This window comes from Somniosus microcephalus, chromosome 21 (genome assembly GCF_052327205.1).
Source record: "Somniosus microcephalus isolate GS21.2 chromosome 21, FLI_Smic_1.0, whole genome shotgun sequence".
Classification (NCBI taxonomy): domain Eukaryota; kingdom Metazoa; phylum Chordata; class Chondrichthyes; order Squaliformes; family Somniosidae; genus Somniosus; species Somniosus microcephalus.
The window spans coordinates 65,383,353-65,627,145 of NC_141007.1; the positions used below are offsets into that span (position 1 = coordinate 65,383,353).

The following is a 243,793-nucleotide window of genomic DNA, read 5'->3' on the forward strand; positions in this document are numbered from 1 at the left end:
TTTTTGATTGGAACAGAAAATTTGTAAAACAAATGTCACTTTTTCTATTGGCAATATATTGAGCTTATTAAATTATGTCAATGCAGTTTTTATAGAATTCGTAGCTACAGGGTGAATAAGTAGACAGCTGAATGGAGGTTCTGAGGACAAGATGAACCTACTGATATTGTGCAGGGAAATCAGGCCAATCAGTTAGTATTTATTAGATATACTTATAATGAGCAGATCTTGTAACCAGTTCAGTATATACAGTTAAAGTATAGAATCAAAGCATCAAGCAGAGGTTGCCATACTAGGAAAGCTCAATTGCATGTTGGAATTTACAGTCTGGAAATTACTGTTACAAATAAGTGCATAACCCATTGGTATGATATTCCTCTGCTCGCTATTTTATTAGAGGTACTAACCCATTTAAAATAAAGAAAACAGTGTCTCCACTGAGTCAGTGTAAAATGAAACATCGTACAAATGCGTTAAGTATTTGCTTGTTAATATTGCCAACCATAATTTCTAGGTTTGTTTCAGAACCAGCAGCGTATCTCCCAGTCAGAAGACTCCCTTGGACCAGGCGGAATTTTCACCCTGTTTATCCATTTCAGCATCGAAACATCCTTTTCATCTTTCAAAAAACTGCACAGCCTTTCAAACAGATCCGCAAAACTCTGCATATTTATTATGTGGAAAATGTTTGACTCATTCCTCAGGCAATCTTCTAATATTGATAAAGATACGTTTCTAATAACATTTGATTTTTAGATTTTGTTTTCTTGACACCTGGATCAGCCAAAACCACCTCCAGTTTAAAACTGGCCATACTGAGCTCTGCTTCCTCCCCCATATTTGTCCCCCATATATTGTACAGGGCCTTGGTGAGACCACACCTTAAGTATTGTGTGCAGTTTTGGTCGCCTTATCTGAGGAAGGATGTTCTTGCCATGGAGGGAGTTCAGCGAAGATTCACCAGGCTGATACCTGGGATGGCAGGAATGACGTATGAGGAGCGATTGGGTCGCTTGGGCTTGTACTCGCTGGAGTTTAGAAGAATGAGAGGGGATCTCATTGAAACTTATAAAATTCTGACAGGACTGGACAGACTAGATGCAGGAAGGATGTTCCCGATGGCAGGGGAGTCCAGAACCAGGGGTCACAGTCTAAGGATAAGGGGTAAGCCATTTAGGACTGAGATGAGGAGGAATTTCTTCACCCAGAGAGTGGTGAACCTGTGGAATTCTCTGCCACAGAGGGCGGTGGAGGCCAATTCATTAAATATATTCAAGAAGGAGTTGGATATATTTCTTAAGGCTAAAGGGATCAAAGGATATGGGGAGAAAGCAGGGACAGGGTACTGAATTTGGATGATCAGCCATGATCACATTGAATGGCGGAACAGGCTTGAGGGGCCGAATGGCCTACTCCTATCTTCTATGTTTCTATGTCCCATTTTCTTCAGCAACGTTACCCACCTCCACCCTATCTCACCCCTTCGACTGCCAAAACCTTAATCCGTGACTTCACCACTTCAGTGCTTGACTTCACCAATGTACTCCTAGCTGACCTTCCTCCTTCAACCCTCCACAAGCTTCAACCCATCGAAAACACTGCAACCAACATCCTCATTGGCACGAAGTCACACACTCTCATCGTCACCTTAATCTCCAAGCCTCGTTGGTTCATTGTGCCTCAGCATGTTGATGTCAAATTTCTTGTCCTTGCTTTCAAATCACTCCACAGCCTCGCCCTATGCTGCCTCAGTGATATCCTGCTACCTTATATCTATGTGCACAACTCCGCCCCACTGATACCAGACTTCTCGTACCTTGGTGGGTTGTCATTCAGCAGCTACACTCCTGCCCTCTAGAATTGAACAAAAGTCCCCTCCACCTTGTCACCTAACTCGCTGCTTTCAAAGCCCTCCTCAAAAACTGTCCTCTTCTATTTTGCCTTTAGTCCCCATTCCGGCCAATATTTATTCCTCAAACCAACACCACAGAAAAAGATTATCTGATCATTGTCACATTGCTGTTTGTGGGAGCTTGCTGTGCGCAAATTTGGCCGCCGCTTTTCCTACATTACAACAGTGACCACGCTTCAAAAGTACTTCATTGGCTGTAAAGCGCTTTGGGACCTCCGGAGGTCACGAAAGGCGCAATAGAAATGCAAGTCTTCCTTTTTTTTTTCAATCATGAGATGCAAAGCCATCATTTATTAAGGCCAGCAAGGTTTTCAGTGAAAGTTCTTTAGCAGCAAAGGAAATATCTGACGGCTGGTTTTACAAATGCGTGCTGCCAGTGCTCAGCCTCACCCGCCAGGGGAGCATGTGTGAGTGCGATATAAAAGCACGCCAGAAACAGGGCTTGATTTGTAGCTATTATGCCCTCTAGTGATTGATCTCATTCAAAACAGTAGTTGCTTAGACAATAAAACGCTACAATACATTTATATTATGTTGACTGAGCTTTATGAAAATACAGCTTTATTATATTTAGCTCTGGTGACATAAAGCTCCTTGTAGAATTAGATTGTTTCCAACAGTCTGCTTTGCAAAGAAACTTTTATGATCATCCTTATCAGCCTGAGCAAGTTACAAAATGGCCAACCATCAAATTGCAACTTTATTTACAAATCCTGACCTTAACACAAATGTATTCAATCTATCCAAACATTTCCAAACAGAATTTCATATTTTCCTGAAAATTAATGGCCCAGAGATTCCCGCGGGTGCAAGGCTCCGACCTGCGCTTACCTTGCGCGCCGGCCGATGAGCTGTGAGCCCTCGTGGAATTCCGATCCTGGGCCTCCTCCAACTGCTGGCGCGCAGTGCTTGCGTATCCCAGGGGCGCAGTTAGTTCGATGCGTCCCCTGGGATCACGTGGGCCATGGAGAGCCAATGGTAGCAGGGAATGCTTCATTCATAAGTTTGACAGGAAGAGCTGTCAAACCTATAAATACTATGAGCCCCAAAACATCACTAAAACCTCAAATAATTTTTTTTTTAAATCACTTTTAAAATAAACTATAAATTACATGAAATAACTATTTTAAACAATAATTAAAATTTTTGAAAAAATGAATTACATTTTCTAACGGGGCTAAAAATAAACTTACCTTTCTTTAAAGTATTTAAAAATAATAAACCTGTGGAAAAAATGCCAAGTTTGCCGTCTGAGGCAATAATTAGAGCCAGGCGCTAAACTTTGCGCATGGCCGATAATGGCGCTCCAAACGGGGCAATACTGAATTTTTCCCCCATAGAGTTATACAGCAAGAGGTCCTTCGGCCCATCGTGTTCGCACCGGCCATCAAGCCCTATCTATTCTAATCCCATTTTCCAGCACTTGGTCCGTACCCTTGTATGCTATGGCGTTTCAAGTGCTCATCTAAATGCTTCTTGAATGTTGTGAGGGTTCCTGCCTCTACCACCCTTTCAGGCAGTAAGTTCCAGATTCCAACCACCCTCTGGGTGAAAAAGTTTTTCCTCAAATCCTCTCTAAACCTTCTGCCCCTTACCTTGAAACTATGTCCCCTGGTTATTGACCCCTCTACAAAGGGGAAAAGTTCCTTTCTATCTACCCTATTTATACCCCTCATAATTTTGTACACCTCAATCAGGTCCCCCCTCAGCCTTCTCTGCTCTAAGGAAAACAACCCCAGCCTGTCCAGTCTCTCTTCATAGCTGAAGCGCTCCAGCCCAGATAACATCCTGGTGAATCCCCTCTACACCCTTTCCAATGCAATCACATCCTTCCTATTGTGTGGCAACCAGAACTGCACACAGTATTCCAGCTGTGGCCTAACTGGCATTTTGTACAGATCCATCATAACCTCCCTGCTCTTATATTCCATGCCTCGGCTAATGAAGGCAAGTATCTCATATGACTTTTTAACCACCTTATCTACTGTCCTGTCAGGGATCTATGTACATGCACACCAAGGTCCCTCTGATCCTTTGTCCTTCCTAGGATCCTACCATTCATTGTGTATTCCCTTGTCTTGTTAGTCCTCCTAAAATGCATCACCTCACACTTTTCAGGGTTAAATTCCATTTGCCACTGTTCTGCCCATCTGACCAACCCGTCTATATCGTCCTGTAGCCTCATCCTCAACTGGGGAGAATCCACACCTGACGTGAAGTCTTGCTGTGCAGGAGCGCAAACCAGAGAATCAGGCGCAGTGGTCAGGGTGTCTGACTTGCAGTGCTCCCAGTTTTCTGGCCATTAACTAGAGTGGCTGGAAAATTGGGAATGCATCCAAAGCACTTTACAACTTCAGTATGACTCCTGAGGATTTGAAGCCAAATGACTTGGCAATATGACCCAGAATCCTGTCTGATTTATTTGACACAACACATTACTGTGACCCACGAGTCAACCTATCCCACCCATGAAGTACACACCCCTTCCATTTTACAATACTTTAAGCTCCAATTGATTTTTTTATGTAATTATTTCAAGCAATTCAACCAATCACAATAAATAAAATCCGTTATTGTCACGTCTGAGAAATTGTAGCTGCCAGTTCACTTTACCTACATAAATCCTTCCCTATCTCTGTAACCTCATTCAGCCCTATCTTTAAATCATTTCAATTTTGCGTTTTGATTTGCCTTTACATCCATACGACACTTATTCCAGAACTCTTGCGCATCCTGATTTTCATCGCACCGCCATTGGCGGCCGTGCCTTCAACTGCCGAGGACCTGAGCTTTGAAATTCCCTCCCTAAACCTCTCCGCCTCTCTACCGCTCTCTCCTCCTTTAAGATATTCCTTAAAACCTAGTGTCCTAATCAATGTTCCCTTTAAGCTGCCGGCTTTTCGATGCAAAAACCGTGCATGCGCGGTGTTTTAAATGGCTTAAAGGGGCTGCATGCCGCCAAACGAAATTACAGGGAACATTGGTCCTAATATCTCTTTATGTAGCTCATGCCAAACTTTGTTTGATAACGCTTCTGTGCAGCGCCTTGGGACTTTTACTACTTTAACGGTGCGGCGCTGTATAAATGCAAGTTGTTGTTGTCCTGCGTATACAAGGGCTGGATTTTACAAACTTCGGCAGGTCCGTGGCGGGCGACGTCGGTGGCGGATCCCGGCCTCGCTGCCGGTTTCAGCCCGCTATCCAAAATTATTTTCACCTGATTGGGCCTGCCCAGCTCGTTTGCCAGCCAATTGAAGGAAGCGGGTCTGATGACGTCATTTCCATTAGCCGGTTTCCTTAAAGGGACCACGCGCAAATTGATTTTGACAGTTGTGCTATCAGTGTTCTACAGCACTGAGGTGCTGCAAACACTGACAAGCACTGCACAGAGGTGCACGGCTGCACCCAGGCTCTCCCGTGACTTCCTTCAAATGCTTATGGAGGAGGTTACAGCTCGCAGGGAGGTTCTCTTCACTTCCAATGGGCGGATGCGACCTCCCCAGGAGACCCAATGCAGCCTGGTTGCACATTGCACCCCTACCTAACTCCTGCACATCTTTACTCACACCAACTTACCTTGTACCTCCACCCATCCCTTTCTATCTACATTATCACTTCCCCATCTCACTAGCCACCCCTCACACTCACCCTCATCCTAGTCCAATCATACCAACTAACAACACACAAGGGTAGGCACTTGGGTGTTTTAGCCAGTGTTCATGTGAAGCTTCTGTTAATGTGCTGTCAAATATTGAAACCTTTATTTTCAACACTTTGCATTCTTGGACAGAATTGTGTGCACCTTTGGAAGTGGCTTAGTGAGTTGCAATGAATGGTGAGGCATAACCGTACCCGCCCCCCCACCCCCCGCAATGGTGATGAGTGTGAAAGGAAAGGCTTGGGCACTGTAGGGATGCTTTATGGTGTTGGTTTGGGGTGGTGCCAACCTGGCACATCATATGGCAGGCAGGGTGTACGGGTCCCGACCCGCTGTCAATTTTTTTTTTCCCACCCGACCCTCCACTGCCCGCTGACCCTCCGAAAAATCCCCCCCTTGTTTCTACTAATGAACAATTTGTAGCTTAGCCGGAAAGACACAGTGTTTTTCTGAAAATCAGAGATCGGGGCCTAGATTTTCTACTCGAGTTATGCCGACTCCCAGAATTAACTCGAGTGGATTTGGGTGGGAAATTCCTCAGGAACTGCTCCACCAGCTCCCCACTCTTCTCCGCCATTTCTGGTTTTCTCACAGGAAGTGACGGGAGACGTACAGTATGTCCGTCCATATATGGGCAAGCATGTTGTATTGGTATGCAAATGACGATAATATCTCACCAAAAATGTGCCACAGCAGCACTGTGCTTAGGGATAATGTCTCATCCCTGCCCCCCTTAGCGTTGCTATGGGCGATGGAGGCACCTTTTATTTTTAAATTTTCCACTTTTTTGAAAAAGTTGTACAGGGAGCACAGCCACTCACACTATGCTGCAGCAGCCAAACTCCTAATCTCTTTCTAGGGAGCCCACTTAAAAATTGCAAAGTTTCCTAGCCTCAGAAAACCAGGGATATATTCTTGTGGTGTGCGTAAGTCCTGTCCCCCTGAAGATGTGCTCAGGTTGGCCAATCGTGGGGATCCAGGCTCAGGAGCAATCTGTTAATTATCTGGCTTGGCCCAGTGGTTGAGGGGTAGATTGCTAGCCATGGGCCTCACCACATCCCGTTCACAATAACGTGAAGTTTCTACTCATAAGAGGGGCAGGCCTGCTCCTGCAAATAAAGGTGATAGCCTGATTTGTAACATTTTTAAAAAATCTAAATGGGAAATGTCACATGTGCCAAGGGTTAAGGTGAATTGGTGGAGCAGTGAACATAAGAAATAGGAGCAGGAGTCGGCCATACTGCCTTTCGAGCCTGCTCCGCCATTCAGTAAGATCATGGCTGATCTTCGACCTCAACTCCTCTTTGCTGCCCGAGCTCCATATCCCTTGATTCCCTTGTAGGAGGAGCTTAACCCCGAAGCTAAATCCAGGCTCTGTTTAATATAGGAGTCCTTAGTCCTGATTGTAGAAAAGGGCGGGGTGGGGGGTGGAGGGGTGATAAATGTTCCATGACACCTCTTGTCTTGAGGATAAATTCAACAAAATGGAAAATATGCATAGATGGATTTAAGGGGAAGCTAGATAAACACATGAGGGAGAAAGGAATAGAAGGTTATGCTGTTAGGGTGAGATTAAGAGGGATGGCAGGAGACTGATGTGGAGCATAGACACCGGTACTAGTTGGGCCGAATGGCCTGTTGGTGTGCTGTACCTTCTATGTAGTCTCAGAGTCCTGAGTTAGCAGCAGCTTTACTACTCTGGCCACTGACTTCAGGCCTTGTCTGGTCAGGCACCTAAATCTGCCGATTTGTAATGTGTTGGCATTAATGTAAAATTGTTGGATCCTTTACACATAAATGTGTTCTTGTACAGATGCTCTATGACAACACCTGGCAATCCAAGGCATGCAGTGGGAATATTGACAAATTGCTCTTTTAATAGGGAATAAGTTAATTAAACAGATTTAATGTTGTTGGAAGTGTTTGGCATCTGGAATACAGTTAGCTAAAGTACAAATAATTTTTCAATTGTTGATGTCTCTTGGAACTGAATTGACAGGATTCAGGAAGAGAAAGAAATCTACTCAATCTAATTGATTTGATTTTTCATTGTTTCAACTAGAATGAAAAATTGCAAAATGATAGTCGATTAAATATTCCAACTAATGATAACATCGATACTTTTACCCTGCTGCAGTTAAAGCATTGATCTTTTTAACCACAACCTCAATTATTACGAGGAAGCTTAAGGAATCCTTTGATGAAATACAGACAGAACCTAGAATTGGCAGGCAGCCATTAGCAGGTGAGCTGTTCTTTAATCAGAGCTCATTTGTCTTAGCTGGTGAAAGTAGCTAATATTTATTGTCTACAATTCATTTTTTTCAGTGTAGTTTAGAGTCTTGACTATTGTGTGCTTTGGATATAATGGTAAGTACTTTTCACCACGTGCTACAATAGGCCAAAGTTGTATTTAGTATTAAACATGACCCAATTTGTCTCTCCTTACTACTTTACCCAAAGAGCGATTAGAATGAGCAACTCACTCCCTCGTGGAGTGCTTAAGGCGAATAGGGTAGGTGTATTTAAGGGGTGTAGTGTATGTACCTTTAAGACAGAACTACTTTTACAGCTCCTGTATACTGTAGTACCGGCAGTGACCACACCTGTATATAAGCCTTGCGCATGCCTCTGTACCCCCAGTCTTGAGACTACCCTCCTCCAGTAAATACCTGTTGATTGTTAAGTTACAGCATCCGTGTGGTTATTGAAAAACATCATACTCTCAGAATCACGGATCTAACAGTGGCGACGAGTGTCGATTCGAATCTACCTGCAACTCTGCATTTCCCTTCGAGGATTCGCTCCGGGAGGGCGGTGGAAGAAAGTCGAGGCCAGAAACACGGGCATCGACCACGAGCAACCGCCCAGTCGTCCGGCAGAGAGCGAACATCGCAGGGGAGGCTGTGGAGAGCCGGGCTTGGTTCCCCAGCCACGACGATCAGCAAGAGACTGACGACAGGTACAGCGCAGACCTTTCCCGGACAGCGGCGGCTGGAGCCGACTGACGGCGGAGACAAAGCCGAGCAGCGTCGACGGGGTAAGACAGAGGGTGAAGCGCACAGGGCGCAGCCGGGGGTTGAAAACCGAGCGGCGTCGAGAGAAAAAAAAAAAAACGGAGAGAGGGTAAAGCAACAGCCGGGTTCAGGACCGAGCGGCAGAAACGAAAAAAAACAAAACACGCAGAGCACGGCCAGGGCTCAAGGGCTGAACAATGTCCGCGGGGAGAAGAAGGGAGAGCGCGGGAGACGCCATTGAGCCGCAGAGAAGAAGTAAAGAAAGCACGGGAGACGCCATTTTGTGCCAACGGAGAAGAAGGGGAAGCGCGGGAGACGCCATTTTAGACAATTAAATCACACCCAGGGATGCCGAAGAGTGGCAGTATCTCTACGTTCAACAATGAAGTCGAAGATTGGGCGACATATGTGGAACGTATTGAGGTGTACTGCAGGGCGAATGAAGTGCCAGATGCTAGGAAAGCACTGGTTTTGTTAAATTCCATGGGTGCAAAAACTTATGGGTTACTGCGAAACCTAATAACCCCAGAGAAGCCGGTGAACAAGAATTTTGAAAGCATAGTAGAAATCCTACAGGACCACTTAAACCCCACACCGCTGCTGATAGCAGAACGATTTAAGTTCCATAAAAGGAACCAACACAAAGACGAAAGCAATGCTGAGTACCTAACGGAACTGCGCAAGCTATCGAAACACTGCCAGTTTGGAGCGGGACTAGCAGATACATTAAGGGACAAGTTTGTGTGTGGGCTGCAAAGTGAAGGAACCCAGAAACGGCTTCTATCAGAAAAGGATCTTACGCTGGACAAGGCTTTCAGTATGGCAGTATCACACGAAGCAGCCGCAAGGGGCGCTGCAGAGATACAACGGAGACCGCAAGAATATGGCACCAATGAAATGTCCTATGGAACAGGGAAGTGCTATCGCTGCGGCAGAACAACACATGACCAGAAGGATTGTTGGTTCAAGGACCAAGTGTGCAGACAGTGTGGAAAAGCAGGACACATAGCAAGAGTCTGCAGGTCTGGGAAGAAAACCAACAGTAAGAAATCTCCACAGGAGAAGTACAAAAAGGTACACCAGGTGATGGACAGTAGTTCAGACGAACAGAAAAGTGACACAGACTCCGGAAGCAAGGAGCTGGGTTGTCTGAAACTACATAAGGTAACCAAAATGGAGGATCACCAGACTATCTGGGTTACACTCAAGACAGACGGAGTCCAAGTGAAAATGGAATTGGACACAGGATCAGCCCTAACAGTCATAAACCAAAGGGACAATAAGTGGCTATTTTCACATATACCCTTGAAAGCTACAGAGATTGTCTTGAAGACGTACACGGGGCAAAAAGTCTACCCCAAAGGAAAAATAAGGGTGAAAGTGATATATAAAGGTCAGGAAATACCTAAAATGGATATATCTGTATTGCCAGATGGAGGACCACCACTGCTAGGACGTGAATGGATCCGGAAGATACAATTAGATTGGCATTCCATACAGGCGCTGAAGGTTGAGGCCAAAAAGGATGATGACATCACACCTGGACGACTGTCAAAAATGCTAACTGACGCAAAAGAAGTGTTCCAGGAGGGACTCGGAACACTAAAAGGCATAACAGCAACGATTAAAATAGAGGAAATGCAAGCCCAAAGTTTCTTGAGGCCAGACCAGTGCCTTATGCGATCAGACCAGCTGTCAAAGTAGAGCTGGAAGGGTTGGAACGTTCAGGAGTACTGTCCAAAGTAGACTGGAGCGAGTGGGCTACACCCATCGTTCCTGTAATGAAGAGGTCGTTGAGTAATACGCCTGGGGAACCAAAGAAGGTCCGCATCTGTGGGGATTTTAAGGTGACAGTGAACCCAGTCCTTCACACGGTACAATATCCGCTTCCACGAATTGAGGATATTTTCGCCTCGCTATCTGGAGGTAAACGCTTCACCAAAATTGATCTAGCCCAGGCGTACTTGCAAATGGCGGTAGAGGAAGCTTCGAAACAATACCTTACGATTAACACTCATAAAGGTCTCTATCAATACAACCGGCTGGTGTTCGGGGTAGCATCAGCTCCGGCTATTTGGCAAAGGGCAATGGATCAAGTCCTGCAAGGGATTCCAGGGACCCAGTGTTATTTGGACGACATCCTGGTCACGGGCGAAAATGACAGTGATCACCTCACCAACTTGGAGAAGGTGCTCACCAGATTAAAGGAGTATGGGCTACGAGCTAATCGCCACAAGTGCGAGTTTTTCCAGAAACCGATCTCATATTGTGGCCACGTCATCGATGAAGAGGGGTTACATAAGTCCCCTGAAAAGATTGAGGCAGTAGTCAAGGCTCCAGCACCGGAAAATGTGTCACAACTGAGGTCGTTCCTCGGGCTGGTAAACTACTACCATAAGTTCTTACCAAATTTGTCGACGGTATTACACCCACTGAACACCCTACTGCAAACAGGGGTACCATGGAAGTGGAATGACGAACATAGACGAGCTTTCCAGAAGTGTAAAGAATTGATCACATCAAAAGAGGTGTTGGCTCATTTCAATCCAGCACTACCAATTCGTTTGGCATCACCCTATGGTATTGGAGCGGTGCTGTCACACAAATTCCCAGACGGGTTGGAGAGGCCAGTAGCCTTTGCGTCTCGGTCACTAACCTCAGCCGAGCGCAACTACGCCCAGATTGACAGGGAGGCCCTCAGCCTAGTATGGGGAGTAAAAAAATTCAACCACTATCTGCATGGGCAGAAGTTCACCTTGCTGACTGACCACCAACCACTTGTCTCCATCTTTAATCCTAAGAAGGGCGTTCCAGTGATGACTGCACAACGGTTACAAAGATGGTCCCTGTTTCTAGGGGCGAATCAATATGAAATAGAATATAAAGGCACGAAACAGCATGGAAATGCTGATGGGCTATCGTGCCTGTCACTGCCTACTGTGGAGGAAGCACCAACAGTCACAGAATCACAGAAACCCCACAGTGCAGATAGAGGCCATTTCAGCCCATCGAGCCTGCACCGACACATATCCCACCCGATCCCCGTAACCCCTACACCAACACATATCCCACCCTATCCCCGTAACCCCATGTATTTAATCCCCCTAACACTAAGGGTCAATTTATCATAGCCAATCAACCTAACCCGCACATCTTTGGACTGTGGGAGGAAACCGGAGAAAACCCGGAGAAAACCCTATCGAGATATTTTATTCGTCAATAATTGAACGATTGCCAGTAACGAACGCGGATATAGAGAAGGAGACCCGCAATGATCCGACGCTGTCTCGGGTATATGATTTGACGGTGAGGGGATGGCCAACACATGGCGACTCACTGTTGCCAGCATTCTCCTCCAGAAGAGAACAGCTGTCAGTATGTCAGGGGACAGTGATGTGTGGATCCAGAGTGGTGATTCCACCCAAGTTAAGGGAGAGAGTGCTAAATGAGCTACACGAAGGTCATCTGGGGGGAGTGAAAATGAAAAGCCTTGCTAGGGCTTATGTGTGGTGGCTGGGAATCGATCAACAAATCGAAGACCTAACCAAGAGCTGCTCAGGATGCCAGAAGGTCCAAAATGCACCACCACATGCCCCTCTACACCCATGGGAGTGGCCCTCCTCTCCATGGCAACGTGTGCATATTGATTTCACTGGTCCATTCATGGACTCAATGTTCTTAATAGCAGTGGATGCTCATTTGAAGTGGCCTGAGGTGATAAAAATGTCCTCAACCACTACAGAAAAAACGATTGCAGTCCTACGGACCATATTTGCCAGAAACGGCTTGCCAGAGCAGATTTGCTCTGATAATGGACCACAGTTTGTGTCCGAAGAGTTTCAAAAATTTATGAGAAGGAATGGGGTAAGGCATTACACATCCGCCCCGTATCATCCAGCCACAAATGGATTGGCTGAGAGGTTCGTACAAACCTTTAAGAAGGCGATAAAGGCCATGTGCGACGATGAAATTCCACTACAGCATAAGGTGGACAATTTCTTATTAGCCTACCGAAACGCGACACATGCAGTTACCAACCAGACCCCGGTCATGATGTTCTTTAACCGAAGGTTGAGGTCTCGTCTGGACTTGCTCAGACCAAATGTGCGAAGAAATGTTGAGGATAAACAATTCCAGCACATCAATGAGAAGCCGACAAGGAGCTTCAATGTAGGACAACCAGTCTTGGCCCGTGACTACCGAACAGAGAAATGGCAACCCGGAACGATATGCACAAGGCAGGGGCCATTAATGTACACAGTGGATGTCGGGGAGAACATTGTGAGACGCCACGTCGATCAGATCTTAGCGTCACAGGAACGAGTCAACCCCATGTCTCGAGTACCTGGGGATGAACCTGACATACCAGTAGCATCTACCTCAGAACCAGTAGCAGTGGAAACCGATGAACTACCCGATGAAAAGGGGCCAGAATCGCCTCCGCACCAAGAACAAGAACCTCAGGAAAGGCGCTATCCCGAAAGGATCAGGAAGCCACCCCAAAGACTGAATCTATAAATGGACTATTGTTGTTTAATGTACATGTTAAAGTGTTAATTGTTATTTGAATATTAGGGGTACTACTAATCTAAAAGGGGAGGAATTGTAGTGTATGTACCTTTTAAGACAGAACTACTTTTACAGCTCCTGTATACTGTAGTACCGGCAGTGACCACACCTGTATATAAGCCTTGCGCATGCCTCTGTAACCCCAGTCTTGAGACTACCCTCCTCCAGTAAATACCTGTTATTGTTAAGTTACAGCATCCGTGTGGTTATTGAAAAACATCATACTCTCAGAATCACGGATCTAACAAGGGGAAGCTAGATAAGCACATGAGGGAGAAAGAATAGAAGGATCTGCTGATGGGGTGAGATGAAGTAGGGTGGGAGGAGGCTCGTGTGGAGCATAAACAGCATGGACCAGTTGGGCCGAATGGCCTGTTCCTGTTGCTGTAGATTCTTTGTAATTCTATGTAATTACTGAACATCCACTGTTGGTGAGCAGCAGCTCGCGTTTTATTTAAGGGACACATTTCCGGGCCGAGTCTCGGAATATGTACCACTGCACAGAGCCTCACCTGCCAGCCTGGCAACCGGAACACACTACATAATGAACAGAAAGTCACGGGCAGTGCACCCATGGTGCACAACCACTTGGCGAGGCTTTCCTGATGGAAGCAGCACCTAGAAAATCAACCCCTGATGTCAGCCCCTTGCAGCCAGCAGATGGTAGAGGCCTTCTTTCCTTCCCCCAGCTTTGGAATGGAAAAGAGAATCGGGTGCGGTGTAACACGGGGCTGCCGGTTCGCTATGAACCTGTTTCATGCTGCTGGCAAAGACCAATTCCATTCCCAGAAAAATTTCCCAAACACTTTTTCATGTAGACAGCGCACCTTTAAATCTAATGTCATGCATTCTGTTAAAAGGGAGAGCCTTGCTGCCCTTTTTATCTCTTTCAACAGATTTATTTTAATGGGGAACAGAAAAGAAAGACTTGCATTTATACAGCGCCTTTCACAAGCTCAGGACGTCCCAAAGCGCTTTACAGCCAATGAAATACTTTTGCAGTGTAGTCACTGTTGTATTGTAGGAACTGATGGAATCATTGAGGGGATTGGCTTCGGGATGTGACTGCGAGCAGCTGGTTTTCTTAAAGAATCAATAAGGCAATCATTAGACTTTGTAATGTGCAAATATTCAGAATCAATGAATTCTTTTTAAAGTCAAAATATTTACTTTTCCTTCATAATCCCTGGTCAACAATTCTGATCCATTGGTGTGTAAAACAGAACAGGTTTAGCTCTGCCACTATAAACCACAAATCACTATTCATCAGTTTGATAGATGAACATAACGTTTGACACACAGTAAGATCACTTTAAAGAAACATTCATGTGATCGGCATGAAGTAACGGCATAAAATAATATTTATTCCAGTTAAAAAGTGAATATATGGCGCTACAAGTTGCTTTTGTAGATTTATGAACATTTTTTCAGAGCCTCAAATGAGTCTTTAAACCCAAAAGGAAACATGTACCTCTAGTATAATTAAAGACATTCTTTTACAGAGCCATAGAGATGATTCTCACTTAACTCCAGGCCAAAGTCAAATAAATTAGCGCAAAATGTTAAACCTTGTCAACCATGTGTAATAACTAATTCATTTACATCTGAAAGTTAAAAGAAAGCTCATATAAAATAGTAAAAAAAATAAATTCATTCAGCTCACACGTCTTTCCTTTACTCCCCCAGTAATGTTTTAAAGTTCACGTATTATTGGTTCATCATGGTCCCTCACCATTCAGCTCCTGGGTCGCTACTTCGCAATATGTGACAAAATATTGTGAGTTGATAATGGCAGTCTGTGTTACTATGTAAACATGGGCCGCGATTTTGTTCACCTCGGCGAATCTGTGGCGGGCGACGTCGGTGGCGGGTCCCCACCCCTTACTTGACATTTGAAGCTGTCAATCATCAGCTGATTCAATGGCCACTAACCTCCCACCTCAGCTTCACAGACCTGGTCTAGCAACAGCGTGAAGCCGGTGGGTGAGCTGTCAAATTCAAAAGGTAAGTTTAAAACCATTGTTAAGTGGCTGTAAACAAGTCACTAATCATTTAAATTGGCTCCCCCACCGCTGCCTGTCAGGTCTGCTCAGCGCTGGCAGACCCGATAGCGGGAACAGCAAGTGTGCACGATTTGACAGCGGGTTCCCAACCCACTGTCAATCAATTCACATTTAACTGCCGACCCACCATTGATCCCATCCACTGAGCACCGGCAACATTCCAGCCATGAAGAGGGAGTACTGACTGAACAAAGCTGGAACCATTCCAGGCGTCAGCAACTTAATTTCTGAAGCTTTCATAGAAATGGCTGATAGATATCTGGTCATTTATCTGGTCATAAATGATGGTGTTCCCACTGACCTTTCTGTTCGTGTCCTTCTCAGTGGCAGAGATCACAGGAGAGGGAGATACTGTCAAAGTAATCTTGGTGAGTTGCTGCAGTTCATCCAACATATTGTAGCCTCAGTATGCTAGTATTGGAGGGGGTGCCACATTAAGCCTGGTGACTGGGTTGCCAATCAAGTGACCTGCTCCGTCCTGAATGGCGTTGAGCTTTTTGAGTGTTGTTGTGGCTGCGCCCATTCGGGTGGATGGTGAGCATCCCGAAACATTCCTGATTTGAGCCTTGTCGATAAGCCAGGAGGTGAGTCAGTTATCCCAGAGTACTCCGTCCTGCTCTTGTAGCCATGGTATTGATATGACTAGTCCAGTTCAGCTTCTGGTCAATGCTGACTCCCAGATGTTGATGGTGGGGGACTCAGCAATGAAGGTGCTGTTGAAAGTTACCAGCCATTTCTTTGTGTTTTAATGCAGCTTTTTAATCTGCTTGACCCTAAAAAAAAAGGTTTAAATAATAACCTGTGGCAAGCTGAGAATTAGCATTACATAAACAAGCAGGCTGGTGGTGCATTGTGTTAGTACACAAGGCATAGCTCAATACCAGAATTATCTATCTCAAATAGGAAATGGGAAAAACCTGCCAAAATAAATTACTTTTAAGTAGACTGTGAGTCAATAACCAAGAGCACATGTCCCTGTGTCAAATCCAGTGTATGTCTTAGAAATCTGATTAACATTGATTATTACCCATGGAACTCGTATCTCTTAGAAGTGTTTGTTCTATAATTCTTTTTTTTTTAATTTACATAAAAATACAACATATTATCAACGCACTTAAAAGAGCAGAATTCTCATTAGTTCAATTCTTACCTCCAAGAAACAGTGATTTCATGTGAATAATGATCAATTACTGGTGGTCCTAAAGGCCAAATTACAAGGTGCGTTCTGAAAATGTTTGCACCAGTATCATCATATCATAGAAATTTACGGCACAGAAGGAGGCCATTTGGCCCATCGTGTTAACTCTGTTTCTCCACGGATGCTGCCTGGCCTGCTGAGTGCTTCCAGCATTTCCTGTTGTTATCCAGCCTAATCCCACTTTCCAGCTCTTGGTCCGTAGCCCTAAGGTTACGGCACTTCAAGTGCATATCCGAGTACTTTTCAAATGCGGTGAGGGTTTCCTGCCTCTACCACCCTTTCAGGCAGTGAGTTCCAGACCCCCACCACCCTCTGGGTGAAAAAAGTTCTCCTCAACTCCCCTCTAATCCTTCCACCAATGACTTTAAATCCGTTATATTAATTAATGGACAGAAATGAGGAATGATGGAAGGGAACAAAAGGGGAGGGGTCTTTTTTCCCTGCAGAATTGTTTTACACTTTGTTCGATTTAAAAAAAAAAATCATTCCTGGGATGTGGGTGTTGCTGGCAATGCCAGCATTTATTGCCCATCCCTAGTTGCCCTTGAGAAGGTGGTGGTGAGCCGCCTTCTTGAACCGCCGCAGTCTGTGTGGTGAAGGTGCTCCCACAGTGCTGTTAGGCAGGGAGTTCCAGGATTTTGACCCAGCGACGATGAAGGATCGGCGATATATTTCCAAGTCGGGATGGAGTGTGACTTGGAGGGGAACTTGGAGGTGGTGGTGTTCCCATGCACCTGCTGCCCTTGTCCTTCTAGGTGGTAGAGTTCGTGGTAGGAGGTGCTGCCGCAGAAGCTTTGGCAAGTTGCTGCAGTGCATCTTGTAGATGGCACACACTGCAGCCATGGTGCACCGGTGGTGGAGGGAGTGAATGTTTAAGGTGGTCGATGGGGTGCCAATCAAGCGGGCTGCTTTGTCCTGGATGGTGTCGAGCTTCCTGAGTGTTGTTGGAGCTGCACTCATCCAGGCAAGTGCAGTGTGACTAGGGCAGTGCTGCCTGCTTACAGCACTTTGATAACTGTACTGATGTCAGGCAGTACAACCACACCATTAAAGACAGAGCCAGATTTGAGAAACACCCAGAAACAGGGTGCCCCAGTAGAACTTGCACTGGCAGACTAATGCATTGCATCACAGAGCAATAGGACACCAATCTGCACATCAAATCATCACCGGGCGAGTCGCTGCACTCGTGCATCTCCAAGTAGTGTGTTTCAAATCTGCACTTGCTGAAGTTTGGGAAGAGGTCGTCTGTCTTCCTTCCCCATCTGAAATGAATGTTCAAAATTCATTTAAATTAACATTTTAAAATCCTGACAACATAAAATATATTATAGTGGTTGATTTTCCTGCCCCCTTGCCCTTCTTCAACCAGGACACATAGCACAAAGGAAGATGGTTGTGGTTGTTTGAGGTCAATCATCACAGCCCCAGGACATCACTGCAGGAATTTCTCAGGGCAGTGTCCTAGGCCCAACCATTTTCAGCTGCTTCATCAATGACCTTTCCTCCAACATAACGTCAGAAATGGGGATGTTTGCTGATGACTGAACAGTGTTCAGTTCCATTCGCAACTCGTCAGATAATAAAGCCATCCATGCCCGCAAGCAGCAAGACCTGGGCGACATTCAGGTTTGGGCTGATCAGTGGCAGGTAACATTCGCGCCACACAAGTGTCAGGCAATGACTATCTCCAACAAGCGAGAGTTGAACCACCGCCCCTTGACATTCAACGGCATTATCATCACCGAATCCCCCACAATCAACATCCTGGGGGTCACCATTGACCAGAAATTTAACTGGACCAGCCACGTAAATACTGTGGCAACAAGAGCAGGTCAGAGGCTGGGTATTCTGTGGCGAGTGTCTCACCTCCTGACTCCCCAAAGCCTTTCTACCATCTACAAGGCACAAGTCAGGAGTGTGATGGAATACTCTCCACTTGCCTGGATGAGTGCTGCTCCAACAACACTCAAGAAGCTCGACACCATCCAGCCCGCTTGAATAGCACCCCATCCACCACTTTAAACATTCACTCCCTCCACCACCGGCGTACCGTGGCTGCAGTGTGTACCATCTACAAGATGCACTGCAGCAACTCACCAAGGCTTCTTCGGCAGCACCTCCCAAACCCGCGACCTCTTCCACCTAGAAGGACAAAGGCAGCAGGCGCATGGGAACACCACCACCTCCAAGTTCCTCTCCAAGTCACACTCCATCCTGACTTGGAAATATATTGCCGTTCCTTCATCGTCGCTGGGTCAAAATCCTGGAACTCCCTCCCTAACGGCACTGTGGGAGCACCTTCACCACACGGACTGCAGCAGTTCAAGAAGGTGGCTCACCCCCACCTTCTCAAGGGCAACTAGGGATGGGCAATAAATGCTGGCCTTGCCAGCGATGCCCACATCCCATAAACGAACAAAAAAAAAAGCACTGCTCTAAAGTATACCTAAACACACTCTGCATTGGCTGGTGAAATTATTCTGACATTAGAAACTTTCAAGGCTTTATATTTGAACTTTTAATTTGGAAACTAGATAATAAATCGGACACACAAAGGAGAATTATCTCAGAAATAACTAACTCGGTTGTATGGGGATGTACTGAAATCTAAATGGTGTTAAGTACATGTTCCTGAACAGTAGCATCAGTGTAAACCTATGTGAAAGTTTGTAGAAATGCTGGTTTTAATATTTATATGCACAGTCTGTGGCAGCCAGTGAAAGAGCATATTTTCTGTTTAACTAACTGATTATTTAAAGATAAGTGTAGCACTTGCCCCTTGTATTAATTTATATTTGCCTTTTTCTATTAATCTGCTTTCTCTAACCTATTCATTTACCAAAGTTAAAAAAGAGAAAATTATTGCGTCTGTATATTCTGAATACAGTCATATCGTTTAACTCTCTTCCACATTCCTTTGTGCAGATTCATCCAACACAACAGAACGATGAACAGAAATCAGAATCGAACCAGTTACCATGGCAGCAAAGGCCAGATTCCACCAATAAAAGGAGCCATTTCAGCGAGGGGGGGCAGCTGAAAAAGGAGCTGTGTCCTACATAAGTGTCCGGCGATCCAGATGTACTCTGAGTGAGGTTTTATTCTGCCTGGACGCTGGGAGTAGCTTATTGTAACAATGTTCTGCAGTAAAGGTCCGAGCAAAATGAGCTGTCTCCTTTCCGTTGCTACTTTGATGTTATTGAGTGCCGTCACTGAAGGAGGTAGGGGTGATGCTGTGGAGATATTCCACTCTAGTTTGAATCATTCTTTTGTTGCTTTGTGGAGAACTGTGAGGAGGGCTGTGCATCAAGCCTTGTTGGTGAAGCAGAGTTCAGCATATGCTCTCACTGTTGTATCAGCGAGATGGGATTTAAATCAATATTTTCTTTTTTTTTGGGGAAGCTCACAAATGTTGGTTTGTTTGTAACGTAAAAGTGTAATAAGTTTGAAAGGCTTTACGAATGTCTGGAAAGTGGATGTACTAAAATTTTTTAACCATTTTTTCCTCCAATTTTTCAAAAATGATAACAATGGACAAAATGCTGTTTGAATATACAACAATTCATCGAGTCAAAAAGATTGCCCACAATCATTGTTTCCAATTACGATGATTAATCGAGAATGTTTTAATTCCACGGGGCTAAAGTTTCAAAATGTTGATTGACTCCTGTTAAACTTTGTCAGCTTAGAAGCTCTTTCTACCCGACTGGGACTTATGTTGTATAAAATGGTGTCAGTGTACATAAGTTATGCTTTCCCATATTTAATTTACATTTGTGGTCAAAATAGGTTTGCACTGTTGTTAGCCCGGCAAACAGGTCTTGTGCTGGACAATTTAATATGGTAAATTTGTCCTTGCGCTTAAATGTGTCTGTTCTTATATAATAAGATTGCCAACTCAAGAGTAGATATAAATGTCCCAATCGTGATAGTTCATGTAGCTAAACTTCAGTGGGAACAGAGGCGCTCGATGTTAAACGCCCTTTTCAGCCATTCAAACTGTGACCTCAGCCCTGCCAGTACACTTTACACCTAATCCCAGCCTATTACCATCTCGTCTAGCTTCTAATCTCTTTTACTTCTTTTGTTTCTTTTATTCTTTTGTCCGATCGCAGCCCTGCCTTCGATCTAGTTTCTTTTCTTTCCAGTTTTGAAGAAGGGTTCAACCCGAAACGTCAACTCAAATTTCTCTCCACGGATGTTGCCTGACCTGCTGAGTTTTTCCAGCATTTTCTGTTGTTACCTCAGCTCAATATTGATTCCAGGATTTTAAAGCAAAGGGGAAGAAATTCGACCTGGTTGCCTTTGTTTTATGCCCATAAAATGGGTGCAATGAGTCCCGATGCCGGGGACCAATGCCCTGTGCCCTAAGGACGATTTAAAAAATGTCCGACCTGAAACTGGGTCATACGATTCTTCAGGCATTCCTGGCAGCCGCCTCAAATGAGCGTTGGCCCCTGAACCTCTTGCTACCGGAGGCTCGTTGAGCTAATCACAACTTTCTGATACAGATCAATGGATGTACTTTAACATAACTCTGGCCTCAAGCATCCATCCAATTTTACAGCTGCTATTTCCCAACATGTTTATTACAGAAGCAGGGACTTCTGCTAATAGGAACTTGGCAGCAGCCACTCCTAAATTGTTCATCCTAAAGATTGATAATCCGGCAGTATAGTGTTGTGTAAACCTTAATCCTGCTTTGGGACGTGGACAAATAATAGTGCTGAATGGCCGCCTTCTGTGCTGTATGATTCTATGCTCAACACCACACTTGCTACATCGGAAATTTAGGACAGTGTTGAGCTAGAAAAAGGGTAACAATTTTAAGGATGCATGTACTGTAGTACATTAAATACTCTACCTTTCTACTCTATAGTCTTTGACTCTCTGATATACAATACCATACCATAGCTGGTGAAGAGTGTGTTCTTACATAAGATTATCTTATTTTGGTCCCAATGTTCTGTTAAGTGTTTCTTTTCTGTTCACGCGTAGCCCAAAGAAATAGATTTGCCCAAATTTGAGAATCTGCAGATTACTCTAGAGTCAATCTACTATTGATTATGTAGTGCAAGCACTATTCCCATTTATTATACTTTTCAAAGATCAGATTCCAGTTATCTTGCAGTGTATTCTTTAAAACTAACCTAAGAAACTAATTGTGGATCAAGCAAGAGTATTGTTGAACTGTGAAAAATATCCAGAAATGTCCAGAATGGAGGAGAAAGATGGATGTTAGAAACGGGGCATTGTCATGGCGGGGAATGGAGGGCAAACAGTTGAAATTTTTCATATGGGATGCTCAGAGATTTGCTTTTCTTGAGACACAAAGAAATAAAGAAAAAGTCTGACAACAAGAGGCATCCATTCAAACACTAGACAACCTGGAAGCCTTGGAAGGAGCTTGCCTGGAAAGAAATACTAACCATTAAGATCAAAAACACTGGTAGGAGTGCCCAAGGTGCTTCATTGATGTAAGGAATAAGACCAAGGACAAGCTCCTGATCGTGGCCAAGCCATTGATGAACAGCTGCCACAGACTAAGGGGCTACATCCCAACTCATCACTGCAGGAATCATCTTTGGATTAGGAAATGTTGAAGTAGGTGAGGAAAGGCTTGCAGAGGAACTCTTGAAGGTAAGTCTGGCTTTATTATCTGATGTTGTCTTTGGTCGAGGTTACTCTTATTGTTTGCCCAATATGGTTCTGAACCATCACAAATGCTGATGGCTTTAGTATACAGCCAAACTATAAGGGCTGTTAAATGTAAATTACACGCCATGGGCTCAAATTGAAGGCATAGACAATAAAACCTAATACATAAAAGTATTTGTTTGCAGTGTGCACATAAGCCCCATCCAGTTCCATTATAAGGTAGCCAAGGGCAGAAATCATTGCTGAGTGTAGTGGATGGGTTCGCAACTGTAAAGACAAATTCTCAGCTCAAGCCAACATCATTGTTCCTTGTAAATCTTTGAATAATATTGCCGTAAGTCAGATTTCACTTTTTCACGGTTTTCTTCATGTTTTCTGCAGGTTCCAGCAAACCATTAGGAGGATTATTTGCTTCCCGATCAGAAACTAGCAGCAGCGTTCCGACACAGAAAGACAACTTTGACGTTCCAGAGGACACAACAACATGGGCATCTCCGCTGGCTGAGGAGGGAAAGAACACCAAGATAGCAAACAAAAAGGACGATGACAACGATGATGAAAGTCATAGTGGTTCTTCCCGTATTCCTTCCCCAGAGGCGACTTCTTGGAATACATTGAGGCGTAAGATCGCGGTCAGGAGATCGCCCCCCTGGCCTAGAAGTGAGTCTGTGGTGTGCCCTGGAGTGATTTTTGAAGTAGGGCACTGCCATTGAACATGATGGCCTGTGCCAGTTAAGGGCCTTTGTGGGCATCAATAATCAGCCGATCAACAATAGCAAAATTCTGCGGATGCTGGAAATCTGAAAATAAAAACAGTAAATGCTGGAAATACTCAGCAGGTCAGACATCTGTGGAGAGAGAAACAGGATCAACGGGGGGAATGTTAACCCCCAAAAATGGGTGGGTTGGGGTTGGGTGAGATGTTAAAATTTTAATAATTTCTCAAAACCAACACCAACCCGATGATGGAGGAGGGACAGGGGTTGAGCAGCAAACCCACTCCCAGGAGGCGGGTTGGCACTTTAAATATTATAAGAAGGCTGAAATCCTATCATTTAACCTGTTTTGCAGGTTTAACCCTGGCCGACCAGGTTTCCCAGGAAACCTAGCAGTTCAAGGGAGGCGTGGACAGCTTTGCAAAAAAGCCTTTATAGCACTGCTTGTAGGCCAGGAGGAGCAGGAGTGCTTCCCCCGAGCTTACCTCCTTCCCTGGGACCAGACCCCCCCTCCCTACATTAGAACCTCCCCATCCAAACATCCACCCGGGGTCAGGGATCAAACCCTGTAGTGTATGTACCCGTCTACCTTTAAGGAAACTATTGTATGTAACCGTTCACCTTTAAGAGAACTACTTTAGGTGTGGCACTACTTGTTTGGCTTCTGTATACTGTAATACCGACAGTGACCACACCAGTATATAAGTGTTGTGGCAGGATTGCTGGGGCAGATTCGCCCTGACCTTCGAATAGTAAAGACCTGTTTGTTTGTTACTCCTGAAGTCTGTGTCGTTATTAACAGTACAACCCACAGACTTTACAAACCCCCCCCTCCAGGGGTCGGGGATCAAAACCTCCCCAGGGGTCGGGGGTCGGACCCCCAGGGGTCAGGGTCGAACCCCTGGGGCCACAGATCGGAACCCCCGCCATCCCAGGGTCTGGGATCAGACCCCCGGGGCCATGGATCGGACCCCCCGCTATCCCAGGGTTGGGGATCAGACCCCCCTCCCCCTTGGGGTCAGGGATCAGATGCCACGCTCCCAGTAGTGGCTGGAGGCTCCTTACCTGCAGCTGCGGCCTGCTCCGGAGTGCTCACCGCCTGACTGCAAGCCAAGCCTGTCAATCAGGCTGACTTCCGGGCAGGGATCCTGTTTTTAAAAAAAAGTCGCACGCTAAGTTAAAAAATCCACAGCATGCGGAGAATCCCAGACCTCCAGGTTTCCCATCTGAAACTCCGCCGCCCCCCCGCTTACCAATCCCGCCCCAGGGCCAACGTTTCAGGCTGATGACTCTGTTTCTCTCCCCACCTGCTGAATATTCCCAGCATTTTTTGTTTCGATTTATAATAAACGGCAGATAGTCGACAGGATGCAAAACAATTTTCAGCAATGTGCAGCAGGGCAGCTGGCTTGACCTACCAATTGATGGCCATGGTGAATACTATATATCAGCACTAGTGTCCTGTACACATCACTGTGGCCTGCCAAACATTGGCAGTCAGAGTTCCAGGTGTCCCAGAACCAATTGAATGACCTCAGCATTTTCTGGCCACCCTATATGTAGGCCTGTCAACTTCAACCAAGTATCCTGCTCCAGCTCAAATCCACAAGTGTGAGTTTACACCTGAAAAAAAACCCTATAATTAACACAGTTATAGTCACCAAATAAAGTCATGATTGTAACCTTTTTGTTTAGTGTTTTTCTTATCCCCACCAAATTTGTTGCATATAGAAATTATTCAAGAACAACATGCACTTACTAAGTTGTGTGGCTCAGTTTGACTGTCACTCAGACGCTGAGAGTGGGAGGAAGCGTATCCTACCTGCATACAGATCTAGCGAAACAAAAACTAAAAGCAAGTCCCTACAACACTTAAAGCAAACGTGACCTGCAAGAATTGCTTTAGAGTTCCAGGCAATGCTGTTTCCACCAAATTATATTTGAGGCACCCGGGCTGGAATAGGCTCAAAGGGATAAATTAGAAACTGATGAAGCTGGTAAGTAATAATATGCACAGACCTCAGCCCGCCGTACAATGATATACCGATTGAAAAGCTAAAGTCTGAGCAGCAAAGAAATGAGAACCAAATCACTTGGAAGTCAGTTCAGCAAACCCTCCTATTTTGCATCTCAAAAGTTAAATAGATTTAAATTGTTCTTTTCTTGCAGCTTATTAAATACCTATTCTGCCAAGTGCATTGCTACTGATCACAATAGAAATCTCAATAGTCATGTTGCTTTATGTAAATGGCATTTCTCAGCTAAATGTGGGGCTGGTGTATCATCAGCTTTCGACGCAAATGAGCTTGAATGTATTCAAGTCTATGATGTGTGTCTGTAAGGGTGTCCTTGGATATTCAAATGAGCATAACATTGCTGATTCAACACTCAATGTGGCAAGACCAGTACAAATGAGCCAGATTTGCTGAAATAGTACAAATGCTAAAAGTGCTGCCAGAAGGTGCTGGGAGAGCCAAAATACTCATTCATTATTTAAATTCCCAGGTGCTCAGACTTACATAGTTTAAAACATATTCCTTCAAATCAATCAGCTCCAAACAGGATTTAAACTCAGCACCAAGTGGAGTGTGCTATCACTCGCCCTACTGCTGTCCGCATGCACCAGGACATTATTTTCCCCTACACTTTGTGCATGATTTTTTTTTGCTTGCTATTAGCACCAAGAATCCTGCGATTAGGTAGAGCATGGGGCAACTGATCTGGACTTTCACTTTTGACCAATCTCTAGTAATGTTACCAATCCATTTTCTACTCTAGTCATAGAATCATGCAGCACAGAAGGTCCATCGTGTTTGTGCCAGGTCTTTGAAAGGGCGATCCAATTAGTCCCACTCCCCTGCTCTTTCCCCATAGCCCTGCATATTTCAAGTATATATCTAATTCCCTCACCAAGCCACTAAGTGCCTTTGGATGAGATTCCCTGATTCCCTGCTTTTCTATCGGGAGTATCATGCTATTAAACTGCATCCGCTGTTTGGAAATTCCCCAAATTCATCCTACTGAAGAATTCTAAAAGCCGTGCAGAAAATGGACTTTCAGCCTTTCAATTTGATTTGACTGTGAACCAACTTCCATGTGAAAAGTCAATAAGGTGGATTTTATGAACTTAAGTTCTGGGTTTAGCTTTGATGGACTGAAAGCCCCTTGGGACCCACTGACCTCTGCCCAAATTGCTAATGTGCATCAGGAGCACAAAAATCACAAAATCTCCCCTAATGTTTTAACGCACTGCACCTTACAGGTCTGCTCAAACCAAGGCTTCTATCCCAGCAATTCAAGCATTTCATCCTATGTAAAATGTTATTTTAATTTTAATTAAGTTCTCTGTATTTTAACATTATTAGCACATATTTTGGTTATGACAGTAAGCAATTGATTTTAAAGCAGACTGTTGAAATATAGATTTATTTTCTTAAAAATAAATGATTGGTTAGGTGACTGAGGTCAGAGCAGTATGAAAGGACCAAAAACACATAAGATGCTCCAGTGATCTTACTCTGAATAAGGATTCTTGTGTGATGCACAAAATATTTTCATAAATGTGTAGAATGTATTTTTAATTTATATATAAATCATTTTCTTCTGTATTTCATGATGGATAATTCAAAGGGATTTCCGGTGACAAATGGGAGAAACTATAAAAAAAACGAAGGATATCTTGGCTAATTGTGTATACTGTCCACACACAGCTATTCCTGTGGGAAATGACCAGTATGTGTGTGTGGTCTGGTTTTCTCATTATTCAAAAATTGGATGAAATAGCATTGTGATCAAATCAAATTTGCAGCATGTGTTAATCTTTCTAAAAAGGATTTACATTTCCATTGTTGTCCTTTTCTTCATAGCTCAGAAAATAGATCTAAATGATGATAACTCCATCGCAACAATCAACCATTCTTCAATCCTTATTCATCACCTCCAGGACCTGCTGCATAATTCCAACTCAAGCGACATCACATTGAAAGTCTACACGGGCAACTCGGATGAAGTCAAAGTGTTCCACACTCATCATCTCCTTCTCATCCTGCAGAGCGATGTCTTTGAGGACCTCTTGCTGAATCAAAGTGTTACTACACTCATTTTACGGGAAACGTCGGAATGTGCTGCCCTTTTTGAGCAGTTGCTCAGGTACCTTGAAGCCAAGGTGTCCCCGTGATTCTGCTGAAATATAACCGTAATGAACAAGTGTTTTCTCCACTGTGAGTTTTCGAATGGATTTCAGACTCGCCAGAACTAACTGAAAGACCCGTTGAAAGTTAGGGGCCTAGAAATTCAGCAGCGCAGTGCCCTTATTTCAGGCGCTAACCGGCTGACTAAGGGCACAATGTGGCGGGCAGGAAGCAGGCGGACATTTCCTGGTTAGAAGTGCGGCGCCTGCCATATTGGGAAAGGAGGTTGCGCTGGCGACAGGTGCGCACACCGGGAATATTGAAAGTGAAGAATAATTTATGCAAATGAGGGTCCTGCACTACTTGCAGGACTCGTTGTAGATTTTTTAATGAACTCCGGGTTTCGCTCACCACGTGCTGAACTCTAACCAACATATTTACCTGAATGTGGAGCCGGGAGGAGCAGGAGTGTTCCTTCCCACCCCACCCCACATTAAAAGAACACAGTCCGCTTCCCTTTAACAGCCATTGATTCCACCCCTCCCCACCCGCCAATGAGACCCCCCCACCCCGCCACCCATCCCCGACCTCATGTCCTTTCACATTATCTGAGACGCCTCCTAAATTAATCATTAACATCTTTACAATTAAACATTGACCAAGTGTTTTAAATGCAAGCACAAAAGAGAATTGGAACAATTTCTTCTATGGTAAATTTCGAAAGACTACAAATGAAAACTTTTACACCTTGTGTCATCAGTTGAGTTAATAGACATAAACCTGTACCAGCGTGTATTCCTTGAGTGTTTAAAGGATCCAGACTAATGAAAATATTTATCAGAATGTGATTGTTTCTCATTTCTAAAGCTAGATTTATATTAACTATGTGAAAGACAAATAGGAGTAGTAAAATCCCATGGTTCTCAAAATACAGTCATTGAGATTTATTTGTGGAACTACAGTTTAGTGTAAATAAATAAAATACAAAACAAGGAACAGGCAAACTCTGCTTTGTTTTCCAGATATTTGTACTGTGGCGAAATCTCCATCCTTTTGAATCAAGCTGTCCCTTTGCATAAATTAGCCAGCAAGTACCACGTTACTGCCCTACAGCAAGGCATTACTGAATACATGAGCCAACACCTCGCCAACGCATCTCCCCAAGGCCACGTGGTCAGCTGGTACCACTACTCGCTCAGAATAGCAGACGAAGACCTGCAGGAAAGGTGCAAGCAGTTTCTGGCTTGGAATATGTCCACGGTCATTCGCAGCCAAGAGTGGCAAACCATTAGTGACGACCTGATGATCTCCTTGCTTCAACGCTCCGATCTGGTTGTGGAAAATGAACTGGAGATTTACTATGCAGTCGAAGAGTGGATAAAGAAAAATCACCCCGATATCATGGTAACAGAGACCGTTCTCAAATCAATTCGTTACACCATGATCAGCCCCCAACATCTGTTCCACATTCAGAAGCAATCTTCCATCATGAACGAACATTACAGTTTGGTCCACAACTTACTTTTCCTTGCTTTCCAGTTTCATTCTGCTACTCCCCTGGTGTTTGCCAAATATTTTGATGTCAACTGTAGCCTATTTATACCAAGAAATTATTTGTCTAGTTCCTGGGGCTCCCAGTGGGTGATCAATAACCCAGCTCGAGATGACCGCAGCACTAGCTTCCAAACTCACCTGGCACCTAGTAATTACGATGTTAGCAAAAAGGTGACCTGGAATGCTCTGTTCTCGCCAAGGTGGCTGCCAGTCAGCTTGAGGCCCGCCTACTCTTATTCAGGTTATGGAGCAGTCCAGGCCTTCAACCCTGAAGATGGTAGGCCAAGGATAATAATCACCCCAGCTACTAACAGTGTTAGCTTTGCAGGAGTCAATTTTCAGAAGACAATCCTGGTAAGAGTGAAGCAGGATGGCAGGTCCTATGTGAAGCACGTATATGATTTCCATCAAAGTACCGAAGAAACCGGTGACTTCCTCCTCCAGGCCGAGCTCCAGAAACGTTCCTCAGAGTACCTGATTGACAACTCCCTTTACCTCCACATTATCATTAAACCAATTTACCAATCACTGATTAAAGCGATAAAATGATACTGTTCTGTGGAAGAGGTGTGTCTGAAACAACCTCAGTAAATAATGTCTAGTGCATGTAGTAAAGCATAAAGCTGTATTATAAAAAGGGAATTCCCTCATTGTCTGAAATGTGTCCTTTAATGTACCGGTCTGTCTCACACTCATTACTGACATTCCAAAAATCCTAGATTGATCTGTACATATTTAACGTTGATATACAATCCTACCTACCCATGTCTTTCAGCAATTTAGAGTCTGATAACAATCAAATCTGGACTATATATTTTATTACATCGGCAATAAGAGATAGATGGGAGCGATTACAAAAAGAAATGGAGTAGCTGACATACCATAGTGGTTATGTTACTGGACTACTAATCCAGAGGTCCTGGACTAATGATCTGGAGACGTGAGTTTAAATCCCCCCATGGCAGTTGGGGCAAATAAATCTGGAATAAAAAGCTAGTATCTAAAATGGTGACTGTGTAACTACCAGATTGCCAAAAAAAAAACCTCTAGTTCACTAATGTCCTTTAGGGAAGGAAATCTACCATCCTTACTTGGTCTGGCCTACATGTGACTCCAGCCCCACAGCAATGTGGTTGATTCTTAACTGCCCTCTGAATGAATGAATGGGAGTCAGACCCTTCCATGTATAGTAGCCACTCAGTTAAGGGCAGTTAGAGATGGGCAATAAATGCTGGCCTTCCCAGCGACGCCCTCATCCCATGAATGAATTTTTAAAAACCCTCAGTGATTTATTATCTGAACCGCAAAATCACATCTTTTAATAAGTTATTCCACTCATCTTTATAATTTACAGGTAGTAAAAATTGAGGCCATTTGTGGATCATTTTGTCCAGGTGCGTCCTTCAATTAATGTACAATGTCTGCAATGAATGAATAAATTGATGTAAAGTTACCAAAATGTAACCTTCAGTGAATTGCAGAGACATAATTGTAATAATCAATGTTTTCTGATTTTAATGACAATAAAACTGGAAAGAAAAGCAACAACTTAAGACTTCATTTGTAAGAAAAACCATCTGACATATGCATCTATTTAGGATGTTCATACTAACGTCCATTTTAGCGCCTTGCTTGGCTATTAACAAAGCAGTTGCTGACGCACTAAACAATATACGGACTACCTTGCGTGTTTTTGTCCAAATTCAGTTTGAATGAGTGGGAGTCAGACCCCTCCATGTACAGTAGCTGTGTTTCTTTCAGGGTCATTTTTAAGAACAGCTCCTCCAAGTCCTGCACTTATGGATCAAACATAAAAAAGTATGAGAAAATCAGAGCCGTGACTGTCTGAATAGGCTACACTTTACAAACTCAATTTGCTTTTGCATTTTGCAAAACATTAAATATGTTGACTAGATTTCTGATAACTGTAAGTAGGAAGCTATAACCAAGTATGTTATTGTGACTCTTTCGGCTTTTCTAACAAGACATTTCTAATAGTGGATATACAAAAGTTGCCTTGTGACTGGGCTGGTACTGACAATGTTTCAGCCATCGCATGAGCAGGGAGCCATGGTCACTTATCCACTTGTATGACCATGGAGTGGAGCAAGTAGAGCTCTACACTCTCAAATGAATACAGGGAGCCCGGCCTCTGACCACAAGATCACAAGATAGATACAGGCGAGGCAAGCCATTCGGCTCATCTAACCTCATTTATCCAGACGAAAGACCTATAATGTCCCATTGTAGCTCTTAAAAGCTCTTTAGAATAACTTGTCCATGACTACACAAACCACTCTGTGTACAGGTACATTGTTTATCAGTAAAACAGTCTGTGACTACACAAACCACTCTGTGTACAGGTATATTGTGTATCAGTAAAACAGGTTTATTGAGCATTAAACATCCAGTACAAAGAAGTACTTCTTCATCGAGCCCCAGCGTTCCTTCTGAGCGGTGTGGTCTCTTTATTCTCTTCTGTTGACTGAAGCCTCTTCTTCCTCTGGCTTCGCGCTGCCTTCAGTGTTCAATAGCTATCCCTTTATACCTTTTTTCCCCCTTCATAATACATAGCAACTTGCAGCTGCTTGGGCTATCTCACCATTCTGACCTTCACAAGTACGGTCTATGATTCCCTCCCCTTTTCTGCTGTGAGCTTTACTATGAGAAATTTTACATAGCCAGACTTCCCATGAATTACGACAGTGGTCCTTTGCCTTTCCCATCGCCCATTATCTAGACTGGTCTGAAACTTCAGCGACAAGGGATGTTCGGTATTGAAAACCCTCCATCTTACTTTGAAACTTAATTAATGTTTTGTTCTTCACTTGGCTTCTTGTTTTTAATATAACAGAAAATCTACACAACCTCAGCACTATTCTCGCAGTTAACATAATGTTGGCTTAATTTTACCATCATGCTTTGCTTCTCTGCCATTCGCCATTTTATACAGGCTTTTTAGGTTTCTAACATACAATTTCACATATTATAGCTATTTAATAATGGTTACAAAATCTTAACAATGTTTACTACATCCTACAGGTACACTCTATCCTACACCATCATATTAGCTAACTGTCTCTTCAATGACCATAAAGTTTCTGCCTACATTAGCAGGAGGAACACTCCAATTGCTGATCATTTTTTACGTGAAGAAGTTCTTCCTGACACCTGACCTAAGGCTTCCTTTTGCCAGTTTTAACCTATGTCTCTCTGTTTCTGCAATTCTTTCTTGTCACTCAATCCTTCGATGCTGGGGATCGTCAGCCTGGTGGCTCTTTGCACCACCTCCGGGGTTTGACTGTCTCTCTAATCTCTCCACGACTAAAACTGAACACAGTACTCAAGGTGTGGTCTGACCAGGGTATTATACAATTTTAACATCACATGTTCCGACTTATTATCAACTGACCTAGCAATATAAGTATTCAATTGTTTCTGTTGGTTTATTGCTGCCCCACCACGATTTCACGGTAAATGCTGAAACTACTACCATGCCCAGATTGCTTCACTTTTAGCTGTTTCTACAGCATCCGTAGTATAATTGTGACACCCATTTCTCTTGCCTAGTACAATAAATTTGCCTGTATTAAATTTAATCTCCCACTCATTTACTCAATTGTAGATTTCATCTAATTCCTTTTGGAGGTTCCTGGCAGCGTTGTCTGAACTGATTGTCCCCAGTTTCGTGTTGTCTGTGAGCCTGACCAGTTCGCATTGGGTTTCTGCACCGAGGTCCTCAATGTAGATTAGAAAGTGCATTACAGCCAATGAAGTACTTTTGAAGTGTAGTCACTGTTGTAATGTGGGAAACGCAGCAGCCAATTTGCACACAGCAAGCTCCCACACACAGCAATGTGATAATGACCAGCTAATCTGCTTCAGTGATGTTGATTGAGGGATATATATTGGCCAGTACACCGGGGATAACTCCCCTACTCTTCTTCGAAATAGTGCAATGGGATCTTTTACATCCACCTGAGAGAGCAGACGGGGTCTCGGTTTAATGTCTCATCCGAAAGACAGCACCTCCGACAGTGCAGCACTCCCTCAGCACCGCACTGGAGTGTCAGCCTAGATTTTTGTGCTCATTGAGAACAGCTGAGGGGTAAATAATCTCTTTCTGGTCATCAGTTGACATTTGTACTGCCAAGGCTTTTCCAAAATAAAACTTTTAAAGAAAGGGTAAGTTGAAAAATGAACTTCACAACTGTGGCGATTATACTGCTGTTGGTGTAAAGCAAAAAGACGCAGCTCCACCTCTAAGTGCTGCTCTCCTCTGCACCAATACCAGCCTTCATCAGCAGCTTTATACTGTCCGCTTGTCAGCAACATGCAAAAATATCGGCACAGCGAGGTGCAGTTTAAAGACAGTAGAAATCAGATTATTCAGTCCAGTTAGAGGAAGCTCTTTACCAATGAACAATGTCAGAATGTTGATATCTTCTCCATGTTTACTGGCAGGAGATTGAAAAATCAGAAAGATTTGCTGCAATGGATCAGTGCTTCTCTCTCACTGAATCCTCTTTCTTCGTCTCCTTTTAGTCTTTTTCTTTTGTAACTTTACCAGTGTTATTCACAGGCAAAGGAACTTGGGTCTGTAAAAGAAAAACACGATTTATAAAGAGTCTTGTCTGTTGCCTCCGGATGGAAGAGTTTTCAGAGATTTGCATAAAAATACTGAACTGCAGTGTGTATTGCAGTGCCGACAGCCAGTGCTTGGCCAGGAGGTGCTAAATAGTCACGTAGAGAACCTTTTTGTAAAGAGTTGTGATTACAACTGTGTGACTTGCTTGGCCATTTCAGAGGGCTGTTAAGAGTCAACCACATTGCTGTGGGTTTGGAGTCACATATAGGCCAGACCGGGTGAAGGCAGCAGATTTCCTTCCCTAAAGGACATTAGTGAACCAGATGGGTTTTTACAACAATCCAATAGTTTCACAGTCACCATTACTGATACTAGCTTTTTTTTTGTTCAAGATTTATTTAATTAACTGAATTTAAATTTCCCAGCTGTCAGTGGTGGAATTTGAACTCACAGCTCTGGATCATGTCCAGTAACATAACCACTATATTGGTAAACGTGCCCTGTGACTCACATGTTTGAATGCTGATGCACTGTTCTTTGTGTGGGGCCAGTGATTTGTTTATCACTCAGGTCCACCCAGAACCTGAATTGTTCACTGCCCCCAGGATATTTTGTTCAAAATGATGGTACTCAGTCAGCAAATCATATTACATGCAGCAAGAATAGAAACTTGCAGGATTTGTCATGGAATATTGTTCTGTGTCAAATCACTTCCCCCATTCATCAAGCTGGGAAATGATAGCGCTGGAGAATAGACTGTTTTTATTATTTTGCACTTGATCAAGCAACCTTTGATCATAGATAAGACATGTCATTTTTTAAAATATTCGTTCATGGGATGTGGGTGTTGCTGGCAAGGCCAGCATTTATTGCCCATCCCTAGTTGCCCTTGAGAAGGTGGTGGTGAGCCGCCTTCTTGAACCGCTGCAGTCTGTGTGAAGGTACTCCCACAGTGCTGCTAGGCAGGGAGTTCCAGGATTTTGACCCAGCGACGATGAAGGATCGGCGATATATTGCCAAGTCAGGATGGTGTGTGGCTTGGAGGGGAACTAGGAGGTCGTCGTCGTACGTGTCTTCACACTGTTCCCTTTGGGGAACTGTATGAAGTGGTGGAAGGATTTCTGGCCGCGTTAACGCTCCTTCCGTGACTGTAACCATCTACATACCAGCCATTAGGGTGGTTAGTCCTATGGCGGGAGGGTTTTACAGGCTCCCACAACCCATACGAGGGGGGGGGGGGGGCCACCCACACCCACGGATGCAAGTATCCCGCTGGATGTCAACCCAGAATTTAGAGCCGGAGCTCCGACTCCACTTGCCGAGACTGTCTGGAGCGGGGTTCGAAACCCTACACCTTCAGGCCCAGCGGCGGCGATGCTACCGCTACGCCAAAGGCCCACTCCAACTAGGAGGTGATGGTGTTCCCTTGTCCTTCTAGGTGGTAGAGGTCGTGGGTTTGGGAGGTGCTGCCGAAGAAGCCTTGGTGAGTTGCTGCAGTGCATCTTGTAGATGGTACACACTGCAGCCTCGGTACGCCGGTGGTGGAGGGAATGAATGGTTAAGGTGGTGGATGGGGTGCCAATCAAGCGAGTTGCTTTGTCTTGGATGGTGTCGATCAGGCCCACTCTGTTTCTCATTATCATTAATGATGTGATAATATAATTAGCATTGATGTGTTTGCTGATGATGCCTCCCTGTTACCATTGTTTCTAACTGCATTGTGGTTATGCCACCTAATTTACAAGAATTGAGACAAGCAATGACCTTCATGCTTCCTCTAATCGCTCCAAAATACAGCTTTGTAAGGAGAACCCATTGCTTCTCAAATGCAAATTGCTTTTTAAAGACACCATAGTTCATACAAAGACCACATTGGTACCTTATTTCCGAAAAGTGCAAATGTTCCATGACCAATATAAGTCTCATCAAGAAGGTAAGTGATTAAAACAACAACCTGCATTTATATAGCACCTTTAACATAGTAAAACATCCCAAGGCGTTTCACAGGAGTGTAATCAGAGAAATATTAACAACGAGCCAAAAAAGGAGACATTAGGACAGCCAATAAAAAGCTTGGTCAAAGAGGTAGGTTTTAAGGAGCATCTTAAAGGAGAGAGAGACGCCGAGGCAGAGAGGATTAGGGAGGAAATTCCAGAGCTTGAGCCTTAGACAGCCGAAGGCACGGCCACCAATGGTAGAGTGAAGGAAGTGGGAGATGAGCAAGAGGCCAGAATTGGAAGAGCGCAGTGTTCTATGAAGTTTGTGGGGCTGGAGGAGGTTACAGAGATAGGGAGGGAATGAGACCATGGCGGGATTTGAACACGAGCATGAGAATTTTAAAATCGAGCAGTTGTTGGACAGGGAGCTAATGTAAGTCAGCGAGAACAAAGGTAGTGGCTGAATAGGATACGGGTAGCAGAGTTTTGGATGAGAAACATCCAAAATATATGAAATATATACCACTTATATTTGTTTGTACTTGCTTACATTCCATCAATGACACATCCAAAGTTTCCTTCTCATTTCTGGTCTTACATCAGACTTGCCAGTTTGGAACTTCTATCCCTGTCCTGTGATAAGAGACGAATTTAAATAACCTTCACATTTTCTGTGCCTTTGAACAGGAATAATAATTTTTTTTCTCCAGTGAGAGCAAGTCAACTTCTGCCAACCTATCCTAATACGTTAATGTCTAGCTTCCCAGAATAAGCTTGCTCGATTTCTTCTTGAATGAGCTGCTGTTATGAAACAGCTGGAAATAAATTGAGGGAACATGGGCGGGGAAGGACATTAATAGGCCTTTCCTGTCGATTCATGCACAAACACGGTGGCATAGTGGTTAGCACTGTTGCCTCACAGCACCAGGGACCCGGGTTCAAATCCGGCCTCGGGCGACTGTCTGTGTGGAGTTTGCACATTCTCCCTGTGTCTGCGTGGGTTTCCTCCGGGTGCTCCGGTTTCCTCCCACAGTCCAAAGATGTGCGGGTTAGGTTGATTTGGCTATGATAAATTGACCCTTAGTGTTAGGGGATTAAATACGTGGGGTTACGGGGATAGGGTGGGATATGTGTCGGTGCAGGCTCAATGGGCCGAAATGGCCTCTATCTGCACTGTGGGGATTCTGTGTGATTCTGTGTGAAGTACGGTCCAAGTCTCGTCAAATGAAAACCTAATTCTTCGGAGCAAGTCTTTGCTGTCAAACCGAATAAAAATAAATTCCACAGCCTTCGATTGTCAGCATGGTCCCTTCCTGGGAACCAAATGCATAAACTCTGAGTTCGAAGTCACCATTGTACACACATACTGCTTTTTAATTGAATTCTCAATGAAGTACTGTTAGAATAAAATTTTGCTGGACAAGATTGCTGGACAAGATTTTGCTGGAAAAGACACAAACAACAAATTCGCTGACTGGGACTAATTGAATCACTGCACAGTGAGACATGCCACGCTTACACATGGCTGGAACAAAGTTCATCTCGTGTCCTGACTGGGACTAATTGGATCACTGAGGACTAACAAGGTTCACTGGTATCCTATCATCGAACTAATCACTTGTATCCTATTATCGAACTAATCACATTCCGCCGGGGAACAAGACGGAATGAAGACCTGAAGAGGCAGAATTGGCAACGCAAGTGTGTAAACTCCTGACTGGAGGAAAATAACGATATGCGCTAATAAACGAATTGATTGGATGAATGTAAATGATCTAAAACCAACTTCTTGGAATTGTATATAAGCTCGGCACGTACTACAATCGGGGAGAAGGTGCTCGCGCAGACTCTTCTCCCAGAGCTCTGTCATTTAATAAAGTTGTCTCTCTTACTCAAAGTCTAGTTTCCGAGGAATCATTTTTCCTACAACAGTACATTCACATATATATTGTATGAAGTTATTGTACATTTAACTGGACATTCACATATATATATTTACCTATGTATATTATGAAGCCATTGCACATTTTTGATTGCATGAGGCTTGTGGGAGGAATGTGTCAATACATTCCCATTTTATAATAAACTCATTCATACAAAACCTTTTTGCAAAATGTTTCTAAAATGTTGAAAGAAAATCACGTGTCAGTCACAAAGTGCAACTCTCTTGAGATGTGCATACACCAATGGTGACACGATGTGGCGGGCACACTCTCATACCCATGATTCGCCTCACCCACGCAGTTTCCAATCCCACCCATACTGGCACGGCTTGGTGCCGAGAGGTGGCAAGATACTTCCGCACCTGGAGGGATCAGGAGCGCTGCCATGTGCTGCTCTCTCACATTCACCTCCTACTGATCAGATTCAGCGCCCAACTGGCAGCAGGTTTGAAGCAGAGCCCCTGTCCACACTCTCAGCTTGTGGGGGGGGGGGCCATGGGGGTGGGGGAAACAAGAATGGGCACAAGGGAAGCAGTAAAAACTGCCTTATTGAAGGAGTCTTACCCTCAGAGTATCTCAAAATCAATCTGTATCTACCAGAGACTGGAAGGCTAATAATTAGCGACCAATCAAAAGAGACCAACTTCACTGGAACTGCGGCGGAAACTTCCGGCAAAATAACGCCGGCGGAGTGGGAGCAACTCTGAGGAATTTCCAGTATTCGCTTCTACCCTCTGCTCACGGACAGTGGCACAGGACCTTCAGAATAAATTCCGCTTGTGCTGGGCCTTGGCTTTGATAAATTGTACTAACCAGTAGTGCAAGGTGCTGGAGAATTGGAGACAGGAGATCAAGAAGCTGCCAAGAGTTGCTGGTGCTGTCTACTCTCCGAAAAAAGGAACAGCATCCCTAGTTCTAAGTACAATTTCAAGTCAATTTTTTAAAGGGGCGTATCATCCATGAACTACTTCCAAACTGGTGTCTATAAATTTATGTTTTAAGTTTAATACCTCAAAGTTACATTTTTCGTCCTCCTCTCATCAACCCCCTGGGGCTGGAACCCTAATCCATGCCTTTATCACCGAGAGGCTGGATTCTCCAACACTGTTCTTGTTGGCCTGCCCACTTCCACTCTCCTTGAGCTACAAGTCATCCCACACATCTTCTCACCCACACCAAGGCCCACATCCCCACCCAACCCTCTGCTCCATTCTTGCCCGGCTCCCCATGCCTCAGAGAATAGGCTTTAATGTTCACATCTTTACCTTCCAGTCCTTCCGGGGCTTCACCCATCGGTATGTCACGACATCCTCCAGCTGTATGTCCCTGCACACATTCCCTCGCTAAACCCCTTCACCCTGCCTCTCCTCCTTTAAGACCTTAAAACCCAGCTCTTTGACCAAACCCTTCTTGATAGCTCCTTCTTTGGCGCAGCTTCCGTATGTGTCTGATTCCGCCTCTGTGAAGCGCCTTGGGATGTTTTTCTACATTAAAGGCACTCTCAAAATGTAGGTTTTTGTACATAATCTTCACTTTACTGGGACTCATTAATTATAACTGTGAATCAATCACATTTACATGACCAGGATCGGTTGTTGCTGTCAGAATGAGAGCCCAGGTTCCCCCTCTTGTGAAGACCGATAGCCAATCCAACATTCTTTAAAGTACATTATCTCAGTAATTACAGCTAAAGCTAATTTATTACGTAAATCGATTATTTGGGAAGCACTTTAAAATGAAGTAATTGCGGCACTTTGCAACAACAAGAGGAATTAGCAGGAGTTGAATAACAGATGGAGGCCTAGAAATTCACTTTGGGGCGGCCAGCTCGCTCGCGCCCAAAAGTTAGCGCTGGGCGGGGAGCCATTAGCGATCGTCAGATATTCAGTGTTTGCACCCCAATTCGGAACCGGGCGCTATACCAGGGTGTGCCCGCCTCCGCTTGGGGCGCTGACACTGAATTTCAGCGCTCTTGGCGCCGCTGCGTCAGCCGCTGCGGAGCGGCAGGCTGCGGTACTGCAGGCCTCCTCCTTCTCTTAAGGGGGAGCTGCCTGCAACGGGGAGATCGCCGCTGGAGAGTGCCGGCAAATGAGCCCGGCACCACGGAGAAGTGCCGGGTTCGCGGAAAGCAGCCGGCAATGCCGCGGGGGGGGGGTGGTGGAGGAGGCCGGGGAAGGAGGTGCGGGCAGGCAGCCACCGAAAAAGCGGCCGGCCGCACTTTCCCCTTTAAAGCGCCCCACTAAGGCTACAGCACGGCCCCGTTTTCTGGTCGCTGTTTGCGGCCGCTTCGGAGGAGGCGGCCGCTACTAAATATGGGGATCGGGCCGGTTTCGGGGCGGAACCGGGGCACTGCGCACACCGATGACGTCATCGGTGCCGGCGCAGCGCTAACGGCTACCGCCGCCAATACCGCTGCGCTGAATATCAGCGCAAACTCATTTTTGGCGCAGAAGCCCTCTTTAGGCGGTAACTGGCCGCAAAGCTGGCAGCGCCTTAATGAATTTCTAGGCCGGAGACTTTTAAGGTGCTTTTACAACATAGCTAACTATGGTAGGCGTGTGGCTCCGCTTCCATCAGTTGTACTCTATAGTGTAAACAGGCCCAGGTCCCAAACGTCTATGGCATGGTAGACCCATCAACCAACATCACAAGAAAAACCCAGATTATCTGGTCATTGTCACATTGCTGTTTGTGGGAGCTTGCTGTGCGCAAACTGGCTGCCGCGTTTCCTACATTACAAGTGACTACACTTCAAAAATTACTTCATTGGCTGTAAAGCACTTTGGGACGTCCTGAGGTTCAATTCAATTCAATTTTATTTGCCATATGTAACCAGTACAAGTACAATTACAATGGAATGCTTACTCCCCGTAGGGACGCGTCAGCTATTCTTACAGCGCCGTGTTCAGAGAGTCAATACAATGGCTCCCAGTGGCAGTGGGAGCACGATGTCCCTCAGCCGCTCTGTCCTCCTCGTCACCGCGGCCTCCTCCTCACTGTTGCCGGCTCCACGTGTGGTGGCCTGCTTCTCCCGCTCACGATCCGACCTCTGGCCGCCATGCCCGGCTCCCCTCCTCCCTGTCGGACTGCGAGCTTCCCGCCATGGAGCTGCCGGCCGACGTGCTGCAGCGGGTCGTCGTGGCTGCTGCTGCTCGTTGCGCTGTGCTGCCTCCGCCCGACTCGCCGAACACATCGTCGGGATGTGAATGCTCCGGTCGCTGCGGCCTCCTCCTCACCGTCGCCGGCTCCACGGTCCGACGGCCCGTTGTGAAAGGCGCTATAGAAATGCAAGTCTTTACATCTGTTTTCCCTCTATTTTTTTCTTTTATGGAAGCGTGGGTCCATGATTCAGCCATTGGGCTGCTATTTTTTATGTTATAATTAAACAGCATAAACTTCACAATTTCTGACAGCATTAGTCCATAATCTGTAATGTTCAGTGTCAGTTTACTTGTATGGAATCATTACTCAACAGTAACTGAGGTGTCACTGTGGAAATCCGAAGGCATTTTTACATCTGTGTTTGTTTATAGTTTGAGTTGCAGGAGAGTAGCGTCCTTACGTGGGCTCCCCACATATACATCACTGCAAGAATTAAATACTACAACAACAACAATTCTATGTTTGTGAGTCGACATTTCTGCTGCTGGTTTTAGTGATGTAAATGTAAGGGGTTGGTTGGCGCACAAATATCCTCTCCAACTGACCTCAACAATGCACCAATGTGAAAATTTCTGATCATCTGCTCACTGAAGCAACAAAATCGGTAATTGTGCTCTGTATATGCAGAATTTATACTGAACGTTGCCTCAGCAGCCTTTACTAACTAGCAGATTATTTGTTGCAACATTTCCAACACTCACGAGGTGCTCTCTACTTAAGATTGCTTAAGTGATTTCAAGTCACTGAAAATTAACGCACCTTTTCTGACGAGGCATAAGTTTAATTGGGTTGTCGGGACAATGGGAATCACATCCAAGTGATCTTCGTACTGAACTCCCGGAGACACAGCTGGCTGAAGCCATTGTGTAATTGGGATTTACCTGATTGAAGGCAGGCGTATGCATTTCTATCACGCGCCTTTCCTCCATTTAGCACTTGCTCTCAACAACAACTTGCAAATTTAATATAGATAAGCATCCCAACGCGATTCACAGAGGCATCATCAGGCAAAAATGGCACTGAGCCAAAGAAGGAGATATGGGGGTGGGGGCGGGGTGACCAAAAGCTTGGTCAAAGAGGTGGGTCTTAAAGGAGGTGGGGAGGTGGAGGGGTATAGGTTGGGAATTACAGAGCATGGGCGCCAATGGTGGGGTGAAGGGAGGGAGGGTTGCACAAGAGGCGAGTATTGGAAGAATGGAGAGTTTTGGCGGGGAGTGAGGGGGTGGCAGTAGGTTGTGCAGCTGGAGAAGGTTGCAGAGATAGGGACAGGCGAAGCCATAAAAATTGAACACTAAAAGAAAAACTTGCATTTATATAGCACCTTTCACAACCACCAGACATCTCAAAGCGCTTTACAGCCAACAAAGTACAATCACTGTTGTAATGTGGGAAACGCGGCAGCCAATTTGCGCACAACAAGCTCCCACAAACAGCAATGTGAAAATTACCAGATAATCTGTTTTTGTTATGTTGGTTGAGGGAGAAATATTGGCCAGGACACCTGGGATAGCTCCCCTACTCTTCTTCGAAATAGTGCCATGGGATCTTTTACACCCACCCGAGAGAGGGTTTAACATCTCATTTGAAAGACAGCACCACCGACAGTGCAGCACTCCCTCAGCACTGCACTGGAGTGTCAGCCTAGCTTCATGTGTTCAAGTCCCTGGAGTGGGACTTAAACCCACAACCTTCTGCCCCAGTAGGCGAGGGTGCTGCCAACTGAGCCACAGCTGACACTGAAAAGGATGAGATTTTTAAATTGAAGGTGTCAGAAGGCTGGGAGCCAATGTTGGTCAGCAACAACAGGGGTGATGGGTGAGAGGGTCTTGCTGTGCGATAGGATACGAGCAGCAGAGTTTCAGATGAAATGTATGGAGGGTGGAGGATGGGAGGTCGGCCAGGAGAACATTGGAATAGTCGAGTCGGGTGGTGACAAAGGCACGGATAAACCATGTGGAGAATCATAGGAGAACAACAGCAACCCTGGCACACTGTAGCAATGCTTGTTCCTCTGGAATTCTATACAATAATATCATGCAATATCTGAACAAATCATGTTCCGAATATGTCCAATGCTCAGTGGTATTAAAGTGTTATGGGTATGCAATGTTACATTTAGAATATCGGATCATAAGAACCTAAGAAACAGGAGCAAGATTGGGCCATATGGCCTCTCGAGCCTGCTCCGCCATTCAAGAAGATCATGGCTGATCTTCTACCTCAACTCCCCTTTTCCCATCCTATCCCCATATCCCTTGATTCCCCATGACTCCAAAAATCTATCGATCTCAGTCTTGAATATACTCAACGACTGAGCATCCACGGCCCTCTGGGGTAGAGAATTCCAAAGATTCACAACCTTCTGAGTGAAGAAATTCCTCCTCATCTCAGTCCTAAATGGCTGACCCCTTATTCTGAGACTATGACCCCTGGTTCTAGACTCTCCTAGATCCTGGGATTCCATCTTTTAGCTATAAGTCCAGTTTGAATCCAGAGTCAAACACACCAGATCACAGTATCTCATAAAACAAGAAATTTATTTAGTCTCAACAGATTTTATTAATTAAAGTTCACGTACTTGCTTAGCATGAATATCATAATTCTATTCAATCAACATTGACAGTCACTTATTTTGACCTGGGACAATATCTTTATGGTCACCCCTTCTGCTAGCAATGTTGGAGGACTCCCTGGCTGGTAAGGAGGTAATTCCCCTTCGGTGATTGAGCTGCTAGCAGTGTGGAAAAGTTCACAGTCAGGACAGAATGCAAGTCCCGTCAGTCTTAAAAGTCATCCTTTTTATGTCATTTGTCTCCTTATAGCATAAAACAAACAAATCTGGCCTTGATCTTATGTCCTACTTGCTTATTGTTTATTTCCCCCAAGGTTGATTCTAAAGTGCTTGCTATTTCATTCGTGTTATCAATTTGTCTGCCCATTCACAGGTATTGCTCAGATGTTTTACAACATAAGAGAAAGTCATTCCATTATGATTCATTGAACACAGAGCACAAGTATTTGGTCTCACGGTTTAATTTGTTCTTCTTTGTTTGCAACTAGCTTTAAGTAATACAATTAAGTAAATACAAAAGACAACTACTTCAGGTGATACAAAATATTATATAAAATACAATTATGCATCACAACAGTCCATTATCCATTACAACAAAAGTAGAACTGGAAATATTTAGGCTATTTCTTTATTTTGTTAGGAATATTATCTACCTACCTATTTAAAATAAAATCATGGAGTTGGTAACAATGCAGTGCCCCAATCCATTGAATTCAATGGGTAACGTTGCAATGGTAAGCTTGAGGAACAGCATCTCATCTTCCGATTAGGTACTTTACAGCCTTCCGGACTCAATATCGAGTTCAACAATTTCAGATCATAACCTCGGCCCCTATTATATTTTTATACATTTTTTATCCACACCTTTGGTTTGTGTCTTTTCCTTTTTTTTTCTCTCCCACATGGCAGCTGTCTCTCACTCTGCCAGCGCATTTCACACTTCGTCTAGAGCCATCTTTTGTCTCTTTACCTGTCCTATTACCATCTCATTTCACCTTGAATATCTCTTAATGTCTCTTCACCTCTCACAGACCTTCCCCTTTTGTTCTTTCATCCCCTCCCCCATTTCCCAGCCCCCAAACTGGCCTTTTAATCTGTTTCATTTCCTGCTTTTTTCTCAGTTCTGAAGAAGGGTTTCGACCTGAAACGTTAACTCTATTTCTCTCTCCACGGATGTTGCCAGGCCTGCTGAGTTTTTCCAGCGTTTTCTGTTGTTATTTCGGATTTCCAGCATCCGCAGTATTTTGTTATCGTAATGGTAAGTGCTGTTCTTAGTTCTTCCACAAAATGGCGCTGTTACCTCTCAATACCGTATAACAAGGACTTTTGTTATTCTCACATGCTCCAGAGGTGGCGTTGTAACCTCTTCCAGCTTGTTAAAACAAATAAAACTTAAAAGACATACACCAGTAATTTCCATGGCGATATTCCCGATCTCCGCTGTAACTTCGGCGGAAGATCGGCAGAAACACTGGAGAAATGGTGCGCGGCCAATTCTTGAGCATCCCCCGATTTTCATCGCTCCACCGTTGGCGGCCGTGTCTTCAGCTGCCTAGGCCCCCAAGCTCCGGAATTCCCTCCCTAAAACTCTCTCTCTTCCTTTAAGACGCTCCTTTCAACCTACTTCTTTGACCAAACTTTTGGTCATCTGTTCTAATTTCACCTTATTTGGTTCAGTGTCAATTGTTGTTTGATAATCGCTCCTGTGAAGCGCCTTGTGACGCGTTACTACGTTAAAGGTGCTGACGTAAGAAAACTACTAGGCACTTGGTCTAAGCGTTAAACAAAGCTTTAATCAACTGTTTTACAACATAGAGGTCTAGTTGTGTCCTTCACTAGTTCCTGTTAAGAATGTCCTGCGCAAGCTGGGTCCGTGCCTGAGTATTTATACTCTCCCTGGACAGCGCCACCCGCAGGCCGCTCAGTATTATTTCATAAGTCTTTCTTTCATGAATGACTGATTCATGTCAGGCGCTATATAAATACAAGTTGTTGTTGTTGTTGGGCTATGCTAACAGTACAGCAGAGAGTATAAATCACAGGATTCAGTTTGTAAGAGATTCAGTTTGTTGACAGAAACGATCACCATGCCTTTCACATGAGGAAAAAGTTGTTGAAAAATTGGCCAAATAGTATCTCGAGCTACGCAGTGACCCTTTTACTTGGGATTTGTGCTGGAGGTTTACCAGTGGATATTGTATCAGTCACTGTTACAAAATTCAGTGTCAACTTCTACAAAATTAGGTTGGATACAGTCTCTGCTCAAATATGTACATTTGTTATCCCCTTGGGTGGAAAATCAGCCGTTGTTTACCAGCCCACGGGATCTGGTTGGGACGGTGCTGCCACTTTGCTCCAGCGTTCTTTCACCACTGGGAGTGCCTCTGAGAACTGGAGGAGCGGGGGAGTATCTGCCAACCGTCCAGATATTGTGTGAACAGTCAGCATTTCCACAGTTGCGTCTGCTTATCCATGGATGAAAATCAGAGCCACTCCTCTTTCCCTCAGCACTGCTCCCAGCTCCTACCTCCTGCGGCTGATCCACGGGGATCGAGTGCCACTGCACGTTGCGGGTGGGAGTCCTTGTCAGAACACGAAATTCCTGCCCCTAGCGTGTGCAGTGCCATTCAACCTGGGAGAGCTTATAATGTAAAGATTCGAAATCTTCCCCGGGAACCGGGAAATGTGCGCGCCCGTGTGCATGGGGTGTGAATTTGGAAGGAGTGTGCACGATTCTAAATCTGCTCCTGATGTTCATGTGACTCACAGCCACAGCACGCTTGACAACAGTATAATTATTTAATAATCATAATTAATCCTAGACACAAACATTTACCAATATTTCCTCGTTAGTGGCGACTTGCCTGGGAACGAAGCTTTCTGGTGATTAAAAAACGTGAATTAAGTGATGTTTCCCTACTATATAATTGGCTGAATTCAGTCAAACAATAACAGTTTTCTTTTAACCTGCAGCTGTGAGTTAAGTGCTGTGGAAGTGTCAAGGACAGCCCAGCTGGGATTTGATAATATTTATACAGAAACCGCTATACCTTATCTGTGTGCAACCTAGGTCACAGCCAGAACTGATGCAAGCAAAACAGGCACCTCGGGTGCTTTTTCCTGCCCTAATTTATAAATATATAAGTAACACCATCAGTATGCAAAAAAGTAGAATTTCCTTTTACAATACATAGAATGCACAGCACAGAAACAGGCCACTGGGCCCAACTGGCCTATGCCGGTGTTTATGCTCCACATCAGCCTGCTCCCACCCCTCTTCATCTAACCCTATCATCATATCCTTCTACTCCTTTCTCCCTCACATGTTTGTCTAGCTTCCCCTTAATTGCATCGATGTTATTCCCCATAACCACTCCCTGTGGTAGCAAGTTCCACATTCTAACCACTCTCTGGGTAAAGATGTTTCTTCTGAATTCCTGATTTTTGGCGTAGAGCAGCAGAGAAAATGTTACGTCCGTCACGCACGCTGCTCTGTTTATCTTGAGACGGAGGGCGGTTGTTACGCGATATGGGGGCAATTTTCAACTGACAGCCACCCATTTCTTGCCTGGAAAACGGGTTTCATGGTGCATTAAATGGACGAGCAGTTATTTGGTGGACAAAGTTTATATTATGCCTGGTTGCCAGAGGATTAAAAATGACGTCGTCAGGGCAGAGTCTTGGAGAATGAAGGAAGCCTTCAGTTAATACGCAACTTGCTAAATGCACAGGTGCAGGTGATTGGGGTGGTAAGTGGTTTCAGGCTTTTGTGGCACTGCTTGAGAGAGCTACTCAACCTGGCTGTGTCCGAAATTCACGATCCCACCACCCCCCGCCCGCAATCAACCCGAGAGCTACTAAATCTCATCATGAACAAAGTATGATTTTTAAACAATTCATTCCTGGGGTGTGGGTGTCGCTGGTAAGGCCAGCATTTATTTCCCATCCCTAATTGCCCTCGAGAAGGTGATGGTGAGCTGCTGAGGTTTATTAGGGCACTCAGACAGCAGCCAGGTGATGTCATTGTCGTGGCAGGGCGAGACCAGAGGAGACTCTGACCGAAACTAGGTGAGGGGTCATTCATTAATCGGTATTATACTGGCATTTGTTTCGGTCTGATTCTGAGAGACTGCCATCCATAAGTTGGCTCCCAGCATTTGTACTACTAATGCAAATGCTGCGTAGTTTTGTGCTCTAAACATACACCAACTAAGAGCTAAAGTCAGGTTAGACAAACATACTTGCTGTCAACACCCCCATAATCATAATCATAATCATAATCAACTTTATTGTCATTGTTAGTGCACAAGTGCAGTACAACGAAATGTAGGCTTGCGGCTCCCGAGAGTGTACATTTAGATTAAGACATTTAAACATTCAACATTCATTTGGCTTGTAATACATTAACATAAACATAACCATAATAAAGTGCATTGGCAGATGTGCAGGCTTTAGAGTTTATTTGTGGAGTTCAGTAGGATGACAGCCCTGGGAAAGAAGCTGTTCCTAAATCTGGTCGTTCAGGTGCGAATGCATCTGTAGCGTCTCCCAGATGGCAGGAGGGCGAACAGACTGTGGCTGGGGTGGGTAGGGTCTTTGATGATGGACCGTGACCTCCGTTAGACAGCGTTTCTGGTATATGTGCTCTATGGTCGGTAGCCGGGTGCCGGTAATGCGTTGGTCAGTTTTGACTACCCACTGCAGGGCTTTCCGGTCATAGTAGCTACAGCTGCCATACCATACTGTGATACAGTTCGTCAGGATGCTCTCTATTGTGCAGCGGTAAAAGTTAGAGAGGATCAGGGGTGACAGGTTACATCCCTTCAGCCTCCTTAGGAAATATAGGCGCTGTTGGGCCTTCTTCACCAGAGAGGAGGTATTGAGGGACCAGGAGAGGTCTTCCGTGATGTGGAGACATAAATTCCCATGCGAGTGTGCAACATTCGATCTCCAACAGCACTGCACAGTTGATAATATGAACAGTGATCAACTACTGCTGTCCTGGTAAGTAGAACACAACAAGAAGCAACAGGTTTGCTCACCACATGATGTGACTGAGTCACCAGCAATGATGGCTTCCACTCAGAAAATGGCTACTTGTACTGCTATTAGCAACTAAGTTGTACGTCCAGCAATTCATTCTACCCTTGATTGTCTACTTTTGGTAAGCGGTCACTTCATTCCTTTCCATGTGCAAAGGAGCCATAAATATAAGATAGTAACTAATGACTCCAATAGGGAATTCAGGAGGAACTTCTTTACCCAGAGATTGGTTAGAATGTGGAACTCACTATCACAGGGAATGGTTGAGGGGAACAGTATAGATGCATTTAAGGGGAAGTTAGATAAGCACATGAGGGAGAAAGGAAATACAGGAAACTTTGTGATATCCGGCACCGACGGGACCGAGCTGTTGCCGTCCCATCAAAAGTGCCGGACATACCAGCGTTAATGTTGAAGCATACGGAGGTTTTCATCTCCGTATCTGACAACAAACACTGTTGCTTAGCAACAGCTTCTAAACAGTCGGCCCGTACCTTGGAAGCGTCTCTGTAGCTTAGCAACAGCTTCAGAGAGACTTTCCAGAGCCTGACTGTTGGAAAAAAAAGCCACAAGAAGAAAAAAAAACTAACAAAACGGCTCCTGATTTCTGCCGGTAGATCGAGGTTTCTGGACATACAACCTCCGGATAAACCAAAGTCTCCTGTAGAAGGTTATGCTGATAAGAGCTAGATGAAAAGGGGTGGGAGGAGGCTCGTGTGAAGCATAAACACCGGCACAGTCCAGTTGGGCCCAATATCCTGTTTCTGTGCCGTACATTCTATGTAAAGAACTGTTAAAACTACCCACTTTAAGAAACAACTGCACAGTGACAGAGGAAAGCGAGCATCATCTTTCCATATCTGTTACACGATATGGGGGCAATTTTCAACTGACAGCCACCCATTTCTTGCCTGGAAAATGGGTGTCTGGCAGCGAAAGATTGAGGGGAAACATCATCTGCTGCTTTGGATGCAAAAGGCATGAGGGTTCCCAACCGTCCAGGATTGCCTGGGAGTCTCCAGGAATTAAAGACCATTCTCCAGGGGGCACTGCTGCGAGCAACACCCGGGAGAAAAATGAGAGGGGCATTAAAAAAAATGGTGCTTTTTGTTTCATTTCCTTTGAACACTTTTCTTTATTAGTTATAAAAATATTGGACATGGGTTAAAAAGGGCTGTTTGACTGACAGTCAAGAATCATCCAATCAGGTAACAAAGGGTTTACTTGCTATCCAATCAGCATGGGAAGGCGACGCACCGCCAGTACAGACGTGTCGGGCGACCAATGGCAGGAGTGTGGGGGCGGGGCAGTCAGAGGCGGGAGGTCATGTGATAGCAGCTCCAGGACTTAGGTCCAACCAGAGTTGGCAGCGCTACTGCCTGATACCAATGGGCCTGTAAATGGGCGCACGGCATGTTTGCCTGAGGCTGCTCACATATGCAGGATCCCCGTTTGCAATTCCCAGGTACAAACGGGTGGAACAAGCATCGCGCACACTCTGCCCATTTGCACCGTGGGCCGGGGGGGGGGATTTTGTGTGGCCAGGAGGAGGAGCAGAAATGCTAATCCAGGACCCACAGAAGTACTGCTATCTCCCACTGGCCTCCCCAACTCCTCCCCCTCCCCCCCGCCGCACCCCAGCTTCCCTCCCCCTACCCTTCGTAGCGAGAGGGTTTGAGTACAGGAACAAGGATGTCTTGCTGCAGTTGTACAGGGCCTTGGTGAGACCACATCTTGAGTATTGTGTGCAGTTTTGGTCGCCTTATCTGAGGAAGGATGTTCTTGCCATGGAAGGAGTGCAGCGAAGATTCACCAGGCTGATACCTGGGATGGCAGGAATGACGTATGAGGAGAGATTGGGTCAATTGGGCTTGTACTCGCTGGAGTTTAGAAGAATGAGAGGGGATCTCATTGAAACTTATAAAATTCTAACAGGACTAGACAGACTAGATGCAGGAAGGATGTTCCCGATGGTCAGGGAGTCCAGAACCAGGGGTCACAGTCTAAGGATAAGGGGTAAGCCATTTAGGACAGAGATGAGGAGGAATTTCTTCACCCAGAGAGTGGTGAACCTGTGGAATTCTCTACCACAGAAGGCAATAGAGGCCAATTCATTAAATATATTCAAGAAGGAGTTGGATATATTTCTTAAGGCTAAAGGGATCAAGGGATATGGGGAGAAAGCAGGGACAGGGTACTGAATTTGGATGATCAGCCATGATCTCATTGAATGGCGGAGCAGGCTCGAGGGGCCGAATGGCCTACTCCTGCTCCTATCTTCTATGTTTCTATGTTTACCCCTTCACACTTGGCGCATCCCCATTCCCTTTTACTACTCACTTCCGGCTTGGCTCACCCATGGAGCATCCGGATACCTGCCCCTGCCCCCGCCCCCAGCGTGGCGAGCTCTCCACTAGCACTCGTCGAACGCTCAGCAGCTCACCCGAATTATGCCGATGAAGCCCGAAGCTGAAAGGCTTCGGTGAGCAGCACGCCCGTTCTGTTGGCTTCATGCCAGTTTGGGTGGAAATTGAATATTCTCGCCACCCCCCTCCATAAATCCCAATACTGGAAAACAAAATACTGACTGAGCATATATGAAAAACAAAATCAAGCTGATGGCTGCAGAGTTTAGCTCCATGGTAGCTGCACAAGGAGGCAGCATTGTTAACATTACTTAATATTAGAATTGGGTTACATTACAACAGTGACTACACTTCAAAAGCACTTCATTGGCTGTGAAGTGTTTTGGGACGTCGGGTGGTCGTGACAGGCGCTATATTAATGCAAGTCTTTCCTTCTTTCTTTGGGTTGTTATTAACGATTGTTCTATTTACATTTAAAAACTGCAGTGCGTCATGTAAAGATAGAAGAAAGAACTTGCATTTCTATAGCGCCTTTCAAGACCTCAGGATGACCCAAAGCGCTTTACAGCTAATGAAGAACTTTTCTGAAGTGGAGTCACTGTTGTAATGTAAGAAAAGTGGCAGCCAATCTGCGCACAGCAAGCTCCCACAAACAGCAATGTGATACTGGCCAGATAGTCTGTTTTTGGTGATGTTGGTTGAGGGATAAATATTGGCCCAGGACACCGGGGAGAACTCCCCTGCTCTTCTTTGAATAATGGTCATGGGATCTTTTACATCCACCTGAGAGGCAGACGGGGCCTTGATTTAACATCTCATCCAAAAGATGGCACCTCCAACAGTACAGCACTCCCTCAGTGCTGCACTGGGAGTGTCAGCCTAATAATACGTTGTTGCCACATAAATACTGTGGCAACAAGAGCAGGCCAGGGGCTAGGTATTCTGCGGCAAGTGTCTCAGCTCCTGACTCCCCAAAGCCTTTCCACCATCTACAAGGCACAAGTAAGGAGTGTGATGGAATACTCTCCACTTGCCTGGATGAGTGCAGCTCCAACAACATACAAGAAGCTCGACACCATCCCGCTTGATTGGCACCCCATCCACCACCTTAAACATTCACTCCCTTCACCACCGGCGTGCCATGGCTGCAGTGTATACAGTGTCTACAAGATGCACTGCAACAACTCACCATGGCTTCTTCGGCAGCACCTCCCAAACCCGCGACCTCTTCCACCTAGAAGGACAAGGGCAGCAGGTGCATGGGAACACCGCCACCTCCAAGTCACACACCATCCTGACTTAGAAGTATATCACCGATCCTTTATCGTCACCGCCTTCTTGAACTGCTGCAGTCCGTGTGGTGAAGGTACTCCAAGAATCCTGGAACTCGCTCCCTAACAACACTGTGGGAGTACCTTCACCACACGGACTGCAGCAGTTCAAGAAGGTGGCTCACCACCACCTTCTCAAGGGCAATTAGGGATGGGCAATAAATGCTGGCCCACATCCCATAAACGAATTTTTTAAAAAGCCTAGATTTTGTGCTTAAGTCTCTGGTAGTTTCAGATTAAATGCAATAGTACTGAATCTGTACCCAATACTGGAACAGTTCAGGTCCATAGTAACACAATTATAGCATGAATCCACAGCTTTTTTGAGATATATTTTGGCGTATTTGAGGTGCGACTCTGAGGAAACATAAGAAATAGGAGCAGGAGTAGGCCATTCGGCCCCTCGAGCCTGCTCCGCCATTCAATAAGATCATGGATGATCTTCTACCTCAACTCCACTTTCCTGCACTCCCCCCATATCCCTTGATTCCCTTAATATCCAAAAACCTATCGATCTCTGTCTTGAATATACTCAACGACTGAGCCTCCACAGCCCTCTGGGGTAGAGAATTCCAAAGATTCACCACCCCCTGAGTGAAGAAATTTCTCCTCATCTCAGTTCTAAATACCACAAACCAGAACATCTTGTTTCTTACGCTGAATTAAGGAATCAGATCATACTGACTCGTGGTCATGACTCATAGGTGAAATACTTCTCAGTTATTACAGTAAATCATAAGTTTCAATTTCCTGTACTGTTTTTCTCTTTCTCTTTCTGAGCTTTTATAAAAAGCACAATGTAATGGTTTCTAAACAGATTTACCAAGTTGACAGTAATGGTGGAAGGTCACATGAGGAATTCCCAGCTTGACTGCAGGGCTTCAAATTCGACAGGATTCCTGTTCTCGAGGGGTTACCAATTAAAAACAAAGATTGCAGGCACGACTTTCCTGTGTTCAATTAAATGTTCAATTTACGTAGGTAGAAAGAGGGATGAGGTCATGCAGGCAGATTTCAGGGAGCTAGGAAAGAGATTAAAAAGCAGGACCTCAAAGGTAGTAATCTCTGGATTACTCCTGGTGCGATGAGCTAGTGAGTATAGAAATAGGAGGATAGAGCAGATGAATGCGTGGCTGGAGAGATGGTGCAGGAAGGAGGGCTTCAGATTCCTGGGACCGGTTCTGGGGGAGGTAGGACCTGTACAGGTCGGACGGGTTGCACCTCAACAGAGCTGGAACCAATGACCTCGCAGGGGGATTTGCTAGTGCTGTTGGGGAGGGTTTAAACTAATTTGGCAGGGGGATGGGCACCAGGATGTAGCATTAGAAAGGAGAAACAAAGTGCACAAAGGATTGGGAGAGACAGATAACACTAGAGTAAGAAATAGTAAGTTATTAGGTGGGGTCAGACTAAGAGAGAATACAAGAAGGTCTAAGACAGGTTTACAGTGAATGTGTTTAAATGCACAAAGCGTGGTAAATAAGGTTGGTGAGCTGCAGGTGCAAATAGCCACATGGGAATATGATGTTGTGGCGATAACAGAGAACTATTGGGCAGGATTGGGTTTTAAATATTCCTGGATATAAGGTGTTCAGGAAAGATAGGGAAAGAAAGAAAGGAGGTGGGATGGAAGTATTGGTTAAGGAGAATATTACAGTTCTGGAGAGAGAGGATGTCCTGGAGGGGTCAAGGACAGAATCTATTTGGTTAGAATTGAGAAATAATAGAGGTGCCATTACACTACTAGGTGTATTCTGTAGACCACCAAATAGTGGGAAAGGTATAGTGGAGCAAATTTGCAGGGAAATTACAGAGAGGTGCAAGAACTATAGAGTAGTGATAATGGGGGACTTCAACTATCCTAATATAGACTGGGATAGTAATAGTGTAAAGGGCAGAGAGGGGGAAGAATTTCTGAAGTGTGTTCAGGAGTTTCCAGACCAATGAGAAAGGAGGCATTGCTGGATCTGGTTCTGGGGAATGAGGTGGGTCAAGTGGAGCAAGTGTCAGTAGGTGAACATTTAGGGAACAGTGATCATAGAATCATAAGGTTTAGATTAGCTATGGAAAAGGACATGGAACAATCTAGAGTAAAAATACTTAATTGGAGGAAGGCAAATTTCAGTGGGTTGAGAACAGATCTGGCCCGGGTAAACTGGAATCAAAGATTGGCAGGCAAAACTGTAATTGAACAACGGGCTGCCTTTAACGAGGAGATGGTTCGGGTACAGTTGAGGTACATTCCCATGAGGGGGAAAGGTAGGGCAACTAAAGCCAAAGCTCCCTGGATGACGAGAGAGATAGAGAGCAAGATGAAGCAGAAAAAGAGCACGTATGATAGATGCCAGGTTGAGAATACAAGTGAGAATCAGGCTGAATACATAAAGTTCAGAGGGGAAGTGAAAAAGGAAATAAGAGGGGCAAAGAGAGAGTATGAGAATAGATTGGCAGCTAACATAAAAGTGAATTCAAAAGTCTTCTATAGGCATATATAAATAATAAACGGATAGTAAGAGGAGGGGTGGGGTCGATTAGGGACCAAAAATGAGACCTACGCACAAGAGGCAGAGGGCATAGCTGAGGGACTAAATTAATATTTTGCATCTGTCTTCACCAAGGAAGAAGATGCTGCCAAAGTCATAGTGAAAGAGGAGCTAGTGGAGATACTGGATGAGATAAAAATTGATAAAGAGGAGGTACTAGAAAGGCCGTCAGTACTTAAAGTTGATAAGTCACCAGGACTGGATGGGATGCATCCTCGGATGCTGAGGGAAGTTAAGGAGGAAATCATGGAGGTACTGGCCATAATCTTCCAATCCTCTTTGGATACGGGGGTAGTGCCAGAGGACTGGAGATTTGCAAATATTACACCCTTGTTCAAAGAAGGGTGTAAGGATAAACCCAGCAACTACAGGCCAGTCAGTTTAACCTCAGTAGTGGGGAAGCTTTTAGAAACGATAATCAGGGACAAAGTTAACAGTCACTTGGACAAGTGTGGATTAATTAAGGAAAGCCAGCACGGATTTGTTAAAGGCAACTCGTGTTTATCTAACTTGATTGAGTTTTTTGATGAGGTAACAGAGAGGGTTAATGAGGGCAATGCGGTTGATGTGATGTACATGGACTTCCAAAAGGTGTGATAAAGTACCACATAATAGGCTTGCCAGCAAAGTTGAAGCCCATGGTATAAAAGGGACAGTGGCAGCATGGATACAAAATTGGTTAAGTGACAGGAAACAGGGAGTAGTGGTGAACAGTTGTTTTTCAGACTGGAGGAAGGTACACAGTGGTGTTCCCCAGGGGTCGGTACTAGTACCACTGCTTTTCTTGATATATATTAATGACTTGGACTTGGGTGTACAGGGCACAATTTCAACATTTGCAGATGACACAAAACTTGGAAGTATAATGAACAGTGAGGAGGATAGTGATAGATTTCAAGAAGACATAGACAGGCTGGTGGAATGGATGATGAAATTTAACGCAGAAAAGTGCGAAGTGATACATTTTGGTAGGAAGAACGAGGAGAGGCAATATAAACTAAAGGGTACAATCCTAAAGTGGGTGCATGAACAGAGAGACCGGGGGGTTATATGTGCACAAGTCATTGAAGGTGGCTGGGCAGGTTGAGAAAGTGGTTAAAAAAGCATACAGGATCCTGGGCTTCATAAATAGAGGCATAGAGTCCAAAAGCAAGGAAGATATGATGAACTTTTATAAAACACTGGTTCAGCCTCAACTGAAGTATTGTGTCCAATTCTGGACACTACACTTTATAGGAAGGATGTGAAAGCCTCAGAGAGGATACAGAAAAGATTTATGAGAATCATTCCAGGGATGAGGGACTTCAGTTACGTGGATAGACTGGAGAAGCTTAGAGCAGAGAAGTTTGAGAGGAGATTTGATAGAGGTGTTCAAAATCATGAGGGGTCTAGACAGAGTAGATGGAGAGAAACTGTTCCTATTGGCGGAAGGGTTGAGAATCAGAGGACACAGATTTAAGGTGATTGGCAAAAGAACCAAAGGTGACATGAGGAAAAACTTTTTTTACACAGCAAGTAGTTAGAATCTGGAATTAACTGCCTGAAAAGGTGGTGGAGGCAGACTCAATCATGGCTTTCAAAAGGGAATTGGATAAGTACCTGAAGGAAGAAAATTTGCAGGGCTAAAGGGAAAGGGTGGGGGAGTGGGACTAGCTGTCATGCTCTTGCAGAGAGCTGGCACGGGCTCGACGGGCTGAATGGCTTCCTTCTATGCTGTTACCATTCTATGATTCTACGTGTGCCCCAGTGGTCACATGTCAGCCGTGGCTGTAGGCGGTTCTTACACTCCATTAACCCAGATCCTTTAACCCAGATCCTGCCGCTGGTCGCCAGGAGATGTAAACGGTTTTTGATCCTAGCCCAATTGCTAGATGGACGGTTCGAATCGCCCCCGCCTTACGGAAGTTCTATACCTGGGAATTATTATTCAGAGTGTAAATGAAATAAGTCACGGACAGGAATGTTTCGGTGAAAAATCAAACTTGTATTTATTTGATCTAACATACACTGGCTAAAACATGCACCACTAAACGAAATCACAATCCCTGTGGAGAATAAAAATCCAGATTACAATCAACATACATACAGTAAAAACTGGAGACTATAACAAGCAGTAATTCTCTTAAAAACAGCTATGGTGGACGCTGATTCCACCCCTACCAATGAATTACCCAGTCGCATAAACCCCTTTCGCCTGGCTGAACCAAACGAAGCTCCCCCTGCCCCCTCGGAATAGCCCAAAAACTTCACTTCTGAGAGACTATGTTTACCCCGGTTTCGATTGCTCTGCTCATCGGCTTTCTCTGGTACTTCTTGTCTTGTTGGAGCAGGAGCGAGAGAGAGAGAATGGTGGAAAAGAATCTGTCTTTATAGATAGTCTGCCTGTCTTTTCCCACCAATCTTAAAAATCCATTTGCTTCTGAGCACTCCGGTGCTAAATCTGTGATGAGTCATCCTCAGATCCATGCGTATTGGGTTAATGGCCCTAAGTCTGGGACATCTTTCGGTCTTTGTGTTGGGAGAAATTCTAAGCACTCCGGTGCTTAATCAGTGATGGGTCATCTTCGGACCCATGCGTATTCGATTAATGGCCCTAAGTCTGGGACATATCTTTTGGTATAACAACAGAAAATGCTGGAAAAACTCAGCAGGTCAGGCAACATCCGTGGAGAGAAATTTGAGTTGACGTTTTGGGTTGGACCCTTCTTCAAAACTGGAAAGAAAAGAAACTAGATCGAAGGCAGGGCTGCGATCGGACAAAAGAATAAAAGAAACAAAAGAAGTAAAAGAGATTAGAAGCTAGACGAGATGGTAATAGGCTGGGATTAGGTGTAAAGTGTACTGGCAGGGCAAAAGATAGCTGCCAGGTGTGAGAGAGAAACAAAAAGGAAAGGGGGGAGGGGAAAGGAGTGGAACAATTACAAGAGAAAATGAAATGGGGGCCGAGCTTATGATCTGAAATTGTTGAACTCGATATTGAGTCCGGAAGGCTGCAGACTGCCTAATCGGAAGATGAGGTGCTGTTCCTTGAGTTTACCTGCTGAGTTTTTCCAGCATTTTCTGTTGTTATTTCGGATTTCCAACATCTGCAGTATTTTGCTATCGTACATATCTTTTGGTCTTTGCTGGGTGAGCTAGTGGGTTCATTGTGCTGCTTCTCTTCTGAGATGGAGGTGAGAAGTGCTTTGCATATTAGAGTGATTTTTCTAATCAATTTCAATGGCCCACTTCCTTTTTCCAGGACTGTCGGGCGAACCCATACATACTGGATGAGTTCTTTTGTCACAGCCAACTGCCATGTGTTCTCTGGAGTTTTAACAAAACCAGTCTTTCACGTATCTGCACAGGGCGATCCCATAACAGGGAAAATGCCCTCAGAAAAATCCCATAAAGTCCACAAAAAAAAGTATTGACTGAATCCATTCTTCAGAGACTTTGCAATCTCTTCATGGCTCAGTGGTAGCACTCTTGCCTTTGAGTCAGAGGGTTCAAGTCCCACTCCCAACGACTTGAGCACAAAATCTAGGTTGACTGAGGCAGTGCTGCACTGTCAGAGGTGCCATCTTTCGGGTGAGACGTTAAACCGAGACCCCGTTTGCTCTCTGAGGCAGACGTAAAAGATCCAACGGCACTATTTTTAAGAAGAGCATGGGAGTTATCCCCGGTGTCCTGGCCAATAGTTATCCCTCAATCAACATCACTGAAGCAGATTATCTGGTCATTATCACATTGCTGTTTGCGGGAGCTTGCTGTGTGGAGACTGGCTGCCGTGTTTCCTATATTACAATGCTGACTACGCTTCAAAATGTACTTTATAGGCTGTAAAACGCTATGGGATGTCTGGTGGTTGTGAAAGGCGCTATATAAATGCAAGTCTCTTTCTTTTTCATTGGTCTGTGCAGCAGCACAAAAGTCCAAATTATGGCGTGGTGTAGTTCAAAGCAGAAGTCACTCACACCATCATTTCCAAATTTTAATTTAATTTGTTAAGTTTTCTTTAAAGTTTTATTAATTTACAGACAATTTGTTTAAGCACCCAATTAAAAGAGTACACCATCATTTCCTGGAATTTCTACACTGCAATAATGGTGTCGATTAGGAGGTGACGTCCCGAAAGTCGAAATTGAAAGTATATTTCAGCATTTACTGGAGAAACGAAACCCATCAGCTCTCCTGCAGTCAGTCAGCGGCCGGATATGCAGCGAGCGGTAGATCCGTTCAGAACTCGCTCAGGGATTGAGAGTTTTTTTGCAAAGACAGTGCAAATGTTGTAAAAACTCTTAAAAACGAAACTGGCGAGAGACGGCTGCTAAGCAGCCGGCGTGAGGCTGCTCGGGCAGGTGGGTTTACATTTAAAAAAAAAAAAATTTTTTCATGCAAATTTTTTTTTTTGCTTGAATGTTTTTAGTCGCCGAGTTTAGGGTGTAAAAAGTTGGTGCACCGCAGGCGTAGCGATTTAATTGACAGAGCAAATTGCAACCTGTGCTGGTGGGAACCTGAACAGTGAGTGCGCGCGCGCGCGCGCGGGGTGGGGGGTCTGTGACCGCGCGTGCACCGAACCGAGCCCGGGATCTACGCATGCGCATCACTCTGCCCGATCCGAGCCCGGGGGTCTACGCATGCGCATCACTCTGCCCGATCCGAGCCCGGGGATCTACGCATGCGCATCACTCTGCCCGGATCGGGATCGCGCCACGCAGGTTTGTCCGCGCGCGAGCGTGCGCGTGCACCATGGCGCTCGAGCCCACCGCACCGGGTTTGGCGCGCGTTGCGTGCGCGTTCCCGTTCCTCCACCTCCTCCTCCGTTACCCGGCATCTTACTCATCGCCTTTTCTTTTGGTGGTGGTGGTTGTTGTTGTTGTGTGTTTGGGGTGGGTTCTCAGTCGAGGGCTCTTGTCCGATGTCAGGCCTGCCGGTGGTGGCCCGGGATTGATGGCGGTGAGTGGTGAGGGGAGGGCCGGGGAGACGGTTGGGGCGGGCGGTCTGACGCAGCTCAGCCCAGCCCTGACTGACTGCAATAGTTTCATGAGGGGCAGCAAAACCCGCCCCCCCCAAATACAGGCACAAGAGTGTGCATGCATTTTAATGCAGAGGCCAAGCTTAGTAAACAAAGACCGGATCAACTCTGGTAACCTGTTGGAGAGGAGAGAGAGAGAGAGGAGGGGAAACAAAAATCGGAATGCAAGCAATGTAATTGTGGGAAAAGTCCGCCTCCTAAAGGCCGCTGTGAGTAGGGATGCTGCTGGAGCCTTGTTAACTTTCACTCTTTGCTCTTGCACCCGACAGAGGAAATGGACACCGAGCGGGTGAAGATGAAATGCCACCGTTGTGGCCACGTTGCCAAAGAGAAATCGCCCAAATTCTGCAGCGAATGCGGGATCAGACTGATAGAAAACATTGTGGAGAGCGGTGAGGATTGGGAAGTGAACCATTTGATTGATTGCTGTTGGGAAAGACTGTGGCAAGAATGTCTAAATTGTAGATTGGCATTGGCATCTTTAATTTTGTTACAGTGCATAAGGGGTTAAACTCCTGCTTTGCCCACACAGCACAAGTGCCCTAGTTTATTTTGAGATAATAGTTCTGAATAAAGAGTCCCCTGGAGGCATTAACCCATTAATTTCAAATATTAATCTTTTGGGATTGGTTTGAATCAATATTTGATTGATGCTGTGAAGTTTACATACTCTTTCAATTGGCTTGGTCCTATTGTTTCATTTTTGGAAAATATCTCTTGTCTGGTTCAAATTGGAGAGTCTGAAAACCTTTGGAGAGAGTTAGACAAGTTAGCTGCTTTGGATGGTGAGAAAAGGGACAAAAATACTACTTAAGTATATTCTATACATTATTATATAGTTTAGCACAACAGTCACAACTAGTTTATTTTCTATTGAGATAGTTAAGTTTAATAACTACTGCCGATTCTAAATTGTGACATTGCTACCATTCACTTTTCATACTAATGAAATTAATTTTCATTAATTTGACAGTTAATGCCTAGACCATAGGCTAGTGTAGTGCCTCCTGAATTCAAAAATGATCATGTGAAGGCAAGCAGTAAGTAAGCCCTGTTCAATCTCTGGGTATGCTGTGAATTTACTTAGACATCTGGGCAAGTGAAAGCACACTCTGGGGAAATAGGGGATGGGTGCTCACTACGAGACGAGGTCTGAGATGAGGAACTTCCCTTCTTAAAAAAGAAACTAGAGTGAAAAAGAGTTTAAAAAACCATTGTTTTACTCATCCACGGGATGAGCCAGCGTATGGTGAGCCGCCGCCTTGAACCGCTGCAGTCTGTGTGGTGAAGGTACTCCCACAGTGCCGTTAGGTAGGGAGTTCCAGGATTTTGACCCAGCGACGACCAAGGATGATGAGATATAAAAGAAAATTGAGTTCTTACGAATTAAATAAAGTAGTTACAATTCAGACATTCATTTAGTTCATAGTTGCTAGGTCTATTTATAGTGATTTTTGACAAATAAATTGCATTCAGAACAGCACAAGTGCACTAAGCTGCCAGGAGTGTTGAAGCTACATTCTGCTCCTTCATCAGTGAAGCTAGAAAGTCTCCTGCGTCATAAGTCTTCTTCCAGTGCACGCTTTTGATACAGATTCTCAGAGCTTTAGTCTCGCTTCCCCCTTTTCTTACAGTTCGGTCCTTTTCCTACAGTCCACCTGCGAAGAACTATGATGTCCTATTTTGCAAATAAGCAAAAAACTGCAAATAAGTGGAAATCAGAACCCCTGGCATGCTTTAAATGAAGGAATGTGGAACGCCGGCATGGACTAGTTGGGCTGAATGGCCTGTTTCTGTGCTGTTCTATATGTCAAAATTCACAGCAAGTTCAGTGCTGCCAGAAAATGCAGATTTGTACTACACTATCTTGTTTGCTTAATTGTCTCTTGACGGTCTCCGTTCTAAAATTAATAAAACAAAGTCTTCTTTGCTCAATTGGCACATCAAACCAAGGTCAAGGACAAGGAACAGCTCTGGTAGCCATAAGAACTGGTGCTAGCCAGCATCTTAATCTTAAAGTTAAGCTTGTCTTGGCACACTTGTCCTGTCCACAAGCCTTGTTTATTGTTGTCATGATAGGAATAAAGGTTAGCCATTCAGCCCCTCTTTGGGTAAACTTAATGTCAACATTTACCATTGTAAATTGTTGTCAACATTTCCCATTCAATTTTGTTGTGTCACCTATCACACTGTAGTTGCAGGGCCCTAGCCACTAGCCACTTGTTATAGAACAAGTTACTGAATTATTTGTCGTAACTAAGGCTGCGATTTTCTCAGCAGTGTCGGGATGGGGCGGGTCAGCTGGTTTCCGGGTTCCAGTCCCGCCCCAGCTGCCTCCACACTGCAGACGTGACTTACCGGCCAATTAACAGGAAACTGGTCTGATGACATCATTTGATGACACGTCATCTGCCGGTTTCCTTAAAGGGACCATGCACAATTTTATTTTGACAGTTGGTTTTTCAGTGTTTTTCAGTGTTTGACAGCATTGAGGTGCTGAAAACACTGACAATCACTGCACAAATGTGAACTCTTGCACCGAGGCTCTCCAATGACTCCCTCCATATGCTTATGGAGGGAGTCACTGTACGCAGGGAGGTTCTCTTCCCTTCCAAGGGCGGAAGAGACCTCCCCAGGACACCAACTTACCTTGCACCTCCACCCAACCCCCTCTATCTACTTTATCACTTCCCCATCTCACTCGCCACCCCTCACACTCACCCTCATTCTACTGCAAGCATACCAACTAACAACACACAATGGTGGGCACTTGAGAGGTTTAGCCAAGGTCCATATGAAGTTTCTAGTAATGTGTTGTCATACAGTGAAATCTGTTTTTCAAAAAGTGCCCCTTATTGGACAGATCTGAGCGCACATTGAGAAGTGTCTTACTGAGTTCCTGTGATTGTTCAGTCATAACTTCCCCCTCCCCCCCCCACCCCGGCTATAGTGATGTGTGCGCGTGGAATGACTTGGACATTTAAGGGATGCTTCATGGTGCTGGTGTGGGATGGTGTCAGCCTGGCGCATCATGTGACAGCCAGGGTTTACAGTATCAAGTGAAGTAAATTATGGTGATGCCATCACTGGTCTCCTGGCCAGCAATGTTGTCAGGGGCTGATGCCCTGTGTCTAGTGCAGCATCAGGTGACGGCGGCGAAGGTTAGTGATGTTGGTGTGCCTGGTGATGTTGGTGTTGGGGATGATTGTGGAAGGATTCGGAGGACCAAGGTCTGATTGTTTCATTGGCTCCGATGTTGCTGGAATAGATGGCAGCTGCAGGTGAGATGACAGAAGTGATCTGTCACTGGTGAGAGAGCTTGTTCCAATGAGGTGGCACTGGACATGCAGTTGGATTTAAAAACTTGTAAGCTAAAGAAATCTGTATATGTCTTAAAAATGCAGTAACCAATATTTCCTTTGCTCTGAAACTCACCATGTGCAACATGGCATCCTTGACACCACTTCTGCAGCTGTCATCTTTTCACAAACATCAGACCAGACTCTCAACACACCGCACTTACCTGGCTTGTGGTCCGTGTGTCGTAAAACCCGACCCAGAAGCTGGAAAATCAAAAAAAGACCCTGAAAATTGCTCACAAGTACCTGTTAATAGGCAGTTAATTGCCTTTAATCCGTTTCCTGCCACTAGGTGTCGGGTCCATTCGCAAATCGGGGACCCGACACTTGGGAAGGTTGTGTGGAGGTGGGATGACAGCGGGTTCCGAACCCGTCGCCAATCAAAATGACTTTAACCCCTGACCCGCCTCCAAACCCACCCTCTGAGCGCTGGTAAAATCGCGGCCTTAGTTTCCATCTTGGATATAGAAAAAGCTTCACTTCATCAATTGGCTGGGGCAATGCCAAGAGCAGTTTACTAATACATAATAAAAGTGTGCGAATGTACTCACTTCCTGTTATTCTGATGCTCCTGTAACACTTCATTCTGTCACACTTTTTACATCGTTACATAGTAGTTACAGCACAGAAACATGCTACTGGGCCCAACAGATCTATGCCACTGTTTATGCTCCACATGAGCCTTTTCCCACGCTTCTTCAACTAACCCCATTAATAAATATATCCTTCTATTCCTTTCTCCCTCGTGTGTTTGTCTAGCTTCCCCTTAAATGCATCTCTGCTAGTTGCCTCAACTACTCCTTGAAGTAGCAAGTTCCACATTCTAGCCACTCTTTGGGATTTATTAGTGACTATCTTATATTTATGGCCCCTAGTTCTGGTCTCCCCCGCAGTTGGAAACATCTTCTCTACGTCTACCCTATCAAACCCTTTCATAATCTTAAAGACCTCTATCAGCTCACCCCTCAGTCTTCTCTTTTCCAGAGAAAAGAGCACCAGCCTGTTTAACCATTCCTAATAGGCATAACCTCACAGTTCTGGTATCATTCTAGTACGTAAATCCTTTTTGCACCTTCTGCAGTGCCTCCTAGGTCCTCCTTTATAATATGGATACCAGAACTGTTCACAGCACTCCAGGTGTGATCTAACCAATGTTCTATACAAGTTTAACATAACCTCTCTGCTTTTCAATTCTATCCCTCTAGATGTGAACCCCAGTGCTTCGTTTGCTTTTTCATGGCCTTATTAAACTGCGTCGTTACTTTGTGATTTGTGTATCTGTACTCCCAGAGCCCTCTGATCCTCTACCCTATTTAGACACATTGGCCCAGATATTCCGATCCCCACGGGTGGGTACGCGCTGTGTACCCACCGTAGGGACATCGGAAATGCCGGTTTCAGGCTAGCACTGCGCATGCGCTGAAAACCAGCATTTCCGATCTGTCAAGAAAGCTCTCGACAGATCCTCCGGCTGCCCTGGAGAAGGACCTCTGCGGGCGGAGAGTTACGCTTTTTGGAGACCCTCCGCCCGCAGAAAACCCTTACAATTCTTAGGCATAAGGCCTGCTTTTACCAGGATGAGAGTTGAAAAAAGTAAAAAAAAAAAAATGTTTTCACTGATTTATCATTTAAAAATACTTAGTAAAACTTTAAATAATTTTTTTTAAAATGTTTTGGGGGTGATCTCCATTCATATATTTGACAGGTCTTCCTGTCAAGTGTATGAAGGGAGATTCCCTTCTGTGATTGGCTCCCCATGGCCCACGTGATCCCAGGGACGCTGTGAACTACATGCGCCCCTGGGATCTGTGGGCCCTGCGCACTTGGAGTTTGGTGAGGCCCAGGATCGGAAGCATGTGCGTCCCGGGAGCTCTCTGGTAAGGGCGTAGATTTTTCCAGATCGCAGGCCTCCGCCCGCGGGAAGCCTGCGATCGGAAAATATGGGCCATTATCCACGAGTATGTGGCCGCCGCCGCCTTTCTACCAAAATGTACCACCTCACACTTGCCTATATTGAAGTTCATTTTCCAATTACACACCAATTCTGCAAGTTTATTAATGTCTTCCTGTATTATGTCACAGTCCTCCTCTGCACCCCCCAATTTAGTGTCATCCGCAAATTTTGAAATTGTACTTCTGATTCTCGAGTCCAAATAGTTTATGTAAATGGTGAACAACAGTGGTCCCAGCACCAATCCTTGTGCAACACCACTTCCCACCTTTTGCCAGTCTGAGTAACAACCTTTAACCCCTACTCTCTGATTTCTGTTTTGTAGCCAGCTCGCTATCCATTCTGCTACTTGTCCCCTGACTCTACATGTTCTGACCTCAGTCCCTATCACATTTTTCCTATTTTCTTTAACGGTGCTAAGTCAGTCCTCCTAGTTGACCCTCCAAGCTCAGTTGAGCTGTGGCATTACTCTTTATCTGGAATAGATTGCATGATGTGGTTCTCCGAGCCACAACTTATGATCCTGTTGTGGATCAGAAGAGGTAGCTGCAGCAGCTCTCTCCAGGTAAGATTCCCCTGTTTTACACTTTCCCTGCTTGGTGTTTTTTTAACTTGTTCTCCACTATCTTTGTTCAAGATCTGTTGCTTGTTCTTTTCTCCTTGCCCCTTTGTTTTTTCTCAGGCCCTCACAGACACGATAAGACTCTACATAAATGAAAGTCCTTCCTTCTCCCAAGCCACTTTTAATATCCTTGTGCCCATTAGAGTGACATTGGTAGAGATCTTGGTTAGGGAACGGGGATTATTGTTGGGAATTACATAGTATTACCTAGAAATTTACAGCACAGGAACAGGCCATTCGGCCCAACTGGTCCATGATGATATTTATGCTCCACACCAGCCTCCTCCCATCTCTCTCTTTTTATATCAGCATAACTGTCTAGTCCTTTCTTCATCATGTGCTTATCTAGCTTCCCCTTAATGCATCAATGCTAGTCGCCTCAACTACTCCATGTGGTAGCGTGTCCCACATTCTCGCCACTCTCTTGAGTAAACGAGGTTCTCCCGAGTTCCCTGTTGGATTTATCAGTGACTATCTTATATTTATGACCCGTAGTTTTGGATTCCCCACAAGTGGAAACGTCTTCTCTACACCTACCCTCCTCGGCACCTACCCTCCTCGGCACCTACCCTCCTCGGCACCTACCCTCCTCGGCACCTACCCTCCTCGGCACCTACCCTCCTCTGCACCTACCCTCCTCTGCACCTACCCTCCTCTGCACCTACCCTCCTCTGCACCTACCCTCCTCTGCACCTACCCTATCAAACCTTCATAATTTTAAAGACCTCAGGTCACTCCTCAGTCTTTTCTTTTCTAGTGAAGATCTTCAGAGAAGGGGGAAATAGACGGGTATGACCAAAGTGCGAGATTTGTGAAGGTGCAGGCTGTGATTCTGCATGAGTTATAGTTTGTGGCGGGCAGAGGCCTCATTTTAAGAAAAATCCTGAACAGGCTTGGCACAACACACAGCAAGATTTATAGCCTTTAACCTGAATAAAACAAATTATTTGGAAACTTGAGAAGGAAGTTGCAATTAGGCACAAACAAATGGCAGGCTATCTCTGCTTTATTACTATAGCAAAGGTGGTGTGTTAGAAATAGAAGTTATATCCTGCTGTGGTTGTGACAAATATTCAAATTGTATTTGGTGGTTGTGTATATAGTTTTAAAGTTTATAATAAAATTCCTAATTGCAAAATTTCTGGAAATGTTCAACGAATTGTTTACCATGTGTGTAAGTTCTATTTTAGATCTTGTTTTCTTTGTGGCTTGGGTTTACTCCGTTTAATTGTTTTTGATTTATTCACCTAAAGCCCTGATTAGTGGGAAGACTGAAGCAGAAGCTCCAGATTTATTAACGTCAATGGATGTAAGCCTGGAAGTACCTTCCACCTCCGAGACAACTACTGAAAGTGAAGAGTCCTCACGGGAACCAGAGGCTCCTCCTTGTAAGAGGCGCTGTGGCAAAATCCCAGTCCTGGGGACCATGTTAGGAAAGGAAAATGAAACTTCTGAGCATCCACAAAATGAAAACTTAAATAAAAAGGTAAGCTGGTTAAACACAATTAAATTCACAATTTCTGAAGTAATATTCTAGGATAATGTACTAAATAACATTTCCCCTAATTCTAAAGGCTTTTAAGGTGCCAAGTACACCCTGCAGACACTGGAGTCATCAGTATGACACCAGGGATGAGGGACTTCAGTTGTGTGGAGACACTAGCAAAGCTGGGATTGTATTCCTTACAGCAGAGAAGGTTAAGGGGAGATTTAATAGGTGTTTAAAATTCTGAGCGGTTTTGATTAGATTAGATAGGGAGAAACTGTTTCCACTGGCAGGTGGGTCGGTAACCAGAGGACACATTTAAGATAATTGGCAAAAGAACCAGAGGGGAGATGAGATTCTTTTTCACGCAGCGAGTTGTGATGATCTGGAATGCACTGCGCCCCTGCCTCAGCTCATCTGCTGCTGGAACCCTCATCCATGCCTTTGTTACCTCCAGACTTGACCATTCCAACGCACTCCTGGCCGGCCTCCCATCTTCTACCCTCCATAAACTTGAGCTCTTCCAAAACTCTGCTGCCCGTGTCCTGACTTGCACCAAGTCCCGCTCACCCATCACCCCTGTGCTCGCTGACCTACATTGGCTCCCGGTTGAGCAACACCTCGATTTTTAAGATTCTTTTCCTTGTTTTCAAATCCCTCCATGGTCTTGCCCCTTCCAATCTCTGTAACCTCCTCCAGCCCAACAACCCTCTGAGATACCAGTGCTCTTTCAATTCTGGCCTTTTGCACATCCCCGATTATAATCACTCTGCCATTGGTGGCTGTGCCTTCAGCTGTCTAGGTCCTAAGCTCTGGAATTCCCTCCCAAAGTCTCTCCGCCTCTCTACCTCTCTTTCCTCCTTTTAAGACGCTCCATAAAACCTACCTCTTTCTGCCCTAATTTCACCTCACGGTGGCTCGGTGTCAAATTTTGTTTGATAACGCTCCTGTGAAATGCCTTGAGATGTTTTATTACGTTAAAGGTGCGACATAATTGCTGGTTGTTGTTGTTGTAAGCAAATTCAGTAGTAACTTTCAAAAGGTAATTGGATATATATTTGAAAAGGAAAGAATTGTAGGGCTATGGGGAAAGAGTGGGGGACTAATTGATACTGGGATGGGATGAATTGCTACCATACTTTCAAAGAGCAGGCATGATGGGCCGAGTGGCTTCCTTCTGTGCTGTGAGATTCTATGGCCTAGAAATTGGGTTGGGGCGCCAAAGTGGCGCAAAAGTCGCCTGAGCGCAGGATTTAGCGCAGCGTTCGAGGCTTTAGCGATCATCAGATATTCAGTTTCATTGCCCCTCGAGGGACACGGGGCGAGGCTCGAGGCGCTCCGCGTCCCTCTTAGGGCGCTGAAACTGAATATCGCAGCGCAACGTGCCGCAGCGGCACGCTGCGGTACTGCAGGCCTTCCTCCCACTGTTAAGGGGGAGGTGCCTGCAACAGCGCGAACCCCGGTTGCGAGTGCTGGCAAACGAGTCCGGCACCAAGGAGAAGTGCCGGGCTCTCGGGGAAACAGCCGGCAATGCCGTGGGGGGGGGCGGGGTTAGGAGGCCGGGGATGGAGGTGCTGGCAGGCGGCGGCCGCCCCGCACCTCCACCTTAACTTGCGCCGCTGTCGGCACAGTAAGGCCCCGTGAACCGGGCGCGGGTAGCGAATGGCGCAACTGCGACATTCGCTACCAAATATCGCGAATGGGGCGCTGCGCACACCGATGACGTCATCGGTGGCGGCGCAGCGCAAAAGACTAACGCCACCATTATCGCCCCAACTCAATATCGCGGGAGGCGCAGCCAGTGGCGCTACAGCCACTGCCTGCCTCTTTAGGCGCTAACAAGTGGCGCTACTCACCCAATTTCTCCCCCTATGATTCTAAAGTGAACCATGCTCTAAATATAAAAACAGTGAACACCCAAGCCTCCAGCATGACGTTCATGTACCTTGATTTCAACTGCAGACCGGGAAATTCCACAGTTGTGCTGCTAAACTGGTTCAACATATGTTTGTATCATGATGTAAAATTGCATCATGAAGCAATCTTAGTAAACAAGATCAGGAACTCGGGAGTTGAGGAGCAAGCCGCATTGTTCCATTCTGTAACGTTGAATTTGTGTTCCTCACTACCATCTTAATCCTCTATTCACAAACTAATATTTTGAATTTTTTTTTACTGAAAGTTCTTTCATATTCTGGTCAGCGTAACTATTTTCCAAAGGGGGCATCGTAGCCTGTTATCTTGGTCTATCTGAACATTTTCAGCAATGAGGTGTTCTGTTTCTACATAGTTTTCCCAAGATAAAGATCATTTCTGTAGTTATGCATTAAAAATGGTATGTTGTTAAGGCATTAAAATGATTTTACTAATGTTTCCCCAATGGCTCAGTAGGTTTATCCGTTTAATGCCTGGTCTCTGCTGAGTTAGCTGATCTGAGCTGGGAAAGCAATTGGGACTCTACAGTTTGTTTCCATGCCCACGGTTAGGGAGGGGGAAATTGGCCGAGGCTCCTGCTGCTGATTGCTATCCAGAAATCTCGGTTGGAAACAAGTTTGGCTGTAGGCGAGGACAGAATCCGTTTAGGCTGTAATGCTTCCCCAATGTTGAATAGCACATCTCCTCTCACTGTTGAGGCTCACACATGAATAATGGGCACTTGGGCAAGGTAACTAACAGCAGTAGAATGGTACACCCACGAGGAATCAACACCTTGAAAGGGGATAACAATTGGCAAGAAAACAACTACTGTGCTGGAGTGGCTTGTATTGTAATCCAGCGTCTTTGATTTTCTTTAATAGTCTTGCGTTTTGCACCATGAATGAATGTAAAGTTCACCCTGGTTTTCTGATTGGTGTGTGATAACCACTTGGCGTTATCCATCATGTGGTTAGCAGGGATCAGTTAGGTCTTGGGTCCAATCAGATTCCAGAAACCACAAGAAGGGAAGTGTCCATGAAATTCTGATTCCAGGACTTTCTGCCTCTGTCATTTTTTTGCTGTTGGAGCACGTGCTTGCATCTTCTCTTTAGACTGCCCACTCCCAGCCTAATCTGACTCTGCAGCCTTCTTATTTGCTCCTGATCCAATTCTGTATCCATCCCTCTTACACCCCAATTCAACTCTGGAGCCAGCCCATGTCCTGGGAGTAAGTAATATTAGTAAGTAATATAATGGTAATGACTGGTAATTTGCCTTCATCATGCTGTCGAATTCAGTAGCTACTCCTGCTGAGTTTTCCCAATTACTGTATGTTATTCAAAGTTTTAACAAAAATTTTATATATTAAAAAAAAATGGACTGCTTTTTAGGGCATTGATTGAGATTCCCTCTTAAAAACCCAGCAGCATCTTTCACATGAAAAATTGAAAATTTCAAATATACTTGTTTCTAAATACTTGTATGACTAAAATCCATTTCTTTTATATTTATCTGAAAGAAAAGAAGGAAAGATTGGGCATTGAAATTTAGAACGCAACAAGTACCTCCTCTGTTTTTCACTGGTATAAGGAAAGCTCAGGCCCCATTGATTGACGTGTAACCCAGTGTTCACAACGTGCTGGAAACCTTCAGCCTTGTTACTTACAAATAAAATGGGATTAAACGGACAATATAAGCACAGTAAATTAAAAGTAGCTTATTTACTAGAACTTTTATCCAAATTGGAGGAGTAAATATTTAATTTAATTCTTGCTGTTTCTTACTGAAGTTATCAAAGGTGCAGTAAAGTTTTGAGCAAAGTGTAAACATTCTTTCATTTCAATGTGTTCAGATTTTAAGCATGCTTGGCAACAGTTCTGCACTGAACACGAGTTATTCGCTTAAAATGAATAGTTTGAAAATGTTTCATTTATGTGCAGTTTTCTAATCTAACAATATTTAACTTGGAAAAATTGAATTTTTGCAACTGTGTGACATAAGAGGATGGAGTTTTAAAATCTATAAAGCACCTGCAGTCCAGGAGATTGATATTGGTGTTCATTGCCATCATTCACATGTTCTGACTCTGATATTTTCTACTGTTTATACAGAAAAGGAGAAGGAAGAGAAATAACAAACTGAATGCAGCTGATAAATGTAAAGAGACCCCCTCTGCTTCTCCACTTGAGCAGTTGCATTCAGAAAGTAAACACAAGGACACGGAAACAGAACAACGCAATAAAGCTGGTAATCAAACGAGTGGTTACTCTGCTGGCACTGATGGGGCCAGTGACCTAAACTCTACTAGTGGTATTGCTGATCTACAGGGTGCTGTAGACGATGGACATCCTCCCATGTCATCAGGTATGGAGGAAGCTTCAGGTAATCATAGTCCAATCGAAGGTCAGGTAAATCCAGGCTTCGTGCCGTCCAAAGGTGGCATTGTAACTGCTAAGGACAAAGAAGGTGCCGCCCAGTCTACTACTGAGAGTGACCTGCTTCACCCAAACCAGTGCAACAAATCAGCCAACGCAATGCATGATGGAGTTTTAACCCCTGAAAAACCTAGCAGTGGGTACAATGACACTGAACCTGGAAGAGAAGATGGTGCAGGTGAATCTGGATCAGCTGATACTGACAGTGAGCAACTTAACAGTGACTTAAGTACTGCTGCTGAAGAAAAAAGTAACCAGCAATATGACTTGAAGAAGGAAAAGGACGTTCTACTCACTAAGGTTACTTCACTTTAACTTTTATATATGAAACAAACTTTTTATGACTATTCCAGTTTTTAATAAAATTAGAATACTGTTTCAAATCAATAGCTGTAGCTTGAAATTATCGTAAGGAACTTGGCATACCAGAACAAATGTTGAAAAGGGAGATATTCTGCATGATGTGTTATATTTTCTGTTGGATAGTCAATGGAGCCAGGAAACCTAAAAATCCAGATGATTTTTAAAACTTTTTTTTTCATCCTTTCCTCTGTGACTCCTGCTAGGGCACGCCGTCCCTAAGGACCCTGGCTAGCTTCTGGCGCCTTGCCTAATGTACTATTCTTGTGTGAGTCTAGAACAGCCCCTTACTGTTTTGTCTTGTGTGTTAGTTTGGATGAATCCGTAAAAACGTTCTAAACATGGAAGAACATATTGGGTAATGACTATCGGCGGTTACTTAATGGGTGAGGCATCACTGCCAAATCCAATCCTGTCATCACCTGATAGCCACAGGCTTTCCAGCACGGGCCGATGCAGTAGATAGCAGTCAATAGCCTCCCTAGCCTATGTGAGCTGAGCCCCCTTCCGCCACGACAGCCCTTCTTAAATCAGACATTAGTTCTTTCCCAGTTCAGCATTTTAACCGTTGATATTTTCTAGTCTCTTTCCATAATTACTCTAAGCCAAATAACGTTGTGGTCACTGTTGGCTAGATGATCTACTGTAAAGCCCTCCACTTGCCCTACTTCATTTCCCAGAACCACATCCAATACAGCTTGCTTCTTTGTTGGACTGGAGACATATTGATCGAGAAAGTTCTCCTGTACACATATCAGAAATTCCTCTCCTTCCCTACCGTTAGCACTATGTTTTTCCCAGTCTATATTAAGGTAATTAAAGTCTCCTAATATTACTACTCTATTTTTGTTACATGCTGTTGAAATTTGCCAACATATTTGCTCATCTATCTCCTGATATACCTATCAATTCCTCCAATAAAAGGCGAAGAGTTACGAAGGTGACTAAAGGTTTTTATTGACTAAATAACAGCCCACTCTCGTGGGTGATCCGATCCAAGCAGGAGGAATACCAGCCAGTCGCTCACCTTTATACCTGGCCTGGTGGGTGGAGCCAAGGCGGAGTCGGCAGTGGTCATCCCAGGTATAGCAGTGTGGCAAGAGGCGACCTCGTACCGTGATACAATAGTGGTCAGTGATACAGTTATAACGAACAGTGGTGAACAGTGCTAACGATAGTGAACGTGGTTTACCACATTCACCCCTTGTTTAGAATTAAGTCCGGCGGGGTGAAGTGTACTACCAATTCTGGTAGGTCAGTCTGTCCGGAGGCTTCGTAAGCCTCTCCGATCGCCGCAGCGGTGGTGTTGCCTTATCCGGTGCTGGTGCCTTATCCGGTGTTGATGCTGGTGTTTGCGTGGTCGGCGAGGGCTCGTGGGGTTCCGGCATGCCGTCTACCTGGACTGAGGTTGGGGGGGGTGGTGGCGGTGTTTCCGGATCGGCTGAGGGTGCGAGGTCTCGTAGGGAGACAGTGTCCTCCCGCCCGTCTGGGTACGCCACGTAGGCGTACTGGGGGTTGGCGTGCAGGAGGTTCACCCTCTCGACCAGGGGGTCCGTTTTATGGGTCCTCACGTGTTTCCGCAGCCAGACCGGCCCCGGGGCGGTCAGCCAGGTTGGTAGAGTGGTTCCCGTAGTCGACTTCCTGGGGAAAACGAACATTCGTTCATGGGGGGTGGTGTTAGTGGCCGTGCAAAGTAATGACCGGATGGAGTGCAGCGCTGTCGGGAGGACTTCTTGCCAGCGGGAGGTTGGGAGGCCCTTAGACTTTAAGGCTAAGAGGACGGCCTTCCATACCGTCGCGTTCTCTCTTTCCACCTGACCGTTACCTCTGGGGTTGTAGCTGGTGGTCCTGCTTGCTGCAATACCTCTCTCTAGGAGGAATTGCCGGAGTTCCTCGCTCATGAAGGAGGAGCCCCGGTCGCTGTGTATATAGTTCGGGAACCCGAACAAGGCGAAGAGGGCATTCAGGCACTTAATGACCGTGCTACTGGTCATGTCGGGGCAGGGGAAGGCAAAGGGGAAACGGGAGTACTCATCAACGATGTTGAGGAAGTACACATTACGGTCAGAGGACGGGAGGGGCCCCTTAAAGTCGATGCTCAGGCGCTCGAAGGGGCGGGTGGCCTTGATCAGGCTTGCTCGGTCCGGCCTATAGAAGTGCGGTTTGCACTCCGCACAGGTCTGGCAGTTCCTGGTCATGGTCCTGACCTCCTCGATGGAGTAGGTCAGGTTGCGGGCCTTAATGAAATGGTAGAGTCTGGTGACTCCGGGGTGGCAGAGCTGGTCGTGGAGGGTCTGAAGCCTATCGATATGCGCGCTGGCGCATGTCATTCGTGAAAGGGCATCAGGGGATTCGTTCAGCTTGCCTGGCCGGTACAAGATCTCATAATCGTAGGTGGAGAGCTCGATTCTCCATCTCAAAATCTTGTCATTCTTGATTTTGCCCTTCAGCTTGTTATTAAACATGAAAGCCACCGAACGCTGGTCGGTGAGGAGGGTAAATCGTTTGCCTGCCAGGTAGTGCCTCCAGCGCCGTACTGCCTCCACGATCGCCTGGGCCTCTTTCTCGACCGACGAATGTCGGATCTCGGGGCCCTGTAGGGTCCTTGAGAAGAAGGCCACTGGCCTCCCCTCCTGGTTTAGGGTGGCGGCTAAGGCGAAGTCGGAGGCGTCGCTCTCCACCTGAAAGGGGATGGACTCGTCCACTGCGTGCATCGTGGCCTTGGCTATGTCTCCCTTAATGAGGGAGAAGGCCGCGCACGCCTCCTCCGTGAGGGGGAAGGAAGTGGCTTTCAGGAGGGGTCTGGCTTTGTCCGCGTAATTGGGTACCCATTGGGCATAGTAGGCGAAAAGCCCCAGGGTTCTCCTAAGTGCTTTAGGGCAGTGGGGGAGGGGTAGCTCCATGAGGGGGCGCATTCTTTCTGGGTCGGGGCCGATGATTCCGTTCTCCACTACGCAGCCGAGGATGGCAAGGCGCGTGGTGTTAAACACGCATTTCTCCTTATTGTAGGTGAGGTTCAGCCGTTGGGCCGTACGGAGGAATTTCTCCAGATTCGCGTCATGTTCCTGCTGGTCGCGGCCGCAGATAGTGACGTTATCTAGGTAGGGGAATGTAGCCTGCAGTTCGTTCTGGTCAACCATCTGGTCCATCTCCCTTTGGAAGACCGAGACCCCATTAGTGACACCGAAGGGGACCCTAAGGAAGTGGTATAGGCGCCCATTCGCCTCGAAGGCGGTATACTGGCGGTCCTCAGGGTGGATAGGGAGTTGGTGGTAGGCCGACTTCAGGTCGATGGTCGAGAATACTTTATACTGTGCAATCTGATTGACCATGTCAGATATGCGGGGGAGGGGGTATGCGTCCAGCTGGGTATATCTGTTTATGGTCTGGCTGTAGTCGATGACCAGGCGGTTTTTATCGCCGGTCTTTACGACTACGACCTGGGCACGCCAGGGGCTGCTGCTCCCCTCGATAATGCCCTCTTTCAGGAGGCGCCGCACCTCAGAGCTAATGAAGGCTCTGTCCCCGGCGCTATACCGCCTGCTTTTGGTAGCGACGGGTTTGCAGTCAGGGGTAAGGTTAGCAAACAGAGAGGGTGGCGGGACCTTGAGGGTGGAGAGGCTGCAGGTGTTACGCGGTGGGCGGTTTAACGTTTGCTGGTTGTTGACTGTGAGTGGGGGGAGGGGTCCACCGTATGCTAGGGTTACGCTTTGGAGGTGGGATTGGAAGTCCAGCCCTAGTAGGACGGCAGCGCAGAGATGGGGGAGGACGAGGAGTTTAAAGTTTTTATACTCCGTGCCCTTAACCGACAGGGTCACGACACAGTAGCCGCTGATGTCCGTGGCGTGGGACCTCGATGCCATCGAGATTCGGCTGCGCGTTGGTAGGACAGAGAGGGAGTAGTGGCTCACCGTGTCTGGGTGGATGAAGCTCTCCGTGCTTCCGCTGTCGAACAGGCAGGTCGTGGCGTGGCCGTTCACTTTGATGTCCATCATTGACTTGGACAGATGGTGCGGGCGGGCTTGGTCCAGGGTGACGGAAGCTAGTGTGTAGCTGAGCGAGTCGTTGTCATCTGCGGGCGAGGCGGTCGGGCGTGGTGAGTAAAATGGCGTCTCCCACGAGGTAGGGCCCCATGAGGCACTATTGGGGTCGGTTGCCTTAATCAAAGATGGCCGCCCCCATGACTCATGTGTGGGGATGCTGGCCTCAGTTGCCCTAAACAAAGATGGCCGCCCCCATGACTCATGTGTGGGGATGCTGGCCTCAGTTGCCCTAAACGAAGATGGCCGCCCCCATAGTTCGCATGCGGCACTGCTGGCCTCTGAGGATCCGCTCCTGCAGGCCTTGGAGAAGTGGCCTTTCTTCAGGCAGGTTCTACATATGGAGTTCTTGGCTGGGCAGCGCGACCTCGGGTGCTTCTCCTGGCCACAAAAAAAACAGCCGGCGGCCCGATCGCGGATGCCCGATGTCGGGGCCGGTGCCGGGGGTGGCGGGGCCGGTCGGGTCCGGGACGCCGACGCAGAGGTAGGTCCCGGGGGCGGCGCTGGGAAGGGTGCTGTGGTAGGGGTCGGGCCCGAGTCCCAGGGTCGCGAGCAGTACCTGGTGAATGCTTCCTGATCTTGGTGGGCCACTTCCAGGGAGATAGCGAGGGCTTCAGCTTTTTCCATGCTGAGGTCTTTAGCTTCCAGCAGTCTTTGCCGTGAGTACTCGGACCGTAGGCCTTTCAGGAATGCGTCGCGGATATTATCTTCAGTATTTTCGGCTGCCGACACCGATTTAAAGTCACAGTTCCTGGCGAGTGCATATAGCGCCTGTGAGAATTCGGCTACTGATTCTCCTGGCTGTTGCGGCCGTGATCTTAGGAGGTGCCTAGCGTACATGTAGTTTACCGGGGTCCGGTACTTCTGTTTCAGCAGGTTGATGGCGGTCTCGTAGGTAGTCATGTCCTCGATGAGAGTGTATACTCTCGGGCTCAGTTGTGCCTGCAGGACACTTAGTTTGGATGCCTGAGGGACGCTGGATTCTCTCAGGTATGATTCGAAGCAGACCAGCCAGTGTTTAAAGTCTGCGGCTGAGTTTGCTGCTCGTGGGTTCAGGTCCAGGTACGGCGGTCTGAGGGCTCGCAGCCAAGCTGGCTGGTGTGGCTGTGCTCCTGGGAGCTGCGCTGGTGGCTCCTCCGCCGGTTGTGACTCGTTGTCGGACATCATTAAATTTAGTCAATAAAATTGATATACCTATCAATTCCTCCAATAAAAGGCGAAGAGTTACGAAGGTGACTAAAGGTTTTTATTGACTAAATAACAGCCCACTCTCGTGGGTGATCCGATCCAAGCAGGAGGAATACCAGCCAGTCGCTCACCTTTATACCTGGCCTGGTGGGTGGAGCCAAGGCGGAGTCGGCAGTGGTCATCCCAGGTATAGCAGTGTGGCAAGAGGCGACCTCGTACCGTGATACAATAGTGGTCAGTGATACAGTTATAACGAACAGTGGTGAACAGTGCTAACGATAGTGAACGTGGTTTACCACATCTCCTCCTCACTGTTTGGAGCTCTATTTATTTAAAAAAAAACTACCAGCAATGTAACCACTCCCCCTCTGTTCCTTAACTCAAGCCAAATAGATTCAGTCCTAGAACCTTCTAGTATATCCTTTCTGTTTAGAACTGTAACATCATCCTTAATACTGTCACACCCTCTTTTTCCTTCTCTATCATTACTGAATACTTGGTAATCAGGACTATTAAGAACCCATTCCTGCCCTTGTTTGAGCCATGTCTGTTAATGCAACCACGTCATAATCCCATGTGGCAACTTGTCCCTGCAGCTCACCAATCCTAAGTTACACTACGGGCATTGACGTACATTCAATTTAATACCTCCTTCGTCACTTTTGCTATTTTACTCAATCTGTTCCTTGCAATTTTTGGGATATTTCTAATTTTACTGCTGTTTATACCTCTGTCCTCTGATCTCATTGCTGCTCCTTTCTGCTATTTTCTGTTTCCCCTCCCCCTGCCAAATTAGTTTAAACCCTCCCCAGCAGTACTAGTTAACCTCTCGGTAAGAACATTGTTCCCTGCTATTTTCCTGGAAATCTGATGGCCTCTACTCTAATACTGGATGTTTAGATTGAGAACTTGTGTGGCAAATTCCAGGTGCAAACCTTTAGGCTGGTACTAACTCGGATCATTTTAAATAATAGTGCATCAGCGCACATTATCTGAGCATCGTGTAAGAATGTTTAAAATGAAAATAAATAACAAAAACTGCCTTACTTTTATGACCTAATTATGATGGGTTTGTCAGTTGTTTACTAGGCTGTCTCTCTCGCGCTCGCTCTCTCTCTCTCCCTCAGGCAGTCCACATTAAAAATGAGTTCTCAGGTGACTGATGAGTCCAATGCGGGACCTACAGTCTCTGTCACAGGTGGGGCAGACGGTGGTTGAATGGGCGGGTGGGTTGACTTGCGCTTGGCTTCCGCTTGCTCCCAGTGAAGAGACTCGAGGAGGTGTTCGGCGCCTTCCCGGATACTTCTCCTCCACTTTGTGCGGTCTTGGGCCAGGGATTCCCAGGTGTCAGTGGGGATGTTGCACTTTTTCAAGGAGGCTTTGAGGGTGTCCTTGAAGCGTTTCCTCTGCCCACCTGGGGCTCTCTTGCCGTGTCGGAGCTCCGAGTAGAGCGCTTGTTTTGGGAGTTTCGTATTGGGCGTGCGGACGATGTGACCCGTCCATCGGAGCTGATCGAGCGTGGTCAAAGCTTCGATGCTGAGGATGTTGGCCTGAACAAGAACACTGATGTTGGTGCGCCTGTCCTGCCAATTGATTTGCAGGATCTTGCGGAGGCAGCTTTGGTGGTACCTCTCCAGTGCTTTGAGGTGCCTGCTGTACATGGTTCACGTCTCTGAAGCATACAGCAGGGTGGGTATCACTGCTGCTCTGTAGACCATGAGCTTAGTGCTGGATTTGAGGTCCTGGTCTTCAAACACTCTTCCACAGTATATTGTGGTAATCAAATGCACTGTGGCGAGAGAGAGGCTGTTACTGTTCCCCGCATTATCCCCATTCTTGCCCTATCCAAAAATATTTTCTGTTCTCTATTAAACCAAATATATTTTTGAACAGCTTGTGATCGTAAAATATTCGAATGGTGATCTGGGCTTTCACTTGACTCACGGACCATTCTGTTGCTTATTAATGTTGACTAGAATATTTTCTACATCCCAAGGTATTTTGAGGTATATGCTGTATGCAAAATGCATTGGATATAATGCTGATGCATTTGCACATTTCTTGTCACTCCCCAATGTTTGGCTAGTGGGCCTGCCGACCTACTTGGCACGATTGAGAAACTTGACTATCCAGATAGCAGTACTGAAGCTAACTTTCACTTAACCTGCTATAATTTTGGGATGTTGCAAAAATTGTGCATGTTCGTGATGGATTATTTGTTGGAATCTTCCTTGTTGGTCTCCGTACGTACAAAGTTAAACTAAGAAACAAATGCTAGAAATCTGAAATAAAAACAGAAAATGCAGGAAATACACAGCAGGTCAGTTAGCATCTGTAAAGAGAACAAATACTGTAAGTTAATGGCCCGCAATTTGCGGTGCGGATGACAGCGAACTGGCAGCATTCGCTGTCATTCCGCCTTTGAAGCTGTCATTCACTGCTCCTCCATAGGCTGTGCTGTGCCCCCCTCCCCCTCATAGAGCCGGCAATCTGTGTAATCACTCAAATCAGGGAAGCTGACACAAACTTTGACTCTTCTGCAGTAATTACGCTGTTAAATACGGCATTAAAAGTTAGACCCTTTTAGATTAGGTGTAGCTGGGGTATTAACAGTATTTGACTGCTAAACAAAGGTTAAGGGCCTGAAAAACGAATTTAATTTTGTGCAGTGTCAAATTTATCCATTTTAATAAAAAATATATTTTTAAAGTTTTTCCATCTTTACTTCAGTTTTGCCTTTTCCCCATGTGAGAGCCCCACTCTTTGTTTTGCTCTCTAACATTTTTTAAAAGTTTGAATTTTAAGAGCTTATTCGCTGTCTGCGAGAATTTTGCATTTTGATTGGCTGGCTGCTTAGATGGCTTGTTGACATCACAGCAGCTCGCACTAGGGGATTCCCACTATATTACGTTGATTTGAATTGAATGTCGGAAAACCAGAACTTCTCGACACAGATTGTGAGATCTTTGTGCGAAGTTAACTTTGGGGCTAGCGGCGAACGCATTTGCTTCACCGATGACTGCAAATTCCAGGCCATTGTTTCGGGTGTAACTCTTAAACCGAACTGAAAAAATGACTAATTCCCATCCCTAGTTACCCTCCAGAAGGTGGTGGTGGGCCACCTTCCTGAGCTCTAGCAGTCCATGTGGTGAAGGTACTCGCACAATGCTGTTAGGGAGCTTCAGGGGTTTGACCCAGCGATGATGGGGCTTAGTTGAGCAGATTGAAGATTCTACAGAAAGATGGGCAAGGTAACTAACAGCAGTGGAATGGTACCCCCACGAGGAATCAACACCTTGAAAGGGGATAACAATTGGCAAGAAAACAACTACTGTGCTGGAGTGGCTTGTATTGTAATCCAGCGTCTTTGATTTTCTTTAATAGTCTTGCGTTTTGCACCATGAATGAATGTAAAGTTCACCCTGGTTTTCTGATTGGTGTGTGATAACCACTTGGCGTTATCCATCATGTGGTTAGCAGGGATCAGTTAGGTCTTGGGTCCAATCAGATTCCAGAAACCACAAGAAGGGAAGTGTCCATGAAATTCTGATTCCAGGACTTTCTGCCTCTGTCATTTTTTTGCTGTTGGAGCACGTGCTTGCATCTTCTCTTTAGACTGCCCACTCCCAGCCTAATCTGACTGCAGCCTTCTTATTTGCTCCTGATCCAATTCTGTACCCATCCCTCTTACACCCCAATTCAACTCTGGAGCCAGCCCATGTCCTGGGAGTAAGTAATATTAGTAAGTAATATAATGGTAATGACTGGTAATTTGCCTTCATCGTGCTGTCCAATTCAGTAGCTACTCCTGCTGAGTTTTCCCAATTACTGTATGTTATTCAAAGTTTTAACAAATTTTATATATAAAAAAAAAATTAACTGCTTTTTAGGGCATTGATTGAGATTCCCTCTTAAAAACCCAGCAGCATCTTTCACATGAAAAATTGAAAATTTCAAATATACTTGTTTCTAAATACTTGTATGACTAAAATCCATTTCATTTATATTTATCTGAAAGAAAAGTAGGAAAGATTGAGCTTTGAAATTTAGAACGCAACAAGTACCTCCTCTGTTTTTCACTGGTATAAGGAAAGCTCAGGCCCCATTGATTGACGTGTAACCCAGTGTTCACAACGTGCTGGAAACCTTCAGCCTTGTTACTTACAAATAAAATGGGATTAGACGGAAAATATAAGCGCGGTAAATGAAAAGTATCTTATTTACTAGAACTTTTATCCAAATTGGAGGAGTAAATAATTAATTTAATTCTTCCTGTTTCTTACTGAAGTTATCAAAGGTGCAGTAAAGTTTTGAGCAAAGTGTAAACATTCTTTCATTTCAATGTGTTCAGATTTTAAGCATCCATGCTATGTTGGTAACAGTTCTGCACTGAACACGAGTTATTCACTTAAAATGAATAGTTTGAAAATGTTTCATTTATGTGCAGTTTTCTAATCTAACAATATTTAACTTGGAAAAATTGAATTTTTGCAGCTGTGTGACAGAAGAGGATGGAGTTTTAAAATCTATAAAGCACCTGCAGTCCAGGAGATAGATATTGGTGTTCATTGCCATCGTTCACATGTTCTGACTCTGATATTTTCTACTGTTTATACAGAAAAGGAGAAGGAGGAGAAATAACAAACTGAATGCAGCTGATAAATGTAAAGAGACCCCCTCTGCTTCTCCACTCGAGCAGTTGCATTCAGAAAGTAAACACAAGGACACGGAAACAGAACAACGCAATAAAGCTGGTAATCAAACGAGTGGTTACTCTGCTGGCACTGATGGGGCCAGTGACCTAAACTCTACTAGTGGTATTGCTGATCTACAGGGTGCTGTAGACGATGGACATCCTCCCATGTCATCAGGTATGGAGGAAGCTTCAGGTAATCATAGTCCAATCGAAGGTCAGGTAAATCCAGGCTTCGTGCCGTCCAAAGGTGGCATTGTAACTGCTAAGGACAAAGAAGGTGCCGCCCAGCCTACTACTGAGAGTGACCTGTTTCACCCAAACCAGTGCAACAAATCAGCCAACGCAATGCATGATGGAGTTTTAACCCCTGAAAAACCTAGCAGTGGGTACAATGACACTGAACCTGGAAGAGAAGATGGTGCAGGTGAATTTGGATCAGCTGATACTGACAGTGAGCAACTTAACAGTGACTTAAGTACTGCTGCTGAAGAAAAAAGTAACCAGCAATATGACTTGAAGAAGGAAAAGGACGTTCTACTCACTAAGGTTACTTCACTTTAACTTTTATATATGAAACAAACTTTTTATGACTATTCCAGTTTTTAATAAAATTAGAATACTGTTTCAAATCAATAGCTGTAGCTTGAAATTATCGTAAGGAACTTGGCATACCAGAACAAATGTTGAAAAGGGAGATATTCTGCATGATGTGTTATATTTTCTGTTGGATAGTCAATGGAGCCAGGAAACCTAAAAATCCAGATGATTTTTAAAACTTTTTTTTTCATCCTTTCCTCTGTGACTCCTGCTAGGGCACGCCGTCCCTAAGGACCCTGGCTAGCTTCTGGCGCCTTGCCTAATGTACTATTCTTGTGTGAGTTTAGAACAGCCCCTTACTGTTTTGTCTTGTGTGTTAGTTTGGATGAATCCGTAAAAACGTTCTAAACATGGAAGAACATATTGGGTAATGACTATCGGCGGTTACTTAATGGGTGAGGCATCACTGCCAAATCCAATCCTGTCATCACCTGATAGCCACAGGCTTTCCAGCACGGGCCGATGCAGTAGATAGCAGTCAATAGCCTCCCTAGCCTATGTGAGCTGAGCCCCCTTCCGCCACGACAGCCCTTCTTAAATCAGACATTAGTTCTTTCCCAGTTCAGCATTTTAACCGTTGATATTTTCTAGTCTCTTTTTCCATAATTACTCTAAGCCAAATAACGTTGTGGTCACTGTTGGCTAGATGATCTACTGTAAAGCCCTCCACTTGCCCTACTTCATTTCCCAGAACCACATCCAATACAGCTTGCTTCTTTGTTGGACTGGAGACATATTGATCGAGAAAGTTCTCCTGTACACATATCAGAAATTCCTCTCCTTCCCTACCGTTAGCACTATGTTTTTCCCAGTCTATATTAAGGTAATTAAAGTCTCCTAATATTACTACTCTATTTTTGTTACATGCTGTTGAAATTTGCCAACATATTTGCTCATCTATCTCCTCCTCACTGTTTGGAGCTCTATTTATTTAAAAAAAAAACTACCAGCAATGTAACCACTCCCCCTCTGTTCCTTAACTCAAGCCAAATAGATTCAGTCCTAGAACCTTCTAGTATATCCTTTCTGTTTAGAACTGTAACATCATCCTTAATCAATACTGTCACACCCTCTTTTTCCTTCTCTATCATTACTGAATACTTGGTAATCAGGACTATTAAGAACCCATTCCTGCCCTTGTTTGAGCCATGTCTGTTAATGCAACCACGTCATAATCCCATGTGGCAACTTGTCCCTGCAGCTCACCAATCCTAAGTTACACTACGGGCATTGACGTACATTCAATTTAATACCTCCTTCGTCACTTTTGCTATTTTACTCAATCTGTTCCTTGCAATTTTTGGGATATTTCTAATTTTACTGCTGTTTATACCTCTCTGTCCTCTGATCTCATTGCTGCTCCTTTCTGCTATTTTCTGTTTCCCCTCCCCCTGCCAAATTAGTTTAAACCCTCCCCAGCAGTACTAGTTAACCTCTCGGTAAGAACATTGTTCCCTGCTATTTTCCTGGAAATCTGATGGCCTCTACTCTAATACTGGATGTTTAGATTGAGAACTTGTGTGGCAAATTCCAGGTGCAAACCTTTAGGCTGGTACTAACTCGGATCATTTTAAATAATAGTGCATCAGCGCACATTATCTGAGCATCGTGTAAGAATGTTTAAATTACTTTTATTACCTAATTATGATGTGTTTGTCAGTACATTAAAAATGAGTTCTCAGGTGACTGATGAGTCCAATGCGGGACCTACAGTCTCTGTCACAGCTGAGGCAGACGGTGGTTGAAGGGGTGGGTGGGTGGGGTGCTTGGGTTGACTTGCGCTTGGCTTCCGCTTGCTCCCAACGAAGAGACTCGACGTGTTTGGCGCCTTCCCGGATGCTTCTCCTCCACTTTGTACGGTCTTGGGCCAGGGATTCCCAGGTGTCAGTGGGGATGTTGCACTTTTTCAAGGTGGCTTTGAGGGTGTCCTTGAAGCGTTTCCTCTGCCCACCTGGGGCTCTCTTGCCGTGCCGGAGCTCCGAGTAGAGCGCTTGTTTTGGGAGTTTTGTATCGGGCATGCGGACGATATGACCCATCCATCGGAGCTGATCGAGCGTGGTCAAAGCTTCGATGCTGGCCTGAACGAGAACACTGACGTTTGGGCGCCTATCCTGCCAATGGATTTGCAGGACCTTGCGGAGGCAGCTTTGGTGGTACCTCTCCAGTGCTTTGAGGTGCCTGCTGTACATGGTTCACGTCTCTGAAGCATACAGCAGGGTGGGTATCACTGCTGCTCTGTAGACCATGAGCTTAGTGCTGGATTTGAGGTCCTGGTCTTCAAACACTCTTCCACAGTATATTGTGGTAATCAAATGCACTGTGTGGCGAGAGAGAGGCTGTTACTGTTCCCCGCATTATCCCCATTCTTGCCCCATCCAAAAATATTTTCTGTTCTCTATTAAACCAAATATATTTTTGAACAGCTTGTGATCGTAAAATATTCGAATGGTGATCTGGGCTTTCACTTGACTCACGGACCATTCTGTTGCTTATTAATGTTGACTAGAATATTTTCTACATCCCAAGGTATTTTGAGGTATATGCTGTATGCAAAATGCATTGGATATAATGCTGATGCATTTGCACATTTCTTGTCACTCCCCAATGTTTGGCTAGTGGGCCTGCCGACCTACTTGGCACGATTGAGAAACTTGACTATCCAGATAGCAGTACTGAAGCTAACTGTTTCACTTAACCTGCTATAATTTTGGGATGTTGCAAAAATTGTGCATGTTTGTCTGTGATGCATTATTTATTGGAATCTTCCTTGTTGGTCTCAGTACATACAAAATTAAACTAAGAAACAAATCTGAAATAAAAACAGAAAATGCAGGAAGTACACAGCAGGTCAGTTAGCATCTGTAAAGAGAACAAATACTGTAAGTTAATGGCCCTGAATTTGCGGTGCGGATGACGGCGAACTGGCAGCATTCGCTGTCATTCCGCCTTTGAAGCTGTCGTTCACTGCTCCTCCATAGGCTGTGCTGTGCCCCCCTCCCCCTCATAGAGCCGGCAATCTGTGTAATCACTCAAATCAGGGAAGCTGACACAAACTTCGACTCTTCTGCAGTAATTACGCTGTTAAATACGGCATTAAAAGTTAGACCCTTTTAGATTAGGTGTAGCTGGGGTATTAACAGTATTTGACTGCTAAACAAAGGTTAAGGGCCTGAAAAACTAATTTAATTTTGTGCAGTGTCAAATTTATCCATTTTAATAAAAAATATATATTTTTAAGAAACTTTAAAAAATCTATATATTTTTAAAGTTTCTCCATCTTTATTTCAGGTTTGCCTTTTCCCCATGTGAGAGCCCTACTCTTTGTTTTGCTCTCTCTAACATTTTTAAAAAGTTTGAATTTTAAGAGCTTACTCCCTTATTTGCTGTCTGCGAGAATTTAGCATTTTGATTGGCTGGCTGCTTAGATGGCTTGTTGACATCACAGCAGCTTGCACTAGGGGATTCCCACTATATTACGTTGATTTGAATTGAACGTCGGAAAACCAGAACTTCTCGACACAGATTGTGAGATCTTTGTGCGAAGTTAACTTTAGGGCTAGCGGCGAACGCATTTGCTTCACCGATGACCGTAAATTCCAGGCCATTGTTTCGGGTGTAACTCTTAAACAGAACTGAAAAAATGAATCATTCCCATCCCTAGTTACCCTCAAGAAGGTGGTGGTGGGCCACCTTCCTGAGCTCCTGCAGTCCATGTGGTGAAGGTACTCGCACAATGCTGTTAGGGAGCTTCAGGGGTTGGACCCAGCGACGATGGGGCTTAGTTGAGCAGATTGAAGATTCTACAGAAAGATGGGCAAGGTAACTAACAGCAGTGGAATGGTACCCCCACGAGGAATCAACACCTTGAAAGGGGATAACAATTAGCAAGAAAACAACTACTGTGCTGGAGTGGCTTGTATTGTAATCCAGCGTCTTTGATTTTCTTTAATAGTCTTGCGTTTTGCACCATGAATGAATGTAAAGTTCACCCTGGTTTTCTGATTGGTCTGTGATAACCACTTGACGTTATCCATCATGTGGTTAGCAGGGATCAGTTAGGTCTTGGGTCCAATCAGATTCCAGAAACCACAAGAAGGGAAGTGTCCATGAAATTCTGATTCCAGGACTTTCTGCCTCTGTCATTTTTTTGCTGTTGGAGCACGTGCTTGCATCTTCTCTTTAGACTGCCCACTCCCAGCCTAATCTGACTCTGCAGCCTTCTTATTTGCTCCTGATCCAATTCTGTACCCATCCCTCTTACACCCCAATTCAACTCTGGAGCCAGCCCATGTCCTGGGAGAAAGTAATATTAGTAAGTAATATAATGGTAATGACTGGTAATTTGCCTTCATCATGCTGTCGAATTCAGTAGCTACTCCTGCTGAGTTTTCCCAATTACTGTATGTTATTCAAAGTTTTAACAAATTTTATATATTAAAAAAAAAATTAACTGCTTTTTAGGGTATTGATTGAGATTCCCTCTTAAAAACCCAGCAGCATCTTTCACATGAAAAATTGAAAATTTCAAATACTGTATACTTGTTTCTAAATACTTGTATGACTAAAATCCATTTCTTTTATATTTATTTGAAAGAAAAGTAGGAAAGATTGGGCTTTGAAATTTAGAACGCAACAAGTACCTCCTCTGTTTTTCACTGGTATAAGGAAAGCTCAGGCCCCATTGATTGACGTGTAACCCAGTGTTCACAACGTGCTGGAAACCTTCAGCCTTGTTACTTACAAATAAAATGGGATTAGACGGAAAATATAAGCGCGGTAAATGAAAAGTATCTTATTTACTAGAACTTTTATCCAAATTGGAGGAGTAAATAATTAATTTAATTCTTCCTGTTTCTTACTGAAGTTATCAAAGGTGCAGTAAAGTTTTGAGCAAAGTGTAAACATTCTTTCATTTCAATGTGTTCAGATTTTAAGCATCCATGCTATGTTGGTAACAGTTCTGCACTGAACACGAGTTATTCACTTAAAATGAATAGTTTGAAAATGTTTCATTTATGTGCAGTTTTCTAATCTAACAATATTTAACTTGGAAAAATTGAAATTTTGCAGCTGTGTGACAGAAGAGGATGGAGTTTTAAAATCTATAAAGCACCTGCAGTCCAGGAGATAGATATTGGTGTTCATTGCCATCATTCACATGTTCTGACTCTGATATTTTCTACTGTTTATACAGAAAAGGAGAAGGAGGAGAAATAACAAACTGAATGCAGCTGATAAATGTAAAGAGACCCCCTCTGCTTCTCCACTCGAGCAGTTGCATTCAGAAAGTAAACACAAGGACACGGAAACAGAACAACGCAATAAAGTTGGTAATCAAACGAGTGGTTACTCTGCTGACACTGATGGGGCCAGTGACCTAAACTCTACTAGTGGTATTGCTGATCTACAGGGTGCTGTAGACGATGGACATCCTCCCATGTCATCAGGTATGGAGGAAACTCCAGGTAATCATAGTCCAATCAAAGGTCAGGTAAATCCAGGCTTCGTGCCGTCCAAAGGTGGCATTGTAACTGCTAAGGACAAAGAAGGTGCCACCCAGTCTACTACTGAGAGTGACCTGCTTCACCCAAACCAGTGCAACAAATCAGCCAACGCACTGCATGATGGAATTTTAACCCCTGAAAAACCTAGCAGTGGGTACAATGACGTTGAACCTGGAAGAGAAGACGGTGCAGGTGAATCTGGATCAGCAGCCACTGATACTGACAGTGAGCAACTTTATACAGGAGACAGTGACTTAAGTAGTGCTGCTGAAGAAAAAAGTGACCAGCAATATGACTTGAAGAAGGAAAAGGACGTTCTACTCACTAAGGTTACAATTTTTCTATGAAACTAACTGTATTCTAGATCTAAGAAAATTAGAATGCTATTTCAAATCAATAACAGTAGCCTGGAACTATCGTAAGGAACTTGGCATACCAGAACAAATGTTGAAAATGGAGATATTCTGCATGATGTGTTCTATTTTCTGTTGGATAGATAGTCAATGGAACCAGAAAATTCTATAAAAATCCAGATGATTGGGAAAGCATTAGAAACCAGCAAAGGATGACTAAAAAATTGATGATGAGGGAGAAAATAGAATGAGAGTAAACTAGCAAGAAATATAAAAACAGATTCTAAGAGCTTCTACAAGTATGTAAAAAGGAAGTGAGTAGCAAAAGCTAGCATTGGTCCCTCTGAGGCTGAGACAGGAGAAATTATAATGGGGAAGGGGCTAATAAGAGCGAGGAACTTAAAGGAATTAAGAACAGTAGAGAAAAAGTACTTGAGAAACTAATGGGACTAAAAGCCGACAAATCCCCATGACCTGATGGTCTACATCCAAGGGTCCTAAAAGAGGTGGCTGCAGAGATGGTGGATGCATTAGTTGTGACTCCCTAGATTCTAGAATGGTCCCAGCGGATTGGAAGGTAGCAAATGTAACCCCGCTATTCAAGAAAGGAGGGAGAGAGAAAACGGGGAACTACAGGCCAGTTAACCTGACATCAGTCATCGGGGGAAAATGCTGGAATCCATTATTGAGGAAGTTGTAACTGGGTACTTAGAAAATCGTAATATGATTAGGCCGAGTCAACGGTCCTGAATTCACGTTCAGCGGAGTAGCTAAGGAGTTCACTGCTGACATTTGATCGAAATCCACAATTGCCTCGTGCGAACCCCCTTTTGAGAAGTTGCTTTCAAATGCTGCAGAGTTGTGCGTTGCATAGTGCCGCACGGATCCCAGGGGCGCACCATGGTGTGTATGCGAACCTGGGATCACGTGGGGCGGTGCTCCTTTCACTTCCTGATTCTTAATCATGAGGAAACAGGATTTTCTGATTTGCCCACAATTCATTTAAAATAATTTAGCAGCCAGAAATGCTATTTTATTAATGGGTTACAATCATTGCAATGGTATTTAATACACAAACCAAGATTTTAGCATTAATAGAATTCGATCAAGCACTGAAAATTCTTGAGATACTTTTTCCTGAAGGTGTCCTTAAAACCATAAAACTCGATTAGAATGCTTTTTATACAAAGCATGCAGTGGAATTAACACTGGCCCTTTAATTATTGGCTATGACAACATAAACCTATAATTACAGTCTTTCTTACAGTTCTGTTGAATTAATTTCTCCTCTATTAGACTGACTAACGTTTGATTAATTTAAATAATCTAAAGTCGAGAGTTTAAATGTCGTGATAACATGAGGAAATCATGAAAGTGAATTAAATCCTATCTAAATAGAAGTTGGGAAGTAATTAAACCAAAACTACAAAATGCTTTTAGGCAGCAAAGATGGTGACACAAAAAGGCCCTGTTTTCAAACTCGAATAAATTAAGTTTCTTTCAAAGTTTGTATCCGCTCAAAACGAACCAGTGCCTCATTGTTATGGGCTGCAGCATAAACCTAGCTCAACATTAATAACATTTTCTCATCGCCCCCACCCTTACACTGTGCAACAGGCTTCCTGTGCCTGTTTGCACCCAATGTAAAAACTGTCAGGCTAATTAATACGCAATTGCCCAACTTTTTGCCAGCACGTTGATTTGAATGATGAGGTGAAGCGTGCAGCAAAGCCTATGTGCAGCCGCTTGCGGTCAATTTCAAAGGTGGTACAGGGTATGACGCCATAATCTGAGAGTACACCGTCATATCGACTGCAAATTCAGGTCCATCATTGTTTTATGAAAGGGAAATTGTGTTTAACAAATTTATTTTTTGAGGCTATAACTAGCAGGGTAGATAAAGGGGACCCAGTGGATGTCGTATATTTTGATTTCCAAAAGGCATTCATAAGGTGCCAGATAAAAGGTTGTTATGCAAGATATGGGCTCATGGGGTTGGGGGTAACATATTAGCATGGATAGAAGATTGGTTAACGGACAGAAAAAAGAGAGTAGGTATAAATGGGTCATGTTCAGGTTGACAGGCTGTAACTAGTTGGGTGCTGCGAGGTTCAGTGCTTGGGACTCAACTATTTACAATCTATATTAATGACTTAGATGAAGGGACCGAGTGTAATATATCCATATTTGCTGACGCTACAAAGCTAGGTGGGAAAGTAAGCTGTGAGGAGGACACACAGAGCCTGCAAAGGGATACAGACAGGCTAAGTGTGTGGGCAGTAAGGTGGCAGATGGAGTATAATGTGGGGAAATATGAGGTTATTTACTTTGGTAGAAAGAATAGAAAAACAGAATATTTTTTAAATGGTGAGAAACGATTAAATGTTAGTGTTCAGAGAGATTTAGGTGTCCTCGTATAGGAAACACAGTTAGCGTGCGGGTACAGCAAGCAATTAGGAAGGCAAATGGCACATTGGCCTTTATTGCAAAGGGGCTGGAGTGCAAGAGTAAGGAAGCCTTGCTACAATTGTACAGGGCTTTGGTGAGACCACACCTGGAGTACTGTGCGCAGTTTTGGTCTCCTTATCTGAGGAAGGATGTACTTGCCTTCGAGGCGGTGCAACGAAGGTCACTAGATTGATTCCTGGGTTGAGAGGGTTGTCCTATGATGAGAGATTGTGTAGAATGGGCCTATATTCTCTGGAGTTTAGAAGAATGAGAGGTGATCTCATTGAAACATAAGATTCTGAGGGGGATTGACAGGGTAGATGCTGAGAGGTTGTTTCCCCTGGCTGGAGTGTCTAGAACTAGGGAGCATAGTCTCAGGATAAGGGTTCAGCCATTTAAGACTCTCCACCACCTTTGATGCCCTTGTTCCCACTAAAATTATTGCACACCCTCACTCTAGTCGTTCCCTCTGATATACCCCTCATCTCTTAAGTCCGAGGGATGCAGACTTGAATGTCTTTGGTGGACAACTGGTCGAATCATCCATCACCAGATTTGGCTAGATCATATAAAGCACTCCCGGGTCCTGCCCTCCATCACTAAAACCGCCCATTATGCTAAGATCATCCAGGACAGCAAAAATAACACCTGGCTTCTCTTCTCCACCACTAACCGTCTTCTCAAACCACCCTCGCCTCCTCCATCCTCCTCTCCAACAATAAATGTGAGGAGCTCATGGACTTCTTCGTTTAATAGATTGACAACATCTGTTCAACTGCGTCTGCTTTCAATTCCCTCCCTTCCCCTAGCCACTGGACCGTACTTCCTCTCCGTTTTCCCCCTGCCCTAACCCTAAATTTGCATATTTCTCTAATTTCTCTCCTGTCTCCTCTCTCGCCCTTTCAAAGCTCATCTTGTCAATGAGACCGTCCTTCCTGGCTCCCATGTTAGCGGATAATGTTAACGGTTCTCTTTCGTCCGGTATTGCCCCCTTTCCTTCAAATCTGCCATCATCACCCCTCTCAAAAATCCAATCCTTGGCCCCTCCGTTCTTGCAAACAATCGCCCCCATCTCCAGCCTCCCTTTCCTCTCCAAAGTTCTTGAACATGTTGTCACCTCCCAAATTCGTGCCAATGTTTACCAGAAATCCTTGTTAAAATCCCTCCAATCAGGCTTTCGCCCTGCCACAGTACTGAAACTGCTCTCACCAAGGTCACAAATGACATCCTAATTGACTGTAACAAAGGTAATCTATTCCTTCTCATCCTTTTAGACCTGTCTGCAGCCTTTGGCACAGTTGACCCCAAAATTTAAGTCCAATGCCTCTTCACTGTCATCCAGCTGGATGGGACTGCACTTGCCTAGTTCCATTCCTATCTTTCCAGCCGTAGAATCACCTGCAATGGCTTCTCTTCCCACTCCCGCACCGTTACCTCTGGTGTCCCCCAAGGATCTATCCTTGGCCCCCTCCTATTTCTCATCTACATGTTGCTCCTCGGTGGCATCATCCGGCAACACAACGTGAGTTTTCACATGTACACTGATGATACCCAGCTCTACCTCTCTCGAACCTTCCACTGTCTCTATACTATCAGACTGCTTGTCCGACATCCAGCACTGGATGAGTAGAAATTTCCTCCAAATCGGGAAGACTGAAGTCATTGTCTTCAGTTCAAGCCACAAACTCCATTCCCTTTCCACTGATTCGATCTCTCTCCCCGGCAACTGTCTAATGCTGACCAAGTCTGTTCACAACCTTGGTGTCACATTTGATCACTAATTGAGCTTCCGGCCTTGTATCCGATCTGTCACTAAGACTGCCCATTTCCACCTTTGTAATATTGCTGGTCTCCGCCCTTACCTCAACTTCTCTGCTGCTGAAACCCTCATCCATGCCTTTAACACCTCTAGACTTGACTATTCCAATGCACTCCTGGCCGGCCTCCCTAGTTCTATCCTATGTAAACTTGAGGTCATCCAAAACTCTGCCCTCCAAGTGCTAACTTGCATCAAATCCCGCTCACCCATCTCCCCTGTGCTTGCTGACCTACATAGGCTCCCAGTTAAGCAATGCCTTGATTTTAAAATTCTCATCCTTGTTTTCAAATTCCTCCATGGCTTGCCCCTCCCTAGCTCTGTAATTTCCTCCAGCCCTATAATCCCCCGAGACCTCTTCGCTCCGCCTATTCTGGTCTTTTCAACATCCCCAATTTTAATCGCTCCACCATTGGCAGCCGTGCCTTCTGTTGCCCAGGTCCTAAGCTCTGGAATTCCCTGCCTAAACCTCTCCACTTCTCTTTGCTCCTTTAAGACGCTCCTTAAAACCTACCTCTTCGACCAAGCCTTTAGTCATCTGCCCGAACATCTCCTTATATGGCTGTCATTTTTTAAATATAACACTCCTGTGAAGCGCCTTGGGACGTTTTACTGCATTAAAGGCGCTATATAAATATAAGTTTTTGTTGAGATGAGGAATTTCTTCACTCAGAGGGTTGTGAATCTTTGGAATTCTTTATATCAAAAGGCTGTGATGCTGAATTGTTGAATATAGTCAAGGCTGAGATTAGATAGATTTTTGGAATCTAGGGAGATGGGGATCGGGCGGGAAAGTGGAGTTCAGGTGGAAGATCAGCCCTGATCTTACTGACTGGCGGAGCAGGCTCGAGGGGCCGTATGGCTCACTCCTGCTCCTCATTCTTATGTTCTTGCCCAGCCCTAGTTTTCCTCAAGCAGGTGGCAGTTGGCCACCTTCTTGAACTGTTGCAGTCCATGTGGTGAAGGTACTCCCATAATATTGTTGGATAGGGAGTTCCAGGGTTTTAACCAAGCAACAATGGAGCTTAGTTGAGCAGTTTCAAGATTCCACACAAAGATTAGGTAGACTAGCTAACTCCCATAATTAATAAAAGATACAAGAACTGTGTATATAAAAGTATTCTAAAAAAGAATAGCTGATTGTGACCTTTCAGTTTTTTTCATTCTGAAGATATTTACAGTAGAAGTCCTATTTGTATATACAGTCCTACATGTTTATTTACTACATGCTTAATTGCAATTTCCATTTTAACGTAACCATTTCTAAAGACCCATTTCCCCCTATACTTCCAGTTGTGAAAAGTTTGTTTTATTGCAATTCCCACTTGTATGCAAGTGTGGCGCTCAGAAATCTCGCTTTAATGAGATTTGTCACCTTTGAACCTGAGACTTTCCTCCTGAGGAAACTAGTATTTCAAAGGTATGTAAAACTAGAGAGTGTTGGATGCCATACACTTACCCAGTTGAGCTTGGAATGCAGTGTCTCACTGCTGCATCAGTAACTGCTTTGGACTCTAGTGAGGACGCCAATGATCCAGTTGCAAGTGAGGAGGTTGATGAAGGGATTCCTGGTGGTTTGAGTGAGGCAGAGTTTGATCCTTTTGTTTGGTGGATGATGACCATGACATCTGCGGAGAGATGACTGATGCAGGTTGAAAAAGACACAAAAACATTAGCGGACACGAGGCCCACTTACAGGCGTGACTGTTGATGCTAAACCCAAAGAAAATTTGTAGGCCTGGATTTTGCAGTCGGCAGCGTAACTACAGATTACGCCGCCGACATCTGAACGGAATGCACACTTACCTGATGGGCCCCCTTCTTCGAAAACTTGCTGGCAGACGCTGCGTAGTAGAGGACCGCGTAGTGGCCCACGGATCCCAAGGGCGCACCGTAAGCGTAACTGGGCTCACGTGGGCCGGTGTTCCAATCAGCAAACAGAAGGTCTCTCATTATTTATAACACAGATGTTTATGCACATTAAATCCGGAAGGCTGTAGTAATGAGGGTTTGTGTTTTTTCCCTTTCTTCCACTTTATGTACGGATTTTTTTTTAAAGTTTATGTTCTACATAGATGCAAAAAAAAAAAGCCTCCCAATGTAGCAACTGCTTCCTCCGAACTTTTCATGGACAAAATTCTAAAATGCTTCCATTTCCGGCTTCGTAGCTTTTAAAATGACTTGGATTTGTGAGGCGGTATCCCTTTACTCTGCAAACAGGCCCTGCGCCAGCAATTAGGATTTCCCTGTCGGTGCGGATCATCTGTCAAGTCGGAACTTGACAGATCACAAGTTCAGGATTTAGCGCATGCGGAAATCCCGAACATGCTGTCCATTTCAAATCTCGGAGTACGCTGTCACACCAACCACCGATTCTGGCTCTGTAGTGTCGAAACATCAGAGGTCGGCAAGTGTGTTCAGACTGGTAATGTCTTCTCTCTTTGGTGTCCTCTAGGGTGAATGTTTAGGAACTGACGATAAAGAGAATCAAGTTCAACAGAATGAGAAGAAAGGACTTGAGCATGACTCCAAAGAAGAAAATAGGGCTGATAGTCCATCGCTACCCACGAAGCGGAAAAGCAACACAGCATTGTCTGCTACATCAACGGGCAATGTAACTGATGAGAAAGACACCAAAACCGAGGAGGGTAGTTTAAGCAGGAGGGAAAAAAAGAAACAGAGAAAAGCATCAAGTGGCAAGACTTCTGCCCAAAGGTGGGAAATGTACTAAATTGAGAGGCAGCTCACTGTTTGTTTTATTTTTTTTTAAAGTCCATTTGTTTATTAAACAATGCTAAGTTTAGACTATTGGACTCCTCAACTCTTAGAATTGGGTTTTGCAGCAGTTTCTTGATGTGCCAATTTTACACTTTGCATTGAACGTGGACTCGACTCTATTAATTTAAAGGGGCTTTTCTCTCAATATCTATTTTGGCTCTCTCAAAATGCACCAAAGTTGCAATTCTAAACAATAACAATAATTGCCATATATCTGGGAGGCATTTGAATGGAGAACACATTACTTTTTTACCTCCCAGATACCTTTTTATTTTAAATTGTTTAGTAATGTACATGTCTATTTATATAATAAAAACAGGCTTTGTCACACTTTTTGTGACAGCTATTCCATTATAAATTTGTATATCCACATCATGCTGTAATTACCTCCTCCCATCATTCGTGGCACTTTAGTTCCTCAGTTTTACGTTTCCGAGCTCCTCAGTCTGTATGGCATATAATCTCCAATTCAGCCATCTTGTTTTCCCAGATTACTGTATGCTTTACTGTTTGTTAACTTTTGCTTCGTGCTAGCACTCTCGCCCCTGAGTCAGAGGTTGTGGGTTCAAGCCCCACTCTAGAGACTTGAGCACATAACCTAGCCATACATCAGTGCAGCACTGCCAGAGGTGCCGTCTTTCGGCTGAGACATTAAACTGAGACCCCGTATACCTATGACACTATTTGAAGAAGAGCAGGAGAGTTCTCCTGGTGTCCTGGACAACATTTATCCCTCAATCAGCATTACTAAAATAGATTATCTGCTCATTTATCTCATTGCTGTTTGTGGGACCTCGCTGTGCCCACGTTTGCCTCTGCTACAAACAGTGACTACACTTCAAAAGTACTTCATTGGCTGTGAAAGTGCTTTGGGATGTCCTGTGGTTGTGAAAGTCACTACATAAATGCTATTTAGCTGTATAAATAATATAACATCAATGTATTATGTTAAAATAAGGACAAAGTGTATGCCTTTAGAAAGAGACTGAATTACATCAGCGTGCCTAGATCAAGTTATCACCCACTCTCTAGCTCTTCTTCACCTGAAGGCTACACTTGATCTTGACTTACTGTGTGCAACACCACAGAAGATAGATTTGGGATATATTAAAAATGGTGTGTAAGTTGTGCACTTCCCGTCCAACAATATTACATCCTGTTGTCCTGAATTTTGGTCACACTTTTCAGTTTCTGTAGCTATTTCCTGTTGAAGTTTCCTATCTCAAGTTGAGCTACTGCGATTACGTGCTTCGGTCAGTGGGTGGAGTATGAAACAAGTTTCTCTTTTTTTTTCTAGCTCTGTTACCATCTTGTTTCCTGCTTTCAGGAATGTAATTTTTTCACTCTTTGTTTTTCACTGAACAACTTTCTTTTCTTTTCTCCTTTCTAGGCCTCATTACCCACTTTCATTTCTCTCAGGGCTTCTGTATGGCCTCTGCAAATTTTTGGAAATTCGTCCTCCGACCTTCCTATTTTCTTCCCCGGTCACCCACACCATGCTTGGCTGTTCCAGTTGCTGCCCCATTCTGTTTGTTGCTTTTTGCCCTGCTACCAGCAGCAATCTACCGGCTCTCTCTTCCCCACCCCATGTGCCTGCTTTTCTTCATGGCCTCTCGCGCTTCAAGCCCCTCCACTTTCTCTTTGCTGCCTCTCACAGCCATCTACTCTGCTTATTTTTAACTCTGGCCTGCTTCATGTTATGATGCCAGTTTCCCCCCCTGCTTAACTCATTTAGCAAAAAATTAGCACTAATCCCAGCCTCCTGTGTCCCAAAAGCCTTTAGCTCTACCTGCAGCTCACCCTCTGACAACATTTTGCCTGTCGCAGCTGTGACCAGTTAAGTTCAGATGGTTGAGTTTATTACAGCTGTAAAATTATGACTTCTTACAGAACATCAGTTACATTTCTTGCATTTTTAAGCTGAATGTAATAAATGGGGATTAAAATAGTCTAAATGAAATACCAAACATTTTGAGTCTTTCAAGGATTAGTGCGATTTTCTTCTTTTAAAACAAAGCTGTGTTTTTTTTACTCCGCAGTTGCACGTTTTTAACGCAGGAAGAAACTGTTGTCATTTATTTCCATGCATTATTATCGAAGGATTTTAAATTCACTCCAAATAAAGATGTGGTAGTTGTAAGAGGCCTTGGCAATGACTGGAGTACAAATGTATTGGAGATGACCATAACCAAGTAGGTTTCCATTTTATTCCACTTTGCTGAGAGATTTAACTGCTTGAGTTCATTTAGGCAGTTTCTTGTTTAAAGTTATTTTGAATTTGAGAAAAATGAGGGAAATAGTTGCATATTTACAACAACAACTTGTATTTATATAGTGCCTTTAACATAGTAAAATGTCCCAAGGCACTTCACAGGAACATTATCAAAAAAAAATTGACACCGATCCACAAGGCAATATTAGGGCAGATGATCAAAGAGGTAGGTTTTAAGGAGCGTCTTAAAGGGGGAAAGAGAGATGGAGAGGTTTAGGGAGGGAATTCCAGAGTTTAGGGCCTTGACAGCTGAAAGCATTGCCGCCAATGGTGGAGGAATTAAAATCGGGGATACACAAGAGGCCTGAATTTGAAGAGCGCAGATATCTCGGTAGTTGTAGGACTGGAGGAGGTTACAGGGAAAGGCGAAGCCATGGAGGGATTTGAAAACAATTATGAGAATTTTAAAATTGAGGCGTTGCTTAACAGGGAGCCAATGTAGGTTAGCGGGCACAGGGGTGATGGGTGAACAGGACTTGCTGCGAGTTAGGACAGGGCAGCAGAGTTTTGGATGACCTCAGGTTTATGGAGGGTGGAAGTTGGGAAGCCGGCCAGGAGTGCATTGGAACTAGTCTCGAGGATCTTACTGAAATCCACACAAGGACTTTTGGGGCACTAACTTCACCAGGGCGCTACTTTTGGTGTCCCGAAAAAGTTAGCCCCCCCCCCCCCCCCCCCCCCTTGGGGTGCTAATGGGAGGCGCAAAGCAACCGAATTTCTCCCCCTTTGTCTCAAAGATTGTATTCCTTTAGTGGGGAACATTGTGTGCTGGACTCTACATCTGCCAAGTTACGCACTTGAACTTGACACCTTGAGCTGTAATGAGTTCTCGTGCAGAATTTTCCGCCACTCAAATGTTGGTTCTTTTTAATATCTGAGCTAGAAATTGTGTCCTTTTTAAAAAGAAGCTCACTGCTGAGTTCTGACATAAATAATCTAATTCTGTCATAAATAATCTAATTCTGTTTTATCCAAACTTACAAGCCATTTCTCTTCAGATACTGTAGTTTTGAAAAATTAGCTTTGTTTTATTCATGTATTTTAGAAACTGTACTCTTGTATTAAAAATAAAGTAAGGTATAAAATGACACCCTTAAAACACATTTGCAGTAGTGGATTGTTACAAATTGGATTCTTTCAATTTTATAAAGGATGGATGTCTTGTGGCTTTCTGATTTCTGTAGTGTTGTATTGACTGACGTTCTGTGAGTTTTGATGCAGTACAAGCATCTCTCTGTCCTGGTTAAGATTCCATTATACTCCTTAAGCTAAGTGATCAATAAAGATTTAAATTGTTTATGTCTCCATTACTTGTCCATATAAATCAATGATCACAAATTATTTGTTTCTTCTTCGCATCAACAGAGATTTGGGAGAACATGGATACTTAATTGATGGTCGCCTTTTTGCTCACAAAGACATAATTGGAAAAATTCTTCCTTATAAATATGCAGTCATGCGTGACCATCAATTGGAGTATGAAATCATTTATAAGTGGGATACACCTGATGACTGTACCACTAATCGCTGTTTACATATTAAGCAAAACTTGCTTAATGAAGGAGGTAAGTAGCTGTGCCCTATTAGCCTGTTTTATTGCTGGTTCCATAACCAGTCTAGTTTTAAAATGACTACTTTTATTTTTATATAAAGGTGATGCTGTCCTGTTACAGCATTTGTGGAGGGAAATAAACATTCTATTCCTCCTCTATTATTGGAGTTGGCACATGAGCTCATCAGTTAGGCTGCCTGCTCTGGTTTCACTAACTTGCTATGGCTCACTATTTCTGTGTAGCTTGTAAATAAACCTGACTTTGTTTTACTCTGAAAGTGTGGTTTTGAAATCCTTTTGGAGAATATGGTGAGCATCCTGCACAATCTCCAGTGCTTTGTTCCATAATTCAGGGGTGATTATCAGACCTGTTTGCATGCTACCCCATTCATGGCATGTATAAAGGTACAGGTTTTGCTTCCTAGGAACCTTGGTCCGCTTATGGAAGTGGCCTCTGCCGTGAAAAAAGAAGAGTTGGGAGAAAACCTGAACCAGAACACCTCGACCTGTTACAAATTGTGAAATAAATCTATCTCTCTACCTCCTGTGAACATAGAAATTAGGAACAGGAGTAGGCCATAAGACCCCTCGAGCCAGCTCCACCATTCAAATAAGATCATGGCTGATCTTCGACCTCAACTCCAACTTCCTGCCCAATCTCCATATCCCGTGATTACACTACAGTCTAAAAATCTGTCTACCTCAGCCTTGAATATACTCAACATTTCAGTATCCACAGCCCTTTGGGGTACAAAATTCCAAAGATTCACAACCCTCTGAGTGAAGAAATTCCTCCTCCTCTCAGTCGTAAATGGCCAACCCTTTATCCTGAGACTATGCCCCCTAGTTCTAGACTCCAGCTAAGGGAAACAACTTCTCAGCATCTATCCTGTCAATCCCCCTCAGAAACTTGTATGTTACAATGAGATCACCTCTCATTCTTCTAATCTCTAGAGAATATAGGCCCAATCTACTCAAACAAGCTAATTTTTCAAAACTACAGTATCTGAGGAGAAATGTTTGGATAAAAGAGTTAGATTATTTATGATGGAACTCAGCAGTGAGCTTTTTTAAAAAGGACACAATTTCTAGCACATCAGATATTAAAAAGAACCAACATTTGAGTGGCAGAAAATTCTGCATTAAAACTAATTACACGCAAGGTGTCAAGTTAATGTTCAAGTACATAACTTGTCAGATGTAGAGTCCAGCACACAATATTCCCCACTATGCATCAGTTCTATATGCGTTTGCAGCCTCTGAGTCCTCCTCACAGCTTACTTTCCCACCTAGCTTTGTATCATCATCAAACTTGGATACATTACACTCAGTCCCTTCATCTAAGTCATTGATATAGATTGTAAATAGCTGTGGCCCAAGCACCCATTAGTTACAACTTACCAACCTGAAAATTATCTGTTTATTTCTACTGTCTGTTTCCTTTCTGTTAATCAATCCTCAATCCAAGCAAATATGTTACCCCCAATCCCATGCGCCCTAATCTTGTGTAACAACCTCTTGCTTGGCACCTTTATTGAATGTCTCTTGCAACTCCAAATATACTACATCCACTGGTTCTCCCTTATCTAAGCTGCTAGTTACACCTTCAAAAACTCTGAATAGATTTGTCAAACACAATTTCCCTTTCATAAAACCGGGTTGACTCTGCCCAATCATATGATTTTGTAAGTGCCCTGTTACCACGTCCCTAGTAATAGATTCTAGCATTTTTCCTACTACTGATGTCAGGCTAACTGGTCTATGGTTCCCTGTTTTCTCTCTACCTCCTTTCAACCTATTATTATACTGGCATAAAACTAGTAGCTTAACTAATTTAATGGTCCGGATCTTGCGGTGGGTAATGATTGCGAACTGTCCACGTTTGCCGTCATTACCCTATTGAAACTGACCACAACTTATTGATGTAGCGCATGCGCATCTAATTGCAGAAATTCTGAAGTTGCGGTCAGTCATTCACTGCTCTGACACAGGCTGTGCTGTGCCCCCCACCCCCAATAGCCATAAATCAGTGGAACTGATGAAAACTTTGGCTTTTCCGTGCTAATAGCGCTGTTAAATACCCCATTAAATGTTGAGCCTTGTTGGAATAAGTGTAGCTGGGGTTTTAACAGCTTATTGACTGCGAAGCCACCGTTCTGTCCCTGAGCAACGAATTGTCATATTTGTGGAATGTTGAATTTCTCCATTCTAATTAAAAATTACAATTGTTTTGAAAAATAATTAAAAAAAAAAAAAAAAAGTTTATTCATGATATTTCAGCTTCTACCTTATCCCCATGTGAGAGTCCCAATCTTTATTTCACTCTCTAGCATTTTTAAAAAGTGAGGATTAAAGCTGCCTTTTTATTTCCTGGTTTGCTGTCTGAGAATTCTTCAGTGTGATTGGCTGTTTAGACAGCTTGATGTCACTGCTGCATCGCCATAGGAGTCCCTTATTCACAGTGCTACAATCAATTACACGTCGAGAAACCTCACGTTTTCGCCACAAAGATTGCGAGATCTCTGTGGGCAGCTTTCTTTGAGGTCAGCGGCGAGCGCCTTTTGCTTCACCGCTGACCGCAAATTACAAACCAGTAGGTTTATTTGCAGTGAACCAGATCTCTGTCCTGATTAGCATGTTCTGTGAATATTCTATTAAACCTATACATTCCTCTTTTGGTCCATTGCTCTCTCAATATAATTTTTTACATTTTTGCACATTCATCAGCATTGGCTATCTAATTTTGGGAGGGCAAGGAGAGGTTAAGAGAAATTTCCTTACACAGAGATGTTGGAGCATGGAATGCTTTACCACACGGAGTAATTAAGGCACGACCACTGCATCATTTAAGGGAAGAGAAGATAAACATTTGAAGATGGGGCCTGAGAACTTCATATACATTTTTGGTACTTTTATGTATTCCTTCACTTCTAAAAGAGCCTTTTTTTATTTAATCAGAATGGCATCAGTACGACGATATTATCTGTGCAGCACCTGAAGAAGGTTGGAAAGCGAAACTTAAGACCATTTTCAGATTTAGTAAAAAAACTGATGTAACAAAAGGAAAACTACTAGCTGGGGAAATCTTGGTGCGGTCAATGTTTGATATTCTTTCAATATGGAATGAAAAGAATTTGAAGAGTTTCCTGAATCAACTGCAGCAATTCTTTGAAGTTTATAAACGCCCTATGGTTTTTGAAAGACAACTAGTTCATTGGGAATCCCTTTCCTTTGGGGAGAAAGAGGTGAGAAGGATTATTAACTGTTGCGATGAATTACTCACTTCAGCAGTATAATAGTATACAGAAATTAGCCTGTGTTTGAAGAAAGGATGCTTATCCTAAGAAAAATATACAAATGTTAATAAAAACTAATGTTAATTCAACTTGAACAGGCAAATCTTTACATGGAAATATTTTAATCAAAATTCTTCCTCATTCTTTATTCTTCACTTAAAGATAAATGGCTGGAGGCTGGATGAAGTCACAGGACACTGGCCTCCTTTCTAATAATTCCTCCTAATGGTAGCCTCATGAGTTGCATGATTTTGTTGACACATGACACACTAAGCTGTACTCTAGATGCCACCTTTGTTCTTTTTCTCCTGGCACTGGCAGCACTTGGAAAAACATACTTAATTGCTCTACGTGGCCCTTTATATATATTCTGTAGAATGTTCGATAAAATGATTGCTTAGAAACGGCTCGAACAACAATTCTAAAGCAGTGGACAGGTTTTTAAAAAAAAAATAGCTGACCAAATATAAAGTTTAATAATTTTATAAATTATATAAGTTGTAGAAGATGCTCTTCTTCCTCTTCCTTTTCTATCCCCATCCTTTTCTTTGCTGCTCTTGTTACCCCCATTCTTCTTCTCCTCTGTCCTATCATTAAAAATCTTATGAATATGCAGATTACCTCAGTGTTTTTATGATCAATTCCTATAAACTAATTTATAATAGGTTTTGCCTTTGTAAACATGTCACTTTGCACAATCTGACCACCAGGTTCCGACAAATCACTCAAAATGCTTTCTGAACATTTTTTTCATCTTTTTTTTTGTCCTTGGCAACAGAAATTTCTAATATGTAAAATAATGATTCAATTGATTTAAAAAAAAAAAAAAAAAACATTTTTAGCATTTAAATTGTCTTGTGCCTTTTAACGTCTTCTTTAAAGTTTTTACTTGACGGCCTCCTCCAAATCCCTGTGCATGGACTTGATATTTTTGCCCAGAGCCGTGACTCTGAGCTGCATTTGGATTGTGTAGTCTGAGCATGTAGAGTGTACCTAATTTCCCAGTATTGTTCAGTCAACTGGATTGATGGATTTTTTTTGTTTAGCTTCTATCAGTTTCTGTTCAAAGTAAAATGTAAGCATTGTAATTACTAAGAACTGTCAGACAGAGAAAGACAAACCGTGCCCTTTTCAAATAAAAAACAAACGAGTTGGATTTGGAAAGCCCTAATTACCAACTGTGTTGTGTTGATAGTAATTAGAATTGAACCAACCACAGCACATCACATTCAATGTTTGCAGAAATCCCATAGAAAGTCACAAACCAGTGCTGTGACAAATTTGGATTCCTTAGCCCTGGTCTTCCCCAAATGATGTCCCCTCACTGCTGATGAATACTAAGGATCCACCATGAGCCAAACCTCACATTCAAGCCCCCAGTTGTGGCAAACCTCATTTCTATCTTCCGGTGTTCTGCCAAACCCCAGATTCCACCTCTACAGTGATGCCAGATCAAAGGACTCCCACCCCAGTGCTGCCAAACCCCAGGACAATTCCCCACCGTTGCGAAAGCCAGGATCATTCCCCTGTAAAATACAAGTAAACCTCATTCACTTCTCCCAGTACTGTTAAATATATCTACCGCCAATTGGTCCATCTCGCATACCATCTTATGGCATATTCTCAGCTTTAAGAATGGTAAAGGATAAACATTAAATACATGGGTAAAGGAATATGTAATGTGTGTGTTATAAAAGATTGCTCAGTTACAGGGTTGTGGAATTCATCCCCCAAAGCATCAGTAAAAATCCCAGAATCATTTTAATAAAATTGGAATTGGACGTATTCTCACTGTAAATCGGTGAACTTCATTTATCCGTTGTATGATATAAACCAGGGGTTCTCATTTGGGGGTCTGAGAAGGTTTCAAGGGATCCGCCAAAAATACACTGTACCGTACCGGCGCACTGCCACTTTCACCATCCAAACAGCAATTTGTCCTCCACTTCCAGCGCTGCCACTGACAAAATCCAACTGTTCACCTGATTTTATTTTTTACCTTCTTTTGGCCACCGTCTCCTTCATCTGTTGGGAGAAACATCTCCCACGTTAGGAAAAAAAAATCAGACCAGCTTTGAAAGAAAGTGGGACCTTTTATAGAGGTATGTAAGATACCTCTAAATTGAATGGAAATGTTTAATCTGGAGCTCTATTTCAATTAGAACTGTTTCTGTAGTAAGACTTTGACGTTGCATCCAATGCTGTGTTTAATGTTTTCTCTCCATATTGACTAGAGCTGCTGTTGAAAATAGGTTCAGATAATGATTGTTTATTGTTTAGGTTAAGGGTCTCCTGTACAAGGTTTTGAAAGAAAGGGCTAAGCATCAAGTTTCAGAAACCGAGACAACTTCTTGGATAAGCCGTCTGCGAACAGGCGTGCTACTGTTGTACCTGGTTGACTTCTATCAACTTGAAATACAAAAACCTGATCTGCACACAGTTTGTGATCTTCTGTGCGTACAACAAAAATTGACAAACACCCTTACCAAGGATTACGAGGCACTTAAAGAAAGCTTCCATTTTGGGAAAAGGTAAGAACTGTAAATAGGACAAAAGTATTCAGAGATTTAAAAAGATATACTGCCTGTGCCATGGTTGAACTCGAACATTTGGTTCTCTTTGGTCTGATAAAATAGTTTAAATAATTGAGGTTATACAATCTCTAGTTTCAGTAAATAAAAAAGGCAATATTTTTGCATATCTCAAATTAAAAATTTTTCATGCATATTGTAGTTTTCCATGTTTATAAAGTTCATGTGCTGTAAATAGTTCACTGAAGAATATCCCTGCTCCTGTTCAGATAATGTCATGGGATCTCTTGCATCCACATGAACAGGCAGACTAGAAAGACAGCACCTCTGACAATGCAGCACTCCCTCAGTACTGTACTGAAGTGTTAGCCTAGACTTATGTGCTGAAATCCTGGCATGGGGCTTGAACCTATGCTGTACAATTTTACAGGGGATTGTTTTCATTTGGCTAGCTGACTACTTTAACATACATGGAAATCCACTATCGTGCTCGAGTCTCCAACCCAAATGAGAGAAAATCCACATTAGTGGAATTTTTGTTCACCTGATGTGGAGTACACCCATTTATTTAAGCACTTTGAATATTTGTGCAATTTGGCAAGAGCAGTTTTGCATAGGGGCATTGCTGGAGTTAAACAAGGGAAAACGGTACCATTTACCAGAATAGAGCACCGGTAAACTTTCCACGTCCTTGTCCAGTTATGACCACTCTACATCAAGGCATTGGCCTGCAGGGTTATCTGGAACCAAGAAGAAGAATTCCAGCCCCCAATGACCGGTCTCAGCAATAAGCTAGGCTGGCTGGTTAATCATCAGTTACGTCTGCAGACCTGCATGGCTCTGCTATCGGATTACTGAGACTTCCACAGTGGATTATTTTGGTTTCAATCTCCCATCACAAGGCCTGCCATCCTGCAGCCAAATTGATCTCAAAAAGGCCTTACTTATATTGCCTAACCCCCCTCTTACTCACGAGGAGGATCGGCACTAGGTAGTTAGTCACCAGACAACTGATAAGTTGGTTTGAGCTCTCAGTAGGCAGGCTGCAGATAACAGCAACTCCTCCCAAGCGGCACAGTGTGCAACACAATTCAGCAATTACCACCATCCTACTGACCACAGCAAGGACACATTATCATACCCCATCAAACAGCGGTCCAAGGGTTAAGTGATTTGGATTTTGTGGGGACAAAAGGCGCAATGTGAGTTTATTCAAATATTCAGTAATACTCACAGTGCTAGTTAACAGTTCATTGCTTATCCTCTGAACTGGCAACTTGAATTCTTTTGTGAGGATGATAGGGTTTGAATTGGTTCACATGCACCCATTTCAAAATATCATCTCCTTTGGGTTTCTGGAGTTTGATTTGGTAGGCAACCGGTGATACTTTATCTGTAATGGTATGCGAGCCATTCCAGCTTGGTAAGAATTTCTTCACTTTTGCATTGTTTTTTTTAACTACAATTGAATTAGAATACTTTTTCTCCAGTTTCGTAAACTGTTGCTGTTGACCTTTTTGTCATAGCATGCTTTCATTCCGTTAACACTTTTGTCTAGGCTTTTCTGGGCAAAAGAAAATATATTTTGAAGGTTGAGTTTTAAATTTGTTACAGACTGAGAGGCAGTTGTAGCACTTGCTAAATTTACATCAAATGCAAGTTATTGTAAAAACTGGCTTAATACAGCTAACTCTGATGCTTAAGCTGTGATTTACATACAATGCTTAAAAATCTCCCCTTTCCCTAGTAACCTTTACTTACTGCTAATTTGGTTGAACAAGAATGTTGATTTCTGATTTCAAACAGAATTTATTATCATATGATATAGCAGTGCATAGTGATTCTGTCTGGGTGACCGAAAGGAATTCTGATCGATCTTGTGTTTAGCCAACTTACAGTAATACTACTTTTAAGTAAATGTTTTTTTCCAGGTTTTATTTAATATATCTGAAATTTATTTTTTATAGCATTGAGGCCTCACTGCTGCAGCTGATGGTCAGATGTATTGATGAGGGAATAATAAAATGGCTGCAAGTGATTCCTGTTTTCCATTTATTTGGTGTTTCCTCCAACACACTGAGCCCTGATCTTTTGGACACCAATTTTAAATCTGAAGTCTGCTGGGCTGGACTCGATGGGCTTCCAATTATTAATTTCAGAGACAAATATCAATATAGAAGCCCAAGGTAGGCCTTTTTTTGAACCCACTATATGACAATAGATCAATCAGTCCTTACACTATTCCTATGGGCTTGTAGACAAGAAGACCATTCCATTGCCTCTGATGTTAAATTGACTTGTGTAAGTTAAGCGACAATCATGTCCCTAATTAAGAATCTGGGATACAGAAAAGAATGGTCATCATATCTCTCTTCCCCTGTCATTCTGATCCATGTTCTGATCACTGTGTGTGTAGGGGAGGTCTGCATTGAGTTCTTTGGTAGAGTAAATACGTGTGAGTGTGTATAATATAAATATATATATATTATACGTGCATAGAGTGAAAGTAAGAAATAGAAACGTAGGAATAGGCCATTCAGTCCCTCGAGCCTACTCCGCCACTCAGCTCATGGCTAATCTGTACCTCAACTCCTTTGCTTATCTGTGTTTTTGTGTGATCTTTGGCAGTCCTTTTCTGTGAAGTTTAGCTTTGTGGATATGTTCAGTAGCCAAGATATGCAGCTGCAGCTTAGAGCGGTAGGGGGATAAATGCTTGTCCTAGCAGAAAATGCATAAATTTATCGCAAGTTGAATGGTGCTTAAAAAAAAAAAAAAAAAAAATGACCTGATCGCCTGATCTTATACCACTTGGCATGAGATTGAACCATGCAGACAGGTTTGATCCCTGATTTGTGTTGAGTTAGCTGATCTCAGGCAAACTGCAGTGTCTGACATTATTATGGGTCTCCAGGCCATGGGAGTATAAGCCAAGGTTTCTACTCTTTGTCTCTGTCTCTTCAGTCACCACTGCTGGAATGTGCATGTTTGTGGTATGATGTGATGATCTACATGGTTGAATAGCTTGATGGCACTTGCTGTCAAAGTTCATGGGATGAATGGCCTCTTGGCAATGTATCAGATGTAACCATACTGCTGTCAGTAGAGGCTGAGAGAAAACTGAATGGTTGGGAAGGGGGACATTTTGATTGCCTCGAGCAACAAAATCACTTTGTTTTCATGACTGTCTGAATTCTGTTTCATATGTTAGAGGCATTTGAAACTTGTATAACACCGATTAAATGTACCTTTTTAACAATAAAGGTCAATCTTTCAAGCATGTACACCTTTTAAAATAATTTTTAGTACTGTATGCCTTAAAATAAACTCCTTAAAATGCTCTGTGATTCATAGTGTGTTTAAGTGTACAGTTACATATGATATATTTATCTTTTTTGTGAATGATTTTATGAAGGGAGCTGCTTGAACTGATGTACAAAAATAAGCATTTGGTGGCAGTGGATAGACTTTTATTTCGATCTTGGTTCAGCTTATTGCCATTGGAAGCTTTGCCAGAATACTTGAAAATGATGACTCCTGATCTGCTCGATGTTCTACAAGGAATCATTCAGAGACTGAAGAATAGTTTCAATTCATACAGAAATGAGGTCTGTGTTTGAGAAAAGTGGTATTGCTTAATGCTTATTCAGGGCAAGCCAATTAAAGTATATAGAAATTACAGCTTCCTTCTGCCGGCGCAGACTCGATGGGCCAAGTGGCCTCCTTCTGTGCTGTACTAGTCCCGATCATTTCATCCCAGTTCTGAGCCCAGTGTAAATGGCAACACCCGGTGTCCTTGATGGTTCCCTTTATTGGTAATTTATCCTTGTGTTTTAAGCCTGCCTGAATTTGGGTCTCCTCTGCCAAGAGACTCAGTGGGCAGGCTTCCACCAGACCTCTGCCAGTACCTAGTTTGGCTAGCTGCTAAGAAACATGGGGTACTGCCCAGGCTTGATATCCTAGCGAGTTATTCTTCCCTTTCAAATGAGAAACCCTGCCTGCCTACTCAAGTGGATGCAAACTATCCACTGCATTATTCAAAGAAGAGCAGAGAATTTTCCAGGTGCTCTACATTTATATAGTGCGTTATCACCTCAAAATATCCCAAAATACTTTATAACCAAGGAGTTACTTTTGAAGTGCAGTTGCTGTTATGTAGGCGACATGGCAGTCAACTTTCACATAGCAAAATTTACACATCCCCCCCCCCCCCCCCCCCCCAAAACAGTACCACCAAAAACAGATTAAATGACGTTCATTCATTTGCTATTTGTGGGACTTTGCTATGTACAAATTGGTTTCCATGTTTGCCTATATACCAACTGTGACTGCACTTAAATCCATTGGTTGTAAAGTGCTTATCATAAGTCTTATCATAAGATCCTATATAAACGCAATTCCTTCTTCTTTTACCCACACCAAGTACCCAAAAACAAATTGTAATTTTTCTTTGTGAAAAATGAAAGATCTTAATTAACGATGCATTATAAAATCATTTTTTCATTTGTATAGCATCTAAAATGTTTTAATGGAAACTTGGACAGTGTAGCTGATTTAATGATTTAAAATTTACAGCTACCTTTTAAAGACAAGGTAGGAATTTGAGCATTCAAATTTTTTAATTAATTAGGTATTTTCTTCATTTGGCTGATGACTTCATTACAATGTCACTTGCTTTCCACATTTTCTGATGCACCTGTTTTTTTTAATCTATGGAAATGTAATTCATTTTTAATACTCTTCTGTAAGTCACAATGGTGTATTATTTATTGTCTGAAAATGAGCGATTCAGCCAGCAAAATAATTTAAGTAATATAATGGTTTGAATTTTTTTTACTGGAAGCATTATCACTTGCATTGTGGTAATGCTTCTAAAATAACAAATACTGAGGAGATTGTTTTCTGCTGAAGTAATCTTTTCACAATTTGTAATTCCAGTCTTGTGGCTGCTTTACGGCTTTCTATTAATTTACACTGTGCATATTCATATCTAAACATTGAGCTGTGGCATATTGTGGACTTTACAAATTATTATACTCACTGCTGTGGAGAGGTCTTAACTAAAAAAAAAAAAACATTTAGATGCCGCATTTAGTAAACTTGGTATTAATTCTACTGTTTTCTTTTTGTATATTACGCTCATAGAATTTGGGTAACCTATTGATACATGTAAAAGAAAGCATGGACAGTCAGCAGAACAGGTACACAGTTTTTAATATCAAATATAACCATCTGATCTGCCTTGCATCTAGATTTATTTGTTACTGTACATGTGCCCATAGCATTGTAAATCTGTCAATTTTGATTGGTTTAAATCAGTGTTGTCCAATACATTAGCCACATGTGGCTAATTGGCTATCCAGAAGTAGCTACAGGAAACTTTTGATTAACCGGCCCCTATATAACCGGAAATGTCGGTTAACCCGCAAAATTCAGGAGTAGGTTCAGGTAACTTTTTTATTACTTTTTTTACTCCATTTGTTGCTGTGCAAGGGTGTAGCTGTTGCTAAGCTACAGAGACGCTTGCAACTTGTGCCGATTGTTCTGAAGCAGGGTTTGTTGCTTTATACGGAGCTCTGAGCTCCGTATCTTTTACTATAGCGTTCGGTTATCCGGAATTGTTGATGAACCGGCACCACGTCAGTCCCGTCCGTGCCGGATAAAAGAAAGTTTCCTGTAATTGCATTTTTTCGATGTATTTTAATGCCCAGCAATTAACACAGGATGGGTTTGGCAGCCAACCTCACTAAGGAAATAAAAATCAGATAGTTGTATAAAATAGTTGCTGATTTTGGTACACGTACAAATTAATTTTAAGTTACAAGACTTTGCGTCTTTCAGCAATTTATTTTTAAATCTTTTTAAATTTCAGTTCCCCTCTTGTCAATTCTACTGTTACTTGACAAGCAAGCCTTGCAATATAACAATGATTTTAGTGTACTTTGGAACTGCGAGCTTAGCAGAATTGAGAGAGAAAGCAGATGCAGACAGCCATTCCACAATACTAGACATGGGGCAGACCGTCTGCCCCAGCTATGACAGAGACTGTAGGTCCCGCATTGGACTCATCAGTCTCCTGCGAACTCATTTTTAATGTGGAAGCAAGTCATCCTCGGTTCCCGAGGGACTGCCTAAGAAGAGAATACTAGACATCTATTGTCTTTCTCAAAGGCAGTGGCTGAATGAGCCCAAGATGTATCAAAACTAGTTATAACATTTGCTTAAAATCTCTTGTGCAAGTGAAAATAATTCATAAATGTATAGAAAACTGTTAATTTTGGTTTAAATATGGGAATATTTTCAAATAAAGCATTTTAGGCATTGCAACTTTGAAAAATGTTCGATATTTCCTCCCGATCTGCTCACCCGATGCAGCAAATCAGAGTGGGGAAAAAGTGCTGGCAACAGAATTGAAGTTGTCAGAAAGATGATGAAAGAATCAGAAAGCGATGTTTTAAATCTGTGCATGGGAATGTGGGTGTGTATGTATTGCATTTCTTTGGCTGAAGTGGGATAAAGTACAATGTGAGCTAAGCACTGACATGAAATGTAAAGATGAGATGCCCCCTCCCACGAGGTTCAGTCTGAAATGTACATGTTCTGATTTTCATTCCACCTACTTTAGATCTCCAGTGTGGTAATATTGGGTGTTAATCGATTTTGTGAATATTTAATAGTCCACAATTTAATAGTCCTCCATAGATTGTACATTGCAATCTATTACCAGTTTTTTTTTTTTATTAGTATTCTTTGAGTCTAAAATATGTCGCTGATCACTGACAGAGTTATAAGTCTTGAATCAATTGGTTTTTCTAAGTTTTGCTTTCTGGAGATAATTTCAAATGTATTTTTTCAGTGTATTTTGTTGTGAACAGAAATAAATTTCAATATATTTCCACCTCTAGGGATCTCAGTGGTGAATGTGTAGAAGCATGCATGAAGACCAGTTTGAAAATCCATGAAAACATATGTAAATCTCTAAAAGCATCGCACTTTATAGAAATCATCGCCATTTCTATTGGGTTAATTAGCAAACTTGCTCAATTAAGAAAATCTTCATTGAAGGTATCAGTAAAAGCAAATACACGTGTGAAACAGCCAATAGAATAACATCTGATTTAAATACATTGAAATTTAGCAATTGGATATTTCTGTTTCATAAAATGATTTTCTTAAACTTATTTGGGTGCAATGTTGGGTATTCTATATAAAACTGGATGATGTGGGAAACTAGAAACTTTTGTTCTGATTTTTTAAAATATGTATAGGTTGGAGAGCAGCTCATTTTTACAAAAATAGAATATATAAGCTAATATATAAAATATAACATAGATTTTGACTGTCTACCTCTGATTCAGGCACTTATTACAATAATGCTTTAACTCAACCCTTAAGGGGAAAAACAATGAAGACGTTTTTTAAAATTTAGGTCGCAGATGAGAAATCGCAAAATGAGGAAGCTCCGACAATGCCAAGCACTGAAACATTCTTACAAAAGACTTTGACATTTACAAGAAGTTGGCTAAAAGAGGTCCTTAAAACAAAATCACTATATGAATATGGTATTTCTATCAGTCGATCTGAACTCCAGGTAAGGCAGTTTTGTAATAGTGCCTAAACTAACTTGCCTCTTGAGCTGTGAGAGATCAGTGGAATGTGGGGATTAACCTAATGGGAGTGATGGAGCATACATGCTAAAATTGTCAATTATTTTTTTGTGTTTTGAGTTTAATTTGCTTCATTTTAACAGTTCAATATTAGGAACTTTTTTATTTGGTACCTTAACTGTGAATTGGTTTGAGCCAGTAATAGGTTAATTAATGGTTGCATAAGTGGCTTTTTTTCTGTAGGGTTATTGTGTAACTTGAGATGGTATAAATCTGAGGTTACTACAGATTAATTTTGAGCTGAGAGGGGCCAGGAGAGTGTGAACTTTAGCTTCAGTGGGCGTTCAACCTTGATGTGCACTTAGCTTAAAATTATACTTGAGGTGTTAAACCGTTTTGTTATTGTGCTTCAATTTATTGAATCTTCAACCAAAACCCACGAGATTGACTGATGCCATGATGTGTGGTAGCTGTGCAATGTGGGAGTTCTAGGATGGATCAAATGTCTCTGACTGCTTGTGATTGGACTTGAGGAGAAGCTGGTAATGTTTCGTCACATTCAGGAGGCTGAAGGGTTCTTAGAGTGCCCATTCCAGGAGGCCCCACAGGCAAAATGAGTTAGCGAGGAAGGAAAGTGGGTAACCATCCGTTGAAGTAGGTAGAGTAGAGAGGGGGCAATGCAGGGATCTTCTGGGAGTGTTGAATTGATAAACAGATATTCAGTGTCCTAGGCACAATTAGAGATGAAAATGGCACTCTTCTGGAGGATGAGGGAATGATGGAGACATTAAATAAGTGCTCTACCTCAGTTTCCAGTGTATGGTACTGGGAATGAAAGGGTAAAGAGAAGGAGGCGAAGCATTTAGATAGGATTGGGTAGAGTTTTCACGGAAATCTTCGATCCAGAGTGGAAACCCGGGAGAAATGGCATAAAGCGCTTGCGCAGTATTGCTAATGTTCCCGCCGAAGTTAAGTGGGAAATCAGGGGAAGCCCTGCAGAAATTCCTGGTGGATACTATAGGTAAGGAATTGGTGAAAGTCCAAGTGGGGACAGCACCAGGACCTAATGGCATCCTAGAGTGCCAAAAGAAGTCTGAACAAATAGAGGCTCTGATTAAAATCTATTAAACATTTTTCATTATGGAAGTTGTGCTAGAGGACTGACGGGGTGCAAATGCAACATCTGTGCTCTAAAACGGAGAAAGGAGTAAACCAGGAGACTGTCAGACTAACATTAGTAGTGTGTAAGCTTCTGGAGCCCATAATACAGGATAGAATTAATACATAGATGGACATGGCTTCATTAAGGACAGCCAGCATAGATTTGAAAAAGGCAATTTGTGTCTGACAAATTTTAATTGAGTTCTTTGATAAGGAAATGCAGTACGTATATGGATTTTCAAAAAGTGTTTTGTAAGGTGCTGCATAGAAGGTTTGTTAAAATTTAAGGCACATGGTATTCTTGGGAGTGTGGCAGCATGGATAGGAAGCTGGTTAAAGGAGAAAACAAAAGTAATGACTGGATTTTTTTTTTGTACTGGAAGGATGTAAACTGTGGTGTCCTCCAGAGGTCCATGTTGGGACCATTGTATTTTTAATATTTATAAATGATCTGGACTTGGGTATAGAGGGCACAAAATTTGCAGATGAAACAAAAATGGGGAATGTGGTTTTGAAGACAGACAAATTAATAGATTGGGCAGTTGATGTCAGATGAAATTTAGTGTGGAGAAATGTAAGGTGATTGGGAAGAAGAAGAGAATATATACACGAAATGGTAAAATTTTAAAAAGAGTAGGGAAACAGAGGAACTTGGGGCTTCAGATACACAAATCTTTAAAAGTTGGAGGACAAGTTGAAACTAAAACAATGCATATAGGATCCTAAGTTTATAAATAGGTTATTGAGTACAAGAACAAAACGGTGATGCCAAACCAATGCAAATTATTGATGTGAAGGCCATGGAGAAGGTGTAGAAGAGATTCACTAAGATGATACCAGGATGAGAGGCTTTCATTTTGAGGAGACATTGTAGTAACTGGGCTTCTTTTCATTGGAACAGAGAAATTTAAGAGAGCTAATAGAAGTGTTCAAAATTATGAATGTTTTCAATAAAGTAAATAGGGCAAAATCAAAAATATTTCATATAATTGACTTTTCCCATCCTTTGCTTCCTGCGAGAGAACCCTTCACACATTATCCCAGTAGGGAGCATTCCGTTTATTACCCCTGGTCAGTGAATCAGTAACTGGAGGGCATAAATTTAAGATCATCAAAAGAACTAAGGGAATGGTAGGATAAAGTTTTATGTTGAAGGTTGTTGGCACATCTAATGCCCTACCAGAAACCGCAGTGGAAGCTGAATCCATATTGGCTTTTTACAAGCGCAGTGGATAAGTTCCTGAAAGATTAAAAATGCAAATAGTATGGGGATTTCAGAGAGCTGGCTCAGGCATGTGGGTTGAACGGCCTCATTTCATAAAATTTGTATGATTCTATATCTGCTAAAGAGTTGTATGGTTTTTATCAGATGTATGACTATTTATCCTGCTCTATTTCTGATATTCTTGCCTTTACACCGCTCTTAATCGGTTTCTCTTATCTGCTCTTCTTCAGTCTGTATAATTGTCATCTGTCACATAATCAAATATTTTTGACTTCGTCCAAGACTACCTCTTTCAACCAATCTCTTTCTATCTGCCCACAAAGGGTACCCTTCAGCTGAACTGTTCTCCACTGCACACATCAAAATGAAGCCTGATGTTGACTACCGTGTCCTATACTCATTTCCCTCCGTATCAAACCAGTGTTAATCCATATGTTCTCCTGCCTCTGCTACAATACATTCAGTACAAATGGTGCAGGTATAAAATAATTTTGTTTGGAAAATTTGAACCCCAAAACTATACAGTTTGTGGCTTAAGATATGTAAGTTGCAATTCAGTATAAAACAATGTGTGATACAGAGCTACATCATTCACTTGACTGTGATGGTGCTGCATTATCCCTCCTTGACCTCTGCAGCCTTTGACAAAGTCAGCCATACCATTCTCCTCCGATGTGTCTTATTCATTGTCCAGCTTCGTGGAATTGTTGTATTGGTTCCACTCTTACCTATTCCGATTGTAACCAGAGGACCTCTACCAATAACTCTGTTCCCACCCGTATACCGTTACCTCGGGAGTCCCCCAAAGATTCGTCCTTAACCCTTTCTCTTCCTCATCTACATGCTTCCCTTTGGCATCATCATCGACATGGTGAAGGTCAGCTTCCACACATACACTGATGTCATCCAACCTTACCTCTCCAACACTTGTTGGCTCCTCCACTGCCTCGCAACCTATCTAATCCTGAGCTGAGCGTCGAACCCCATGTTGTCTCCATCATAAAGCCTGCCTTCATCTATCTCTGTAGCGTCGCCTGCCTCTACCACTATCTTCGTCCATCAGCTGCTGAAACCCCATCATACATACCTTTGTCACCTCCAGACTCTGGTATTTCTGGTTGGCCTCCCAAATCCAGTCTCCGAAAACTTCAGCTCATCCAAAACTCTGCTGTCCGTATCCTTTCCTACAACATCACCCCTGTCCTCACTGTCATATATTGGCTCCTGGTCCTTTAATACCTCAAATTTAATATTCTCATCCTCCCATGTAAATTCCCTTCATGGCCTCACTCCTTTCTATTTCTGTAACCCCTCCCACTCCTGAACATTCTGTTACTGACCCTGGCCTCTTGTACGTCCCCCACTCCCTTTTCCACACCATTGTTGGCTATGGCTTCAGCTGCCTATGCCCCATGCTTTTGGAATTCCCTCCCTAAACCTTGCCACATCCCTCTCCTTTTAAGATCCTCCTTGAAATGCACCTCTTTGACTAAGCTTCCTAATATCTCCTCCTTTGGCTCAGTGCCCATTTTTCCCCTTACACTCTGAAGTGCCTTGGGACATTTTACATTAAAGATGATATATAAATGCAAGTTGTTGCATGATAGCATGCCCTGATTTACGCAGTCTGTTGTCATTCAGTGATTTACTTTGCAGTGACTCGTTTTTAGACAAATGCAAATAAAGCTATATTTGAATAAAGTATTCTCTATTTACTCATTTTATAAAGATGTGGGTCACGCTTATGACCTTAGACTTTGGAAATAAAGAATGGACTTCCATTTGGAGTGAAGGACTCTTGAGTGATCTGGAAGGGAGAATAAAGAAGGTAGTGTATCATATCCAAATGTAGGAATGTTGTTAAGATAGCCTGCTAAACTTGCAGAATTTTCTTTTCCAATTTTATCCCTGCCATTCCTTAACGCAGTGAGGTAATACTGGGTAACATTCGATCGATGCCAGCAGCGCTTTGTTATATTGCCTAGGTGCAAGCATGGGTAGAGAATGTTGTCAGGCTATTCAACAGTAGTGATAAGGGAGGGAATATGACCGTGAAGCAGGACTCTGCTTCTCACCTGAGATTTCTCATGCACTTCCTAATAGTATCACTAGGTGGAAATTGGAATCAAAATGCAGTGGCCAATTGTAGTGTTGCACCGACAGACCTGACACAGACCAAGGATTGATCCTAAGGCATTCCTGGTTTGTATGACTCTGTAGCATATCAAATGGTGCATTGACTTACTGAGCCACCTTGAGAGCTCTACATGTTTAAAGCATATTCTTGGAAAGGGAAATAATCTTAACTGTGAAAAGTCTTGCATTCATATCCATGCCCTTGTGTGGTGAGGTACTACTTTCTGATCAGTAACATTTACATCAGCTTTGTAGAACACCAGCTACTATCTGTTGGAAGCAATGTATATAATATTTATTGGTTCGAAAGAATAGAATTTGTGAACTGTCCCTGAAAAGTTAGCAGGCTTAGTTTTTTTTGAGGCATGAATTACCTATGTTGCACCCACTTTGTTGTGCAGATTCTTCAGCAGGAGAGCTGAAATATTCTCAATGTTATGCAATTAGCACTAATTGCTATCTTTTGTGTTTTGCAATCCTGTTCCAGGTTGAGTGGGACAATAAAAATAACATTCCTTATCTTTTCATCAGGAAAGACCGTACTATCAGATAGAAATCTACTGCCAAGAGATTGAGGAGTTAAGCAGCTTGCAGCCTTTGGTTGCAAAATGTTTTGAGAACTGTGCACTTGATGCTGTCCATTCTATATGTCAGGTATCAGCAGTATAAAACAGTTCTTAAAAATATGGTTTAATATTTGTGTTTTTCAAAGATTGGCTCATACTTTGCACATTACATTTATATTTTACCCCTTCTAGGACAAGTCTGAGGCTCAACTTTTAGATAAATTGGTTCGTTATGATTTGAGCAAATTTGGAAAGTTGTTGTCAACAATAATTGAAAAATCCTGGCATAAAGACCGCAGTGGAAGCTTTTTGGAAGATTCTGATTCAGTTGTCTTGCATTTACTTAATTGGTCAGCTGCAAAGACTATCTTTAAATTGCAAGGTATGAAAAAAATTTGGTATGTTCAGTTAATTTACTTAGAAACAAGTAATCGTGGATGTCCTTTATTCCAGCTCACTATACCCTGGCTGCCATCTTGCTTTGTGCCCTGGCTGTTAAAATGGACAGTGTATGGGGCAAAGGCTATCTGTGAGCTGCTGGGCACTTGATAAGTGTAAGAGATATTTTAAATCTAGAATTGTGATTCCCCTTTTCAAGCATTTTGTGGAATGGCTGTCCTTTACTTCAGCTGCTCACAGTCACACTTATGCCAATTCTGCTCATGGGAGCTAATTCTTTTTTTCACCACTGTCAACTGTTTCCTGCATTGTGTCCTCCTTCCTCCATCTTATCACATTCCTAAGGGATACATTTTTGACTGAGCTTCTAGTGGGGAGCTTTGCATGCTGGGAGTGCAAAATTGGAAATTTACCCCTCAAGTCTGAACTACTTATGGACTTGTATTTAAAATTAAGGCCTCCCCGCCCTGCCCCCCAATCCCTTGGCTCCAATCCCTTGCTCCTTCCCTCTTCCAAATCATCCCTACTCCAGTCTTCCATAATTTTCTCAAGTCCCCCTTTTTCTCACCATCTTATTCTTCAAGATGCTCCCTTGACCCAACTTGTTTTTCCCAACTTCTTTTCATCCAGTTTCCCATCTGCCCTCCGCTTGTTGCAATCAGCAATCTACCTTTATCCTCTGACATCATCCTTGCCTCTTTCAAACAGCTGTTGTTAAACCTCTCCGCCTTCCCCAGTTATCGCCAGTCCTTCCTGGGCTTCATGACCTACAGTACTGTGCCCACTTCTGCTACTCCATTTGAGTCCCTGTAAGCTAGTTTCTGTCCTGCCATACCACAGATTGGCAGAAGGATAGGGAACAGTAGCATAGTGGTAATGTCACTGGGCCAGTAATCCAGAGGCCTGGGCTAATGATCCAGAGACGTGAGTTCAAATCCTACCACAGCAGCTGGGGAATTTAAATTCAGTTAATTAAATAAATCTGGAATTAAAAAAAAAAAGTAATGGTAACCATGAAACTATCAGATTTTAGTAAAAACCCATCTGGTTCACTAGTGTCCTTTAGGGAAGGAAGTCTGCCGTCCTTACCTGGTCTGGCCAAGATGTGACTCCAGACCCACAGCAATGTGGTTGACTCTTAACTGCCCTCTGAAATAGCCTAGGAAGCCACTCCGTTGTAACAAACTGCTACGAAAAACAATAAAAAGAATGAAACCGGCCGGACCACTCAGCATTGACCTTGCCACCGGCAATAGACACTGCAACGGCACACCCAGCCCAGTCAACCCTACAAAGTCCTCCTCACTACCATCTGGGGACTTGTGCCAAAATTGGGAGAGCTGTCCCACAGACTAGTCAAGCAACAGCCTGACATAGTCATACTCACAGAATCATACCTTTCAGCCAATGTCCCAAACTCCTCCATCACCATCCCTGGGTATGTCCTGTCCCACCGGAAGAAGCACTGAGAGTAGCAAGGGCACAGAATATACTCTGGGTGGGGGACTTCAATGTCCAGCACCAAGAGTGGCTCGCTAGCACCACTACTGACCAAGCTGGCTGAGTCCTGAAGGACATAGCTGCCAGTGAGAGAACCAATACGAGGGAAAAGCCTACTTGACCTCGTCCTCACCAATCTACCTGTCACAGATACATCTGTCCATGACAGCATTGGTAGCAGTGACCACTGCACAGTCATTGTGGAGATGAAGTCCCGTCTTCACACTGAGGGCACCCTTCATCGTGTTGTGTGGCACTACCACCGTGCTAAATGGGATAGATTCAGAACAGATCTAGCAGCTCAACACTAGGCATCCGTGAAGCGCTGTGGGCCATTAGCAGCAGCAGATTTGTATTCCACCACAATCTGTAACCTCATGGCCCGGCATATCCCTCACGCTACCATTATCATCAAGCCAGGGGACCAACCCTGGTTCAATAAGGAGTGTAGAAGAGCATGCCAGGAGCAGCACCAGGTGTACGTAAAAATGAGGTGCGAACCTGGGGAAACTGCAACACAGGACTTGCATGCATGCTAAAAAGCGGAAGCAGCATGCTATAGACAGAGCTAAGCGATCCCACAATCAACGGATCTGAACAAAGCTCTGCAGTCCTGCCACATCCAGTCATGAATGGTGGTGGACCATTAAACAACTAACTGGAGGAGGAGGCTGCATGAATATCCCCATCCTCAATGATGGTGGAGCCCAGCACGTGAGTGCAAAAGACGAGGCTGAAACATTTGCAACCATCTTCAGCCAGAAGTGCCGAGTGAATGATCCATATCGGCCTCCTCCTGAGGTCCCCACCATCACAGAAGTCAGTCTTCTGCCAATTTGATTTACTCCACGTGATATCAAGAAACGGCTGAGCACACTGGATACAGCAAAGGCTATGGGCCCTGACAACATCCCAGCCATTGTGCTGAAGACTTGTGCTCCAGAACTAGCCGCGCCTCTAGCCAAGCTGTTCCAGTACAGCTACAACACTGGCATTTTTTCCGACAATGTGGAAAACTGCCCAAGTATGTCCTGTCCACAAAAAGCAGGACAAATCTAATCAGGCCAATTACCGCCCCATCAGTCTACTCTCAATCATCAGCAAAGTGATGGAAGGTGTCATTGACAGTGCTATCAAGCAGCACTTACTCACCAATAACCTGCTCACTGATGCCCAGTTTGGGTTCCGCCAAGACCACTCGGCTCCCGACCTCATTACAGTCTTGGTCCAAACATGGACAAAGGAGCTGAATTCCAGAGGAGAAGTGAGAATGACTGCCCTTGACATCAAGGCAGCATTTGACAGAGTGTGGCATCAAGGAGCCCTAGTAAAACTGAAGTCAATGGGAATTGGGGGGCGGGGGGAAAACTCTCCTCTGGCTGGAGTCATACCTAGCACAAAGGAAGATGGTTGTGGTGATTGAAGGTCAATCATTACAGCCCCAAGACATCGCTGCAGTAGATCCTCAGGGCAGTGTCCTAGGCCCAACTATCTTCAGCTGCTTCATCAATGACCTTCCCTCCAACATAAGGTCAGAAATGGGGATGTTCGCTGATGACTGCGCAGTGTTCAGTGCCATTCACAACTCCTCAGATAATGAAGCAGTCCATGCCCGCATGCAACAAGACCTGAACAATGTTCAGGCTTGGGCTGATCAGTGGCAGGTAACATTTGCGCCACAGAAGTGCCAGGCAATGACTATCTCCAACAAGTGAGAGTCTAACCACAGCCCCTTGTCATTCAATGGCATTACCATCGCCGAATCCCCCACCATCAACATCCTGGGGTTACTCACCATTGACCAGAAACTTAACTGGACCAGCCACACAAATACTGCAGCAACAAGAGCAGGTCAGAGGCTAGGTATTCTGCGGCGAGTGTCTCACCTCCTGACTCCCCAAAGCCTTTCTACCATCTACAAGGCACAAGTAAGGAGTGTGATGGAATACTCTCCACTTGCCTGGATGAGTGCAGCTCCAACAACACAAGAAGCTCGAAACCATCCAGGCCAAAGCAGCCCGCTTGATTGGAACCCCATCTACCACCTTAAACATTTACTCCCTCCACCACCAGCGTACCGTGGCTGCAGTGTGTACCATCTACAAGATGCACTGCAGCAACTCGCCAAGGCTTCTTCGGCAGCACCTCCCAAACCCGCGACCTCTTCCCCCTAGAAGGACAAGGGCAGCAGGCGCATGGGAACACCACCACCTCCAAGTTCCCCTCCAAGTCACACACCATCCTGCCGTAGAAGTATATCGCCGATCCTTGATCGCCGTTGGGTCAAAATCCTGGAACACCCTACCTAACAGCACTGTGGGAGTACCTTCACCACACGGACTGCAGCGGTTCAAAAAGGTGGCTCACCACCACCTTCTCAAGGGCAATTAGGGATGGGCAATAAATGCTGGCCTTGCCAGTGACGCCCACATCCCATAAACGAATAAAAAAAAGATTGTTCTAGTCAAAGTGGCTACAGGAGTGGTGTGGGAAATTAAGGTTCCGTTTCATTATTGGGACAGGAAGGCACTGTACCGTTGGTATGGGCTCTACCTGAACCGGTCTGGGACCAGGGTCCTAGCGGAAAGGATGAATAGGGTTGTCACAAGGACTTTAAACTAGTAAATGGGGGGGAGGACTCTGGGTAAATTGCAGTACAAATAGTAGTTCAAAAACAAACTAAAGGGAAGAGAATAGATTAGCAGTCAGAAATTGTGCTTTAGACACTACAGATAAAGGGAAAACTAAAAGATGTAAAGCGATTAAACCAGGAGAGAGAAATAAGAAACAAGTGAGTAAAACATTAGAGCTGAAGGACAGGCGAGGGTGTATGTCCCAAATAAGCGTTCTTTATACAAACGCACGGAGTATAAGGAATAAATTGAATGAACTGCTGGCACAAATTCAAATTGGAGGGTATGACCTGGTAGCCATTACTGAGACATGGCTGCAAGACAGTCAAAACTGGGAACTAAATATACCAGGTTATAAAGTCTGCAGGAAAGATGAGGAAAATGGCAGAGGGGGAGGAGCATCCTTAGTGATCAAGGATGAAATCACTTCATTGATAAGATTTAAAAATAGATAAGCAGCCAGTGGTGACCTTATGGGTTGATTAAGAAATAGGAGAGGATCTAAGACTATAGTGGGAGTTGTGTATAGGCCCCCTGGTAGCAGCTGTGAAGTGCTAGATTGTATAAATGCAGAGATTAGACAAATGGGTAGCAAAGGCAGAGTGATTTTAATAGGGGATTTTAACTTGCATATAGATTGGGAAAAGCAGACTAGCACTTGTCAGAAAGGTAGTGAATTTCTTGTGTGTCCGGGATAGTTTTCTACAACAATATGTCCTGGAGGCAACAAGGGGGCAAGCCATCTTAGATTTAGTAATGAGCCAGATTTAGTTAACTGCCTAACTGTGCGAACATTTATCCAATAGCGACCATAACATGATTGAGTTTAACATAGCGTTTGAAAGGGAGAAATGCAAAACAGCTACTAAGATTCTAGATTTAGGTAAGGCCGACTTCAACGGGATGAGGCAGAGACTGTCCACAGTAAACTGGACATATCTGTTAATGAGTAAAATGAGAGAAGATCAGTGGGAGATGTTTAAAAAATAATTTAAGGTGATACAGAACCAGTTTATACCCCTGAAGGGCAAGAGCTCTACTTGCCAAAAAACCCAGCCATGGACAACTAAAGAGGTGAGGACAGCATAAACTAAAGGAAAGGGCACACAGAAATACAAAAAGTAGCACAGATCCTGGCGAATGGGAAAGATGCAAAGAACAGCAAAGGGTCACAAAACAGATAGTAAGAGCTACAAAAAGGAACTATGAAAAGAAATTTGCAAGGGATATCAAAATCAACATGAAGAATTTTTATAGTTACATTAGGAAAAAGAGGGTGGTCAGGAGCAATGTTGGCCCCTTAAAAACTGAAAGTGTCATTGACAGTATCACCAATGGGGAAATGGCGGACATGTTGAATAATTACTTTGCGCCGGTATTTACAGTAGAAGAAGAAATCCCAAAGAAACTAATATTGAATCGGGGACAAGGACTCAATAAAATTAATGTAAGTAAATTTAAAAGCAATGAAGAAAATAATGGCACTAAAGAGTGACAAATCCCCAGGGCCAGATGGTTTCCATCCCAGGGCTTTATAGGAAGTAGGTGAGCACATTGCAGATGCCCTAACTATAATCTTCCAAAGTTCTCTAGATTCAGGAACCATCCCTTTAGATTGGAAAATTGCGCATGTTCTCTTTTTTTAAGACTGGCGACAGAGGGAAACCAGGGACTTCTAGACCAGTTAGCCTAACATCTGTTGTTGAGAAATTGCTAGAGTCTATAATTAAGGATAAGGTGACTGAACACCTCAAATTTTCAGTTGCTCAGAGAGAGACAGCATGGATTTGTGAAAGGTAGGTCATGCCTGACAAACCTGATTGAATTTTTGAAGAGGTGTCTGAAATAGTGGACGGGGCAATGTCTATGGATGTTATTTATTTGGACTTCCAGAAGGCATTTGATAAAGTCCCACATAAGACACTGTTATCTAAGGTAGAAGCCCACAGAATTGAGGGCAAATTATGGACCTGGTTAGGAAATTGGCTGAGCGGCAGGAGACAGTAGGGATAATGGGTAGGTACTCAAATTAGGATGTGACTAGTGGTGCCTGCAGGGATCAGTGTTGGGGCCTCAGCTATTCAAAATATTTATTAACGACTTAGATGATGGCATAGAAAGTCATATATCCAGATTTGCCGATGACACAAAGATAGGCGACATTGTAGGCAGTGTAGATGAAGGCATAAAATTACAAAGGGATATTGATAGATTAAGTGAATGGGCAAAACTGTGGCAAATGGATTTCAATGTAAGCAAATGTGAAGCCACCCACTTTGGACCTAAAAAGGATAGAACTAATGAGGATAAATGGTGAAAAGCTAAAAACAGTGGAGGTCCAAAGAGACTTGGCGGGGCGGGGGGGTGGGTGGGGGTGTCCAGGTACATAGATCATTAAAATATCATGAACAGGTACAGAAAATAATCAAAAAGTCTAGTGGAATGCTGGCCTTTATGTCTAGAGGACTAGAATACAAGGGGGTAGAAGTTATGCTGCAGCTGTACAAAGCCCTGGTTAGACCACACCTGGAGTACTGTGAGCAGTTCTGGGCACCACACCGTAGGAAGGATATATTGACCTTGGAGGGAGTGCAGCGTAGGTTTACCAGAATGATACCTGGACTTCAAGGGTTAAGTTACGAGGAGAGATTACACAAATTAGGGTTGTATTCCCTAGAATTTAGACAGTTAAGGAGTGTTCTGATTGAAGTTTTCAGGATATTAAGGGGAACAGATAGGGTAGATAGAGAGAAACTATTTCCGCTGGTTGGGGATTCCAGGACGGGGGACATAGTCTAAAAATTAGAGCCAGACCCTTCAGGAGTGAAATTAGGAAACACTTCTACACACAAAGGGTGGTAGAAGTTTGGAACTCTCTTCAGCAAATGGCAGTTGATGCTAGATCAATTGTTAATTTTAAATTGGAGATTGATAGCTTTCTGTTAACTAAAGGTATTAAGGGATATGGACCAAAGGCAGGTACAGGAAACTTTGTGCTATCCGGCACCCACGGGACTGAGCTGCTGTCGTTGCCTCAAAACTGCTGTACTCTCCAGAGTTAATGTTGAGAGATACGGAGATTCTTATCTCCGTATTTGACAACAAACACTGTTGCTTAGCAACAGCTTCTAAACACTCGGGTGTGGCCCTAAAGCTCTGTAGCTGAAGCTGTTGCTATAGCTACAGACCTTGCACAGCTTGACTGTTCAAACAAAGCAAAAAAAAAACAAACAAAAAGAATAAAAAACGGCTGCTGATTTTTGCCGGTGGCTCCAGATTGCCGGATAGCACAAAGTTTCCTGTATATGGAGTTAGATCGCAGATCAGACATGATCTCATTGAATGGCGGAACAGACTCAAGGGGCTGAATGGCCTACTCCTGTTCCTATGTTCCTAAGTCACTAATTACATAATCTGTGATGGTAACTAGTTTTCTTGTCCCTTTTTATTCTGTTTAATATGCTGTATGTATGTAGCTGCTGCCTTTGACATTGTTGATTACTCTTACTCTCCTACAAAGTCTCTATTTAACAGTTCCCTTCATACTTATCCAAAGGATGACTAAATGTATCTTGTAGCAGAGTCTCTTTTGCCTGCATATCACCACTGGTGTGCCTCAGGGTTCTATCCTTCCTCACCCATCTCAGCATTGTCTAAATGCTGTCCTTTGGTGACATCATCCACAAGCACAAGGTTAGATTCTCTGTGTATGCTGGTGACATACAGATTTACATTCCCACTCTTTTCAAAACTATTTCTCGACTATCCAAAATAAGTCTGACATCAAGTCTCGAATGAATCAAAATTTCTTCCAATTCAATGTAGCTGAAACTGAAGACTACCCTTTTGGCTTTTTTTTAACTCCTGTGTGCCTCTCTGAACTACATCAGCCACCCTGATTGCCACCTTGAGCTAAGTCTGCTGATGCTGCTTGTGGTTTAGATTTCTTCCCCGTATCCATTTTATCACCAAGCCCATCTTCCACCTTCGAAACATTGCCCACCTCTTCAGTGCTGCTACTGAAACTCTAAGCCCCACTTTATCACTTCAAAGCTCAACTTCTCTACCATTCTCCAAGCCTGCTTCCACCCTCCATAAATTGTAACTTAATTAGATGCTGGTGCCTGTGCCCTTGTGCTCAAAACCCTGAACGCTCATCACCCTAGTTCTCACCAGGCTTCCTGTGCAGCTCTACATCAATTTCAAAATGCTTGTCCTAATCTTTGAATATCTGCAGCATTGTTGTCTAAACAGTTTTACGTGTATTTCATGTAAGTTATATTTTAACTTCAAATAGGAGTTGAGGTAGCAGTATTTCTGAACAAAACTAAATGTGCCAACACATTCAATTTTATCAAATTGTCTTTTTAATGTTTCTGTTATATGAATTAAAATCAGTCTTGATTTTCGTCTTGATGTCCTCCTTCATCTGGTACAATTTCATACTATATTTTTGTGAATAGGAATGGATAGCAAGCTCATTGATCAGCTGTCAGATGAGGCTAGACATTTGATGGCATTAGCAGATTCAGTATTCTTGGATGTGATGAACAAACTTCAAGATGGCTCCATAAAAGTAAAACATTTGGAGTGGATCTTAGCTAAGAAGAACAGCTTTATAGATTTGCACAACACAAGTAAGTTTTTTTTTTGTATAAATTGTTGCACTTAAAAAAAAAAAAAAAAAAAACTTCCATGTGAAATTTCCTAAAGGGTACTTCTACATTTTTTTTGCAGAACGAGATGGATCATTCAAAGAAAAAAGCCTAGAACAGGTGTTGACTTGGCGACGAAATGAACTACAGGCATTCAATGCAGAAAATAATTGGATGGACAGTCTCTTGAAAATGTGTAGAAAAATCAATGAGTTTGTGAAAGGTACCACCTTTTTGCATTATTTTTATTTAAATCTTAAACCACTTAAGAGGACTGGGTTTCAGGGCTTGCAGCCACAGCTGACCTGTATGGAGAGGCAATAGCAGACATCTTGGGCAGGAATTTAACTGGAGGCGGGACTACAACTTTCGGGGTTGTAGTCCCGCCTCCATCGAGATGCGGCCAATCCACGCGATTTTAACTTGATTGACCTTGTTGAGCCTGCCCAGCGGGCTCAGCAGGCCAATTAAGGGCCACCCGGCAACAGGTGACGTCGCAGACTGAAATTTCATCTGTCAAGACGTTTTGACAGATGAAATATCAGTGTTTCACAGCTGTTCGAAGCTGTCAAACACTGACAGTCTTACTTCTAACATGAGTCCTTCTCCACAGACTCAGTTAGAAATCTCTCCTGCACAGAAAGCTGCAGGCTGTCACTTTTGACAGTTCGCAGCCATTCTGCTTTCTGTGCCGGTGAGATGAGGGACTCCCGGAACCTAAAGGAAGGAAGGCTGAAAAGGTATGTAAAACTTCTTTAATCATTTAGACACACCAAACACACTTACCTTTGCACTCATGCACACATCACTCACCTGAACACCGACATCTCGACCCCTCCAAGCCCTTCAACCCAACCCTCCTCTAACTTGGCGTGGTTTGGAGCCGCCTGGAATCCCACACTTCAACATCAAAAATAAGGATTAGGCTAAAAACTGCCTGTTAACAGGCAGTTAATTGGCACTAATCCCTTCCCACCTCGGGTAGGCGGGTCCCAGTGCGGGGCGGGTACCCGTCTCCTTTGAAACTGGCATGGAGGCGGGAAGGGGTCGGGACCCCTGATTTCAGGATTTTAACCTCCTCCACGGCACAATGAAAATCCTGCCCCTTGTGTGAAGTGGGTCCAATAGGCTGATGTTGGCCTCTGGTGACTGGCCAGTGGGAGCAGGCTGCTTGCTTTTCCACCTATACCCATAGGAGATCGGTGCTTTCATAGGAGGGCTTTGTTCCCTCATTTCATTTTTTTTAAATTGCAAATTTGCTTGCAGTAGTTCCAGTCTTTGTTGCTTAGGGAAAAATCTAAACCAAGGCTCTCCCTAATATTCCATGTTGTTTTCATAATGATGCTTAAAGCATTGTAGAATATGGTTTTGCAATTAGTCTGCTGAGCAAAGAACGCACTTTTTTTGGAAAGGATGATTAAGCTTCATTGTGGGAAGAGAACTTCTGTTGCATTTATGCAAAATATTAATCTAATTTTCTCTTTAATTGTAGTGGCAATTGAAGAACATGAAAAAATGTTTGCAGCCGATGTTAAATTAAAGGCGCTAAATGAATTAGTCACCATAAAGCAGATTGGCACTGAACATTCCACTAAAGTTATCTACTTCACTTTAAGTGAAAAACTGAAAGAAATGGCAAAAACCATTCACTGCTTTAAAGATAGCCACATTTTACAAATATGCTGGGAAAAAGAGGCCAAAGCATTGTGTCTGGAAGATGTACCTACCGACGAAGAACCAGAGTTGGCTTCATTACTGTCTCTTGAAGAAGTTCGTACCAAGATATGGGAGCCATGTTTGGACGAGTACAAACAAATTTTTAAAAAAGTGAAGGAGGGAAGTCTTACATTTGAAGAGGTCGATGCCATCTTTAAAGATTATCTTGATCAATATGAAGATCTAAAGAGTGATTTCAAGATTATGTGTAGAACAGAGATGAATACTAAAGACAACTGGATAGAAGAACGAATCCAACAAATTCGGGAATACCACCAGCTACATTTGGCTGTTGAATCTGCCCTAGTAATCATTAAAGCCCAGAGTGTGTTGAGCCTCACTGGAAACTTCAGTGTTCTGCAAACACTACTAAACGTGGTAAGTGTGAATATTTAAATTTTGCCTTTTCTGCTCATTTTCTCTCCTCGCCTCCCTTCCGAAAGGTGTTGACTCCTCAGTGGGCTATGGTTCCAAAGAACCAGACTCACTCCAATGCCTAATCCAAGTGACCACTGTTCATGTGTGCCTTGGCTGTGATGCTGCCAAGTAGTTGATAAATTCAAAAAGATTATAGCCTGCAACCAAAACAAATGTTGTAAAAATATATTTTAAGCAACTGTTTTCAAAGCAAGAGTGCTCAACTGCTGAAGTTAAAGCCGTGGAAAAAACTTATGTAGAAGGGGATGTGGTTGTCCTATTTGTGTCTGAGCCTTGAAGGTGAGTATTGGCAGAAGGAGAGCATCATAACACAGCCTAATCCCGTTCTCGCCTTATGTCCACACAAGCACATTCCCAAAGTCAACATGGATTTACAAAAGGCAAATCGTGCTTGATTAACCTACTGGAATTTTTTGAGGATGTAACTGGTAGAATAGATAAGGGAGAACCAGTGGATGTGGTGTATTTGGACTTTCAGAAGGCTTTCGATAAGGTCCCGCATAAGAGATTAGCGTGTAAAGTTAAAAGCACAAGGGATTGGGCGCAAGGTACTGACTTGGATAGAGAACTGGTTGGCAGACAGGAAGCAAAGAGTTGGAATAAACGGGTCTTTTTCCGAGTGGCAGGCAGTGACTAGTGGGGTACCGCAGGGATCGGTGCAAGGACCCCAGCTATTCACAATATATATTAATGATCTAGACGAGGGAATTAGATGTAATATCTCCAAGTTTGCAGACGACACAAAGCTGGGTGGGTGTGTGCTGTGAGGAGGATGCTGAGAAACTCAAGTATGATTTGGACAGGTTGGGTGATTGGGCAGATGCAGTATAACGTGGATAAATGCGAGGTTATCCACTTTGGTGGCAAAAACAGGAAGGCAGATTATTATCTAAATGGCAACAGATTGGGAGAAGGGGAAGTGCAACGAGACCTGGGTGTCCTTGTGCACCAGTCGCTGAAGGTAAGCATGCAGGTGCAGCAGGCGGTTAAGAAGGCAAATGGTATGTTGGCCTTCGTAGCGAGAGGATTCGAGTACAGGAGCAAGGATGACAACAGAAAATGCTGGAAATACTCAGCAGGCCAGGCAGCATCTGTGGAGAGAGAAACAGAGTTAACGTTTCAGGTCTGGGACCCTTCATCAGAACTGGAAAAAGCTGGAGATGTAACATATTAAGCAGGTGCAGAGACAGTTTGGGGGGGGGGGGGGGGGGGAGGTTAGGAGGGGAGGAAGAAATAGAAAGAACATCCTGTACTTTTGTAAGAGGCATGAAGGATAAAATGTTGCAAATGGGAATGGCAAAAATCATACTGCATGAAAAATGGGGGCAGGGATAATTATCTGAAATTGTTGAACTCAATGTTGAGTCCGGCAGACTGCAAAGTGCCCAATCGAAAGATGAGGTGCTGTTCCTCGAGCTTACGTTGAGCTTCATTGGAACAATGCAATAGGCCGAGGACAGAGAGATCAGAGTGGGAGTGAAGCGGTGAATTAAAGTGACAGGCGACCGGAAGCTCGGGGTCACCCTTACAGACTGAACGGAGGTGTTCCGCAAAGCGGTCGCCCAATCTGCGTTTAGTCTCCCCAATGTAGAGGAGACCGCATCGTGAGCAGCGAATACAGTATATTAAATTGCAAGAAGTACAAGTAAATCGCTGTTTCACCTGGAAAGGGTGTTTGGGGCCCTGGACAGTGGGAAGGGAGGAGGTAAAAGGGCATGTGTTGCATCTCCTGCGCTTCCACGGGAAGGTGCCAGGTGAAGGAGCAGGGCTGTTGGGGGTGATTGAAGAGTGGACCAGGGTGTCGCGGAGTGAGTGGTCCTTTCGGAATGCTGAAAGGGGAGGTGAGGGGAAGATGTGTTTGGTGGTGGGATCACGTTGGAGGTGGCGGAAATGGCGGAGGATGATCCGTTGAATGTGGAGGCTGGTGGGGTGAAAGGTGAGGACAAGGGGAACCCTATCGTGGTTCTGGGAGGGAGGGGCAGGCGTGAGAGCAGAAGTGCGGGAAATAGAACGGACACGGTCAAGGACCGTGTCAACCACGGTAGAGGGGAATCGTCGGTTGAGGAAAAAGGAAGACATGTCAGAAGCACTAGTATGGAAGGTGGCATCGTCAGAACAGACGCGGCGGAGACGGAGAAACTGGGAGAAAGGAATAGAGTCCTTACAGGAAGCGGGGTGGGAGGAAGTGTAGTCCAGGTAGCTGTGGGAGTCGGTGGGCTTGTAGTGGATGTTTGTTGAAAGCCGATCGCCAGAAATGGAGACGGAGAAGTCAAGGAAGGGAAGGGACTCTATTTTTTCTCCCCTTGTCCAGTCTCCTCCCACCTACATTCGCGACTCTTCCGACGCCCTCCGTCACTTTAACAGTTTCCAGTTTCCTGGCCCCAACCGTCTCCTTTTCACCATGGACGTCCAATCCCTCTACACCTCCATCCCCCACCAGGACGGCCTTCGGGTGCTCTGTTTCTTCCTTGAACAGAGGCCCAACCAGTCCCCATCCACCACCACCCACCTCCGCCTGGCTGAACTTGTTCTCACATTGAACAACTTCTCCTTTGACTCCACTCACTTCCTCCAAATTAAAGGTGTTGCTATGGGAACCCGCATGGGCCCTAGCTATGCCTGCCTATTCATGGGACATGTGGAACATTCTTTGTTCCAGTCCTACTCAGGTCCCCTCCCTCACCTCTTTTTTTCCGGTACATCGATGACTGTATTGGTGCCGTTTCCTGCTCTCGCCCTGAACTGGATAAGTTCATTCACTTTACTTCCAATTTCCACCCTGCCCTCACTGTCACATGGTCCATCTCCGAGTCTTCCCTTACCTTCCTTGACTTCTCCGTCTCCATTTCTGGCGATCGGCTTTCAACAAACATCCACTACAAGCCCACTGACTCCCACAGCTACCTGGACTACACTTCCTCCCACCCCGCTTCCTGTAAGGACTCTATTCCTTTCTCCCAGTTTCTCCGTCTCCGCCGCGTCTGTTCTGACGATGCCACCTTCCATACTAGTGCTTCTGACATGTCTTCCTTTTTCCTCAACCGACGATTCCCCTCTACCGTGGTTGACACGGCCCTTGACCGTGTCCGTTCTATTTCCCGCACTTCTGCTCTCACCCCTGCCCCTCCCTCCCAGAACCACGATACAGTTCCCCTTGTCCTCACCTTTCACCCCACCAGCCTCCACATTCAACGGATCATCCTCCGCCATTTCTGCCACCTCCAACGTGATCCCACCACCAAACACATCTTCCCCTCACCTCCCCTTTCAGCATTCCGAAGGGACCGCTCCCTCCGCGACACCCTGGTCCACTCCTCAATCACCCCCAACAGCGCTGCTCCTTCACCTGGCACCTTCCCGGGCAAGCGCAGGAGATGCAACACATGCCCTTTTACCTCCTCCCTTCCCACTGTCCAGGGCCCCAAACACCCCTTCCAGGTGAAACAGCAATTTACTTGTACTTCTTGCAATTTAATATACTGTATTCGCTGCTCACGATGCGGTCTCCTCTACATTGGGGAGACTAAACGCAGATTGGGCGACCGCTTTGCGGAACACCTCCGTTCAGTCCGTACGGGTGACCCTGAGCTTCCGGTCGCCTGTCACTTTAATTCACCGCTTCACTCCCACTCTGATCTCTCTGTCCTCGGGCTATTGCATTGTTCCAATGAAGCTCAACGTAAGCTCGAGGAACAGCACCTCATCTTTCGATTGGGCACTTTGCAGTCTGCCGGACTCAACATTGAGTTCAACAATTTCAGATAATTATCCCTGCCCCCATTTTTCATGCTGTATGATTTTTGCCATTCCCATTTGCAACATTTTATCTTTCCTGCCTCTTACAAAAGTACAGGATGTTCTTTCTATTCCTTCCTCTCCTCCTAACCACCCCACCCCCCCCCCCCCCTGTCTCTGCACCTGCTTAATATCTGTTACATCTCCAGCTTTTTCCAGTTCTGATGAAGGGTCCCAGACCTGAAACGTTAACTCTGTTTCTCTCTCCACGGATGCTGCCTGGCCTGCTGAGTATTTCCAGCATTTTCTGTTGTTATTTCAGATTTCCAGCATCCGCAGTATTTTGCTATTATGTCTTGCTGCAGTTGTACAGGGCCTTGGTGAGACCACACCTTGAGTATTGTGTGCAGTTTTGGTTGCCTTATATGAGGAAGGAAGTTCTTGCCATGGAGGGAGTGCAGCGAAGATTCACCAGACTGATACCTGGGATGGCAGGAATGACGTATGAGGAGAGATTGGGTTGATTGGGCTTGTACTCGCTGGAGTTTAGAAGAATGAGAGGGGATCTCATTGAAACTTATAAAATTCTAACAGGACTAGACAGACTAGATGCAGGAAGGATGTTCCCGATGGCGGGGGAGTCCAGAACCAGGGGTCACAGTCTAAGGATAAGGGGTAAGCCATTTAGGACAGAGATGAGGAGGAATTTCTTCACCCAGAGAGTGGTGAACCTGTGGAATTCTCTACCACAGAAGGCAGTTGAGGCCTATTCATTAAATATATTCAAGAAGGAGTTAGATATATTTCTTCAGGCTAAAGGGATCAAGGGATATGGGGAGAAGGCAGGGACAGGGTACTGAATTTGGATGATCAGCCATGATCTCATTGAATGGTGGAGCAGGCTCGAGGGGCCGAATGGCCGACTCCTCCTATCTTCTGTCTCTAATCGCACAGAAATTTAACAGTCAGGAATCGGAATCCTGTTCAGTTTTCTCCTCCCTAGCCCAAAGCACTGACACCTACAGCAGCAATACCACTGCTGCTTAGCATCAAATCTGGGACAATCTTAGGGAACCATTGCAGTAGTATGAACATTTCTAGTGTATTTAAATTATGAGGAAAGGGTAAAGTTGGGCTATGAAATAGTGAGTTTGAAGTTTTCAAGCCTATGAAAGGAATTGATAAAGTTGAACCGGACAATTTGTTCACCACAGTGAAGGGTTCAAATACCAGGGGACAAGTTTAAAAAGTAGGAAAAGAAGTGAGACTGAACTTTTTCACACAAAGGATAACAGTTATCGAATAAGTAACAAGTGAAACTGACAGCATACATGTGTTTGAGAGGCAATTAGATGTGTCCATGGAGAGAAGCAATTGAGGGGGATGATAAGTACTGTCGTTGAGATTAACAAAAAATGAACTGGACCAACAATGGTCTCATTTAAGACTTTTTTTTTTGCAATATGTTCATTTAATTTTCTAATGTATTACTTGTTTTGCTCCTTTAAATTCCTCTTGGCAAAACGGATTTAACCCTAAAATCGCACACTGAACTGTATTTAGTGCTGTCACCTGTCAACAAAAGTTGGAAACAGGGTATATAGTTCAATTTAAAATCAATTTTACTTTTTATTTTAGACAGATGAATCCTATAAGAACGAAAGGCTGGACTGCATAGATGAGCAACTTGTACTAGCCAAAAGCCGTCTTGTGGAAATGACAGAGCCTCGCAGGAAATGTTTGCAAGAGCTTACATTGAGACAGCAATTTGTAAACTGGGTCAAAGAAGCATTGGAAGGTAAATAATGTAAAGGTTTTGCAAGTTATGTGTGATGTATTGGCTAAAAACTTTTTCTGTATTATTTCTGAAAATTGGTTTGAATTTTGTCTTTAGTTTTTGGTGAGCCGGTTGAATTTTAAAGTGAACAGGTTGTTATTTTAAGTTTATTGCATGTGAATGCGTAGCCTGTCACGATGCGTTAATTGTGCACAACTCGGTCATTACACGCATGCTCAGGGGTGAGGGCCCAGTGGAAGGATGGATCATCGGTGATGAGGATTACCCCGTGCCGCCTCGGCTGAAGACATATATCCTCATCCCAAGACCGAAGCAGAGGGAGAGGTACAATCAGATACATGCGTCCACCAGACAGGTAGTTGAGAGGACCATCGGGGTGCTGTAGAGCCACTTCAGGTGCTTGGACTGGTCTGGGGGGTGTCCTCCAATATGCCCCAGAGAGGGTAGCGAGGATAGTCGTCATGGGCTGTGTCCTGCACAACTATGCCGTAACAGAAGGTCTGGATCTTGACATACCAGACCGCGGGAGCCAGAGACAAGGGGCGTGGCATGTTGCGTCGCAGGAGATATTGCTTGGAGGGGGCACGGAAATCAGAGCATGTGCTTGTGGTGCAGGCCTTTACCCAATGAGCACCTGGCACAAAGTCACAAGTTGAATAGTTGAAAATGTGGTAATGTAGTATAGATTTGAAATGTGCAAACCTGTTCATGAGTTCATTACTTTTTAGGGTTTCTTCAACTGTAGAGTAAAACACTTTTTTTATGTAGAAAGCTTTGAGCTGCTATTATATATTTTATGATAATGCTTAATTTTCTCTGGCGATGAACACAAAAGAAAGTGATACATGATGCCCTTTTCTCCATTGTTTCTTTACCAGATATAAATGAACTGAAAGTGTTTGTTGACCTGGCTTCAATCTCAGCGGGTGAAAATGACCTTGATGTCGATCGTGTGGCTTGCTTTCATGATGCTGTGTTAGGCTACTCATCATTACTCTTTGAACTAAAGCCAAACGTCGGCTTCCCTGACTTCATGTGTTGCCTGCAGAAGTTGTGGAATGCTTTAGAAAATGACAGTGATCTTTCTAAGAAGCTGGTAAATCAAATTTTAATTTTCAACAGTGTTGATTTTGGTTTATTATACAGGTGATGGAAAACCTAATTTAAAGAGTGAATGATAAAAAAGACATTTGGCTTAAGTATGACTTCTGTGCCTTTTCCTGTTTGTAGCCATGGGTCTGAGTCTATTGTACAAGGCTACTGAAGCCTTAGTGAGGGTATTTTCAAAATGTGATTTCAAGAATTTTACCTCCTAGTTAAGAGCATTCCTTTTCTATGAATTGTAGGTATACTAAATTTGTTGATACTCAAGTTTTTACTTGCTCATGAACTTAACAATTCCACCATTACTTTTCCTATAGATATTAAGAACTATCCCTGGGTTGGAAATAGATATGCATTGGCTCACTTGGAAATGATTGTTTGAGGAATACTTTGACCTAAAGTTGAAGGATGCTTACGTTGTGGATAGGAACACTTTTTTTTTCCTGAATACTTGTAGGTCAGGTGAAAGAGGCCAAATATTAAGTGAAGCTCCCTTTTACCCTGCCTCAACAATGCATTGTAACCCCAGCTTTACAAAAGTGCCTTTGTTGCACCAGTATCGGTCATTTTATTTTTCACACCAGTTCTTATGGCCTCTTGACTGGTGTTAATTTATGGCAAATCACAGACAATTTTAATGATCAATGCGAGTCTTTCTGCAGCGCTATTATAAATGTTAAAATAGCTTTTAAAGTGTAATCACTGTCATAGTGGAGACAAATGCAGCAGCCAATTTGTGCACAGCAAGGTCCCACAAACTGATATGAGATAAATGACCAGGTAATCTGTTTTAGTGCTGTTGGTTGAGGGATAAATATTGGCCAGGACAGCAAGAGAACTCCCCGCTCCTCTTTGTCTAGTGCCATGGGATAGTTTACATCCACTGGAGAAGGCAGATGGAACGTCAGTCTAACATCTCCCCTGACTTAGGCGAGAGTGCTACCACTGAGCCAACACTGATAAGAGGGCTGAATTATGAGAAAAGCTGGTATACACTATAGCAGCATGCTATAGAAAGCTAAGCGATCCCACAACCAACGGATCAGATCAAAGCTCTGCAGTACTGCCACATCCAGTCATGAATGGTCAGGAGGAGGAGGCTCCATGAATATCCCCATCCTCAATGATGGGGGAGCCTAGCACGCTAGTGCAAAAGACGAGGCTGAAGTGTTTGCAACCATCTTCAGCCAGAAGTGCCGAGTGGATGATCCATCTCGGCCTCCTCCTGAGGTCTTCGCCATCACAGAAGCCAGTCTTCAGCCAATTCAATTCACTCCACGTGATATCAAGAAATGGCAGAGGCTACGGGCCCCGACAACATCCCGGCTGTCGTGCTGAAGACTTGTGCTCCAGAACTAGCCACGCCTCTAGCCAAGCTGTTCCGGTACAGCTACAACACTGGCATCTACCCGACAATGTGGAAAATTGCCCGAGTTAGGTCCTGTCTACAAAAAGCAGGACAAATCCAATCCGGCCAATTACCACCCCATCAGTCTACTCTCAATCATCAGCAAAGTGATGGAAGGTGTCATCGACAGTGTTATCAAGCAGCACTTACTCATCAATAACCTGCTCACCGATGCTCAGATTGGGTTCCGCCAGGACCACTCAGTTTCAGACCTCATTACAGCCTTGGTCTAAACATGGACAAAAGAGTTGAATTCCAGAAGTGAGGTGAGTGACTGCCCTTGACATCAAGGCAGCATTTGACTGAGTGTGGCATCAAGGAGCCCTAGTAAAATTAAAGTCAATGGGAATCGGGGGGAAAACTCTGCACTGGCTGGAGTCATACCTAGCACAAAGGAAGATGGTTGTGTTTGTTGGAGGCCATCATCTCAGCCCCGGGACATCGTTGCAGGAGTTTCTCAGGGCAGTGTCCTAGGCCCAAACATCTTCAGCTGCTTCATCAATGATCTTCCCCCCCATCATAAGGTCAGAAGTGGAGATGTTTGCTGATGATTGCACAGTGTTCAGTTCCATTCGCAGCTCCTCACATAATGAAGCAGTCCTTGCCCTCATTCAGCAAGACCTGGACAACATTCAGCCTTGGGCTAATAAGTGGCAAGTAACATTCCCGCCGTACAAGTGCCAGGCCATGACTATCTCCAACAAGAGAGTCTAACCACCGCACCTTGACATTCAACGGCATTACCATTGCCGAATCCCCCACCACCAACATCCTGGGGGGGTCACCATTGACAGGAAACTCCTCAAAGGCTTTCCACCATCTACAAGGCACAAGTCAGATGTGTGATGGCATACTTCCCACTTGCCTGGATGAGTGCAGCTCCAACAACACTCGAAGCTCGACACCATCCAGGACCAAGCAGCCCGCTTGATTGGCACCCCATCCACCACCTTTAAACATTTACTCCCTCCACCACCGGCACATCGCCGCTACAGTGTGGACCATCTCAAACCCATGACCTCTACCACCTAGAAGGACAAGGGCAGCAGGCGCATGGGAACACCACCACCTCCAAGTTGCACTCCAAGTCACACACCACCCTGACTTGGAACTATATTGCCGTTCCTTCATCGTCACTGGGTCAAAATCCTGGAGCTCCCTCTCTAATGGCACTATGGGAGCACCTTCACCACACGGACTGCAGTGGTTCAAGAAGGCGGCTCACCACCACCTTCTCAAGGGCAGTTAGGGATGGGCAATAAATGCTGGCCTTGCCAGCGATGCCCACATCCCAGGAACGAATAAAAAAAACTTTGACGAAGGGGAGGATGAAGGGGTTAACTTGATAGATCCTTTAACATTTTTATTGGTATGGAGAATTTGGATCCAGGCAAGTTCTTCCATCAGTCCCAGGCTTTGAGGTCTAGGTGACACGGTTTGGATTTAAGGGCGCTGAAAGGGAAATTAAGGAAATTTAGCCCGCACTTTTTTCAGTAAGGGATTGATATAATTGGGGAAGAAATAATCAGCAGAGGTGGTGGAACGGAAAACCATGGCAGATTTTTTTAAAAGCGCGATTGAAATTGTATTAGGAAAGGGGATACTGGTTTATTAGTTCCTGAATCACAGTAAGGAAACTGATGCGAGGTTTGGAAGAGTAGGCGAGATGGACCAATGGTGTCCTCCCCAAAATGTCACTTTGTTTGCAAACGAGTTTTGAAGACAGTTCCTTTTCTTTCTCTTCCACTTTCAGCGAGATTCAGCTCGGCATTTGGAGTGGCTAAAAACTGTCAAGGAAAGCCATGGGTCTGTAGAGCTATCATCCCTTTCACTGGCTTCAGCCATAAACAGCAATGGAATCTATATCATCGGTTCTGAGGAGAAAAACAAGGTACAGTAAGAGCAGAGGTGCTGCTGTAAAATATTCTTTAGAAAGCAGCATGGTAATAAATTGCTACACTAGTCCCTCTGGTATAGTCTAACTCCATTATACTGTTAGGGTGTTGCCACTTGCAGGGTTTTCTATAGTGTGATGAAATAACTGTGTTCTGATATTTGTACTTGCACTTGTAATGTCTGGAATGTTCCACTAGGGGGAACCACTAATGCTCCTCCCTGGCCCCGCCCATCTTCTGGTATGTTCTACCAGGGGCTCGGCCGATGATGGACTCTGTTAACTCTGCCATGATTCTTATTTAATAAAAGGCTTCAGTCTTGAGCTTTAACTTCGGATTCGGGCAGTTATTTGGCACATCAATTTTATTAAATAAATACTTTTGGAAGATGGATCGATTTTTGAAACCAGAGCGTCTGGATATCGATCCCCATTCGGCAGATGCGTCGAAGAAATTTACGCATTGGCTCCGATGTTTTGAACACTTCATCGCATCGTCGACCGATCCGACGGTTAACAAGTTGGGTCTTCTAACCAACTTGGTAAGTCATCAAACTTTACTCTATATAATTGAAGATATTACTACATATGAAGAGGCCCTCGCAGCTCTTAAAGCCCAGTACCTTAAGTCGGTTAACGAAGTATACGCCAGGTATCTCCTGTCTACTCGCAGGCAATTACCCGAGGAATCTCTGGACGATTTCCTGCAGGACCTTAAGGCTTTGGCTAAGGGTTGCAACTACAAGGCTGTCTCTGCCATAGTGTATCAGGAAGAAGTCATCCGCGATTCTTTCATATCTGGCCTCCGATCTAATTATATTAGACAGAGACTCCTCGAGAACAACTTGTTAGTTTTAAAAACGGTTGTCGCTGCTGCTCGATCGTTAGATGTAGCCCAGAAGAATTCAGAAGTGTATGCATCAGCCCATGCATCTCTCTCGGCCTCGTGTGTTCCGAGTATGGAGGCATCCATAACACCAATGGAGCCCCCACTTAATCCTATTGTTGCGGCTGTGCCCCATGGGTCTAAGTGTTATTTTTGTGGCCAATCTAAACACCCCAGGCAAAGTTGCCCAGCCAGAGAGGCTATCTGTTTTAAATGTAAGAAACGGGGACATTTTAGTAGTGTGTAAGGGTAATCCTGTACCCGATGTCTTCTCTGCTGCCGCCTATCGTTTTACTCTAGCCTCGGCTACGGTTGACCAGACCATACCGTGTTAGTCATAGAGTCATAGTCATAGAGTTATACAGCACAGAAAGAGGCCCTTCGGCCCATCGTGTCTGCGCCGACCATCAATCCCTGTCCAGTCTAATCCCATTTTCCAGCATTTGGTCCATAGCCTTTTATGCAATGGCATTTCAAGTGCTCATCCAAATGCTTCTTGAATGTTATGAGGGTTCCTGCCTCTACCACCCTTTCAGGCAGTGAGTTCCAGGTTCCAACCACCCTCTGGGTGAAAAAGTTCCTCCTCAAATCCCCTCTAAACCTCCTGCCCCTTACCTTGAATCTATGCCCCCTTGTTATTGACCCCCCTACTAAGGGGAAAAGTTCCTCTTTATCTACCCTATCTATGCCCCTCATCATTTTGTACACCTCAATCAGGTCCCCCCTCAGCTGCCTTTGCTCCAAGGAAAACAACCCCAGCCTGTTTAGTCTTTCTTCATAGCTGAGGCACTCCATCCCAGGTAACATCCTGGTGAATCTTCTCTGCACCCTCTCCAAAGCAATCACATCCTTCCTATGGTGAGGCGACCAGAACTGCACACAGTACTCCAGCTGTGGCCTCACCAGCATTTTGTACAGCTCCATCATAACCTCCCTGCTCTTATATTCTATGCCTCGGCTAATGAAGGCAAGTATCCCATATGCCTTTTTAACCACCTTATCTACCTGTTCTGCTGCCTTCAGGGATCTATGTACATGTACACCAAGGTCCCTCTGACCCTCTGTACTTCCTAGGGTCCTACCACTCATTGTGTATTCCCTTGCCTTATTTGTCCGTCCAAAATGCACCACCTCGCACTTTTCAGGGTTAAATTCCATTTGCCACTTTTCCGCCCATCTGACCAACCCGTTTATATCGTCCTGTAGCCTGAGGCTTTCCTCCTCGCAATTTACCACCCCACCAATTTTCGTGTCATCTGCGAACTTACTGATCATACCTTTTACATTCTCATCCAAATCATTTATGTAGATCACAAACAGCAAGGGTCCCAGCACCGATCCCTGAGGTACCCCACTGGACACAGGCTTCCAGTCACAAAAGCAACCTTCGACCATCACCCTCTGCCTCCTGCCACTCAGCCAGTTTAGGATCCAACGCGCCAAGGCACCCTGGATCCCATGGGCTCTTACCTTCTTGACCAGTCTCCTATGCGGGACTTTGTCAAAAGCTTTACTGAAATCCATGTAAACCACATCCACAGCATTTCCCTCATCCACACACCTAGTCACCCCCTCGAAAAATTCAATCAAATTGGTCAGACATGATCTTCCCTTGACAAAGCCATGCTGACTATCCCCGATTAATCCTTGCCTCTCCAAGTGGAGACTAATTTTGTCCCTCAGAATTTTTTCCAATAATTTCCCTACCACAGATGTTAGGCTCACTGGCCTGTAATTCCCTGGTTTATCCCTGCTACCCTTCTTGAATAATGGTACTACATTAGCTGTTCTCCAGTCCTCTGGTACATCCCCTGTGGCCAGAGAGGTTCTGAAAATTTGTGTCAGAGCCCCTGCAATCTCCTCCTTTGCCTCACACAACAGCCTGGGATACACCTCGTCCGGGCCTGGGGATTTATCCACTTTTTGGCCTGCTAAAACCACTAGTACCTCCTCCCTCTCGATGCTAATATGTTCAAGTATGTCACAGTCCCCTTGCCCGATTTCTGTGTCTACATCGTCTTTCTCCATAGTGAACACAGATGCAAAAAATTCATTTAAAACCCCGCCTACATCATCTGGCTCTACACACAGATTGCCACTTTGGTCCCTAATGGGCCCTACCCTTTCCCTGGTTATCCTCTTGCCCTTAATATACTTATAAAACATCTTGGGATTTTCCTTTATTTTGCTCGCCAGTGTTATTTCATGGCCCCTCCTCGCCCTCCTAATTTCTTTTTTAAGTATGCCCCTGCACTTTTTATACTCCTCTAGGGCTTCCTCCGTCTTTAGTCTTTTGTAACTGCCAAAAGCCCCCCTTTTTTTCCTAATGCATTTTTGTATATCCCTTGTCATCCAAGGTTCCCTTTGCTTGTTGGTCCCACCCTTGACCTTTACAGGAACATGTTGGCATTGTACTCTCTCTATTTCCCTTCTGAAAGTCTCCCACTGCTTTGATGTGGATTTTCCTATAAGTAGCTGCTCCCAGTCCACTTTGGCCAGATCCTGCCTTATCATATTAAAATCGGCCTTCCCCCCAATTTAGAACCCTTATTTCCGGGCCGTCTTTGTCTTTTTCCATGACCACCTTAAATCTCACCGAATTATGGTCACTGTCGCCAAAATGCTCTCCTACTGACACTTCCACCACTTGCCCGGCTACATTCCCTAGAATTAGGTCCAGTACCGCCCCCTCTCTTGTAGGACTTTCTACATGTTGGCTCAAAGCTCTCCTGGATGCACTTTAAGAATTCTGCACCCTCTAAGCCTTTCACACTCTGACTATCCCAATTAATATTGGGGAAGTTGAAATCCCCCACTATTATTACCCTATTATTTTCGCACTTCTCTGAGATTTGCCTACATATCTGTTCCTCTATCTCCCCCTGACTGTTTGGGGGCCTATAGTACACTCCCAGCAAAGTGCTTGCCCCCTTTTTGTTTTTAAGTTCTACCCATATGGCCTCATTAGAGGAACCCGCTAATATATCATCCCTCCTTACAGCAGTAATTGATTCCTTAATTAATATTGCAACACCCCCTCCCCTTTTACACCCCCCTCTGTCTCGCCTGAAGATTCTATACCCCGGCATATTGAGCTGCCAGTCCTGACCCTCCCTCAACCATGTCTCCGTGATAGCAACAATATCGTACTCTCATGTGTTCAGCAACAACTTCAGTTCATCCACCTTATTTGCAAGACTCCTTGCATTAAAATAAATGCCTTCCAGCCTTGCCATATTCCCTTTTGCCTTCACATATTTGCTCTGCCTTCCCAGCTGACTTTTTTTTCCCTCTGTATTTGGCTGTAAATCACCCCCTACTATAGTTCCACTCTGTATCCCATCCCCCCCCCCCCCCCCCCCCCCAAGCAGTGCTAGCAAACCTCCCCGCAAGGATATTGGTCCCCCTCTGGTTCAGGTGTAAACCGTCCGACTTGTACAAGTCCCACCTTTCCCAGAAGCAGACCCAGTGATCCAGGAAACTAAAGCCCTCCCTCCTGCACCATCCCTTTAGCCACGCATTCATCTGTTCTATCTTCCTATTCCTATACTCACTAGCACGTGGCACCGGGAGTAATCCAGAGATTACAACCTTTGAGGTCCTGCTCTTTAATCTTCCACCTAGCTCCCTAAATTCTTGCTGCAGGACCTCATCCCTCTTTTTACCTATGTCGTTGGTACCAATGTGGACCACGACCTCTGGCTCTTCACCCTCCCCCTCCAGAATGCCCTGCAGCCGCTCAGTGACATCCTTGACCCTGGCACCAGGGAGGCAACAAACCATCCTGGATTCACGTCTACGGCCACAGAAACGCCTATCTGTTCCCCTTACTATAGAATCCCCTACCACTATTGCTCTCCCACTCTTTTTCCTCCCTTTCTGGGCAGCAGGAGCACCCCCAGTGCCAGGAAGTTGGCTGCTGCTGCCTTCCCCTGGTGAGTCATCCCCCTCAACAGTATCCAAAGCGGTATACCTGTTTGAGAGGGGAATGGTCACGGGTCTCCTGCACTACCTGCCTGCTTCTATTGTTCCGCCTGGTGGTCACCCATTTCCTTTCTTCCTGTGCAGCCCTTACCTGCGGTGCGACCAACTCGCTAAACGTGTTATCCACGACCCTCTCGGCATCGTGAATGCTCCACAACCCATCCACCCGCAGCTCCAGTGCCTCAATGCGGTCTGCTAGTAGCCGCAGCTGGATGCATTTCCGGCACACGTGGTCATCAGGGGCACCGGCAGTGTCCCTGAATTCCCACAGAGCAAGAGGAGCATAACACGGGGCTGGGCTCTCCTGGCATGACTTACCCTTTAATTAATGTAAATTAATTCACTATCACCAATTAAAGATATCTCTAAGGCGCTTGTATAGTCTACCAACAGTCCCTGCTACACCAGAAAAGACCCTAGTAACTATAAACTACAGAGTTAAAGTTTAAAAAAGAGAAATACTCACCAACCAATCACTTACCTGCTCCCTGGTGACGTCACACTCTGATTCCTTTTTACCTCTCTCCCCGCTGCTGAGTTGGTAAGCCTCACTGCTCCCTGGAACTGGTCGGGCCTCGGTGCTCGTGCCGGTTTTTATACCGGGCTCCTCGCCTCACTGCTCCCTGGAACTGGTCGGGCCTCGGTGCTTGCGCCGGTTTTTATACCGGGCTCCTCCTCACCTCACTGCTCCCTGGAACTGGTCGGGCCTCGTTGCTCGCGCCTTTAAACGTAAGCCCACCTTCTTTGTTTGCGAACCTTGCTCCTAATTGTAGACCTATAGCGACTAAGAGTCGACGGTATAGTTCAGAAGATAAAACATTTATAAAAGAGGAAGTGGAAAGGCCTCAACGGGAGGGAATCATCGAACACAGTGGTAGCCCGTGGCGTGCCCAGGTGGTGGTGGTTAAAACTAATGAGAAGAAAAGACTTGTGGTCGATTATAGCCAGACTATAAACTTGTATACCCAATTAGACGCCTATCCTTTGCCTCGTATTTCTGAGATGGTGAACCAGATAGCTCAGTACCGCGTGTTCTCCACCATTGATTTAAAGTCTGCCTACCATCAACTCCCCATCAAAGTAGAAGACCGACCTTATACGGCCTTCGAAGCTAATGGGCGCCTGTTCCAATTCCTTCGGGTGCCCTTTGGAGTGACGAATGGGGTATCCGTCTTCCAATGGGAGATGGATCGTATGGTGGATGAATACACGTTGGAAGCAACATTCTCGTACCTGGACAATGTTACCATCTGTGGGCGTGACCAACGGGAGCATGATCAAAATCTCGCGAAGTTCCTAGAGACTGCAAAGAGGTTAAACCTGACCTACAACGAAAACAAGTGTACCTTCAATAGTACACGTTTGTGTATTCTTGGTTGCGTTGTGGAGAATGGGGTAATCAGGCCAGACCCTGAAAGATTACGCCCACTTAAGGAATTACCTTTACCTCACACTGTAAAAGCCTTAAGAAGGTGTCTGGGATTCTTCTCGTACTATGCCCAGTGGGTGGCTAGCTACTCAGATAAAGTCCGACCTCTTATTAAGTCGACGTCTTTTCCACTATCGGCGGAAGCTCAGGAGGCTTTCCTTAATATCAAACGGGACATTGAGAAGGCAGTGGTATGTGCCGTGGATGAGAAGATCCCTTTTCAAGTGGAAAGTGATGCATCTGATTTTGCGTTGGCAGCAACTCTTAACCAAGCTGGTAGACCAGTAGCCTTCTTCTTCTCGTACATTGCAAGGACCAGAAGTTCGACATTCTTCAGTGGAAAAGGAGGCACAGGCAATTATTGAAGCAGTCCGGTATTGGAGACATTATCTCGCTGGCCAACGTTTTACGCTCATTACTGACCAGCGATCTGTGGCCTTTATGTTCAACACTAAGCAGAGAGGCAAGATCAAAAATGATAAGATTTTAAGATGGCGAATAGAACGGTCAACATATGACTATGATATTCAGTACAGGCCTGGAGTATTTAATGAGCCATCGGATGCTTTGTCATGAGGAGTATGTGCTAGTCTAGGTACAGATAAGCTTCAAAGTCTCCATGACGCACTCTGCCACCCTGGGGTTACCAGAATGAACCACTTCATTAAGTCCCACAATCTACCCTACTCTATTGAGGAGGTCCGGACAATGACCAGAACCTGTCATGTTTGTGCTGAATGCAAACCCCGCTTCTATAAGCCGTCCGAGCCAGCTCATCTTATTAAAGCAACTCGACCAGTTGAGCGTTTGAGTCTCGATTTTAAAGGTCCCCTTCCATCGAGCGACCGTAATGTCTATTTTCTTAATATTATAGACGAGTACTCTCGGCTCCCTTTTGTTATCCCCTGTCCGGATGTGACTAGTGCTGTTGTAATTAAATGCCTCTGCCAACTGTTTTCCTTGTTCGGCATGCCTAACTATATACATAGTGATAGGGGTTCTTCCTTTATGAGCGAAGAATTACGACAGTTTTTGCTATCGAAGGGGATTGCAACGAGTAGAACTACCAGCTATAACCCTCGTGGTAATGGGCAGGTCGAGAAAGAAAATGCGACAGTGTGGAAGGCTATCGTACTGTCTCTGAAGTCACGAGGCCTGCCGACCTCTCGCTGGCAGGATGTCCTGCCAGACGTGCTGCATTCCATAAGGTCTCTTGTGTACAGCGACGAATGCCACCCCTCATGAAAGGATGTTTAGTTTTCCAAGAAAAGCTACTAATGGAGTATCGTTACCCACATGGTTGACGACCACGGGCCCTGTGTTGTTGCGCAGACATGTGAGAGGCCACAAGACTGATCCACTGGTGGAGGAAGTACAACTCCTCCATGCTAATCCCCAGTATGCGTATATTCAATATTCGGATGGGCGAGAGGATACGGTCTCTATTAAAGATCTTGCACCTGCTGGAGCTCGAAAAGAGTTCAACTCTGAGAGTAGAGTTTTCAATCGTGGTATTGGACCTTCAGAGACACAAACCCTCAGTGTGGAAAATACTGATGATTCTGGGAATTCGAATGAACCGGAGTTAGTACTCCGGGAGGAGCCTCGGCAAGAGTTACGTCGTTCCCAGAGGATTATCAGACCACCTGACAGACTGAATCTATAGCAGGGGGTGAATGTGATGAAAAAACTGTGTTCTGATATTTGTACTTGCACTTGTAATGTCTGGAATGTTCCACTAGGGGGAACCACTAATGCTCCTCCCTGGCCCCGCCCCTCTTCTGGTATGTTCTACCAGGGGCTCGGTCGATGATGGACTCTGTTAACTCTGCCATGATTCTTATTTAATAAAAGGCTTCAGTCTTGAGCTTTAACTTCGGATTCGGGCAGTTATTTGGCATATCGTATAGTGAGGTGCTTATTATCAGTATTAGCTTTGTTTTTTAAAATTTCTACAGTTTGATAAGTCCTGCTGACTTGATTTTACAACCCAGTTAATAAACAAACTTATTTTAAGCCTATTGTAGTAGTAGTATTAATATAAAATCCCAAAGAAATGAGTGGATTTTATATAGTTATAGTTTTGTAGCTATCCCGAGGTCAATTGCTGGTCTTTTCCTTGCTCTTTTTTTAAGGCCTTCTTTAAAATTATAGATTTTGAGACATTCCCTGTTTGCTGATCTACAAAAACAAATACAAGATAATGCATGAAGCAAGTTGCCATTGTTGTGGAACTTTGTGTGTTCGGCTGTTGATCCAAAATTACAATAACAATCACAAAAACTGTGATGACCCTGGTGTTTGCAGCTGTGGTCAGTACATAGTATCATCATGTGCTACTGTAACATTTGCCTAGCATAAGATACTGGTGTCTGTAAATAAGCCTCTGCTGCTCAACAGCTGTCTAATGCAGAAGCAGTCTGTTGATATTTTGCGCTTGCGCCGATTCAAGTACTCTTCCGAAGCATCTGAACCGTAATTGATTACCTTAAGTTGGGAAACCAATCTCTCTCGTGCTTTTTCTTACATAGACTTGAGAGAGTCTGTACAAGACAGAAAATGACAGAAAAATATGTCTGGTTCTCATTGGTAACTTCTGGGTCATTAGTTTACATCCAGTTCTGTCCTACATATTGCTCTCTGGGCTTCTACTTTTCCAGGCTACTTTTGTTTTGCAATTACTCTTTGCTTCCTTAATGTCATCCAGTCTCCACTCAAAGGCAATTACAACCAAAAATGTTTTTATTTTATTGCTAGAAAGCTTGCTTGTTATTTGAACTTTAAAGATTATTTTTGAGATCACTGCACCTAAATCTGTCCAACTCCCAAATTTTGCACATTCATGAGATTGGAATGCATCGTGCATCAGAAAAGCAAGATGAGTTCTAATCATTTAAAATGTGTTGCAATTTAATATGCATGTAATCTTGAACCTGGTAAATGCAACCTTCTAACGATAAGAGATCATTGCTGTATTCTGGGGTACAGAAAGTAGCCATTAAAAGTTGGTTTTAATGGTTTTTAAAGCAACAAGTAAAAGCTGTTTTGAGGTGAGTTGCTAATATTTTATTTCACAGCTTTCATTAGGGTCAGCTATCGTATTAAATCTGCCCGAAGTGCACGATGACGGTGAGGAGGTGCGAAGTTACACTCTCGAAGAATTGAAAGAATTGCAGAACAAACTCATGCTGACATCAGGCAAGGGAGATCATGGACGGGAAGAAGTGGAAAGATTTGTAGAGGTAACCAGCTACCTTAAAGCATTAACTACATCCATGTGGTTTAGTGATTTATCTTTTAGTTTCATGAAGAGTGGGAAGCACAGCGCTGATACACTCATTGGCTTTTGAGTGCTGATGAGTATTTGTAAGCAGCCTGGTAACATCCAGGTTGTGTTTGAATCATAAGGCTACTTGCCAGTCAAATCTGCCAACCCTTGTTGGTTTTATCCATTCTCAGCTAGGCTGGTGGCAGGAACACCTCAGCGCCATTTCCCACAAAAATGTGAGGTGGTAAGAAATATCAAGGGAGAACTTGGGTCCAATTTAAATTATAATGGAAAGCTTAATTTCATTGGCAGTGCAGTGATTATAACAATGCACTAATACAGTGATTTATATAAAACTATTTGTCTATCCAGATCAAAATGTACTTTATACTGGAGCTCCATGATTAAAACACTGCCTCTTTTTCTATTAATGAATTGTTAAATTATATTGTGATAACTTTTTAAACAATTACAAGATAGATGAGAAATCACAAGACTCAAAGTACCGAGGCCGTCACCCCAATGGCTAGTAGAGCCAAACATGAAAGTTGAGCAGTTACTTGTGTCTTTGCTGAGAGCCTCTGTTGATGTGGCATTATTTACTATAACTTGTCAAAGGAAAGGATAACATTTGAGGAGTCTAGTTATTTTGTTGTGCATATACACATGTAATCTTTCTCAGTTATTTCAGTTGCAGACTATAAATAAATTCTTTTGTATGCAGGTATTTGCCAATGTCCAAAGGCTTGCAACGTCCTTCATCAGTCTGTCTTCTGCTGGCAACATGCTATTTAGGAATTGGAAAGCAGAAGTGTACTGTTCAAGGAAGAATGAGGCTTGCATGATGATGAATTTCAATTTAAAGGAAGTTAGTAAGATTAAGGTTAATGGAAATGTCATCGAACAGCTTCCCATTCTCTGTAAAAAGATGGAAACCTATCTGGAAATGTGGAAGCAATATATGGATCAGCAAAGGTCCCAATATTATTATTTAAACTTCTACACTGCTGAACAGATTGTTTACCTCTGCACCCAGTTATTTGACCAGAATTGCACCAAACTTCATGTCCTGATGATGTTGTCCTTCATTAAACCCAACTGTACTGCTAAAGACCTAGAAATAGCTCTGACGAAACTTGCTGGAGGAAATAAGAGCACAAGATTTCGGCTATTAGCTGGTGGCAAGAGTGCTAGTAGAATTTTTAAGACAGAAGCAGGTATCCAAGACATAGCCAAGGAAAGAGACATGGAGAAAAAGATGGACTTGCTGTGGGAGCACTATATGAAGAATATGACTTATTTTCTGTCCAACTGTCTCAATATCAGCACCCTTGGTGAACTTCTTGATATTGTTGCTGACACAAAGCAAACTTTTGCAAGAACTCTTCCACCTGGCTTTCAGAAAGGTCATCCTAATCTTGTTGCTTGTCCACACTCTGAATTGCTTACAGCTGCTCTGTGCATTTATATGCACTCCAGCGACCAGCCGTTGCCTGCTTACGATGAAGTACTGCTTTGCACAGCTGAAACTACATACGAGCAAGTAGAGCTGTTTCTGCGGCGGTGCCTGACTGCTGGTTACAAAGGTTCCAAGATACATGCACTGCTGTATGCAGATGAGCTGACTTACGATGTCAGTGTAAGGTTTGAAGAACTGTTCAAAAGTCTGGAGTTGCAGAGTCAGTCAGATTATAAGATGGTCATATTATGCAATTGTGAGAGGGAGCACTGCTACATTCCATCTGCATTTAGTCGATACAAGGCGCACGTGATTCCGCACGAGCCTTTTGAGAAAATCCAGAGTTATCTGGAGAAGCACTACAGAGTTGCATCAACCGTTGCATCAGCAGCTTCTGTGTTTAAAGATGGGATGTTTGTAAGGATCATATCTTCAAAAAGAGCTGGAGTTGGTAAGTTCCTATATAATATTTATGATGATTCAACATGCTGAATCTTTCCTAATGGGCAAGGAATGAACTGAATATTTATAGAGTTATTCTTTGGTTTGAGTATGGATGTGTACAAGCTCAAAAGCAACTTGTAACTGCGTGCAACATCAAGTAAATTGTTGCCTATATAGTTATGATCTGCATACTCATTGATGCAGATGTTTTAATTTGTAAGTGACGTATAAACTATTCAGTAGCGTACCTTAACTAAAATATATTGGCCCAGAATTTGCGGCCCTGAAGCCGGCGAACTGGCAGCATTCGCCATCATTTCGCCTTTGAAACTTGCCGCAACTTGCGCAAGGATTTAGTGCCTGCGCAGCCTACTGCAGAAATCCTGAAGTTGCGGTTTGTCATTCTGTGCTCCTCCACAGGCTGCGCTGTGCCCTCCCTGTCCCAGAGCCAACAATCAGTGTAAACTGACACAAACTTCAGCTCTTCTGTGTTAATACCGCTGTCAAATACCCCGTTAAAAGTTAGACCCTTTTAGATTGGGTGTAACTGGAGTTTTAACAGCATATTGACTGCTAAACAAACATTATGGCCCTGAAAAAATAATTTAAAGTGTCAAATTTTTTAATTTTTGCTAAAATGGATATTTTTGAGAAACTTGTTGATCTTTATTTCAGGTTGCCTTTTCCCACGTGAGAGCCCCAAATGTTATTTTGCTCTCTCTCTAACATTTGTTAAAAGTTAGAATTTTAAGAGCTTACCCACTTCCTGGTTCACTGTGAGAATTCTGCATTTTGATTGGCTGCTTAGACAGCTTGTTGAGGTCACAGCAGCTCGCACTAGGGGATCCCCACTATACTCGGTTGATTTGAATTGCCCATCGGAAAACCCGAACTTCTTGACACACCGATTGCGAGATCTCTGTGGGAAGCTTACTTCGGCGCCAACGGCGAACCCCTTTGTTTCGTCGCTGACCACAAATTCCGGGGCCATGAAGAACCAAAGCTTAGAACCAGCAATGTTTTCTATTGATAAAAGGAAGAGAATTCTTTTGAAATTATATAAAATTTGCATGAAGTAAAGAAGTGTTGGTATGCTGTCTACTTTTTAACGTAAGTTTTAATTTAATTAGTGTGAGTAATTGATTAAACACAGCACCAGTCAAGGAAAAGTTGTCAGGCCTGCACTCCTAACTAGATGGATGTGCTGTGACTTTGATGTGTTCCTAAATAGCTTCTGGATTGAATAGTAAAGAAAGCTGCAAAGATTTTTAAAAATTTAAACGGAGGCTTATTTAAAAACTCTTTGTTTCAAAAGGGAAATCACTTTATGTGAAGAGACTCCATGAAACATTAAAGAAACAAACCGGGAAGGATAGCTTGTTGAAAACCATCCGCCTGATAGAGCCACGAGTCGATGAAAATAAAGTTCTCAGGACTGTTTTGCCTTTTATAAAACCATCGAATGAGAATGAGCCCATGATATTTCACTTTGACATCACTTCTTCTGTAAGTCTGGTTTCAAAGAATGAACTGATCACAAAATCCACACCTGGTGTGGCTTTTTGACTCGATGTGTGATGTATGTCTAAGTTAGAAAGCTCAGATTTACAACAGTAATATCATTTTTTTCCCTTTTAACACTTTAAAAAAAATTAGTAATACCTTAATGGTTTGTGAATGTGTTCATTTAAAAAAAATTATAGATTTTTTTTTTTTCCTTTATTGATCCTAAATTTAGCTGACCGGAATCTCTGTGGTAACTTTGATGTGCTCTGTGTAAATTGAGTTTTGGAATCTAGATATGTAGGGGACATAAATCATTGCTTAAAGCTGTCTAACTTTTCACTATTTCAGCAGGTCTAGGAAATAGTGGGCACAAATCAAAAGGACAAGTCGAACCAAGTCCTTTTCCACTACTTTCTCAGCAAATGTTTATTTACCATTAACCAGCCTGACATAGCATGTCTTACTTATTAAACCCAATACTTGTAAATCTCTCATACATGGAGCAGTTGTTGCAGGTTCATTCTGTAGTGCATGAACTATAAATTGACAGACCTGATGCATGTTTCAGTCATAAATGGAGGCAGTTGCAGTACCACTTCATTACTGTAGGAGCAGGAGTAGGCCATTCAGCCCCTCGAGCCTGTTCCACCATTCAATGAGATCATGGCTAATCTGTATCCTAACTCTAGCCACCCACCTTGACTCCATATTCCTTAATACCCTTGTCTAGCAAAAATCTCGATTTTGGATTTAAAATTATTAATTGAGCTAGTATCTACTGCTTTTAGTGGGAGAGAGTTCCATACTTTACCACCCTTTGCATGAAGAAGTGTTTCCTAACTCCTGAACGGCCTGGCTCTGATTTTAAGGTTATGTCCCCTTGTCTTGGACTCCCCCACCAGTGGAAAAAGTTTCTCTCTCTCTACCCCATCAATTCCTTTCAAAAACCTCAATTAGATCACCCCTTGACCTTCTATATTCCAGGGAATACAAGCCTAGTTCATGTAATTTCTCCTTGTAATATAATCCTCAAAGTTCTGGTAACATACTGGTGAATCTGTGCTGCATTCCTTCCAAGGCTAATACCCCTGTATATCCTTTGTAAGGTGCGGTGCCTAGAACTGCACACAGTACTCCAGATGTGGTCTATCTAGGGTTTTGTACAGCTGCAGCAATACTTCCTCGCCTTTGTATTCTAGCCCTCTAGCTATTAAGGCTAACATTCCATTAGTCTTTTTTTCTACCTGACTACTATATTTTAGTGATCTGTGGACATGGACCCCTAAATCTCTTTGAATTTCCACTCTTCCTAGCTTTTCACCATTTAAAAAAAAAAAAATACTCCGATCTATCCTTTTTTGGTCCAAATGGATGACCTCGTACTTATCTGCGTTGAAATCCATCTGCCGCAGTTTTGCCCACTCACTTAATCTATATTTATCTCTTGTAATTTTATGCTTCCGTTTACACTACTTACTGTGCCAGCAATCTTTGTGTCATTGGCATCTTAGATATATGGCTATCTATTGTGTTATCTAAGTCATTTAATAAATATAATGAATAGTTGAGGCCCCAGCACAGATCCTTGTGGGACACCTCTAGTCACTTCCTTCCAATTCAAGTACATACCCATTATCCCTGCCCTCAGTCTTGTACTGCCTAACCAGGTCAATAGTTTGCCTTCAATTCCATGAGCTTTAATTTTAGCTAACAGTCTCTTATGTGGAACCTTATCGAACACCTTCTGGAATTTCATATAAACTACATCCATAGGCATTCCTGAATCTATTACTTTAGTCACTTCCTCAAAAAAAAATCAATTAGGTTAGTTAGACATGACCTACCCTTTAAAAATCCACGTTGGCTGTCTCTAATCAGCTCAAATTTCTTGAAGTGCTCAGTCATTCTATCCTTAATTATAGATTCCAATAATTTTCCTACAACAGATGGTATAAGTCACTATTATTCTGTAAATACTGCTCTAAATAATTATGTTGCCCATTTCCATTAGCTGATAATGAGTACTGCAGGAATAGGAATATTGTACTAAAAAAATGCATTATTTTCTCAGTCATATATCCTCTTACTTAATCATCGACGACTATACGAGTTACCATGTACAGAAAAGCTTTTATAGTGTCTGTACAAGCTGCTCAGTTTGCTTTCAATGTTTTGTGCTTATAGGGCATATCTTAAATTTGCTTTACCAGGTTTTGCATTCCATGTTACAAAATTAGATCAGTTAAGAATATTCAAGAGCTAGTTGTTTTTTGTGGTTAATGATTTATGTTTGTTCCACAATCAGATTTTTGATTTATGTTTTCATAAATGTCATTTATGATAGGCAGGCAGATGACCTTGTTCTACATTCTAAAAAAATTGTTTGCATATCCTAAACATTAGCATTTTGTTTTGCACTGTACATTTAGCTGATAAGAGTATTTTTCTTTCAGGTACAGAAAGGGTTATGTGAATTTCTTTTCAAACTACTCATCTTGCAGTATCTGATGGGCACTGATGGAAAAATGTGGAAGTGCAAACCATGCCATATGTACATCATAGAAATGCTTGAGGGGTCTGAATTCCTTTCTAGGAAACGTGCAAGACAAGTAGGTATACTAAAGATGGCCTTGAATTTGCAGTCAGTATGACGGCGTACTCTGAGTACACCGTCATACCGCCGTTGAAATTGGCTGCAAGTTTGGGGTTTTCGCAAGTTCTGAATAGACAGCTGATCCACTGCGACTTTCAAGTCCTCATTGAAATTGAAATGTTGGGCTAATTGCCCACCCACTGCGCATCAGTTACGCTGGAAAATTCTAGGGCTGGTGCAAGCAGGAGCCTGGTACAAACAGGCGCAGGAGCCTGGTACAAACAGGTGCAGGAGCCTGTTTGCACAGGATAAGGGGACGACCGATGAGAAAATTGTATAATAATTTAATAAGAACATGTAAAAGAACCTACCAGATAGCTGTAAAAGCTCGGTTTAAGGGATGACATTGTTTTCATTTTTTTTTAATCTTGCAGAGTCTTCCACTAAATAACTGTACTTAGTCCAAAGTATTTGCTGTGCTTTTTAAAGCCCAGTACTGTACTTGTCAAATATAATTAGTATCACACTGTTTAATTCACAAGTTGTAATACATGGGACTTTCTATGTTCCCTGATTGGGTGGTGAAAGGAGCATCACCCCGCGTGATCCCAGGTGCACTTACGCACCAAGGTGCACCCATGGGATCTGTGGGCCACTAAGCTGCGCATAACTCAGTCGTGTTTCAAAGCAAGTTTTCACTTGGGGCTTTAAACGAGGTAAGTACGGATTTTGTTTGGCGGTCGACGATGTACTCCATAGCTACGCCGCTGACTGCAATTTCAGGGCTGATATATTAGGCAGTCCAACTGGGTGGTCCCCGCCACATACTCCGTTCCCCAATCACTGACTCCATCCCTCTCCCTCTGAGGCTGAACCACACCGTTCATAACTTTGGTGTTATATTTGGCTCTGAGATGAACTTCTGACCACATATCCGCTTTGTCACCAAGACCGCCTACTTCCACCTCCGTAACATCGCCCCTGCCTCAACTCATCTGCTGCTGAAACCCTCATCCATGCCTTTGTTGCTTCTAGACTAGCCTGTTCCGACGCTCTCTTGGCCGGCCTCCCATCTTCCACCCTACGTAAACGTGTGCTCATCCAAAACTCTGCTGCCCATTTCCTAACTTGTACCAAGTCCCATTTACATGTCACCCCTGTGCTCGCTGACCTACATTGGCCCCGATCCAGCAGCACCTCAATTTTAAAATTCTCATCCTTGTTTTTAAATCCCTCCATGGCCTTGCCCCATCCTGCCTCCGGCCCTACAAGCCTTCGCGATCTCTGCACTTGTCCAATTCTGGCCTCTTTAGCATCCCCGCTTTTAATCATTCCACCCTTTGGCAGCCGTGCCTTCAGCTACTTCGGCCCTAAGCTCTGGAATTCCCTCCCGAAACCTCTCTGCCTCGCTATCTCTCTCTCCTCCTTTAAGATTCTCCTTAAAACCTACCTCTTTAACCAAGCTTTTGCTCATCTGTCCTAATATCTCCTTATGTGGCTTGGTGTCCAATTTTGTTTGATAACGCTCCTGTGAAGCGCCATAGGACATTTTACTACGTTCAAGGTGCTGTAGAAATGCAAGTTGTAGTTGTAGTAATAGAGATATATATCTAATTAGAAACAGAAAAATAGGAGCAGGAGTAGGCCATTCGGCCCTTCGAGCCTGCCCCACCATTCAATATGATCATGGCTGATCCTCTATCTCAATACCATATTCCCGCTCTCTCCCCATACCCCTTGATGCCTTTTGTGTCTAGAAATCTATCTATCTCCTTTTAAAATATATTCAGTCACTTGGCCTCCACAGCCTTCTATGGTAGAGAATTGATAGTACCATAGACTGTGCTCGCAGATCAACAATCCGTGGCCCTCTTCACATCTCCCTCCAGAATGTCTGTTCACTTGCGAACAAGGCGCTTGCCATCCATGACTTTATTGTGGATGATTGCATAGACATCATGACTTTGATGGAAACTTAGTTCACCGGTGATGTCACCTTGCCCTTTCCTAAAGCCTCCATGCCTGGCTATACCGTCCACCACCTGCCCCGCCCAAACCTGTGTGGTGGCTGTGTGGCCCTCATCACCAAATCTTACTCTGGTCTCTCCCCCTACTCCTCTGGCACCTTCTCCTGCTTTGAGCACCTCACCTTGCTGCACTCCTCTCGCTTCTCCCTGAAAATCTTTGTTTTCTGCCGCCCACTAAGCCCCACCCTGAGATTCTCACCAAAGTATCCGCACTCCTTTCTTCCCTCAGCCTCTGCACTGAATGACTCCTCATCCTCTGACTTCAACCTCCATCTCAACTCACTTTATCCTCTCTCCTCTGAGTTCACTGCCATCCTGTCCTCCCTTAACCTCGACCACCATATAAGTTCTACTGCCCATATTCATGACCACCCCCTCGACCGTGCCACCTCATGTGGCCTCGTTATTCACTTACAACGGCACTTTAAGCTCCCAACTGTTTAGCCTTTGGCTGTCAATTCGCTACGATACTTCTGCACCTGTCAATCTGCTCAGTCACTCCCTCACCTCTGCTTTTCTCCTTGTCCCCAGTAAAAACCTTGCTCCCTCCCATCCTAGTCGCTCCCCTCGTACGGCGCACCTTCGCTCCTTTAAGTATAAGGGAGGCTGACTTGGACATATATGGCTGGCCTCCCTTCTTCCATCCTCTCTCAACTTGAGCTCATCCAAGACTCTGCTGCCCCTATCCTAACCCGCACCAAGTCCCACTCACCCATCACCATTGTGGTTGCTGACCGACAAAGGCTCTCAATCCGTCGACACCTTCAATTTAAAGCTCTCATCCTTGTGTTTAAATCCCTCCATGGCCTTACCCATCCCTATCTCTGTAATCTCCTCCAGCCCTATAACCTCCAAGAACTCTGTTACTCCAACTTCTTGTGCATTCCCTGCTCCCTTCGCCCACCATTGGCAGCCATACCTTCAACTGTCTAGGCCACAGAACTGGCCCCAACATCCCAGGATTCTGAAGCTCTCCCTTCTGCACCATGTCTCCCACGCCAAAGAACGTGAGCACAAAAATCTAGGCTGGCACTCCAGTGCTGAGGGAATGCTGCACTGTCGGAGGTGCTGTCTTTTGGATGAGACGTTAAACTGAGGCCCTGTCTGCTCTCTCGGGTGGGCGTAAAAGATCCCATGGCACTATTTCAAAGAAGAGCAGGGGAGTTATCCCCGGTGTCCTGGCCAATATTTATCTCACAATCAACATAACTGTGGTAAACCACTGTCGTTCACTGTGTTCACTATTGTTGTTGTTGTCGTTCACTCTTGTTTCACTGTTATACCTGACTATGCCTCAGCTGACTCCGCCCTTGGCTACCTGGTATAAGGACGGCTGCACGGCAGCTCTCTGCCATTCGGTCGTCCACTAGAGGCACAGTCCTGATCTGTTTGTAGTTGCATTCAGTAGTTAATAAAAGCCTGTTGTTCTGAACTCTACTCGGCCTTTTATTAGAATCGATAGCGCATCAATAACAAAAACAGATTATCTGGCCATTATCACAGTGCTGTTTGTGGGAGCTTGCTGTGCTTAATTGGCTGCCGTGTTTCCAACATTACAATAGTGATTACACTTCATAAGTACTTCATTGGCTGTAAAGCGCTTTCGGACGTTCTGAGGTGGTGAAAAGCGCAATAAAATGCAAGTCTCTCTTTATTTTTAGCCACGCATTAACCTGCCATATCCTCCTATTTCTACTCTCACTAGCACGTGGCACTAGGAGTAATTCAGAGATGACTACCTTTTTCGGTCCAGCTTTTAAATTCTTTCCTAGCTCCTTAAATTCTGACTGCAGGACCACAACCCTCTTCCTCCCTATTTTGTTGGTTCTGACATGGACCACGACTTCTGGCTCTTCCCCCCCCCCCCCCCCCCCCCGCAGAATATTCTACACCCTCTCCATGATGTCCCTTACTTTGGCACCAGGGAAGCAACATACCATGTGGGTCTCACATTGACGTTAGCATAACTGCCTGTCTGTCCCCCTGACTATCGAATCCCCAATTACTACTGCGTTCCTGCACTTTGCTGAACCTGCCATCTTCCCCCCCCTGCCCCGTGCAGCCCTTTGCCTCCTGGTGGCAGGCTTGGGACTACACTCCTTCGAGGCGTCGCCACCCTCACCGGTATTAAATGCTGAATATCGGTTTGAGAATGCCATACTTCCAGAGGATTCCTGCCCTGCCTGCCTCTTTCTACCCTTATTCTTCAATCTTGGTGATGTCCATAGTATAGAACTTTGTTTTATTTAAAAAAAGAGATGTTTGAAGACCTGCTTTGAAAATATGTTCTTTTAAGTATATATCAAAATTTATCTCCTCATGAAAATATAATTGTATAATGCTGCTTATTCTTCGGCATCTTTCTTTAAAAAGTTGGAAATTGTGTTAGCCAAAGAATGAGCAGATGGAATGGATAGTCAAAATAATGTTCTGATTTAGTTATAAAAACAGAAAATGCTGGAAATACTCAGCAGGTCAGGCAGCATCTGTGAAGAGAGAAACAGAGTTAACGTTTCAGGTCGATGACCTTTCGTCAGTTTTACTGATTTAGTTATCTGTTTTTAAATTTCAGGGCGCCCAAGTGCCAAAGCACAGCTTTCTGGATGTTTTCCCCAAAGTATACTGTAGACCACCAAAGGAAGTACTTGAACAGGAAGTAAGAAAATCTGAAAATCTTTCATGGAATGACATCGATCCTCTCGTGGATAATGAAGAATTTCAGAATGAAGCATTTCAAAGACCATATCAGTATCTCAAAAGATTCAAAAACCAAGAGAACCTGGATACCTTTAGTTACCTGGAGGGGACTGTTGAAGGCAGCCATGTAGAGTGCCTGCAACTGTTTTTGATCTATTGTGGGGTGATGGATCCTTCTTGGTCTGAGTTGCGGAATTTTGCCTGGTTTCTTAACCTGCAGTTGAAGGACTGTGAAACCTCCGTGTTTTGTGACTTCGAAATGATTAAAGATACTCTGCAAGGATTCAAAAATTTCGTTGTTAATTTCATGATTTTGATGGCGAGAGATTTCGCAACCCCTTCTCTGAGTATCTCAGACCAGAGCCCAGGAAGGCAAACTACAAACTTAGACGGTGTTACTGAAGAAGATCTTGCACCATTTCTTGTAAGAAAAAGGTGGGAATCTGAACCACATCCTTACATTTTCTTTAATGATGACCATACATCTATGACCTTCATTGGTTTCCACCTCAGAGAAAATGATCATGGCGGGATTGATGCTATAAACCCAACAAATGGCAAGGTTATTAAACCAAATATAATGACCCGTGAGCTGTACCAAGGCTTACTGCTACAAAGAGTCCCATTCAACACCGATTTTGACCAACTTCCACGTAGTGAAAAGATTGAGCGGCTTTGCACAGTATTGGGCATTCAGTGGCCAATGGACCCTGATGAAACTTACGAGCTCACCACGGATAATATTTTAAAAATTCTTGCGATTCACATGCGTTTTAGGTGTGGCATTCCTGTGATCATCATGGGGGAGACTGGCTGTGGCAAGACCAGGCTGATCAAGTTCTTGTGTGAGTTGCGGAAAGTTGGTGTTGACACTGAGAACCTGAAACTAGTGAAAGTTCACGGAGGAACAACTGCAGACATGATCTATTCAAAAATTAAACATGCAGAAGCTCTTGCAATGCACAACAAGCAGAATTTTGATTTTGACACCATTCTCTTTTTCGATGAAGCCAATACAACGGAAGCTGTTAGCTGCATTAAGGAAGTTCTTTGTGACCAAATGATTGAAGGGGGGCCTTTAACCTCCAATACAGGTTTGCAGATAATAGCGGCCTGCAATCCTTACAGAAAACATACAGATGAGATGATAAAGCGTTTAGAGTCAGCTGGACTAGGCTACCGCGTCCGAGCAGATGAAACAGAAGATAAACTGGGATCTATTCCTTTGAGGCAACTTGTTTATCGTGTACAAGCTTTACCTCCAAGTATGATACCATTAGTGTGGGATTTTGGGCAACTTAATGACATCACTGAGAAGATGTACATCCAGCAAATTGTCCAAAGGCTGACTCAGTCCATTTCAGTTCCCTCTACCAATATTACATGCATAGTGGATATTTTGTCAGCTTCACAACATTTCATGAGACATCAGCAAGATGAGTGCAGTTTTGTCAGTCTTCGAGATGTGGAGAGGTGCATGAAGGTGTTTGTTTGGTTTTATAGCCGTCGCCAGATGCTGTTAAACAAATTGAAACAATTACAAGGTGGTGTCAATAAGAATGCACTCATTGCATTGCGCAATGACGTCATCTGGGCCTTTGTGTTGGCACTTGGAGTTTGTTATCATGCATGTTTAGAAAAGAAGAGTACGTATCGGAAAGTCATCTGCCGCCATCTCCCTGCACCATACAATAATCCTTTCAAATTCTTGGAGCAACTCGTGCTCCTCCAAGATCTTTTATTGAGTGGTGTACCGCTGCGAGAAACGATTGCAAGGAATTCCGCATTGAAAGAAAACGTTTTCATGATGGTCATTTGCATTGAGCTTAAAATCCCACTGTTCTTGGTTGGAAAGCCTGGTAGTTCAAAATCACTCGCAAAAACGATTGTAGCAGATGCCATGCAGGGACAAGCAGCTCATTCTGAACTGTATAAAGACCTAAAACAGATCCATTTAGTGTCATTTCAGTGCAGTCCTCATTCCACACCTGAAGGAATCATTAATACATTTAAGCAGTGTGCACGCTTCCAAGAAGGGAAGAACCTTGATGAGTATGTTTCAGTGGTTGTCTTGGATGAAATTGGCCTCGCTGAAGATTCTCCGAAAATGCCACTGAAAACCCTTCATCCACTCTTGGAAGATGGGTGCATTGACGATGACCCCCTTAAACACAAAAAAGTTGGTTTCATTGGAATATCCAACTGGGCTCTAGATCCTGCCAAAATGAACAGAGGAATTTTTGTGTCACGAGGGGATCCTGACAAAAAAGAACTGATTGAAAGTGCCAAAGGGATCTGTTCATCTGATCCTGTGATACAGAAAAAAGTGCTCGGTTTGTTTGTGAGCTTTGCAGAAGCTTATCTAAAGATTTGCAAAGAGCAAAATAAAGAGTTTTTCGGGCTACGCGATTATTACAGTTTAATAAAAATGGTCTTTTCACTTTCAAAAGCCTCCAAATCAGAACCAACCCCAGAGCAGTTAGTGCAAGTTGTGTTGCGTAACTTCAGTGGAAGTGATGATGTTAATGTTATGGATGTTTTCAAGTCTGTGCTTCAGAATGCCTCCCATGATAACATCAACACATTAGATCTGCTCAAGCACAACATATATGCTGATTCTCACGACAGCGAATGCCGGTACCTTCTCGTTCTAACCAAAAACTACGCAGCTCTTCAAATACTTCAGCAGATGTTTTTCTCCAATCAACATCAGCCTGAGATCATCTTTGGGTCCAGTTTTCCCAAAGATCAAGAATATACTCAGATTTGCAGAAACATCAACCGTGTGAAGATTTGCATGGAAACTGGACAAATGGTGGTTCTCTTAAATCTACAGAATCTTTACGAAAGCCTGTATGATGCGTTGAATCAATACTACGTGTACCTTGGAGGACAGAAGTATGTGGATTTAGGTTTGGGGACTCATAGAGTCAAATGCAGAGTCCATCCAGATTTCAGACTGATAGTTATAGAAGAGAAGGAGGTGGTCTACAAAGAGTTTCCCATTCCACTTATCAATAGGCTTGAGAAGCATTATCTCGATATTAACACAGTCCTTGATAGAGGTCAAAGGGATATTGTAGAACACTTGAAGCAGTGGGTGCAGACTTTCACAGCAGTCGGACCCAGATATGCATCAATCCATGGAAGGCAGCAGAGATACAGTCCATCTGATGTGTTCGTTGGCTATCACTCTGACACCTGTGCATCCGTTGTTTTACAAATAACACAAAGGTTGAAGCAGACTCTAGGTTCTTGGGAGAAAATTCTCGAAGAAGCACGATGGGTGTTGTTGAATTGTGCCACCCCAGATTCTGTGGTTCGTTTAACTAGTTCTCAATTTGCTGCATGTTCCGCTGATGCGATAATGCAGAAATACTTTGCAGACCAGCATCATGATTCCCTTGCGGATTTCATCCATTCTCACACCAAATCCGAAGTTCAATATTGGGCAGTTTTCACTGAGGTAATCTACTTTTAATGATAAATGTAATTTTCTATGCTGTAATAGTAACTTATACTTCAGTTATTGGGTTACAGTTTCCTAGTCTAGCTATAATACAGATTTAGAGAGAAATCCCATTATAATCACTTTTGAGATTGACTGTAGGTTTCCTTAGGTAGTCTTAAAAGATGGAATCCTTTTAATGTATTGAAGTTTGATCTTTGTCTACAGGTGAGTTCATTATATAATAATTTAACTGACCCAGATTTCTGTTTTTATCTACATTTAACTTCAGTTATGTTCACAATTTGGTATTAAATTGGCAATCTCGGCCTTGCTTAGTAAGACCATGGCTGGTGTAAAAAGTGGACAAATCTACACCTAGGTAATGAGGATCTTTATGTTCGCTGAATTCTTACCCGTAATTAAAGAACTGCCTACTCTTTGTTTCAGGTTACAACTTATTCACGGCTTCTAACAGCTTCTGATATTGATTTTTTGCAAAGGGAAGTAAGCGACACTGTTCAGACTGTCGTCTTTCTCTCACTGCAGCAGTTTGAGACAGAACATTCGTTTCTGAAGATGATCAGGTTGGTTTTCGGCTGGTACTCGAATTAAATTTGATATTAAGTTTCACCATTACCTGCTAATTGGCAGTTGCCTTCAATGAGTGACGGCGGCAGTGTGCAACAAAAAGGCCATTTTTGCTAGTGTCACAAAGCACAAGTTGTATTCTGCACAGTGGATGAAGACATTGAGTTTTTAAATTTAGTCCAAGTGTTGATTTTTATTTTTAGTTACAATAATTTAAATTATTTCCTTCTAGATTAGGAAATGGCCTTGAGAATGTCAAAATGTCCAACAGGCAAATAGGAGTAGGCCATTTGTCAAATCAAGCCTGTTGTACCATTTTATTTAGTCATAGCAAATCTAACTTTTTAATCACAATTCCCTGCCCTTTTTTTCAAATCCCTTAATACCCTTACTTCCCAAGTAAGTATTTATTTCCCTTTTAAACATCTCAATTGGTGCCGTATTTATGCCTTAATATGGAATGAATTCCATGTTCTCATAGCCCTTTTCGTTCTGAATTTGCTTTTAACCGGCTTGGTTTAAATTTTAAGAATGCCCCGTATGACTATCTGTCTTTGCTTTGAAGCATTACAATAGATTTCCTTTCACTGTCATTGGAATTTCTACATATATCCTTTCAGGTCAGTAGTTAACAACTATATCCCTCCACTACAGTCAAAACTTGTCTGTAATTCTTAATTGATTCTTTTTTAAAGTAAAATGGTAAATTGTGTTGATCTTTGGGGAACTAGTGTAAGGAGTAATCAGAATAAAAATGCAAAACATTTTTTCTTAAACTTCATATTGCTGATGAATATGCAAGCAATAAAATTGTAATAGAAATGTTTCCTAAAAAGTAGTTGGTAATAAATGAATGTACTTTGTAATGACTGTTGCATGTTATGGGGGGACCCTACTTGAAAGGCGACTGTTTAGATGAATTGTAATCAAAGTGTTCCTGTCTTATTTATAATAAAGATCCTACAACACAAATAGTGAGGGTCACCAGATAACTGGTGTACTGGTCAATATTTCCTCAAGGGGAGCCCTCCTTAATCCTTGCTTCCCCACTGTTCAAATGTAAACAAAATGCTGACCTGTTGTATTTAAACAGTGTTCTGTTGAGTAGTAAAGAATCACGTTATTTTTCCTACTTTAACATAGAAAACAATCTAAAAGCAGAATATAACTTCAGAGTATAACGCAGTTTACAAGCGGAGTTTCATCAGCAGTTCAGAGTGTAGGCATGCACTGAAGAAAGTTTTCTCTAAAATTAACACAAAAGCGTCTTTCTTTTATACACTATTTTCTTTAACAAACTGGAAGTGGCCTGGCCTTATATGGTAGTCTCCGGTCAAAATCATCGTCCTTCAGCCGATGCACACAAGTTTACATTTCTCGTACATCAACATTCGGTAGTTTACATTCAATGTACTGTCCTTCAACCAGCTTGTACTTCAATATCTTCTTGCGAAGATTGCAATGGTATGGGATGGGATGTTTACAGTATGGCAATACTATAAACATCCCAAGGCCCTACTTCAATCTTGAACACTGGCTGTTGCTAAGTGAAACCTGGCTGTTGCAAAGTGAAGCGCTCTTTTAGAAGCTGAATTAACCGAGTTCAGTATGCCAGCATGACCTAGTTAAATGTCCTCAAATATTTTCTTTGTCAACAGGCAATTTGTTGATTCCAGCCAAGGAAACAAAATCTTGCTCATACAAACAGACTTTGAAAACAGTTCGCAAAGTGCAAATTTGATTGCTTCTGCAAAGTGAGTACCGTGTCTGTGTTCTGCCTTCGCTGCAATTATTTTCTTTTTTTTGTTGCTTCTTTGTTGGTATATATTAAAACAATGTGGACCTAGTTATGTGCTCTTCTGCTGCTGTCCTGTAGCATAGTTACTACAGTTGCAAAGCAATATGACTTCCCTTCTTGTAGACCTTGTTCACTTTAAAGAATGAATGATACTGAGTGAAAAGTGCCTCAGGTTTAATTAGCCAAAATCACCATTCAGTGATAACAGATAACTGCATAGATGAACTTAAGGAGGATCTTAAAGGAGGAAAGAGAGATGGAGAAGAAGACGGTCTTATGTTTGGGAATGCCAAAGAATAGGGCCTAGGAGACAATGATGGGGTAAAAGGAATGAGAATGCACAAGACCAGAGTTGGAGGAATGGAGAGTTTGGGGCCAGTTGTGGGGCTGGAGGAGTTTACAGAGATGCGGAGAGCTGAGACTGTAAAGAGACTTAAACAGGAGGATGAGAAATTTAAATTGGAGGCATTGAGGGACCGGGACCCAGTGTAGGTCGCCGAGAAGTGATGGATGAGAGGGACTTTGTGCTGAATTGGATACAGGTAGCAGAGTTTTGGATGAGCTGAATATTAGAGGGTGGAGGCCAGCCAGGAGAACATTAGAATCGTCAAGTACAAATGCCAAAGGAACATATGAGGGTTTCTCCCAAACCCGCAACCTCTTCCACCTAGAAGGACAAGGGCAGCCGGCGCATGGGAACACCATCACCTCCAAGTCACACACCATCCTGACTTGGAAATATATCGCGGTTCCTTCATCGTAGCTGGGTCAAAATTCTGGAACTCCCTCCCTCCCTTCAACACACGGGCTGCAGCGGTTCAAGAAGGTGGCTCACCACCACCTTTTCAAGGGTAATTAGGGATGGGCAATAAATGCTGGCCTTGCCAGCGACGCCCACATCCCATGAACAAATAAAGCAGCAGATGGGGTGGAGGCAGGTGATATTACGAAAATGTAAGTGGGCAGACTTTGTGATCAAGAGGCTATGAGGTTGGAAGCTCAGCCGGGTTCGAATAGGATCCTGTGGTTGCAAAATGTCTGGATCAGCCTGAGACGGTGGCTGCAGAGGATGATGGAATCAATGCTGAGGACTGTTTGTAGTGGAGGACGAAGACAATGGCTTCAGTCTTTCCAATGTTGTTTAACTAGAGGAAACTGTGGCTCATTCAAGACTAGATGTCGGACAAGCAGGGTGACAACATAAAAGCAGTGGAGAGGTCGAGCTGGGTGTTATAGAATCATAGAATAGTACAGTACTGCACAGAAGAAGGCCATTATAAATGTCATCTCTGGTTCTTTTGTTCAGCCATTGGAAACAGTTTTGTTTTATTTACTCTAGCTAAAACCTCCATGATTTTAAACACATCTCCTCTTAGCCTTCACTGTTCTAAGGAGAACAGCCCCAGCTTCTCCAGTCTATCCACATAACTGCAATCCCGCATCCCTGGAACCATTCTAGTAAATCTCTTCTATACCCTCTCCAAAGCCTTGTAAGTGTTAGCAGCATACATGTGAAAGCTGACCCCATGTTTGTGGGTGATGGCACCAAAGGTGTAGTTGAGGAAGTGGAGGGGCTTAAGGTTGGATTCTTGGGGTTAACGGGGCAGGAAGAGATGCCATTGATGGAGATGCTCTGACTATGATCGGAGTGGATCCAAGTGAAGGCAGTACCATTGATCTGGACAACAGAGAGGCATTGGAGGAGGCTGGTGTAGTCGACCATATCAAAGGGCCAAGGGGGATGAGGGGGGATAATGTAGCACAATTACTGAGGATGCCATTGTGGAGACGGAAACATAATTGGAGAGATTCAAACATGGAGTTTGTTGGGAAAGATGAATGCAGATTTGGGAAGTGACAACACGTTCAAGGACTTTGGAGAGGAAAGTGAGTTTGGAGATTAGCCGGTAGTTCGCAAAGACAGAGCAGTTGTAGATAGGTTTTCTGATGATGGCTATTTTGAAAGGGAGAAGAGAGAACCATTTACAATGTCAGCTAGCACGGGGGCCATGAATGGAAGTTGGTTAATCAGCAGTTTAGTAGGGAATGGGGTGAAGGGAGTAGGAGGTGGATCTCATGGACAAGATGTGCTCAGAGAATGCATGAGGAGAAACATGAGAGAAACTAGAGAAAGACAACTGTGTCTTATTGTAGTGAGGCAGTAAAAGGGAGCAAGTCTGACCAAAGGTGGAGAGTGTGCTGATCTGCACCCGCTTTTTTGGTCAGTAGAGTTTGGCGCTTCACCTTGTGCCTTGGCCGAGGCTAGCAACTCTCTCACTGAGAAATGACCAAGATGTCAGCAGTGATAAACTGGGTCTCCCAATCCATGACACAGCCCACAGATTTATTGTGCATCCAAACCGCATCATAATTGGCTTAAAAATGGTCCTTTCGTAGAATTCTTCTTTATAAACATGGATTTAGTGATGGGACTTGAGATGTTCTTCCTAAATATGCATCATGTACTAAAATCCTGTGCTCTCCTGGCACTGAATAGCAGGAATACATATTGCTGGGAGTTCAGTTATAAGTTGTTAATTTCTGATTGCACCTACTGCATGCCTGGACAACTGCAATCCAGGGCCCCAAACACCCCTTCCAGGTGAAACAGTGATTTACTTGTACTTCTTGCAATCTAGTATACTGTATTCGCTGCTCACGATGCGGCCTCCTCTACATTGGGGAGACCAAACGCAGATTGGGTGACTGCTTTGTGGAACACCTCCGTTCAGTCCGTAAGGGTGACCCCGAGCTTCCGGTCGCCTGTCACTTTAATTCACCGCCCCATTCCCACTCAGACCTCACCGTCCTTGGCCTCTTGCATTGTTCCACGGAAGCTCAACGTAAACTCGAGGAACAGCACCTCGTCTTCCGATTAGGCACTTTACAGCCTTCCGGACTCAATATCGAGTTCAACAATTTCAGATCATAACCTCGGCCCCCATTACATTTTTGCTTATATTTTATCCACATCTTTGTTTTGGCCTTGGCCCCCCCCCCCCCTTTTTTTCTCTCTCGCATTGCAGCTGTCATTCTGCCAGAACATTGCACACACAATCTAGAGCCGACTTTTGTCTCCACCAGTCCTATCACCATCTTGTCTCGTTTTGAATACCTCTTAATGTCTCTTCACTTCTTTTGTTCTCTCCCAGCCCTGCCTTTCGATCTATTTCATTTCCTTTCCAGTTTTGAAAAAGGGTTAGACCCGAAACGTCGACTCTATTTTCTCCACAGATGTTGCCTGGCCTGCTGAGTTTTTCTAGCATTTTCTGTTGTTAACTGCAATTTACTGCTATTCCTACATGTAATGAATATTTTCACCAATAATACTTGTTTTTATGCTGTTACTGCTTTACAATAAAAATAAATTTAAATTAGACAAGATAGATTAATCTCATTTTTCATTCCCAAACCTTTAAAAAAAGAATGATCTCTTTGTCATTTTGTTTCTAGATCCTTGTGTTTGGTAGAAAATTATTTTACTTAACTTGACTCATTGTGTTATGAATTTCTTTTGCTTGTTTCACAATAAATGCATTTTATATTAACATTTGTAAAGATGGTTTCCTGTAAATTTCCAGACTGACTGATGAATAATGAAAGTAGAAAATAACCAAAAGTACTGATTAGAAAGGATAGAAACAGACATTAACTGACGAGTAAGAAAAATCACTTAACCAATGAGGAAAGGAAAATTGGCACATAGACGTAACAATCACAGCTTGGACACACAGAAGAAATTTTAACATGTGGAAGATTATTCAATGAACTGAAATGTTTGAGTTAGTTTACATGTTATAATACAACGTCCTGTTCTTTGGGTAGGTATTCGACTATAAATGAAATCAGCAAAAGCAAAAGTGATGGAACAGTCTATGTGTATTTCATCACTAAATTGCCAAGAATGGAAGGTGGATCAACATACGTAGGATTTCATGGAGGTAAAAAATTAATACTTTACAGCAGTGTGATTTTTTTTTTCTTCATGCTTCAGATTTACATTTGAAGAAAAACTAAAGCTTGCAACTCCTGAGCTCATGTACTGTTGGAGCATGTATTTAATTTGTATACTAGCGTATGTGCCATCCAATACTTTGATGCAATATTATACTGCAACTATTGTCGATTATTATTGATCTATTTTATTTGGGACATTTTATAGGAGGTAAATTACTTTAGCAAGTTTTAAAATAGGGACTTGGCTGGATTCTTAATTCGATTAAGAGCCTGCTGGATTTATCATGAATCTCCCCATAAAGTACTTCTGAGCGTTTGCTACTGGTCTCTTTAATTTAAAGGAATCGTTCAGAATATGTCTGTACAATGACCTGATCATATTCATGGAGAAATTGTTCCACTTAACCAGCAAGTCATGTAATGTTCACGGTCGCTTCAGCCTCCCACCCTGCCCCCCCCGGTCCTGCTCATTGATTTCAGTGGAAATGTATAGAGTTCAGGCCAAGCAAAGAAACACTACATTCCAAGGGCTGGGGCACACTCGGAAAATGACAATATGACCAGAAAACTAGCCACCGTATGGTAAGCTGCTTTTTGCTTTTCTGAAAGGGAAATATTTGGGGGATGGGAGAAGAGTGCTTCCAATCCATTTATAAAACCCTTATTTTAAAAAAAAATCACAAATGGTCAGTAAGTATTTTTGCTGTGATAGAATGACATAGTACAAGCAAAGGGGGTTGTTCAACAATCGCAGATGGTCAAATGATCAATAGGGCTGACATTGGGACAACTGTGTTCAAATTTATGCAGATGAGCAAGTATATTTAAAAGTTAATAATTCCAGTTTTTCTTGAGCCACTGAATAATGTCCGAGCAAGCTATTGCAACATCAGAGTGGTTACTATGGACATTATAAATTATGGAATATACGATTCGTGGTTTGTGTCAACTCTGTGTATTAAACCTTTGTAATGTTTAATCAATATGTAGCCCAGTTTATGCATCAGTACATTTGTCATAAAAGTAAGTTGCAGCGAATTGTGGCTCTATATGTTAATAAATTTCTATCTCTTTTTAGACCCATGGCAGTCAGTTCATATTGATGACCTCAGGAAGTCGAAAGACATGATTGCAGATGTGACTGCTTTCAAAAGCATTACTATTAGCCAGCTGTTTGGCAAAGATCCAGGGGAGCCTGAATGTATGTATTTTATATTTTTCATATTCTTTTCTGGACACTATCTCGATCCCTTCAACATGACTCCCATGAACATTTTTTGCAATAATTTTAATGGTTTACCTAACTTCCAGATAAATTATAAGCATCCTAAAGTTGGAACGGTCTTCTAGTTTAATACATATAGTGAATTATACAGTAGCATCTTTATCATGTATTTTTTCCACGTTTAGGTCCCTGTGCCATGTGCTATTCCTAGACGATAAGGGCAAGCAGATGACCTGCACCCCTATCTATGTTGTTCTGACCCTCTGATCTTCCTTCTCTGCCTGTGGATCTTGGATGGTATAGCCAGGGAAAGAGCACAAATCACAGGGATTTTTCTTTTCTTCTTCATTCTCCATCGTCTTAAAGGGAATTGCAAATGTGAGCAATGTTCTGCCCTGTGGTACAGAATGCTTGACACACAAAGGAACATAACAATATATAGGAATGGAAAAAACCCACTGCCATCCATCTGGCCAGTCCTAGTGTTTAAGCACTCCAAATCCCACGATACCGGCCTGTAACTGACTATGTTAAGCATACTGACGTTTATCTTGTCTGTACCCTATAACATCACCTTAAGCCTGCTCTTATCCAGTGTAAACATTCCCAGTTTCTGCATTTTTTTAATAACTCCGATGCCTAATCCCAGCCATCAATATAGTTGCTCTTTGCAGCATACCCTCCAATGCAAAGATGTCTTTCTCGTAATATGTGACCAGAATTGTATATAGTACTGCAGGTGAGGCCGGACCAGTGCTCTCTACAAACTCGAACACTTCCCTGTGATTTGTGCTCTTTCCCTGGCTATACCATCCAAGATCCTCTTTATTAACTTCACTGCTGCAGCACAACTGTGCTGATAGCTGAAATGATCTATCTACCAGTACCATCACATATTTGCATCAATATTTAATATTGAATTTCGACCAATATAAAAGTTACAATTTCAAAATATTGATCTCAAAGTACATATAAATGTTTTTAAATGATTTTGATAATCAAATATTAATTGAGTTAATGATTAGCTTTCCTCTTTCCCGCACTCAGAATATAAGGGTCTGTTTGATATGTGTCTGGATCAATTATTATTTTTTGATACAATTATTATCCCTTAATTGGTATAATAAAGTCATAGCCTATACTTTAGTATTGGATTGTTATTAACTTATCAATTACCTACCAACTGTTCTGTTGGTAGTTGTTTAGTTGATCAATGAGCTGGTGATAGTTCACTAGAGATGGCTTTGTGAAATAAAAATTGGTGTACTTAACAGATATCTGTTTGTATTTCAGCCATGATTGTAGATCAGGAGGAGATGATTAAAGAACCTTTATCTGAACTACCTTTTGTAAGCGTTTTAATTCATTTGAAATCATTTGTCTCACTGAATCTCCTATTGACAGTGCCTGCAGTATGGTATGTTGTGCAGTGTCTCTGAAAATCCTGAAATTAAGCTTTTTTTTCCCATTAACAAAGAATAAGCAGATTTTAGCAGGTTCAAGTTGGCATTTCAAAATTTCAGAGAACAAAAATAAACCTACAGTAATGTAGCAGCAAAAATAGCTTAAACATATTAGGAAAAATAGCTTAAACATATTAGGAAATTTGTACTTTCATTTTGCATGTGAATTTAAGTGTAGAAGTTGTTCCTGCATTCGTAAGATTGATGGCAATTAACAATTTTAAGTTGTGCTGCATTGTTGTAGTGTGTGTTGTAGTGTGTCTTTTGTAGTTAGTTTTTTATATATACCTTGCCAATTTACAAACTGGGTTGTAAATTTCACTTTTTTTAAAAAAAGGATAAAGAACAGGTGCTGGATACAACCTCCCTCATAAGGAGCTGTGTACAGTCTGCTGTTAGCATGCTGAGGGACCTGCACCAGGGTTCTAGTCGCAGCACTACACGAGTAGAAATCCTGCTTTCACTGTTAACAGAAGATGTGGAGTTCAAAGGTTTGTTGTTAACTGTTTTACATTGATCAAAGTTTTTAATGTCTAAAAGTAGCAATTTGAAAATTAACTAGGGTCCTGAATTTAAATAAAGGAAACTACGATGGTATGAGGCGCGAGTTGGGTAGGATTGATTGGGGAGTGTCACTCAAAGGGTTGACGGTGGATAGGCAATGGCAAACATTCAAAGATCACATAGATGAACTACAGAATTTGTTCATCCCAGTTTGGCATAAAAATAAAACAAAAAAGGTGACTCAACCGTGGCTAACGAGGGAAATTAGGGATAGCATAAGATCCAAGGAGAGGACATATAAATTGGTCAGAAAAAGCAGTAAACCTGAGGATTGGGAGCTGTTTAGGATTCAACAAAGGAGGACAAAGGGATTAATTATGATGGGGAAAATAGAGTATGAGAGTAAGCTTGCAGGGAACATAAAAACTGACTCTCAAAGCTTTTATAGATATGTGAAGAGAAAAAAGATTGGTGAAGTCCTTGCAGTCAGAATCAGGGGAATTTATAATGGGGAACAAAGAAATGGCAGACCAATTAAATACATACTTTGGTTCTGTCTTCACAAAGGAGGACACAAATAACCTCCCAGGATGTCGGGGAACATAGGGTCTAATGAGAGGGAGGAACTGAAAGAAATCAGTATTTGTAGGGAAATGGTGTTGGGGAAATTGAAGGCCAATAAATCCCCAGGGCCTGATAATCTACATCCTAGGGTACTTAAGGAAGTGGCCCTAGAAATAGTAGATGCATTGCTGGTCATCTTCCAAAATTCGATAGACTCTGGAACAGTACCCATGGATTGGAGGATAGCTAATGTTACCCCACTATTCAAAAAAGGTGGTAGAGAGAAAACGGGGAATTATAGACTGGTAAGCCTGACATCGGTAGTGGGGAAAATGCTAGAGTCCATTTTAAAAGATGTAATAGCAGAGCACTTGGAAAACAGTGACAGGATCGGACAAAGTCAATATGGATTTACAAAAGGTAAATCGTGCTTGACTAATCTACTGGAATTTTTTGAGGATGTAACTGGTAAAATAGATAAGGGAGAACCAGTGGATGTGTTGTAATTAGACTTTCAGAAGGCTTTCGATAAGGTCCCGCATAAGAGATTAGCGTGTAAAGTTAAGGTACATGGGATTGGGGACAAGGTATTGACTTGGATAGAGAACTGGTTGGCAGACAGAAAGCAAAGAGTTGGAATAAACGGGTCTTTTTCCGAGTGGCAGGCAGTGACTAGTGGGGTACCACAGGGATCGGTCCTAGGACCCCAGCTATTCACAATATATATTAATGATCTAGACGAGGGAACTAGATGTAATATCTCCAAGTTTGCAGACGACACAAAGCTGGGTGAGCGTGTGTGCTGTGAGGAGGATGCCGAGAAACTCCAGTATGATTTGGACTGGTTGGGTGATTGGGCAGATGCAATATAACGTGGATAAATGCAAGGTTATCCACTTTGGTGTCAAAAACAGGAGGGCAGATTATTATCTGAATGGCAATAGATTGGGAGAAGGGGAAGTGCAACGAGACCTGGGTGTCCTTGTGCACCAATCGCTGAAGGTAAGCATGCAGGTGCAGCAGGCGGTTAAGAAGGCAAATGGTATGTTGGCCTTCGTAGCGAGAGGGTTCGAGTACAGGACAAGGATGCCTTGTTGCGGTTGTACAGGGCCTTGGTGAGACCACATCTTGAGTATTGTGTGCAGTTTTGGTCGCCTTATCTGAGGAAGGATGTTCTTGCCATGGAGGGAGTGCAGCGAAGATTCACCAGGCTGATACCTGGGATGGCAGGAATGACGTATGAGGAGAGATTGGGTCAATTGGGCTTATACTTGCTGGAGTTTAGAAGAATGAGAGGGGATCTCATTGAAACTTATAAAATTCTAACAGGACTAGACAGACTAGATGCAGGAAGGATGTTCCCGATGGCCAGGGAGTCCAGAACCAGGGGTCACAGTCTAAGGATAAGGGGTAAGCCATTTAGGACAGAGATGAGGAGGAATTTCTTCACCCAGAGAGTGGTGAACCTGTGGAATTCTCTACCACAGAAGGCAGTAGAGGCCAATTCATTAAATATATTCAAGAAGGAGTTAGATATATTTCTTAAGGCTAAAGGGATATGGGGAGAAAGCAGGGACAGGGTACTGAATTTGGATGATCAGCCATGATCTCATTGAATGGCGGAGCAGGCTCGAGGGGCCGAATGGCCTACTCCTGCTCCTATCTTCTATGTTTCTATGTAACATCATATCTGTCAGGCTTCAGAGTATAGCAAAGTATACCGCAGCAATTGAGACATTCATGCACAGGCTGATATTGATCATGAAATATCATTAGAAATTGTAAACTCAACAGAAACAGCTTTTGGGTTTCAGGCTTTTTCAATAACTGGAATTGCTTAAATAACCAGTTTAAATATAGAATGCATAGATTAAAGCATTTAATTTATAATGGTCGTGCATGCTCTCATTTCAGTATTTTGGACATTTTGAAATAATCCTTCAAACTGATTCTCATATTTAACACATTTACTGTATCTTTTATTGCAAGAATGAACAGTATGAGCAATGATGTTGCAAACGATTGCAAGATGTTTCTACTGTACAGAAGAATGGCGCAGTGTTTCAGTGGCTTCACTAAACTCCATCAATGTTACTATTTTTGTTTTCACGTTTAGCTTTATTCCTGGAAATGATGAAACAAAGGCTACATTCTCTTCTGCTGAAGCGAGATGAGGAGTCTCTCACTGCAACTGAGTGGATGGTGCGGGAAGCCTCAAACCTTGAAGCACTTCAGGAAGGTGGCACCTTCAGGTACAGCCAAATCTGCCCCTTGTTCTAAGAAGGCCCAGAGCTGGGTTTTTTAATATGAAAAATAAATTGTTGAAGACTTACTTTGCAAAATATCTTTTCAAGGAAATTGATAATTTAGTGCTAGTCAGGTGTTGCACTTTAAGTAATTGTGAACAACTTATATTTGTGTTCCAGGCGTATGCCAAAGGAACTAAATGATTCACTGTGATTGGCTCAAAAACAACATTTTGTTTCATGCTAGTATTGTTTTTTTATGTATAAAATTGAAGTACAAAGATGCTAACTTTAATTATAGGACATCTAACTGAATTCACACCGAAGGACACAATGGGATGGAGGTCCATACTAGTAAATTAAATTAATCTCAATTATGCAAGGTAAATTCATCGATCCTTTGCTCTCAGCGTAGTGCTGCCCTCGGAGGACGTAGGTTGGTGAATCAGCAACACGGTGTTGCCATGCCAATTCTTTAACTAGCGTTGTCGTATCTCCCTTCGAACATGACTTCCCTCTGAGAGTACAGGATCAGTGAATTTACCCTTGCATCGCATGTCATTTTGGGAAGCTTTCCCACTGTTTAACTTTTTATCACTTCACTTAGTCTTTCTTGCATCTTACCAGACTGTCTGTCATCCTTGCCCTATTCCCATCACTGTTTCATCCCTCTTCACTTCTCCTTACCAGCACATTGATGTACCTTGCTGTGCTTCACATTCAGGTCAACAAGAAAAGAGCTCTGTGCACGCGCAATAGGTTGCTGATTTTCAATGTTGAGAAAATGGACAGGAGCTATGTTTCTCTCATAAAAATTTTTAAAATCCATTCTCTGATTAGAAAGGTGCCGGGAGGTTCAGTGACTGTTTCCAAAGCATGGCTTTATACTTGCATGGAGTTATACTACACATGCTGCAAAGTCCAAACCGTACGAGGCAATCTACTAGGAGCAGTTTCTTGCTTCCTGGCTTGGGAGTCAGATAAGGCTTTAACTTCCTAGTTGCACGAATGATTTGGGGTCAATGTGCCACTTTGCATTGGCATTGACACAAGCAGCAGTATAATGTTACTGTTCATCCTCCCTTCCCCCAATAATCTACAGGATTTTAAAAGACAGGATTAGTTTCATCTAACAGCTACTGCCTTGCACTGTGGGGCTTGGCTCTTCATCTAGGCTTCTCAGTTTAAAAAATATATTTTCTGTTTCACAGGCACACACTTTGGAAACGAGTTCAAACAGTAGTAACACCTTTCCTGGCACAGATTATCTCTGTTATAGACCGGGACTGTAACCTAAACTTGTTAATTGATGATACTCCTATATTTGTACGGAAATTGTGGATGAACATTTTTAGTGATCCAAATCTGCTGGATGTTCCTTACAACAGAAAGACCTTCAGGTATGTATTTTTCTCAAGTACAGTAGGTCCTCATTGACCATTGCCTATGCTATAATGCTTCTGAATATACTCCCTCCCTCCTCCACAGTGCTGCATCAGTATAGCATCTTTTGCCTATATCAAATTAATGTATCACACTGTACTGGATTTCCCACTGCTGAGTAGTACCAGAATGGCTCATTATCTTCCTAGTATTCAATTCCTGGTGGTAACTACGAAATTTCAGATCAGCTGGGTGCCATGGGATTTGTCACTGCAGCTAGTCGCACAGCGAATTTCCAAACTCAACCATGCCAACAGGAGAGAGTGGTGAGCAGAGCCCATGTTCTTTAAATGGGAGGAGGAGTTAATCCTAGGCCACTTCACAGCATCTACCAAAGGGTTACAAAACTACATTGGTAGAGGCCTGGGAGCAGGTTCACTGCCTAATCTGTCAGCTGATGTATTTTTTTTATCGCAGGTAGACATACTGGGGGGAATTTTCCCAGCCCTATGGAGGTGGGACTGCTGGGAAAATGGCAGAAACTGGGAGTGGGTACCGACCCCGCTCCCAACCCGCCTCCGTGCCATCTTCCCGGTAGGTGGGTCCCCGAGTTGCGCAGGGACCCATCTCCTCGAGGCGGGAAGGGGATTAGAGCCAATTAACTGTCTGTTAACAGGTAGTTAACAGGCAGTTTTGAGGCTTTTCCCAATTCTTTTGACAGATGAAGCGCCATATGCTGATGTCATCTGTCACTGGCTTTCCCTTAATTGGCTGGTCAGCCTGCAGGTTGAGCTTAACGAGACCAATCAAGGGAAAATAGCATGGGTTGGTCAGACGTCGCTGGGGGCAGGACTGAAACCCGGAAACCAGAGGTCCTGCTTCCAGCACGTCTCCACTGAGAAAATCCAGCCCACTGAGATAATACAAAATAACTTGGAAATAAAAAAACTGCTGCGAGACTTTGTGCATTATTGTGGGCATTTGTCTCCCCTGCTCATGAAGTGCAGAGGGCAGTACGTGTGGCCCAGTTCCAAATATGTTTGAAATTGGGCTGTGCAGTGCATTCTGGAGCACCACTTTGTGGTTCTTTGGAGTACTGTAGTAAGATGCAGGTTCAATTCACTTACTGATCTGCATCGCTATTGAAGACACTAGGCAAAAATCAGGCACCTGCTAATGAGAGGGAAAGCTATAGAGTTATCTCGAGGACCTTGCACACTGTAAGATTTGGATCACATACAGATTACCCAAAGGATCTTAGGAGTTGTAAGGCTTTTTATTAGAGAGCTACAGTTTAAGCATAATCAGATGCTACATTCGATTGAACTAGATAGACATACAACCCGTGACAGATGAGAACAATCTACGGCCCTGCGATGGAATGAACAGAACGAGATGACCAGACAGATGTCGGATGGACAGTGGACGGACGGATGTCCGTCGATGAATGTTGACGGATGTCTCTGTCTGCAACAACGGTCACTTCTGCTGGGTCTCTCCTTGAGCTGCCAGCCAGCACCTCGGGTAGAGCCTGATCAGAGTGTTAATCCAAAGCTAGCATTTCATCCACTCCGAGGAAGCCCTTCCTCTTAACCGCTAGCTTCTCTCTGGCCTATTTATATCTTATTTCGGTGGGTTGGGATCACCGATGTCTATCATTTTTCATTCACCTCATGAATTTTATTACCAGGGCAAAGGTACTTCCTGACCATCTTATTCCCTGAGCTAGAATTCAGTTATTTTTTACCTTTTTGTGTTAAATGTTTTATTATGGTTAAGAGTGTTTTGCTTATTCGACTGACTGGTTCCCTGTCTCCTTTATCAGACTTGCTATGTCTGTTTGGGAGGCCTGCTTGTGCTTGTGTTGACCTAAGGCCTCTCTCTGTTCTTATCTGATGTGATTGGACTTCTTTCTGGGTAATAAGTCAGTGGGTTAGCAGATCTATTTCCTACGGAATCATTAAGTACCTTATAACTTGCAACTTTCTTTAGGATTACATGTTTCTTACAACACCATCTGGTGCCCGGTACAGATTAGATTTGGCAAGGACTTGGGGACAGGTTGCAAGCCCCCCACTTCTTGGCCACGGGTGTTGACATGTTTCTGAGCCTGTGCCAGAGAGATGGTGAATGGGGAACAAATAGAAATTTATCCTTCAGTATGTTTTGAAGAAAAAATTATTTTCTGTCTTACCTAGTGAGGGCAAGATTTCAGCTGTATCTAACAGGAGAACACCATGTACCATAGAAGGTATAAGACTTAACATGATTCCTGGGATAAGAGGGTTGTCCTATGAGGAGAGATTGAGTAGATTGGGCCTATACTCTCTCGAGTTCAGAGGTGATCTCATTGAAACATAGAAGATTCTGAAGGGGATTGACAGGGTAGATGCTGAGAGGTTGTTTTTCCTGGCTGGAGTGTCTAGAACTAGGTGAGGGGGGCACAGTCTCAGGATAAGGGGTTGGCCATTTAAGACTGGGATGAGAAGGAATTTCTTCACTCAGGGTTGTGAATCTTTGGAATTCTCTACCCCAAAAGGCTGTGGATGCTGAATCATTGAGTATATTCAAGGCTGAGACGGATAGATTTTTGGTCTCTAGGGGAATCGAGGAATATGGAGATCGAGTAGGAAAGTGGAGTTGAGGTTGAAGATCAGCCATGATCTTATTGAATGGCAGAGCAGACTCGAGAGGCCATATGGCCTACTCCTACTTCTAATTTTTATGTTCTTATGTAGCAGGGTTTGGTTCTGTTGCTGAGAAGACCACCACACAAAGCTTCCAGGGCCGCAGTTTCATTTTGCACGCCCGCCCCCTCCTTCCCTACACTTCCCTGACCTACCTTTTACCTGCCATGTGAATAGTTAAATCATGCATTAAAATTGTCTGCATTTTCTGTATAATCTCTGAGGGAAACCTTTGCTTTTCTTTTGACAGTTTACAATCTGAAATTGTTGTCCACAACTACATGAAGATGGACATACTGGAAATTGGCAATGTGCTGCCTTTCAGTTGGAGAATAAAAGACTTTCTAGATGAGTTGTGGATTCAGGCCCAGTACATGGAAGGTATTTGATAACCATTCTCTGCGTTCATGTGGAGAGTCAACCAAAATTAATTGTCTACACCAATGCTGTGATATCACTAAATATACACAATTGGTAGGGGTCTCAGAAAAAGTACTGCAGATCTTATGACTGGAAATGGGAATGAAGTATCACATGATAACAGGAGAATCCGGATTTTATATGAAAACATTGTTTAAATCTCCCCATGCTACATACTTCCTTCTTCAACTGCCAGGGACGAGCAGGGACTCACTCCCAGACCTGCACCAATGGCACTGTATAACCAGTTTGCAGGCAGAGCATGAGGTTAGCCGGTCTTCATTAACAATGATTTTTCCATCCTCCCTGTGGGCTCTGTTCCATTTTCCCAAAGTTGACACAGTTTGAGAACAACATAGGGAACAAGATGCTGAAACACACATCCTCCTACCACTTCAGGGAGCAGTGCTTTGGAACCGTAGTGGTAAAAAGCAACTTCTTTAGTCCTATTTATTTCCTAACTCGAGCCTTAATATTGATAAATGTATTCTGTTAATTTTAGTTACACTGTGCTAGTCAGGTGCATATTACACTTCTGTGGATTTTACATTATAACTGCACAGTCTGAACCTGATCAAGTTTCAGTGTGGTGATGCCCTTAATATCTTCACACTCAAGAGGTCACTGGATAACAATCAAAGTGGGAAATGTAGCTGATTTTGCTCTCCATAACCTAGGTTCAATGAGGCAAATTGTAGTGCCCGGAGACCAGCTGACTCGGGAGAGATTTGGGATCAAACATGGGGCCCCTGTAGCTCATAAAGCTCAGCTACTTGCTGGATAAACTCACTGAGCCATTGCAAGAGATAATAAAAGTGCTTGTTTTTAAAAAGCAGGTGGAGATATTTTACCGTATGTTTGTGAGAATGGCACACAAACAAATTGCTGCTCAGCGTGGTGGCCCTTGATAGAAGTGTGACCGTAAAGCAGGAGTTTGCAGTCATTTAAAATTCTACTTTGTGCCCCTTGTATTGCACTGTTCATAAATACTTGCACAGTGCAACAGCACTGTGTTTTATTGGAAATAGGGGGGTAAGCTATTTTTTTTTCAGTACAAGAATTCTCCATTTCATCTTTCAGGTGAAAATGTCATCAGGGTTGAGCTAATGGAATGGGCCATTGGAAACCATGATACCGTACACACCAGTCATCTGCTCTTTCAGTTTAGTACTGTTCTCTCTGGCCACAGTATAGTGCAGCTATTGTGAATAGTAAATTTTATCAGACAGCAGAACTGAATAGGTGGGAGTCTTGAGATAATTCCATTAGATTAATTATTACTTGTTCTATTTCCCAAACACACAAACAGGACAAACTGAGAAAAAGTTGAATGAAATATTTAACAAAACTGGATTTGGAAAGTACCTTTCAAATGTGAGTGAAGAATGGAGACAGCAATTTTTCTTAAGGTACTTGGATGACTTCCTACTGATGACCATGAGCATTTCATCCGAACCTGAATTTGAGGTAAAGTATTCCAGTGCAGGTGATTGCCTCGAGCTCTCAGGGGGAAGTAGTTTCACATAAACTATTCATAATGAGGTAGATCTTTACCACCTGGGCATTAAACATCACCTGGGCAGACACAGAGACGAAAATCGAGCAGGAAGGATCCCACACTCCTAATGAAGCCCACCCGAATGTCTTCTTTGTACTCTGCACAGACAGTAAAGTGAAAGTCTACCCCAATCATTCAGATAAAATATATTACAGCTGCATAATGTATAGTGGTAGTAAAATGCAGGACATTGTAGTTAATATAAAAAAACTAAGCACAATTCCTTTAGGCCCATTTGCGGGCTTGAAATGGGCACTGCGTACAGAACGCACACCTCAACTGGGAGGTCCTAGGCCAACCCAAAACTGGGCCTTGGGCCTCATTAATATTATTTGAGCGAGCTGCTGGGGCTTGTCACGTCTCCACAGGCAGCTTGCCCATTTTAAGACGATGAATATCCGGCTGCTTGCCTTAACATTTTGTTGGTGGCTGCTGCTTAGGTCACAGCAGCCACTGAAGAGCCCTGTAGACCCAGCTTCTGCTCTGCTCATCGCTATCCAATTTCCCAGAGGAGTCCGAAAACAGGTGTTTGGCCCCCCTTTACATATGTAAATGACCTAACTCCTGTTTTAGGCAGCCGTCGTGGTGCCTGAAAAATCACCAGACACCAGTATCGAGTCAAATGTCTTTCAGGCGTACTTTTGACATAGGAAGTTGGTCCCCGAAATTGGCCCTCATTATAAAACGGAGGCAACGAGGTTCAAATTTTTTTAATTCATTCACAGGATGTGGGCGTCGCTGGCAAGGCCAGCATTTATTGCCCATCCCCAATTGCCCTTGAGAAGGTGGTGGTGAGCTGCCTTCTTGAACCGCTGCAGTCCATGTGGTGAAGGTACTCCCACAGTGCTGTTAGGGAGGGGGTTCCAGGATTTTGACCCAGTGGTGATTAAGGAACGGCGATGTACTTCCAAGTCAGGATGGTGTGTAACTTGGAGGTGGTGGTGTTCCCATGCGCCTGCTGCCCTTGTTCTTCTAGGTGGTAGAGGTTGCAGGTTTAGCAGAGAATTAATTCATGTTCTGTACAGTACTGTACAGCTAAGCCTGAGGCGTTTGAGGAAACATTTATTAAATATGTTGTGTTATTAGCTAACTTGTGCTTATTTTTTGAATGTTTTATTTAGTTCCTTCGTGGAGCACTGATGTCCTGTGTAAATGAGCTGAAAATAAAACATAGTATCGGAGATGATGTGTCTTTGCTTTGGGTGCACTTTGCGTATCAACACTTCAAAAATCGTCTGCAGAATTTTTCACGAATTGTTGCAGTGCACCCTTCAGTTCTGATGCTGCTACAGAGGATGAAAGATGAAATTCAGAGTGTTGAAAACAGAGAGATGGTGCGAGTACTCAAGAATATTTCAGTTCAATTGCAGAATGATTTTTCAGCATAATTTAATTTTTTTTTATAACCATAAGGAAGAAAAAATCTTACATTTATATAGCACCTTATCATTCTCCTCGGGACATCCCAAACCACATTATTTTTGAACTGCAATCACTCTTCTGTAGTCACTAACCCGTACATTTATCATAGGCAGAAAGAAATGGTATTCTTTATTGAATACCATTATAGTGAGTGCTATAACCATAGACAATGTAAAAGCAACATATACGTGTGTATCACCCTTTAAATAAAAAATCTGAAATGATACAGGTTGTAAATCCCAAATGTTTCATCCACATTTGAAATGGTGCATGGGTTCATTTAATAAAATTTCCAATATTAATGAATGTATTTCAGCGATTTGTCAGTGTAAAACAATCTGTACTAGATTGCCTTTAAGCTTGCTATCTGAATATCTGTAGTGCACTTAGTAAGGTGAGGACATTAGAATGGAAAAATAATGTGTCGTATCCGATGTAATTTATTTTTCTGGTAGGAATCCTTTTCAAGTAATCTCCTACTTCTATAAGTGATTGATTTTAATTAATTCAGGGCAGAAGTGGTATGCTTAATGGTTTCTCAAACATTTGTGCAGGACTTTTTCACCCATTTAAAAACTTTTGGTCAGTTAATCTTTGTTATTTTAATGCAGGTCGTAGATGTTTATGCAGCGGCTGCCTGTGTTGAAATGTTGGAATCTGCACACACTGAAGTATCAAGTCAGACCTGGCTGCAGAAGGTGAACAGTCTGCAAATGCCCATTGAGCTGATCTGCACCGAAGAATTTCTGCAGTGCCAAGGAATCAAATCTCCTATTGTAAATCATGTCCGGTAAGAATTCCTTTTTAAAATTGAAGTGCGGTTTGAAGATTTATAGTGAAGGATGCATAGTTATTTAACACAAGTAGGAAATATAGCAAAGTAGTTTTAAGCTTTGTGATCACCACATGTCAAAGTTATGTTTTAATGTGACTGGGCGCTATAAAATTACTGTTATAACTATCAGCAGGAAAGTTTATTCTAATGTAATAGTGGGCAATTTCCTCCAACCATGTATACCAGCTCTCACCCTATGGTCCTATGACACCAGATTATTGCTCATTTCCCATTTCACTAGGTGGCCGATCCTTCAGTCACTGCACCCATTTTTGGAATTCTCTCCCAAAACCACTCTACTTTGCCACCTCTCTCACTTCCTTCACATGCCTCTTAAAACCTTATCTCTGCAGCTGTGCTTTCATCTCTTCCCTCAATCTTTCCTGTCTCCTGCTCAGCAACCTCTTCTTCTGTAAAGCAATCTGAAACATTTTTCCCTGAAACACACTCAGTTGTATCGCTTCACAAAGAAATGCACACAAACATTTTGTTTTAAATCAGTGACCCAATAAATCTGAATTTACAGCACAGTATTTAAAGGGGCATTCTCCCACAGTTTTAGTTATGTTGTTGCTAAATTTAATGTTAAATGTTGGAAACGGCTGTTATTAAATGAATTGGCCATTGTGACCGTCCCCAAAAAGGCATGAAATGCAAAAGGATACTTTTGCAGATGCATCTTGTTTAATTTTCCCAAATGGAAGAAATTAAGACTACGTTCCTCCCCCTTATTCTGTGACACTATAACTGTAGTGCGTTTTGCCATATATTGATGTACATAAAGCAGCGACCTGCAGCAGTAAATGAAACATCTCCGTTCAGTGTGTGGCCAGTGATACTGCTCACCGAATAATTACAACCACCATCACAACAATGTGCATTTATGTAGCGTTTTTAATGTAGGAAAATGTCCCAAGGCACTTCACGAGCATAATCAGACAAATATTGAGATTGAGCCAAAGAAGGAGATATTAGCAAGGGGAACTAAAATCTTGGTCAAAAAGCTAGGTTTTAAAGAGGATCTTAAAGGAGGAGCATGAGACGGAGAGGTTTAGGGGAAGAATTCCAGAGCTTAGCAGCTCTGTGCCTGAAAGCACAACCACCGAGAGTGAGGGATCCACAAGAGGCCAGAGTTCGGAAACGCAGAGTTCTTGAAGGGTTGTAAGTCAGGAGGTTAGAAATGCGGAGAGGTGAAGCCATGGAGGGATTTGAACATGAGGATGAGAACTTCACATTTGAGGCTTCTGTGGACTGGGAGCCAATGTAGGTCAGCGAGCACAGATGATGGATGAGCAAGACTTGGTGCAGGTTAGGATATGGGCAGCAGAGTTTTGGATAAGCTGAAGTTTATGGTGGGTGGAAAATGAGAGTACAGACAGGAAAGCATTGGAATAATCAGGTCTGGAGACAACAAAAGCATGGATGAGGGTACGATAGCGTAGTGGTAATGTCACTGGGCTAGTAATCCAGGGGCCTGGACTAATGATCCAGAGACATGAGTTCAGATCCCACCACAGCAGCGGGGGAATTTAAATTCAGTTAAATAAATAAATCTGTAATAAAAAGCTAGTATCAGTAATGGTGACCATGAAACTATTGGATTGTCGTAAAAACCCATCTGGTTCACTAATGCCCTTTAGGGAAGGAAATCTGCCGTCCTTACCTGGTCGGGCCTATATGTGACTCCAGACCCACAGCAATGTGGTTGACTCTTAACTGCCCTTTGAAATGGCCCAGCAAATCACTCGGTTGTAAGGAACCGCTACGAAACATAATAAAAATGAAACCGGACAGACCACCCGGCATTGACCTCGGCACCAGCTACGGACACAGCAACGGCACACCCAGCCCAGTCGACCCTGCAAAGTCCTCCTCACCAACATCTGGGGACTTGTGCCAAAATTGGGAGCGCTGTCCCGCAGACTAGTCAAGCAACAGCCTGACATAGTCATACTCACAGAATCATACCTTTCAGCCAATGTCCCAAACTCCTCCATCACCATCCCTGGGTATGTCCTGTCCCACCGGCAGGACAGGGGTGGTGGCACAGTGGTATACAGTTGGGAAGGAGTGGCCCTGGGAGTCCTCAACATTGACTCCCAACCCCATGAAGTCTTATGGCTTCAGCTCAAGCATGGGCAAGGAAACCTCCTGCTGATTACCACCTACCGCCCTCCCTCAGCTGATGAATCACTACTCCTCCATGTTGAACACTACTTGGAAGAAGCACTGAGAGTAGCATGGGCACAGAATGTACTCTGGGTGGGGGACTTCAATGCCCATCACCAAGAGTGGCTCACTAGCACCACTACTGGCCGAGTCCTGAAGGACATAGCTGCCAGTCTAGGCCTGCGACAGGTGGTGAGAGAACCAACATGAGGGAAAAACCTACTTGACCTCGTCCTCACCAATCTACCTGTCGCAGATACATCTGTCCAAGACAGTATTGGTAGCAGTGACCACACGCACAGTCATTGTGGAGACGAAGTCTCATCTTCACACTGAGGACACCTGCCATCGTGTTGTATGGCACTACCACAGTGCTAAATGGGATAGATTCAGAACAGATCTAGCAGCTCAAAACTGGGCATCCATGAGACGCAGTGGGCCATCAGCAGCAGCAGAATTGTATTCCACCACAATCTGAAACCTCATGGCCCGGCATATCCCTCACTCTACCATTACCACCAAGCTAGGGGACCAACCCTGGTTTAATAAGGAGTGTAGAAGAGCATACTAGGAGCAGCATCAAGCGTACCTAAAAATGAGGTGCCAACCTGGAGAAGCTGCAACACAGGACTACATGCATGTTAAAAAGCAGAAGCAGCATGCTATAGACAGGGCTAAGCGATCCCACAATCAGTGGATCAGATCAAAGCTCTGCAGTCCTGCCACATCCAGTTGTGAATGGTGGTGGACCATTAAACAACTAACGGGAGGAGGAGACTCCATGAATATCCCCATCCTCAATGATGGTGGAGCCCAGCACGTGAGTGCACTAGACAAGGCTGAAGCGTTTGCAACTATCTTCAGCCAGAAGTGCCGAGTGGATGATGCATATCGACCTACTCCTGAGGTCCCCACCATCACAGAAGCCAGTCTTCAGCCAATTCGATTCACTCCACATGATATCAAGAAACGGCTGAGCGCACTGGATACAGCAAAGGCTATGGGCCCCGACAACGTCCCGGCTGTATTGCTGAAGACTTGTGCTCCAGAACTAGCCGCGCCTCTAGCCAAGCTATTCCAGTACAGCTACAACACTGGCATCTATCCGACAATGTGGAAAACTGCCCAGGTATGCCCTGTCCACAAAAAGCAGGACAAATCCAACCGGCCAATTACCACCCCATCAGTCTACTCTCAATCATCAGCAAAGTAATGGAAGGCGTCATCGACCGTGCTATCAAGCGGCACTTACTCACCAAAAACCTGCTCACTGATGCCCAGTTGGGTTCTGCCATGACCACTCGGCTCCAGACCTCATTACAGCCTTGGTCCAAACATGGACAAAGGAGCTGAATTCCAGAGGTGAGGCGAGAGTGACTGCCCTTGACATCAAGGCAGCATTTGACCGAGTGAGGCATCAAGGAGTCCTAGTAAAATTGAAGTCAATGGGAATCGGGGGGGAAATGCTCCACTTGCTGGAGTCATACCTAGCACAATGGAAGATGGTTGTGGTGGTTGAAGATCAATCATCACAGCCCCAGGACATAGCTGCAGGAGTTCCTCAGGACAGTGTCCTAAGCCATCTTCAGCTGCTTCATCAATGACCTTCCCACCAACATAAGGTCAGAAATGGGGATGTTCTCTGATGGCTGCCATGGTCAGCGCCATTTACAACTCCTCAGATAATGAAGTAGTCCATGCCCGCATGCAACAAGACCTGGATGACGTTCAGACTTGGGCTGATAAGTGGCAGGTAACATTCGCGCCACAGAAGTGCCAGGCAATGACTATGACTATCTCCAACAAGCGAGAGTCTAACCACCTCCCCTTGACATTCAACGGCATTACCATCGCCGAATCCCCCACCATCAACATCCTGGGGGTCACCATTGACCAGAAACTTAACTGGACCAGCCACATAAATAATGTGGCAACAAGAGCAGGTCAGAGGCTAGGTATTCTGCGGCAAGTGTCTCACCTCCTGACTCCCCCAAGCGTTTCCACCATCTACAAGGCACAAGTAAGGAGTGTGATGGAATACTCTCCACTTGCCTGGATGAGTGCAGCTCCAACAACACTCAAGAAGCTCGACACCATCCAGGACAAAGCAGCCCGCTTAATTGGCACCCCCTCTAGCACCTTAAACATTCATTCCCTCCTCCACCGGCGCACCGTGGCTGCAGTGTGTACCATCTACAAGATGCACCGCAGCAACTTGCCAAGGCTTCTTCGGCAGCACCTCCCAAACCCGCGACCTCTTCCACCTAAAAAGGACAAGGGCAGCAGGCGCATGGGAACACCACCACCTCCAAGTTCCCCTCCAAATCACACATCATCCTTACTTAGAAGTATATCGCCGATCCTTCATCGTCGCTGGGTCAAAATCCTGGAACTCCCTCCCTAACAGCACTGTGGGAGTACCTTCACCACACGGACTGCAGTGGTTCAAGAAGGCGGCTCAGCACCTTCTCATGGGCAATTAGGGATGGGCAATAAATGCTGGCTTTGCCAGTGAAGCCTGCATCCCATAAACAAATTTTTTTAAAAAGCAGGTGAGTTGAGACAGGGGCGGAGATGGATGGATGATATGGAGCTCGGTCAAATAGGACGCCGCGGTTGCGAACCGTCTGGTTCAGCCTCAGACAGTGGCCAGGGAGTGGGAGGTAATCGGTGGTGAGGGAACGGAGATTGTGGCAGGGTTGAAGACAATGGTGTTGGTCTTCCCAATGTTTAATTGGAGGAAATCGTGGCTCATCGAGGACTTGATGTCGAACAAGCAGGCTGACATAGTAGAGACAGTGGAGTGGGTCAAGAGAGGTGGTGGTGAGGTGGAGCTGAGTGTCGTCCACGTACATGTGGCACTTGATGTCATATCTTCAGATGATGTTGCCGAGGGGCAGCATGCAGTAAGAAATAGGAGAGGCCAAGGATATAGATCCTTGGGGACTTCATAGTTAAAAGTGTTGGGGCGGGTTGAGAAGCCATTGCAGGAAGTTCTCTGTCTACAAGTGGATAGCTGAGTGTGGAACTAGGCGAAGGCAGTCCCACTCAGCTGGACAACGGAAAAGAGGAGTTGGAGGATGGTGGCAGATTTGAAAGTGAGTCGGATAGTGATGCGCTATCAATTACTCAAAAGACTGAGGTTAAGCGAGTAACTAACAGGCTTTTATTAACAAGAGAATGAAGGTGTGCCTCGAGTGGTCGACCAGTCCAGAATACAGAGGGACTGTGGAGCAGTCACCTTTTATACCTGGACTCGTGGGAGGAGTCAGCCGAGGCATGTACAGACATGTACACAGTGGAATACAAACAGTGGTTTACCACATTCACCCCTTGTTTAAAAATGAGTCCGGCGGGGTGAAGTGTATTAAAAGTTTGTGTATTGGAGTCTCTCCGGAGGTCTTGTCTGCCGCTGTGATTGACGTGGCGACGGCAGGGGTAGTGAAGCTTCCGGCGTCGAGTCCCGCGTAGGCTGGGGCACTGGTGTGTAGTCCTCGTGGGTGTCGAGTGGGTCGCGGGGCCCAGGCGTGCCGTCTGCTGGGGTTGGATATTGGATCGTGGGGGGGGGGGGGGGTGGTAGTGGGTTACTGGGGCCCCCGAGGGTGCGAGGTCTCGTATGGAGACTGTGTCCTCCCGCCCGTCCGGGTACGCAATGTAAGCGTACTGGGGGTTGGCGTGGAGGAGGTCGACCCTCTCGACCAGGGGGTCCGTTTTATGGGTCCTCACATGTCTTCTCAGTAGGACCGGCCCTGGGGACGTCAGCCATGGCGGTAGCGATGTCCCCGATGTGGACTTCCTTGGGAAGACAAACATTTTCTCATGAGGGGTGGCGTTAGTGGCAGTGCAGGGCAGTGACCGACTAGAGTGGAGCGTATCGGGGAGCACATCCTGCCAGCGGGAGGTCGGAAGGCCCCTAGACTTTAAGGCTAGCAGGGCGGCCTTCCAAACTGTCGCATTCTCTCTTTCCACCTGTCCGTTCCCCCGGGGGTTGTAACTGGTGGTCCTGCTTGTGGCAATACCCCTAGCGAGCAGGTACTGGCGGAGTTCGTCGCTCATAAACGATGAGCCCCGGTCGCTATGGATATAGCTGGGGAAACCGAACAGGGTGAAGAGGTCGTTCAGACATTTAATGACCATGGCACTGGTCATGTCCGGGCAGGGGATGACGAATGGGAAACGGGAGTACTCATCAATAATGTTGAGGAAGTACACATTACGGTCGGAGGAGGGGAGAGGCCCTTTAAAATCAACGCTCAGGCGCTCGAAGGGGCGAGTGGCTTTTATCAGGTGAGCCCTGTCTTGTCTATAAAAGTGCGGTTTGCACTCAGCGCAGACTTGGCAGTTCCTGGTCATGGTCCTGACCTCCTCAATGGAGTAAGGCAGGTTGCAGGCCTTGATGAAGTGGAAGAACCTGGTGACCCCCGGGTGGCAGAGGTCATTGTGGAGGGCCCGCAGTCTATCGATCTGCGCGCTGGCGCAGGTGCCACGCGATAGAGCATCCGGGGGTTCATTGAGCTTCCCGGGCCGGTACAAGATCTCGTAATTGTAGGTGGAAAGTTCGATTCTCCACCTCAAGATCTTGTCGTTTTTGATTTTGCCCCTCTGCTTGTTGTTAAACATAAAAGCAACTGAACGCTGGTCAGTGAGCAGGGTAAATCGTTTTCCGGCCAGGTAGTGCCTCCAATGGCGCACAGCCTCCACAATAGCCTGGGCCTCCTTCTCAACAGCGGAGTGTCTGGTCTCCGGGCCCTGGAGGGTTTGTGAAAAGAAGGCCACGGGTCTCCCCGCCTGATTAAGGGTAGCGGCCAGGGCAAAGTCGGACGCGTCGCTTTCCACCTGGAAGGGGATGGATTCGTCCACTGCGTGCATGGTGGCTTTGGCAATGTCTTCCTTGATACGGTGGAAGGCTAAGCGGGCCTCTGCCGTCACGGGAAAAGAGGTGGACTTGATCAGCGGACGGGCCTTGTCCGCATAGTAGGGGACCCACTGGGCGTAATAGGAGGAAAACCCTAGGCACCTCTTCAGGGCCTTGGGGCAGTGGGAGTTCCATAAGGGGACGCATCCGGTCGGGGTCGGGACCGATGACTCCATGTTCCACAACACAGCCAAGGATGGCGAGGCGGGTTGTGCGGAATATGCACTTCTCCTTGTTATACGTCAGGTTCAGGAGTTGGGCGGTGCAGAGGAATTTTTCGAGGTTTGCGTCATGGTCCTGCAAGTCATGGCCGCAGATGGTCACATTGTCCAGATATGGGAAAGTGGCCTGCAACGCATTTTGATCGACCATCCGGTCCATCTCCCTTTGGAAGACGGAGACCCCGTTGGTGACTCCAAAGGGAACCCTAAGGAAGTGATAGAGGCGGCCGTTTGCCTCAAAGGCAGTATACTGGCGGTCCTCAGGGCGGATAGGGAGCTGGTGGTACGCTGATTTCAGGTCAATGGTCGAGAAGATGCGGTACTGCGCGATCTGGTTGACCATATCAGCTATGCGGGGGAGTGGGTAAGCGTCCAGCAGGGTGTAGCGATTTATTGTCTGGCTGTAGTCGATGAGCAGGCGCTGCTTCTCGCCGGTCTTAACGACCACAACCTGGGCTCGCCAGGGGCTGGTGCTGCCCTCAATAATCCCCTCCTTCAGGAGCCGCTCCACTTCGGTTTTAATGAAAACCCTGTCCCCGGCACTGTATCGCCTGCTCTTTGTGGCGATGGGCTTACAGTCGGGGGTGAGGTTAGCAAACAGTGGGGGGGCGGGGGGTGATTCTGAGTGTGGAGAGGTTGCACCTGGTGCGCGGCGGGCAATTTGGAAGCTGCTGGCTGCGGACTGTGAGTGGGGGGAGGGGTCCACCGTACGCCATCGTAACACTTTTAAGGTGGCACTGAAAATCTAACCCCAGTAGAACAGCAGCGCAGAGGTGGGGCAGGACCAGAAGTTTAAAATTATAGTAGACGGGACTGTGTACGAAGAGTGTCACCACGCAGTAGCCGCCAATGTCCGCCGACTGGGACTCGGAGGCCATAGAAATCCGCTGGTGCGCAGGCAGGACTGGGAGAGAGCAACGCCGCACCGTGTCGGGGTGGATGAAGCTCTCCGTGCTCCCAGAGTCAAAAAGGCAGATTGCTTCGTGACCATTTACCTTGATGTCCATTGTGGACCGGGCCAGTTGGTGCGGTCTCGCTTGGTCCAGTGTAACGGAGGCCAGCGTGGGGGTCGGTGTGTCGTTGCGGGTATCAGATGAGGCAGTGTTGGGGGCCAAGATGGCGGCTGGCGTCCAAGATGGCGGCGTCCATGATCCCCATGTGGCTGGAGGCGTCCAAAATGGCTGCTGTTCCGGTGGTTCGCACATGGCTGGGGAGGCCCAAGATGGCGGCCCACACGCGGCGCTGCTGGGGTTCGGGGTGGCTTTGGCCCTGCAGACGCTGGCGTAGTGTCCCTTCTTCCCGCAGCCCGAGCAGATCGTGTTTTTCGCCGGGCAGCGCGCTCTGGGGTGTTTGGCTTGGCCACAGAAGTAGCATTTCTGGCCTTGGGACACTGCTGCGGTAGTTGGGCCGTTGCTGGGATGTGGCTGGGGTGACACGGCGCTATGAGACGGTCCTACCCTGTCCCAGGCTGTCGTTCCCCGCGGCGTCCACGGTGCAGAGGAGTAGGCATCCATGCCCCGGTAGGCTGCGTCCAATGATAGTGCGAGTTCAGAGGCCTTGTTGAGGTCGAGGTCACTCTGCTCTAACAGTCGCTGTCGGGTGTAATTGGACCTGTGGCCCGCCACAAAAGCGTCCCGGATAAGTTCCTCTGTGTACACGGCGGCCTTTACATCCTTACAACCACAGGCCCGGCCAAGCACAGACAGTGCCTGAAGGTATTCCTCGGTCGATTCCCCAGGTTGTTGTTTACGACTCCCCAGGAGGTGCCTGGCGTACACCTCGTTCACTGGGTGTGTGTACTGGTCCTTGAGCTTGAGAGCAGCCGTGTACGAGGTCGCGTCCTGGATGACCGAGGTACGCTCGGTGGTTCACTTTGGAGATCTGGACATCCAGTTTGTCCTCGTCCGATTTGACCGTTGCAGCGGAGGCGATCAGGAATTTTTCAAAGCACTTAAGCCAGTGAGCAAACTTGGTGGATGCGTCCGCCTCCCGATGGTCTAAGTCCAGGCATGCTGGTGTGAGGATCTTCTCCATTATAAAAATCTTGTTAATAAAATTGATGCGCTATCAATTACTCAAAAGACTGAGGTTAAGCGAGTAACTAACAGGCTTTTATTAACAAGAGAATGAAGGTGTGCCTCGAGTGGTCGACCAGTCCAGAATACAGAGGGACTGTGGAGCAGTCACCTTTATACCTGGACTCGTGGGAGGAGTCAGCCGAGGCATGTACAGACATGTACACAGTGGAATACAAACAGTGGTTTACCACAGATAGTATCTGAGGAGAGAGTAACTTTTACAATGCCAGCTAGAATAGGAGCCAGGAAGGGAAGTTGGATGATCAGCAGTTTAGTGCGAATGGGGTCGATAGAGCAGGAAATAGGTCTCATAGACAAGATGAGCTTGAATTGGGCATGAGGGGAGATGGAAGAGAAAATAAAAATGGATGCAGATTCATGGCAGGGGGATCCTTGGAGGAAGTTTGGCTTGGTGGGCAAGGGGAAGTGAGGGATGCGACAGAGGCAGCTGTATGAATGATCTGAATTTTAATGACCAAGAATGTCACGAGCTCCTCAGAATTGTTTTTGGTCCCTGCCACAAACTCCGTTACCTAGCCACTGACTCCATCCCTCTCCCTGGCAATTGTCGGAGGCTGAACCAAACTGTTTGCAACCTTGGTGTCATATTTGACCCCGAGATGAGCTTCCGACCACATATCCACACCATCACTGAGACAACCTATTTCCACCTCCAGAACATCGCCCGACATCCGGTGATGTTGGATGTCACCTTTTGAGATCCAGAAACAGCGGAGAAATGGACTTCAGCCCAGGGAAAAGTGGATTTCTGTCCAGGGCCCATACAGCACTAAATATAGTTGAGATGCCAGCAGTGCAGTCAGTTGCTCAGCAGGTAACCGCAGCAACTGGAGGATGGGCTGTCAGCTAGAAAAAGTTACCGTAAAACTTGAAACAACTGCGTATCAGAGCATAGTCACAGCAGCCGTGTCTTAGTGTAATCCAGTCGGGCAGCCTAATCCTGATGGCAGAGGATTGTCGCAGTTCCCAAAATTAAATTTGAGTAGAGTTCCAGTGGTTAATAAGTGCACAGTGAAAACAAAGAACAAGCAAGGTCAGGGATGGACAAGGGGCTCTGCAGAAGTGGCTTTAAACTTGGAACTTTGTGCTAAAATGCACCCACTATTAGAGCCTAAGGATCTTAAGCAGTGGAAGAGATGAACTTGAGGGAGAAAGAGTAAAGGCTGGCATTGGATGACGAAAGATAAAGTTCCAGAAGAGAGGAGCTCCATTACAGAGCTGCCAGCCCAGCAGCCACCTTGAGAGAGATTAAATGCATTTAAATTGCAAACCTTTCTAAGAGTTAATTACTTTGGTAGTATTTCCAGTATAATTCACCAACAGAATAATAGTGCACCAAATAATTTTAATAGCCTGTAACAAGATGGTCATTTTGCTTTCATCTCCAGTGAGACAAATACCCATTTCAGTTCTATGCGAATGTGTAGTCATCCAGAGCAGTGAATTATGATTATCCTTAAATATCACAAAACTGCATTACATACTCAAATGGGTAAGTTTTCAGGTTGAAATACCAAAGAACTGTGTTGTACTATTTGGAAAAAAATGCCTGTTTAAACCGTGCTATATTCAACTGGCAATTGCAGTTGCCTCTTACTGTCACAAAGTTAAGTGGAGGACAACCCTGAGAAATCACGAATCATTATAATCGTGAATTATTTCCTGTCTGTTAAATGAGAATACTGTCTAAATGTTACTATTCCATTAAGATTTCTTTATCCAGTCTGACATCAAGACTTTTCATTATTTTCTCTAACTAGAAGAACTACTCTTTTGAATTTGAAGTATTTAGAAATACAAAGTTCCTGTAAAGAGCCATTTTGAGGCTCATTGATTTAAATGAGCAAGAATAATATTTACAAATGATTAGCTTGTATTGTTTGAGGATGCTATCAGTCTCGTCATTGTAAACTTTAATAGGTACATACAGCATTTAGATGGAAAATCTTGTATCTTTACCCATTCAAGTGTTTGCACTTCTATTTCAGAGCGGGATGGAGTCGAATATTTTCATTGTCACTTTTTGTGGAGCACGTGGTGCTGGGAGTTGAGGAAATAGACAAGAGGCTGCAGAACCTGGTTGCAAGATATGCTGGTTGCCTTGAAAAGGTATCCTGTTATGTTTTATGTATCAATCCAATTGTGTTTCATGTATCTATAATTACAGGAATAACTTGGGTGTGTTCGTGGAAGTTTATGTATTTGCAGTTTCCCTTTGTTAAACTATGAAGATTGTACAGCATGGTTAAATTCAAAGCTGCACAGTACCCTTTACATTGAGAAGTTAGTGACCTAAAAGTATTGTTTTTTATATCAATTCACCAAGGTAAAGGATAACCCCAGTGACGAGCACAATATTTATGCATGTCTGGACATGAATCTGACATGTTATTTCTGCATTAAATGTGTGTACGTCCTATCTTTGTGTAGGATTTTATAATAAATAGCTTATTATCAGTAGTGAAGTTTACACAACTTGATCGGTTATTCAAAAATTCCAGCTTATGTAAGTCAGTAGAAATAGGTCAGCTTTATTTATGACCTGTATTCGATTCCTCTTTTTACTTTTATAGTGTCTGGAGAGCAACTCCGATGTAAGATCTCAAGGTCCTTTTCAGGCTGTGATTAAGGTTCTACGAGATTGTAAAGATAATGCAGGACAAGTGTACTGTAGGTAAGAGATTTTGTACAATAATTGAGGTATGTATATTAAAGCTGCAAGTGACTATAGATTGATGTCTTTCCCACATCTACCATTGGCGTTGGGTCACCTCAAGGTCATGGATGCAAAGGGGCTATATTTCCATCTTAGAGAGTCTCCCCACAACTCTAGAAGATTGCTTCCTGGGTATAGTCAGGTATTCCTCACTTTAAATCAGTTAGATTTAAGTCAGGTATTCCTTGTATTAAATCAGTAGAAAACTTACAAGTCTGTAGCACTAGATTTCTCCTTCCAAAAAAGAAATCATCTAAAGGCTTCTGAGTCAGGGTTTTAGTATTCCCAACAAGTTAGGATGTTGTGGGATAAAACAAATAAATGAAGAAAGAAAAATTCCAAATGGTCTCTCTAGCAGTCATCTCTCGGGCAGCGGATTTGATTTTTTACTTGATCTAGAAGTGGTGAACCCAAAGATTAGGTAGTATTGTGATATTTGCCTGGCCAGTGCATCCTTTTTGAGGCATTCTTTTGAGCATTCCTTACTAGTGCAGCATTCCCTATCTGACCTGGAGATAGAGTAGTGCTTCTGCTAATCTTTTTCCAGTTTCCTTACTTCAGATAGCATCCAGACCAATGACAGAAACCAAAATGTCAGCGCTTATATTACAAATAATAACCAACAGAGCTGTTAGCGTGGACTTCAATGACCTCTTCACAACTCTCTGCAGGTCTGCATTTAATTTAATTTTAATGTTGCCTTTCTATTTTGTTACAGATACGGTTTGAATGCATGTCCAATTTGCTTTGGAGAGCTCAACAATCCTGTCTTGCTTCCATGCAATCACATTTACTGTTTAGACTGTATAAAGAAGTGCCTCCTTCCAGGACACATGCTCTGCCCAGTCTGCTCAACTGCTCTTGAGGACAATTATGTAGTGACGGTATCTGAAGAAATAAGGTATGCTGAAGAGGTTTGAGAAAAAAGTATGATTTCAATATTTTTGTTATTTGGAACAATTAACAATTAGAGAGCAGCCATCTAGATCCTAGTATTAACATATTGATGTATGTGGATGAGGAATTTCATGATATTCTGGTTGTCATTACAATTTTGCAGTTGCTAGTTTGGAGTGATGAATCAGAGCCATATCACAAACCTAATGCCGCATATAGTTGACCATTTAACCACACAGTTGCTTTCTTTTTAAGGAACCCCTTACAGCTGCATTAGTGTTGCTTTGTGAATCCTTGCATACACTTAGTCCTCAGTAGTGTAGATCAAGCTTATAAATGATTTTTAATTAAAATTAAGAGTCAGTTGTTACTGTTTAATGTGCCAAGTTTATTTGTTTGATTTCCCCATCCCAGTAGCCACACACACATTTTTTGTATATAAAGGAAAATTACTTATCAGAGCCCAAAGCTGTATCATTCAAACCAACATTTTGATTCTCCAATAATTTACATTAATTTTAAGATATACAATACAAAGCAGTGCCTCCTTAATATACTAATTATTAAGGCAGCAGTTATGTTCACTTCTACACCTTCTCTTGCTACAAAGCACATTATAATTCACATGCAATCTGAAAGAAAATACAATTTTCTGGGCTCCTTGTGTAATAGGTACTGCTGCAGGGGAAATGATAAAATGGGGACCGTTCTATGTGGCTGCTTACATTTGCAGCTGCTCATTTATGTCCCCTTGAATTTTCATTAATGTGTGTTCATTTCAATTACAGAGTAGGTGTTGGAAAAAATGCCATGTTTCGCAAGAGGTGCGACGCATTTTTCATAGCTCTGGTTTCCATGGTCTGCTTCAAAGATAATTCGCCACCAACAAAAGAAGTGGTTGTTGAACTTCTGTCGCTACTGGTTATTCAAAAACAGATGTGTTCCAATATCTTAGGCACAGGTCAGAATACTTTATGGAAAAGTCATACTTTCCCTACTTTTTTTTGGTGAGGTGGGGGTGCAGTGTTTCTGGTCTCCCCAGCCCTCCCCCATTCCATCTTTCTCTCCTGTTGTTATCGACAGGTTCCCTCCAGTACCTCATCCAATTAGTTTTACTGCTGACTGAATCTCTACAATGAGTGTTAACAGGCTATTCACTATAGAGTGTATCGCAGGCAAATCTGATCCTGTCCTTGCTCTGCACCCACGCATACACTTTGCAGCAGCGGTCACTGAGTAGTGCTCAGGATGTGAGCCCAGGTCATTATTCCCCTCCCCACCACAGGGATCCTGAGATCACTTCTACCCCACCCCCCTACTGTCACCCTGGCTGAGACTTTGGACCAAACTTCAGATCTTCCTGATCTGTCTAGTTCATACTCACTGAGCCATCAGGGCAGGCCTCCCCATTTCATTTCATAATCATCGTCACCATTGCTTCATGGTAACAGGAGGTGTGCTTGTGATGAAGGATACTGATTTAGGTGAAAGATCCTGTATGAAATGTGTTTGGACAGTCTCAGTACGGTTTCCAGTGGTCATGGGAACACAGCAAAATACTGCCCTTAATTTGGTACTGAATTTATCATCTCACTCAGAGAATCCAAAAGATGACTGGGTTGAGAAGTGGGAAGTTGTGGTAGTAGTGTGGACTGTTTACTGTGGACAGTCTCTGCCTCATCCCGTTGAAGTCGGCCTTACCTAAATCTAGAATCTTAGGGGGCGATTTTATCAATGGGGACGTGATGGAGGCGGAAAAGCTGCTTGTCGGGTTTTAGTCCCGCCTCCATCAACGTCTGGCCAACCCACGCTATTTTCCCTTGTTAAGCCTGCCCAGCGAAGATTTTTTGACAGATGAATTGTCATTGTTTGACAGCTCTGTGAAGCTTCTAAGTTGAGACCTTGGACACAGGCTCACTTAGAAAGCTTTCCTGAACAGAAAGCAGAAGGCTGCTGCATTTAAGAATGCAGCGGCCATTCTGCTTTCTCTGCCGGTGAGATGAGGCAGCTCCGCAGCCTAAAGGGATGAAGCCCGGAGGAAGAAGCAAAGGTAAGTAATCTTATTAAAACACTTTAGACTCACCTCACACACTTGCCTTCCACACTTGCACTCATCACTCACCTGCACATCGGATATTTCGGCCCCTCCGACCCCCACAGACCCACACCTCTCCACACTTGCACTCATCACTCACCTGCACATCGGATATTTCGGCCCCTCCGACCCCCACAGACCCACACCTCTCCACACTTGCACTCATCACTCACCTGCACATCGGATATTTCGGCCCCTCCGACCCCCATAGACCCACACCTCTCCACACTTGCACTCATCACTCACCTGCACATCGGATATTTCGGCCCCTCCGACCCCCACAGACCCACAGCTCGCCTCGCTGACCCAGGCGAGGTTTGGAGCCGTCGGGAAGCCCACACTTTAGGGCTCAAAATAAGGATTAGCAAAAAAAACTGCCCGTTAACTACCTGTTAATTGGCACTAATCCCCCTTCCCGCCTCGAGGAGACGGGACCCGGCGCAGATCAGGTACCCGCCTCCTGGGAAGATGGCGTTGGGGCGGGATGGGTACCCGCTCCCAGATTCTACCATTTTTCCGGCATACCCGCCTCCCCAGGGCTGGGAAAATCGCCCCCTTAATAGCTGTTTTGCGTTTCTCCCTTTCAAACGCTACGTTAAACTCGATCATGTTATGATCGCTATTGGATAAATGTTCACGCACAGTTAGGCTGTTAATAAATTTGGCTCGTTACTCATTACTGAATCTAATATGGCTTGCCCCCTTATTGCCTCTAGGACATATTGTTGTAGAAAAATTAGCCCAGACGCACTCAAGAAATTCACTACTTTTCTGACGGGTGCGAGTCTGCTTTTCCCAATCTATATGAAAGTTAAAATCCCCCATTAAAACCACACTGCCTTTGCTGCATGCTTGTCTAATCTCGGCATTTATACAATCTAGCACTTCAGAGCTGCTACCAGGGGGCTTATAGACAACTCCCACTACAGTCTTAGATCCTTTCCTATTTCTTAATTCAACCCACTGGCTGCTTACCTCTTTAAATCCTCTCTTATCATTGAAGTGATTTCATCCTTGATCACTAAGGCTACTCCTTCCCCTCTGCCATTTTCCCTCGCTGTCCTGTAGACCTTATGGCCTAGAAATCGGGTTGGGGCGCAAAAGTCGCCTGAGCGCAGGATTTAGTGCAGCGTTCGAGGCTTTAGCGATCGTCAGATATTCAGTTCCATTGCCCCTAGAGGGAGACGGCTCGAGGCGCTCCACGTCCCTCTTAGGGCGCTGAAACTGAATATCGCAGCGCAACGTGCCGCAGCGCCACACGCTGCGGCACGGCATGCTGCGGTACTGCAGGCCTTCCTCCCATTGTTAAGGGGGAGGGGCCTGCAACAGCGCGATCCCCGCTCACGAGTGCCGGCAAACGAGCCCAGAACCAAGGAGAGGTGCCGGGCTCTCGGGAAACAGCCGGCAATGGGTGGGGTCAGGAGGCCGGGGACGGAGGTGCTGGTAGGCGGCCGTCGAAAAAGGCGGCTGCCCCGCACCTCCACCTTAACTTGCGCCTCTGCCGGCACAGTAAGGCCCCGTGAACTGGGCGCCGTTCGCTACCAAATGTGGCGGCGCAGCGCAAATGGCTAACGCCACCATTAGCGCCCCTGCTGAATATCGCGGGAGGCGCAGCCAGTGGCGCTACAGCCACTGCCTGCCTCTTTAGGCGCTAACAGGTGGTGCTACTCACCCAATTTTTCCCCCTATAACTTGGAATATTTAGTTCCCAGTCCTGACTGTCTTGCAGCCATGTCTCAGTAATGGCTACCATGTCATACTCTCCAATTTGAATTTGTGCCTGCAGTTCATTCAATGTATTCCTTATACTCCATGCGTTTGTATAAAGAACACTTATTTGGGCCACACACCCTAGCCTGTCCTTCAGCTCTAACGTTTTACTCCCATGTTTCTTATTTCTCTCTCCTGGTTTAATCGCTTTTCATCTTTTAGTTTTCCCTTTACCTGTAGTGCCTAAAGCACAATTTCTGACTGCTAATCTACTCTCTTCCCTTTTTCGTTTGTTTTTGAACTACTATTTGGACTGCAATTTCCCCTTGAGCCATCTCCCCCCACCCCCCATTTACTAGATTAAAGCCCTTGTGACCGCCCTATTTATCCTTTTCGCTAGGACTGCTAATCCTAGACCGGTTCAGATGAAGCCTGTCCCAACGGTACAGTTCCTTCCTATCCCAGTACTGGTGCCAGTGACCCATGAAATGGAACCCCTCTTTCCCACACCACTCCTTTAGCCACGTGTTTACTTCCCTAACAGCTTATCTCTACACCAATTTGCATGTGGCTCAATAATAATCCAGAGATTATAACCCACGAGGTCCTGTTGTTTAATTCAGCTCCTAGTTCCTGGTACTCCACAAACAGGACCTCTTGCTTACTCTTCCCTATGTTGTTGGTCCCAACATGGACCAGAACAACTGGATCCTCCCCCTCCCTCTCCAATATCCTTTCAAGCTGGTTTGAGATGTCCCTCACCCTGGCACCAGGTAGGCAACATACCATGTGGGACTCTCGATCTTACTTACAAAGGATGCTATCTGTCCCCCTAATTATAGAATCCCCTACAACTACCACATTACACTCCCCCCCCTCCTCCCTCCTGCATTCTGGCTGTCCTGTCATCAGTCTTTATCTTTATCCTCACAGGTAGCAAGTACATTGTACCTGTTGGATAGGATCAGTTTCTGTGGATCCTTGTTCCCTTTCTTACCTGGGTCACACCAATCCCATTCTGATCCTGCACCTCTCTGAGGGATACTCCTCCCCCTCCCTTATGTGTCGGAGTGTCTCCAACTCGCACTCCAGCTCAATGACTCTGAGCCAGAGAGATTCGAGACGGAGACATCTCCTGCCGATGTGTTAGTTCGGGACAGTCTCGCTGTCTACAAACTCCCACATACTGCAGTCCAGATACACAACCTGCTCTGTCTTCGCTCGGGACAGTCTCGCGGTCAACAAACTTCCACGTATTGCAGTCTGGACACACAACCTGCTGTGCCATATTTTATTTATTTAATTAGTTAAAGTCTTTATTCAACGACTATTTATAGTTATATTAATTAGTTTAACTAGGTCCCCGCTGCCTTGGTCTCCCACTGTTTTTACCTGCCGCCTCCTCAGTGCTGCCTCCTCTCAGGTCCACACTGCCTTGGTCTCCCGCTGTTTTTACCTGCTGCCTCCTCAGTGCTGCCGCCTCTCAGGTCCACACTGCCTTGGTCTCCCACTGCTTTTATCTGCTGCCTCCTCAGTGCTGCCTCCTCTCAGGTCCACACTGCCTTGGTCTCCCGCTGTTTTTACCTGCTGCCTCCTCAGTGCTGCCTCCTCTCAGGTGCACACTGCCTTGGTCTCCCACTGCTTTTATCTGCTGCCGCCTCAGTGCTGCTGCCTCTCAGGTCCACACTGCCTTGATCTCCCACTGCTTTTACCTGCCGCCTCTCAGGTCCACACTGCCTTGGTCACCCACTGCTTTTACCTGCTGCCTCCTCAGTGCTGCCGCCTCTCCGGTCCACACTGCCTTGGTCACCCACTGCTTTTACCTGCCGCCTCCTCAGTGCTGCCGCCTCTCAGGTCCACACTGCCTTGGTCTCCCACTGCTTTTATCTGCTGCCTCCTCAGTGCTGCCGCCTCAGGTCCCAGCAGTGACAGCATTCACCTTGAATAGCTCAAAATTTACAATAATAGGTGGCGGGGGGAGATGGCTAACTAGGCAAAAGGGGTGAGTTGGTTCGAAGCTGGAAAGACCCTTTGTAACAACTGGGACAAAGATGAATAAGTTACTCTGTTGGGCTGTGATATTTATATGCAATGTAAGTGTTGAGAAATGCAAAGATTGTTCTATTTTGAAATGGTAATTTTTTTGTAATGAGTACTTTGTAACATTTCCATGGAGATGGAGTGGCGCATGCGTCTGACTGCCGTCTGTTGGGCATTTTGCTGTTTGAAGTCACCCTTTAAGAGGTGCTGTCATATTGGCTGTGGAACCATTTTCATTGTAGGTTACTTCCTTCTCCCTGCAGTAAAGCAGTCAGTTTGGTTGGGTGCTTCACCTGGTCTAGTGGCAAGCTGCTAAAACTCCTTTCTTCTGCAACTTTCAACTCCAACCAAAAGTCAGCTTGCTGGGAACCAAATGCTCCAACTGTACCATCTTACCATCAGCATTGTAAAACATATTATAAGTTTTGTATCTGACTCAAACATTCCACCGCTAACTTTCTTTTCTTTTTACATCAGTTATTTTTCTTTTGTTTTTCTTTAGATCGTCAGTATCATACCAGAACCCTTTCACCGTTTGATGACTCAGTTGATCGAAATCCTGTTGTGCGTTCCATAGTACTTAAACTGCTGTTAAAGTACAGGTACAATCTATTGATGAGCAAACTGCTACAAGCTCTTTAGCCTATTACTTTTGTGTTGTGAAACCGGAAACAATTATGAAAGAGGAATAGCATTGCACATTAATTCAGCACTCTGCTCCTAGTCCCAAATGATGCCAAGTGGAGTTTGTATGAGAACTGTGGGCAGTGAATAGAAGCTTTAGGAAATTGCCCCAATCACATTCTTTAGTGAACAGTTTTAAATGGGTATGGTAGGTATTAGTGGATAGATTAAGATATCTCTGAACACAACTCTAATGCCATGACTTGATTGGTATCGTTGCAAACTTTTAATTCTTGTAGTAGTCAGCATCAGATTAATGAATGTAGAGGTTCTGCTTTGAGTATTTTACAGCAGAGCTGGTAAATCTTTTCCATTTAAGTAAGAAACATAGAAGATAGGAGCAGGAGTAGGCCATTCGGTCCCTCGAGCCTGCTCCGCCATTCAATGAGATCATGGCTGATCATCCAAATTCAATCCCCGGTCCCTGCTTTCTCCCCATATCCCTTGATCCTTTTAGCCTTAAGAAATATATCCAACTCCTTCTTGAATATATCTTAATGCAGAAAACATCAGCACATGATCTTTAGTTCTTTATCAAAAGTAGAGTGGAAGGGTCAGAGAGCCTGTTCAGTTATTGTCCATCTCTCTAGTGTCCTTTGGCAGTTTCATTTCTATGTCACAGTTTCATGGACGTGTACCAAATTTCATGGCCGTGCTTCCTCCCTTGAACAGATTTCCTGCAAGTTTGTCATTCCAGGGAAAATCCAAGATCACTTGGATGTGATTGTTGATATTTTTTGTTTTTGTTTTTAGAATCATCATAACTTGAATGTATTTCAATGGTAGCATCCTAGATGGATAACTCATTTTTATTTAATTTAAATTTTTGTGAATTTTTAATTTGAGTTGTATCAGATCGAACGTGTAGGCATGTCATTGTGTGGGTTTTCTTTCAAGATATGGTCACTGCCATGGAGTTCAGCAATGGCTTCTTCTGACATATTTTGTTTTCAGTATTAGCGTCATAATTTTCAACCTCACCCACTAGGGTAATGATTTAAATTTCCTCTGTATTTTAACTCTATAGATTCTACCTTTTTAGTGTTAAATGAGCTGAAGTAAATGTTTTCCTTCCAGTTTTGATGACATTAAGGGTTACTTACAACAGTATCTTTCTGAAGTTCAAAAAACAAACATTCTTGATCGGGAAGATCAGGCTGAACTCTACGCACTATTTTTGAGCTGTTTGGAGGTATGTTTGTTTAAATCCATTGGTATTAAGTTAAAGCTGTAAGCAGCTTATATCACAAGTCAGATCTTTCATAGCCTAAATATTTTGTACACCGTCCAAAATGAGCTCCTAGTTCTTTAACTTCTCATAAATATAATGGTGACAGTTGCAGTCTTGTATGGTGCTGTGATCCAAGGTTGGTGCCTATGGAATGCAAAGATTACTGTATTAAGTTAGCTCAGTAGTAGCACTATTGCCTTTGCGCCAGAAGGTTGTGAGTTCAAGCCACAATCCAAATAGTAAGTACATAATCTGGGGTGACATTTCAATACAGTACTGAGGGAGTGCTGCACTGTTGGAGGTGCCATCTTTCAGATGAGACGTTACAAGACCCCGTCTGCCCCCTCCGGTGGATATAAAAGGTTCTGTAGCACTATTTTGAAGAAGAACAGGAGAGTTCTCCTTGGTGTCCTGGCCAATATTTATCTCTGAACAATCCAACAATAGTAAAACGGATATAACAACAGAAAACGCTGGACAAACCCTAGCAGGCCAGGGCAGCATCCGTGGAGAGAGAAACTGAGTTAACGTTTCAGGGTGAAGACTGTAAAGTATGTGACTATACTTAATACAATAATGAGGAGACAGCTTGGAAGGTTCAACTTCGGTCTTTACTTCATACCAACAGGCAGGAACTGAGGGGAGATCAGTACCCACAGTACTATTTATACCCCTATGGCCAGGAGTGGTACTACGGTATCACTACGCCCTACAAAGTAGTGCTGCCCTGGCCATAGGTTTAAAGTAACATACATATTACATACACAACATTCCTCCCCTTTTAATTAAAACGTACCCGTGCAATTATAAAAAGAAACATGTTATAGATTCTCCTGTCTCGACTAGGATAACGTCTTTCTCTAGTCGGTCTCGGTGTAGGCGGCGGTACTTCCGTCACCACTTCATCGCTGGAGTCGTCGGTGTCTGATGGCACATCCTGTGCCGTGGAGCTCACTGGAGTGATGAACTCCTCGCAATCCTGAGACTTCTGTAGCGACGAGCTGGGCCGTGATTCCGCTGGAACAATGTGCTGAGACGTTTGAGGTAGTGAATCAGTTGGGTTTCTGGACTCCACAAGTTGATCAGCATGTCGTCTGATTATGCCGTCCCCTGTATCCACTGTGTACATCAAGGGTCCCTGGCGGGCCTTTATCGTACCAGACCGCCACTTTTCATTTCTATAATCACGGGCCAACACTTGCTGCCCCACCTCGAAGCTCCGTGTCTGTCTGTCAGGAGCCCTACGAAATACTCGGTTTTCCACATCTCTCCGGATGTTTGGTCTGAGCAATTCAAGGCACGACCTTAACCTTCTATTAAAGAACATGACGGCGGGGGCCTGGTTGGTCACCGTATGTGCAGCATTACGGTACGCGAATAGGAAATTGTCCACCTTGTGTTGTAGTGGCAACCTTTCCTCCCCCATCACCTTGATGGCCTTTTTAAAAGTCTGTACAAATCGCTCTGCCAGCCCATTTGTAGCCAGATGATATGGTGCGGACGTATAATGTCGCACTCCATTCCTTTTTAGGAATGCTTGAAATTCTTCTGCCACAAATTGTGGCCCATTGTCCGAACAGACTTGCTCGGGCACCCCGTTTCGGGCAAAAATGGTCCTTAAGGCTGCGACTGTCTTTTCGGCTGTCGTTGATGACATCTTTATGACCTCCGGCCATTTTGAGTGGGCGTCCACTACAATAAGGAACATCGCATCCAGGAAGGGCCCAGCGAAGTCCACGTGGATCCTTTGCCACGGCGTTGAGGGCCACTCCCACGGATGTAGTGGGGCTTGGGGTGGTACGTTCTGTACCATCTGGCACCCTTGGCATGCTTTTGCTACTTCCTCGATGTCCCTGTCAATGCCGGGCCACCAGACGTAGGCTCTGGCGAGGCTTTTCATTTTGACACCCCCCAGATGACCTTCGTGTAAGTCCCGCAACACTTTATGTTGTAATTTTTGAGGGACCACCACCCTGGCTCCGCACATCAATGTGCCCCGGCAGACAGACAACTGGTCTTTCCTTGCCGAAAACGCCGGCAATGATGCGTCACCCTGCGCCGGCCAGCCTTTCACGGTCAATTCGTAAACCCTTGCCAGTGTCGGGTCGTTCTGTGTTTCCCGCTCGATACATTGGCTGGTGATGGGCAAGTGTTCCATAACAGCCGTATGATATATTTCCACGGGGTCCTGTACTATCTCTTCGATCTCGGCAGGCAATGGTAGCCGCGACAGGCCATCCGCATTGCCATGCTGTTTGGTACCCTTATATTCGATAAGGTACTGGTGTGCTCCTAAGAACAGTGACCATCTCTGTAGCCTTTGGGCCGTCATCAGGGGCGCCCCTTTTGTTGGATTAAATATGGACACCAACGGTTGATGATCCGTCAGTAGTGTGAAACGTTGCCCATGTAGATAGTGGTGGAATTTTTTTACACCCCACACCAGACTGAGGGCCTCCCTGTCGATTTGTGCGTAGTTTCTTTCGGCTGTAGTTAACGACCTTGAGGCAAATGCTATTGGCCTCTCCGTCCCATTGGGAAATTTGTGTGACAACACTGCCCCTATACCATACGGGGAGGCGTCACATGCCAACCTGATTGGCATTTTTGGGTCAAAGTGTGCGAGCATTTCCTTTGATGTAATGAGTTGTTTACCCTTTTTAAAAGCAGCCTCACACGCTTCGTCCCAATTCCAGGAGACTCACTTTTGCAGCAATGAATTTAGTGGATGTAAAATGGACGATAAGTTCGGGAGGAACTTATGGTAATAGTTTATAAGGCCTAAGAATGATCATAACTGAGATACATTCTCGGGGTGGGGCCTTCACTACTGCCTCGATCTTTTCCGGGGACTTATGCAGGCCTTCCTTATCTATAATGTGACCACAGTATGAGATACGTTCCTGGAAAAACTCACATTTCTGCTTGTTCGCCCTGAGTCCGTATTGTTGCAACCGTAGAAGTACTCGCTCCAGGTTAGCGAGGTGGTCGTTATCCGTTTGTCCTGTTACCAGGATGTCATCCAGGTAGCACTGCGTTCCTGGAATGCCCTGTAGGACCTGTTCCATGGTCCTCTGCCATATTGCTGGGGCAGACGCCACACCAAATACCAGGCGATTGTACTGGTACAATCCCTTGTGTGTGTTAATCGTTAGGAGCTTTTTCGAGTCCTGCTCCACCTCCATCTGTAAATAAGCTTGACAAAGGTCAATCTTCGTAAAGTGTCTACCCCCAGCTAACGATGCGAATATGTCCTCTATCCGCGGCAGCGGATACTGTACCGTGTGCAGGACTGGGTTAATAGTTATCTTAAAATCCCCGCAAATGCGAACCTTCTTTGGTTCCCCCGGCGTGTTATTTGCAGATTTCTTTATAACTGGGACGATGGGCGTGGCCCGCCCACTCCACTCAATCTTTGTAAGGACACCTGCACTCTCTAAGGCATCCAGTTCTGCTTCCACAGCTGGCCGAATGGCCTTACAAAACTTGGGGTTTGCGTCTTGAGCAATAGTTATTTTTGCTCTAATGTCCTTTAAGGTCCCCAGCCCTTGTTGGAACACCTCTGGAGTTTTTGCCAATATTTTCGACAGCCTGCTTGTAATGGTTGTATCATCCTTGGTGGTTTCTACTTTTATCTCGTGTATCGACTTCCAGTCGAAATGGATTTTTCTTATCCATTCCCTACCCAAAAGTGGTGGTCCACCGTTTGGTAGGACGTATAAATAAAGTCCTGGCACTTTTCTGCCGTTGTATTTAACTGTTACTTGCATTTTTCCCTTCGGGTAAACTTTTTGTCCCGTATATGTTTTTAATTTGATTTCGGTATCCTTTAAGGGAATGCGTTTGAACAGCCTGTTATAATCTTGTTCATTAATTACTGATAGGGCTGAACCCGTGTCCAGCTCCATATTAACTTCGACGCCTGCTACCTTCATTTTAACCCACATTGTGCTGTGGTCCTCCGTTTTGTCTACATCATATAACTTGAGACATCCCAGACCTTTAGGCTCTGCTTTTGTGCCTTCCTGTGACTCGTCTGAGCAACTGTCAGATATCTTATGTATTTTTGTCCTTGCATTGGTACTGCTCGGATTGCCCCCACTATTGGGTTTCGTACCCGACCGACAAACTTTCGCTATATGCCCCTTTTTCCCACACTGCCGGCATATTTTATCACGAAACCAACAATTACTTTGGTCGTGGGTGGTTTTGCCACAACGGTAGCATTTACCTTTGTGAAATGTCACCTCATGGGTGTCATAGCCGGTTGTGTTTTGTCGTATTTGAGCAGCACCCTGTGCTGCTGCTTCATGTGCCGATGCTATTTCCATCGCCTGATCTAGGCTGAGCTGTTTCTTGGCCAGCAACCGTTTTCGTGTACTCTCATTTAACATGCCACAGACAAATCTGTCTCTGATTGCTTCCGCCAAAAAGGCTCCAAACTGGCAATGTTTGGACAACCGTCTGAGCTCAGCCAAATAGGCTGCCTGCGACTCATCATTCCTTTGGTCGCGTCTGTAGAAGCGGTACCTTTCCGCTATAAATGGTGGCTTGGGGTTTAAATGTTCCTTTAACGTATCAACAATTTGGGCATACGTTTTGTCTGCTGGCTTTTCTGGAGTAAGAAGATTCCTCAGCAGACCGTATGTTTTTGCCCCCATAGAACTTAATAAGGTTGCTGCCTTTTCGTCATCTTTCACCTTGTTTACTACGCAATAAAGTTCATGCCTTTCGACATATGCGTCCCATTCTTCTGTGTCCGCAACAAATTCTGACAACCAAGCTTCTCTGGACATTTTAAAACTGAAGAGGTTTCCCGCCTTTTTCCACTAGATGGCGTTTGTTTTTATTTTAAACTGCTGAAGAGAAAAACTTTCCCCCTTTTGTCCACTAGATGGCGCTGTTTTTTTTAATGTTAAACTGCTGAAGAGAAAAACGTTTCCCCTTTGTCCACTAGATGGCGCTTTTCCCACCTTTTCTCCCTCTGCTGTCAACGACCTCTCTCCAGCGTCGTTATTTTTTTTTTCTTGCAGCTCCCGTTATTGCCACCGCCGCTATTACAACGACCTTCCCCTCTCATGGCCCGCTAGTCCTCGTGGCTCCGTTTGTTCCCCAGATCGCCTGCCCGTTCTGGCCCTTGTAGCTCGCGTTCCCCGGGAAGGATTGCAGTTTACCTGGCCCTGGGTGGACTTTTGCCCCGTGTCTGGAGCGCCCGTTCAGCCTCTTCTCTCAGCTGCTGCAGCCTCCGCTGGAAACCTCCCTCTCTCGCTCCGTTGCTGCCGCTCCTCCCGAACTGGGCGGCCTCCTTCGGTCGACGCTGGACTCCGCAGGCTGGCTGGTAAGAAGCTTCTCTCCTTCTCTCTCCGTACTGCTGCCGATCCTTGTTGCACCGTGTACTGGTGAGTTCGAACGTAACTCGTCGCCAGTATAAAGTATGTGACTATACTTAATACAATAATGAGGAGACAGCTTGGAAGGTTCAACTTCGGTCTTTACTTCATACCAACAGGCGGGAACTGAGGGGAGATCAGTACCCACAGTACTATTTATACCCCTATGGCCAGGAGTGGTACTACGGTATCACTACGCCCTACAAAGTAGTGCTGCCCTGGCCATAGGTTTAAAGTAACATACATATTACATACACAACAAAGACCCTTCGTCAGAACTGGGAAAAAAAGCAGGAAAAGGGGATAGATTTTAAAGCAAGTGGGGGCTGGGAAAAGGGGGAGGGGATGAAAGAACAAAAGGGAAGGTCAGTGATAGGATAGAAAGCAGGAGAGATTAAGAGATATTCAAGGAACAAAGGATGGCTCTAGATGAAGTGTGAATGACCCTGGCAGAATGAAGGACAGCTGCCATGTGGGAGGGAAGAAAAAAGCCCAGACGAAAGTGTGGATTAAAAAAAAAAGGAAAAATATGTATGTATGTGTGTGTGTGATAGGGGCCGAGGTTATGATCTCAAATTGTTGAGTTTAGAGGGCTGTAGAGTGCCTAATCGAAAGATGAGTTGCTGTTCCTCGAGTAAATAGTAAAACAGATTATTTGGTCATTATCACATTGCTATTTATGGGACCCTGCTGTGCACACATTTTCTGCCGCGTTTCCTACATTCCAGCAGTGACGACCACTTCAAAAGTGCTTCATTGCCTGTAAAGAACTTTGGAATGTTCTGAGGTCATGAAAGGCGATATATAAATGCAAGTCTTTTGTTCTTCAGTTCTTTTTCAGTATAACAAAATAATTAAAGGGGGCTCAGTTTAGAGAAATGGCACTAGTGTTGCAGCCCTTTGACTAAGTAAGCATAAAATGATTAATAAAAAAAATCAAAGTTTCAGAAACATTATTATTAACCAGTTTTAATTTTTCCCTCTTTTCAGGATTCTATATATGAAAAATCCCAGTTCTCCGCGGTGCAAGAAAAAAATGCCTATCTGGCTCAAGAGAAAGATTTCCTTCAGATGTGTATTAAACATAAGCGTGATCAGATTTCAATAGAAACCTTACAGATAATTGCTAGAATCCGACTTTGTTTTGACATGGCTTCTCAGCTTCTGTGTGAATCACGAGACACACATGGTAATGCTGGTTTTATAATTTAAATAATGTTTGTATAATATTCTATCTTTTATCCTTCTGCCTCCCTTCAACTGATTTATTTTCCATCAACGCCCAAATAAAATACCAAAAATATAAAATGTTTTGAGTTCAGTGTAGGACCATAGAAAATGTACTTTGTTGTCCCACTGGACTAGTCAATAGGACAAAATAATCAAATGAGTCTGGGCTCCCCAAATCGGTCACTCAGTAAAGACCTGCATGACATGATGCTGTGATGTACAGACCAGGAAGGTTTTCCTCTGTGGTCTATGCGAGTCATCTGTTACCAGCTGGGTAAGCAATGACAATAAGGATGTTGTAGTTGGCTTTAGTGTGCCTGGGCTAGAAGGAGGATATATCTGTCATCATAGCTGCTCATCATTGCTGAGAACAGGATTAGTTTTAACTCTGATGCCCTCATGATGAATAGCCCGCTGATACTCTGTCTAGGCTCATGTGTGAAGAATGACTTGGTTGTGTTCTGTACTGTTGCTTCTTATTCAGTGTATGACATAAGACTGAAAGTGATTGGCAAATGTAAATACTTTCTTGTATTGGCCCATGTTGAAACTTGGTGTCTGCTAATTCATATTTCCAGCCAAGAATCCAGAATATGTTCATGCAAAAGAGAATTTTCTGGAGTGGATAAAACGTGTGATTTGTTTTCGCGGAAATGATTGGTTCCGGATTTACCTTGTGCGAAAGCTATGCAGTCTAAGCGGAATGGAGTTTGTCCAGCAGCTTTTGATGGATGATCAATTTGTATGGCTGTTTCCAGAGGAAATTATTCAACAGGTACAAAACCAGTAATCTGTTCATTTGTTGAGTCATTGGTGGTTTGGTCAAGATCAGTTATAATTGTTATTTTTGTTTCTCTGTGAATAATGAGCTAAAAATGCTTTTTTACAGTTATCTGCATGCCCTGAAATGTTAGTGATCTAGCAAAAATATTGCCATGGAAATCTATTGGAACTATAAATGTAGATATCACTGATTTATTTTCCATCAACGCCCAAATAAAATACCAAAAATATAAAATGTTTTGCGTTCGGTGTCGGACCATAGAAAATACAGTGTTGAATAAACTCACACAAAACCTGGAACCTTTTTTGAAAATGGGTATTAGAATGGCCCAGAGTTTGCAGGAGTAGGGCATCTTGCGGCATGCTCTGTTAGTTAAGACTTTTTCCCTCACCCTTCAGCTCGAAAATATTTTGCCCTGTAAGATACTAGAAGTGCGAGATAAAAAAGGCACGGCGAGCGCAAGGGGTCATCTGGGACCTTATTGAACGATGGGACCAATAGCCTATCTCCTTAACCAATAAGATTTAAGGATTGGGAAAGAAACAGAGGAATGCCAGAGAAGGAAATAGGGTGAATTAGTAGCAGAAAGAGAAATAGAGGGAAAGAAAGATTGAATTAAGATGGATGTATAAGATCCCATAACACTACTCAAAGAAGAGCAAGAGAGTTCTCCTGGTGTCCTGATTGACATTTACCCTCAACCAACATCAGTAAAACAGATTTTCTGGTCATTTATCGTATTGCTGTTGTGGGATCTCGCTGTGTGTAATTGATGCCACACTTCCATACATTAAAACGGTGAATATGTTGCTTAATACTGGTAATTAACAGTTTGGAGCTGTTGTCTCTGTGAAGGGATAATTACTAGTCCTAGCCCTTTTTGGGCTACCCCAGATCAGGCGTATTCCCCAGACGTTCACCTTCAACTAAAGTTAGAGATAGCCAAATTCTATAAGACGCTTAAATGGGTCTAAAGGTTCAGGCTATCTCTCCCTAAAGGAAAGGAACGACTGAAGATGTTACCGTCCTCTAGATAGCACTTTTAATAAGTTTAACTAGACTGTAACCTTCTGGATATTATGAGGGTCCGGAATACTCCCCCATAATTCTGCAACTCCTTACAAAAGAGTGTACAGAAATTGGGTTCGCAAGTTTATACAGAAATACTCTGAGACAATTCTAAAAATATATAGTTTTATTTAAGAGCTGACATTCATTTAACAGCTGTTGAGTCAGTCGCAACATTAACAATTCAAAATACAAATAGCTTACATTTCTTATTTCTGAGATCCTTATTCTCAAATCTTTACTTCGTTACATTTCTTATTGCTCACTTATCTCTAAATCCAGAACATCCACTAAAATCAAATATCTTGATTACCCGAGACTCAAAGTTTAAAAACAGATGGTGCCTGTAAAGTTGAGAAACACTTGGCCCGTTCAGTGACTTCTGACTTTCTGTTTGAAAAGGTCTATCTTTTATACCCTTATTGCAGTGGTTTTTTCTTTGAATTGTCTTTATTGATACCTCTGTTGAATGCTTTCTATCTTACTGTCAATTCAACTATTGCATGCATAATTATGTCTCTACCTTTAGGTGTTTCAAAAACCATCATAAAAACAATATGACAGCAATGGTTTCTGTTTGATGCCATTCCTATCGAAGATTTTCCATTCAATTCTTAATATTGGCTTTACTGGTTTTAGCAGACGTTGAGTCTCCTAACTGCTCCAAGTTCAATACAAACACACTAATTGCTTGGTGTATCTGTTGAAGTCATATCTTCAAAGTGTGCTGCAGGTATCATATTTACTATATGTAAATTAAAGACACTTTGACTGAGTGTTTACTTGTTTTCTAGCTATCTCAATTGGTTGCATATTTAATCGTGTTTCCTGTCTTCCAAGTTTAACATAAAAACTATTTGACCAGCAGGTGTTTCTTTTACTTGATGTCATCTTTTCAAAGGAACATGGTTTTTTAATATTCTGTTTCTGTTTCCCGTGTTGGTTTATAACACCTTAAACTGGGTCTTCCATTGTGTTATTCCCAAACTCCAGACCCTCTGGAATCGCCAAACTGCCATTTCAATAGGGTCAATGTTTTAGTATATTTAACCAATTCCCATTTCAAAGCTTGTATGTTTACAACTTTGTTAAACAACTGATCTTTATCTCAGAAGCCTGTTTTCTGTTTGCAGCTTGTGTCTCCGAGGCTTTAGATTTTTAAACCCAGTATATCATGTATTAATAATATCAGAATTCTGTTCATATTATGGTGTATCTCTTGAAATATGGCTTATTCCGTCACATCTGTGTCTGGGATTCAGGTTCTAAATGCAGAGTCTTCGTTTATAGAATTTGAGAGAGGGAATTCTACTCACATACAACACACACAGCAATGCGAAGGCTGCGGGAGACCTTGTGTTACTGTTGCTGAGTTGGGTTACAATACGATTAGCCTCCCAGGTATTCCCTAATTTCCTTACAAAGGTCTCACTTTTTATCCTCCGCTAAAAGGCCATTACATCATACCTCCTCCATGACCTCTTGGTTTAGCTAACTTACATCAGCTCAGCATTCCAGAGAGTGGGTCTCATATGAAAAGCTGTCCTTATTTGTACAGAAAAGGTAAACATTTGGATAGATGTATCTGTTAGAAGATTAGAACTACACAAGGCTATTTTATATTTCGACAGTTACAGCCTTTCACATTTAGCTTTTGTGATTTGAGCTGCCTTGGGACAATCTCTAGATATTGCCTGTTTCAACAGATTCTGCAAAAACTCTCCTTTAACTACAAAATGGAGTCTTGAACTTCTTTAATAAAACCTTTCCTGCTAGTGTTCCCAACAACTGCACTTTAAAAGTCAATCATTGACTGTGAAATGCTTCGGGACGTCCTGAGGCTGTAAAGGTTCTATATAGATGTAAGTTTGTCTTTTCTATAGTGTAAAGTTACAATGGCACAGAGACATCAGTTGTGAGAAAATAATCTTCTGTGTTCCTGCTGGAAAGTGCCTGTCTGTGGGTGTCAGGCAAGGTCAGGATTGGGCTTGGCTATGGTATTGCTAATGATCAAATATCCTGCCAACAGCTATGCTCACACATAACAAATAGCCACCTGGATGAGGTTCTAGAGGACTGCCAATTCTCATGGAAACTTATCCAGCAGCATTTGCTGAAGACCCAGCTTCTTTGAGAGAAGAGGATAACATTGAAAAATAAATTAGAAGTAACAAGTACAACATGAAGAAATATAGCATCATTGGCAAAAAATCACTGCTCTGTTCTGTTCTTGTTTTCAGAGAGATCGTCCTGGACAAATTGATCGTTACCTTGTGTGTGGCGAAAATTATAAACTTATTCGCGATGCAGTAGCCAGGGCTATTTTTGAATGCAAGACTAAAAGTATGGCTGAAGCTCAAAAGGTATGAGTCAGAACATCTGAAAACAAGACAACACTCTGAAGCCAGGGGCAATATTTGCCTTTAATTGAATGAAGTAACTAACTAATAGCACCCAAAGCTAGCAGTTTAACATTACAGAAGGCTACCTGTCAATAAGTTATTTGATAAATGTGGGAATTTAGTTGGTATTTTTAAACTTTTTACTCATTCAGTTCAACCCATTGACATGGAACTTGCACTGTGGGTTAATAACGTATGGATGTTTAACACATTCGCCTGAAGTTTCTCTGCCCAGTATTTTAGTGGAGGCATTAACCTGTTTAAAAATAAATGGGTTATTGGCTCTGCTAAACCAACAGAGAGAAGATTTCATACACTGCTGTCCCACAATGTAATTTGAATGCCACTTTCTTTTCATATAAATAACTGAATCTTCAAAGCAATTGGAACACTCAGGTATGTTGTCTTTTGTAATTATTTGCGTTATTTTACATGAAGGGATTGCTAGTTTAGGTTCCTGAAACTGATCAACTGACGGGCATGGAATCACTGGTGCAAGGCAGCTTTTACATGACTGGCTTACAGTTCCTGGCTTATGACTTCTAGCTGGGAAACTGGTGGGACACTGCAGTTGGTTGAAACTTCCCTGTCATAGGAAGGAAGACCAGGAAGGAAGACCCAGCAGGTAGACATCAACTGAGAAGATTGTGATTGGCTATGATGACCTTCACGTTAGGCTCTACATTTTCTTGGGTTAAGGGGAGCTCATGATGTCGAGGGGGATCTGTGAAATATATATATACAAAATTTAGTGTTTCACATCGACTTTGATGAATTTCATGAGGTCCCTTTAGAATTCAGTGAACTTTAGGCTTTGTGCAGCCCATGAAAATGTATAGCCCTATTGTCAAAGTCCACGCATGAGGAATTGCTAAAATGCTGGGCAATGCCAGCACCCATGGAACTGTGATCATGTTTGAGTTGTAACCACCAGAAGGAGTAAGATGAATGGGGAAAATGTGAAATATAAAGCAATTTGTTTTAATAGATTTACTACTCTGTTTTAATGGTATTGCGTAGAACTTGCGTGGTATCTTTTGCTGGAGTAATGGCTGGTTGCCAGTATAACGTTTATGTTGGTTCTTCAGTAGTGTCTACTGTTATGGTTTGTATTGAAAGCCAGATATTTCGTGTGTACATATGCAATACACAGTTTGCTCTTAGCTTTAGTCATTGCTTGAAAAATCAGATGGATTATGTATGTCTGTTAACATTATCAAATGTAAACATGCATGTTGTAATAATCTTGAGGGGGCTGAGCTATGAGAAAATAGTATTCTGGCTCTTCCCACCCTGAGAAAGTAGGGATTGGGTTTGGCTCTGCCCACCCTGAGGAAGAATGGATTGGGTTTATAAGTCAAAGTCCAGAAGATCCTTTGGAGAGACAGACAGAAGGTTGCTGTTGCACTTGCTGACTTGTGTCATTATTATTAGTTATTGTTAAATACACTCTGTTCTATATACATAACCATGTTTCAAGTTTTATCTGGAAGAAGTTGAAGACCTTGACCTGGAATTTCCTGGATCGCACTTACGCAGAAATGATGCTGAAATTTACGCCAATTTCTGTGCCGATCTTGCTGACAGAAACTTACACCAAAGTTTCCTGCAGAGCTCATTCGGCTACGCTTGAATGTAAAAACTGGCGTAAAACAAGCGCAAATGCAGCGCCACCAATAGGGGTAATTGCGAATGGGCTGCTGTCGGCTGTCATGGAACCTCAATCTCGGCCTCCTGCCTCTGCTGCTCCTCTACCATTATTATGCAGAAGAGTTTTGCCCATTGGGAAGGCCGTTCCAGCTGTATAGTCTTCAGTTACGCCGATTATCAGGTGACTTCGAGCGTGCTGTGCTGAAATTTTTGGCCATAAATCTACACCAGCAGGTTACTGGTGTAAATGCAGGAAACTCATGTGAGCTGGTCTTTTGCATGGGGGTAGAGTGATGTAAATGAGTGTCAGAGGGTTTTGGCTGAAGTATCTCGGAATGATCAAAGAAATTTGCGCGTAAAAGAGGTGTAAATCATTTACTTGCAAATTTCCTCGGAAGAATTGGTGCAATGCTGCTCTTGTGCCGTAGTAACGCCAATAAGTTCCAGGAAATTCCGGGGCCTTGTCGTTGGCTGCTAATATGGGCCTTCATAGTATGAACAAAATTTCTTCTCAATAGACTCAGCCCAACTATAAAACATTTATTAGCCATTTCTTATAGACCTGTGTTATGTATCATTCTGCTTTAAGGTAATCTTAACCAGAATTATTTTTCTTTAGGATTGCAAATGTTCTTTCAATGAGCAAGGAGTTCACATGACCCTCGCAATATTCCGGGAGATCACTACTTTGTATGCATCAAGCAACCCCAGTGTCCATCCAAAGCAAGCTGTAAGTCTGGATAATAAGTATGAAGTCTTTTATTCCGAAAAAATTATTTAGTACCGTATCTGGGACAGGTTGCTATTCTATTCTTGTAAATATTTGTGCTTAAAGGGCGTTAGTGGTAAGGAATGGAACACCTCATTTTTTGTACTCTGTCAGTGTTGAACAGCTCCAGATCAAGTATAGCATGCCAGACACACAGTAATCCTCAAGAGCAATTTTAATGTGTGCCATTGTATGAATCTAAAATTTTCCCACACTAGCCATCCTTGCATCCTCTCTGAGGCTGCTAATGAGTTATTTATTGTTTGGTTCTTCAGAATTTCTCCTGCTAGAAATCTGGTTCAAACAGGTCAAATTTATTTCTGATCAGACTTGCAGCCCTTGGAGAAATTCTGTCAGTTTTGGGATGGATTCAATCCCAGGTCCCTGAGATGAAAGAACAGTGTTCTAACACACAAGTTACTTTAATGTAGTGCATGCTATATAAAGAAAAATTCCAATATTTCATTTATTTGAAATGATAGATAACAGAGAAGTCTTCAGAAGGAATGTGAGCATTTTTTTTGATTCATTACAATCCACGATTAAAATTGAATGCTTTGATTCTAGAGTGATAAATTCTTATCTATGTGAGCTGACTTCAAATTCTAATGCCAACTGACATTTATACTTGGGTTTCACCTACACGATAAATTTGTGATTTCTTGGCGCATTCACTTAGGGTGAGAGAATGTCAGTTCCTATATTGTTCAAGTGCACATATCAGATCTACCAGAGAGCAACATGGACTATACTTGGGGAGAATGAAGTGTCCCATACCATCAACAAAGGAGACAAAAGTAGATTTAGGGAAGGGTATTGCATCTACAATTATACTGGACAATAATAAAGGTGTGTGACGTAAGAAAACTACTAGGCACTTGGTCTAAATGTTAAACAAAGCTTTAATCAACTGTTTTACAACATGGAGGTCTAGTTGTGTCCTTCACTAGTTCCTGTTAAGAATGTCCTGCGCAAGCTGGGCCCGTGCCAGAGTATTTATACTCTCCCTGGACAGCGCCACCCGCAGGCCGCTCAGTATTATTTCATAAGTCTTTCTTTCATGAATGACTGATTCATGTCAGTGTGTGTTTCAGCACCTTTTTTACATTCTATACTGACACATTCAGAGATACAATACCCACATTTGGAGTGGAAGGACATGAGATCTACTGTTGTAGCCTATTTAATCACTGTAATACAGCATGTTTAAATGTAGAAAAAGATGCATTTTAAATCTGGAGCCTTCGCAGGTTTTGACCTGATTTGTTGTTGCAGAGCTCCTAGTAAAGAGTGGTATTACCAGAGGATGGGAACAAGTAGTTTGCCTGCTTGCTATCAAGGAGCGTGGAGGGGGAAACAAGGTTTTATTTCACATGCCATCTAATTATAACTTTGTTATTGTGTAGCTGCCTATTTCTCTCATCCTAAATGTTTATTGTTGATTAACATTAATTTTAACACTGAACTCAGAAGCAGAGTATGCAAGCACACCTCTGTTTCAGATGACCAACTCATGTTTCCTTGAGATGGGGAAATGTCACTGCAGTCCACAGGCTTTAGGACTTTGCTTCTTTCACTAACATGTTATCACATTCCATTTTCCAGTTTCCCGAGTGAATGTCATTGTTTATGTCTTCCAGCAATGTGACACTATTGAAAAGTACATAAAGAATGAAATGCAGTTTGGTTCTGCCCCATTTAAGAACTTTGTCATTAGTTTAGTCAACAATGACATTCTTCAACTTCAGATCAATCCTGAGCAAAGTAGCCTGCAGCGGACAATAGTAGAGATAATCGTTCATGCAGCAGCCGTCGTCTTCTGTGGAAACAATAACATCCTGATTCCACTGCAAAATCTGGCACTCAAGCCTGCTGAAATGGTGGTATGGTTCCTGTTCATATTTTGTTTTAACATTTCCGGAAGTAAATGTCTTCACAAAAGTCTTTCCAGATTAAGTTTAATCGTTAATGCATTGGTTGTATTGCTTAACTGTGTAAATCACAAGAGTTCCTACTTGCTTAGCAAGTTAAAAGTGAAAATAATAGTTGCAGATTCTCTCTTTCTGGACTTTTGACATTTACATTTGTCAGAAAGGAGAATAAAACAAATTGTGATCTCGGCTATAGATCCTGTATTTCATACTTCTGATGATAAGTGACTCTGAATATCGAGAGTACAGCTGGAAGTATTTTGTATCAGAAACACCATGCAGCAAAATGAGCTTAACCAACTTATGTTTTCTCATCCTCCATCTTTTCATGTTCTTAGCTTGTTAATTAATATTTTGTTTTTGTTTTATTTTCCCCCATTTCCTTTTTCTGCAAATTTTCTTCTTTCTGCTGCTTCTCTCCTGAAGGCATTGATTGCTTGCTGGGTGGGATACAGTTCCACTGGTGCCCGTTACTCCTTGGTACTCTGTCAAAGTTGCCAGTCTTTGAGTGAGCATTCACCCATGGGAGGAATCATAAATGACAGAGCCCAACTAAGCTGAGCTAACTCGGCACAGCCCAGGGATAAAATCTGGGACCTGATCTGTAAGGTTCAGTTACTAACTACCTTAATCAGCTGAGCCACTATGGGAGCATTTATTTTAATATATATATTTTATTTATTTTTATGAACAAAAATGTGACTCTTCATTTTTTTTTTTTTAAATCAACATTTTTATATGGTTGTTTGTTGAATAATAGTAGCTGATGCATTGCACAATTAAACTTGCTTTCGGCCCTTTAGCTACACAGGTTGTAAAGTTGTGTTTGGCATGCTGTGAATTTATTCATTATCTGATGCACAGAAACACAAGATTAAGAAAAGGCTCTTCCAGATGACTTCAGTCATCTTGCCATTTAAGTCCATGCTGAGAACTGTGTTCATTTCAAAACCTGTATCGCCTAGAAATGATTGTCAGTGATATTAAAGGGTGATCACTGTATTTGCATAACATTCCTCTTTCTGCTATTTTAACAGTGGTTACCCTGTTTTATTTTAATTCAGTTAATGTTTTCCATTAAAATAGCTGACAGAGGAATATTGGCTGAATGAGCAAGGTCTTTTGCATGCTAATATTTCCAACAGTAATTTTTATGCTTATATCTCCTACTCTGTTATATCAAGACTCTGTCCACCTTTTGAAAACTATAGCTAGGTCTTTAACCAAGTGGTGGTTAATAATCTTCCAATCAAGTCTGCACTTGGTAGCCGTTGGTATTCTGTATGAAGAAAAAAAATTCTGGCAGAACTATGGTATAATCCTGATTATTGCTGTAAAAGTTGCTAATTGTTCCCCTTGTAAATCAGATTAAATTGATAAGACATTTTGTTTTTCTGTCCACCTCGTAACGTAAAATTGAGTGAAAACGAAAAAGAGAAAAAAATCTCCACAAATTGAAGTATAGATCACTGAATTGCTCCATGATTAAGTGTTATAAAGGGAGATATCTGTACACTTAATGGTGCCTCTAGGACTGCTGGCTGGAATAGCCAGTGAATATATATTTTGCTGCAACCATGTGGAAAGTGGATTCCGGCATGAGTATCCATTCTTAGCTGGACTTTGATGCCACAGCACTAGTAGTTGAACAAAACATCTGGTCCCAGGCAGCCTCTAGCTAGCAGTTCAAAATCAAGTACAATTATTAGCACTTTTTACTGACTCTTAATATTGATACATCCCAATCTTATGTTTTTGTTTTTGTGATCAATTTTTAGTCTTGCTTTGATTCTCCTTCCCTTCATCCAATTTTTGATCTTTAGGGCTCCCATTCTTCTTTTCCCCCATCAAGCAGCTTGGCATGTGACTTACTCTCGGGTTTTGGCCAGCGCTCTTGAGTTGAATGCTCAAAGCTTTTTGAGAGGAGTCCAGGGTGACTTAAACTCCTTTCCAGCCCTGTGGGAAAGTACCTGGCGTCTGTTCAATATTTCTCCCTACGGGTGCAAGCAAGTTCAGAAACTCACCAAGTGCGGAACATGTTTTCATTCTGGTCAGGTTTGAAGGTGGAAAGGAAGGATGTGATCGCACTGGAGAGGGCGCAGAGGAGATTTACGAGGATGTTGCCAGGACTGGAGAATTTTAGCTATGAGGAAAGATTGGATAGGCTTGGGTTTGTTTTCTTTGGAACAGAGGAGGCTGAGAGGAGATTTAATTGAGGTGAATAAAATTATGAGCGGCTGAGATAGAGTGGATAGGAAGGACCTATTTCCCTTTAACGGAGACATCAATAACCAGGGACATAGATTTAAAGTAATTGGTAGAAGGATTAGAGGGGAGTTGAGGAGAACTTTTTTTCACCCAGTGTGGTGGGGGTCTGGAACTCTGGCCTGAAAGGGTGGTAGAGGCAGAACCTTCACCACATTTAAAATGTACTTGGATGTGCACTTGAAGTGTCGTGGCCCACAAGGCTACGGACCAAGAGCTGGAAAGTGGATAGCTCTTTTTCAGCTGGCACAGACACAATAGGCCGAATGGACTCCTGTGCCGTAAATTTCTATGATTCTATGAATGATTGCTGGTAACGGGTATAAAAATTCACTACCTAAAGGGGTAAAAATTACGTTCATGTTTACCGGGGAAAAAAAGCCTGCTGCTTCTCATCACTTTTTTAAATACATTTTAGAATGCATTCTTGCCCACCATGCCGGAGGACATTACCGTAGAAGCCAGGGGCTGGACTGATTTACAGAATCTGATGTGGTATCGTAAGTGACAAAATCTGTCTTTGAATTTATTTACGAATTTGAAAAATGTTTAATTATTAAGCAATAATTGGTAAACCCCTTTATTTTTCTTCTCAGAGTGCCCAAATGGACATCCATGTGTTGTAGGAGAAGTAAGAAATCATTTATTTTTTCTGATTTTTTTTTTTTTTTTAATTGACATATATTTAAATGCCATATACATGAAATGTGTATTTGAACGGAGCGCATTACTGTTTTCTAATTGTAGTGTGGACAGCCTATGGAAAAAGCTCGCTGTATTGAATGCAAAGCTGAAATTGGAGGACTTGGCCACGTATCAGTTACTGGATTCAGTCGTGCTGATAAGTAAGAGCATTTTCATACAGGTCAAATAAAGAATAGCCTTGCCTAAAACTAAGAAAGCTATTACAGTTAAGCAATGCTTTAATCTACTGGGCACTGAGGTTTTTTGGCATCAGTAAGATTAGCTTGGTGTCTTTGATTTTTTTTTTAATAGCTTAGAAATTATTGGTGAAAAGTTTATTTCTGTGGTACTGTTCAACAAAGATTGGCTCATGCCCAAGCATCCAGAGAAATAAGTTGATGTTAGTCGTGGTTGTAGTTGAAGCCATATTTAATTGTTCTTTATAAGAAAGTTTACAATTTTGTCTTGAACAGAAAAGTAGAAGCAAAGTACCAGATTAAAATAGTTCAGTCCTATCTCCTGCCAACAAGCAACATTTGATGGGTAGATCCCAAAATGTCCACAATTTTTAAAGTCTATAACCTGGAAATTACTGAGTGATGTTATCAGATGCACATTCATATTAAATTCTTTTTTTTCTATTTAATGGGGGTGTAACTCATTTAAAATAAATAGATTAATATACAGCACAGAGTCAACCATGTTGGTGGAGGACTGGAATCACATAGAAGCCAGTGGATAATAATGGCAGGTTTCCTTCTCTAAAGGACATTATATATTCTGCTCTGCAAGACATTCCACTCAGCTGGCTTGTTGATTATTCACCCAGAGAGTGGTGAACCTGTGGAATTCTCTGCCACAGAGGGTGGTGGAGGCCAGTTCATTAAATATATTCAAGAAAGAGTTGGATATATTTCTTCAGGCTAAAGGGATCAAGGGATATGGGGAGAAGGCAGGGACAGGGTACTGAATTTGGATGATCAGCCATGATCTCATTGAATGGCGGAGCAGGCTCGAAGGGCCGAATGGCCTACTCCTGCTCCTATCTTCTATGTTTCTACGTCATCTTAAATATAGTTGCCAGACTTGAGTGTCAGGCAGTCTTAGAGTTTGAACCTTTTGACCACATGTTTGGTAAGATATTACCCATTGTGCTACTGGACTACAATTTGTATTAAATTCCTTTTGTTCACTCAACTGTGAAATTTGTTAATTTTGCTGAAAAAAATGACTACAGTTTATCCCATCTAAAGGAACTTTTCTTCAGACCTAAATGCACCTCTTTTTATGAAGAATGTATTATACAGTAGTCAATTTGTCTGATTTACAGGGTAGACAGAACACAAGTAGGGCATGTTCTGGGAGATCCAGGCAAAAGAGAAACAGTCGTTGCTCCTGACAGGCAGATGTCCTCAGTGTCATTTCTACTTATTCGTCTAATGACACACATGGCTATGATTCTAGGAACAATGAAGGATCTCCAGGTATTTAATTTGTTTAATAGTATTTTGGTTTTAGTTTAATAGCGCCTGATATAATCCAGCTCATCGGTTACATAAACACTACAGGGGAAAAATTTGGGCGCTAACTTCGCCAGGGCGCTACTTTTAGTGCCCTGAAAATGTTAGCACCCCCCGGGCTGTAAATTCAGTGGCAGCGCGCCAAGCACGAGTCGGGGCGCTACTGGAAGCGCTCCACCCCCTTCCTGGGGCGCTACCAGTGAATATCGCAGAGCTATGGGCAACAGCACCACGCGCGTCGGCACGTAGCGCTGCGGTATTACCGGCCTCCCTCCCCTGATTAGCAGCGCGCACTGGGGCCTTGCTGGACCACCGGGGAGCGGGTGCCGGGAAAGCAGACTGGCACTCGGAGTGCCGGGCTGAGTGATCATGGCCGGCACCCCAAATATTAGAGGGGAAAGGGGCAGGTGCTGGCAGGCGGCCAGGAAAAATAAATGGCCGCCCGGCACCTACCTATTTAAATACCACTGCCGCGGCTGCAAAATCGCCATCCCGACCCTGTCAGACATATCGTCCGGAAATAGGTCGGGGGGTGCAGCTGAAGTTTGCGGCCAGGACGCTGACGTCATCGCCAGAGGCGCAGTGCCGCGGGGCGCTACTGGCTACTGCAGCCGCTAACCTCCCGCTGAATTTCGTGGGAGGCGTTAGCGGCGCCGCGCCCGGGTGCTAGGGTCTTTGCGCCCCCCACCAGGGGCGCTAACGGGAGGCGCAAAGCAACCCAATTTTTCCCCCTACAAGTTTCTTCCCAGAATCTCTCTTTCTTAAACCGTCACCAGGATGTCGAACAATTTCCTCTGCAGTGCCAGTTTTTGTTACTGAGAAATCTTGCTTAAAAGCCAAAGTCCATAACTCGGGACATCAACAAAGCTGAACATAGTAGAAGAGATGATGAGGTAAATCAGGAATTTGTGATTAGGTGCTGCAAATCTTTGGTTTTAAAAGCCTGTATATTGTAAGAGGAAGGAAAAACTGAGGCAAAAAGGAGATCTGTGGTTTTGCAGTCCTGGGAAAGAATGAATTAAGAGGAGATGGTTCATGTTTCCTGGTTCATGTTTCAGTTCTATATTTTTCAATTAAATATTTGCATATTGGACTTCTATTTGGTAAGCCTGACCCTTTTCTGATAGTCACACTCAGATTTCACTAGAGAGCAGGTTTCATCAGTATTCAATAGTTGCAAGAGCTCCATGTTTGACATCAGAATATGCATTCTGCAGACCCCTTCTTGTAACACTAAATACATCAGTTGTGACTAGCAGAGAAATTGAATTATTTTTGTGGTCCTTTCAAATCGCTGCTTGGCTTAAAGACAAGCCTCACACAAATTAAACTTGAGGTGATGTCGGAGTGTGGCAGCTTTCCACATGAAAGCACTGCCACAGGGCATACCATTTTACATGTAATTATATAAAATGCAGGAGCTGTGAAGACTAGCAAAGGTGCCATACATAGGAAAAAAAGGAATATAGGCTGCATAGACTAAGGAGAGGCAAATCAGGAAATAAAGTGAAAATGGAATGTAAATAAATAAACAAAAGGCTAAATAGCGCTAGTTTAATGTCCCTGAATTAACCACTCAATAGCAGCAAGTTCTGATTCTGCAGCCTGTACCTGGTGACACAGTGGGTGTTTTCCCTCTGAGGATAGTGTCCAAGTACATCCGAGAGTTTTGAGATGAAAGTCCCCTCTTTTGACAGCTCAGAAAGAGCAATCATGTTGTACAGTTTTTAATGACTTCTCTAATATGGCACAATATCAACTCATGCACAAGGACGAAAGGGACCTGTTAGATGCAAATATTGCAAAAACAATATACGCCCTTCAAAATGAATCCAAGTTTCAATTACAAGATTACCTGCCAAAAGTAGACTACTGTTTTAATAAATTAACAAGCCTGTGTAATTTATTATGTGTTACTTTCTTCTCCATAGTCTGTAGAAAATATTATAAAACCTCATGTTCAATATCCAGTGGTCTTTCTCTGGCATCATATTGAAAAAGATATGGAACAACTCATGAGGTCACTGGGAAAGAGTGCTGATGAAACTGCCATAGTTGTTCATCTCGTTCTCAGCCGCCTCATTCAGCAAAAGCAGTGTAAGTACTTGCTTTTTAAAAAAAAAGTAGCAAAATAAGTTCCATAAGTACTTAAGAGAATAACTAGCCCATTTTTGCGCATGTCACTGAAATACTGTATCTTTTTCTTCAAAGTTTATATTCCAGTGCCTAGTTCAGGAAATGAAAAACTCTCCACGAAGCAGCAAAGAAATGTTTGGGAGAAATCTATTTTGGAAAATGTGATAACTCCTACAATGGAGGTGAGTTTTTTTCTTTGTGTTTGTATATATTAAAGTAACATGTTTAAATCACTTTTAAAGGTGGGAATCCCTTTTTGGAGGAATTAATAATACTTTGTTATAATAAATTTATATCACAAATGTATTAAAAGCTCTGTTTAGCCTGGCCATTTAAGGTCGCTGGTAGGTCTAAAAAGACAAATGCAAGTAATTATTCCTTTTTATAAACTCCTGAGGTTAATTAATGCAGCTTGTAAACTCCAGGTCAGAAGAGCCCAGCATATATAATCACCACCTTCCTCTTTTTAATATTATTTTACGTCTTTGCAATCTGTGTCCCCTTAAAGTGTGTGTCTGGAATGTAATGGACATGTGCCAGATGCAAAACTGTTTTTTAGGGTAATATGACTGATCCGACACACCCCTTTAACCTCACGCAAGATTCGGTACAGCGACAAATGTGGTAGCAGTCTTTTGATTCTGGAAGCTGTGCTCTTTTTTTCTAGTTTCAGGAGTGATATACCACGTATGACAAATGTTGCATTCTGCTGCTACAGTGTAACTGTGTATATGGCATGTGAATTTAAGTCCAGATAGTCTTAATATCTGTGAATAGGCACATCCCGAACTCATTCAGAGCTTAGTTGCTGTTGATAAGGGAAATGTGTATTCATAGCTGTTCATAATTTCCCAATTAGAAGAAACCTGGAGGAAAAGCCTGTTCTTAAAATGCTTTGTAGTGCAAATAGTGTTGTAGGCTGAGGAAAGGTGTGCCTCCATTTGCACTGAGGGAATGCTACTAATGCCGGAAAATCCTCCACACTGGATATGGTCAGATTGTGGCTTCCTGGGAAATACAGGCACAGGTATAGTTGATGACACTCTTTGGCTGACAGATCGATATCTCTGGGAAGCATATGAACCCAAAGCACAACCTTTTGAGAGAGGTTGAGACCTCTAAATATAAATATTAATAAAGGGGATCAAAGAGAGAAAAGGCTGTTTTATAGGTAGGTTTGATCATATTGTGAAATATACTTTTTATTAAATTAGCATTGTTTTGAGCCATGAATATTTGCATTCATAGGGAAGAAACATGACACATGGTTTTAAGTGATTTGATAGGTTAAGTTTCTGCTTTTTCATTGGTAGATTTTCAACACTTCATAGTTCGAGTTCTCATTGAGGCAGTCAGGTACAGGAAATTTACATACAAGAGTGCTGAAATGTGTGCTTGTGTACTGCTTTTAATGATTTAATTACCAGTGCATCGCCCATGGCACTGCTCATAGTAAGTTGGATAATCACTGGTTTATGATGATTATGCTATATAATGCACAATGTACTATTCTGCTGCTAAAAAGATGCTGTTTGCTTTAGGGTCACAAAGTTTAATTGTTGTTACCTAAACACTGGGTGAGGTAAATCATAGTTGAATTGCTCTTTGTTAAGGGATGTTTGCAGATTGGAAGGTTGTTGAAAATTTCAGGTTGCAGATTAGATTCTAGATTTTTTTTTTTTAATAATGTACTTGCTAAGGTCAGTCACCAGCCACAGGCATTCTGATGCTGTATTAATAAAGTTGGTATACAAAATAACAGTGACTACTATTCAAAAGTAATTAATTGGCTGCCAAGCACTTTTGGATGTCCTGAGGGCGTGAAAGGTGCTACGTAAATGCATGTTCATTTTTTTCTTCTGTTTCGATTTCTCTCTGCATTGCAGATGATTGGCCTTTTTTGTTTTTTGTAATTTTGTTTTTAAAAATGTCACACAGAAATTTGCATGTGGATAGGTGTGGCAAAATCATTCAGATTTGCCATCATTTCACCTGTGGAACTTTATTTTAACAGAACCTGGACAGAAAACTTGTGGATGTTAACAGCCAAATAAGTCAGGATAAGAGAATAAGTTCTAATCCTATTGTCAAAATTGTGTACGGGGACCCCCAAACATTCCTTAAACTGCCTCAAAAGACCCCCTTGCACTGTTCTACTATATGGACCTGCAGGAAGAGAATTTCCATTGAACATTTGAGACACATATTGGAACATAAGGATGGGAAAGATGCTGTACCCATCCTGTGGCGGTTTCTACAAAAGGTACTTGGTGCAACTTGTTTTATAGTCTCGTATATATTCTAGTAAAGTGTTATTTCTTTTATCCATTGAGAGATGTACTAGCTCCACAGTAATGACCGCCCTCACCTTAAAGAGCATAAAAATTCTTTTGGAAGGAGGAGAAAGCTTGGTGTAAGCTGAATGAACCCAGTTGCTGAGTGCACACACACTTCTTCAGTAAACACTAACAGAAAGAAAAATGTATTGCTAACTAGCATGATATTTACCTGTTCTTCCAATACTTGGGTTAAGGATAACTAAAGATCTGTGACTCTTGGAGAAAAAGACTTTATGCTCATTCTTTTTAAAATTGTACATTTTAAAATCTCTGGCAAGTATTTTCAATATTGTAGCCACGTTTATAAAAAAAAAAAACTCATTAGTATCTCAGACACACACTAAGTTGTAAAGTTGCTTCTGTGCCGGCTTTAAGTCTCCTGGATAAGTATTACTTCATGATGCACAGAAGGGTGAAATTCTACACAAAATATCTATTCCTAAATTGCCTCTAAGCACTCATTTTAAGGCATAAAACACAGGAATAAGGGACAGCTGAAATACATAATTTAGCATACCTATCAAAAACAACTACTAGAATTTGTGTAGTCTACTCTTAATTCAAAATTTGCTTAATTCAAATAATCACAATTCAGTTTTTAGCACTAAATTCTCACTTTAATGTGTTAAATGCATAATTTACATGATTAGATCATTTGATTAGTACAAAAAAACTTTGAATTATGAGGAGTAGACTTTTAACATAGAGTCCCATGGTGCTTCACAGATAGGTGTTGGAAATGGATACCGAGCTAGAATAGAGTTATTGGGAAAAGTAATGGAAAGCTTGGTTGAGGGATGGGTTTTGAGAAGGTTTTTATGGATGGATAAAGATGTGCAGAGAGAGTAGGACCAAGGCAGCTAAAAGCTGCATTGCCACTGGTGGGGTGAAAGGAGGGGAGAATGAATACAAGGCTGGCACTGTAGCGAGAAAATATAAAGGAGGGATTATAGGACTGGAGCAAGGCCCTGGAGGGATTTGTCAATGGGCATGAGGATTTAAAATGTAATATGTTGGGGGATGGGGAACTAGTGAAGGTCAGTGCGGACTGAAGGAATGATTGAATGGGAGTTGCTGTGTGACTGGGTATGAAGGGAGGCGAACGAGAGGCCGGGAAAGGAGAGCATTGGAATAGTTGTCTGAAAGTGACCCAGCAAGGATTTCAGTACAAATGTTTCATCGTTTGTAACATTTTAGTATAGTGTGTATTAATTGGAATATTCCAATATCAAAGCGCACAGCTCGTTTCATATTTTCTCTGTTCATGTTGTCATTAACAGCACAAATCTTCCTTGTCTGTAAAGTAGTGAACTGTAACTTGCTGATCCAAGTTGTATTGTAGGTATGATTCATGGCACTTCTGTAACCTGTTAACAATCTCCTAATGTGCAGGAAGCTCAGTTAAGGCTGGTGAAGTTCCTGCCAGAATTACTGGCACTTCAGTACGACTTGGTGAAACGATTTCAGAATGCAACGGATGTAGCTGCGCAATCTGTTTCCGAGTTTCTTCAGAACTTTAGTCCAGGTAATTATCTTTTACAAAGAGGCTCAGACTTGAGTCCTTTTTGAACAAAGTGCCTGTCCTTATTCCAACATGTGCTTTGGTTTCTTCAGAGTCTGTAAAGCGTACATTTGCATCCCAAGTCTCGTGCTTCCTTTATGTGTGGAATCAGCTTCGAACATTCCTCGTTACTAATGGTAAGTGTTACCTGTATTATAACATTTAAATTAGGTACAAAATGCATTTTTAGCTATTTGCCTCACCAAATGAATAAAAGTAAACTGCAAAGTTGTTTGATAGAAAGTAATCCTACAAATCAGAATATTGCATTTTAGTCAAAACATAGTTTTTGTTTTGTGATGATATCAGCAGGATACATTTCTGATCAAAATATAGAATAATGATTAATTAAATTCTCCAGGTGGACTGGGGTACCCAAACAATGGCTCACGAACCACTTCTCATCCCTGAGTCCCAGCAGTTGGGCCCACTAGGCCCAGACAATTTGCACTTACATTTCTTACTTGTTGGTTTGGCCTATTTGAATTTTCTGAGCCTGAAGGTTTGGTGGATAAATCCTAAATCAGAACATTTAAAAGAAAGACTTGCATTTATATAGCGCCTTTCACAACTGCAGGACATCCCAAAGCGCTTTACTGCCAATGAGGTATTTAAAAAAAAAGTGTAGTCACTGTTGTAATGTGGAAACGGGCAGCCAATTTGAGACTGGCATTCACTTCCAGGGTAAATGGCTGAGGCAAAAAGCATGCCACCTATTATGAGCACAGCAAGATTCCACAAACAGCAATGTGATAATGACTAGATAATCTGTTTTTTTTGTGGTGATGTTGGTTGAGGGAAGAATATTGACCAGGACACTGGGCCTTCTTGGTGCCATGGGATCCTTTAAGTCTACCTGAGAGAACGTCAGTTTAATGTCTCATGCGAAAGACTGCACCTCCGATAGTGCAGCACTCCCTCAGTACTGGTACTGGAGCGACAGGCTGGATTTTGTGCTCAAGTCGCTGGAGTGGGACTTGAACACACGACCTTCTGACTCAAAGGCGAGTGTGCTGCCGACTGAGCCACGGCTGACACTAATCTATTATAATTTAATATGTTTTATCCGTAGCTTATAATAAATGCAAACTAAAGGGAGCATTGACTTAAATTTTATATATTGATCCTGAGGCACCATAGCATATGGCTAAGCAGCCCACAAAAATAAAACTATTTGGGCACTTCTGAGGTGGACGATCTCGGAATGAAATTACTACTGGCATCCAAAAATGCTAAAGTGCCATGTTACAAGGATTTCAATATTTTTAATTCTAAAGATAATGGATTCCTTTTTTGTTGCAAATCACAAACTATTTTACAGGTGCAATTAAGATTCCTGAGGAGTACTGTGCTATGGATTTGGACATGCACAACTGCAAACTTGAAGTTCTGCTCCCGCGTCGACAGGATCTTGGCTTATGCTCTACTGCGTTAGTTAGCTATCTTATAGCTCTTCAGAATGACTTTGTTTATACTGTGGAGAAGTACACTAGCAAATCTACACCGTGAGTTTATATCTACGTATATTGGTGCTTTCTCACTCTCTCATGTATTTTATATTGATGGTCTAATAGCAGGAGTTGCCCTGCTTAAAGTGAGTGGTCGTGTTTCGATCCATCTTTTTCTTATCTTGTGTTTCCATTGAACAACGTAAAATCAAATTTTCATTTTCCTTATTTGAAAAAAGACAAATGAATATCAGAAACCCCTAAACCCAAGTAATAAAAAACAAATGGATTGATATACATGTGGTTTTGAGAGTTGGGGTGATTTGAGGGCAACTTACACTTGTATAGCAACTATAATGTAGCGAAACACAACACATCAGGGTCTTTCCATGCCCAAAATTTGCAAACCAGCGATATTTATAGTCCGGCTCAATGTTCCCGTTGAGCTACGCGGCTGTGCAGCGGTCTGGAGGCCCCGCGTAGGCCGCTCACTGGCTTTTAAATGGAAAAAAACGCACATATGCGAAAATTTGAATGCAGCCAGTTGAAGGGGCCCTGCACCCAAAAAAAAATTAAGAAGGATAATTGGTCAGGTTGGTCATTTCCCAGTGGGTATGACCTCCGAAATCTAAATAAGAAAAAGTACCCTCCAAATTGGAACTAAATGGTGAAAATTTGACAATACTATTGGGAGGTCACAATGATGGAAGGTGTACAGAATGGAGTAAAGATTAAAAACCCAATCTATGTCTCAAGAGTGAATTGCATCCTCTCATGTTTGCAAATATGTAGCAGATGAGTAAAGAAGTGTACATGACCCATCAATCATTTAAACATATAAATGATTGTTTTTAGTCTTGTGTTCATCTTAACACATTGCATATTTCTTGACCTTTTATAGATACTCCGTTGGCCCATCGGATGTAGCTGACTTGCATGTAATCAAGTACGAGGAGGGGCGAGACCTGATTCCTCTCCTTTCATCCAACTGCCAATACACAATGGAAAAAGGAAGCGAAACTGTGCTAGAGTATGACCTGCAGAGAATTGAACAACAACTTACTAACAGATTCTTAAAAGGAAAACCACTTATAAGCTTAACAGTAAGTCAAAATAGTTACTATAAATGAGAATGGTTCCTTATAACTTAGTTTTGTAAATAAGCCTACATGTACCAAGTCTGTCATCAACTGTGAAAACCATAACCTAATAATAGATCTTATGAATTATGTTAATATGGTGCTATACATAGACTTTTTTTCAATTTTTCAGGGAATACCAACACTGATTTACAGACAAGACAGAAATTATGAAAACATCTTTAAAGATGTGAAGAGCAAGCTGACTCAGGTACTCATTATTTTGATGTTTCAAGTGGGCTAGAAGATAGCCTTGCACAATAATAAAAACAGAAAATGCTGGAAACACTCAGCCGGTCAGGTAGCAGCTGTGGAGAGAGAAACAGAATTAACGTTTCAAGTCGATTACCTTTCATCAGAACTGGAAAAAGTTAGTGATTTAACAATTTATAAGCAAGTACTGTACAGAGCCAGGGGGAAAGGGGTGGGAGGGAAGAAAGAACAAAAGGAAAGGTCTGTGATATGGTGGAAGGCAGGAGTGATTAAATGACAAAAGGGATGATGGTGCAAGGCAAAAGAGGGTGGTAATGGGACAATAAAGAAACAAAAGATGGGTCCAGTGGAAGTGCAAGTCTTGCACAATGTTGTCTTTCTCTTTGTACCAAACTTTGAATTCTACTCTGAATAGGGCAGCTACCTAAAATAAATCTCTGAACAATTTAGGAATGGGTTTGTTGTGGGTTCATACTGCATCAATGCGCCAGGTGTTTTTTTTATTGTTAGTTTTGCACCCAAGAGCTTTATGTTTATTGAGTAACCTATGGAAGTATTTTCTCTGTTGCCAACATTCATTCTTTAGAAGAGCACAGCAGAGGAGAAAAGGCAACAAAATACTGTGAACTTAAAACTTTGTTGAAAATAAACAGTTCTCCCAAAAATATTCCATTCTCCCAGAAACGGCAGTAGTACATGACTTTTTTAAAATTCAATTTCCCGCATAAGAGGTCACACTGATGTACCAGAATAGTATATTGATGAAAAGGGAAACACCAACAGACTTCAATCCCCTTCTTCCCCATCCAAATAAAAGGTGCCTTAATGTTGTCCAATTTTTGGCATTTTCCTTACTTAGTTTCCTGTCAGTCCATCTTCATATTAAACTCATATCTACTAACGTTTTCCCTTTTAGGAATTACTGCCAAACTCTGTTATTAATGCAATAAGTGGTGAGCTACAGTCGTACAGTGATGTGTGTGAAGCATTCACTGCCGTGGAAGTCACCTTAGGATTTTTGGCCATGTCAGGGGGGAACCCTGATCTACAGCTGGTGGTTTATCTGAAGGAAGTATTGCAAATGGGAGATCAAACTGCACCTCACGTACTGGAAGTAAGTACATATTTATCCTGATTGCATAATAGATTGCTCTGGATCTCTTTTGTTAATGTGACAAAGACTAAGTGGGGAGTTTTTCGGGGGGGTCAGTGGACGCATTCGGTGGTGGGTCGGGTGGGAAAAAAATGTTTTGACTGCAGGTCGGGACCTTGCTGTCAACCCGCCGCCACATGACTTTCCTAGATGTCGGGTGTGTAAGGGCTGAAAAGACCGGACACACAGCAGCGGGGGAGGCAATTCAGGTCATTATAACCTTGTTAACAGCCCATTAAAAAGTATTTTCAGCTCGCCTTACCTTTTTACGAGGTCGCCCATGGGGTCCATGCTGCTCGGGGATCACGTCGGGTTAGGAGGGCGGGTGTTGTATGACCTTGGGATCATCTCATTACTTGACAACTGCAAATATGCTATAAAAGCTCCCATCTCACAGCTGTTCACTTTCCAAGCTCAGAAGCTGTTGCTTACTGCATTTGGAAGACAGATTGAGCTTTATGCAGATTGCAAGTGTTTGGAGCAAACTCTTTATCCAGTGTCACCTCATTGGAACAACCTCTCACCATTGACAGATCGCTTCGGTCATCTCTAGTTCACCTGCCATCTATTACATTAGCATTGGTGCCCTTGAAACTATCTCGCCATGGTTCTCAAAATCCTACCACGATCAGCCCCAACACCAGCAGCACCAACAACAACACCAACCTTCTCCGCAATCACCTGATGCTGCACAGGACAGAAGGCATCAGCACCCAACCACATTGCTGCCCGGGGGGACTAGGGATGGCCTCACCATGGCCAGATTTATTTCACTTGACACTGTACACCCTGGCTGCCACATAATGCACTGGGTTGGCACCACTCCACAGCAACACCATAAAGCATCCCTACAATGCCCAAGCTATTTTCACACTCATCACCATTGCGGGGGGTACCATTATATCTCACCATTCACTGCAACTCACTAAGCCACTTCCAAAGGTGCACACACATTTGTCCAAGAATGCAAAGTGTTGGAAATAAAGGTTTCAATGTTTGACACCACACTAACAGAAACTTTAAATGAACATTGCATAAAACACTCAAGTGCCTACCCTTGTGTGTTGTTAGCTGGTATGATTGGACTAGGGTGAGTGTGAGGGATGGCTAGTGAGATGGGGAAGTGATAATATAGATAGAGAGGGATAGGCGGAGGTGCAAGGTAAGTTGGTGTGAGTAAAGATGTGCAGGAGTAGGGTAGGGATGGCAGAGTAATGGGGCTGTGATGAGTGGCACAGCAGGATGAGGTTCAGTGTGGCTTTGCAGTAACGTTTCGTGATGTACTGAGATCATTGAAAGGTTTGCGCCACTGCAGCCAGGTACTCCTGACGATATCCCTGCTTGTGTCCTCCTGTGCAATGTGCAACTAGGCTGCGTTGGTCTCCTGGGGAGGCCTCTTCTGCCAATTGGAAGGGAAGAGAACCTTCCTGCGTGCTGTGACTCCCTCCCTAAGCATACGGAGGGAGTGTGGGAGAACCTGGGTGCAACCGTGCACCTCTGTGCAGTGCTTGTCAATGTTTGCAGCACCTCAATGCTGTAGAACACTGACAGCACAACTGTCAAAATCAATTTGCGCATGGTCCCTTTAAGGAAACTGGCTGATGACACTTCATCAAACGACGTCATCAGACCCGGTTCCTTCAGTTGGCCGGCAAAGGCGCTGGGCGGGCTTAGCAAGCCCTATCAACGTAAAATCATTCTACAGAGCGGGCTGGAGTCAGCAGCGGGATCGGGACCCGCCACTGACATCACCCACTGAGGTAGGGGAAACCGTGGCCTAAGTGTTTTTTGCCCTTGAACCCGTTGGAAATTATTCCTATTTTTGTACCAAATCTACAAGTATAAATGGCTTTCCACTTCCTTCTTATCCATAATTGGTAATGATGTGTAAAATGCACCACAGTAATATTCAAACCTCTTCATGCTCATGCTCAGTGTTTTTTGGTGAAGTGTCAACTTGACTTCAGTTGATAGCACTCTCGCCGTTTGAGTCAGAGCTTGTGGGTTCAAGTCCCACTACAGGACATGAGTACGTCTTTTAGGCGGATACACCAGTGCAATACTGAGGGAGTACTGTGGTGTTGGAGGTAAGATTCTTCGGATCAACACTAAACAAAGACACCTCCTACAAAGGCAAAATACTGCAGGTGCTGGAAACAAGACGCCTCCTGCCTGTTCAGATGCTTCGGGTGAATATTGGCCCATATTTTGCGGCCCCTACGGATGCGTACAAGATGCGTTTGCGCCCGTAAGGGCCGCGCAAGTTCTGGGTTTTCACACGCGAAGCGCATGCGCGAAAACCCGGAAATTGCGATCTTCTTGACAGATCCAACGCATCCCCAGGAAAAGGGCATCCGTGGGCAGAGAGTTGAGCTATTTGCCCAACCTCTGCCCAGCAAATGCCCGTGAAATTCTTACGCCTGGTAAAAGCAGGCATACGGCGTGCTTTATCCATTGTAAGAGTTTGAAAACTTTTTTATATTCATTTAAACATTAAAACACCTGTAAGATAAGGTAAATTTATTTTTAGGCCCTTTAAAACATTTAAATTTATTTTTCAAAAGTAAATATTTGTTTTAAATGTTTAATTATATGGTATTTTAATTAATTTTAAATCTGTAATTTTTAAAAATTTATCTGTTAATGTGTTTTTTATGTGATCCCCATTTATGCTTATGGGGTTTCAGAATCTCCATAAGCATGAATGGGGATCACCCTTCTTTCATTGGTTGGGCCAGCCCACATGATCCCAGGGGTGCTTGCGAACCACATGTGCCCCTGGGATACGTGGGCCTCTACACACGTCTACGCGTAGAGGCCAAGGAGCGCGCGTCTCCATGGATCCCGAGGCAGAAGGTAGATTTTTTGCCGGTCGGAGGCATCCGCCCGTGGGAAACCTCTGACTGCAAATTCAGGCCCAGTACTGAGATCCCATGACATTATTTGAAGAAGAGCAGGGAGTTCGCCCGGTGTCCTGGCTAAGATTCAGTAGCTCAACCCACACCACCAAAAACAAATGAACTGGTCTTCATCTAATTTCTGTAGTGGGACCTTGCTGCAAGCAGATTTCCTACTGCATTTACCTATTTAAGAAAGGAGAAAGCAGGAAACTATAGACCAGTTAGCCTAACATCTGTCGTTGGGAAAATGCTGGAGTCCTTCATTAAGGAAGCAGTAGCAGGGCATTTAGAAAATCATAATGCAGTCAAGCAGAGTCAGCATGGTTTTATGAAAGGGAAATCATGTTTAACAAATTTGCTGGAGTTCTTTGAGGATGTAACGAGCAGGGTGGACAAAGCTGAGCCAGTGGATGTTGTGTATTTGGATTTCCAGAAGGCATTTGATAAGGTGCCGCATAAAAGGTTACTGCATAAGATAAGAGCTCACGGAGTTGGTAATATATTGGCATGGATGGATAGAGAATTGGCTAACTAACAGAAAGCAGAGAGTCGGGATAAATGGGTCATTTTCCGGTTGGCAAACGGTAACTAGTGGGGTGCCACAGGGATCGGTGCTGGGGCCTCAACTATTTACAATCTACATTAATGACTTGGATGAAGGGACCGAGTGTAATATAGCCAAGTTTGTGGATGATACAAAGATGGGTGGGAAAGCAAGTTGTGCAGAGGGCTCAAGGAATCTGCAAAGGGATATAGACAGGCAAATGAGTGGGCAAACTTTTGGCAGATGGAGTATAATGTGGGAAAGTGCGAGGTTATCCACTTTGGCAGGAAAAATAAAAAAGCAAATTATTATTTAAATGGAGAGAGATTACAAAATGCTACAGTTCAGAGGGACCTGAGGGTCCTTGTGCATAAAACACAAAAAGTTAGCATGCAGGTACAGCAAGTAATCAAAAAGGCAAATGGAATGTTGGCCTTTATTGCAAGGGGGTTGGAGTATAAAAGCAGGGAAGTCCTGCTACAACTGTACAGGGTATTGGTGAGACCTCACCTTGAGTACTGCGTACAGTTTTGGTCTCCTTATTTAAAGAGTGATATACTTGCATTGGAGGCAGTTCAGAGAAGGTTCACCTAGGTTAATTCCAGAGATGAGGGGGTTGACTTATGAAGAAAGGTTGAGCAGGTTGGGCCTATACTCATTGGAATTTAGAAGAATGAGAGGTGATCTTATTGAAACATATAAGATACTGAGGGGGCTCGACAAGGTAGATGCAGAGAGGATGTTTCCCCTCGTGGGGAAATCTAGAACTCGGGGGCATAGTTTCAGAATAAAGGGTCGCCCTTTTAGAACTGAGATGAGGAGGAATTTCTTCTGAGGGTCGTAAATCTGTGGAATTCTCTGCCCTAGAGAGCCGTGGAGGCTGGGTCATTAAATACATTTAAGGTGGAGATACAGATTTTTGCAAGATAAGAGAGTGAAGGGTTATGGGGAGCGGGCGGGGAAGTGGCTTTGAGCCCAAGATCAGCCATGATCTTCTTGAATAGCGGAGCAGGCTCGAGGGGCCAAGTGGCCTATTCCTGCTCCTATTTCTTATGTTCTTATGTACATAACAATAGTAACTACATTTCAAATTAATTCATTGTATGTGAAGTGGTTGACCACCTTTCTGAGATAAGTGATGAGGTGCTATATAAATGCAAGTTGTTAAAGCCTATCTTTCTTTAGACTTGGGCAGTGATGGTGTCCACTGTGAATTTTACACAGATTTTTGATTGAAAATCAGTCCTTTTTTCAAAAAAGTTATTTTCCATGTTAGGGGAGCTATCTGAACCATATACGATTTCAGTAACAAGTGATTATGATTTTGTTTTCTTCTGTGTCCTTTTTATAAAAAAAAAAAATACTTTACCAATATATATTTTGATTTCTCCTGCAGTGAGTGCCATTTATCACTAAAGAAGGTGATTAGCTGACCCCCTCCTAATGCCACTTTGTATATGGCCACAAATAGATCAACGAGAGCATCTGGGTAAATTCTGCTGTCAATTTTGCCATTCATGCAACAGAGTGCCTCTGTTTTCTGCCCCTTCTTGGCAACTAAATTGAGAATGATGCCTCACAATGTGGGCAATCCCAGGGGAGAATCCATCTTCTACCATTGGGATGTAGTGTGCTCACATATCATCATGGTGCACCACTGGGACTTCATGTATTATAATGCTATCAGAAATTTATTGTTAGCAGACTTGTCCACCTTTAATTTTTGTGTTGTTTGAAGCTGATCACATGAAGTGTTTGGTACTATGAGGGCAGGCAGTGCAAGTGTTTTTATACATGTTAAATACTTCGTTTTTTACTCTAGGCATTGAAGAGGTGCAGCTTAAAGCACATCCAAGCACTTTGGCAACTCCTTTCTGCAAGAAAATCGGAATGTGTCCTCCGTCTGAAGCGGGTATGAATTGGAGCCTTTATCAGCAAGAATTCTTTTGTTTGTTCTTGGGGTGTGGGTGGCACAGGCAAGGTTACATTTATTGCCCATCCCGAGTCCCCCAGAAAAGGTGGTGATGGGCCTTCTTGAAATGCTGCATTTCTTCTACTGGTGTTCCCATCATGGTTTTGGGTAGGGAGTTCCAACATTTTGACCCAGTAACGATGAAAGAATGGTAGTGTACATCCAAGTAGGATGGTGTGTGACTTGAAGGGGAATTTGGAGATGATGGTGTTTGGCTACTTGAGTATTTTTGCAGCTGCAACCATTATTACTGTAATGAATTTACATGATTATGAATGGCCGTGGAGACTTGATTATATATTCCGTAATAATATACAAAGTATTTGTTCTGTTTCCAGTTAAATTTCATATTCAATTATGTTATCAAAGAGGAAGCATTGAAATCAATTGTTAAAATGTGAATTAATAAACAATCGGGTGTAATAGCTAAACAGCAACAGTGCCTTAAAATAGTTAGACGCTAGTTGACTTGCGAGATTCCCCACGGTCTCAGCCAGGCCACGATGTTGGAGTTGCCGAGCTAAGGCTACAAATTTCCCCACAAGAAGGCAGGCAAAATCCCGGGGAGCAGTAACTGTGCTGTCCCAGTTGCTACCGCATGGTCCAGTTCAGAGCAGTATTAGGCAGTGCCTGGAGACGGGATTCCTGGCTGCCCTCTTGGAAAGCTAAGCATGCATAACACAGAGAGCTAATGACGAGGAGGACGGAGCGGCTGAGGGACATCGTGCTCCCACTGCCACTGGATGCCAAAGAATTGACTTTCTGAACACGGCGTTGTAAAAATAGCTGACGTGTCCCTACGGGGAGTAAGCATTCCATTGTACTAGTACATATGGCAAATAAAATTGAATTGAATATTAATGGGCAAACGAATCTTCGAGGTGCTTGCCCTCCAGAAAAAACAATGGCTTAAATGGTTAACTAACTAAATGCATGATAGTGATTTACAGAGAAGTTTTAATATTCATAGGAATTTTTACATGATTATTGTATGTAAATAAGGGTACTTGGTTGTGATTACAAGGCAGTAATCTAGATTTTAAGGTTCAGGAGACATCTTAAACTATAAGAACACATTTTGAGCAGTGTATTATGTAACACAGATCTCCAGCCTATTACACAGTTTTCAGTTGTGAGGTTTTTCAGTTCTGACGGGAGCGTCCAGTGTACTGCACACTGCTCATTCATGATGGCCAGTGCACAGTAAGTACATTGAAGCACCCACATGCTTTGCCACAGCAGTAGTGAGCTTGGGTTCAGACTTAGCATGCTGTTGAGTTGCTGATCTACCCCTCTGGGGAGGAGCCATGTAGCTGCAAGGTGCCTCCATGCAGAAGGTGAATTTAACCCCAGGCCATTGTTGCATGTCTTCTAACAGTAGGCTTCGATTGGCATTGGCTGAAGTCTGAGAGCGGGTTAGCCAGCTATCTTTCATGCACCACATGGTGTGAAGAACAGTGGGATGGAAAGAAATATCTTTTATATAAAATAAAAGATAGGTTATGACTTTCACACTGCAGGGTCCTGACACTGATACTACAGGGTTAACAGTTGTGATAAGTTACTGTAAATTTATCAAGAAATAATTTGGTGTTTGATTAGTAGGAACATTGAGGGCCAATGTGCACCATAAAATGTTGAGTAATTAGATATTTAATGTTATAGTACGGATTACAAAAATGAATGATAAAATAGCTAAGTATTGTCCATATTTACTCATACTGTACAGTTTACAACCATTTAAGTTTTTGCAACTTGATTGATTCCCCAGTGGGAGAAACCTTTCATAAGATCAGAGAGACAAAAATGTACCAATTAAAAGTGTAGATTCTTCATTATTTTTGTGTTTTCAGGATCCTTTCTCAGGAATTAGAGAGGAATATAAAATGGACCTCAGTGATGAGGAGAAGAAACAATTGCATACCTTTTTCATGCAAGCAAGCGTAGATATATTCATACTGGAACTGCATGAAATGTTGACCCTGAAATGCAAAAATGTTCGATCATTGGAATCTTTCAACTCATCGTGGAGGTATGCCCCACTTGTTATAAAACTTGTACTTATAAATCACCTCATCGTGTCAACACTTCTTACTATCAAATTTTCAGTAGACAATTGAAGTGTAGCAAAATACAGTTTAAAGTAGTGGAATATACACACTGGTAAAATACAGTTTGCCATTGATTTATGAGCAGAAGACATTTTCATGGAGCAAAGTCTGGTCATAGCTCATTTTGATGGGATGAAGTACTCTGTTAATCTGGCGAGGAGCTGGTGATATGGTCATGTTCCACCCACCTTCTGACCATGCCACCTGGGAACTACTTTACTAGCAAAACAAGAGTCTCAAATCCAACTTTTTGAAACAGCAGTTGTGGAGCTTTTGGTGTCAATTTACATAATTATTGTGTACTGTTTACATAATTATTGTTTGGCAGATAATAAATGTATTCGAGCAAGCCAAGTTGCTGCAGTTTATCAGTGGCCTGTTCAGAGTGTCAGTCAAGATGGGCATAGAAATGTCCATGATCCACACTGTCCAAAGGAGAGGTGGGGGAGGGGGATAGCGACGGCTTTGAAGATGGATTGGGGAGGAGGAGGGAGGGAGAGAGGAGGCTCAGTTTCATATTTCTTTTTTTCAAAGCAACTTAAGACTTCCTTGTTTCCCAATATCTAAATCTCGTTTTTATTTTTTCCAGCTTGAACGTGTCTCTGAGATCTATTATGGATATGAAGGATGTGGATAATCTGCCAGAACTCGACGACCTCTTCCCAGCTAAAATTCTGTTGTCAAAGAGTGTGGCGACTTGGAAAGCAGCCGTGGCTTTCAAACGGGAACGATTACAGGTTTCAAGATAATTTTGAAGAACCATTTAGACAAAAGCTTTGTTTCACAGCGATAAATGTATAATTCTGATACAAAATAGAGATCATATAATAGGGAATTTTTAACAAAGAGATTACAATTGAACTCCTCACTGAAGCAATGATTTATGAAGGACTGTATCAGATATAACTGCCTTTTTCTTACACCTGCAGTTACTTTGAAGAGGTATTTGAAGTTTACAAAATACAGATTACATTATTAAAAGTTACAGTCAGTCATTGCTTATCTTGGTGTCTTAGTCCAAGGTTGATTAACCATTGGAACACAGCATGAAATTACAATTTTGCTGTGCACTGCATATACATTTATGTGAATACGGGTGTTGGAATATATTCTGCCTGCCATAACGAAAAATGCACAAAATCTTCTATTTTCATTTGAGGTGCCTTTCTGCTAAAAAGCTGCTTAAGAATGTGAATATTGGTTTCTGTAATGAAACTATTTTTGAATAAAACACTTGCAAGTGCTCATTTTTTTGAAAACTTTTCAGTAAACTTTGAAAACATAATGTTTGCTTTTAATTTTAGGTCTTGCTGTAAGTTTCTACTGACATCAAATAAAGCATGTTAATTAAAAATGGTGATACGATTTTCAACAAAGTGGCAAACCCTTATTATTTGAAAATTATGCAACAGCAAATCATGTTGGAAACACGTTAACATCACCTACATATGACATCATGACAAAAGTGCTTCTGGCTATTCTCACCCTCTAACTTAAAGCAATGTTGCTGAGAGATAATATAAAATTTGATAGCAACTTACATGACATACTGTGTTGTTATATACTACTGTGGTTAACCTCACTCAGCCTGAATGGCTATAACAACAACACCAACAATAACTTTTATTTATATAGCGCCTTTAACATAGTAAAACATCCCATGGCGCTTCACCGGAGTGGTAAAGAACTAAATTTGACACCAAGCTATAAGGAAAAATTAGGGCTGAGGACCAAAAGCTTGGTCAAAGAGGTAGGTTTTAAGGAACGTCTTAAAGGAGGAAAGAGGTTCAGGGAGGGAATTCCAGAGCTTGGGGCCTAGGCAGCTGAAAGCACGGCCACCAATAGTTGAGCAATTAAAATCAGGGATGCTCAAGAGGCCAGGATTAAGGGGTGGTTGTAGGGCTGGAGAAGATCAGAGAGATAGGGAGGGGCGAAGCCATGGAGGGATTTGAAAACCAGGATGAGAATTTTAAAATCGAGGCGTTGCTTAACCGGGAACCAATGTAGGTCGGTGAGCACAGGGGTGATGAGTGATTAGGTTAGGACACGGGCAGCTGAGTTTTGGATGGTTTCAAGTTTGCGTAAGGTAGGACGTGGGGGGTTAGCCAAGAGTGCGTTGGAATAGTCAAGTCTAGCGGTAACAAAGGCATGGATGAGGATTTCAGCAGCAGATGTGCTGAGGCGGGGCGGAGACGGCGATGTTACAGAAATAGGTGCTATTATGGCGCGGATATGTGGTCGGAAGCTCATTCCAGAGTCAAATACGACACCAAGGTTGCAAACAGTCCGGTTCAGACTTAGACAGATGCTAGGGAGAGGGATGGAGTCGGTGGCTAGGGAATGGAGTTTCTGGCAGGGACCGAAAGCAATGGCTTCAGTCTTCCCAGTATTTAATTGAAGGAAATTTCTGCTCATCCAGTACTGGATGTCTGACAAGCAGCAGTCTTAACAATTTAGAGACAGTGGAGTGGTCAAGAGAAGTGGTGATGAGGTAGAGCTGGGTGTTGTCAGCCATATGTGGCAGGGGGGTGGGCACCAGGATGAAACATTAGAAAGGAGAAACACGGTGCACAGAGGACTGGGAGAGACAAGCAGCACTAGAGTAAAAAAATAGTTCAGAAATAGGAGGGATCAGACTGGGCAAATGCAAGTCTAAGATAGGTTTGAAGTGCATGTAGCGTGGTAAATGAGGTCGGTGAGCTCCAGGCACAAGTCGACACATGGGACTATGATAGTGGCAATAACAGAGGCCTGGCTCAAGGGGAGGATTGGGAACTTAATATTCCTGGTTACAAGGTATTCGGGAAAGAGAGAAGGAAAAAAAGGAGTATTGATCAAATAAACTATTATAGCACTGCCGAGGGATTATGTAGTTGAGGGGTCAAAGACAGAATCTATTTGGTTAGAATTAAGGAACAATAGAGGAGCTATTATGCTAGTGGGTGTATACTACGGGCCACCAAATAGTGGGAAGGAGATGGAGGAGCAAATTTGCAGGCAAATTACAGCAGGATATAAGTAGTACAGAGTAGTGATAATGGGGGGCTTCAATTATAATATAAACTGCGATAGTAACAGTGTAAAGTGCAAAGAGGGGGAGGAAATCCTGAAATAACGTAGAAGAAAACTTTCTTGATCATTGTGTTTCCTGCCCAACAAGGGAGGAATCGGTGCTGGATCTAGTTCTGGGAATGAAGTGGCGCATGTTTCAGTGGGAGAGCATTTGGGGAACAGTGATCATAATATGATCAGGTTTAGAA

At 43.5% G+C, this 243,793-nt stretch overlaps 2 protein-coding genes across 6 annotated transcripts in view; both read left to right on the forward strand.

The window, feature by feature from the left end:
• LOC147102893 (BTB/POZ domain-containing protein 17-like) overlaps positions 1 to 30,149 on the forward strand; it is a 35,677-nt gene extending 5,528 nt beyond the window's left edge. Inside the window, exons 2-5 of one of the 2 annotated variants that reach the window (XM_085963793.1) lie at positions 19,346 to 19,641; positions 22,460 to 22,738; positions 26,661 to 26,943; positions 27,947 to 30,149. In XM_085963793.1, the coding sequence (XP_085819919.1) occupies positions 19,557 to 19,641; positions 22,460 to 22,738; positions 26,661 to 26,943; positions 27,947 to 29,027 (1,728 nt within the window). In that variant the 5' untranslated portion in view covers positions 19,346 to 19,556 and the 3' untranslated portion in view covers positions 29,028 to 30,149. The remainder of the gene's footprint in view (positions 1 to 19,345; positions 19,642 to 22,459; positions 22,739 to 26,660; positions 26,944 to 27,946) is intronic. The other variant, XM_085963795.1, reaches the window with a different exon arrangement.
• Positions 30,150 to 58,126: 27,977 nt separating this feature from the next.
• rnf213b (ring finger protein 213b) lies at positions 58,127 to 241,909 on the forward strand. 4 transcript variants are annotated; one of them, XM_085963796.1, is made up of 69 exons: positions 58,134 to 58,303; positions 59,250 to 59,372; positions 66,166 to 66,398; positions 70,427 to 71,050; positions 80,957 to 81,580; positions 86,826 to 87,464; positions 94,208 to 94,467; positions 96,570 to 96,722; positions 98,168 to 98,367; positions 101,313 to 101,599; positions 103,931 to 104,181; positions 106,149 to 106,367; positions 107,594 to 107,786; positions 109,324 to 109,379; positions 111,084 to 111,243; positions 111,608 to 111,769; positions 115,901 to 115,999; positions 116,839 to 116,961; positions 117,066 to 117,255; positions 125,869 to 126,042; positions 126,143 to 126,283; positions 127,553 to 128,154; positions 133,588 to 133,747; positions 134,626 to 134,843; positions 138,013 to 138,150; positions 147,530 to 147,694; positions 148,445 to 149,630; positions 150,939 to 151,129; positions 153,583 to 153,738; positions 158,322 to 161,912; positions 162,345 to 162,481; positions 164,144 to 164,239; positions 168,109 to 168,224; positions 169,319 to 169,441; positions 170,759 to 170,814; positions 171,266 to 171,419; positions 174,113 to 174,248; positions 175,454 to 175,642; positions 178,563 to 178,693; positions 180,042 to 180,199; positions 181,412 to 181,624; positions 182,324 to 182,502; positions 193,940 to 194,060; positions 194,525 to 194,625; positions 195,386 to 195,568; positions 196,353 to 196,525; positions 201,912 to 202,011; positions 203,171 to 203,285; positions 209,705 to 209,903; positions 210,523 to 210,719; positions 214,037 to 214,159; positions 216,468 to 216,578; positions 218,258 to 218,500; positions 221,232 to 221,313; positions 221,410 to 221,444; positions 221,561 to 221,658; positions 222,828 to 222,981; positions 224,949 to 225,114; positions 225,229 to 225,335; positions 227,168 to 227,416; positions 228,885 to 229,017; positions 229,107 to 229,190; positions 230,375 to 230,558; positions 231,403 to 231,604; positions 231,774 to 231,851; positions 232,770 to 232,967; positions 238,273 to 238,362; positions 240,276 to 240,454; positions 241,123 to 241,909. In XM_085963796.1, exons 2-69 carry the CDS (start codon positions 59,255 to 59,257, stop codon positions 241,280 to 241,282), a joined length of 16,866 nt encoding a protein of 5,621 aa, XP_085819922.1. In that variant the 5' UTR covers positions 58,134 to 58,303; positions 59,250 to 59,254; the 3' UTR covers positions 241,283 to 241,909. The 4 variants fall into 4 exon arrangements, with proteins under 4 accessions (XP_085819925.1, XP_085819922.1, XP_085819924.1 ...); XM_085963797.1 differs by lacking the exon at positions 58,134 to 58,303 and adding an exon at positions 58,752 to 58,901; XM_085963798.1 differs by lacking the exon at positions 70,427 to 71,050.
• The last annotated feature ends 1,884 nt before the right edge of the window (positions 241,910 to 243,793 follow it).

What these genes read in the sequence shown, in the direction of transcription:
- rnf213b (XM_085963796.1), top strand. Translation starts at nt 59,255, where the DNA reads ATGGACACCGAGCGGGTGAAGATGAAATGCCACCGTTGTGGCCACGTT. An exon ending in AGCTTCCATTTTGGGAAAAG is followed by an intron (nt 104,182 to 106,148) that starts GTAAGAACTGTA and finishes TATTTTTTATAG; the next exon opens with CATTGAGGCCTCACTGCTGC. An exon ending in GTATGGCTGAAGCTCAAAAG is followed by an intron (nt 214,160 to 216,467) that starts GTATGAGTCAGA and finishes ATTTTTCTTTAG; the next exon opens with GATTGCAAATGTTCTTTCAA.